This window comes from Orcinus orca, chromosome 17, assembly GCF_937001465.1.
Source record: "Orcinus orca chromosome 17, mOrcOrc1.1, whole genome shotgun sequence".
Taxonomy (NCBI): Eukaryota; Metazoa; Chordata; class Mammalia; order Artiodactyla; family Delphinidae; genus Orcinus; species Orcinus orca.
In genome coordinates, this window is record NC_064575.1 from 53,336,819 (window position 1) to 53,625,176 (window position 288,358).

A 288,358-nucleotide genomic window follows, 5' to 3' on the forward strand; every position below is an offset into this window, starting at 1 on the left:
AGGCGGACTCTCAACCACTGCGCCACCAGGGAAGCCCTGCAATTGGCTCTTAAGTGGAGGGCAGGTCTTGTGGGACTGAGCCCTTTACCTGTGGAATCTGATGCTATCTCCAGGTAGATAGTGTCAGAATTGAGTTGAACTGTGCATTGCTTGGTGGTATGGGGGAACCTCCCTCCATACACACACACCTATGTACTGGAATTGGGTGCTCAGGACCTTTAATAACCAACTCAATTATAATCGTATCTTCCACAAAATAGTGTAGCCCAATGTTCAGGAATGCAAGCTCCAGGATGCCTGGAGACATCTCACTTCAGCACTTACCAGCTGTGTAACCTTGAGCAAAAGTTTTAATGTGTCGAGTTTCCTATCTGTGAGGATGGTAATAGTGCCTATCTCAGGATAAAATGAAATACAGTAAAGCACTTAACAAACTGCCTAATACATAGTAAATACTCAATAAAATTAAGAGAAACTTCATGTTTGCAGTGGTAACAATCCAGTAATTTTTTTTGAATCTCAGGAGGTAACATAAGATTCTTTGCTTATATTTAATCCAAGGTATTTTGAAATGAGTAAACATGTCACATTTAAAATACATTTCTACATTAATCAAACGGTGTTTAGAGAAGAATTAATCTCTATGTTCATACCTACCTACTTAGGTTAATGTAAACATTGAAAATATTTTCAATCACTACCCAGGCACAGGAGGAAGAACCTAATCCAGGAGTAGATGATTAACAGAATTACCTTTCCATAGGTTTTAAGAAGGAAAGGTTTGGCTCTGGGGCGTTTACCAAGAGGGGGCTTTATATTCATGAAAAAAAGGAATGCTGTTTGGGAAGTGTTTCAGAAATCACCTGGGATGCTGTTAAGAATAAAGATTTCTGTTCTCTACTTATGAGTTACTGAATCAGAATGTGATTGAGAGGATGAGCAAAGCTTAGGAATCTCTATTAACAAGCACAAGAGAATCACATTCAGAAGCATAAGAACTACTGCCTCAAGGGAAGATCTCAGCTTGAGTTTAGACCTAGATAATGCTGACTACCTCTAAACACACAAAAATAATATATTTAGGAGAGAAATCGTATCTTCAGGGGCAAGTACTAAATAGTGAAATTATGCTATTTAAAAATCCTCTCAAGTATGCCCCAGGAAGCCATTTATACTGGGTAGTCTTGATATTCAGATAATTCAGGGGAAAGAAATAAAAGTAGCAAAACTTTGAAAACCTTCAGTAAAGTTCATTCTTGGTCTTCTATTCCTAAATTTGTTTTCAAGTCCATTAGATTTAATCACTAAACAAGACCAAAAGAGAACTTTATTTTACATGACTTTATTTTACATTTAGAACCATTTTATGCTTTACTTTAAAAAAAAAAAAAAAAAACCTCTGCTTTTAATATTTCTAAAAGCATTTTAACCAAAATTTTGATTTAGGAAGACTTTAAGACATTGTGCATTATTTTAAATACTTTCATTCTTTCAATAACTATTAAAAATAAGTTCACAATTAGGGTTTCAAATGTCCTAATCATATCTATAGTTTGTTTTCATTTAATATTTTATCAATTCCGTCATGTGCATACAGTTTTTCTCTTTCAGACACATCGATGAAAATCAGCTCTTACTCTAATTACTATTTCATTTATTCAGAAATAGCATTTAGACATAAAAATCAATGTCTCATTTTGTAAAGTAACCGTTGGTTAATTTACACATCTCGTACATCTTATGTTGTGTATGTTTTAAGTAATATAATGAATTTTACTACTGTCACTTTAGTTTTTAATATTTATTGTGTCAGCAGGGCTGAAAATATCACATGGTTCAGTCTTCTGAAGGAAGTTTTATATATATATATATATAACATATATAACATATATGTGTGTGTATATGTATATGTATGTGTGTATATATATATATATATATATATATATATATATATATATATAAAATAAAGCATAGTGCCTTTGAATGTGAAAAACATCCCAAAGGCCAGGAGTCCTATAAAGGAAATGAAAGGTAGGAAAGACTCCAGAGAATTTCTCTCCTCATTTTCAATATGTAAAGTGACTGGTTTAAGTCACTTTACTGAAGACATGGTGAAGAAAACAGTGTTCCTTATTATGCCATTGAATAAAGCTACTAAAACCACAAGAATTCATAGATAATGGTCCTAAGCTACATAATTAATAGGTCATCAAAAAGAACCTCTCACTTAGTTATCAAATATAAGTGAAGTAACTTCCTATGCCAAGTAAGGCTCACTTTACTTCTTCCCCCATTTGTAAAAAGAAAAAGTGGCCTGGCCAGTGCCATTCAGGATTCTCTGCTAACTGTAAAATGTGGACTGATTTTCTTCTGTTTCTTATAGTCCATGTGTACATTCAGTTCTTTAAATCAAAATTTTTATGCACATAACCGTGTCGGTATATCGCCCTTAGTTTAAAAATGTACAACTACATAAATAAAAACTGTTTCTTCAGTATTACTTGACATTTCTTCTGTAATTTCTTTATTTAAAAAAGTAAATGTAACAAGATACTTAAAAAAGGCTAGATACAAAAGTAGTTAAGCTGCTCACGAACATTTAAAATTTTCCAAAATTTATCTTCAATAATCATGATCTTATAAAACATTTTACAGTTATCAGAAAGTGCCCAGGCTGAGTTTACATAACTGAAATGCCTTAGTACAAATGTCTAGTTAGAACTGAAGTGCAGTACACCTGACTTGACTGCTCATTGAAATAGGGATACAAAGGAAAAAGTTGATTGTGATAAAGTATTGTGCATTGGCCCCCATCATATGTACAAAAAAGTGCCCTCACTCAAATGAACAAATTACATGCAAAATATTAGTGATATCATTTAATATCCTAGAGCTCAATGCAGTCAAACCGCAATAAAAGTGGTTTTTATAGGTAAAAGTGATTCATCTCTAAGATCTGAATGTTCAGAACTTTTTTTTTTACAAGTTCCATATACAGGATACACAGCTGCAGCCAACCACAAACTAAACACCATAAAAAAAGTTAAAATGAAAACACAGAACATACTTAATTTTTTATTTTGAAATTCCCTATTCCCGCTATACAAGAACCTTTGCTGAAACACTTTCCACAAAGGCAGCAGTGAATTTTCAGAACATTTTACATTTTTTCCCCTCAGCAAAAAGATAAATCACAGTGTAAATTATGTTGTTCTGCTGTCATCTTTGGCTGGGGTTAGACCCAGAAGTCGCTGACTAGCAAACCATTACAGTGAAATATTGCTAGTGCTCCTCAGGCCTTTAAGCTACAAACTCAGCAAGGAATGTTTGCATTTAATCTCTTTAAGGTACCACCACAGGGTGTGACAGCATTAACTTTCATAAACTTTTATAGACAAATGGAAAAAAATCTACAAAATAAGCTAGTAATATTACACAGCAGTACACACTTTTTATACTCTACACAAAACCAAAATTCTTGGTCTTAATGGCGAGTAGCAATTTCTGTTTGAGAATCTGTTTAGAGGAATAGAGTGGGACATAAAGTCGAGAAATGCAAGTATTTGCAGTAGGAAGATGTTGGTCATCTGGTGGTCTTATTGTGATGGAGGGCATAGGCTGAAATCCTTCTTCACTGGCTGGTAATGATGGACTTGATGTCCAAAAGTAAACCTAAACAGGAGTATAATAATTACAAGTTTGGCTTTTAAAAGATTAACATTCAACCCTTAACTCTGGCAATATATACATAGAGCCCCATTCTTGTGTTAAAACCTACGAAGGGGTATTATTTTGAACTGGGTTTTAAATTTATTTCTTGTATAAAAAAGGAAAGGTTCAGGGCTTCCCTAGTGGCGCAGTGGTTGAGAGTCTGCCTGCCGATGCAGGGGACACGGGTTTGTGCCCTGGTCCGGGAAGATCCCACATGCCGCGGAGCGGCTCGGCCCGTGAGCCATGGCCGCTGAGCCTGCGCGTCCGGAGCTTGTGCTCCGTAACGGGAGAGGCCACAACAGTGAGAGGCCTGCGTACCGCAAAAAAAAAAAAAAAAAAAAAAGGTTCAGGGTCAGAAGAGAAAAAAATGTCAGGTATGTAGAAAAGTGACTATGTTTCATTGCCTCAGTTTCTCATCTGTAACGTGAGGCTATTGGACTAAATGCTCTCTAAGGGCCTTTCCAGTTGCTAAGTTCCACAGAGTATCCCTTAGTGTTAATAAGGTACAATGTCTCCAAAAAAGGTTCAAGATTCACAGAGGTTATCTAAGTTATTTTGTATTTTATCTACTAGCAAAACAACCCAGGGGCTTCCCTGGTGGCACAGTGGTTGAGAGTCCGTCTGCCGATGCAGGGGACATGGGTTCGTGCCCCGGTCCGGGAAGATCCCACATGCCGCGGAGCAGCTGGGCCCGTGAGCCATGGCCGCTGAGCCTGCGCATCCGGAGCCTGTGCTCCACCACGGGAGAGGCCACAGCAGTAAGAGGCCCACATACTGCAAAAAAAACCCCAGTATTTTCAGTGGTCCATTGTGATACATAATAATTTTATAATAGTAATTAAGTGTTCGACAGCATCTACTGTACATCAAAATCCATGCAATAAGCCATGTTAACATATCTGGGGTTGTTTTTAGATTTTTTTTTTTGGTGGGGGATGGGGGCCATTTTTAAAGTCTTTATTGAATTTGTTACAATATTGCTTCTGCTTTATGTTTTGGTTTTTTGGCCCCGAGGTATGTGGGATCTTAGCTCCCCGACCAGGGATCGAATCCGCACCCCGCACACTGGAAGGCAAAATCTTAACCACTGGACTGCCAGGGAAGTCCCAACATTGAGTTTTAAAATGCATCTAATTTGTGTAATATACCATAAATTACTTTTTCTTTAAATATGATAACCAAAGATATACTTTCCTGAAATATTTTCATTAATACATACCATTCCTCTCTTAAGGTAAAGCTTTTAAAATCTTGCATTTATAGTGTACAACTAAACAGACAAAATATATTCATTATCCCAGAATGACCAGGAAACCTAAACTATTTCCTGAAGCATAGTTTTGTGAGAAATCTCATCTAGAATTCTACAGAAGGAGGCAGGAAAAAAAACCTCTGTGTCAGGGTCTCCAAATTCTTCAAAGAACTATAAAAGAGCTGGAAGGTACTGTAGAGGTAAAGCTGGCCCAATCTACTCATTTTACAGGTAAAAAACAAACTTAAAGTGTTTCTCCAAGGATAAATATGATTAACCAGACAGATGACTACATCGCTGGACCTCCAAGAAGTTAGAGGAAGAGAAATAAATACCAGAGGACTTCTCAGAACTTTTACTAGTGACCTGTGACTCTCCAAGAGGGAAATAAACTATGTAGTCTTACCCCACAATCCTGGGACTAATAATTCAAGGGAAAACAGTTTAGGAAACGCTGTTATATTCTGTCCTTGAGACACATAAGGAAAAACCCAACAATACGTGAAGGATAACCTCCCAAAAGGGGAAGGGGAAGAGGAGGAGGTAAAAGACACCTTGGTATAACAGGAGTTTAAAGAGTAAAGCTCACAAATTAAAGCTACTGCTAAGACATTTTGAGGCCCCTACAGAGGGAAATTCTCTCTCATAAAAGACTGAATAGTTAACAGCTTTCTCTTCCAGTAGAAGGCAGAAATGCAGTGAGACTTAACTTGACCGACTGCACTGAGGATGTATTGGTTTTGCTCTGAATCCGAAGATTGACTCAAGAACCCTAATTACATTATCAGGTACTCCTAAAGCCAACAGGGACAGATATGGTATTAGCATTAGTAGGGACTTTGGGGTTGGTCCACAAGATCGGGAAAGTCAAAGTACATGGAATTATATGGAATCAACCTAGGGAGCAACCTAGGAAACTACCATATGGCTAAGCCAAGAACAAAACCCAGCTGACAGCTAGGACTGCTGGACAACCTGTCTTGCTATAGTGGAGAAATACTGGAAGGCTCTTGGGGCCATGTCAAGATGAAGGAATGCTAAATGCACGACCCCTTCCCCACAAAAAAAAATCAATAAGTTACTGCCTGAATTACAGGTAAATTGGAAACAGCAAGTTTTGTGCTTTCATGCACAAGTAACTTATTTCTCCCTCTCAAATGAAACTGGGGGATATATCTAGAAATTGGATCATTTTTATACATTCCATAAGAGGTCTGGTTTAGAATATTGAGAACTAAGGCTGCATCAACAGGGGAAATGTCACAGGGAACTATGAGGAATATGAATAGAAAGGATCTCGTGAGATTTTCTGGGTAAGGAATGTCCCTCAAATTTCTACAGGAAAGTCTAGACTGCCTTTCAAGGTTAATGGACAGGTTGACTTGGATATACTCAAGGTTGGACATAGGTTCCACAGACTTGACAGACTTTTCAATATAATCAAAGTTTATATCATCTAATTTATGATTCTAAGTTAATAATAAGATTAAAATCAGATATGTAGTACTCATAATTAAGCTATTCTATTCATAGTATACAGAGCAATTAAGATACTATTCAAAAATTTTGCAAAGATTTGCTGCTAGGCAAAAAGATTAAGGATGTACAAAAGAGGCTGCTAGCATATATAAGCACTATAGGGGAAAAAACATGTCTCAACAATAAGCTAGTATTATCTTCTGGGACTAAGGATGGCATTTTAATAGCTAAGATGTATTTCACTCTGCCTACAGTTTTACTCATACTTCTGTTCTAGAGTAGAGAAACAAAACTGCCTTTTATTTGACCTTCAATAATTTTCTTAGCCAAAATTAAAATGACCAACCATTACAAATTGAAAACAAAACGCCGTCATACATAGTATTTAAGGTTTTTACATTTTCTTCTACAAATCTTGTGAAACTTAACTTACAAGATCTTGTCGTTCTGTCATGCTCATCTTCTCTACAATTGACCAGAACCAGCGCTTGAACTGCAAGAGCTTCTCAGCATTTTCTCCTACAAATGAATATAAATTCAATAAATATACTATATCAGTTGTAAAGCAATTATACTCCAATAAAGATGTTAAAAATATATACTATATCAGTTGTATTTTTAGAATATTACTTCTTATAAAAGTAGGTATAAAATTAAAATGGGGGGGGCACTAACCCTAACAGAGGAAGTTAGGACCACTTACATAATGTGAAACCTCTAGAGTTCATTAATCAATCCTAAAGACCAAGATGACCAAGGCAAGAAAAATGAACCACCAGCCTCAAAAATCACATGACTTTAATTCCACCTGTAAATCATGAGTTTTCTTATGATCTTAAACCAGTGCTTCTCAAAGTTTAATGAGTTCACAAATCCCTTGGATCGAGATCTTTTTAAAATGCAGACTCTCATTCACTAGGTATGGGAGAAGAAAGGGGAAAGGAACCAGAGATTCTGCATTTCTAAAAAGCTTCCAGATGATGCTGATGCTGCTGATCTCAGGATCATACTTGGAGTGTCTTTAGGTATTTTTTTCCCGCTTCTAGGTTTCTGGTTTGTAAATAAGCCAAGTTCTTATCTCCCAAGTATTGAAAATTATATTAATAAGTGGCACAAAAACTACTACACAATGATCTATACGTTGCCAAGCATGAGGGAAAAACAAGAAAATTTATCCAAATTTAACTTACTATAATTTGGCTGAAGCTGTTTGCAAAGTATGAAAAATAAAGGGGAAAAAACTGGTATCTTCATGTATGCAATAATCTTGGACTAGAGTTATAATAGTCCTCTCAGGAATTTCTTGGAGCCTCCAGTGTTTTATTGTGTAGTCACAGCTAAAAAGTCTACTCCTAGAATATGGGACTTGAAAAGGAAGGGTTGCAACAAATCAAGCACTAAAGATGAATGTTACTCTAGGATTATCACTACCTCTTGTTATTCTTTCTAGATTCTCCATGTGTTTGTGTGCTCTTATGTCTTTCTAAGTGTGCTTTGGATCCGGTTCTACAAAGCAAACATCATGTAGTCAAATTCTTTAATTAGAGTTTAAGGAACATGAATAGGGAAAGGCCAATAGAACTGTCACATGGATTATTTTTTCTTAATTATTAATAGTATATAAAAGTCCTTTTCACACAGTTGCTCACCAGGAATTTTTACTTGTATCATACTAAACCATGCATTTGTTAAAACCTAGAAAAATTAAACAATAAAAGAATTAAGAATGACCTAATGCTATCATAGTTCAAACATATCTTAAAATATATATAAAAACACCTGAGTGATACAGCATTTCCTAAGCCCCTGTAAATATGTAAGAACCAGAAACTCAGAAAACTGACCAAATTATCTATGTAGTTTATTCCTTAAATAAACATTAAAAAAATTTCATACCTGATTCATCATTGAAAGAGGTGAAACTGATCAGCATTTGCACATTAACTTCACCACAGCCATTTACCAAAAGCCTAAAATCTTCTGCTGTTAAGTCTTCTAATGAATTTTTTGGAAGCACATCCAGTAGACCTTTCCTCATTGCCTAGAGGATTTCAAAAATAACCTGTTTATTACTATCAGTACTTTATTTTCTACATAGCATTTATTATTGTTAAAGTCCAACATCTAATTTTAGCAGCCTAAGAGTACTAAATAATTCTAAATAATACTAAAAAATTAAGTTCTATATTTTGAGTTTCTTATTAACAGATTCAAAAGAGTGGCAGAGGGAAAAAAGGGCTACAGGTTCAAAAGTGAAGGAGTACTGTTACATATCAGGAGTTAACAAAAATAATTTTTTAAATTATGTTAATAGCAAACAGGCTAGTCATTAAGAATAGCTTCAATCTGTCAAATGTGCTATCCTGTCAACATCCTAGGAAGAGTATGATAATGACAAAAACAAACATCCCTGACACAAACCCAAAATCTAGAAGCTTACTGAGAAATTACCATGTGCCAAGAACTGTTCTAAGCACCTTACATATGTTAATTCATTTAATCCTATCCTCATTTTGCAGAGGAGGGAACCAAGGCACAAAATAGTTAAGTAGTTTGCTAATGTCATACAGCTAGAGGGGGCTGCAGCCATGATTTGAACCCTGACAGTATGATTCCAGAGCCCACACAATTATTCCCAGCACAGGGATCAGAAACACTTCATAAACATTCTTCAATAGGAGAAAGAGCAGGCCTGATGTTGCTCTTTAATAGAGCCTGATTGGAGGAATGGTCCTTGGTTTTTAGAATTTTCCTTACATTACTAACTGATGTGGCTATTTCGAATGCCTGGGACAATAAACCCTGCTGTACCAGCTTGCCTAGATTATTTGTGCAAAGAAGGTGATTTATGATGAACATGTGTTTTTCCTCTGGGGGTCTGAACTGCTTACAGGACTGGCCTCCAATAAAAACCATGGGCACTGTGACTCTTAAGCAGGCTTCCCTAAACACAAACACTGCACATGCATTGCTGTAATTCACTGCTGGAGGAAGACGTATGTTCTTTGTGACAACTCATGCCCCCAGAGAGAGAACTTTGGAGCCTGTATCTGGATTCCTCCAGACTCTGTCTGATGTACTTTTTTCCCCTTGTGAGAGTCCTTTTGCTATAATAAACCATACCGATGAGTACAACTGCCTTCAAGTCCTAGGAGTCCTTCTAGTGAGTCACCAGAGGTATGGATGGTTGCAGGACCCCCAAAACAGTAGTCATTTCAGTCCCACAAAGCATCCTTATCAAATCTACTTTCGGATGATTACATGGTTTTTCCAAGTAGTTTTATCCAAAAGAAAGGTCTGGATTCATGTGTAATTTACATTTTATGTAAATTCATTTTGGTTTAAAATTTTTGACCTTTTATAAGCAAGCTGAATACACTGTGAGCTAGTTTAAAACACAGAAGACACACATAGCCTCATCAGATCAAGTAACGTTTTCCAGAAAACACTTACATGTAATGGCTGTTCCGCAACTACCAACATTCTGTGTTCAGCATACTTCCGCACATACTCATACACGTTCTGAGGAGTGACTGGTATATTTACACCATTAGGAATAAGTTCCACCTGTGAAAAATTTAGTGCCGTTTAAAAGCAATTTTGTCAAAGCAGTAATAAGTTAACAGTTCATAAAACAATTTCCTAAAAATTTAAAATCTAAAGACAATTCTGTATCTGACAAGTATCTAAGGGATGCAAACATCTAGGCCTAAGTAACTATAAACTCTTCGACCTCTCAGTCTGTCTCACTAACTCTCCATCCATTCATCTCTTTCTCTCCATCTCCTACTGTGTCTTTTCTCTGTGTGTGTGTGTGTGTCTCTTTCTTGGTCCCTATTTATCTAAATTGTTTTTCTATATGTCAAGCACAACAGACTAACCAAATTCTCCTGCCAGAATCAGAAAACCACACGTTTGCTTTACCTGTCCTCCACCCTCTTCTTTACACAGGTCAATTGCAAATGCCAAATCCATCGCTGAGAAAACAGCATCAGCATCTGAACTCTGAGAAGCAAGTATTAGTTGCCGCAAACTCTCATACATCACAGGGTCAAAAAAAGCAAAATCATGCCAATTGACCTAAGAAAGTAATCATATGAAAATCAATTATGAAAGAAACATCTTAACTGAATTCATTAGTAAGCTGAAATCTATGATAAAGAATTTTATCTAATTTGAAGATTATTCTTTATCAGCTTATCTTCCACTAAATATAACTGATCTAAAGAGGTAAAATTTTAATAAGTCTTTGGCTCTGATAAACACATTTAATTTTCAAAGCATGAAAAATATGCATTTTTAAAAAATTTAAAACCAGGAGTATACTAGTTTTTAAGTTGTAAAGTAATTTATTTGTAGAAACCAGCACTAATTATTGCAAAGTGATTATGCCGAGCAACTGGTCCTAAGCTAAATACACATCCTGTTTAGCCTTGACAATAATCATAAAATACAGATTATTAATTCCAGATGATAAATCTGATGTCAGAAGAATCCAGTAACTTGCTGAAGGTCACATCATTGGGTTAAACTTGAGTCTATTTGATTCCTTAATCTTTTCCATAAACCTTGTTAAAGGCTCAACATTTCTATGTTGCTGAGCTTTAAGTCCAGTTCTTTCTCTGCACAAGAACATTTTAGCTGAACACTTTAAGAAGTCAATAGAGTCAGAGTTTAAAAAGAAAAAAAAAGAAGAGGAAAAAATATGTATCATAGTATGATATGCTGTAATAATAGAAAATAATATTCACCAATGGGTTTGAGTAAAGAAAATTATTAACAGACCACAGCTTTAACAATGCTAATCATATCCGATGTGTGTTGTGCATCACTAGAAGAGACTGTAAAATATTTTGTTGTTTTGTGATTATAATTAGTATTATGCATTAATTTAAAGGATGTCGTTTCTCTCCCCCAACCCCCTGTCGTAAAGGAATGTACCAGCTGTCAAACTATCAAAACACATAAAGAAAATAACCTAATTCTGTCACCCAGAGATAATTATCAAGCATACTATGCTATATTTTCTTACATCCTTTTGTCCCTCTAGCCACCTACATCTTGTGTATATTTTTGAAACTGGGAATGCTCGTTTCAATACAATACTAATTCTATTGCCACTACTTGTTAGAACTTACTGAGCACTATGTGCCAGGCACTATACTGTTTTCTTTACCATTTTATTTATTTATTTATTTATTTATTTATTTTTTTGCAGTACGCAGGCCTCTCACTGCTGCGGCCTCTCCCGTTGCGGAGCACAGGCTCCGGACGCGCAGGCTCAGCGGCCATGGCTCACGGGCCCAGCCGCTCCACGGCATGTGGGATCTTCCCGGATCGGGGCACGAACCCGTATCCCCTGCATCGGCAGGCGGAGTCTCAACCACTGCGCCACCAGGGAAGCCCTCTTTACCATTTTATAAATGGGGAAATATGCCATAAATGTCAAGAGATTTGTCTGCAACAGGATCCAGGTCTGTCAAACCCTCCAAACCCACCTGTGTGTCACCCATTCTTCTATGTGCTCTCCTCCATGTATTCAGATATTCCCCATGCCATTAAATGTTTGAAAATGATTTATAATGGCTATAATGCTTTAAAATTTAACACTAATTTAATGCTATATGTGTAATTATTTTATGAAACAAATTTTTTGCAATGTAAAAGCAGTTAGGTTCATTAAAATCACTTACTTTCCTACCAAGCAACACTTTAATCACATGTCTATTCAATGTGATAGGACATAGTTCATTCTGTAACAGACACAGTCCAAGAATCCTAAAAATAAAAAACAAGCAAATAGTATTTAAATTCAAAAATAACTCTAGAACACATAACGCCCCACACATACATAATATACATAAAATATGTTGAGAAATTTTTAAAGTAGAACATATACACATTTTACAAACTAATATATTTTAGAAAGTCTCATAAACTGAAATTAAAAAAAAATTCAAATACAAGATTATTTTACCTGCCAATGTTTCTGAAACAATTCAACCTTGCTTCTGTGTTTTTGCCAGGCCTTGGAGTGTAAAATCCTCTTTTTCCAGGTTGGTAAAATAAAGGGGCATTGTCATCACCATCATCTGTGTCATCTAAATCCATATCTACTACACTTCGACTAGAACCATGACGCTTTCGGTTTTCCTAATGATAGAGTATCAGAGATTAAGCCCCAAGATTGATTTTATTTATTTGTTTGTTTATATTTTAGTATATGTGTCTACAAGAAAAGGATTATTTTTTATTAAAAAATGCCATTACAACTCTCTTTAAAATTAACAATAATAATCCAGATACCCCCTCCAAAAAAAATAACAGTAATATTTTTGACATTACCCAAGATTGATTTTTAACAGCAAAACATAGGAACTGGTTCTCTAAATTACTTAAATGTAAAGTTTGATAGGTAAAGCCACATTCATATTTAAATGTAAATAAACTTTAACTCATTCTTTCAGAATTGTGATATACAAAGCTTGTGCCTGTTAACTTCTCTATCCATTTAAGTAAAACTATTTAATGAAAATCTGGTAGCTTCTTTCACCTTGATTCCTTAAATATATTTTCCTTGGATATAGAATTCTGGATCGACAATTCTAAAAGCACTTTAAGGATGATGCTCTCTGTTGTCTTCTGGCCTTCACAGTTTCTGATAAGAAATCCACTGCCTTTCAAATCCCTGTTTATCTATATGTAAGGCACTATTCTTTGCTTCCTTATTAGTTTTACAGCAGCTTGATTATGTATCTAGACACAGTTTTCTTTCAGTTTATCCTTTTTAGGGTTCACTGACCTCCGTGAATCTATAAATCTATGTCTTGCATCAAATTTGGGAAGTTTTCAGCTATTATTTCTTCAAATATTTTCCTGTAACAATCTCGTTCTCCTCTTCTGGGTACTCCAGTGACATGCAGGTTTGATATGGTCCAACAGGTCTCTGAAAACTGTTGTTTGTTTGACATCTTTTCTCCTTCTATTCTTCAGAAGGGATAATTTCTATCTATCTTCAAACTGACTGATGAATTTTCCTCTGTCATCTTTGTTCTGCTATTGACCTATTCAGTGAATTTTTTCTTTCATACATTGTACTTTCTAAAATTTTCCCTTGGTTCTCTAGTTTCTATTTCTGAACCTCTACCTTTCCATTCATTTGTGTTTATTTACCTTTATCTCACAGAACATGAGATAATGTCTTTGATAATTCAAACAAGTGGGTCATCTCAAGGCTAGCATCTATTGGTTCTTTTCCCAGGAGAATTAGTGAGTCTCTGTTGGTTCTTTGTATGTTGAATAATTCTGGAGTGTATCCTGGACATATTGAATACTAAGTTGTAAAACTCTGGGTCTTGTTAAAATGACATGGAGAACGTTGATGTTTTTTGGCTTTGGTAGGCAATAACCTGGTTATGTTCAGCTTGGAAGTGTCATCTTCTGTGTGCAGTGGTTCCATTACCAATTAAGTTTTCAAAGCCTTTTAATTATACTATTGGGTCTGCCCCGCATATGCACCATATGGGATAGTCTGGGACTTGGACAGTGATTTATACTATAGTTTATTTCTTAAAGCATGTACTACCTTCCAGTTAAGACGGAGTAATGGGGACGAGTTTTACTCTCCTGCCTGAAACAACGCTTCAAAATAGCAGTTTTTCAAATTTTGACTTCCCTCCTATCGGTGTGCTGTTGTTTACTTTTCAGAATCCTCAAGCAGTTCCTTTTTGTATTTTGTCCAGAGTCTTTAGTTGTAGTTCGTGAAAGAGATAAGATTATATCTTGGCTGGCACTGAAATTCTCAGGTAGCTTACAAATTGAAATGCATCATGCACTTTAAAAAAGCCTTCTTACTGCTATACCATATGTCACATTTTCTCTGGATCTCTGCTGCTTACTGGAGGAAGGAGACCTAGGAATCCACAGGACTGCTCTCCTTCTCTGATATTAATTAATGACATCTCTAATTTAAGCTTAATTCAGCCTGTGCTCAAGTGGAGGCAGCCAGTGAGTGGGGTTACACTGAACCCTAACTCAACCAGTCTTGATTCTGTATATGACACCTTTATACTAATCTTTGCTTTTTCCTCTACTGTAATCAAGCATTTTACTTACAAAGACATAGTTTCTTTGTAAATATGCTTTCCTCTCCCTTCTGTAATTTAAATTCCAAGTGCTTATTATTAGCACATGTACAAAACATCCCTTACCTGTACCTTTTCTGAGGAGTCTAATAACCCAAGATCCAGGATACTATCAGCTCCATTTTCCCTAAAAACAAACAAACAACTTTCACATTTCAGATAAATGGAATTCTAGAATTTAGTATAGAGAAAACCATACGCATTTAAATTTATAAGAATATATAAATACATTTAAGTTTTGAAGTAAAAAAATATCTAGGACACTTACTAGTCTTAATGCAGTTCTAGGAACAAAAATGTCAATAATATACACAAAAACACAGGATGCTACATGTATGATGCAAGACAATGAACTAAAGGCTACCTGATTTAAGACAAAATAAATGCAGTCTTCATAGGGGAACTGAAACTTGAGCTCAGGGGAAGCATTGTAAAAGAACAGAAAAATGTTCAGAAAGCAACCACAATAGGAATCAAATGCTCTAGGGTATTTAATTATTCTAGAATACTAATAAATCCACTGTTCAATCCATAAAGCCAGGTGAAAGCAGTCAATATTATATTCTTTTTTTTTTGCGTATGTGGGCCTCTCACTGCTGTGGGCCCTCCCACCGTGGAGCACAGGCCCTGGACGTGCAGGCCCAGCGGCCACAGCTCATGAGCCCAGCCGCTCCACAGCATGTGGGATCCTCCCAGACCGGGGCACGAACCCGTGTCCCCTGCATTGGCAGGCGGACTCTCAACCACTGCGCCACCAGGGAAGCCCAATATTATATTCTTGCATTCAATAGAAAATACTTCTAAATTAGCAACCCTTACATATATTTACAAATATCTTTTTTATCAAAAACACACATTATTTGCAACTTTTTCTATAATGGGCTAAGCTATATCAGTGTGTTGATACTTCCAGAAACAGGGAAGAGGAATAAAGACATAGTACATGAAAGTCAAGAGAAGAAAAATAGTAGTAACAGCAAAGAAAATAAACTTCTAGCAATAGTCTTTGGCTTGGACCATTCAAAGGCTCTGAGACAGGTAAACAGCTGGAATAGGTAAGTGGCTATTTAGTTTCAGGGCTTAGCCTACCCACTTATCCATCTCTAGGACTATATCTGATCTAAGTTCCTCATTCAATATCATGACTAGGAGAAAAATAAACAGACATTTTCATCTAAAATAACACTTCAAAGCCTTAAACTGGATATTAGAGTAGCCCCAGTAGGGCACAGATTGGCATATCTTCCTGTCACTTTTACCTGTCACCTGGGGAAAGGAAGGATAAGTAATTTAACTGTTAGATAATTTTAAGTTTCATATTAAAACAAATATACTACACAATAGAAAGCAAAAATTTGCATGATTTTTAAGATAAATCAGGAGGTCTAAAAGAAATTTCATGTTTATTGCAAGGACTCAGGGATTACACCCAATTCCTTGAGGTATTTGGCCTCTGCCATTAGGGGTATTCACATGGAGAATGAGATGTACTTCTTTATAAGTTAGTTTCTAAATAAGGTTCGTAAAAAATCTTCAGAACCTAAAGTGACTGCTAAAATTCTGCCCTTCTAATACATGTGAAAGTCAGCTGTCTCACTCATGGATTTTAAGCCATCTCTTAAAAAGCCATTTAAAGTCTTGTACTATTTAGTATAAATTTTAAGATATGGTGACAGCCACATCCTAAAAATAAAGTAGCTGATGTTTAAACTAAAATGTCTTCCCAATTGTATACATTACCGTCCATGTGCAATAATGAGTTCCATGGCTTCATCCACTCTTGCTCTCAGAGAATCTTCACTTGCTAGAAGAAGCAGCAGCTGAGCTGGGGATAATTCCAACAGCATGCCAGTGATTTTACTTGCAAATGCCTGTACATGACAAACAAATGTTATTTGCCTCTACTCTCTGAAACCTCTTGTCTATATCAGCAATCTTTTACCAGAAAAAAGAAAAAGAAGAAGAAAATGTAAGAAACTTGGGTAACAAATAGGAAAAAAAAAATTCTGAACCAGTAACAGATTTTATTAAATTGGAAGCTTAATTATAGAAAACTTTGGTAGGGAATTAAATAGTCTATGCACTAGCAGTCTTATTAAAGCTAGTTTAATATTGGGTGACAAGCCTTTTTTAAAGGTTTTTGATACCCATGAGTAAACATAAAAATACTCAATTTTCATTTTTTTCCCTTCCTCATCAGAGACCTGGAAACATTTTTTTCATTTAGTGTAGCAAAAAAGAGGGAGGTAAGAAGTGAAGGAGGGAGAAGGAGAAAGAAAAAGATGCCTATATTTAAGGCTAAGGATTCACTGAAATATAATTGGTTGACTCTGTTTTACTATTCTTTTGCTATAACATGTACATATAGTTATGTATAAAGACAAAAAAACACAACTAGGTTATGTTTCATATTCCATGAAAGAAACCTCTGACAGAATATTCAAAATAAAATCTTCCTGTCATACATATCCAGAGTAACGTACATATAGCGGATTCACTTCATTGTACAGCAGAAACTAACACAACACCGTAAAGCAATTTTACTCCAAAAAAAAAAAAAAAAAAGTAAAGTACACTATTTGCAACGTGTTCTAGCTGCAAAGTAACAATAATTTGTACAAATAAGGGTACAAATAAATACAATGAACAGATAATTCCTTAGCACACAAGGAAATTACTAGGTAGAATGCCAACCTGGCATAGGTAGTAAAAACATCAAGCTATATACAATTACTCTCCAGTAAGTCCTGCTTCTTTCCCTCCCTAAGCTTCCTTTTTATTGCAGTCCTCAACCACATGGCTTTCCAGTAGCTGGCAACTTTTCTTAACTGAAAACCAAAAAGGGCACAGCCAGTTAAGAGGTAGCTAAGTACACCATACATACTGGTTGCATTGCTTGTACACGGGGATAAAGTCTCTCTCCGAGCGCCTGACGATGTGCAGGCAGAGGATCAGGATCATCACTAGGATTTCCTTCAGAGGCTGGTCTGAAGGGCCTAGTGTCGATGGAAAGCTGTCTTCTAAAATCCCTGAAAGATGAACAAAGCTATTATGACTTCATTCCCTTGTCTGCAAAATGAAAATATCAGTGCAACTAGTAACAAAGTTGGAAAACCAGAGCATACAGTTAGCTCCAGTTATGGTACTAGGGTGGAAGAATGCCTAAAGAATGATGGTGGGGAAATAAAGATTATCTAGATTTTGGCACTCGAAAATCCATAAATCTGCAATGCATAGGTTAATTTGATTCTAAGGGAACAGGACCTTAAAATACCAGAAATCAAAAGTCCACCCATATTTACTGGAAATTTTAGTCAAAAGTAAAATGCTACCCATCCTAACACATGAAAAATTAGAGGTTTAAATAACACAATTGCCACAATTAAAATTTTAAAACGAATTTAGGAAAGCATGATATGAAGTTAATAAAAATTTCAAAAAATTAGGAACTTGAGTGGGATAAATAAAAAGCCAATATAATTTCAACTGCCTCTGGGTTTTTAAAGCAGAATATTTTAATAACAGTTGGTTAGACTTTTTTAGTTACAATACATATATCCAATTATTAAAACTTTCATTTTTCTAAAAGTCCATAATTGAGACTTATTTACAGGCCTACCTCCAATTCATCCAAAAAGATGGTACTCAATAAAAGACACAAAATCATCTCACCTATCCCGATCTCTCCGAGAACCTGCTCGCAAGCCACTACTCCTCCTCATCTCCCTTTCTCTCTCTCTTTCCCGATCCCTCTCTCCTCTGTTCCTTAATCTCTGCATTAAACCTGGAAAAAAATATGAAATACACTTTGTTTAGATGAATGTAAATGCAGCTACTTTAAATGTTAAAGTCAATGTGAGGACACGAGACAAACATAATAAGAACATGACAACTGTACATCATCTTCCTTATCATCTGTGTAAGTGCCTTTCTCTCACTCTCCGTATGGTTTTGAGGGTTGGGGGTGATTCTGTAGAATGAACCTGGTAGGTAATAAATGTTCACTCGGTATTTGTTTAATGAATTTATCCCCTTGTCATGTCAAAGCTGTAAAATAATATGTAGCAACTGGGGCTATGTTAGTTCCACCATAAATAATGCTGAGATTTCTTACATATTTGAGTATCTTCTCTGTTCTTAGTTTTTGGCATTAAAGGCATTATAGCCACCCAGCTATTATTATTCTTAAAACCTTAAGCATAAACCAGGGTATGGTTTCCTAAAGAGTAAGCAGAAAAGTTATTTCTGAAACATCATGACTTCCCAGGTTTCCTCATTCACACTTGACAATTTCTTTTTATTATAGGACTATAGAAATTCAAATGGTGAAACTAATGATGAAAGGCTGAGGTACTCTCCCCATCTTTTCATCCTCAATTCTTTCCAGAGCTCATTCTGCTTTTTTCCAGACCTCAGTCAGCTTTTATGGTGCCAGTTTACAGAACCCCAGTAAGATACAGCTACAGCCTAGGTAAAACACAGGATTTTGTTAGTAACTCCTTCTCCCTCAATTACTACATCCATCCACCTACAAGACTGATGATCTTCTGCCCCTACCTTACATGAATCCCCAGTTTCAACCTTTTGTAGTTTTCACACATTTTTAATATGCTAATTGTAATCCTGAAAATTAGTTAAGAATCCTAACCCCAAAGTGCTGATCCCTCAAGGAGGCAAAGCTTACACCAGGATGTTAATACAGAAAATCTTCTTACCAAAAAATAAAGTCTTGCTAAATTAAACAGTGAAGTTGGTGACACAGCCAACTTACATTTGGTTGCAAGCTCCATCTCATTGGAGACTGGAGTGACTCTGCAAATTATACTTTGAAAAGCACTGTTCTAGACAATAGCATTTTCTTCTAAGTATCTCTACTTATTAAATACAGGGATTGGGGGAATCCTGCAGTTTGCTCTTTGAATTTTTATATTACCATAGATCTTAAACCTCCCACTCCCCAGACATTATAATTTGAGATGAAAAAAAATAGTACAATCACAACCATTTATGGAAATAAGTGTGGCAGTAAAAGAGCAAACTGGTAAATTGTCAATTATAGTAGTTTAAACAAGATTAAATCATTAATCTAGAATAAAATGGTATAAAAGTGTAAATATACATTAACATTTTCCCACTGTAAACATATATAACCGTGATTATCATTGTTTCCATTAAACAAGGAAAGAATTTGTATGTGCTTGTTACCTGTAGAGTACTTACTTGTATGAGTGCCTTTGTTGGCATTTTGGATACAATCTAGATTTGGCAGTTTTTCATTGGACAAAAATGCTTGTGCAATGGCTGTATAAAAACTTCGTGCTACACCACTGCCCTCTCCTGGTTCATCCTTAAATGTAACTTTCACCCTATGTACAGCCATAGGTGTAGTAGCACATCTTCGACCAAAGTGATTGTTAAGTTGCCTCATGGTCTGCTGAATAAGAAGATCTCGATCCCGATCAACCTATTAAAACACAACAAAAAGTAGTAAATTCAGTGTTGGAAACCACCTTGAAATTTTTCTATGTAAAATCGGAAGATCTAATTTTAGCTTTTCCTTGACAGCTGAAATAGCTACGAAGTATTTGGGTTCTCAAAAGCTTATATTCCAAATAACACTCTAAATCATACAAGAATATCTATCTTACATTAAATCAGGAAAATGGAATTTAACTCAATTATAACATTTTCTTAAAAGGTCTACGAATTTGGTAATATAGCAGGATAAACTGCAAGTAGATCAAAGTGTAATTTTTTTTTTTTTAATAGTGAATCCTAGCAAAAAAAATCATAGGATATTCCTTTGGTGGCAGAATACCATAGCAAAGGAAAAGAAAAATGACAAACGGGGAAAAACATTTGCACCTTCTATTACCGACAAAGATTCATGCGTAGTGTATATATACACCTAGCGTTTCTAAAAAAATTGAGGAAAAAACACTTTAATAGAAAAAATGGGCAAGAAATATCAACAAACAGTTCCCAGAAAAAGAAGCAGCCATAATATATGAAATATATGAAACAAAGTTTAACTTTGCTCATAATAAGAGAAATACAAATTTAAACTATATTGCCTATCAGATTGGCAAAAATCTAAAAATCTGACAACAAACTGCTGGCAAGACTTTGGAAAATCAGGCCTTCTTGTGTTCATGTTGAAAGTGCAAATATATACAGACATTATGTAGAGGTATTTGCCAATATCTGACGAAATTACATATACACATGCCCTTTGACCCATGTCTATCTATCTATCTCAAAGACACGCTAGCCAAATAGAGAAACACACATAAGGCTATTATTCATCCCATCTCTATTTGTAACAGCAAAAGACTGGAAACAAACCCAAATGTCTATCAATAGGAAACCGGATGAAAAAAATTGATACAGCCATAAAATGTGGTGCTAACACTAGGTAGCTGGAAAAAAAGAAGGCAGAACATCTCTCTATATATATAGCCATGGCTTTCTCTCTAGGATATACTGTTAACTGGGAAAAGCAAGATAGAGTAAAATGTATAATAGCATGTTCAGGGTGGGAGTGGGGGAGAGAGATGCGTAATGAATACACACAGGATTATATATTTTTTGAAAGGTGGGAGGGAAGTAAGCTAAAAACAAGAACAAAAAAACCCACAAAAACCCGAAAGGGGGCAGGGGGAATACAAAGTAAAAGAGACAGAAATGGAAATTAGATTTCTCTGAATACAACCTTCTTCTATAGAGTTGACCTTGCAACTGTAGATATTTTACATTAACTATGAAACATAACAAAGTCAAAAAAAGGAGAGAGCAATCCCTAAAAAGTGAAAGCAAAATGAACTGAAAGGCCCTAATTGTGTGGAGATGAGATGGTAGGTAGCAAAACCACACAAAAGGAATTATTTCAAGTGACTTTAAACAATGTAGTTTGACTGTACATCTCCAATTGGATATGCTCTAAGAACAAAAACTACAAATAAATCTTGGGCTATTTTCAGTAATCATTTTGTTGGTAGTGGTGTTGATGCTATGATTCTAAGACTATTGTATGCATGCTGTGGGATAAAAGCAAATGAGTAATTTTATCAGTGTTGCTGGGAAGCTGGATATTATTCAGTTCAGAAGAAAGGAAGTAAAGACTAAAAGGTGAAAATAAAACAAACTTGTGGTCCTAAATCTTGAATTTGAATTAGGAGTATCAGTATGAACTCATGAAATAATTTTCTTCTTCCTTTTTTAAAGGAGCATTTCCTACTAAAAGGCCTAGAAACAATGACAAACCCAACAGGCAGTGAGCAACCTAGAGCCCAGATTATAATCTCAAAATACAATTTCCTGCTAAAAGGAAGCAGGGCTTCTTGAAGAAATGGCTGATTTAAGGTCTGTGACAGAAAATAACAGAAAATGAGACATATCAAAACGTAAGGAAGTTGTCAAAGATTGGACTCTCGCTAGCCACAGAAAGATAATTTGAGCATCAATGAAATGAAGCACATCCAAACAGTTTTAATCCATGTATTCATAATGATACTTAAACGAACAAACCCATTGCTCATCATCACAGGATGTTAGGAAACCAACTGCCAGAGATAGCCATTACTCTAAATTTGATGATTACCATTTATTTTCTTTAAATTTTTAATTACATAGTACATATCCCCTAAACAAAATTGTTATTTGTTTTTAAATTTTATATAAATAGCAAACTATATGTATAGGATAAGAAAATCTAAATACCTTTACCTCTAGTGATAAATCTCTTGACTGCTGATTTCTCAGTTTTTCCATTTCTCTACGGAATTTTGATTCTTTTACCTCGAAACCACCCAATTCAGTTAGGATCTTAAAAACAACAACAACAAAACAAATGCATGACAGAATTATCCTCTGAAATATGTTCTTATCAGGCAGAATAGAATGTAAAGTGCTCAAAATACATACTGATCCAGGTTCTGCTCCAACATCTTCCATGAATACCCTGCCGAACAGTTCTAAAGAAAGGCGCCAACGTCCTAGCAGCATATCATGGGAAATGACCATTCCCATGAAGCTACATTGTGGCCTGTAAGAAGTTTAAGGGGAGAGGGGGAAGCAGTTTAGGCAACTCTAAAAACTTCCTGGTTTTTGGTCAATAACAGTAATTACTTGGTCTTTTAATATTCTGAGCTCTTAAGTAATTCAAAACCACATCCTCTCTAATGGAGAACTTTTCTATAGCTACTCGTTCCTTGGAGAACTTCTTAATTTTACTCCATTATTCCTTCTGTCCTTTACGTAAGGATACATCCCCAGGCTGGCTTCCATCTTCATCTTTAGTTTTACCTCCTCTCCTTGAAGTCCAGTGTCTGTCTCCACTAGATGATTCCCAGACCCCTCTTTAGTTCACAATGGACCAGAATTTCATTGTGTGAAATATATCCACTTCAGTCATACTCAACATGGTGAAACTGAATATGGCCTCTTCACCACAGTGACAATGCCTCCTGATTCTTTCAATAGTACCACCTATTTTCCTACTGCACGGACTTGAACAGATTTTAATTTATTCTTCCCTTGGTCCCTCCAGAGTGATCAAGTCCTTCATAAGTTTTCTTTTCCTAACCATGGTTTCCTTTTCATCCCCAAAGGCAATATTCTACTTCAGCCCCCTTTTTAACAACTAGCCAGAAGGAATAATAGCTTGTCTCTCTACCTCTAATTCTTCTCTCCTTCAATCTATCTGCTTCTACACATTCCAACCATCTCAGCTCAAATCATATTGTCTCTAGGAAGCTTGGGCCATCCCAGTCCCTAATTCTTCCTTGCGTTTTATGGTTGTTAGACTGTGTACACAAGATGTATATAGTTTCCTAAACTAGATTAACTCCTCCTAAGCAAACCAAAAAGAAAAAAAAAAAAATCTGACATTACATAACCAAAAATCATACAGCATAAAGCAGACACTCAACAAATCATTAGGTGATCAGCCATACTGAGTCACAGTATATATTAGGCAAATTTTTACTGGGAAAGCAAAGAACCTACCACTTGCAAGAGATTTACTAAATGTGAACCTGGCAAAGGAGTGAGCCCAAACAAATGTGAAAGTCACAAATCTATAAAGCTCTTTTTTTCACATGTTCCCCTCCCATAGCTGAGCTCCTGCTAACAAGTGTATAATTGGCAATTTGACATGGATATATACTTTAACTCAGTACTGAACGTTAAAAACAGAGTCAGAATTTCTTCAGTAAAAGGAGGAGAAAATCAGAATGCCAATCAATCACAAAACAGTCACAAAAAAACAAAATCCAGAAAACTCTAATATTTAAATTTCTGATTATAAACTAGGAAAACACAAATAATATTTCATCCTATTATTTATATACAAAGAAAATTATAAATTTTCTAAATAAAAACTCTTACAAAAATTATAATAGCCATAAAGTAATAGCATAGAAAAACTATCATCACTTAGCAAGTACCTGAAAGATGTAAGAGGTGGCCCTTCACTTTCAGTCAATCCTATTTCTGCGAGTAAACTGCTTTTCAATTGTGCAGCAAGATCGTGAGCAGATGGCCCTGGTTTTGAACTCTCAGCTTCTTCTGGCACCACATTCTGTTCTTCCCCTTCCTTTTTTTGCCTATTTTGCATGTTTGTTACATTTTTCAAATTGGCAGCATAAGACATTTTAGTTGGAAGAACCTATGAATTTTTACATTTAAATGTTAGATATTAAAAAACAAACTGACTAGATTTCCTTTTCAACTTACTAATACTCCACAGAGATCACATGGCAGTTAAATAATTCCCTTCTGGCACTTCAACTACAAAGCTGCAATCTATTTCTTGTCTATCTGATTCCCATGGATGAGCACCAATTCCAGTGCATTTACCAGAGCAGCCTCAGAGAACTTTTCAAGGTATCTTTATAATATCTATGGTTACTTAAGTGTCTTATGTGCATAAAATTCTCCTTTAACACTTAGATAGTAAAGAAAATTCTATTCAAGTACATGTCTTCTATATGCCTACTCTTAAATGGTGTTATTACTTTTTCACTGGAGAAACAGTATAGTATAATTTTAGGCTCTCAAATCAGACTTTCATCTAAAAACTAGATCTGTCATTTCACTAGTTGTATTATAACAACAGACATTCCCACGTGAAATTTATGTAATCTCTCCAAGCCTTACCCATAAAATCAGGATAATAATGTTTTCTACCCAACATGGTTGTGAAGATTAATTGAGACAGTGCCCAGGAGATAGAATTATCCAACAAATGTTAGGTATCATCATTAATATTACTTTATTCCCATTCTAGACTCAAAAAGAAAAGTTACAAGCCAATATTATATATGCTCATATGTATAAAAATTTAAAATATTCAGCAGAATTACAACAATCAACTCTGGAACAGGCAAACACAGCAAGTTAGTCTCAAAGCAGACTAATGACAGTACTGGAATTCCTTTAATTATGTCATAAGGCAAGAATTTCTGATACTTCTGTTATTTGGGTAAATACAATATTCTGAATGCATTTCCAAAAAACTAGACGCTGGGATAAGTGTTCAACTCACAAATATTATATTGCGAAGATTTTTACTATCTTACCTCAAGGCAGTTTCTATCCACTGTAACTTCCATTAAGCATTTTCCACTACTGGCAGATGAAGAATAAAGACCCTGACTTGGACGGCCAAAAAGATCCTCCTTTCTAGCATTTGGCTGGAATTTTAATAAAAATATTACAGTTACATTGAACACTTTAAAAAAGTAAATTCAACTAAAAAGAAACCTTAAGCCTAGTTTATGTGAATCACCTGCAACAGATGTGGCTGATCAGCCAAGGGGATGGCTTCAGCTAGAGGCACTTCAAATGGATTTGGGGGTATACACCCAAGGAACGTCATGGAGTCAGAGCGTCGGAAAAATGGATGGTTTTGGCCAGTTTCTGCAGGAAGAGAGTCATCATCCTTATCATTCAAAGTAGCACCTAAACATAAAGAGATAAAATGTTTTTTTAAAAAATTAATTATTGGGGAAGGGTAAAAGGATCTACATCTGCTCAATCCAAAATTCCTGTTATCTCTTTATAAAATTTTAATGCCACTCAAAACAAGCTGATAGTCCTAAATTTTGATAATATTTTAAAGTGGTGATTCAAAATATTGGTTTAAAATGGTTACAATGATAAATTTCATTTATGTGTATTTTAACACAATAAAAACTTGCAAAAAATATTAGCAGTAACAAATACTGTTCCATTTTGTATTGGACAGACACTACCCACATCCACCTCTTCTCTCTCTAGAGATTTAGACCTGAATATAGCTAGTTTCCTGAGCATGTTCAGGACCTGGCTCACTGATGACTCCACAAAAGGGGCTAAAATTTGAGCATCTGCTTACTTTTAAGTTCTGATTCCTCTATATAAGAAGATAAACAGAGAAATGTCTGGGCAACTCATGCATCCCAACAGGAAATCAGCACACCAGCACCAACTCCCATTAATGGAATAAAACTTTTGTCAGTGCTTACAGTATGCTGTGAAAATAGCAGTGAGCTATGGCTGGGTTCTCAAAAAATAGCAGTTAAAGTTAAGTTGTCTTTCCCAGGCCTGAATAAAGTACTACATGATAATAAGAAACAGGCAAGCAGACTATCTGACCCCACTAGAAAAGTATTTTAATCCTACTTGAAATTATACCTGAAAGCTACAAATAAGAGTGTAGAAAATCCCCAAATTTCTTGAATTTGGAATATTTTCTGTCTTTTTTATTGCATTAACTGTTGAGTTTTGATGAAATAGGGAGTTATAACTGGTATTTTCCATTTTCTTGACTCAGTCTATTTTGCATCAGTATTAGCAAAAGTTCTGCTAAGACTTTATTCAAATGTACGTAGTACCAACACACTTAAGAATAAAGGTAAACATAAAACTAAGAGAAATGCAAAGGAGAGATACAAAGTCAAAATAGAAAAAATATTAACTGTTGAAAAAGTTTATAATATTTCTTTAACTCATCCTTATGAAGTAATTAATGCAAGAATATATAAGGAAAAATGGACAGAAAATGCAAGAAATGGGACATAGAGAAGAAAAGAGAAATTCCCACCCAGACAGAAAATAATGAAGTTAAAAAGCTTGAAGGGGAAATACTGAGGCAGCCATTTCTTGAAGTAGATTAGCAGATTTTCTGTACACTAACTTTGATTGGTGTCATCATCATTTTCATGTTCTGAATCTTCATTATCAATACCCAGTTCCAAGAGTTCTCGTGTCCTTTAAAAAGACAAGTGAGTCATTTTACATGAAGTATTTTGTGCTGTATGAACAGGAGCAAAGGTGATGCAAAAAAGACTGAAAAGGTTAGTTTAGTATCTAACCAATTTCAAACACTGGGATAAAGTTTCAGACTCTGGGAATGGCAGACTAATCAGCCAAATGTACTACAACTACAAAATAGGTTCAACAGAAGCAAAAGGCTAATCACACCAAGAAATAGTGAGTGCTTACACAAACTCTAATAGAAAACATGATAAAACAATCAGGACAAACTACCTCAAGCATAAAGTTTAACTGGATTCTTAGGTTTCATGTTTTAAGTGAGGAGTAGCTATGGAGAGTGGCTGGATGGACTCAAGCCCACCTGCCCACATGAAATGTTCCTGTTTGCAATGTTCTCCTTACTCCAAAAATCAGACAATGTACTAATGGAGACCACAGCAAGTATTTCTTAAAACAATCTCATGGCAAGTATGGCTACCTTTTGCGTTCTAGCTGAGGTGTATCCAATGTTGTCTGCTGATTCATTGCTTTAATCCAATATATAAGGGCTTGAAAAACATATGCCACATGCTTCAATGAGCAAACATCCAAAACTGGAAGAACATCAGAATGCTCATCATTATGAGACCGCATTAAAGACAGAGCATAATTTAGGAAGTCGCCTCGAGCAGACATCATTCCTTGACGGGCACTAAGCAATGTGGCACGTCTATAGGAGTAAAAAGAAATGAAGATGTTTACAAAAAGAACACAAATGTGAAATGTACCACTGTTATAAATATGCAAAATTAGGAACTGAGACTATCCATAAATAAAAACTCATTACGCCTGGGCTCTGCCTTAGAAATGTAACCATTGTATATTATTTACAGTACTGTATACATTTATAAAGGAAAGAAATTCCAGTGTCCTCTGGATTGGCAGAAGGTACTCCTTCCCCAGAGACAATGGTTCTCAAACTTCAGTGTCCACCAAAATCACCTGGAGGGCTTGTGAAAACAGGTTGTTGGACCCACCTCTATGGGTTCAGTAAGAATGGGTTAGGGTAGGACCCAAAATTTATATTTCTAACAAGCTCTTAGGTGATCTTGATGCTGCTATTCTGGGAACCACACTTTGAGAACCTAAAAGTGTGCCTAAAATGACACCAAAGGCACAAGCAACAGAAGAAAATAAAGAGCACTGGACTTTACCCAAATTTAAAAACCTATGTCCTTCAAAGAACACCTTCAAGAAAATGAAAAGACAATCCACAGAATGGGGCACAATTTCTGCAAATCCTGTATCTGAAAGGAAGTTGTATCCAGACTATATAAAGAACTCATAAAATTCAATAATAAAAAAAGAAGCCAATTAAAATGTATAAAACATCTAAACAGACATTTCTCCAAAGATACACAAATGGCCAATAAGCACATGAAAAGATGCTCATCAGCCATTACAGAAATGTAAATCAAAACCACAATGAGAAACCACTTCATACCCACTAGGATGGCTATAATCCAAAAGACATATAATAACAGGTGTTGGCAAGGATGTGGAGAAATTAGAAACTTTATACTCTGCTATTGAGAATGTCAAATGGTGCAGTCACACTGGAAAACAGTCTGGCAGTTCCTCAAAAGGTTAAAGAGAGTTACCATATGATCCAGCAATTCTACAACTAGATATATACCCAAGATAATTGAAAACACATTATCTACACAAAAAACTGTACACAATCTGTTCATAGCAGCATTATTCATAATAGTCAAAAGGTGTAAACAACCCAAATGTCCATCAACTTATGAGTGGAAAAACAAAATGTGACATGGAATACTAGGAAATAATGTATTGATACATGCTAAACATGGATGAACCTTAAAACCATTATGCTAGGTAAAAGAAACCACATATTGTATGATTCCATTACATGAAATGTCCAGAATAGGCAAATCTATAGCGACAGAGAGTAAATCAGTGGTTGCTTAGGACTAGAAAGTAGGGGAAAACGGGAGGTGACTGCTAATAGGTATGGGGCTTCTTGTGGAAACGAATAAAACATTCTAATACTAATTGTGATGATCGTTGCACAGCATACTCAAAACTATGGAACGATATACTTTAAATAGGTGAACTGTATGGTATATGAACTACATCTCAATAAACCTATTATATTAGAGTGAGAGTGGGAGCAAGACAGAAAAGGGAACCCTATCACCAATGAAAATCTAGTATCAGAAATCTGTGTTCTTTGGCGTAGTGACTAGCCTAATGAAGACAAGGCCTGTGTCTACTGGTGGAGCAGGCTTCCTAGGACAGGAAAGCTGCCTCTCAAGTCTTTATCTCTAATCCAGGTCTCTTTGCCAAGCATTCGATTTTGCATACTAAACATTTCCACTAAATCCTCTCCCAGTTCTCAACATGTTCAAAAGCAGGTATGTCCACTCTACTCCTTTAGATTTTTCTTTTAATTTTCGTATTAGTTATTCAGAATCTAAATTCAGAAGATGTAAATTCTGCCTCCTCCCCGCTCCATACCCCAACACGGCCCTAAGTTCTGTTTGTAATGATTTCAGCGCTCTCTCCTCACTGGCCCTTCACTGCCCTACTTCGGTGACTATTACTTCTCTTGTAGACTCCAACCATAGTCTTGTTAAATTTCCTAAGCAGTCTCCTAGACCCTTGTCTTTCCTCCATTTATGGTCCACCCAAAGTAGCAAGGTTGTTTAGCCTGAGCCAAAGCTAGAACCAAATTCTAGGACTTCGACTTCAGGGATGGGACATTTTCACTATATAGCACTGCCACTAATCTAGTTTCAATGTGTGGGCTAATTTCTAGTCCTGAAAAAGGTCATTTTGTAACTGAATAGAAAGAACACAATAAATACATAAACAAATATACTTTAATTATGATTCTACAGGAGGTAGAAAAAGAAATCTGATTTTAGAAACCAAAGAGCAGCTAGGTAATTACACAGACTTTCTCCTTCCCAAGTACAAAGTATATTCATATTTAATCATGGTCAAAATAAGTCTTTCTATGAATATATGCCTTTCAAGGGGGGAGGCCTGGGGAATGAGACAAGGCTGTAGACCAACTACTTCAAAAATGAGAAGAATTTAGTATCAGATTACTACAACATGAATGAATTTAAAAAAAAATTTTTAAAAATAGCTTGGATTATAACTTATTTTGCTTCAACTACACAACAGTTTAAAAGAAGTAATGCAAGGCACGTATTTCCTCCTTTACAACAGAGTGAGGTCTTATGTAATAGCAATCAAAAAGCTCTAAACTTCTAGGCTATAACGGTTCTGTCTAAACATACAAGCATAAACAAAGAATTTCATACCGTCTGCCTTCAAGCGTTCGTAAACTAGCCTCTTCTCGTGCAGTCATCCTTTCTCTGCGAGCTGAGTTCTGAGAAGCATGAAGAGGATGATTGGGATGTCCCGGATCACCAGCAGATGCTAATGCAGAACCATAACGTAATTGAGCTTCAGTAGAATCCATAATACTGACCATCCAGTTCCAAGTGGGAATAAGCTTTTCTTCTACATAGTTCTACAAAGACCAAACTAAAACAGTTAAAACTATCCAGATAAAGTTAAGTTCGATAGAGTAGTATGATATAGACATTTAAGTACTTGTAACATTAATTCCCATTATACTGGAATTCTCATAACAGACAGCCAAAAAATATATTTGAATGAGTAACTTTGCAGTGGTTTCATACCTGTAAATTTACTGCATCTTGGTAAGTCAATTTCACAGCTGCTGGAATCTGAGAGTATACTAGGTGATTATACTTAGGAATAAGCCCCATCAAATCCGAGATTTGTCTGATGACAATGCTATAAGCCCTAGCTAAACTGCTTGCAGATGTTAAGTAGCTGCTGGCATTGCTAGCTTCCAAAGCAGCTGCTGCAGCTGCAGCACTCGTGCTGATGGTACCACTCCGGCGTAAGTTGGAAGGATCAATATAAATCAAACCTGCTGAACTTGCTATAAGGGAAAAAAAAAAAGACAACCATAATAAGCTAATGTTAGTTGCTAACTGTGTTTCACTAACAGTGTATATATTTAAATAAACTAAAAGATCAATTACATTAGTAAACGTGGTAAATGAGCATTTTCTTAAACCACACTAATTTTAGGGAAGGGAATTTTGTATTTGAACTCAGCAAAACAATGAAGAACTATTCTGAAATTATTTAATTTGTTCTCTAGAGGAACATGCATAATTTTTAAACCTTAGGAACACCAAGTTTACAGACTTGCCTGCTGGTGTGGATGTGCTAGAAGGGGCTGTGCTGGCCGCCCGCTGATGTTGGGTGTTGCGGACAGCCCACTGCATGGAACGGGGAGCTTGGGCAGCACCGTTGGCATGGGAGCTATTCGTGGTTCTCTCTAATGGCTCATCAAGCATAAAAGTCTCCTGTTCGATGTCGTCACTCTGACTACTGCTGCTATCAGAATCACTCGAGTCATTTGATTGCGAATCATCTTCAGAAAAGAAGGCAGGAACACTGCTCGCACCTAAGTTTTTAATTTTTAAAACCAAAATCATTGTGAGTTTGTTGATATCTAAAATTACAGTGTACCCCCTCATTCAGGAAAATATACATATTAAACAGAATGCCAGACTGTATCCAATAGTCCAAAAACCCATCATTGAAATAGTTTAACTAGAACTCTTAAATGAACCTTAGAAATAATCCATTATTTAAAAACCAGAAAAGCAAAAAGTCATTGAAATAATAATCTTCTTCACTAATATCTATGGAGAAATGAAGTTAATAAAAGGGTTAGCTACCCCTGTGCATATTATACTGAGCACAGTTTAACCAATTCTACACACACAGCCTTAGTTATAAGCAAGAAAGTTGCTAAGAGAAGGTAACATACCTGCTTCTGAGCCAGCAGTTGCTGCAGTGACAACACTTCTACGCCCACTAGCATTATCTTGGTTGCTATGGTTACTTTCACTGTCACTTTCTGTTTCAGCTGCTGCTAACAAGTCCAGCTCCATGTCACTCCCTAGCAAATATATTTAAATAATAAGAAAAGGTAGAAACTCACTGGATCAAGTCAGGCTGATAAGCTAGAATATCGTAAGGGTGGGAACTGGGAGGGGTCGGGGGCCCCCGAAGAGAGAAGTGATAACTACTAGAGTATGCACGACTGCCTGCTTAGCAGAAGAATGACTAGGTAAATTATGGTACTCAGTAGACACAGATTCAAAATCTGGCCTGCATAGCCTTAGGTAAAAAATGTTAGGCAGGAGGACTCCAGCCAGTGGGCAGAGCTCTGGTAGCTCCACTGCTCCATTTTCATCTGTTTTACATACTGGGATTCCAAGAGGGGAAGGTTAAACATGTGTATCCTTTGTACTTCACATACACGTCAAAACATATTAAGTTATAAATTTTCAACATGTGCAGTTTATTTTATGTCAATTATACCTCAATAAAGCTGATCCCCAAAAGGCCATCCTATGGCTACTAATAAGAATGGTTATGATGACTATGTAGCAAAAAGGCCGAAGTCAAAAAAACAAAGTAAAAAAAACTTACACATACAATATCTAAAAGACATGCATGGGAATGGGGCAGTACAGGGGAGGACTGAAAGTAAAAATACAAACTGTTAGCATCTGGGTGGGATTATGGGTTATTTGTTTTCCTTTTCTCTAATTTTCAAATGTTATGTGGTTATGATTATTTTAATTTCTAAAAGCCTTTTAAGAAGAAAGTGTGAACCAAAAGGTAAAAGGGAAGAGGATAAATTATTTTCTACATGTAAATATATAAAAGTATATATTTATGTTTACATATGTACATAGCTACCTCCTCAAATTCTGACAGATACTACAGAATCCCCTAGCAGAAATATGATGAACATTTCACTACACATCAAATACACTTTTCTCTCTATTAATATCTCTTAAAAGTACCCGACTTTCTCATACTGAATAATTTCTCAAATAACCTGCATACCGTCTTCATCATGCTCATCGTGTTGTCCCTCTGCCTCAGCATTCTCTTCCCCATGTTCTTCCTGTTCATCATGATGATCCTCTTCTCCAGCCACACCCTCCACCACCTCAACCTAAATCCAGATCTTATTTGTAGACAATCAAAGTACATAATAAACCCACTTCTCTACCAGTACTCCTCCACAGCATTTAGTAAACTAAAATACAAAGATCCCTAACTATAGGGAATTGTAACACTAAGCAGTTTTCAAAATCTTCAGTTGCTAGTGATAATTTGGTATCAAAAATTATGCCCACATATCCCAAAGTTTATGATTACTGTCCATACACAGAACCTTAAAATTATAAAAATTGTATTGGGAGTATATTTTTTTTAAACTTCTGCAATTATAAAATTTATATAATATGCAGTACCCTGTCTACCTTCGAATACATTGCACAAAACTACTAAAAACTCTTTTAACATTGAGAATATCTTTTCCATGAACCCTTAAGTAGAACAAGTTTATGTTTCTAATTTTTTATTATCCAGTAAATCAAGGATTATTAACATATTTTAAGATGTATAACCACAAATGAGAACATATAACAAAAGTCTAAAAGGTGGAAGCATATACATGTAAGCTATTATTACTAATAGTAGTTTATTAGCTATTAATAAACTTGTGACTACTTTCCCCTTCCCTCCCAAATAAAAGCCTCTCATCTACCACAATTAAAACAATTAAAACCACCTCTTCCACATCTGCCGAAACAATATCGTCCTGTTCTTCATCTCTGCCCCGAACAGGCTGTGACTGGCTGATGCGCCTCTGCTGTGGATTCCGGATGATGTAGGACGACTGAGATTGACTGGAGCTGTAAGGAATCAGGTTATGAGCATACTGCTGCCACACCTCTGATATACAGCTCAGACATTTATGCTTCTCAGTGTTACTCAATGTGATGCACTTGCTAGGATGCCGTTTTAAATCTGACCTAAAATTTCTTAGAAACCGACAATAATTAATCTATAGTATATCAGATAATATGAACCCCAAAGAAATCATTTTACCAGAGATTTAACTTATAAATCTCAGAATTGTTTTTACTTTTTAGTAAGTCATTTCAAATCTGTGTTAACGCACATACGTTTATGAGTCCTTCCCACTGAAGTATTTCTACAGGGAAAATTTTTCCTTTTCCACTGCTAAACCTTTCAACTTCCAAAGGCTCTGATAGCAGCATTCATCCACTAACGAAAGTGTGCTTATTACAAGTAACCTACTCTTTTTAAAAGACTTGACTGACATGACCTACTTTGCATCAGCTTATTAACCACTGACTTGCTGATGAGTATTGGGAAAAAAATAAGTTCAAAAGTATGATTTTAAAATAGAATCATAACAAAAGATGACTGGTGGCAAAAGTTTCACTTTCTTAAAAATGTGACTTGGAAACAGCCAAGTATGGACAGATGCCTCCGTTATAAAAGAGGAGAACCAGAGAATGCAGTTTAAAATGCAGGTCAGAGATCAGAAGATTGTTGTTTAATAACCCTGTGACCTAACTATTATACTTTATTTACAGATTAAGAAACACAGTCTAAAAGAGATGAAAGGACCTTAAGTGTTTACACTGATAGTGTTCTTTCCTCACCTCAGCGGCTCTGAGAAATGAGAATCAAACCAGTTACACGTGAAAAGTCAACTTAGACACTCTGCTTTCAAATAAACAGAAATCTGCTGTTTAATACTAGAAATTTAAGTAACTGGTAATTCAGAGACAGTGGATTGAAGAGGCTAAAAGAAAATCTTTAGAGATAACACATGGTAACTGGTCTTAATTCGGTGATCACTTTATAAAGTATAAATATATCAAATCACTGTGTTGTATACCCAAAACTAATATAATATATTAATATTTTTGAAAAAGGGAAAATATAAATAGATAAGGATATTTCCAAGCACTAGGATTTCAACATTCTCAATATTAAAAAATAAAAGTCAACATTATGTCAAGCCACGGTCAATGAGTATTTCTTCTTTAAAAAAACATCCTGGAACAAACATCCACAAGACCAATAGTGTTCTCAAAGTAGTTACTTTAAGAATTTATGAACTTAGTAGGTAGGTTACTGCCAATACACAGAACATACTATAACTCCCCATTTAGAAATGAGCTTCAGTTTTCTTCACACCATGATTTAATTTCTTCCCCACTTCCTGCCACAATGAAACACCACAGTCCTGAAATCCAGTCTAACAGAAGTTGTTAAAATACTTTCAAGTTTTGGGGACTCCTATTTCCAGCAGTTTGCCAGATTGTGCAGAGAAATCCCTCTTGCTACGGAACACCTAAAAATACTAAATAAAATATTTAAACAAAAACAAAGCACAACTATCCTAGTGATAACGGTGCCACCATTTGCACCAGAGGTATCTGGCTGGTGTCTCTTAGGCTAGAGTTTCAGGAGCCATAGATTTCACAGGTAAAGGTCTGGGGTCTAAGCAAAATAGAAGTTATGTCATAGAAATCCCCTCTTTTGTCCTCCCCCTCACATACATAAAGCCAAATATAAATCAAGAAAGAGCAACAGGTTTCAAGAGATTTACCTACATCAGCCATGGCTAGATGGGGACAGGAAAAAGTCTCTTCAGAGAACTTCTGATTACAAGACGGCACCTGTGAGAGTTTAGGACTGCAATTTGTGCTATGAAGTAGGGTGGGCTTCGGTGTTGGTTAATCCAATGCATCAACACTATCAGTAAGCACAAAGCAGCAATTTCTCTCTCTACTCTGCCATCTAATATACAGGGATATAGGAAAAAGGAAAATATCTATCTAGAATTACCTCCAAATATCTATAAACTTTAATAGCTGTGTGACGTTGAACAAATTATCTAACTGCTCTGAGCCTCAGTTTCCTCACTTCTGAAATTAGGATGATAGTGGGTATCTATTAGTTATTGGGAAAATTAAAAACAGATTTTAGATTAAATACTTAGATTAAATACATATATGATGCTTAAGAAAGTTCCTCAAGTTCATACTAAAATTTCAGTAACCGCTGTTATTATGAGACGTGGTTCTCTTTTTCTTTTTTTTTTTAAAGTTTTCATCTATTTATTAAAACAAGATGTGTCTAGGAGTTTAAAATACACTGGACACCATTATCCTTTGTGAGTAATGCAGAGAGCCATTTAAAACGAAATCAACTTCACCATATTTTGTAACACTGGTCTATTAAGAGTGAATCCCTACCCATATTCCTAGACTGTAAACAATGGTAGAACACATTAGGGATCATACATAATAGACAAAACCCTTAAATTGTCTTATTTGCTTTATACAATCAATGCATATTTAAGCAAAACTGAATTCCTTATTAAGCAAACATTTTTGCATAAGCTGCCTTCTCTTTCTCTTTATCTTTCTGTGCCTTGATCTTTTGCTTGACTTTCAGCAATTCTGCCTGGATAGCTTTATCCTCTGGTGCTATCTCCTGAGCATTCTTAAGATCAGCCAATGCTTGATCATATTTCTTTTAGTTCTTTCCATCCTTGGGCTCTACGGTACAGTGTTTCGGTATTTGCTGGATCTATTTCAAGGGCCTCCAAACAACTGTCAACTGCTCCCTGCCAATCGGACATCTTCAGTTTGCAAGCGCCGATATTCAGCACACAGCTCAAGCGACAGGCTGCAGCTTTGCTCTACCTGTGTTCTCAGTAGCAGCCTTCGAGCCTTCCACATACCTTAAAACTTTTGTGTATTTTTTAATGGCCATCTCCCAGTTCTGGGATTTGAAAAAAGTATTTCCAATGTTTTTTAAGTCTTCCATTATTAGTAAAATTTTATCTAAATCTTTTAAATCTATGTCTGCATCCTCGGGGAAGTCTGGATGACTGTCACCAGATCCATCCTTTGGAAATATTCCCCAATCACTCCCTCCCTTCAGTTCTCCGCATTCTGCAATAACACACCATTTGGCAGGTAGAGTAGAAACAGATTAATTAATAAGGACAGAAGAGTTTTAAAGAGGTGGAGGGAAGCAACATAAAAAGCAAAGCTATTCAACTCAAGACTTTACACTCAATGGAGTGATATACACCAGCAGTCCCCAACCCCCAGGCCGAGCACCACTCCTGGTCCACGCAGCCTTTTAGGAACCGGGCCCGAACAGCAGGAGGGGGGCAGGGAGTAAGCAAAGCTTCATCTGGGGCTCCCCACTGCACGAATTACCGCCTGAACCATCCCCCCCAACCCCCACTACCGGTCCATAGAAAAACTGTCTTCCGCGAAACCGGTGCCTGGTGCCAGAAAGGTTGGGGACTGCTGATATACACCATCTACCATCCAAGATATGGGAAATCCCAAAGACTGGTCAAGTGTGTACTTTTTAAATACATTCTTGGAACACTGGTCAAAATATACCCTTATGAGGAGTGATTGTACTTTATTACAATGAAGGACTTATATCAACAGTTATAGAAAACATTAGCACTATTATCTCTTGATTATCATGAGACCTTCTGGGAAGACATCAGAGATCGGCCAAAGAACCAACCAAGAATGAAGAGGAAAGTTTAAGAGTGCACAGTATTTTAATAAAACGACTAAGAAGCAGGGCAAGCTGACAAAAAATCTTGAAAACAGTAGGAACAGGCTATGGGCATTGTTTATAGATGAGATGATCCCAAAATCTGTTCAACAGATAGAAATTTTTATGTTCTAGAACAAAACCAAGGGAAGGGTACAAAGAATTCACAAGGTGATACCACATAAGTAATTGGGGGGCTCCTCACAGGGCATCAGGATCAGAAGCATCACACGGAACACAGAGAGGTTCTGCTAGCATAATGAGATATGGTTTGGCAAGTCTGAAAACATATAGCTCGATTTATTACAGTTTTCAGCAAATCCTGGAAGTATATCAGTGACAAGGCTACCACTGGAGAACTTTTATAGACAAACCTGGACTTTAGATTCCAGGGTGTCCTAGGAGACCAGACAATAAAGGCAAAGTTGGGATACATACTGGCATATGGAGTAATAATGAGAATAATGAGAGAGAGCACTCAACAACAACACAGATGAAAACCAAAGAACAAGTCTTGGGAAATGGCCCAAATACTAAAGAAGGGCTTTATTAACACACAGTTGTTTTCCAGAAAAGAGGAATAAGGGTCTTCAGCTCCAAAAGATCCTTATTAAAGCACTAGTAACACATGCACACAGTAACAAAATCAGACTTGAGAAAACCAAATAAAATAAACAAATATTTGCAAAAGATCTCTAAAACCCTGCAACTCAGAAGTGTGGCCCCTAAAGCAGAAGTATTGGCACTGTCCTACCTGAAAGTTCCTAAGAAATACAGAACCTCAGGCCCCACACAGACCTCCAGAATCAGCCTCTGCATTTGAATGAGATACCCAAGTGATTTGCATGCATATTAAAATTTGAGAAGCACTGTGATAAAAGACACCAGAACATTTTAGTTTCTAAACATTCTGACTCAGCAAACTTAGAGCCTAGTTAGGGAAACTATCAAACAAACGGAAAAATGAGATTTAAGAATAAGTAATCTTATAACTAGAAACATTTTTATTGAATTGTTTTAGCCTTATCCTATATAATATGGTTGTAGAGAATATTTTTAAATGCCACCATTCTGGTTGTTTATTTACATTATATAATAACAAGCTGCCCCCTAACCCAAGGCTTTGGACACAGAGAAAGTTAACAAGGCTTTTCATTCTTCAACTTGGCCTTATAGCAGGCTATATTTAAAGATAAGAAAAGCCAGAAAGTAATGAAGTACAGAAGTCTAAAGTAAACTTTCTTACCAGATTACTTTACTGGCATAATAAAAATAGTGCTTTTCCAAACAAACAAAAACCCCACAACTACAGATCTATTACTTTAGATGTGTAGACACATGTAGTTTTTAAAGTGCTTTTCACATGTTCCAAACTAAGTAAAATCTTTACCACTGGTTACACAAATGATCCTGTACAGGACCTGAGTGCTTATGCAAAAGTTTTAGTAACATTTGTGACATTTCCAGAGAAAGAATTAATCAGAATCTGTTACCAGACAGAAATTTACCTGCTAGACTGATCAGATGATGGTCTTGGTGGCAGTGGTTCCACTGAAAATAATTCCTCGCTGCCTTGCATGGCATCTATGCTGGTACTTGCCAGCGTAAAAGGTGCAGTTGGACGAGCAATACCCATTCTGACAGGAACAATCAGTGACTCTGCTACATTGCACAATTCTTCTACTGCGTAAGGTAACAGTGCTTGGAATACACGCTTACATTTTCCAATTGGTTGTGGAATAAAGTTGCTAGAGCAAAAAGGGAAATACAGGAATCTTCTGAATCCTTTCATATACAAAATTTTATCACTATCACAAAAAAATGTGAGCAAAATTATATAGAAGCCAAAATAAAAAAGAATGCCTTACTTTTTCTTTTTAGATGAAGCCATTTCCACACTAAGGATGACAAAAACTCTTGCAACTGATCGCAAAAACCTCATTGTTACAGCAATAGCTTCTTCTCTACGTCCCGGTGTGTATTTGTTTTGGAGTTCTTTCACTAGTGTACCTAGTAGAGTATCTAAAAGCTTTAAAAATAGTAATCCACTCTATTAATGTTGAGACATCTCCTAAGATGTTTAGACATTCATAAAGGAAAAAGTTCTAACACTTTTTCGCTATTAACATTTCATAATAAAAACATCAAAATATATTTAACCAAAACAATTACAATGTCAGTGATTAATTTATGCCACATACCCACCACCACTACGCTTGACCTACAGTGGTTCTCAAATGTCTGATTTCTTGTTTTTTAGTCTCAAACTCCTATGAATATCAATTACTATTTAGCAGAACAAAACCTAATATATCAAATCAGAGAAAGAATATATTTCACTCAGTACAGGGTACTTACCAAAACATCAGAGTAGACTCAAATATTTATATTAATATATTCATAATCCCATCCCTCTCACTTAACCATTATTACTTTCTAGTCGCATTTCTACACATGGTGTATCATAAAGTTATTAATTACAGAGAACACCCAATTCCACATTGTTTTCCCTGTTGTTTTTTAAATGTTACTTAAAATAACCTTTATTTTTAAATCACTGCATTACATTTCAGTAAGTGGTTGACTTGAGTCAATAGTCCTCTATTATCGGATCCATAAAAGTATTTGTTTTTCAATTTTGTATTATGCTGTGACACAATCTTTTTCTTTCCCATATTGTAGATTATTTCTTTATGAAAACTTCTGAGGGCAATGTTAGTTTTATGGTTCTTGACACTGACAAGTTGTTTTCCAAAGGAGTACCAAATGCAATGCCACCTCATCAGTGTCCAAGTCTCATCAGCACTGGGTTTTATAGTTTATATTCTTTTCTAATTTCACAGCAAAAAGATATTTAAAAAAAATTCACACTGAGTTACTATTAATCTTGAACACTGCTTCATACATTTTTATACTGTTTTTTTTTTTTTTTTTTGCGGTACTAGGGCCTCTCACTGTTGTGGCCTCTCCCGTTGCGGAGCACAGGCTCCAGGCGCGCAGGCTCAGCGGCCATGGCTCACGGGCCCAGCCGCTCCGCGGCATGTGGGATCTTCCCGGACCAGGGCACGAACCCGTGTCCCCTGCATCGGCAGGCGGACTCTCAACCACTGCGCCACCAGGGAAGCCCTATACTGTTGTATTTTTAATACACTCTAGGATTTTTATTTAGAATGAAAGAAGGAGCTTTCATTGATTGATCTAAAATGAGAAATTTAAATCACCCCCAAAATTCCATTCCCCTTAATGCACTATTTAATTAGAGCTTACTGGTACTTGGGAGCTTGATTAGTAAAATTATGGGAAACTACGTAAAAAAACATCCTTTTCATGTGCTTGTAAATAATTATTCAAAGGACTTACCAAAATATCTGCTGTACACTTGACTATAAGGCAGTGAGTGAAACAGTCCAACCGAATTGTGCCACTTTGCTGATTGAGGTATACTTGCTCTTCTGGCAAAAGATGGCCTATCCTGCTGCTGGCACTGAGACTTGAGGGGAAAGAAAGAATGCACTGTAATCGCCTACACTAACATGGGAAATAAATAACTCTAAAAAAATGTTAATGAATACATACGGGTCTTTATTCTCCTGTGACCCAAACATAATCATAGATTTCAAAGCATTCCAGTCCTGTAGAACACGCTCCAAGGCAAGCTGGGCAAATCTGGGGGGTTCTAAATCATGATCAGGCATATCTGAATCTAAAAAGAAAAAGAAAAGAAATAGTGGGTAAGGCAGAAATAAACATACCGCTTTTCCTATATGTCATAACTGTCAAATTAACTCACCTTCAGGATTGGCTGTTTTTCGGTTACGATCCTCCCTGATTCGAGGAGGTCTGTACTGGCAGTGCTCTACTGTCTGCCTCGCAACTGTCTGCACTAAAAAGAGTAAGAGGTGCTCTCCCCTGCAAAACAGCACATTGTTATGCGGAGGAGGAGAGGCTACTTACCTATGCTGTGCTTTTACAACTCAATTTATGTCCTAAAAATCCCACTACTTGCCTGCTATTTGGCAGAGTGACCAAATTAGTAGCAGTGAGCAGGCGATAAAGTAGATCAAGCCGAGCAGATTTCTGTCCAGCAATCAGAGTTTTACATTTACACTTCTCCCAGCAATCACAATAGGCTGTTGGTGATGTCCGTTTGAGTCTAGAAAGAATTCATACACAAGTACAAAAACAGAAATTTTTTTTTAAATACAAAGGTCTATATTGAAATTACAGAGGCGTAACTCATTAAAACTCAACAGAACCCTTGTTAACTTTTAAATACAAAGTGTAACTGTTCACGCAACAAATAGGATTACTTTAGTGGTGTAAAGTCTGTAAAGCAACATATGAGAAGAGGTATCTTAACTGTCTTGTCAAACACCACTGTAGCATCTAGCACAGTGAGTACACCTAGTAAGCATTCAGTAAGTAAGGTGATTCTCACTTTCAGATATTTAAAACAAGGAAGACAAACTTATTAGCCAAAATTCAAGATGGCGGAGGAGTATGACGTGGAGATCACCTTCCTCCCCACAAATACGTCAGAAATACATCTACATGTGGAACAAAGCCTACAGAACACCTACTGAACGCTGGCAGAAGACCTCAGACCTCCCAAAAGGCAAGAAACCCCCCACGTACCTGGGTAGGGCAAAAGAGAAAAGGAAAAACAGAGACAAAAGGATAGGGACGGGACCGGCACCAGTGGGAGGGAGCTGTGAAGGAGGAAAGGTTTCCACACACTAGGAATTAACGGGCAGAGACGGGGGTGGGGGGTGGCGGAGGGGGAAAGCTTCAGAGCCATGGAGGAGAGCGCATCAACAGGGGTGTGGAGGGCAAAGGGGATTCCCTCACAGAGGATTGGTGCCGACCAGCACTCACCAGCCTGAGAGGCTTGTGTGCTAAGCCGCCGGGGCGGGCGGGGGCTGGGAGCTGAGGTTCAGGCTTCAGAGGTCAGATCCCAGGGAGAGGACTGGGGTTGGCAGCGTGACCACAGCCTGAAGGGGGCTAGTGCGACACAGCTAGCCGGGAGGGAGTCCGGGAAAAAGGCTGGAACTGCCTAAGAGGCAAGAGACCATTGTTTCGTGGTGCGAGAGGAGAGGGGATTCAGAGCACCGCCTAAACAAGCTTCAGAGAAGGGCACGAACCGCGGCTATCACCGCAGACCCCAGAGAAGGGCATGGGACGCTAAGGCTGCTGCTGCCGCCACCAAGGAGCCTGTGTGCGAGCACAGGTCACTATCCACACCTCCCCTCCCGGGAACCTGTGCAACTCGCCACTGCCAGGGTCCCGTGATCCAGGGACAACTTCCCTGGGAGAACACACGGCACACCTCAGGCTGTTACAACGTCACCCTGGCCTCTGCCGCCACAGGCTCGCCCAGCATTCTGTACCCTTCCCTCCCCCCAGACTGAGTGAGCCAGAGCCCCCTAATCAGCTGCTCCTTTTACCCCGTCCTATCTGGGTGGGGAACAGATGCCCTCAGGCGACCTACAGGCAGAGGCAGAGCCAAATCCAAAGCTGAACCCCAGGAGCTGCACGAAAAAAAGTAGAGAAAGGGAAATCTCTCCCAGCAGCCTCAGGAGCAGCAGATTAAATCTCCACAGTCAACTTGATGTACCCTGCATTTCTGGAATACCTGAATAGAAAACGAATCATCCCAAATTGAGGCGGTGGACTTTGGAAGCAACGATATATATATTTTTTTCCCTTTTTCTCTTTTTGTGAGTGTATATGTGTATGCACCTTTGTTTGATTTTGTCTGTATAGCTTTGCTTTTACCATTTGTCCTAGGGTTCTCTCCGTTTTTGGGTTTTTTTGGTATAGTTTTTAGCACTTGTTATCGTTGGTGGATTTGGTTTTTGGTTTGGTTGCTCTCTTCTTTCTTTCAATTACTTTTAAATTTTTTTCTTTTTAATAATTTTTTAAATTAATAACTTTCTTTTTTTCTTTTTTTTTTCTCCCTTTTCTTCTGAGCCATGGGGCTGATAGGGTCTTTGTGCTCCAGCCGGGTATCAGGCCTGTGCCTCTGAGGTGGGAGAGCCAAGTTCCACCAGAGACCTCCCAGTTCCACGTAATATCAAACAGCAAAAGCTCTCCCACAGAACGCCATCTCAACACTGAGACCCAGCTCCACCCAACGACCAGCAAGCCACAGTGCTTGACACCCTATGCCAAACAACTAGCAAGACAGGAACACAACCCCACCCATTAGCAGAGACGCTGCCTAAAATCATAATAAGGTCACAGACACCCTAAAACACACCACCAGACGTGGTCCTGCCCACCAGAAAGATAACATGCAGCCTCATCTTCCAGAACACAGGCACCAGTGTCCTTGACCAGGAAGCCTACACAACCCACGGAACCAACCTTAGCCACTGGGGGCCAACAACAAAAACAATGGGAACTACAAAACTGCAGCCTGTGAAAAGGAGACCCCAAACACATTAAGTTAAGCAAAATGAGAAGACAGAGAAACACACAGCAGATGAAGGAGCAAGGTAAAAACCCACCAGACCAAACAAATGAAGAGGAAACAGGCAGTCTACCTGAAAAAGAATTCAAAATAATGATAGTAAAGATGATCTGAAATCTTGGAAATAGAATGGAGAAAATACAAGAAACATTTAACAAGAACCTAGAAGACCTTAAGAGCAAACAAACAATGATGAACAACACAAAATATGAAATTAAAAATTCTCTAGAAGTAATCAATAGCAGAATAACTGAGGTAGAAGAACAGATAAGTGACCTGGAAGATAAAATAGTGGAAATAACTACTGCAGAGCAGAATAAAGAAAAAAGAATGAAAAGATTTGAGGACAGTCTCAGAGACCCCTGGGACATTAAACACACCAACATTCGAATTATAGGGGTCCCAGAAGAAGAAAAGAAAAGAAAGGGACTGAGAAAGTATTTGAAAAGATTACAGTTAAAAACCTCCCTAATATGGGAAAGGAAATAGTCAATCAAGTCCAGGAAGCGCAGAGTCCCATACATGAAAAATCCAAGGAGAAACATGCCAAGACAAATATTAATCAAGCCATCAAAAATTAAATACAAGGAAAAAATGTTAAAAGCAGCAAGGGAAAAGCAACAAATAACATACAAGGTAAATCCCGTAAGGTTAACAGCTGATCTTTCAGCAGAAACTCTGCAAGCCAGAAGGGAGTGGCAGGACATAGTTTAAGTGATGAAAGGGAAAAACCTACAACCAAGATTACTCTACCCAGCAAGGATCTCATTCAGATTTGATGGAGAAATTTAAAACCTTTACAGACAAGCAAAAGCTAAGAGAAGTCAGCACCACCAAACCAGCTTTACAACAAATGCTAAAGGAACTTCTCTAGGAAGGAAACACAAGAGAAGGAAAAGACCTACAATAACAAACCCAAAACAATTAAGAAAATGGTAATAGAAACAGATATATTGATAACTACCTTAAATGTAAATGGATTAAATGCTCCAACGAAAAGACATAGACTGCATGAATGGATACAAAAACAAGACCCGTATATGTCTATGAGAGACCCACTTCAGACCTAGTGACACATACAGACTGAAAGTGAGGGGATGGAAAAAGATATTCCATGCAAATGGAAATCAAAAGAAAACTGGAGTAGCAATTCTCATATCAGACAAAACTGACTTTAAAATACAAACTATTGGGCTTCCCTGGTGGCGCAGTGGTTGAGAATCTGCCTGCCAATCCAGGCGACATGGGTTCGAGCCCTGGTCTGGGAAGATCCCACATGCCACGGAGCAACTAGCCCCCTGAGCCACAACTACTGAGCCTGCACGTCTGGAGCTTGTGCTCCGCAACAAGAGAGGCCTCGACAGTGAGAGGCCCGCGCACCGCGATGAAGAGTGGCCCCCGCTCGCCACAACTAGGGAAAGCCCTTGCACAGAAACGAAGACCCAACACAGCCAAAAATAAAGAAAGAAAGAGGCTTTTATTTAAAAAAATAAAATAAAATAAAATTGAAAAAATACAGACTATTATAAGAGACAAGGACACTACATAATGATCAAGGGCTCAATCCAAGAAGAAGATATAACAATTGTAAATATTTATGCACCCAACATAGGAGCACCTCAATACATAAGGCAAATGCTAACAGCCATAAAAGGGGAAATCGACAGTAACACAATCCTAGTAGGGGACTTTAACACCCCACTTTCACCAATGGACAGATCATCCAAAATGAAAATAAATAAGGAAACACAAGCTTTAAATGGCACATTAAACAAGATGGACTTAATTGATATTTATAGGACATTCCATCCAAAAACAACAGAATACACTTTCTTCTCAAGTGCTCATGGAACATTCTCCAGGACAGATCATATCTTGGGTCACAAATCATGCCTTGGTAAATTTATGAAAATTGAAATCATATCAAGTATCTTTTCCAACCACAACGCTATGAGACTAGGTATCAATTACAGGAAAAAAATCTGTAAAAAATAAAAACACATGGAGGCTAAACAATACACTACTAACCAAGAGATCACTGAAGAAATCAAAGAGGAAATCAAAAAATACCTAGAAAAAACTGACAATGAAAACACAATGACCCAAAACCTATGGGATGCAGCAAAAGCAGTTCTGAGAGGGACGTTTATAGCAATACAATCCTACCTCAAGAAACATCTCAAATAAACAACCTAACCTTACACCTAAAGCAATTAGAGAAAGAACAACAACAAAAAAAACCCCCCAAATTTAGCAGAAGGAAAGAAATCATAAAGATCAGATCAGAAATAAATGAAAAAGAAATCAAGGAAACAATAGCAAAGATCAATAAAACTAAAAGCTGGTCCTTAGAGAAGATAAAATTGATAAACCGTTAGCCAGACTCATCACAAAAAAACGGGAGAAGACTCAAATCAATAGAATTAGAAAAGAAAAATGAGAAGTAAAAACTGACACTGCAGCAATACAAAGGATCATGAGCGATGACTACAAGCAACTATATGCCAATAAAATGGACAACCTTGAAGAAAAGGACATATTCTTAGAAAAGCATAAACTTCCAAGACTGAACCAGGAAGAAATAGAAAATATAAACAGACCAATCACAAGCACTGAAATTGAGACTGTGATTTAAAATCTTCCAACAAACAAAAGTCCAGTACCAGATGGCTTCACAGGCGAATTCTACCAAACATTTAGAGAAGAGCTAACACCAATCCTTCTCAAAATCTTCCAAGATACAGCAGAGGGAGGAATACTCCCCAACTCATTCTACGAGGCCACCATCACCCTGATACCAAAACCAGACAAAGATGTCACAAAGAAAGAAAACTACAGGCCAGTATCACTGATGAACATAGATGCAAAAATCCTCAACAAAATACTAGCAAACAGAATCCACTAAAAGGATTATATACCATGATCAAGTGGGGTTTATCCCACAAATGCAAGGATTCTTCATTATATGCAAGCCAATCAATGTGACAAAACATATTAAAAATTGAAGAATAAAAACCATATGATAATCTCAACAGATGCAGAAAAAGCTTTTGACAAAATTCAACACTCATTTATGATAAAACCCACCCACTAAGTAGGCATAGAGGGAACTTACCTCAACATAATAAAGGCCATATATGACAAACCCACAGCCAACATTGCTCTCAATGGTGAAAAACTGAAACAGTATCCTCTAAGATCATGAACAAGACAAGGTTGTCCACTCTCACCACTATTATTCAACATAGTTCTGGAAGTTTTAGCCACAGCAATCAAAGAAAAAGAAATAAAGGAATCCAAATCGGAAAAGAAAAAGTAAAACTCTCACTGCAGATGACATGATACTATACATAGAGAATCCTAAAGGTGCTACCAGAAAACTACTAGAGCTAATCAATGTATCTGGTAAAGTAGCAGGATACAAAATTAATTCACAGAAATCTCTTGCATTCCTATACACTAATGATGAAAAATCTGAAAGAGAAATTAAGGAAACACTCCCATTTACCACTGCAACAGAAAGAATAAAATACCTAGGAATAAAGCTACCTAAGGAGACAAAAGACCTGTATGCAGAAAACTACTAAGACACTGATGAAAGAAATTAAAGGTAATACAAACAGATGGAGAGATATACCATGTTCTTGGATTGGAAGAATCAACACTGTGAAAATGGCTATACTACCCAAAGCAATCTGCAGATTCAATGCAATCCCTATTAAACTACCAATGGCATTTTTCACAGAACTAGAACGAAAATTTCACAATCTGTATGGAAACAAAAAAGACCCCATATACAGCCAATGCGATCTTGAGAAAGAAAAATGGAGCTGGAGGAATCAGGCTCCCAGACTTCAGACTATACTACAAAGCTACAGTAATCAAGAGAGTATGGTACCGGCACAAAAACAGAAATATAGATCAATGGAACAGGATAGAAAGCCCAGAGATAAACCCATGCACATATGGTCACCTTATTTTTGATAAAGGAGACAAGAATATACAATGGAGAAAAGACAGCCTCTTCAATAGGTGGTGCTGGGAAAACTGGATAGCTAAATGTACAAGAATGAAATTATAACACTCCCTAACACCATACACAAAAATAAACTCAAAATGGATTAAAGACCTAAATGTAAGGCCAGAAACTATCAAACTCTTAGAGGAAAACATAGGCAGAACACTCTATAACATAAATCACAGCAAGATCCTTTCTGACCCACCTCCTGGAGAAATGGAAATAAAAATAAACAAATGGGACCTAATGAAACTTCAAAGCTTTTGCACAACAAAGGAAACCATAAACAAGACTAAAAGACAACCGTCAGAATGCGAGAAAATATTTACAAATGAAGCAACTGATAAAGGATTAATCTCCAAAATTTACAAGCAGCTCATGCAGCTCAATATCAAAAAAACAAACAACCCAATCCAAAAACGGGCAGAAGACCTAAACAGACATTTCTCCAAAGAAGATATACAGATTGCCAACAAACACATGAAAGGTTGCTCAACATCACTAATCATCAGAGAAATGCAAATCAAAACTACAATGAGGTATCACCTCACACCAGTCAGAATGGCCGTCATCATAAAATCTTCAAACAATAAATGCTGGAGAGGGTGTGGAGAAAAGGGAACCCTCTTGCACTGCTGGTGGAAATGTAAACTGATTCAGCCACTATGGAGAACAGTATGGAGTTTCCTTAAAAAACTAAAAATAGAACTACCATATGACCCAGCAATCCCACTACTGGGCATATTCCCTGAGAAAACCATAATTCAAAACGAGTCATGTACCACAATGTTCACTGCTGCTCTATTTACAATAGCCAAGACATGGAAGCAACCTAAGTGTCCATCAACAGATGAATGGATAAAGAAGATGTGGCACATATATACAATGGAATACTACTCAGCCAGAAAAAGAAACGAAGTTGAGTTATTTGTAGTGAGGTGGATGGACCTAGAGTCTGTCATACAGAGTGAAGTAATGCAGAAAGAGAAAAACAAATACCGTATGCCAACACATATATATGGAATCTAAAGAAAAAATAAAGGTTCTGAAGAACCTAGGGGCAGGACAGGAATAAAGACCCAGACATACAGAACGGACTTGAGGACACAGGGAGGGGGAAGAGTAAGCTGGGACGAAGTGAGAGAGTGGCACGGACACATATACACTACCAAATGTAAAGTAGATACCTAGTGGGAAGCAGCTGCATAGCACAGTGAGATCAGCTCAGTGCTCTGTGACCACCTAGAGGGGTGGGATAGGGAGGGTGGGAGGGAGACTCAAGAGGGAGGAGATATGGGTATATATGTATATGTATAGGTGATTCACTTCGTTATAAAGCAGAAACTAACACACCATTGTAAAGCAATTATACTCCAATAAAGATGTTAAAAAGAAAATAAATAAAGCACAATAGATGATTTTTACAAAGCAATTCTCTATTTAAACTATTTTTACATCCACACCTGTGGCACAGCTATAGCTGATGTCCCTACTGGGACTCTGAGGCACTGCAAATGTTAGTGCTGGGATAATTTTATTGCTTCTTAGGTCTGTGAAAACTAAGAAACTAACCATAGCAACTCTATTGCTGGATGAAGGTTATTACATTTAGTTTAAGAAGTAAACAAGGCACGGGCTTCCCTGGTGGCACAGTGGTTGAGAGTCCGCCTGCCAATGCAGGGGACACGGGTTCGTGCCCCGGTCCGGGAAGATCCTACATGCCGCGGAGCGGCTAAGCCCGTGAGCCATGGCTGCTGAGCCTGCGCGTCCGGAGCCTGTGCTCCGCAACGGGAGAGGCCCGCGTACCGCAAAAAAAAAAACCAAAAAAAAAAACAAGGCACATGCCAAACCATGATTCCCTTAATGCCTTCAGAGGTTTCCTGCTAATACACCCTACTACAGGGGGGCCTGAGACTTTGGCTGGAGAACACAGACAGAAACATTCTGTATATATGTTTCTTAAAAGACTGATTCTAGTCACAATGTACGATCACATGTTTCTTGCACATTAGGCTAGTTTTATGTAAAGAGTAGAACTAGCAAACAAACATTGCAAAGTACTCTTTAAATCAAAAACTACGTTTTAATACACACAGTGGCTTAACGTGGGCAACCTGACAGAACCTCATGCTTTCTGAATAATGAAACAAAGCATGACTCAGTACAGATTATTTTAATATGGGAATATGAATCTAAGTAGTTTACAATATTAAAGAAAACTAAAGTCACACTCACTTGCAATCATGACCTTTATGACAAACCCTTGCACATTCTGTACAACAACAGAGGGACTCCAGCAAGCCACAGGTACGACACTCAAAAATATCCTAAAATGAAAAGGATATACTTTTTAGAAAAATGATATGTATGTCTCATCACAATAATTATTTCTGGTATTTTCTAAAACAATTCAATCACAACAACAGCAGAGCAAAATTAATGTGCTCTGGGAAACAGTCACAGATGGGTACACAAATGGGAATCAAATATTACCAGAAGGGCAAAAATAATCTGTATCATCCAAAAAAAGGCATAACAGTTATAAAATCTAAATCAAGAGCTGTGAATCAGATTATACTACCCAGCGAAGATTTCTAATTTTTATGACAGCCTGTAACTGGTGTTAACAGTCAACTCCTTTGCCTCATTTATTTAGGAATTAAATACAAATTAATTTTCTTTGGAGAATTTTATAACTCAGGAGTAAAAGGAAATACCAGACTTGCAATTCCAAAGCTAAGAACTATAACTCCAGTGATGGTCAAAGGGAAGAAAAGAAAACCTAGATAGCATAAATATAGGGAAATATAAAATAACTTACCTGGTTAATGTGCTCTGCTCCAGTCCATGTAAAACTGCAGGTATCATTACAACATAAGACATATAAAGGAGAGTCATCAGGGTTGGTACCTGATGGGCAAACCATGCCCATAAATACATCTTCCTCTTTTTCACTTGAGGACACTTCAGCTAAAAAGATTAAAAACATAATAGTTCATACATCAAGAAAAGACTTACAGCCATCTACTCCTTTCCTCAAATGGAAAAGCTCTAACATTTACATAGTATAAATAAGAAACTACTATATATTAATAAAATAAATTGACATACAAAGTCAACAATGCAAGGAAATCTAGTCAATTCTGGTGCAAAGTAAAGCAAAGCATAATTATATCATAACCACATATGAGGACAATACAAATACATCAAACATCAGCCTTCTGAGTCATTAGCTCTACCTCATGCAGTTAAGATTCAAGTTCTAGCTCTACTTAACAAATTATAGACAATCATATAATTTATTCATAGCCAGTATTTTTTAAAAGATAACTACTAAATCTTTTAAAGGCTGGCTGGCAGGAACTGATATTCCTTAATGCTTTCTGTTAGGCAGTAAATCCAAGTCAGAAAGAACAGTAAGACTTCTGGCCTGTTCTTTCTATAAAATTTTATCACTAACACGAATTAACACGTGGACAGGTTCTAAGAGTAATCCATCTTTTCTTTCAAAAGATTAATCATTACACAACCCATTATGGAATTTTTTTTTAATTGAAGGAAATTTATACCAGCTGCTTTTTGATGGAAAGTTAGAAGGTACAATATGCTTGAAAAAAGTATAAGCAGATGAATTTCATACACATAAGCAAAAGAATTATCTTGACAGTTTCTAATCAGTATCATTTCCATATACAGAAATTAGGTTTGAATAATTATAGAAGAGAATCTATTCAAATTAAAAAATAAGCAACCCTTTTAGAACTTGAAATAAATTACCTTTTGCAATTTTCTGGGCTGTTTCTAAAATGGTAATTGCAGCAGGATAAGCTCGGCCACTTACAGCTGACATAAATGGGGTCATACCTCTTGCATCCCTAAAATGAGAAAAATTGTATATAAAAATATTATCAATTACTGTCCTTCCTGATTATGAAAGTTAACATATGTTCATGATCAAACAAAAAAACAGTTTTGTCTTAGTAAATAATGTCTCACCATTCAAAGAAAACCATCAGTGGTATTTTCTGGCCTCATATTACCTCACTTAAAGCCACTTTGTGGAACCTCTGTCTCTCTAAACCATGGTCTACTTTCTTGGCTTTAGTGACACTAAAGAATAAACCAGCAAGGGCTCTGGAGTAAACTAACACTTTCTAGACGTGAGCATAGTAACAGGCTCTATCTCAAGCTATTGTGAGGAGGATTATATGAATTATTACTTAAAAGGTTTCAGCACAGTGCCTAGCAAAAAACAAGTATTCAGTTAAGTGTTAGCTATTATTATTACGAGTTTCCTCTTTAAAATGTATTTAAACATTCTTCACTGAATTTCTATTTCCTCCTAGACCCCTCACATTTCCCAGAAGTCAGTCCTCAGCCGTTTGTGCCTCTCTCTCTCTTCTGCCATAGCAACCACCACTTCTCTCACAATAATACGGTTCCAACACCTACACTTGTTTACTTGATAAGCCTACTTGGGATTTCCCAGTGGTATCTTACATTCAATGTGTCTAAAACTCAAATCATCTTTCTCCGCAAACCTGCTCTCTACCTGACTTATCTATGTCACCCAACAGTATCACTGTCCCAAGTAACTTCAGACAAAAATTTTGGTTCTTCACAAAGTATTCCTTCTAAAGCAATTTTTAAACTTCTGCATCTCATCCTTCTTTTCCATTTTCAACAACTCAATAGTTCAGTTTATTACAACACACATATTAAAGGCTATGACAGACATATAAACATAGCCTTGACTCTGGTTTCTACTCTTGCCTATTTTCATCTCTTTTATACCACCATCTCATTACTAGTCTTATAATCCCACTTTGATACTATTACAATCTAACAAAGGCCATTATTGAGAGGATTCAAGCCCAAAGAACAGAGACCAAAGTAGTGATTTTAACCTATTTTTTTCAGATCCACTGGCTGTTGTTCTCTTCTTTCTAATCCTCCACTCTGAATTGGATGAATTACTGTTCCTCATAATATTCATACTTCTCCATGTTGTTGTTCCCTCTTCTCCCTATTTCTCATGGTTCTACTCAAACTTCATTTTCATGAAGCTGCTTACTGTAGAATAAACATACTTCTCACTTCTGTTTACTCCAAAACACATTTATGTATCCCTTTAGCCAGATTCAACCAAGAAAAAAGCTCAAATAAATAAAATCAGAATTGAAAGAGAAGTTACAACCAAGATCAAACAAATACAAAGGATCATAAGAGATTTACTATGAACGATTACACACCAATAAAATGGACAACTTAGAAGAAATGGATAAACTCCTAGAAACATACAATCTCCCAAGACTGAATCAGAAAGAAATAGAAAATATGAGCAGAATGATTACCAGTAATAAAATTGAATCGGTAATTTAAAAACTCCCAACAAACAAAGGTCCATGACCAGACAGCTTCAGAGATGAATTCTACCAAACATTTAAGCAGTTAACACCTATCCTTCTCAAACCATTCCCCAAAAAATTAAGAGGAAGAAATGCTTCCACACTCATCCTACAAGGCCAGCATCGCCTTGATACCAAAACCCAAGACATCACAAAACATTTTAATTAATTAATCAATCACAGGCCAATATCACTGATGAACAGAGATGCAAAAATCCTCAACAAAATATCAGCAAACCAAATTCAGCAATAATGGAAAGGATGATATACCATGATGAAGCAGGGGATTTATCTCAGGATGCACGTACGGTTCAATATCCACAAATCAATCAACATGATACACATTAACAAACTGAAAAATAAAATTGTATCATCACCGCAGTAGAAGCAGAGAAGGATTCTGACAGAATTCAACATCCACTTATGATAGAAACTCTCCAGAAAGTGGGTACAGAGGGAACATACCTCAACATAATAAGTGCCACATATTTAGGCCCACAGTTAACATAATAAAAGGTGAAAAGTTGAAAGCATTTCCTCTAAGATCAGGAACAAGAAAAGGATGCCCACTCTCACCACTTTCATTCAACAAAGTATTTTAAGGCCTAGCCACAGCAATTAGATAAGAAAAAGAACAAAAAGGCATCCAAATTGGAAAGATGGAAGTAAAATTATCACTGTTTGTAGATGACATATACTACATATAGAAAACCCTAAAGATTCCACCCAAAAGCAATTAGAACAAATAAATGAATTGAGTAAAGTTGCAGGAAACAAAATTAATATGCAGAAATCTACTGCATTTGTATACACTAAAAACAAACTATCAGAAAGAGAAATTAAGAAAACAATCCCATTTACAATTGCATCAAAAATAACAAACTACCTAGGAATACATCTAATCAAGGAGGTAGAAGACCTGTACTTGGAATATGTGGAATACTATAAGACATTGATGAAAGAAATTGAAGATGACCAGAAATGGAAAAATAAACCTTGCTCATGGATTGGAAGAATCAGTATTACTGAAATGACCATACTACTTAAAGCAATCTACAGATTTAATGCAATCCCTATCAAAATACACATGACATTTTTCTAAGAACTAGAACAAATAATCATCAAATTTATATGGAACCATGAAAGACCCCAAAACAGCCACAGCAATCTTGAGGGAAAAAAACCCAAAGCTGGAGGCATCATGTTCCCTGATTTCAAACAGTACTACAAACCTGTATTAATCAAATAGTATGGTACTAGCATAAAAAAAGACACAGAGATCAATGGAACAGAAGAGAGGGCCTTGCAAAAATAAAAAACTCAAAACACCTTGTACTAAATAGGGAAGGTGACATAAGGGTCAAGGCTGGGAGTCCCCGTTCTGTAATAAAGACACATACCAGGGCTGGAATTCCAGCTATGCCACTTACTAGTTTTGTGAGCCTGGGCAAGTTAATTAACCCATGACAAAGGAGGCAAGAATATATAATGGGGAAAAAGACAGTCTCTTCAATAAATAGTGTTGACAAAATTGGACAGCTAACTGCAAAAGCATCAAACTGGACTACTTTCTCACACCATATAAAAAAATAAATTCGAAGTGGATTAGAGACTTAAATGTACGACCTGAACCCATAAAACTCCTACAAGAAAACACAGGCAGTATGCTCTTCGACACTGGTCTTAGTTTTATTTTTTTGGATCTGCCTCTTCAGGCAAGGAAAACAAAAGCAAAATCAAACAAACAGGACTACATCAAACTAAAAAGTTTCTGAGGAAACCACCAACAAAATGAAAAGCCCACCTACTGAACAGGAGAAGATATTTGCCCATGATATATCCAATAAGGGACTGATATCCAAAATATACAAAGAACTCATACAATTCAACATCAAACAAACCCAATCTGATTAAAAACTGGGCCGGAGACCTGAACAGACATTTTTCCAAATAAGACATACGACAGATGGCCAACACACACGTGAATAAGTTCAACATCACTAGTCATCAGGGAAATGCAAATCAAAACCACAGTAAGATACTACCTCACATCTGTCAGAATGGCTATTATCAAAAAAGACAACAAATAACAAGTGTTGGCGAGGATGTGGAGAAAAGGGAAGCCTCTTGCAGAAACAGACTCATAGATGCAGAGAACAAACTAGTGGTTGCCAGAGGGCAGGGGGTTAGGAGAATGAGTGAAATAGGTGAGGTACAAACTTCCAGTTATAAAATAAGTCATGAGGACAGCATAGGGAATATAATCAATAACACTGTAGTAACTTTGTATGGTGACAGATGGTAACTACACTTATCGTGGTGGTCATTTTGTAATGTAAAAAAATATCAAATCAGTATGTTGTACACCTGAAACTAACATAATAAGTCAATTATACTTCAATAAAAAAAGAAGAAAAAACCCTTTTCTTACTGAGTCATCTCCATGGTAAATAATTCCCAGATACATCACTTAGGAAACTGTGTTAGCAACTCTAGGAAATTCTCCTGTATCTGTAGTATAAAAAAGCAAAAAGGGCCAGTTTGATCATCTCTATACTTATCACCTAAAAGTCAGGCAAAAGAACACTGCCTCTGGGCTTCCCTGGTGGCGCAGTGGTTGAGAGTCCGCCTGCCGATGCAGGGGACACGGGTTTGTGCCCCGGTCCGGGAAGATCCCACATGCCGTGGAGTGGCTGGGCCCGTGAGCCATGGCCGCTGAGCCTGCGCTCCCAACCGCAACGGGAGAGGCCGTAACAGTGAGAGGCCCACATAGAGCAAAAAAAAAAAAAAAAAAAAAAAGAAGAACACTGCCTCTCCTAGTAACATCAGCTTATGAATACAGTGGCATATTGGGTGTTTTCCAGATATTTTATATGTTTTTTAGATAAAGGAGGAAAAAGTCAACCACTGTGAGGGTACTAAAATAAAGCACTAGTGAAACAGAAATGAACTGTAGAAATATAAAATGAATTAACAACAAAGAGAAAGGGAATAAGAACATAAAATAACTTTTTAGACACCACCACAAGGAAATTATACAAAGATAATATGATTAAAAACACCATAAATGCAAAAAAATGACAATTGAGAAAATAAAAACAGAAAGATATATTGTATGTATCCATATATAAACCATTTTTATCTATGCCTCAAACCACTAATAAATTATTAAGATGCTTCTGTCATAATAACTCTGTTTATAATCCAATGACTTATTTTACTAGTGTGGGGCAGCCTTCATTAAATCATAATTTCATAAATTTGGTCATTTTCATCCAAAGGGCAGTAAGACTTAAACATGAAAACTCCCTCGCCCTCAAAGATAAAAAAACTCATAACACCTTCTTGTACTAAATAGGGAAGGTGACATAAGGGTCAAGGCTGGGAGTCCCAGTTCTGTAATAAAGACACATACCAGGGCTGGAATTCCAGCTATGCCACTCAATAGTTTTGTGAGCCTGGGCAAGTTAATTAACCTCTAAGCCCACTGCTGCAAATGTAAAGTGTGGATAACATTATCTACTCCAGACAGTTATATCTAGAATAAGAGTTAATGCAAGTAGAGCTTGGCACAGATTAATAACTATTATAAAAACACTCATCATTATGAGTTTGTAAAGGAAGATAAACAATCAAGTTGCAGGGAGAGATGTAACCTATTAACGGTTAATGAGCACTTACAACAGAATACTTATCAAAAGCTCTGTATGATCTCATGATGATTCCGTAAGCCAAGATTTCCAAAGAAACCATAAGAATCATCCTTGGATTTTCACAATACAGATTCCAGGCCCCATTTCAGACCTGCTGAGTTATACTTCTAGTGTAGAGCTTGGGGAAGAATGTGTATAATTTTTAAAGTTCTCCAGGTGACAGTGATATAACTAATTTATGGATTCAACATTTGAGAGCAACTATACTGTGATCTTTTTAACATATAAATAGACACCCTCATCAAGCTAACATAAAATCAAACTATTCATTTAGTGTATATCGAGAAGGCCTCTTTCACTAAAGAGAGCTTACTTAGTAACATGGAAAATACAATGCTAGATTCCGATAAATTTTAAATTCAATTAAAATAATTGTTGTTCCATATGTTGCAAGATCAACTTAACAGTAAAAGGAGTAAAGCTAAATCTTCATATCAAAAGTATATTAAACTTCTTACTTGGCAGAGAGAAGTTCTCGTAGATAGGGCTGTAGGACAACACTGTCACATAACAATTTTAATATAAAATGAGCGTTGGCCTTTCGATCCTTGGATTCTACTACAGATGGCTCTGTGGAAGGACCTGTAATTAAGCAGATCCACTTGGTAACAAAAGTGTTCAAAACAGAGTGAAAGACTGTTCTAGAATAATATACTGAGTATCTATCAAATAAACCACAAGAAAAATATTTGAGTATTGGTAACAAATTAATAACTTCATTACAGAGAATTTAAACACATTAACACATTTTATAAATCTCAACTGATGAAATATATGCACATGCACACCACAACTTCACTGATATACAGAAGATAAGTCACAGAATTAGATATTTTTCAAGCCAAGAAGTCTCCTTGAGATAAAGTGTAGAACTGTAGAAACCTATATACAAAGTGTTTAGTTTTATCTTCCAAATGCCTAGGTAGATAAAATAGTAGAGATTCTCACCTGGAATGGTGGAGGTGCTTGGTCCTTGACCGGTGCCAGTCGCTGCTGTGGTAAGAGATCCCACAGCAGGGGCCAGGATAAAATCAATGTCACCATCTTTCAGTAAACAGAACAGCAGGATGTACATCATTATAGGCAACATATCCCTAACATGTTCTTTTAACTGGCCTTAAGGCTTTTCTCTGCAAGCCAAAGGTGAAATCGGACAGAGGCTTAAGTGGATGCTTCTTTTCCAAACTATAATAGAAGGAATCCACTAGGCAAACTATTGACTTATCTTGATATATTATTAGCTAGCTTCTTACCAGTATAGAAATATGTATTTCAGCAGAAGAGGGATATCTAACAAGACTTTCTAGAATTTTTAAGTTACAAACATCTTAAACCAAATCTATGTAAGCTAGTTATAATACTCATTATGCTAATTTTAACAATTTCAGATTTCTAAATATCCCACTGAAATGTTTATTTCTTTTCTTTCACGACCCTGTCTTTTTGTTAAACACTGAATAAAATAACAGATCTTACCAGGATCCATTGCAGGAGGGTCAGGAACCCAACTAGGGGGAGCTATGGGGGGTGAAACTGGATCTTGGTGGTCACTGGATGAAGCTCCAGCTTCATGTCTACCCAAACCAGCCGCTCTCAATGAACGTCTCATCATTTCCCGTAATCTCAAACTAGAAGAACATGGACAAAATCAGAGCTCACTACCACGTCTAAGTGTAAGGATAAGGTGCACAGAACTTCTCATCTGAGATGAAAGTTTGTTCTACAGGCAAATACTCCAGGCAGGAAAGTGAAGTACAAATGCCAATTCTGGAATCACAGAATAAGTCAGCAAGGGATAGAAATGGAACTGGGGGATCCTAGTACCCAGTTCAGCACTAAAACCACTATATTAAGCTCCCACAGAAACTTAAGCACCGGGAACAAAAGTTGCAGTGAAGTTAAGATTAGGAAATAATCTTTCATACAGTTAAGATAAATGAACAGCTGAACATTAAAACAAAAAAAAATTCTGTCCCCTGTTTATCATCAGTAAGAATTAAGTTCAATAGTAGACATTAGCAAAACATACTGATTAGCACAAAACCAATACTGTTAGCCCACTAAACCCCTTTTCTGTGCTCTCAAAAGCAATGGAACTAATATCCACACAGTAAGTAGTTTTCAAACAAAGACCAATTTAGGTTTATTTTTTATACAAAAAAGTTTTTTTAACAGTACAACTTCATCCCAAGGAAATTAATGAATGAAACTGGAGCTTGTAAAATGTGTTGTTAGATTAATATCTGGGCGTGATTTTTTTTTCTCCTGCTATACAGGTGTGCACATCGCTAAAAAGATAAAGAAATAATCACAAACACAGACCTCATTAGGGGAACTAGTAAACTACCTGTACAAAAATCTATACCTCTGAATAAAAGCTTACAAAGGCTACAAAATTAACACATTAAAAACTAGCAGCAATTAAGAGAGAGCACATAAGGCAAATCCTTTCACTTGGCCACAATTTTAGAGCTTCTAAATGAATAAAGAGTAAGAATTCAATTTTAAGGGCCAGGCAACACGTAAGGGACTGCTTTCTCCCAGGCAGATTTAATCCCAAAGACATGACATTTCTGATGTGAAAAACCTAACACCTTACCAGGTGAGCATTATATGTCTGCAAATAAGTAATTCAGAAATATTTGTATTAATGTTTGACTCTCTAATTATTATTTAATCCGAGGGTAAGTGTGTTTTTCCATAGCAATACATTTTCAGTTTTATGAGTAAAATTTTTTAAAAATGCATTTAGAAGCTACTTTCAGGAACCCATCTATTTTATAAGGCTTGTGTATGATGATGTACTTTGGGGAAGAGAAACATTTTTTGGAAGATTCTACAAAGTAAATTTTAATGTCTCAAAAAATATACTAGCTATTATAGTACGCACTATTAAAAAATACCTATAGTTAATTCTTTTATGGTACTGGTGTCTTCTCTCTCCCAATTTAGAAATCTTTGAGTTCAAGAGTTTTTATAATATGGAAGGGAGCAGGGAACAGTGATTATGATTCTTTCAGTCAAGGTCACTTCCCTGTCCAAGATATCACCCAAAGAGCATGGCAGGCTCCTTACCAGTAACAGCACACACCCGGGTGACTTCACACTGTGATGCTCCTACACAATTTTAAATAAGCTCAACATAGACACTTGGTATCCTAATGTGTCTTACTCAAAACACACAGAGAGAAAAAAATCAGCGGTAATTGGGAGGCACTGCAAATAACCTGAAAATAAATGCATGTTTTGGGCTTATCAAGAAGAATGCTTACACCAGGGTCACAAACACAATGCCTACTGGGCCTGGAAAGTAAAATAAACTGAGGAAAGGGCAGTCAGGTGTAAGAAGTAGGGGGTCATGGCAAACTAGAGGCATACATGCTCATCTAAAGGCATTCAAATTTTAAAGAAAAAAAAATTTTAACATTGCACAGGCCAAACAAAACATATATGGGCTATTCTCCAACCTCTAGCCTAGAGCACATTAAGAATAAATGAAGATAAATTGAGACCATAGTCTCATCTTGAACTTGCAAACTCCCAACTTTGTTGTTGTGATGTAGTCAATTCAATATTATATGAGGGGGTCATTCCTTGTCATTTAAAAAAATTGTCCTCTACCTCTTTTCTTCATTAGGTCTTGGGAACATTTTTAAGTACAATGCCCAGCTCCTCATACAGATTCTTTCACAACAAAAAACAAAAAAAAACAAAAAAAAGAAAATTATTCTTCAAGATGTTGTACACAATTCATGAAGATTCACCTGTATCCTCAGTGGCTGAGGACAATACTGAGGAGATACCACCTTGGCTGCTAAGATTCAGAGTTTTGACATTTCTTCGTATAGGCTTGCCTGGAGTCATCGTATTTTCTGACAATATGGAAGAATTCAAGGTTGATGTAATTTCCTCTTTGTAAGCACGTTATATCCATGCTACAGAAGCCTTAGAATCCAGTCATGTTCAAACATACCACTGTGACAAAAAAGCGAAGGTCATGTGTCTTCCAGATTAATAATCTCTAGAGTACATACACCTGCAATCAGATGCATCAATCAAGCTTTCCACTAAATCTGCCCTTTGTACTCAGGCACTATTGAGTCACATAACAAAACTTCTGAGTCAAATCATCATCTGAAGGCATTTAACAGTACTCCATTCAATATTGAAATTGCATCAGTTTTGAGCTTACAGCTCATGAATCCCAGCCTGCATACTCATCAAGGGGTATCGCCTAGAAAATCCATTGTAGGCTAGAGGAGGGTTTCACTTCAATGAAGCAGAGTCTGTGGACTTCCTACTGCCCGGCGTGGATAATAAGACTCCTGTGCTTTCATCTGTTCAACCGGCAGCCCTGAGTTTGAACTGGTTAAGAGCACTGCAGTGAAATCTTCGGCAAATGCCTCAAAGGAGCTTACTCTGCAAATTATTTCTGTGAGCAACACATCACCCACTCTTGAAGCTCCTTTTAGTCTTTGCCTTCAAAATAATCCTTACATGAAAAAAAGATGGCAGCACTGGCATTGGACCAACCATATCAGAGTCCAACTTGATTTGCACCTGTATTTTCCCTGAGGAAATGAAATACCTGAAATAATTCAGACACTAATTTCTTCATGAGGAATTTAAGTTGTTTTCCAGTTTAGACCAAACATTTTGCCTAGTGTAGTTCTAAACAAATGATAATTTCCATTTTGCATAGTCTACATAATGTTTCTGTACTATTTTAAATTATAATTTGGTTACCCATAACTAGTTTTTGATAAACCTCACTTCAGGATGTTTTTGAACCTGGGAAGCTATCAAGTTGGAACCAATTTTAGAAGAATCATTTTTAAAGGGAAAGTTGAATATAGAACAGAAAATAAGCAAAAGAGTGTCTTCGTTTTAAGTAGACTTTACAACCTATCACATTAGCACAGTGAGCAGTGCTTCCATTAATGATTTGTGAAGTATCCAAGAATTCTGGCTCTCATGTCTAATATAAATGTGTTCTCCTTCAGGGGAAAAAACTACAGACAGCTGTATCCTGAATTCTTTATAGTCTTCATCTATTCAAACATCTAGTAATTTTTAATGTGTTATAAAGTGTCCATCTCACAACTCAGAAAGCCTGAAAATTTAAAATACCAAACATTCATAGTATACATCAGCCTTTCATTTCTTCCCAGATCTTTAGGACGTCTGAGAAACTGAGCTAAGTAAACAATCTGAAAATAAAAGATTGAGGTTCTCTCAATTATTATATTACTTGTTCTCCAACTAAAGAAAATAACTTCCTAGGAAACACGAATGATGAGTTTAAAACACATTCAAAGAATCAAGTTTGAACTACTTGTCTAAATTACCTCAAATTTTTGAAGGACCCTAGGTCCTACTGTTTTACACCTAAACTCTAACTAGATATTGTCAGGTATTTTTCCCAGGTTGATATTGGGAGGAACAAAAACAAAACAAAAGGACCCACCAATTCATGCATATGATAGGAAAGAGATACATTTCTTTCTGTACTTGGATTATGTTTCCACCAATTAAACTTTCCTGGTAAAAATCACATTACCTTCGGCTACTTGATGATCCAGCCCGATTACCTGGGCCATTACTTGAAACAACTGATATTGCATTTGCGATGGCCTCAACAGCAGAAAGCCTTTCTGCAAATGTATTTCTTTCAGAGCGCTCTGCTTCTGAAACATAAGAGAAAAAAATTAGGATCAATTTAAACTTCAAAAATAACTAAGAGATGAAGTATGTACAGGCCATTAAATGCTAACTGCTAAGTGTTTTAGTATTCTAATTCACATACTAGTGATAACAGCTTAATTTTCCCTCCTTAGAGCAACACTTAAGCTAGAATGAACTATGACCTTTAATGTGAATTATTTCCTTATTCTGCCTTACTTTTCAACCCCCAAAGATAAAAAATAAGGTTATTCACAAGTAGGCTGAAATTTAGCTTTCACTACCAAGGAAGAAAAGGCCTACATATCGGTACCTCAATCTTAATTTATACACTACTTATAATCCTTTAGTCAGTCAACGATAACGAGATAAAGGTCAGAAACTTGCAAACCACTGTTCAAAAACGTAGCTACCAGAATATCAACTGCAGAATTCAAAATAAGGAAAACCATATGAATTACACAGTTACACTTTAGGTTTTCAGTTTCCCCCTTCACTTAGCCAATTAAAAACTTTATGGCAAAAAGCTTATTTACTTTTCCAAAAACATCTAACAACTCACTAGATTATTTTTCCCTCTACATTCTGAAAATTGGGATAAGAGTTGCCTCAATATAATTTGACTTCTCAATATAATTTGACTTAACTTGCTAAATAATTCCCATGGTAATATAAGTCACCAGCAATTATAAAATCAGTAAAGCTCTTAAGTATCATATATACAGTTTGTACTTAACAGAGAAATTAGAATTTAAGGCAACAGAAACACATTGATAAAAATTTTATTTATTCATGTTACATGTTCATCCTAACAGGCATTTTTACCTTCTGAGACTCCTAGATTTTACAAAGCAAAGTAAAAGTACATACAAATTCTTTACAGTGATTTTCTTTAATAATTTTTATATTTTCAAAATTGCCCAAAATTCCTCTTAAAGATCATGTTACAGTTCTTAATCTCACCCTCTTCTTCTTTAGTTTCCTTATTGCTGGTTGGAAAGCAAACTGATACACAAGCATGCAAAATATTTCGATTTCCATCACATCTGTGGCTGATGAATGTCTGTAGCATCTGTAGATTCTGCTCTAAAACAACCGCTTGCTCAAGATTCATAAGATATTGTCGACAGGCCTCATAGTCACAGCGTAGGATGTGCTGCATTAAGGTTTGTTTCTGTGCTCAGACAAATTAGGAAAAAAACTTCAATGAATTTGTACAGCACATTACACATGTCAAAAAGTTCACATGGCCAACACAATAATATAATCAGCTCTGCAGATACACAGAGACAATTTAAGGTGGCCTGGCAAAAGAAGCTGAACTTGAAGGTACCCTTAAGCACAGAATACAACTGACAGGAATGTAAAGGACCAATAAATATCTTCAGCTTCTGCAACTAACTCAACTCTAACTGTGGCAGGAAAGCAGCCAGATATACAATGCATAAATGAGAGTGGCTGGATTGGACCTATAGATCATAGTTTATACAGCACCCTTATTTACATCATATATAACTATCAAATTAGAACTCTATTAATATTGTTAACCAATTAAGCATAGGGTATACATTTTATTCCAAGCTTATTCTCACCTTCTTGTGCTCTTTAAGGTTACATTTACGTCACACTATGGTACATGAAAGCCAAAACCTTCAACTCCCCCCAGAAATAACGACAGACACAATCCCCAAAGGTGACAACTAATGTACTTCATTGTCAAAGACATGGTAGTAATGATCAAGTATTTATATATCATCTTGTACCTGAGAAATAGCATGCTGTGGATGGAATATTCCCCCCCCCATTCATGTTGAAGCCCAATCCCCAATGTGGATGGTATTTGGAGGTAGGGCCTCTGGACAGTCATTAGGTCGTGAGGGTGGAGCCTTCATGAATGTGATCACTGCCCTTAAAGGGGGCTGAAGAGACCAGAGTTCTCCCTTTCCACTGTGTGAGGACACATGGTCATCTGTGAACCAGTGAAAGGGCCCTCATCAGACACCGAATCTGCCCACACCTTGATCTTGAACTTCCCACCTTCCTTAACCATGAGAAGTAAATTTCGGTTGTTTATAAGCCACTCTGTCTGTAGCAGCCTAAACAAACTTAAGACACAGCATAAATAGACCAAAGAGTTCAAATGTACTTTTTTCAGAATGTAAACTATAGTTATGGGATATTTAATCGACTGAATGTAAAGCATTAGTTATGGAAAACAAGCATATCTGTTCATTTTAAATAAAATTGAGAACTGGAAGAAAGCAGGTGGGAAAAGAATGCGTGGGAATACAAAGGAAAGAAGAGAGATGCTTTTGAACTTGGCAGCTCTCCACAAATTGCCTAGATAACCCATCCCTTCCCCCAACCTTATGAGGATGAGAGGAAGTAACAATGGGGGAAGAAGGGCACAAGAAAATACAGTTAAAAAACTGTTTTCAGTACTTGACACACGTGAGATAAGCCATTCTGACTGTGGAACTATGATCCTGAAGTGACCCCATAAATTGCAAGCTCCAGTTCAAGAATATGAGGTGGGCGACATAAGACTAAATTTGCCAAAGTCTAGTGGCAAATATGCACTAATCAATACGTTGAGAGAATATGTCAAAGTCTCTCCAAAGAATGAAAAGTGCAGTACGTTTAAAAATAACTAAAATTAAGATATTTTGCTGCACACTGCTGTGATATATAGAATGTTTTCAAGCAATCAGCCAGTCATCTGGCTGAAGCAGCTACTCTACAGGGAGCTCTCATCTCCAACCTGCTGGGCAGTATATGGGCTCTCACACTGACAGTATCAATACCACGCTTACTATGTTTATCCTGCATCACTGTATGTTGTCACTTATTCTTATAACACAAAGCAGAGAGTTCAGCAAAAATTTCTTGCACGTCTACCGTGCACCAAGCCCTAGTAAATGAAGGCTATTTAGAAAGATAAATGATGGCACACTTTATCGCTACCCTTGGGATGCTGACAAAGTGCAGGGGTCATAGAATCAAATGCCTACAGAAGCATATGCAAAAGTATAAGTGAGTGGAGGAGGCTGGCTGTAAGAAAGGTAACACAAACCATATAATAAATAAATGGTGACTAACATTTGGACTTAGAGCAACAAATTTTTTTTTTTTTTTTTTTTTTGCCGTACGCGGGCCTCTCACTGTTGTGGCCTCTACCGTTGTGGAGCACAGGCTCCAGACACGCAGGCTTAGTGGCCACGGCCCACGGGCCCAGCCGCTCCGCGGCATGTGGGATCTTCCCGGACCGGGGCACGAACCCATGTCCCCTGCCTCGGCAGGCGGACTTTCAACCACTGCGCCACCAGGGAAGCCCTAGAGCAACAAATTTTAAATAGTGGGAACTGCAATGAACTGGAGACACCATGTATAGCCTCTAAGAGGACTTAATGTTTTTATAATGGCCCAATATCACCATTATCTTCTAATTCTTTAAGAGCACCTGAAAATCTGAGTTTTAAATACAAATTCTGTGATTTTTGAATGCTGGCAACCAATCAAGAATTTTTAAATGATGTGAAGGCTATTTCTAGGGGCCACATTCAGACCACGGCCACCTCCTTCAACCCCATACCCCTACCAGTTTGGAACCACTAGTCTAGTAGGTTAACAATTAAAGCTAAACTAAGAATATGAGCACTGTGTCTCTAAACAAAAGCTCATGGGTATCTCTCAGGAGCACCTAGATTCAGATTATTTTAGATGCAGTTCTAGTAAGTTTGCTTATCACCTCCAACCTAATGGAGGGTAAATAAGCTCCCATTCTAAGCTCCATTTCTATCTTTTATAGAAAGATTCCTCAAAAGAGTTGTCTAAGTTCCTCAACTCCCATTTTCTCCTTAGCTCACTCTAAATCAGGCCTGCATCCCCACTGTCAACAATGACCTAGATGGAGCCAAACGCAAAAGTCAGTATTCAGTACACGCCCTACTGTCCTACGGCATCATTTCATACACTTGAACAACACATCCTGCTTGACACATGCTCTTTGCTTAGCTTCCAAGACAAAACTCATTCGTTTCCCTCCAATTCCTTCTCAGTCTCTCATGCAGGTTTCCTTTTATCTCCTGGTATTTAAATGCTGAGACTATTTTCATGGCTCAGGCCTTAGATCTTTTTTCTCCTCCAAGACTTTAGTAATCTCATTCAGTATAAGTCCTTTAAATATCACAGATATACTGACAACTCCTAAGTACACTTCTCCAGCTTGGTCCCCTCTCTCCTGGTCTTCCAACTTACACATCTAACTCTCTATTCACCATCTCCTCTTGGCTATCTGATAAGAATCTTAAACTCCTGATCTCACCCCCCAGAACCTGCTTCAATCCTACAGTCTTCATCTCAATAAACAGCAACTTCACTCTTCAAAACCTTTTGCCCTCTGCTTCCTCTATTTGACACCCTATATTTAGCCATAAGCAAATCCTGTTGGCTCTACTTTAAAACGTATCTAGTATATCTACAGTCTAATCACTTATTATTCCACCTCCTGGGTCAAGCCAACATCACCTTCCACCTGAATTCTTTTAATAGCCTCCTAACTGGCCTCCCTACTTCCAACCCATCCCCCTTGTATTCTCAGCGTGTCAGCAATGACCTTTTGAAAATGTAAAGCAAATCAGGTCATTCTCTGCTCAAATTGCTCCAATAACTTCCAGTGGTGTTGCCTCCACATCTAACAAATACAAACACCTCAACCACAGTATGTTCAAAACTAAACTCATCCTTTCCCCTTATCCCATTTGTTTTTCCTATTTTTCTGGGGTTTTTTGGCTGCACCGCACGGCATGCGGGATTCTAGTTCCCTGACCAGGGATTGAACGAACCCGTGCCCCCTGCAGTGGAAGCGGGGAGCCACAACCACTGGACCACCAGAGAATTTCCAGTTTCTCCAATTTTTCATTTCCCTATCATCCACACCTAAATCAGAAGCTTTACAACCCCTTCCTTTCATTTACTGCTGACATCCTGTCACCAAGCTTTAGAGAGCTTCTACTTCCTTAAGATCTCTTAAATCCATCCCCTCTTCCTTATTTCCAAGAGTTCAAGCTTAGGGCTTCCCTGGTGGTGCAGTGGTTGAGAGTCTGCCTGCCGATGCAGGGGACACAGGTTCATGCCCCGGTCCAGGAAGATCCCACATGCCGCGGAGCGGCTGGGCCCATGAGCCATGGCCGCTGAGCCTGCGCGTCCGGAGCCTGTGCTCCGCAGCGGGAGAAGCCACAGCAGTGAGAGGCCCGCGTACCGCAAAAAAAAAAAAAAAGAGTTCAAGCTTACTTTGTTTCTAACATGGATAATTACATTAGCTTTTTTATCTGGTCTCTAAACTTCTGTTCTCCATCCACTGCTCATCTTCTTTAAAAACACACAAAAAAACCAGCTTAAAATCCTTCTCCTCCTAGCTTTCAGGGGAATGCTCAGGCCCCTTAGGTTAACGCACAAGGCACCCCAGTGCCTTTCTCCCACCTTATCACTTGCCACTCATTGATCTGTATAAGCCCTACCTTCTAGTTATATCAGAAGAATGTACATGTTCTCCCAACATGTACATTCTGAGATTCACAAAGGCTGCTCTTTGTGCCTGGGTAACACTTCCTACCTTCATCCTGTGTCTAGGAGACCCCTATCTGATTCTTTAAAACTATATCCAGGTATCACCTCCTCAGAGAAGCCTCTACAGTCACAGTTTGATTTACAGCCCTCCCTTTTGTACTTCTACAACATTATGCATGCCTTACTCAAACGCTTAAATCACACTGTAATCAATGGTATACGCATCTCTCTTGTCCTAATAGACTATTAGTTCCCATAGGGAACCGGCAATGAATGATCTATTCAAGATTGTTTCCCTAGACTCCAGCAGTGCCTTCTGAATTGAAATGCCAAGTAGTTTCAAAAGTCAGATTACCTCTACAGCCATGATGATAATAGCAGCTTTCTTTTTGATTGTTGAATTGGCAGGAAGATTTATTAAAGAATGTACACCCATTCCAAGACTACTAATAGGTGGAAGATCAAGCCAATCAGGATCCCTTATTCCTCCCATGCAATCTTTGGCCATGGGGTAGATAGTGCCATTTCCATCTCGAAGAATAATAGGAGACTCCTATAATAGAGGTGAAAATTAAAAAGTTTGGCTCCCAATCAAAAATGTTATGTCTGATTTTTACAATAGTTATATTTATTTTCAAATTAGATTTTATATGTTTGTAATAGTGACCAAATAAGAAACTTAATATTAAAATATGTTGAATATTCTAAATTCTTCAATGTTTAATAACAAGCAAACTAGAGCCAAACCCTAAGCATCACAAAAATGCCAATGTTGTCATATAAATTTTCAAAAGCAAAAATAAGCCTCTATACCTGTCCAGCAGTAAAGATGGCTACATTCCTCTCATTCTGACCAAGGAAAGCAATGCTGCTTGTAGGGAAATTATTTTCCTGTTCTGCTTTTCCTGTAGCAAGATCAAAGATACAGTACCGTACCCAATTTCCAGTCTTCAAAACAGCATGCACACCTTCAGAAACACATAAATGTTAAAAAAAAAATGTTACACATCCTTAGTGAACTCTAGTAAGTACCTACCAAATTTTACATCTCTAGCCACATTTCAAATGTAGATACATTTCATTCCATAACGTTACACACAGGAGACAAAAACTGCCAAATGCCCCAAACCACTTTATCTAATTCCCATTCACTGCACAAGTATTAATAGAACATGGAGTATGCCAGTTAGAAAAGTTACAAAATCTTTTACCTTTGGAATCCACATTCACTGCTAATATTTCTGTTTTTTCAGGTATACAAAGCTTTTTAGGAGTCCTTTGGAAACAGTCAGGAACTTTTGGTGTTCCTCCAGTTTTGACAACCTGCATGACAAAAGGAATTTTGCTCTCAAATCTGTAACATACTCAGGGTCCCGACATTCACCTGCTGAGTGAGTCCCCTACACTTACCTGCAGTTCATCAATTCTAAGTAACCTACAATCCTGAAGGAGAGAAGAAGGGTCAGCATCTGAACCAGAGTTGTTTTGACAGTTTGTATTACTGGACGTTCCTGGAAATTTTACAGCAACATAGGCTCCATCCACTTTCAGCACCTAGAATACAGGTAAATACGATAAATGTTAACACTAACTCATATGAAATCAATATGCAAGTTAGAGTCATTGAACCAATTTAACACTGAAGGCACTTAATTCCTTATGAGTATGTTTCTTCAATGATCGTCAAGTTGTAAAATTAACCTGAACACACTCACCAAATATACTGTTGACATCTACTTCCATGACATATTATCCACAGACAACATAGGTAGAGTGAGCAATGCACAGAAAGCCAAGCACAGGACTTGAAACCAGAATACTTGAGTCCTACCTCTGCTACTTACTGCTTTTGATTTTAAGCCAATGTGATCGTCTTAGAAAAACATAGCTGCCCGTAAACTACAGTTCTATTTGAAATCAAAAGGCCTTTGTAAATTGCAGGACATGATGTATCTACTCTGCCCTTTAAGTCCAAATGAAAGACCATTCCATTTCACAAACTAAAGAGCAACCAGGAAAAGTTACTTTGCAGGTATTCTACAGCTATAGTTCCATTTTGTTTTTAAGAATGTGAAAGGACAAAGGTGAAATTAATGGCATTCCAGCTGATGAACTCTACTCACTTGGTTTCTTAGGAGGCAAGACCCTCTCCAGGAAGAAGGGAAGAGAAAGTGGAAGCTTAAAGACAGTAGCAAGATTTTTAAATGTTATGGAAGATCATCTCCATTAAAACTGTATAAGTCCCAAAGAATGGACTGTATCAAAAAGTAATGTTATTATCTCTTAGCAACTTTTCTGTAAATCTAAAATTATTCCAAAATAACACTTTTTAAAAAAAGCAGAATATCACCATAAATGCTCAAGGAGAGGTATAATAATCTTCAGTTCATCTGTCAGGGACAAAGGAGATACGTGCATCAGATTAAAGGATGGGACTAAAGAGATCATTAGAGGTGATAAATAAAGCAGCCTTGAGGAAAGGGCTGATGAGCACTCACCAACCGTAAGTTCTTCGATAACCAATACCATTATAGTTCAGTTAGTAACTAATTCTTAGACATTCTGAACAAACCTTGCCAACAGGAACATTCTTAACATCTTCCACAAAAACGACTTCCCGAAGAGACCACTGCTCTTCGTTCACCTTTTCCTCCTCTTTTGGGGCAGGGGTGGACCGTCGTCGTTCTTAGACAACAACAAAATGGTAAGTACCAAAAAGAAAATGTGAAAGAGACTTTATAGATTTCATCTAAATATATGAAAAAAGATCATTTGTAAAGGGATACATAACTGAGACATCTAAATAAATTTCATGAACTACTGCTTTATGAATTGAGCTTTCATAACTAACTTCCACTTTAAATGAATTCATAGTGAAAAATATCCATGTTCGTTAATGCCTAACAATATTAACACTACTATAAACAACTGCAAAGAAGTATTTAAAAATTTTAAACTTATTCTGGACCCTCAAAATTAGGGCTATCGGACCCATGTTTAAGAAGGAGGATCTGTTGGGCTGTTCTTAAAACTAGCACATGACTATTAAAAACTTTCAATTTCCTCAAGTACAAAGCAATTAAAACTAGAAAATAAATGTACTTTGGAAAGCTTTTTTAAAAAAAATTCTTTAAATCCAAGGTGCAGTAGTAAATCTAGGTTTTTAAATTCTACAAATTCTGAGCGAAAGTTGTGACCAAGCCATAACCAATCTACAATAATAGTCCCAACAAAGGTAGGCAGATATTCTAGAGGGGCAATTATTTCCTTCTATTACTGCAATGCACTTTACATATTGCAGCAAATTATAACTCGCAAAAACAACAAGAATACTCAACACTGTAAATACTGTTTTTCTATTTAAATAAAGTTGCACATTGAAAAAAATCAAACTAGTAGGAACACAATTTATATTAAAAGATATTAAAAATGGTCTGAGTTGCCTCAAATCAGAAACAAACTGAACACAGCTCTCTGCCTGGGATCTTACTTTGACCAATGTGTACTACACATAAAACTTACTATACGGCATTGATGCACTGCTGGCAATGGAGGATGCATCACTACACGTGGATGCTGGAGATGGTGGAGGACCCATTTCTGTTTTCACAGGTTCCTGCTTACTTTCAGGCCTGCAATTAGAAATAAGATTCTCCTTATAATTAGGAAAATGACATATTAGGAACCTGTCGAATGGCTTATTTTTAAGACTCAAGTTTATTCTCATTAGGGAATGAAATAGTAAAAACTTATACAAAATGGTTATTCTTTAGGATGCAAACTGAAAAAGATACACATTGCATACTTCAAATTTTTCTTAATGTTTTAAAATAGGAAAGAAATATACTATGTGAAGCTATCAACAACGTGGAACAATGGTTCAGATAAGCCTTATCTAGGAATAACAACAAAAGCTACACTCAATTTATCAATATAGCTTTATCATAAGCCTCTTGAGAAACAAGTTTCACACTTCAGTAAATCCTGACTTGGACACTGCAATTTAACTGAAAAGATGATAAAGGCAAATAAATAAAAAGTCTACTATATCATTAATTTCCTAGAGTTCAAAGAAGGAACTCTCCTTGCAATGGCTTACAAAACTTTACCACCAGATGGTCCAAGAATAATCACCTGCTATAACTGAAATGAGAAATTATAGTATTAATAAACTATCCCTCTTCCTTGAGTTATTTCATTAATGCTGTACTCGAGAAGATAACTATAGCAACTACATAATATTCTACAGATGGTAAAAATATATTTTTATTCATTAAAAGGCAGAAGTCAATTTTTAGAGAGAAAAGTCATGTATTACTCAGAAATTTGTTATATATAGATTATGCTGGTATATATTATAATCAGGGCTATCAGCTTAACCCCCTCATCTGCTATTAACCCCACCAGGAATTTCACCTGAGTTTAGAAATAGTCCATAGAAAAACAGCGTTATTTTTACCAGCATCTTAGCAAAGTTCTCAGTACAAGCACACATGAACACTCATGGCTGCTCTGCAAATCCTGTGACAGTGGAAGCAAGCCAGTACTGACTCATCACGAGCACGCTTAAAGTCAGCACGTTTCCATGACTATAAGAGTCTACTGACATGAAAATGATTATCTTCTTAACATTTAATTTCACTTAGCTCTTTTACCAAGTTTATTAATAAAGAAGGCAAATTTCAAGGAAGGTTCTGAAAAACTTAATAAATCACAGGATATAAATACCACATCCTATTTTAATCTCGTTTTCTATTTGTGCACATCAAAAAGATTTCAAATGCTCTTTACAAAGTTTCATAAACAATGAAAATGTATTTTGCTACTTTTATTTCTAGGATAAAAACAATCAATGCAAATAGAGGGAAAGTCTATCCACCTATTTTTAAAAACAAGACAATATATGGAATCTAAAAAAAGAAAAAAAAATGATCATGAAGAATCTAGGGGCAAGATGGGAATAAAGACACAGACCTACTAGAGAATGGACTTGAGGATATGGGGAGGGGAAGGGTAAGCTGGGACGAAGTGAGAGAGAGGCATGGACATCTATACACTACCAAACGTAAGGTAGATAGCTAGTGGGAAGCAGCCGCATAGCACAGGGAGATCAGCTCGGTGCCTTGTGACCACCTAGAGGGGTGGGATAAGGAGGGTGGGAGGGAGACGCAAGAGGGAGGGGATATGGGGATATATGTATATGTATAGCTGATTCACTTTGTTATACAGCAGAAACTAACACGCCACTGTAAGGCAATTATACTCCAATAAAGACGTTAAAAAAAAAAAGATGGCATGTCACATCCTACTCAACACTTTGGTTTCTCCCTTTGAAGAAGCAAAGGAAGAGAGCTGCCAAGCAAGGATCAACTTATGACCTAAGAGAAGTCATGTATCACTAGCCATCAACAAGCATCTCCACCATCGTGCTAAACACCCAGACCAAGAGTATGACCTACCCTGGGATAAAACGTGGGAGTTTAGGGGAGATGGCAATGTGGTATTTTCACTTATGCCTTTGCCTGCAATGAAGTAAGCCTTTAAAAAGCAAGTGTCTAGAGTCTGGTATTAAGAATGCTCAATTCGATCAGCTAATATGGGCTAGATAAGGAAGAGGATTCTAAAAAACCTTTTTCTCTTACACGGGTTCCTTATAAATCTAGTGCCAGCTGAAATTCATGTGCTTGGAAAATATCCACACCGTGTCTTGCACTTTAATATAAAGTATTATAAATCCATTTAATTGAATAAACATATTCTAAAACAAAAAAATAAATAAATTTAAAAAATAAAAACAAGACAGAGAGCACAAAGCACAAAATAAGCAAAAAACTTAATTAGGCATAAATTACAGTAGCTTTGGTTTATAAAAGAATATCTTTAAACTTATTTTAACAGTAATCCTTGTACAATCATTACATTAATTTGAGCAAAAAATTTCGAAACTTTAAAAATCTATATGTATAGTACAGTCCCAATCATTTCTTTTCAATGCTTGTATAATTTAGAATAAAAGAAAATAGTATACCAAAATATTTAAAATGCTATTTCTGGAATGTGATATTATATTACTCTTCCACGTTTCTATAATGCTCATGTATTTTTACAACATTAAAAAAAAAAGTAATTTTGAAACTTTACTAAAGTGTTTAAGATCATGTACCAAACAACCAAATCATAAAGATGAGTAGATGCTTCTAAAAGTACAGGTGTTAAGATCTGTGTACCTGGCTCCCAAACAGTAAGCCAGCCCCAGAATGTGGGTTATACACAATTCAGTGGTATTTCTGTTCACATATCCCCCCCAACCCAAAAGTTTACAAATCCTTTATAGAATTTCCCTCCCCAAGCACATTAACCTGTAAAACCCTTTCAATGATCAAGATGCAGGCAAGATGTTTGGTAGAAATTAAGATGATTATACATGGAGAGAGGAGGAAAAAGTCTGCCTAAGACAGTATGGCTGAACATATTATCACTGCTATACAACACCTTCCAAGGATGAACTCTAATGACAAACAAAGACATCAAAAGAGAACCCTACACTGCCATTCTGGCCACCAAACATTAAGAATAACTATAATATACAAATATTAACCAATTTGCAAACAGTAAATTTTACCAATTCCTTTGAAAATTCATGGGGATCTTAATAAGACCCCCTCACGTTAACACTTGTCTAAGTCACTGTACACCTCTAAGTCTCCTTGGTACCCCCCTTCACATACAGAGCAAACTAGAAACTGATGTTAAATCAAGATTAGTTAGGGCATAGTACTTACTTAGCTTCAGTAGTTTTGCTAGCTTTGTCCATGCTTTTCAAGCTCTCAGGAGATCTAAGCTGAAACCTACAGCTATCATTCATATTCCAAACTGACTCCATTAAGACACCAACTTTAGGAATCCCAGCACTAATTGAAAATGCAACTGCTCCAGCATGATAGAGAGGATTATTTCTTAGGCATACCTAGCAAACAAAAGAAAAATCACCATCAAGATGACAATTTTAAAACAAACTAGAGGAGTTACGTGTTCCCAAATTATGGAGCAGGAATAATTGGCACATTTGCTAAAAATGAACTTTAAAATTTCATGCAGCAAATAACCTGACCATTCTGCCACAAGGACACAGAAGAGAAATAGCAGAGAAGAAACTAAAAAGGTTATTATTTAAAAAGTGAAATGTGAACAAAACAATTACATTTTTTTATCTGTTTCTTATAATTTGAAATTATTTTCTTCCTTAATTCATGATGCTATATATAGGCTCCATAACTTCAACTCTACCGCTACTTGTTTCCCTCAGAAGACTGTTGTTTCCTACAAGCCAGAATTTTCACTGAATAATATAAGTTTTCTCTTAAATTAGAAAAAGAATATGTAGACATTAGTGTTAGAAGTTAACTGAGTTCAGCAGTGAATAACCTATAAATCTTCACTGCCATGGAGCACCCCTAGGTCATACTCTAAAACCAATAACCTCTAAGGTGACACTGCCAAATGCACCAACAGTAACTCAAAATAAGGTATGAACATTATTTCTGGAAATCTCTTTTGATTCTAAAGCAGCCCAATCTTACTTTCTGTTCAGTCATCCAGTGACTAACGATTATGTTATATTTGACAGTGGACTATATGATGATCATGTTTTTTGTCAATTTATAATTAAATATAAGTCACACAGTCTTAAGAAGGTGGTACATTTGAGAAGTACAGGAACTGGAAATACTGACACAGAGCAGGAGTTCTGTCAAAGAATAGTTGTGTGTCACTAAATATAGCTCTGTGGCATAGAATGAATAGTTCAGAAGAGCCGACTTCTTGAAAAGGGTATGTCCTGCTTAGGTTGACTTAAAGAGAGGTTTCATCCATAAATTTTTGGAAAATACTGGTGAAAGCTTAAATACTGAAAGAGGATCAACAAGAAAGAAGGCTATAATTGTCAAAGAAATGTGGCAAGATATATTAGAAGTTATCCATTAACACCTTCTTATAAAAATAAATGCACCTTAGAGACAAGGAGGTGTATATCCAGCATATAAGAAGACATGAAATGAGTATTTGCTAAACATACTACTCTCCACAATTATGATCTGTGAGTGCAGGTGCGGCTGCAAACTCTTAACTGATCGACCATTCTTTCTGATGTTAACATATGAACGATTTCCCCATTATGTGGCCATGACTATCTTAAACCTCCAGTTTTCTACACTTTAAAACAAAATCTTATTCTATACCAAAGTATTGGAATATGCTGCTATTTTTCACCAATTTAGTGCCAAGCTATTGCTTAAAACTTTTCTTCAGTGCATCTTTAAAGGATTTTTCTACCCTCCCTGTCTATAGTAATGTCATCCTACATGCTAATAAGGCATCTGCCAGGATATTCTGCTAATATGTGAGTCTAATAAATAAGGAACTTTGAAAACATGAGAAATCAGTATGTGAACTGAATAAGAAAAAGGGAGCTCCTAGAAAAGAGAGATCTGTCCAAACCAACTGATGTAAATAATGAAGACTAAACAACAATATTCAAAATAATGGGTAATTGCTGAAAACTTCCTACTTGGAAGGCCAACAAAGGAGTCAGAACAAGACAACCACGAATAGGACCAAAACAAATGGGAGTCCCAAACAAAAATAAGAAGTACATAAGCTGAGTTTTGAAGAAAAGTAACAGCTAAAGCAGTGATTACTTTTTAAGACATAGGTAATGTAAACATGATACCACCTTACAGTGATGAGAAAAAGCTGAATTGAAAAAAAAGTGCTAGATGAGGAAATTAGTGCCATGTTACATCACAAAACCCAACACTTGTCTAAGCATTAGGGATTATAAAGTCCTTAAACACTCATTGCAGCACTTGCTATAATGAATATAAATATCGACTTTTAACCCGAAGATAAATTTCTAACAGAATCTAATGAATTAGAAGTATAACGGTAGTGTTCAGACTCTTTTGGTCTCAGGACCATCTCCCCTTTTTAAATATTACCAAGAATCCCCAAATCTTTTGTTTATGTGGGTCATATATAGTTGGTATTTAATGTATTAGTAATTAAAACTGAAAATTTTAAATATTTAATATTAATAAACCCCATGTTAATATAATTTATAAAAATAACTACATTTTTTAAAAAATCAGCAAGAAAAGTGGCATTGTTTACATTTTTGCAAATCTCTTAATGTCTAATTTAATGGAAGACAGCTGGAGTCCCATGTATGCTCCTGCATTCAATTTGCTGTAATATGTTACTTTAGCTAAAGTATATGACGACAACTCAGCCTTACACAGATAGGTAACTGGAAAAAGAAGGACTCTCAGATCCCCCGAAAGGGCTGAGAAGCCAGCAGGAGTCCTTGGACCACACTTTGAGAACCACTGGGGTACTAGAAAATCACATTCCATAAGATATATATATAAGAGGCTAAAACCATCTCAGAAACTAGTAGAAACACGAGGATTTGATGAAGACTCCTGCCTCATGCTGACAATATTGCCAGAGAGCAGTATCTTTCAAACTGCTTGGTCATAAGAATCATCTGGGATGTTTGTGACACATAAGGAAGCCTGTGTCCTACCACCAACCAACTGAAAGAATAATTCAGGCAAGGGGCTCCAGACTCTACATTTTTAAACTCTACATTTAAGTACTAAATGATTCTTAAAACCAGGCTAATCTGAGATTCCTGTCCCACAGGAAAACCAGCTGACATCAGGGCAGAATCTATGTTACTCAGCTATTGAGTGAAAAGTGATGTGGCACATACATACTACTGGAACCAGGTCCTTCAAATGACATTCATTTATAAAACTGCCTACAGGGGAATTAATTACAGGGGAAGAAATGATTTTGATGAGCAACAATGTCCCTTAGGACAGACTTAATTCTTTTTTTTTTTTAATATGTATTTATTTATTTTGCCTGCAGTATGCAGACTTCTTAGTTGAGGTACGCGGACTTCTTAGTTGCAGCGTATGAACTCTTAGTGGCGGGCATGCATGTGGGATCTAGTTCCCCGACCAGGGATCAAATCTGGGGCCCCCTGCATTAGGAGCGTGGAGACTTACCCAAGGAAGACCACCAGAGAAGTCTCAGGACAGACTTAATTCTAACCACTTACCTGGGTACCAACAGTGATGTTCGGCATTGAAGAAATACCAGCACTAGATTTGGGCTTTTTGTTTTTTGCTCTAGCTTTCTCTAACATTTTTTTCCTTTGACTAAAAGGGACTACACCCCTGAAAAGGAAAAGCAAAAATTGGACAAATAAGCGGCGAAGAAGCCCATTAAATAAATCTGAAATTATACACATTATATTTAAGTATTACTTGTATATTCCTTCTCTAATATTTTTGCCTCAGTATAATATTAGCATGTGTAACTTATTAATAATCATAACTTGATCACAGGTTTACAATACATAACTGGGTCCACTTTTATTAAACATTTAGGATTAAAAGTCACAGGAAATTCATCATTTGATATTTACTTCCAAATAATTCTGTTTCATTAGTAAATTCCCCTATACATTACTTCTGCCAATGCAAAGTTGCTGATAATTCCCTAAAACACAACAGAAAATACATTTGAAGCCCCTTTCAAACATTAAAGGAATAATTAAATGAGGCACAGAATATTCATACAATGACATACTTTAATAACCTTTAAAATTATATTTTATGTAGCTGTTAAATGAAAAAAGTATGAAAAACACTCTAAGTTTCTAATTAAATAAAAGCAAAGTACACGTTTATATATAGGAAAAAAAAAAAGATTAATAAAATACTCCCAAAATGTTAATAGTAGTTACATTTGGGTTGTAGGATTATAGGTGATTTTTGTTTCTACTTTATACCTTTTAAAAATTTCATAATTATAGTCACTAAGTATGTATTATTTTTATAAGCTTTTCTTTATCTTAAGGGTTTTTTCCAATGTTACTTTGCTCCAAAGTGAAAATTTCCCTCTCTATAAAGCATTAGCTTTTTTTTTTTTAATTGAAGTATAGTTGATTTACAATGATGTGTTAGTTTCTGGTATACACCAAAGTGATTCAGTTATTATATTACATTTTTTATATATATATATATATATATATATATATATATATATAAAATGTGAAATATATACGAATATTAGATGTATATTCTATATATAGAATATGAAAAAGAATATATATACACATATAAAATATAAATAAAAACAAGTAATCTTTTCAAAAGGATTGTGGTCAAAATATATATATATTCTTTTTCATATTCTATACATAATATTCTTTTTCATATTCTTTACCATTATGGTTTATTACAGGATATTGTATATAGTTCTCTGTGCTATACAGTAGGACCTTGTTGTGTGTCTATTTTCTATAGAGCAGTTTCTATCTGCCAATCCCAGACTCCTAGTTTCTCTCTCCCCTACCCCCTTTCCCCTTTGGTAACCATATGTTTGTTTTCTGTGAGTCTAAAGCATTATCTTTCAACTGACCTTCTCTATTGGTATTCCACTACTCAAAGCACCTATCTGTGTACATAAAAGCATCCACTGATATGAAATACCCCCCTCTGTGATACTCACCACCAATATAAATTGTTCTCTAGCTGTGCGCAGGTATAAAGGGCACAGCAATGTAAAGAAACAATCCGTTCTCCTTGAAGTTCTGAGTAAGTCTGTGCGGTGTGCTCTAATTTAGAAGCCACAGAACTTAAAGTTTCATCTACCCATGTAGCAACCTAAAGATAAAACACCAGAGGATTAAATAAAAACAAGTAATCTTTTCAAAAGGATTGTGGTCAAAACGAGGGTAAGGAATACCTACACTCTGGACTGGAATTCTAAAGGCTAGAAAAAAAAGTAATTCAGAAAAGGTCCTTAATAAGACTAGAAACTAAAATACTTTCTTCACGCAAGTCAATCAAAATACTAGTTATTGAAATAAATGTCTAAAGCCATCTCTAAGGCATTAATTGAAAGTCCGTATCTGCTCCAACAATTTTTAAACGAATTTAGTGACTCTAAAGTCACACTGATAATCTGAGATATAATATCCATACTTCCTCAATCTATCTACTGTAGTTCTTCAATATCTCCTCTTTTGCCAGGACTTAGCGTGAATATTTTTCCTTCCCTTAAAGTAGAAAGCTATCTCTGAAAAGGAATTATAATACAGAGATAAACCAGCAATAAAAAGATTATACATTGGATTACTGTACTAAGGCTTGAGACACTTTGTTATTTGCAGATCTAGTTAGATAGAAATAAAAAGATGGAAAAGGGGCAGGGAGAGGAAGAAAATCAAGAATTTAAGAAATGTTTTTCACAGTGTGTCATACCTTGTTATTTTCTGTAGCTACAGTTGCTCTTATGCTATTTGCAGACAGGAGAACTATCTTTTCATTGGTTAGCCCCAAAAATGTTGCTCGTGGATGATGTAAGGAAGGATTCTTTGAAAGCATAAGAAAAGTGATTACCATTTTGTATGCTGATTTGAAGAGCTATTTAAAGGAAGATTTAATATAATGAAATACCTGTGCATTTCTGTAAGGCTCAGATTCACTCCACTTCCACTGATAAAGTTCTCCTTTACTGCTGACAGCCAAAAGCTCAGAATACAGAGCCCCAATACAGATGAATTTTGTTCCATCCTGTAAAATGGAAATAACACAGTGGTATAAATATAACAACTGCCAAACCTAAAGATTCGGATACATCACATTAATTACTACATCAAATTTCGATTAATTATGTGAACACACAAACCGCTTTAGCAAAGTCTCCAGCACAGCCCGCAATGCCCTCCTTTAAGTGGCCTGGGTGCCCCACCCCCGCCCCCGTGCCTCCGAACTCACTCTCCTCCAGTCATATTGGCCTTTTTCCTGCTCCTGCCAGTATCCCACCATGTCCTTGTCATTCTCTTGCCTTGTTTCTCAGGTGACTCACTCCCTCTCCTCAATCAAGTCTGCTCAAATGAGACCTTCCCTGACTGCACTATCTACAAAATCAGCACTCTAATATTCCATCTCCTGACTCTGCTTTCTTTAGTTCACAGCACTTCACAACTTGACATATTTACTTGACGTATTTACTCATTTATAGTCTACTTCACTCAAATATAAGCTTTGTCTTGTTCACCACTGTATCCCCTGTTCTTAGAACAGTGAACAGAGTAGATGCTCAATAAACGTGTTGAATAAATGAAGAAAAAACAGACTAAGGAGTTGAAGTGGGGAAAGTCGAGTATCAACACAAGATTCCTTCCCTGTAGGCTATTCCAAGCTGCTGAAACAAGTGTCTGTGTTGTTTTTTAGGGTAAAAGTTCATTTAGTTTTAAAGCAATGCACATGCAATGAGTCGGAACGCAATTAAATTATAAAAAGTGCAGACAATAAATTAATAATATAAATGATAAAGTGATAATTTTTTTAACATAAGACCAAAATGACCAGAAATCTCACAGCAAAGCTTGCCAATAACAGATTTTACGTTGTATTTTTGCCACTGCAAAACTTCTCTGCTCTCTTTGATGTTCTGGCTCCAGAGTATGCTAAACTAATGGCGTCTTTTTAGGTTTCTGTCAAATTCCAATCTTATTTGGTCAGATGGGTTATGGTGCTCAGCTATAGTCTGTGAAGCCTGTCAAGACTTATAATAACAACAGGTTATGCCTCAGAGCTGTATAGAAAGAACACTAATTTTTTTTTTTTTTGCAGTTTCATGCTGTTGATTTTTCTTTTTTAAAATGTAAGCCACTAATTGTTTAAGAAAAAATTTTAAACCAAAAGTTGCATATTAATATTACACACAAACCAAAACACAAGTGACTTTTTTTTTTTTTTTTTGCGGTACGCAGGCCTCTCACTGTCGTGGCCTCTCCCGTTGCGGAGCACAGGCTCCGGACGCGCAGGCTCAGCGGTCATGGCTCACAGGCCCAGCCCCTCCGCGGCATGTGGGATCTTCCCGGCCCGGGGCATGAACCTGTGTCCCCTGCATCAGCAGGCGGACTCTCAACCACTGTGCCACCAGGGAAGCCCAACACAAGTGACTTTTAGCACAGTACATACATGCTTACATAAACTCAAATATTTACACATTTAAAACAATTTCCATTTAACATACGAAATTTCTGAAATACATAAAAGCATTAATACTTTCTATAAAACTACAATTAAAACATCAAGTGCTTTCTTGGAGTTTCAAGTTACCTCTTTAAAATAAGATCTTGCTTGCATATATAGTCTTTCTCCAATAATCAGTATGAACTTTTTTTCCCCCCAAGAGGTTTATTTTCCAGGTACATTATAAGCTCAAGAAAACGGACCCAACAATTATGCAATGTAATTATGTCACAACAACTTAATTGCACATAATGCTTTAAAGTAGGTTTGGATGAAGTTCTCAAACACTTTGGTATATGTTCTTCAGGGACTTCTGTTAGAAACAACAGGAATTTTAAGCCCCTTCAATCCCCATTTTGCTTTAAAATGGACAAGTCTTTGGTTAAAGTTCTATATTTTGGGCATTTATTATTAATTAAAATGGTCCCCAAACCAATAAATGGCGCTGATGTATTATTAGTTTACAAGACTTCATTTAACTTGTTTCTGATGCAGTGGGAAGCTATAGATATTCATTTATTATAACATGTCATTGATAGTTTCAATCTTTCACTTAGAAGCAGACAAATCAATAGGTTTAGTCAGTATCTCTGTTCATTTTCTGTTATAATCTAAACTATACAGTAACTTCCAGTAACTATAGATACTGAAGAACACTAATTTTAATCTTCTATTTTACCAGTGCCAATCAGCTCTATTTTCAAGTCACATCTATGGAGGGATGGGAAAGAGACCAAACTTGAAATTTTCCAACTTAGCAATTCTACTCTTCCCTTCACCATGGGTATCTGAAAAACACACCGTGTACTTTCTCCAGGGCTGCTGCATCAAATCTTAACATTTCTACCTCACACTTCCTTCTCGACCCTTTGGTTAAAGAGATGATAGAATCAGACCAAGTTGAGTCCAAAACCTGGATCCAACACTTATTAAGTAGGTAACTTCAGATAAGTTATGTAACTTCTCTGAACCCATTTCTTCACTTCTAAAATGGGTATAATAATAACACGATGGGGAGGGGGGCGGTAAAAACCAAATAAAGTAACATATATTAAAGCACCTGGCACAAATATGTGGTCAAATTCAACTCTGGTTACTCTGCTGCCCTGACTTCATCTCCTACTCACCCAAAAGGCACAAGCTTCCTGAGTATTTCCATCTCCATCCAGACTTACTTAATGAAAAAACACCATTCTCCCCTCCCCCTCCCCTTCTCAGAGAAAGAAGTGTTCCTCTCTACTATCTAAGGACAGCTCACCACACACAGTGGACACAACCCTCTCTCATTACCTCCACAACCGTCCAAACCCGCCTGCCCTTCAGTCTTAGGCCCGGAGAAGTGAACTGTCACCCGGCGTCCGTCTCACCTCACCGGCTCGCACTGACAGCCACGCCTGCTCTTGCAACAGCCTTATCGATGCCCCGTGCATTGAACCAATCCATCTTCTCTCTTCAAACTCTTTGAACCATTGGACCCTGTTCATCACCAGTTCTAGAACCTCTCCTCTCCCTTGTTCACAGGTCACTACTCTCTACTGGTCTTCCTCCTATCTTCATGACTACAGTAATTTTTCCACCTTCCTTGTACCACCACGTACTCCCTGACCCAGATTCTGTCCTTGTCCGTTTATTCAAATGATGTTCCACCCTCAGCCTAAGTGACTGTATCCACTGGGGCGCCACGCTTTTAAACATGTAAATCTTCTATCTGCAGACTAACCTGCAGATTAACTGCCTGGATGTCTGAAAAGCACCCTACCATCACCAAAATGAATTCATCGTCTCCTCCAAAGCTACATGTCCCCTGTAGTCCCTGTCTCCATGAATGACATCTACCACCCACCCAGTAACAGGAGGGCAACAAGGGAACCTGGGCCCTCTCTTCAACTCTTCCTCTTCTCTTAACCAGATGGTGACTAGCAAACCAATGCTATACTTTGTCTCAACTTCCTCGAACATTCTTCCCTTCATCCATCCTCCCTGTCATTGCTTTGGTTGAGAGCCTCACAATTCCCTTCTACAACAATTCTAGCAGTCTCTTAACTGACTCTAGATTTTTACTATTCCTATCTTTCTCCCACTGTGCCAATAGTACTCGTCTCCCTAAAAATATACAAAACCAAACCCCACCAATCTCATCATGTCATTTCTCTAAGAACTTTGCTGGCAGAACAACATCCTAACTCTTTGGCAAGTCGTCTAGGGCTCTCTGGTCTTCTCCACCCTGCTCTTCTCCTTCTCCCACCACAGAGCAGCAATTCTGAATTTCTCACTGCTCCGCAAACACACCCTGACCTTTCCTGACTCTAGGCCCATACTTGACGTGTTTGGAATGCCTCTGCATCTTGGTTAATGCCTACTTGACCTTAAAAATGCTGCTTAAATGTCATCTCCTCTGTGAAGTCTTTGCCACATCTCTCAGGTGGTGTTAGTCATTCCCCACTCTGAGCCCCTATAAATACCGTATTCACACCTTCAGTCTAGCACTGGTCATACTGTGAACACATTTCATTGTATGTGAATGTCTGTCTTCCCCAATGAGTTGCCTATGGGAAGGTCCATAACGAATTCACCTCTACATTCCCACAGGCCAGCCTAGTGCTTGGCACATAGTAGGAGCACACTGACAACTGAAGGAACAAATTCATCTCAACTCAAACTTTTTGAGTAAAAACTCTGCCAGAGCAGTACAATCCTAAACAATTCATCCCTATAGCCACAGCATGGTGTGTGAGGCACTCTCAGAACTGACTTGCCTATATCCTTCAAGGATGGACCAATGTTCCCCAGCTCATTAGTCCTGAATGAGCTAAGTGAACCCTGAAGGCCCTGAAAATCCATTATGGACAAATGTGGAGAGATGGCAAAACCACCAACCAAAGGAAGATGATGGAAAAATCACCTATTGTCTCTTGCCTGATTTAGATCAGTAGGTGGAGAAATACAAAGCCATCAAATACACACAAAGAAACAGTATTTTAGCTCACACACTTCATAATATCATAGAAGACAAGGCTTTTATCGTTTTGATGAAATACTAATGGCTGCTTCTGAGCAAGTTGGGCCCTGCTTCAATCCAACTGGAAAAGGTGGATATGCACATTTCCGTTAAGATCAGTAGTTTGTAGCTCTATTTTTTTTTTTTAAACAAAACGAATCCTTTAGAAGCTGAATCTAATCAATAAATTTGCAACTGTCTGAACATTAAAGATCAACCAAATGAGGAATCCCTCCCTAAAGACAGATGGAAAATGTCAAAAATATGATAAAAATTACCTTAAAAAGTCAAAGCTTTAAAAGAAAAAGAAAAAGGTCATTCAGCATAGCAACATGAACTCCTATTAATTTCATCTAGTGACTTACATTTTTTAAAAAATTGGTCTTATTATTCCTAAATTTCTCCCTACAAACCTTGGTTTTCTTTTTTTAAATTTTCCTACTATCAGCAAATACTAGTTTTCCCATTAAGTACCAATTCTAACTGCAATGTGCTGTGTATTATGGCTGAAATGGATGCTATACAACTACAGGTTACATGGCACAATTTGTTAACTGTCCTTATTCACACTTCACTTCTCCTTACCTATCTAGGTTTCCATTTTCTCCTTATGCCTGGCTTCTCTTCCTCTTTATGACCTCTTCTCCTTTTGCTCTTACTTCATTATTAAAGTACATTTGTGACACACCTAGCCAACTTTTAACAGATACTTCCTGGAAGCTTCCATATGTCGATTTAAAAAAAAAAAAGACCTTCCTCACCCAACTTCCACTTCTAGAACCTCGAAGGCGAAGCAGAATGACCAACAAATTTGATCAACTGGTCCCAACAGTGATGGCTGCTTCAAATAATTTAAGGAGCCAAACGTCATGGGACTATTTCCTCTCAACATCATTCAAAGAAACTTGAGAATAACACACAACTCTACAATTCAAAAGGCTGGTGGAGAATAAATTTTCTTATTTTCCCTAAACTATATGAAAATAGATCCAGAACAGTAAGTGATACAACTGTAAATTAACAATACTGACTTGCTGAATCAGTTTCGTTTCTTCATCACCCACCAAACAACTTTTGTCAAATTCTTCTCTGGGAGCTTACTGGAAATAAAGGATGTGTGCATTTTCTAATCTGAAAGGGTTTGTTTTGTTACAGGGCACAAAGCAGAAGTTTTTATGTTCAACTTCAGATTTACTTAGTATGGATTTCCGTGTAAGTTTTCTCGGCCCTTTCCCTTCAGCATTTACTACTTAGCTCTTACCTTTGCATTCTTACTTTTAACAGTCTTTGATACTATTGTGGCTGCATTTTTTATTCTCTTATCAGTCACTTTAGATTCTTGTTGGAAGTAGGTTGGTATATATATGTATGTATGTGTGTATATATATATATACACATACACACATATATATATAGTTACAACATAAATGTAGACATTCAGCAACACAGAACTAAATTTCTAATCTGAGAAAAGTAAATTCCAAAAATGACTGAGAAGTGAAAATGGAGCCATGTTAGATAACTGCCTAATTGAAAGATTGCACCTTCCCATCAAAGTAACTCTTAGTAATCACTCTGGCCTCCTGTGATTCCCCAAAGCCTCTTATACCTAATTCCATTATGGTACTTAACACCAAAGTATTAACATCATTGTTCTGCCTTTCTACAAAACTCTCACCCTAACACCTGAACAAAAGGCCTAACACACAATATGCATTTAACCAAGGCTACTCAATCACGTGTGCATGTGTGTCCCCATCCACTGATGGATGCTTAGGTTGCTTCCATATCTTGGCTATTGTAAACAATGCTGCAATAGACATGGGGGTAAATGTATTTGGAGTTAGTGTTTTCATTTTCTTCAGATAAATACCCAGAAGTGGAATTGCTAAATCATACAGTAGCTCTGTTTTTAATTTTTTAAAGACCCTCCCTACTGTTTTCCATAGTGGCTGAACCAATGTACATTCCCACCAACAGTGCACAAGGGTTACCAATTATGCTTTTATACTAGTTTTGACATTTAAATCAAAATAGTTTATGGAAATAAAGTTTAAGGTTACCTCAAATATTTTCAATTTAAGATTATACTGTAAAGGCTTAAAGAGAACATTCATTCCACCATTAAGGGAGCTTTATTAGCCTGGAAAATGGTGAAATTTTGAAGAAGTAGCTGTTCCTCTAAATAGGTGGTGGGAAAGTCAAAATTATTCCAGATAATTTAACAGTGGAATTTCTCAGGCACTCTAACAAAAGGAAGAATGAAAAATACCATGGATACTAACCAATCTTACAATTTAGGTCATTTCTGAAATTAAGCTGGGACACCCTCTTCCCACCGCCCCACCCCCCAAAAAAAACAAAAAACAAAAAAAAAAAGGGAGAGAGCGAGAAAGCAAAAGAGACAGAGAGACTACCTCCAAACAGTGCGTGCTGACGCCCTATACCTCCCTGCTCTCTCCACCTACCTCTCCATCTCCTATCAAGTTTGCCCCAAAACCCTTTTCTCCTCCTCAGGGATCACCACCCCCAATTCTGGAGGACTAAGAAGGCCCCACATAGTGCCTGTTTCTTCATGTGGAATGTATCCTATGCCCCTGTATGATCATTTTGCACACTGTTCTAAAAGCAAGGTCTTTTTTCCCTTTAACAACTCTCTGCATTCTCTTTCTGACTGTAGCATTCAGCCTTGCAAAACAATCATCTAGTGGTTTGTTGATAACTGGGATAATGCTTAACAGCTTAATTAGGTTTATGCTGTTTTCTTTCCCTGAACTGAAATTTCAATCACAAGCTAATAAAAAGTAGTTCTTCAGTGACATTTTAGATTAGGTTTTTCGTTAATAGGAAAAAAAAGGTATAGGTAGGATATACTTTGTTGCACACACTGCTATTTCTCCTTCATTCAATGTCTAAACAAACGAAGGAAATAACACACTAAGTAAGTAAGACCTGTACAGTGTCAAGATTTTACGATGCATTTAGTAACTGTCTCTGAAAACAAGCTATACCCAAAACCATGCCTATCAGTAAAGGCCAACAAAGACCGGCTAACTCTAACAGAGGGTACACTGGCCAGGGAAAAAGCTTGCTAAACTCATACTGTTCAAAACACTTTCAGATGTGTGACAAAGAAGCCTACACTAATATGTATGCAATGGCACTATTAAAACAAGATTAATGAGTCCTCTATTACTTCCTGCCAATATGACATAGACACAGCTCTAGCATGATCAAGGCAAGAGAAACAGGAAACAAAGAACAATGTAGGGAAAAAAAAAGAAATGAAAAAGAAAAAGCCCAATGGTTTAAATCACCTTCTACCATATGAAGTAAAAGTAGAAACTGGAACATTTCTAGTTTTATGGAAATAAGTAAGAGAATGCAATTCAGGGAAAGTCTGTCAGCTGCCAAAGAAAACAGAATAACCTTTTGCTTACAAAGAGGCTGATTGAAATTCATGTTCCTTCTTGCATTCAAGCTTTCCACATGAGCTGAATACAGAGGAAAATAAATGAACTACATCAAGAGTCACAATAACTATGAAATATAAACAAATTCAGAACACTAAATAATATTTTTCCTTTAATATCCCAAATTCAACTTCAAAGAAAGAAAAGAAATCTACATCAGAATCTCCTTATCTGCTAGAGATAACCTTCAAGTTCTTATCTTCTTTTACTTCTACTTTAGAAAAGTTCCTATCCAACTGGCTCTGGAAATAAGAAACAGGCACTCCAAAAAACAGGTGAAAAACCCATGGCTTCCTACAGGAGCCTTTGAAGATAAATTACCAATCACTTAAGACAGTGAAACCTACACACCATCAATAGACTATGTCTATATGGGAAAAGAATCTAAAAAAGAGTGGATATATGTATTTGTATAACAGATTCACTTTGCTGTACACCTGAAACTAACACAATACTGTAAATCAATTACACCCCAATAAAAATAAAAGTAAAATAAAAGAATGTGTCAACTCTGTTTCACTTGTAGCAGTGATGGATTTTTACAGATACAAATCAACTTAAATCCTGCATGCTTTCTAGAAGCTAGTCATTGTACTACCACTCAGGATGCAGAGCATAATTCCCCCAGTCCATTCCTGTTCAGCCTGCTTTGTCTCCCACAGCTTTTAGAGCAAAGGGCCTGTCAGAATTCACTGCCATCAAACGGGAAAGCTAAAATCAAAGAAACACAGATCCCTAATCTTGCCCTGACATGCATGCTTGTAACAATGACCAGAAACCTGCCCTGCAGAAAATGGGGTACTCTTGACAGTACAAAACAAATTCCTATCAAGAAATATACCATTCGTTACTGGTATAATTACCACCAGAAAAGAAATCTTGAAACAGAATGCTGATATATTATCTGGAACTACCATCCTTATTTCTCTGATTTACTTCATCAAGTAGAAAAAGAAATAGCACCACTGAACACATCTCCTTAAAACGACTCCTGTACTGTCAAATAAAGATGATCTACTTATATTTAAAACAAAACAAAAATATCACTTTATGTCTGCATTTTATTTTTATTTTTTATTTTCTGACCGCGCCATGCAGCATGCAGGATCTTAGTTCCCTGACCACGGATCGAACCCATGACCCCTGCAGTGGAAGCATAGAGTCCTAACCACTGGACGGCCAGGGAATTCCTATCTCTGCATTTTAAATGACAGTACGAAAATCTGAAATAAAACAGAAACCTTTTTGGGGGGGCGGAGGGGAGTGCCAGGAATTCAGTTAAAATGGAAAGGATGGGTGGGGTTTCTTTTCAAATACCTTATCAGGCCACCACTGCAAATCTTCTCCTAGAGACACTGGACTTTGAACAGGTGTATTCTTCTTATCCAAGTTTGGCTCTCCTTCCTTGCTGGTAGAGCCCCTTTCATTATCAAATGAGGCTCCATCAAGCCACCTTCGTTCACGTAAACGTAAAACGGATTCACGTTCACGCAACAGCTCAGAGTCTCTCTCTAAGGGAAGAAGGAGAACTGGTATGCAATTGGGTCACACCAGTGGGATAAAAGTAAGCCACTCTCTAGTAAAGACCCTTCAGGATGCAACTAACAGCAGTTTATCCACTCACAAGAACTTAATGTAAATGTATATCTAATAAGCTTGACATGCAACATTCAAAACATTAACTCTTTCAAGTGAATGTATGAAAATTATAAACTAGTATTTTTAAGCACTATGTAGAGGCAGACTTTTCTGAATTCCAACTATATGCTTTTAGAGCAGAACTGCTTTATTTTAAACTGGATTTTGGATTTTTTAAATGGAGTTTTAAATTTTTGGCTTTCATTAAAAATGTTTACCGTAACTTAAATTTATTAGAAAATATTCATAAATTAAAATTTTAACACGTTAGATACATAAACCAAAAAAGAGTATTTGTTAGAGAGTCTACACATACAGATTAAAAAAAAAAAAAACAACCAAATCTTGAAAAGGGTAAAATAAAAATCCATTAACTATAAAACTTCTGATAATCCAAGCCCTTGTTTAGAGTAATTTTACAGGCTGGATTTTTATGGAAAAGTCTTAAAATTTCTGAGAAACTAGACAGAATTTTTCTTTTGAGAATCTTTATAGAAAGATTACTTTACAAAAATGCTTCCCATGAAACTGGCCTACAAACTTTTTAAAACCAGTTTTTTTCAGCTTGCTCACATATTATTTTTTAAATAGGCAACCAAAATAAACTTTCCAAGACTTGGATAGTAAGGATTAAAAACAATATTAAGTTGAACCATATAAAACTGCCATCCATGCAGATCTAACATGGTCAAGTACCACCAATTTCATATGGTTCAAAGTAAAACAGATGCCCACATAGAATGACCTAAGGAAAAGCAAAAGGGAGAAATTTAGAAGGAGTTTTGTGTTAGATATTGAATATCTTAAATGCAATACTTGATGCATTTTAGGCAGTAAAATATGCACTTATTTTTAAAAAATTTTTAAGCCATTACATAATAGGTTCAGTACACTAAAAGATCATCGTAAGTCTGTTATTTTAAAACTGCTTTCAAGTACTAGGTATTTGCAGTAAGGTCTTAATATAAAACAGCATCCTTTCCAGTTTACTAATGATAAGTAAATAATATATCTGATTCTTGCCTGTTACTTCAATCAAGCAGTTTTACATTCTGGAAAGTAAAAATACTGACTTTACAAAAGTTAAAATGCAAGCTAAATCCACATCAACATACACAGAGAAAGGTTTATATTTGTATGATTTCAAAATCTTCTTTCTAAACTCTACTGTGTACTATACCTTTTCAAGATTTCAAACTTCTGAAAATATCATTTTAGTATAATAAGCATTTCTATATATTTACTATTGATCAATCTCATTCTAATAAGTTTTTTCATATTTCACTCTTCCATCTAACCAGGGTTTAAAATGAACAAAATAATCACTTTATTTTAATCAAATAAACTAAAGAGACTTGTTATCTGAATGCTGCATGTCACCGTAAAGCAGAATTCTGCTTTTACTTCAGAATCCATATTCCTAATTAAAAATACAGTTAGGTAAGTTGTAACCCTTTACATATATGCTACTATGTTGATAAGATCATCTCTAAAGTTCTAGTGTGGCTCTTCAAACTCAAAAGTAACTATTTTAATGCCAAAGCATCCAAAAACACTATCAAGTAATGATTTCGTCTACTGTAATATTAAAAGTTCAAATACAATGAATTCTACCACTATCTCTCCATAGAGTCAGCCAACAATCACAAAGAAATAAATGCAAAATTACCTCGAGATGAGCCTAGCCTGGAAAGTGACGAACGACGAAAAGAAGGGTAACCAAAATAGCTAATGTCTTCAGAAAACATGGCATCTGCATCAATAATGACACTTGGGTGGGCAGAATGAATGTCAGCATCAAGAAGAGACATAAGATCCTCTATAAACAGAAACAAACATAAATGAAGCAGATATAGAGAAAAAAATCTGCAGACCATTGAAAAATCCCTGAAAATTAAAACATTAAAATCAGGGACTGACTACTGACATAACCTGAGAAGAAAAACAGTAACTACCTAGGAAATAAAGTTAACGTTATTAACACAGATTTTAAGGAACATCAATTGCATGATTGTTGCTTGGGCTAACTACTAAATTACCACAAGAAAAAAAGATCACTATTGAAGATTCTTGTGACATCACAGAAAGTCAAAATCTAAATGCAGTTCAGTTATTCCATATTCAGTAATAAGGGCATCAAAATACAACATTCCAGTCATCTATCAGCCAGTGATAAAGACATGCACATACATCCATGTCTTTATAGGACCAAACACAAGTCCACTGAGCAAAAACATTTTCCCTTAAAGAGAATTTTACCATCAAATCAAACACTACAGTGAGAAATATCTACCACCTTGGAAAGAACAGTCAGCAAATCTATTGCACTTTAAAATTCCATTCCCCAGTCAAAAAAAAATCTCTCCCTTCAGAGATGAGAAAACCATGATGGTGATCAACCAACCTCCAGGCAAATAAGATTCACTGGCTGTATCATCCCCATCATCTCCATCTTCATCATCCCGGCTAAGTAAATTATTTACAGCAAGGTTTACATCAAGATTTGTTCGCTGAAGTTCTCGAATAATGACACTTCTGGATTTGCCTTGTAAAACGACTTGGGCCTGAAATAAAAAATAGAGTACTATGCTAATTATCTTTTTCATAACTTCTTTATTAAAATCAGCTTCCTAGGATCAATACAGAAAACCAGTATTTCACAGTTCATGATATAAATCATGACTACAGCCTGCTATATTTAGTTAAACCTCACCCTGTCCTGCTATCTTACGTTAATTGTTCTACAAGATCCATACCTGTGAAATCAGCTCCTCTGGAATCACAGATGCTGGAATAACTGGCTGGGGTTGACTGCCCAAAAGCCCAGATCCTCGATCCCGTCCCGTCCGAATTACTCGAGTCTGTCGGCGAGAATCTCGAGCTCCAGCTGACGACCTACCAGAGGATCCTCCTCCACTTCCACCCACTCCAGAACTCCAACGACTTCTAAATGTTGGAGAATTTAAAGAAACAGCATTTTAAACAATCATTCAGAAAGATCGCTTTGGGTCTCATGTTCATTATCTTAGAATATGATAAAGTTATTTTTCTAACTGACATAATATGCTATAGTAGTATTTTGACAGAATAGAACTGAACTTTAAAATAACACTGTTCCGGGCTTCCCTGGTGGCGCAGTGGTTGGGGGTCCACCTGCCGATGCAGGGGACACGGGTTCGTGCCCCGGTCCGGGAGGATCCCACATGCCATGGAGCGGCTGGGCCCGTGAGCCATGGCCGCTGAGCCTGCGCGTCCAGAGCCTGTGCTCTGCATCGGGAGAGGCCACAGCAGTGAGAGGCCCGCGTACCGCAAAAAAAAAAAACAACAACAAAAAAACACTGTTCCAATTTTTTTTAATGCTGAAGTATAAACTCACTTTTTAGAAAGATATATACCACCCTTTTGCATCTTTTAAAACAATTTTTTAAAGAACCACATACCAAGCATTTCTAGTCACAGCTCTAAAGTGAGTTATAGAATGCATCTCACCTTTGCGTGAAAGACCTATGAGACATAACTACTAACAGTCTGCAGCACAAAAAGTAAAATTCAGAGTTTACAGTTTAAAGACACAACTAAATGGAAAGACACCCGTGCCCAGGGGATGGAAAATTTAATATTGTTAAGATGTCCATACTGCTCAAAGCAATCTACAGATTCATCAAAATCCCTATGAATATCCCAATAGATTTTGTCCCTCAAAGGACATAATCAACAGAGTAAGGAAGCAACCTATAGAATGGAAGAAAATATTTATAAATCGTTTATCTAATGAGAGGTTAGTATCCAGAATATATAAAGAGCTCCAACACTCAACAACAAAAAAAATCAAATAACCTGATTAAAATATGGGAAAGAATGCGAACAGACATTTCTCCAAAGATAATACACAAATGGCCAAGTAAGCATATGAACAGATGGTCAACATCACTAATCATGAGAAATACAAATCAAAACCACAATCACCTATCACCTCACACCCATCAGAATGGCTACCATGAAAAAAAAAAAAGAAAATTACAAGTGTTGGCAAGGATGTATAGAAACTGTAACCCTAGTGCACTGTAGGTAGGACTGTAAAATAGTGCAGTGCTATGAAAAACAGTATGAAGTTTCCTAAAAAATTAAAAATAGAACCACTATATATGACTCAGCAGTTATAATTCTATGTATATATCCAAAAAAATTGAAAACAGAGTCTCGAAGAGATATTTGCATACCCATGTTCATAGCAGCACTATGTGTAAGAGCTGCGTGGTATAACGTTGATTGTTCTCAATTAATGTCTCGATTTGATTGCTATCAACTTCAACTGGTCTACTCAACCGTGGAGCATCATCATCCAGAGAGAAATCTCCAGCAAGGAACTTCGCAGACCACTTCTGACACATTTGATCAGTCACAGTACCTTCCCCATACACTGCACAATTTTTTTTGGCGTTTCAGTTGTGTTTTTACCTTTCTTGAAATAATAAAGCATAATATGCCGCAAGTGTTGTTTTTCTTCCATCTTCAATATTAAAATGGCTACACAAAAATTCACCAATTTTGGTAAGTTTTTTTACATGCACGCTGATATGACAGCTGTCACAATACAATCTAACAAAATTGTTTCAAATGAAGTTAAAGACAACTAAGCGCCACTAGAGCCATCTTATGGGAAAACCGAACAAACCTTTTGGCCAACCCAATACAACACAGATGAACCTTGAAGATATTATGCTAAGTGAAATACGCCAATCACAAGAAGACAAATACTATATGATTACAAATATAAAAGGTACCTAACGTAGTCAAATTCATAGAAACAGAAAGTAGAATGGTGGCTGTCAGATGGTGGGGAGAGGGGTAAAGGGAGTTGTTTATTGGATATAAAGTTTCAGTTTTACAAGATGAAAAAGTTATAATAGAGATTTCTTTCACAACAATATAAATATACTTAATACTACTGAGATGTGCAGTTATAACCGAAAAGATAGTAAATTTTATGTTATGTGTTTTTAAACATGATTTTAAAAATATAGTCATGTGTTATCAAAGAAAGCAGTACTCTCAAAAACAGACAAGTTTTCTTTTCAACTTATATGCTTTGTGACAATTACGCAACAGAAAATAATATAGGATCAATGAAACATACAAACAGATATTCAAAACAAACATTAAATCAGCACTTCTACTTCATGGTTTCCTGTAAGTTGTCAAAATTAAGTCAGGTGGAACCACTCTTTTGGAAGCTTTTAACAGTCAAAAGCTACATATATTATTTCAACTTGAAAACAGGAGGAACCATACTAAAGAGTCTTAAAAAGATATAATTAGGGTAACTATATGTCCCAGTTTGCCTGAGATAATGCCAGAGTAAGCCTACTGTCTGAGCCTATTATTAATTTCACTCCAAAAAGCCCCTGTTCAGACATTATATGGCCAAAATAAATATAAGTAATGACTCAATATTTCTACCGAAAAATGCATATGATTTTCCCCCTAAGCAAATAATACTGGAAACCTGATCAGGTATACTATCCAAGTACACAGCTATTCCTGGCAGACCTTACAGGTATCACAAACTCAAATCTCCACGAGAGGTAGATAGGTTACTAATTTCTAAGTAAAGTCAAGACGACAGGGAAGAGTGGAGAATACCTGCGTATCCAGAACATTCAAATTCTTGCCTTTAAGCCAATTTGCAATCTCTGCTACACAAACCCTCACCTGAGGTTAGTTGAAAGACAAAGGTCAAAATATCTCTGGCTTGCCCATTCATTAACCTGACCGTTACCATGGAGAATACCACGTTTTCCCACTTGCACCCGCAGTGCAGGATTTCTTCTATCAGAATCCAAACAATCTACCAGCCGACCAGCCTCAACTGCTCCTGAACATTCCTCTAACCAGCTTGCTATCCAGAGAAAGAGCAATGTGTTAGACTAAGTATACATTAATAGAGGTTTATTAGTGGTCACAAAAGACAGTACTGGAATCCCCTTTTTATCTATAATTACAGTGAGTTATATAATTTTCAATACTAAACTCAAAAATAATGGAAAAGGGCTTCCCTGGTGGCGCAGTGGTTGAGAGTCCGCCTGCCGATGCAGGGGACACGGGTTCGTGCCCCGGTCCGGGAAGATCCCACATGCCGCAGAGCGGCTGGGCCCGTGAGCCATGGCCGCTGAGCCTGCGCGTCCAGAGCCTGTGCTCCGCAACAGGAGAGGCCACAACAGTGAGAGGCCCACGTACCGCAAAAAAAAATAATAATAATGGAAAAACCAGTTTCTTCTATCCATACTTTGCTCATCAAATTAATCCTACAATTTGACCCCATCATATAATACTCAAGGTACACAAAGTGACTCCAGTCAACTGAGAAAATCACACTGAGTATGGAATTAATCCACAGCTTGCAACCTTAAAGCCCATGGGTCAAGTCTGGTCCATATACTTGATTGGCTGGTTAAAAAAAATGTACAGCATCAAAAACAAGAAAAGTCCGAGGGCTTCCTTGGTGGCGCAGTGGTTGAGAGTCCGCCTGCCGATGCAGGGGACACGGGTTCGTGCCCCGGTCCAGGAAGATCCCACATGCCGCAGAGCGGCTGGGCCCGTGAGCCATGGCCGCTGAGCCTGCGCGTCCGGAGCCTGTGCTCCGCAACGGGAGAGGCCACAACAGTGAGAGGCCCGCGTACCTAAATAAATAAATAAATAAATAAATAAAATAAAAATGGGGTGTCCACTTACATTGTCGAAGCCCTACAACCTACTATCTTACCACCTTTTTAGACTGGGGCCAGCTTCAGCTGTCTACAATTACAATGGCCTGCTTGGCTTTTTCCTTTCAAATCCTGTACTATCAGCTCAAATTAAACTCCGAAGGAAATACGGTAGCTCAAACCAATGAAAAGCAGCTTATACCTATCATCCATTATAGCCAGTGATAACAAACAACGGAATAAAGAGACTTTTGATACTAATATTTCCATTTTAAACATCCTATTAAACATAAACTCTTTTTTAAAAAGTATTTATTTATCTATTTTTGGCTATGTTGGGTCTTCGTTGCTGCACGCGGGCTTTTTCTAGTTGCGGCGAGCGGGGGAGGTGGGGCTACTCTTCATTGTGGTGCGCAGGCTTCTCATTGCGGTGGCTTCTCTTGTTGCGGAGCATGGGCTCCAGGTGCGTGGGCTTCAGCAGTTGTGGCACTGAATCATTAAATCACTCACTTCAGTAGTCCGGCTTAGTTGCTACACGGCATGTGGGATCGTCCCAGACCAGGGATCGAACCCGTGTCCCCTGCACTGGTAGGCGGATTCTTAACCACTGCGCCATCAGGGTCCAACACAAACTGTCTTTTTTTCTCCAAATAAAGTTGGTGTTCTTGCCCTTAACCTGGTCTGAAATAAGTTTAACAAAAATATCCAGGACATTTTTAAAATATCTCCCAGGATAAATTTCAGTAATTATGAATGGGGAAAAGACAGCAGCTAGAAATACTTAGCACATAAACCTGCCAATTTAGTGAAAACACCAAAGGGAAAAATATTCAAAGTCCCAGGAATTTTGACTGCTATGTATTCCTAAGAATGATTAGTTATAATAAATGATCAATTCTCAATTATCCATGCTGATGGAAAAGAAAAACAGTACCAGTCATCCCAAAATCTTTCAAATGCATCTCTCAGAGACCACTTGCTCCCTAATTCACAACACTTCTCTGAACCCAAAGGGAGCAAGCCAGGACTCCAAAGGTAAGGGGTTGGGGACCAAGGTCTGTGGGGACAGTCTCTTTCACATATGACTGCATTTGGTAAATTTGCAGATAAAAATCCCCTCTGGGGACTCAAGATCTGTCTGTTCTAGATTCTCTATTACATATAGTAAATTGCAAGCTTCTTTAAAAGTTTATTGTAATCAATACAAATGGGGGAAAAAAACTATACAACTCAAGAAAAAAAATTTTTTATGAAGGATAGTATTTTTGACTCTAAAGTTTCTTAATTTACAGAATAACGGATCACAATTTCACTATCAACAAACTGAGAAAAATTTCAGAGAGGCCAAGAGAAACAATCAGCCTTTAATAAGTGCTTACATTTTGTGGACATCTGCAAGACCAAATAAAGGTAAACATATGGCTTAGCCAGTGGGACACTGTGACATTTTTCAAAAGTGCAATTCAGAAACCCAATGCTAAAGAAAGCTTACACAGAGTCCACTGTAGGGGGGAGGGGGAGGGGGAGGGAGACAGAAATACATGAGTCAAACAGGAGTGCAAGCCAGGGTGAGTAAGGGGGACTCAAATTTTAATGATTCTCTCCACATTTTAAAGTCTTAAAATTAGCCCCAACCTTCTTTGGAGTAGGTCTACTGAGGCTTTATTCAAGCTCAAATGTACTACTTTATTATTATATTTGTTACATATGTTATTAGCAAAGTCATAAAATTCCACTACTCTCAGTCATTCTGTCATGCAGTGTATTATAATTGGCTGTATCTAAGTTTTATTTATAAAGAGAAGAGGATTTAAATCTAGGACAATTTGAGCGACATAAACAGCAATGGATTATAAACCATAAAATAAAACAAATATACGAGACCATAATGATATAAATAACTCAATAGAAACAGACATAAGTGGGCAAGGAGGGAAAGTTCTTCTTTACAGTCAAATTTCAGTTAATGAGTACAAAAGAAATAATGAAAAAAGTTTTTAAAAATCACTACTTGGGGAGTTCCCTGGTGGTCCAGCAGTTAGGATTCGGTGCTTTCACTGCCATGGCCTGGGTTCAATCCCTGGTCAGGGAACTGAGATCCCACAAGCCACGCAGCATGGCCAAAAACAAAACAAAAAAATCACTACTTGGCCAACACCACAGTAACAACTAAAGCAAAAAATCACCAATGGATGGTAAAATTAATGAGCAAAAGTATGATGGAAAATAGGATATTTACATAGTCATGAAGTATCTCTCCACAAAATACATACGAATTACAAAGGGGAAAACAGTAACTTTACAGTTGAGAAGTCTGGCAAACACCACCTTAACTAAGTGATCAGAGGTATAACCATCACCAGTGATGAGACATATCAGTACCATGTGCCTCCTGATACGATGCACTGAGAAGGGCACATCATCACTTCTGTGGTATTCCTGCCAGAAATGCATCACCTGCAATACCAATCAAAATCCCAGCAAGTTTTTTTGTGGGTATCAACAAACTGATTCTAAAATTTATAGGGAGAGGCAGAAGACCTAAAATAGCCAACACAATACTGAAGAAGAACAAAGTTCTTTTGACTAACTGACACTACCCAACTTCAAGACTTACTGTAAAGCGACAGTAATCAAGACAGCGTGCTATTGGAGAAAAAAAAATGGACAAATAGATCAGCGGAATAGTAAAAAGAGTCCAGAAATAGACCCCCATAGAGTCAACTGATCTTTGACAAAGAAGCAAAGGCAATACAAAGAAGCAAAGACGGCTGATTCAACAAATGGTGCTGGAACAACTGGACATCCACATGGAAAAAAGACACAGACCTTCACAAAAATTAACTGAAAACTGATCACCGACCTAAATGTAAAATGCAAAACTATGAAACTCCTAGAAGATAACAGAAGAAAATCTGGACGACCTTGGGTTTGGCAATGACTTTTTAGATATGATACCAAAGGCACAATGAAAGAAATAACTGATAAGCTGGACTTCATTAAAATGAAAAACTTTGGCTCTGTAAAAGACACTGTCAAGATAATGAAAAGAAAAGCCACAGACTGGGAGAAAATATCTGCGGGAGACACATCTGATAAAGAAGGCTTATCCAAAATATACAAACAACCTGATGGGAAAATGGGCCAAAGACCTTAAAAGACACCTCACCAGAAAAGATCAACAGCTGGTAAATAAGCATATAAAAAGATACTTCACATCATATGTCATCAGGCAAATGCAAATTTAAAAAACAAGATACCACTACACACCTATTAGAATGACCAAAATCCAGAACAATGACACCACCAAAGGGTGGTAAGGATATGGGGCAACAACAACTCTCACTCATTTCTGGTGGGAATGCAAAACAGTACAGCCACTTTAGAAAACAGTTCAGCAGTTTCTTACAAAACTAAACATATTGTTACCATATGATCCAGCAATCATGTTCCTTGGTATTTAACCCAAAGGAGCTGATAACTTACGTCCACACAAAAACCAGGACACAGCTTTATTCATAATGCCAAAACTTGGAAGCAACCAAGATGTCTTTCAGCAGGTGAATGTGTAAATAAACTGTGGTACATCTACACAATGAAATATTATTCAGCACTAAAAAGAAATGAGTTATTAAGCCATGAAAAGACACGGAGGAACCTTAAATGCATACTATTGTACTAAGTGAAGGAAGTCAAGCTGGAAAGGCTACATACTGTATGAATCCAACTATATGACATTCTGGAAAAGACAAAACTAAGAAGATGGTAAAAAGATCAATGGATTTTTAGGACAGTGAAACTACTTGATATGATACTGTAATGGAAGATGCATGTCATTATAAACTTATCCAAACCCACAGAACATACAACACCTAGAGTGAACTCTAATGTAAACTATGGACTGTGGGTGATGATGTGTCAATGTAGGTTCATCAATTGTAACAAATGGACCACTCGGGGTGGGGGGGCGGGGGTACTGATAACAAGGGAGGCTGTACATGTGTGGGGACAGGGAGCATATGTAAAACCCCTGAACCACCTTCTCATTTTTGCTGTGAACCTGAAAACTGCTCTTAAAAAATAAAGACTTTAAAAAAATGCATCACCTGGGTTTAATTGTGAGGAAATAATAGACAAATTCAAACATTACACAAAATAACCAGTCAGTTTTCAAACTCATCAGGGTCTAGAAAGATAAAGATTGAGAAACTGTCCCAGACTGGAGGAAACTACAGAAGCATGACAATAAATGCAATATGGGATCCTGGATTGAATCCTGGAGCAGAGAAATGGTACGCATGGGACAGGCAGTGAAATCTTTATAAACTCTGTAGATTAAGCACTGATAAGTGTTAATTTCCTGGTTTTGATAACTGGACTATGGTTATGTAAAATGTTAAGATTTGGGGAAGTTGGGTGACATTTTGCAACTTTTTAAAGTCAGATTATTTCAAAATGAAATGTTAAATTTAAAAATAAATAAAGAATACAGGATTAGGAACAAATGCCACTACATAAATGTATAAACTAAATAAGGGATCAGCAAACTTTTCCTGTAAAGAGCAGAATGGTAAATCATTTATTTATTAGGCTTTGTAGGCTCATCAGTCTTAGTCATGACAACTCATTTCTACCATCTTAGCACAAAAGCAACCACAGACAGTAAATAAAACATCAAGCATGGCCGTATCTCAGTAAAAATAGGAGGCGCCGGATTTAGCCTGTAGGCTGTAATTTGACAACCCCTCAACTAAAAAAAGAACTAAATTTTAATCTCTAAACAGGTAAAGTTTCACATAGTATCATACATAATTTATTCTTTCTTAAATATAAACTTTTTGCAGATTTATCAAATAAAATGAAAATTCCATTTGTTTATATATATTATTTTCAGAATTCTTTATCATACACTGTTATGTTATGTGTGTGCATAGAACCATTAAAAGGAGATATCTAACATTTTAATAAAAACCAGAGCTATGTTTCCTATGAACAGTTCTAGCACAGAATGAGCTAAAGGATGCACTCAACTAAATGACCTCCCTCTGACCTCAAATTAAATTTAGTTCGGCATAAAAACAAAAAAGAGAAAATAAGTACCTTGGGACCTCAATTTTTAAATGTAACTTTACCTAGAAATTCAGAGTCAAAATAAAATGTTTAAAAAACATCTTCTCCTTAATTATATTTTCAAACAATTTAATTTGCTTCTAGTTATATTTCTCTGATCAGCCTCTGAACACATATGCTGACTTGACTGATTTGGCATTTATCTAACCATTAAATGAGTAATTTCAGAAAATTTGGCTATTCAAAAATCAAGGTATAAAATGAATAAAATCATCTGGCTTGGAATCTGTATATGATTCCTTTAGTTGACAGCATATCAACTTTAGATAAAATGGAAGAAGAGTTGAGTATCTAGTTTAAAAAGTAAGAACTCTACAAATAATTTTAAAAGTAAAAACAAGGTGCAAAGTTCCAGTTATAAAATAAAGTCATGGAGATATAATGTACAGCATGGTGACTATAGTTAGCAACACTGTACTGCATATTTGAAAGTTGATAAGAGAGCAGATCTTAAAAGTCCTCATCACAAGAAAAACAATTTGTAACTATATATGGTGGTGGATGTTAACTAAATTTCTTGTGGGGATCATTTCACAATACATTTGACCCTTGAACAACACAGACTGAACTGTGTGGATCCACTTATATGTGAATTTGTTTCAATAAATATATTGGAAAAATTTTTGGAGATTTGCAGTGATTTGAAAAAGCTCACAGATGAATCATGTAGCCTGGAAATATCAAAAAAAATTAAGACAAAGGTAGGTCATGAATGCATAAAATATTTATAGACACTAGTTTATGCTTACATAGGCATAAGGTGATATTTAATATAAAATTAATAATGTGTTAGTTTTCTTACTGTTTTACCCCTTTGCTTTCATAGAATTACATTACCATACATAATGCTTCTCTCTCTCTTGGTTGGAGAAACTGCATATCAGCCTATCATAACAGGTAAGCGTGGGGTTTTTTTGTTTTTTTGTTTTTTTTGCAGTACGCGGGCCTCTCACTGTTGTGGCCTCTCCCGTTGCGGAGCACAGGCTCCGGACGTGCAGGCTCAGCGGCCATGGCTCACAGGCCCAGCGGCTCCGTGGCATGTGGGATCTTCCCGGACCAGGGCACGAACCCGTGTCCCCTGCATCGGCAGGCGGACTCTCAACCACTGCGCCACCAGGGAAGCCCAGCGTGGTTTTTTTTAGTGTAACAATGTTTCTAATACTATATGATGAATATGACTATATATATCATGTGATACTATATGCCATAAAGTTTTTATACCAATTCATTCATTAGTGTATAGGTTAGGCTACCATGAGGTAATCATGCTGCTGCTGCTTTGCTATCAATTCATGAATCACTATACCTGTAAATAAATACGAATTTTTCACATTATCTCTTCCTTTTTGATGTCTAGTGTTAGTAATACATATAACATCTAGAGTTTTGTATCATATAGGACATATAGGTAATGACAGACAATTCATCTTATAAACAGATGATGTAAACTTACGGTATCAATAAGTACAGTACTGTTAATATATTTTCTCTTCAGGATTTTCTTAATAACATTTTGTTTTCTCTAGCTTACTTTATTATAAGAATACAGTACATAATACATATAACATACAAAATATGTATTAATCACCTGTTTACGTTAATGGTAAGGCTTCCAGTCAACCCGAGGCTATTAGTAGTTAAGTTTTGAGGGAGTCAAAAGTTACAAGTGGGTTTTTGACTGTGCAGAGGGTCAATGCCCCTAACCCCTAGATTGCTCAAGAGTCACACATATATACAAATACTGAATCGTTATGTTGTACACTTGAAACAAATATAATGTTATGTGTCAAGTATACCACTATAATGTTTTTAAAGTAAAAACTTCGTTAAAGGCTTTAAAGTTCAGTTACATAATCGTTTCAAGCCTCACTAAATTAATTCAGAAAGAACTACTGTATTCGAACACTAGAAAGAAATGTTAGATTTTTTTTTTTACCCAAGAATTAGTCACAAATGAGACCAAAGATAGTATCACTGAAAATTTTTAAATAACATAAATGACACGATAAATGCATGCAGTCATTATACATTTTTAGAAGGACAAAAACCTAGGTTAGCTGTGATTAGCCTATGTGGGTTTTTTTATCATGGTGGCTCACCATGAGCGACAGGAGCCCCTGCTCAGAGTTCAGGAGTTCCCTCACTCCATCGCTGGATAACTCTGAAATGAGCACTCACTGAGCAATAACCCAGACCCGCGGATGCCATCTTCTGACCACAACTTACCCCAGGGTGTTGCCTGCCAGCCTGCCCAGAGTCTCGGAACCTGAGAGAAACCACGGGGAGTCGCTTGTCCTACCAGGCCTCGATGTCCTCCCTGCCCCCGAATTGCTATTCAACTTTGACCTGGGAAAAAAACAAAAGGTAGAAAAATCACAGAACAGTCCCAAAATCCCTAGGAACAAGCCAGGCCTCACTACTCTGGGACTTACTGTGATACAATATCAGCCTAACAATTCTCTGATTATTGTTACTGAATGGATACTTCAGATCAAAGAGCAAACCTAACAATTTCTAGCCTCATAACAATCCAGTTCCTGTTTGAAACTGTTTTCACGGTTTAACTGCAAATGAATTGTTCCTTAGATTTTTTAAAGTAATCATATTTTCCTTAGAAGCAGTCAACTGAAAGTCATCATACATTATCTAGCAACCTTTTTTATATGACGTCACTTATAAAGGCCAAAATTTTAAAGACTCCGTCATTTTCAAATTGAGCTACTTGACTTGGGAATATTAAAAGGGAAAAAACATGATCCAAAAAGTCAGTTCACTCAAAGAGCCAGATCTGTCTTGGGCCCTACCACATACACATCATTCTTCTGGTAATCTATTTCTGTTAAGTGATCACTGACTCCTCTGCTACTTTTAATGCAAATATTTTAGCTATAAATCACTGCTTGCATAAAAATTAAAATCAAACTACAAAGTAACCATTTCACTCTATTTTAAGCATCTCCTTTTCCACAATGCTTTTTTTTTTTAATTTGAGGGTTCCCAAAAATCAAAACACAGGTGTAATATAATACCTTTAAGAGCTAAATATTTATTAAATGGAAAGGACATAATGTCTTACCCATCATTATTGTCAGGTTTACCCAATTCCAATCGGTCTGGCTGTACTGAAAAACCGATCCTGCAAACTCTACCATCCTAGAAGCAAAGAAAATAGAAGAAACTTCCAAAGTAAAAATGTGTATTAAAACTTGAATTTATTCAACAAACAAATTATGTACCTATCACTGTCAATTCAGAAGGCAACAAATAAGCTCCCTTCTAGAAGGCACTCACACCTGAGCTGGGGAAGTATGGTTTGTATACATTATCATAAAACCAGTAAAAATAATTTAAAATATCTCCATCTAACAGAATTCAGAGTAAGGAAATGACTAGATATCAGGAACTTCTCCATTCTCTTACTAACTAGTTTCAACCTCTAGTAAATCATTTAAGCCTTCTCTGGGCCAGAGGATTTATACAATAAGGAAATGGAACTGGGTGGTCTCTGGAAGAACTACTGCAAGAAACTGCTGTTTTCCACGGTTGAAAAGAAGACACATGATGATGCACAGCTGTATTTTAACATCCATGTTCATTTCTCTACCGTAGAGTAAACGGTTTACCTCAAGAAGAAAGGCAGCATGATTTGGGCCCACCACACACTGTTTAATGGTAGCCTGTTCCAACACATTCAAAGGGGGATGGCTGGGAAATAAAGAAAAGTATGCAAACAAAATTATTTTTCAAATGGCAAATGCATCCTAGGGTTTTTTAGAAAATCCAATTAACAAAAGAAAAAAATTGCTAGTAAAGCCTGTTTTAAAAAACTAATATTTACATATTTTAAAGGAATAATTGAAAAAATTATTATATCTACACAGTCATTATAGCTCTTTGGTATGGCAGAGTTTTTAAAAATCAGTATGAATACCAACTATAATTCAAATGAATGCAACCCATAAAAATTTGATAGTTAGATTAAAATTTTCTTAATAGCTGCTGCCTAAAATATGAGTACTTTTTCCTAATTAAAACAAAATCATTCTTTTTAGGAAATGTAAAATATCTTAAATCTCTTACCTGTTTAAATTATATTTGTTCAGTTTCTCTGAAACTTCCCGTAACCTTTAAAAACAAAACAAAACATGAATAAACCACATGTACAAAGCCTTTGTAAGCAAAACAGTTCTGATTTGGTGATCTCTAACAGTAGCATACAAAAATTTTACTAAGCAAGAATGTTTTTTATATTATCTTTGATTTCTGTCCCAGAAAAGATCACAAGTCAACCCTGCAGTTGCCTTCCCTCACCACCTCATTTGCAACTTCAGTCATCATCATCTTAGTATTTTACAGACGAGGAAACTGAAGCTTCTAGAGTTTATTTAGAAAACCAGCAGTAGAACTGGTACTTGAACCAACGCCCAATGGAAAGCCAGTTTTTAAACACCATACTACATATGCCAAGAGACTCTTGAATGTACACGTACATGATGAAATGAAAATATTTGGGAAGCACATATATATTAAGAATTTAATATAAAGAGACAGAAACAATGCAAAAGCCAAATTGGCTTAAGGTGAGAATAGTCTCAAAAGTTCTTGAATCACCTTGTGACACATAATTGTACAAATTAAAACCCATATCTATAAAATAAGGATAACAACTCACATTTTTAAGAGTATTGAATATGCTTAGAAAAATCTCAAAGGGCTGTGTAACAGAAAGATATTAACTCATGTTATCTATTTTGATTTTGCTGTTTCTCTCAAAGAAACAGTCTTGAATTAATATAAAATATTGTAATACTCATTTAAATTGGGCACTTTTGTCAACCTAAGGAAGCCATTTTATAATACAAAGATGTATTCAAATGTAGAGATTTTAAGAGTTCAATTCTATTAAATTACCAAAACAAATGCCTTTGAAAACTTTTCCAGAAATTATTCTCTTAAAAATAAACTGAGCATTTTAGGAACAACAGGGAAAAAAATTAGAACAGTAAATCAACAGGAAATTCCGTAAGTTTTGCTTTCTAGAGAGTGACAAAAATACATGAAATCAAATTTCAATCATTCGTCCTAACAGACGAAAGTGGTATACATACTCAAAATTAATCATGCCTTAAAGCCAGTTTAGGATTTAAAAGCTACCACCAATCATATAACATATGGCCAAATAATCTAATTATTTTGATAAAGAGATTCTAATAGGAGCCAGTTGTCCTTCAATTTTACTTTATCCAGTAAAGTTCTAACCACTGTTCAACGATGAGTAGTATCTTTCAAACACTAAAATATGCATAAGCAAATGTCCAACACTAAATCGTATTTCTAAGCAAAAATAACTTTCAAATGATGCCATATTTAATTTGTCTACCAAGAAGTAAATACTCACTAGTGATTTTATTCTCACTTCCAAAGAATAACATCAGATCATGTGTGACTTGGCCCTCAATAAAATACATTTTCATTTTTCTAGCCTTTCATTAACAAAAATGTGTCTTCTTCAGTCCTGTAAAGTCAAGCTTTTTGACCAAATCCCAGTTTGCTCATTTATAAGGCACATATCTGTGTTTCAAGGCAAGATAAAACACCATAAGAATAATGCACTGTGGAACTCATGAGCTCTGAGAGAAGGCTGACTAGAAAATGGGGAGAAGAAAATAGACTAGGAGGCTCCAAACTGAGAGGCTCCATTCTGGGCAATAACAACAGCCCTGAGAAGACCCGGAGCAGAGGCAGGAGTTCTCATTCTCCTCAGCCCACACTGACTATGAGTAATTTATAAAACTCCTCACCAGACTACAGACTAGAGCCAGACTGTGAGAAAAGACTAAGAAAGGTTTTATTTCCCAAAAGCCATAGTAGTGACACTTTCGAAAGATAACTTGTTCACCAGCATACAACTAAACCCATTCATTTCCATTCCTTTTTTCTTAGCCCAACACTGTCTCTAGCGTTTTCACAAAGAATACGGGGGGGGGGGGGGGGGGGCGGGGGGGCACAAAACTTGTCAAAGCTTTTTTCAAAGCTGGACAATAACTGAGATTAAGAATTAAATGATGCTTTCATGGCTCCAAATATCATTCCAGGCAAATAATATCTATAAAACTAAAGTAAGGTTTGAGGATATCAAGATGCTAGAAAATAACAAGTCAAGAACTCAAAAGCAAATTTCAGGTTAGGAAGGGGACAGAAGAAATGTTTACTGACATCAAATTTTCTAATATTAAAAATCATGGTGGGGGCTTCCCTGGTGGCACAGTGGTTGAGAGTCCGCCTGCCAATGCAGGGAACACGGGTTCGTGCCCCGGTCCGGGAGGATCCCACATGCCGCGGAGCGGCTAGGCCCGTGAGCCATGGCCGCTGAGCCTGCGCGTCCGGAGCCTGTGCTCCGCAACAGGAGAGGCCACAGCGGGGAGAGGCCTGCGTACCGCAAAAAAAAAAAAAAGAAAAAAATCATGGTGGACTCCATCTGAAATGTACACCCATTTGTACTGGAAATAATACCCACTGGATAGCAAGAAATCTGGGGTTTACTCCCAGCTCATCTACTACCAACTGGGTTCATTTAAGCCCACTAAGTTTCCGGTCTCATGTACGTGAAGAAAGACTAATAGTCCTCTCTGGTTCTTTTCAGTCCTGAAATTGTTATGAATGTATGAAAAGCAAATATATCAATGGAAGATATTTATGTAATGTTTATATGGAAATAGCACTTACTAACTGTCATATTCAATTTCATCTTACCCATCTGAAACTTTCACACACAAATTAATTTTACATGGACACTTAGAATATTTCCCCAAATATCAAATTTGTTTAATTTCTTAAATTCAATCCGCAAAATTTACAGAAAATGTATCATTTTTCCAAATCTCAAGATAGTTATCATGACTAAATTGGCCCCATACACATTAGTTTACACAGATCCCAGATAACAGTAACAAAGAAACCTTCAAGCAAAGGGGGAAAAAAAATGGTACTAACTATAAAATAAGGAGTACTTTGTTCCCCTTTACATTATAGAGTCTTCAGCAGACATGTAAATCCCAGAACCGCAGGCCACTGATCATATTCATTTAAATTTACTGAGTTACTAAATGTCTCTACAAAAGTATTAGGCACTCATCTAATTTAAAGGATCTTCTTCCAAAAGCTTACAATGCTTCAAGTTATTAACTATATTTCCTCTCACAGCGATATTAACAAAAGTTTTCCCTGTTTTTAAAGTAAAATCTAAACCACCCTACAGCTCACCAAATTCCATTTCAGAATAAATCTTTACATGTGATTGTGAAGGAAAACAATTTTAAGAACACAGCATAACATTACAAAATAACCTAACTCAGCATTTAATCTCATTTCAGAGACAGGCAGGAAAGCCTTTGTGAGGTGGCTATAACACACAATGGATAGGTAAGCAGTGAGCTTCTGACAATCCTTAGTACTCCTACACTAAAGATTTATTCTATATTCTGATTCAATAACCTATTTCATTCCTTCACATTTATAGACATTTTACAGATTGAGAGGCTGGAATTTTTTTTGACCACCAAGGTAAGGTAACAGCAAATTGATGTTAATAGAGAAATCAGTATAACAGTACTTGCTAGAGGGTAACGTATCTCATAGCTGCCCTTGAAATTCCCTACAATTTCAGTCTCATTTCCCCCAAATTTAACCTTATAATTTCAAAGATTAGTCATCTTTTGATGACCCTCAATTGACAGTAGCACTTAACACAGGTTCTTTGGTTTTACAATTCCCTGCCCTAATCCTAAATCCCCTGCCATCTGTTCAGACACACACACCCCTAAAATGAAACCTGTTAAATTCCCAGCTAAATTTCTAAAGGTAAAAAGTTTAGGTACATCTGAATTCCTAAAAGGCTCCAATTCTCCAGGACATAAGGATATTCCTGACAGCCCACCTTCTACAAGATGATCCTTTTGCTATCCCTGGAACTGTAAGATCAGGCATACCCACCCACGTTTCACGTGTATCAGTACTCACTTTAATGGCAGAAAGTGGCATAATCTGCCCCCAGTATATTTCCTCCAGGAACATTATTATTATTTCAGGCCCAGCTCAAATGCTACCTCCTCCATGTGCTTTTCTGGTAGTTCTGATTTTCTTCCTACATAAATCTACAGCTTCTCCCTCACAAAGGACCTTTACTGTCTACTTGACATTCTACGGTCATTTGTGTTTCAATCTGAGCTACCTTCAGACTTTAAGCAAAGAAGAGATAAAACTTACCAAGTATTTCCCCACTCTTCCACTTCTTTAGATAACAGTTCCAACAGTGAAAAATGTACAATAATACTTGTTACAATACATTTCAGAGGCAGAAAAGATTCCTGATCTTCAACTCAACAAAACTACTCCTTAGGTCTTCCACCTCAAATTGAAGTTTAGAACAAGCAAGAAAAGTGTGAATATACAGATTTCTTTTAGGATAGTCGCCCATATAAATCTTGTAAGCAGACTAGTTAACACAGCGAAAACGTTTAATAACTCACCGCTCACCAATAATCATATTAGCAAACTACCTTTAAAGTGACCTCACTCTACTCTCTAGATAACCATCCACGGAATAAAACTTTTACAGATCCATTTTGGAGTATAGGGCTCAATAATCCATACAAAGAAACAACAGCCAGTCAGTGAAAGGTTACCTACAACACTAAATCATAGACTCCTGCAGAAAACGTCTTAAAGATCACCTCTTGTCATCCATGTCAGAGAAGGCAGGTATTGCCAAAATGCAAATGTACCCAGACCACCTTCTTGCAGAAGAAGAAATACTGCAGGAATATTTCTGGCATTTCTCCAAGAGCAAACTATCTAAAGTTTAAAACTTAAAACTGAAGAAGCAATCAAAGGGCACTTTTTTCCCCCCTCTTGGAGCAAAGACTATGTTACTAGATAGATGGCAGAGAGAGGCACCAAACCCACCTCCAACCACAGAACATGGTCTTTCCACTATATCTTCATGCACTTTCCTGAGTATAGGGAGTCCGTCCACAACACTGTTCTTTTATACAAACTACTGCACCACACTATATATACTGCCCCTCTGAAATCATTCCTAGCATGCCAACTATCCACATCATCAACAATAACAATAAATTCAAGCTATCACATGATGGTCCTGCCTGGCAGCCACTGTAATGTGAGAAGAGGATGTACTTTGGGCACAGCTGTAGAGGGCATTTTGAGATGGTCATTTACTTGTGCCAGGCACATTCCCACCCCCACCAGCAAACTGAAAGCCTGGAGCTAGCTTATTCAATCCACTACAGTGGGCATCCCAACCCCAAATCCCTTTTCACACAATCCTGGAGCAAGCCACCTAAGATATGCTCAAAGGAGAGGCCCTTGAGGGCGTCTTGGGTGTAAAATGGAAGAAAGTCAACTGAGTCTCCTCCTCATGCTGCACTGTGGATTTGTTTATGTGTGGACGAGATAAAGGCTTTCAGCCCACCTACCCACTCTGCGTTGTGACGTAAAATATTAGCAGCTACCTTGACCCATGGGTCTGAGGATGGCTGGGAAGAGCCTGGAGGGATTAGGGTTGCCTTGGCCGAAACAAGAAGCACCAGCAGATTAGGGGTGATTCCCTTCATCTGTGTGATTATGAAAGACTCTCATTGTAGGTCTGAAATTTAACTTCAAGACATTCAATTTTCAGATACATTTTTAAAAATCCATTTTGTACTGCTTCTAAGTGAATTTAACCCTGATCATGGGTTCCCAACTTCAGGATTTCTCAGGAATCGGGGATGGGGGGAGGGTGGCTAATGAGAGAAACAATATAGTTGTTTAGACAACACACACAGAGAAGAAAAAAATCACTACACCAAAACTCAACAAGTGATGGTTTCTAAAAGGTTGGTTAGAATGGAGAATCTGAAACCCTATTAATGAACTCTTAATACTGTTAATACTAAAACCCCCTGGTCTGTCTTGCACTCTGAATAAATTTACCCCCATGCATGATTCTCTTTAGATGTAAAATGGTACAGCAATGTAGCATAACATAGCATAAAGCATATGAAAAATTTAATCCTGCCCTCCTGATAGTATTAGTACCCATGAGGAACTAAATGTTTATCATCTCAATAGGGGAGGGGGAGGCAGTAGAGGCAAGGATCAGAAAGAACCTCTTTAAGATTTATATGCAAAAGCTATAGTCTATTACTAAAAGGGGTGAGGGGGGAGCCTTAAGGAGAAGTCACAAACTGCCGCCCTACAGATGTACACGTGATACTGAATCACATGGCATTTTAAATTGTTTAAAGACTGTTAAAGATTCTTGGCCAACATGTAAAACTGGAAAATTTCAGACAGATTTTCAGATTTCTAGCTTCTCTTGAAAAATGAGATCCAGCAACCAAGCTTATATTGCCTAGTGGTGACTAGAGGTGCCCTTACCTGCCCAGCACCTGTAGGCATTTGAGTTTGAGACCACTGATAGAGAAGATTATTCCTCCCACACTCTAAAAAAGGACATTTCCTTGGTGAAGAGTAATCTGTTCAGTTTTATAATGCAAATCCCAGCTTGTAAGTTGATCCCTAATATATCTTTGCTTAGACATAAGTCTTAACCACATTTTATTTCTTTAAATTTGACTTGACAATTTCTCACTTTTTTGCCCACCCAAGAAAAAATGGTGCCCGGTAGCAAACATCTGACTTTACTTTTAAAAGACCCCAAGTCACACAATGATGGCTTTTGTAGAGGAAAAAACCCATCTGTCAGCTTCCTGAATAACCAGTTATAGGTAGGACTTATACATACTTTGTGCTATGGAGAGAACAAATACCAGTTTATAAAATGTGTTCCTTTTACCCTAAATAAATAATACAGGACATTCAGCTTCAAGATACATTCAAGACCAAAAAACAGAAGTTTCTAAATAAATACTGTAAACTGAGAAAATGATACAAATTTTAAATGGGAAATTCTTTTAATTCTTCCTCCTAGAATGGTTTTCAGTTGAAACTGCTCAAAGATTTCTATAAAACTAAGATGAGAAAATTCATGTTATAGAAACACTCTGCAACTATCATAGAAAAAAGACATTATACTTACAAATAATTTCTTCCCTTAACACAGAAAATATTCTGGTTAGAAATTCCTATATAGTGCCATAAATAACATCTTTCATAATAAAATGAAAAAGAGACCAAAATCCCAAACTACTGTGCCATTTGAAAGATAAACACATCTCTGAGATGAACACAAGAAAATGAGTCATTTTCCTTTAAAGCAAAACCAACTGTGTTATTTTCAGTTCCATTCAAAACAGGAAAAGGAAAATACACATGCCAAATGGACAAGAAGTTCGGTAGGAAAAGATAAAAGATATGGCCTTTATACATTAATTCTTCTTGATAATTTCCTAAGTATTTCTGTCTCATCTAATTTCAACTGCTTAACAGTAAGACCATACATATGTACAAGACTCAAACTTGGTTAACTTGTGTGCTAACAGGGTGAGAAGACTTCCTTTAGTGCTCCTGTCCAAAAAGTGTAGCATCCAGCCAAAATTTCAAGAGAAGAGTCTTGGTTTTTCTTCACCCTTAGGCCATAGCCACATTCTGAATATCTGCAACATCAAACCCAATTTTAACTCTACATACAAATCAAAGGTCTCATGAGATAACTGACACACTTTGTAATATAAATACCACCATTTGGCAAAGTATTCAGTCCTTGAGATAGAACTCTAAACTGAAAATACCTGTGATGAAATCTGATTTTTCCATAAAACAAGACAATTAGGAGGTTAGGTTCCTGACCAAGGATCTTGATGCCATTAAATTCAGGAAAGCTTCTTTAAATGACAGATACTGGGATGGCTTCTTGTTGCCCTTTTAACATCGAAGATGAAACGGCAGTTTTACTGCCTCTGAAACGGTCATTTTACATTCCTGAGCTGCCATTCCATCTGCCCTGGGAACAAGAGGCAGCATGGTGGAGTGGGAAAAGAATGGGCTGTGGTGTCGGACTAACAAACCTGGGTTCAACTCCATCCCTTCCATTAATTGGCTCTGTAACCTTGGGCAAGCTTACTTTAACCTCCCAGAGCTTGGAAGGTATCTTGGTCTGTTAAATGGAGATAAAACCACTTGTCTGGTAGGACTGCTATAAGGATTAAAGGTAATTTTGTAATGTACCTTGGAAAGAGCCAAGCACTTAAACATTCAATAAATGGCAGCCATTAGCATTATTACTGAACTATATTTTTCATCTTTGGATAGCTTGCTCTATATATTGCTGCTTCAAATCTGCCAAGTTCTAGCTTGAACCGGTTGCCAAACTAAATAGGGCCCAATTTGAATCTGGAGATCTTGTAGGAACCCGAGGAACCAGAGAATGACAGCTAAGTCTGGGAATTCTTGGAACCAGAAATCCGTAGACGCACTCTAACTCTGTGTATTTTGCGCATGGGTTGTTATTTCACAAGAGTGAGAGATTCCTTCTCTTCCTGCCCCTACTACCTCCAATCTCATCTCCTCACTCTTCCTGGGCACTCTATACCCCAAATATCACTATACTCTCCCAAGTCCTTCACTAGATTATACTCACAAAGTACTCTTTTCTTGGAGGGGAGAGGGGGAGGGCACGCCTCGCAGCTTGCTGGATCTTAGTTCCCCAAACAAGGGACTGAACTCAGTCCATACAGACCACCAGGGAGCGCCTTATTTTATTTTTTTTGTACACATCTATTCCTTCAGCCTAGAATAAACTATACCCCACTGCCTTCTACACGTCTATAGCTACTAGTCCCTGGAGGGTAGGCTGAAAGAACCTGTTGGAAACGTTAACTTACCTTTCACTCCAGGCTAAACTAGGCATTTCTCTGAGTCCCCTGAGGCATACTTCCTTCCACAGTACTTATGCTGTAACTACTTGTTTGATGAAATATTTGTCTCTTTCACGGTTTGACAAACTCTATGAAGGCAAGAACCGGGTTTTACTAATTTCTAAATCCCCAGCACCTGACAGCTGATGGATGGGTGGCTGAACAAATGAATGGGCATTCATGTCCCTGCTCTAAGTCCTACACTGCTTCAAAATAGTGGACTTGCAGCTTTTTTATTCTTTTCATAGTCATTCTAAAGATTTTTAGCTGTTCTGCTATGAGGCCAATATTATGAGACTAGGTTTTTTAAAACACACTAAAGGAATATTGTCCTACAAAATAACCCCACGGAGGTTCTACCCCAAATCAAACGGTCCTACAATATTAAGAAGAGTTTTTTACTTTAACTTTTTTTAACTTTCTTTGAGAATCATCCCCAGAAAGAGTTTACCAGACAGACTAGGAAATCACTCGGTACTTCACAGCTGGGGATACTCTCCCAGTCCCGCCACTTAGAGGACAGTCTTGTTCCTCCCCCCATCCCTCCCTCCTCCCCCTCCTCCGTGGCTTAATCTGGGTTGCGTTAAGGAAATGTACTGAAGGGGCCAAAAGGAAGCTGGAAGCAAAGGGAAGAGAGAAAGCAAGCTCATCAGGAAGCAAAAGTCTGTGTGCAACTCGCCTGTATAAGTGCCTGAAACTGATAACATGAGTCTAACTGGCTAAGCACCTTAAAGTGCAAACTAGAGAAAGTCTAATTACTGGACATCTACTGGCAAGTAATGCAATAAAATATTCCAACATTTAATGCTGTGCCAAAATAGGAAGAATTGGATATAAATACCCATAATTAATTTTTTATTTGTTTGGGGTTTCTTTTTTTTTTTTTTTCCGGTTGTTTAGCCAATCATCAGCATTGTAGCCATGAAAAGGCAAAGTTAGTGCCAACCAAGTTCTACCTAGATACCCAAAAGAACCCTGGGTTTTGAGTCTCAGCTCCACCATTAAAACGGAGCATGACCTTGAATAGGTCATTTAACATCTCCTGCTCTCATGTTTCCACCTCTGCCAAAAATGATGCTTACCATATCTGCTTCACAGAGTTGTTTTAAGAATTGGATAATATGTCACATGCAAAAGTAATGTGTACCATCTGAAATAACAGTGTCTAAACCTGGCTAATCATCCACTGCCTAAGGAATATTTTAAAAGACGTATTACCAGACCCCACCCAAACCTACTAAATCAGAAATCTCCAAATACAAGACTCAGTAATTTATATTCTGGCTAAATAAATTATGGCACATTCATAAAACGTCTCTGGTAGGAATAACATTTAGTCACCTATGACGAAAGGAAGTAGGCAGCTAGGAAACAGAGCAGGGAGGGAAGCTTTTCACTGAGTGCCAATGTACACTTTTTGAATTTCAATCACATATTATCAACTCAAAATTAAAAAAAAAAAATTTCTAAGCAACCCAAAGTGATGATCAACTAAGTTTGGAAATCACTACTCTAAAATACCACGAATACATGCAAGGACTGCTTAAAACAGTCACAAGATTAATAGTCCATTTAGGGAGATATTAAAAACCCTACTATTTCAAGTTCTGGAAATGTTGCTTACGATAGCCCCCTCTTAGAAATTCACAATCCAAATACCTCTATTAGATTCTGATAAGTCCTAAAATAAAGAAACATGTTTACGCTTAATCCTGTGTTTTTCAAACTGAAGTGAACACTGTTTGGGAAACACTAAACATGGAACACAAACAGGCCATTCTTTCTAGTAAGGTCTTAGGGAACCAGAGGACACTGATCTGAAATCTAAGCTCTCAGAAGTAATAGCCCCAAACCGTGGAGGGGACCTAGCACAGAGAAGCCCTCCCCCTCCAAAAGGTAGAGCTCAGTAGTGACAAACTACCTTTCCTCTCTTTTTTCTTTAACTAAACAAAACTGATTTCCCTATTTTCTTACTGGGATTAAAAAGATAAACCGTATAAACAAACAATCTTACTGTGCCTAAAATTATATTGTTAACATATATCTATAGCAATTTTTTAAATCCAAATAACATGGCAACAGCATTTTTATTCCTTTAAGTAGAAAAATTAAAGATCTTTAACTATGATTCAAAATCATCTACATTTAGGAGACAGCAATAGATTTCAATATTTCCCTTCTACAGTATAAGCAAACCTTCCTGGGCATCTTTATTCCCACAAAGCCAGACTAACCAAGTGGGCTTTACAATCAAATTGTCCAACAACCTTGCTTATTACCTGGCGCATGATCATCAGTGTACCCAGAGCGGGTCTGAAAGCTGTATCAAATAAATGGCTTCTCTGAAATCTGCACCTACTGGGGTTCTTAACACTGGGTCTCTAATTCAGAGATCCAAATCGAAGTCATCAAAAAAAGGTCAAACCTACAAACCACCACAGTCAAATTTAAGGGCTTACCAGATCCCTTTTGTTTTTATCATTATGGCACACAAAAAAACACAAATGTCTCCCCTCTGGCAACACAGCAACCATAGCAAAGGGTTGGCCTCCCCCACTACCAATAAATGGGATCCACCAGTAAATGTTTCCAATTCTTCACCTTACAGTAAGTACTCAACCCAATAGAAGTAGATTCAACAGGCAGTCTCTGATTTACAGATTGACATTACTGATAAAGAGGGCTCTCATCCCATCTCAATCCCCACTCTGTATCGGCCAACCACTTAAACAAAAACCAAACACACACACAAAAAACGTGGTGCTTTTAGGTAGCGTGTGGATAATGATGTTAGAGAGCTAAGCCTGGGAATGAATATAAAGGACATTAGCCCATCTATCTGCCAATCCCTAATTATCATCCCCAGGCTGCTGGTATTTTCCCCTGGTTCGGGGTGGTTTTGGGGTTTTTTTTTTTAACCTGAAAATCACTTCCTAGTCATAGATACAATATTCTCAATATTTCAGCATCAGGCTCTAACAAGTTTATTGGTTTAATCCTCTCTTCATAACTAACTTCAACCTCCTGAAAAAGGAAGATAGTAGAGCGGCACTCCTGTAATCACCACCATCTCAGATTGTCCTAGCAAACATTAGGTCAGAACAGCAATGTTTGCAAAACTCAGCTACCATCATCATAGCTACAACATAGCTACGTACAGTGTAGCTCTCCTGGTTCCCTCAAAAAAAAAATTGGCATCTGTAGTGTTTACAGAGCAAAACAGTTAACAAACCTAACAAAATGGAACCAGTCTACAATGAGATTACTATCAATAAATATTATCAATTCACAGGACTCTAAAGTTGCTTTGTCCCCGACTAACTTCTCTACACCTCCTTTCTTCTCTTAGCACTGAGCACTCTATCAAGTTCGATGTGGGTAGTTAGTGAAAAGGTCTTCCATAGGTTTGGGTGGGACTGTTCCCTCCACTTTCCTTTCCATCTAAAGCTGAAAAAAGTAAAGTGAGTAAAACTAAAACAAACAGAAGGAACAAGATGCATCGACATAAGATATGTATCAATTAACAAATACTGACTGTGTATTACGTGCAGGTATGCAAATCAGCAGGATGGAAGAATGGCTGGAGTAGAGTTGGTATACTGTGCTCACTCTGGAAAACCTCTTCCACTCTATATATACAGCCATGAAAGATGACCGTAAAAGAGAAATCCAAAAGACAAAGCTGAGATCAAATAAAAGATAAACATCTCCACAGAAGGGAAATGATGCTCAAAGTGCTCCCTAGTGGAAGACTGGGTTCATCCTGTAAGTTGGAGTTGGGCTCATGGTTTTGTTAGAACACTGTGGCTGAAAAGCTTAATAGTAACCACTAAAAGAACAGAAATACAATCTATGGCTTCCAATCAAAAGAGGAGGAAAAAAGGAAGGAAATGCAGAAAACTAGGAATCTTAACAGAAGGGAAAAAAAGCAGCAAAATAAAAGATTCAGAAAATATGAAATTCAGACAGTAGAAATAAATCTACTTATTCAAATGGTTCATCGCACATATTAAAAGTCAAATATTAACAGAGTGAAGGAAAAGGAAGTATTAATAGGGATAAGAGAGACACCACATAACATTAAAAGGAATAATCCACCAAGAACATTTAACATGCAAGAACTTGAATGTTCCTAATACCATAACCTCAAAAATATATCTAGTAAAAACTGACCCTTTGAGAAAATGTCAACTCCAATGAGAAATTTAATACACTTCTATCAGAAACTGATAGTTCAAGCAGACAAAGTATCAGTAAAGATAGAAACTTTGAAAAGGAACATTAACAAGCTTAGTCTAACAAATAAATATATAGAAACCTGTCCCCCAACTGGGGTGTCACAGGTTTTAAGGCATAAAGCACATTCTGACTCCTAGACTTAACAGATAAATAAAATTTCCTTCAAATTATAAGAATAAACATAAGGTTGCCAACTTTTCATCTTGCCTCGATTTAGAAAAAGCAACAAACTACAACTACCAATATTTCATTAAAAGATAAATTTCAAATTTATAAAGTAGAAAAGACAAATCTAAATAAAAAAATTTTCTCCCTAACCCACAGACTGTGAAAACTTTCTTAGAAACTGGCACCAACACAGTACTTAGTTTGATATTTCTTAACTTTTATTTGATCTCAGAAAAACAATCATACAGTTTTTTCATTTAATATCAAGTCCTTGATATAACAGTCTCTTTGTTTTCCATGAGAAAACAAAAAACTACAAGAGGTTGATTTACCTGTAATTATTCAATTAAGAGGTGACAGAGAGAGAGAGGGAGACAAAATCTCTCCAGGCCTCTATTCTTATCATATCACACTTGCCATGGGTCCAATTCAATCAACAAATACTTCCTGAATGCCCAGAGTTAAGTATTACAGGAAATAAGCTGCACTATAAAATACACTGGGGAGGGAGGGGAGACGAATGGTGGCACCACCTGAGGGGGTTTCTACATACTTGGGAATGCTGCCCCTAATCATGAGCCACAGCTACAGAAAACTGTGCCATCTACCCCTTAGGAAGCCTGAGGAAGAAAGAAGAGCTGATACAATGCACACATCTCAAGTAGTGTACAATCTACTTGTAAAAACAAAGGATAGGGCTTCCCTGGTGGAGCAGTGGTTGAGAGTCCGCCTGCCGATGCAGGGGACACGGGTTCGTGCCCCGGTCCGGGAGGATCCCACATGCCGCGGAGTGGCTGGGCCCGTGAGCCATGGCCGCTGAGCCTGCGCGTCCAGAGCCTGTGCTTCGCAACGGGAGAGGCCGCAATGGTGAGAGGCCCGCGTACCGCCAAAAAAAAAAAAAAAAAAAAAAAGGATATACACAGGAAAACAAATAAAAAATAAAACACTAAACTAGCTGCCAAGATGAGTGCTATAACCAAAAATTACTAAGAGAAGGCAGAATTCATTTTGCACTGGAAGAGTCAGTGAGGGCCAGGGCTTCAGGGGAGTCAGGATTTTGAAATGGGCCTTGAAGGGTGTTGAGACTCATCATCTCAAAAAAGGTGGCATCGGGCTTCCCTGGTGGTGCAGCGGTTGAGAGTCTGCCTGCCGATGCAGGGGACGCAGGTTCGTGCCCCCGTCCGGGAGGATCCCACATGCCGCGGAGCGACTGGGCCCGTGAGCCATGGCCGCTGGGCCTGCGCGTCCGGAGCCTGTGCTCCGCAACGGGAGAGGCCACAGCAGTGAGAGGCCCGCATACTGGGGAAAAAAAAAAAAAAAAAAAAGGTGGCATCATCCCGGTGAAAACATTTATAAATATTTATCTAGTAAACAAAAGAAAATGGCTCTTACACAACTAAAAAAGCTACAGTTCTCCAGAACACCTCGAGAAGCCAAGAAGATTCTAAGATTTTAAATTATTTTTCTTACATATCATCTACACAGTCGATAGTGCTAGAGCAGTCTGCTAGGCAAAATACAACTGCAAAAATAAACTATATACCGCCTTCCTGTGATCAACTATATTCAATATCCTGTAATAAACCATAATGGAATAGGATTTGAAAAAGAACATAACGTATGTAACTGAATCACTTTGCTGTACACCAAAAACTAACACAACATTGTAAATCATACTTCAGTAAAAAATTAAATTAAGTTAAATTAAATTTTAAAAATAAAAAAGGAGAAGAGACAGGACAAGAGAATACAACAGCAAGGCTGTCATCTACAAGCCAAGAAGCAGGCTTTCACCAGAAACCGACCATTATGGCACCCTAATCTCAGACTTCCAGCCTCCAGAATTGTGAAAAGTAAAATACCAGTTTATGGTATTTTGTTACAGCAACCCAAGCAGACTAAGACAACAGGTATGGAGAACCAGTGTATCCAGAATAAACAGAAATAATTTTCTTGTGTAGGACTTCTAGTTAAACATGAATCATCTTCACCACCTCCTACAACCCCCCTAAAACGACAAGTGAATTTTAAAGTTACAAGGACAAAGAAAAAGAGAGAAGGCTAGAGCACTCAAGCAAGAGATGCCAACAAAATTTTTGGAAGCTGGAAACATATAGAGCAAGTGGCAAATGACTTAGCAGACAAGAGAAAACTGAAACCTAAAGTCTACAGGGCGGGCAAAGAGGAACAGACCAACTGTTCCAACAAAATTTCCTGGAATGACAGGAGCTTCCAGAATAAAGGTACCTACCAAGTGTTTGGGGCCCAAAATACAATGAATGAGAAAATGACCTACTACATAAAGGCACATCAAGATGAAATTTCTCAGCACCATGGACTGAGGAAAGACTCTCAAAGCGCTTTTTCTTTGGGGGGGTGGGGGGGAGGTGGAGGGGGGAAGGTAGGTCAAGTTAAAAGGATCAGGAGTCAAAATGGCACTGAACTCCTTAAAAGAAATACTGGAAGCTATGTGACGATGTAATGCCTTCAAAATTTTGAAGAAAAATTATTCCCAACCAGAAATTTTATACCTAGCAAATAACAATAAAGACAAAAACTAAATTTGCTTTCAACTAAATAAAAAAAAGACACACTAAAGACAGAAAAGGGATAAGCTTTTAAAAGAACTTTTAAAACTATCAAAACTAGATCCGAAATTCCTTAAAACGTCACCAAAACTGTTAACTAAGTTAGAAACAAAAACAAAAAAACTTCCACTCTCCTGCCTTTTGGGATACAGAAAGTATGTAGACTCACTTGTCCAACAGACCTCACAGCGGTGACTGTCATTTCATCTACAAAACTGATAGAAAAGTAAACATACCACTTGTGTTTAAAACGTATACATGCAACTTTAAACATCTTTAAATATTCTAAAGATTACTGAATGTCCACAAAGACAGAGCTTGGGATGAGGGAGAAGAGCAAGTACCAGAGCAAAGACCAAAAGCAAACAAAGAAAAGGAAACAAAAAACCCCTAGGGAGAAAAATTTCTTTTAAAAAACTAAGGTAAGCTCTATTGGGCTTGTGAAGGAATTACTTGCACACTCTCCCTGAAACCAGCAAGTCTAAAGGGCCTTGACCCTCCTTCTTCAAGCTCTCTTAGTAGTGTCTCAAGTTACTGGCTTGGCCATAGTCTATAACGTAGACAAGCCAGAAAAACTCTAACCACAGCAATCAGAACTTAAAAGCCTGACCTTTAAACTAAATCAAGATTTTTGATCTGAAATACCAAGAAAGGATTGAGTCCCTCAACACATCCAATAAATAATTTAGACCATAAATTCACTTCTGTGACGGCAAAGTTTACTTACACATTGAACCAACAGGGTACTGTAGCATACAATATGCTTAGTACAAAGCCTGGCACAAAACATTAGTGGCTCCTGCTATTACTGGCGTTACCATTTCTGACTGAATGAAAGAAAAGGAGGTGCTGAGTGCTAAGTAGGAACTGGTGAAAAAGGAATTTGGGGAACCAGAGCTATTATGGGTGGGCAGTACCACTTTGGATGAAGACAGCAAAGAGTGACTCCAAATATCTACCGTTATACCCCATTAAAAACCACTGAGAGACATCTGAAACAGACCTCATAACTAACACATAAGACCAACTAGACGTAACTGAAGTTCATGGATAAAACTGTACTTCTTAGCTCATGGGTACTGCAAAAATAATGTGAATTCATAGCATCTATTAAAATCCTGGTTATCTAAACCTTTCCAAATTACATTTAGAATTACCTCTATCCTTCCCAGTTATATATCAAATATCTACAGAAAGTGTAATAAAGATACTATGGCCCAGTGGACACTTTCTCTTTTGACTTCCTCCAGAACTTCTCATCAATTCTACTCAATTTAGCAATTAATCATTTACTGCTTCACCTCTATACTGCTATCCTACTTTTCAACATTTCTATTTTACTTTCCTAACTACACAGTAAGCTCCTTAAGGATGTAACCATGACTTTTTGCACATCCGGGTATTAGTACATTACAGGTACTGCACAGATTGACTAAAGATACTAGAATATCATACAAAGAAGAGACTAACTGTTCACAACCCTTCTCAGCCAAACGACACACAAAGGATGGAAACAATTTAGTGTCACTATGGTAATGATTCTAATGGGTCCCCAGTCCACGATCTCACACCCTAGCATGTCCAGATGGAGACTGCAACAAAGGCTTATCAATAGGAACCAGCATACTGGCTTCAGAAATGAACAGTCCTAGTTTCAACACTCAACTGAGCATGGAGACTGTCACTTTACGGTCCTCATTCCTCCACCAAACCCCAGGCAAGAGGAAGAAAAGACACATGATGATGGGCCTGTCCTCTGCAAACAGATCAAATTTTAAAGCAATAAAAAAAAAATTTATTCATGTAGGCACAACAGTTAATGTACTGCTTTTAAAGGCTGGAGCACAGTCCTTTACTGCGACATTTTGTTTTTATCTACAAATGTTTAAAACTTCAGTTCACATAACAGTAACCCATGAGCCTCAGCAGCAGACCCTGTTAACGGGCCTTAATAACTAAGGACCCCGTGCTTAGAGACCTACCACTCCACAGCTGTGCAGCCTGGGAGCCACGCTCAATTGCCTTCACCTCAAATTGCCTCTGCAACAGTGCTGCCAGGCTGCTAAATGAGATGATGTTTGGAAAACGTCGTGCTTCATATATAGTAAGGAGTAACAATGCTAAAAATGTTTAAAATGAGCAAACCGCGTAATTTTCCAGATCAGCCTCTAAACATTATATAATCCTAATCCAGAAAGTTACAATCCTCAATTCCCATAGAGGGGTCTCCACAAAACAAGGACTTCAGCTTTTATCAGTGCTCTGTACGGTCACATAAAGAAAACTTCGGTGTTGACTATAAAACTCACCGTCCGTTGGGCTTTCTTAGTAGCCCTAAATATAAAAAAGATTCACTAAAAATGTATCTCAGAGCATGATTAAGAAAAAGTTTCTCTCTGATATAACATGATAAGCAGTTAATTTTTCAGCCATTGCTTTTTGTCTTGGCTTGCAGAAAGTCTAAAATATGATTCAACTTAAACTGACACTTCACTGACACTTCCTACCATCTTTACCGTCTAGAAATTCTTCTTACCATCTAGAAATCCCTCTTACCATCTAGAAATCCACTCTCTTCCTTGCTTTGAGTATTAGTCCTAGGAAGGCCCTCAGAAACTGTCCAATCCCAATCTTCATTTTATAATGACAACAAAGCATCTTTTGACTAGAAACAGACAAAACAACAAAAGGTATTGCATGTACAAAATAAATACAGGGTCTTTTTCACATTCACACAAAAGATGCTGCAATTTCATCACATATTCCATTTAATAAAAACTGCAAAACACTAAGAAAAACGACACATGACTAGTATCACTTTAAAACTGACCACAAACAATACACCACCTTAGGCAAAGCTATGAAATAATAAGGCCTATTTCTAACAAACTTTACATGCAAATACATATCATCTTCATATTAACAATACTGGTAAGCTACACATTTATGTCAACAATAATGACCTGCCCAAAAGATTTTTAGAACTCTCCTTTGGAACTGCCTGTAAGGTTTCTTTTATATATTTTTTTTTGGTGGTACGCAGGCCTCTCACTGTTGTGGCCTCTCCCATTGCAGAGCACAGGCTCCGGACGCACAGGCTCAGCGGCCATGCCTCACGGGCCCAGCCGCTCGGCAGCATGTGGGATCCTCCCGGACCGGGGCACGAACCCGTGTCCCCTGCATCGGCAGGCGGACTCTCAACCACTGCGCCACCAGGGAAGCCCTGTAAGGTTTCTTTTAAACGCCAGTATCTAGCCAGTAGCTAGTACAATGCCTCGCACATAGTAGGTATGCAAATGATTATTAAAATAAATAGATTCTGCAGCAAAACCTAGTCATTTCAAGACAGATGTGTCTCTGGAAATAGAAAACATTCAGTCCTAAAGCTGACTAATCAAATGGATGATGAAGCCAAGTACCTCCTGTCCAAAGAAAATTCTGTTTCGCAGGGAATACACCCTGTGTCTGAGCGGAGACATAGTGAAGAACTAATCACTGGCTCACATTTCAATCTTTTAAGTCTCAGAACATAGCAAATGTTTCACATTTCCTAAATAATGCACCCAAACAACCACCTGACTGTATGAGTAATACTAGTGATGTCAAAGAAACACATTTACATTGGCTCCCCTTATGATTCTGACCTAGATGCGTCTGGAGGGGGCTCTGTGATATTAAGCTGTTGAACTGCCCAGTACAATACTTCTGTCTGGAAATATTATGTCCATTAATAGTTACTACTGCCACAAAATGCATTATGTCCAGTGCCATAAATATCAAGTCTTCACTGTTTCTATTTTCAAATACACAGTATCAATCTTTTCTAAAACTTTCATGGTACCCAAATCTCCTTCTGAACTATTATACCTTACTGTTAGTTTATCACCTTTTTTAATGGTCATGACAGTTAAAAAAAGAAATCCATAAATTCTTTTTTTTTAATAGTTATTTATTTTTTTTAATATTTTTAATATTATTTTTTAATATTTATTTATTTGGCTGTGCACGAGGGATCTTTCTTTTTTTTTTTTTTTCAGTTGAGGCATGCGGGATCTAGTTTCCTGATGACGAGGGATGGAAACTGGGCCCCCTGCATTCGGAGCACAGAGTCTTAACCACTGGACCACCAGGGAAGTTCCTCCATAAATTCTTTGGCACTCCTCCCATCAAGAGGTAGAGTATAATTATCCTCCCTTGAATATGGGCCTTATGATTTGCTTCTTGAGAAAAGATCGAGGCTGAAGAAACACTGCATGACTTCTAAGACTATGTCAGGAAAAGGCATTCCAGCCTGGCTCTCTGCCTCTTGGGACACATACCTTTAAACTTTGAGCTACCTGGTAAGTAGTCTAGCTACCTCGAAGACTCCATTCTGCAGAGACCACACAGAGGTAGAGATGCCTGAGAAACCTCAGCTGTTCCAGATCCCAACTGTTTGAATCTCCTAGATGACTCCAGCTACCATCTCACGGCAACTGCATAAATCTAGATAAGAACCACCTAGCTGAGTACTGTCAATCGACAGAAGTAATAATAAATGATTACTGTTTTACACCATTAAGTTTGGAATGATTGATTACACAGCAATTAAAAACCAGAATGATGATCAAAGGAAATCTCAGCATTTTCTTTGGTCCTAGTTCCACTGATATATGAATAAAGCCTCATTTATGGTTCATCTCTGATATCTTCCTTACCCATTTCCTTTAACTGGGCCAAGTTTAAAAACCAAAACTCTATATTACCTACACCTTAATATGTTTATTTCCTTAAATGTTTATTTCACATATCTTATTTACAAATCTACTTAACCTTAGACTCATCTGAATAGTAAATCTTTGCTCAAATAAAAGCCAATCTTTATGTAGCATCAATAGAAAACCTATCTTCCATATAGTCTAGTAACTAATACAACACTGACAGGCCAACTCTCCTGTCAATCACCCAGGTAACATATACTGATAGAATGTTCTCATTTCCTCATCCCTGCAGTTGAGAGACCACATAAGGAAACAAAAGCTGACAAGGCCAAAACCTTCATCAGCCACTGATCTTTTATTAAAAGTCTCCAAAAATCCTTGCAAGTTTAACAAGTGCACAACCCGAGCTATCACTTTCACATCCTTTGAAGTCAAGCTGGTGCTAATCACAGGATGTTATCTGACAACAAAATGTAATCCAATGCAAAACATGTGCAAAGTGAAACTTCAAATCTCACAAAAATCCAAGATTCCCTGAGGTCTAGGAAAAGCAACACTGAGAAATTCATTAAAACACACAATGCTGACAAACGAAAATTAAAAGTTCATAAAAATTGAAAACAATGACACAACTGTGCTTTGAAATAGAATGACTTTAGTATTTCAATAATTAAGTGTGGCCCCTGGAAAAACTACAAATATTTTTGTAAAAATGACTCCATGACTAAATTCAAAAGAAGCCAAATACAATGTGTAGGCCTTGACTGAATTCTGGTTTGAAAAAACCCAGCTATTGAGTAGACATTTTAAAGACAAGTGGAGAAAAGTAATGGTATTAAGGAACTCTTGTTAATTTTCTGAAGTGATAATGGTGGTTGTACAGAAGAAGGTCCATATTCTTAGGCAATGCAAGCCCATGTATTTAAAGATTAAAAAAGCATCATGGAGCTTCCCTGGTGGCGCAGTGATTGAGAGTCCGCCTGCCGATGCAGGGGACGCGGGTTCGTGCCCCGGTCCGGGAGGATCCCACGTGCCGCAGAGCGGCTGGGCCCGTGGGCCATGGCCACTGGGCCTGCGCGTCCGGAGCCTGTGCTCCGCGACGGGAGAGGCCACAGCACTGAGAGGCCCGCATACCGCAAAAAAAAAAAAAAAAAGCATCATGATGACTGCAACTTCTAAACAGCTCAACAAAGTCATTTATATATACATGCATATTTTGCAAATTTGGCAAAAACAATTACCAAAATAACAATTACTGAATGGAGAAGGTGGATAACCAAATAACTCACTGTTCATTCTTTCAATTTTTCTGCAATGTCTGAAGATGTTTACAATAGAATGTTGGATGGGAAAAGAATATCAACCTCACCAAAATTACATACACACATACAGAGTCAAGGATCACCATTTAAGGAAGGTCTCCTACATGAAATATGGCGGGTGGGGGGGAGGTCAGGTGAAATATTGTGGTATCTTTCAATGTTACTGGAATAGTACATTCCAAAAAAAAAAAAAATCCATACACTTAATTCATTCCTTATTCCAGAGATTGGAATATAGTTCTAAGAACTATTTTTTATTAAAATATAGTACTTTATTTTGCTTACTTTTGAAGTTCAGATTAATTTAATAAACATATGTACTAACATATGTCAAGTACTAGGAATGCAAAGACCACAATGAGCCTGTCTTCAAAGAGGTCACCTCTCAGCTCCCCCCGAATGGCACTCACAGGCTCAAACTGAAGGAAGGACCTGCAGGAGTGGCCCTGCAGGATAATGAGAATATTTAAGAAACCATTTAGGGATAATACAAAGAACAGTTAATTCAGTGGGCTTTCCCATAATTTCTAACTGATTACATTTTTAATAGGAATACATTTCGACAGATGTAACATTTGGAAATTAAACACCACACATTTCAAAAGAAGTGTTTCATAACTATGAACGCACAAAAAGCATGTCACTAGAATGTAAGCTCCTCAAAGGCAGGAATTTTTGCCTCTTTAGTTCACTGATACAGCCCAAGTATCTTGCCCAAAACAAGCCCTCAATAAATATCTGTTGACTGATAATGAATGAATGAATGAATGAAACGAAGTGGAATTTCTTTTAATGTCCATTTATATTCAAGTTATGGTGAAAATTCTGGTCAATTTACTAGGAGGAAAAAAAGTATTTAAATTTTATCACAATGTTGTTGACAAGCTATCGTCTCCCTGCGTGAACTCTGAATATAAAACGGAAATGATAAATTTTTGTCCAAAACCCAAAAGGCTTTCATCACACAACATTCCTTTGAGGCATGGCTGTGAACAAATATTCTGTAAGTTCAAGTAGGAAATTATGCCCATATATCTACTTGATCCTAATGGCTTTGTTCAATATCAAAGTTCAAAATAACTTTTTAAAATAATTATTTGTAGAATCGTCCCTCAATTAGTTTTACACAAAGAATTACACTCCCTGTAAGAAGTCTCTAGAGGGAAAAAAGGGGGGAAAAAAAAAACTTTAGTGAAATTAAATCAGTATTCTTTATTCAATGCTTTTCACGTTCCTGCTTTAGGTGAATAGCTAACTAAATTCAAACACTTTCCTAGGGATTTACTCTTTTTCTATTATTAAAATAATATAGGGACTTCCCTGGTGGTGCAGTCGTTGGTCCGCCTGCCGGTGCGGAGGACACAGGTTCGAGCCCTGGTGCGGGAGGATCCCACGTGCCTCGGAGCAACTAGGCCCGTGTGCCACAACTGCTGAGCCTGCGCTCTGGAGCCTGCGACCCACAACTACTGAAGCCCGCGCGTCTAGAGCCCATGCTCCGCAACGGGAGAGGCCACCGCAGTGGGAGGTCTGCGCACCGTGGTGGGGAGTGGCCCCTGCTCGCTGCAGCTGGAGGGCGCCCCGCGCACAGCGATGAGGACCAAACGCAGCCAAAAATAAATAAATAAAAATAAAATAAAATGTGAACTAACCTGAACTTGAAAAAAAAATAATGATAATATATACTCACATAAAAGTATATAAAATACTAAAACATATTAAGAGACATCAAAAGCAATCACTCAACCCAGAAACAAGCACACTGTCATCACTTCTTATGAAACTTTTATCTTTAACCTGGTTAAGACCATGAACTGTTTTTTACACAGATAAATGGAGTCTTTTTATCTCAGTGATATTATTGGTCTGTTTACAGGATTTGCACTGTTTTCCCAACAGCAATAAGGCATTTGAACTGAACCATCCATCCAAGCTTGTTTGTCTTCATTAACACTAACAAACACCAACAACTTGGCTGAATAGAGGTTTAAAGATGCTATTTGTAGCCATGAGATCAAGCAACTGGCCTAAACTAGGATGGAATGCATACCCTTTATTGCACTGGTTCAGTTACTCTAAGTCTAATCCATTAAATTAACTAGTCACAGCCAATATATGACATAACACAACAGATTTATTTTATCATGATAATACCAAGCTCATTACTGAAGATAGTTAAGAGGGTATTCTTTTTTACAAGAGAACTATTCAACTGATTTGAGACCCTATGTAGTTACTCTGAGCATTCTCTCACCTTAGGGTCTTCTCACATGCTGTTCCTTCTGCCTAGAAAGCTCTTCTAGTCCTCCAGGCCCTGCCCTACATCACACATCTTCCCCACCAGCTCCTCAGCCTGGTCCTCCTTTTAAACATTTCAGAATCCTGGTCCTCCTTTTAAACATTACTTCTTCCAATAAGCTGTTCCTTCTTTGCAAGACTGGGGTATGTGCCTCTGGTGAAGAATCCTTTACTTCCTCTTTCCCTATGCTCATTATCACACTGCTCTGTAATGGTCTGTCTTTCCCACAGACTAAGCTCTACCATCATACACCGAAGACTAGAACCAACATGCAGCAGAAGCCCCACAAAATGTGCTTAACTAAAGGATGAGATACTATTTAATGGCATACACACTGTGTGTACATATTACTATTTTTTTTTCAAATGTGCGTTTCTTTAATTTTAAAAAATATACACAGGAGAAGCAATGTGTTTTACATAGGAATATACACATTAACAAGGCACTTCTTATAGTTTTCCAAAACTCTATTATATCAGTCTGAGATTTATAAATTAAATATATCAGAACCTTTTAAGTTAAAATGATATCCTTGAAACTACTGGACATACTAGACTTTTCTCAAGATCAAATGAACAGAGAATGGGAATATGGTTTGTGTCAAATAAGGTTTATTGTTAGCTTTATTGCCTATAGTCTATAAGATTATAGACTTTACTGTGCCTTTGCAAACAGGATAAAAAAACTTTACTGTGCCTTTGCAAACAGGATACATTTCTTAAAAAAAATTGATCAAAATTTTCCATACAAATAGCTCTATATGATAGATTGTTTTTTTATTTGGCCACGACTTGCGGCATTCAAGATCTGTTCCCCAACCAGGGATAGAACCCGTGCCCCCTGCAGTGGAAGTGCAGAGTCTTAACCACTGGATAGCCAGGGAAGCCCCCATATTCATATTTAATTGCATGTGTGTGTATATACACACACACACACACACACTAACAGGTGTGTGTGTGTGTAGATAGATATATATATATATATATATATATATATATACACTAACAGGTGTGTGTGTGTAGATATATATATACTAACAGGTGTGTGTGTATCAGAAAAACAAGTTACTTCCCATGCCCATTCCAAGAAGAAAAGGAAAAACAATAAAGCTGAAATAATGCAGAGTCTAGTCTTTGCCACTTCACTAATCATCTGGGCACTCCAGCCCTCAATTTCCTAAGCTGTAAAACATGAAAATCCTAAAATCCTCCTTGATGTAAAATTTTGAACATCTCAAAAATGACTTTCTACTCAGGAAAGTCAAGTAGACTTCCGGTCTAGTCAAGTCGAAAGGTAACATCAATTATTACAGTCTACCATATAGCACGATAATGGGTATCCTGAGCACTCGACAGTAGGAGGACTGCCGAAACAGCCTCCCAAAAGAGAAGAGTCCCAACCCACTACCAACCAAAGATGAGCAAACACTCCCAAGCCCAGGAGGTGAGGTGATAAGCTGTCAATGTGCTTTTGCTTTATCACACATTATTTCAAATAAGCTTTTGCTACCCGGAACCTTCCCCCATTAAATTTATATGGAAAGCATAATGAAAAGATAACATAATTATACTAAATTCATTTGTGCCAAATCAAATACATGAGCCCTACCAGTTAAAAAATTAACAAAAACAAAACACGGAAGAGTTGGGCTGGTTTTGAAGAGCTCCCCTCCAGTTAAACAAACAAGGTATTCAGAGTTTAGAATGTCCACTGCTTCTAGATACCCATTAGAATGAGTACAAAAGAATAGAAGAGCAGGTCTGAGGCAGGAATAAAAATCAAACCTTAGAATGGCAAAGCTGACTAACATATATTAAATACAACTCATAAAACAGTATCTATAGGCCTACAGTCACACAGATTCAGAGCTGAGATGAACTTTCAGACGTCACATATACCCCCTCATCTTACAAATGAGTAAACTAAAACTAAGACTCACTGCAAGGAAATGACTTGCCCAAGGTTACATGACTGATTAGTAGAAGGACCAAGTCTCCTGACTCCAAATCTAGTATTTTTCCAGTTCTCAGAACTCCTTCTCCATCAGGGCCTGCCTATGGTACACAAATTCTTTCAGGTACGCAGTAACACTCTTAAACTCTGTAAGAACTGTAATACTGGATAATGAATGTCAATATCACAAAACAAACCTGAAGACAGATTAAAATGTATTATAAAATTTAAAGGATTAAGCAGATACATCTAAATTCAGAAAACACATTTTTGAGTATTTCATCTCACCTTGGGGTCTTAAATCCAATATGAAATTCTATATCCATTAAAACAGACCTATCACATGAATGTCTAGAACCATAAATAATCTTAAAATATTTATCGGCAGTGCACTACATGAAATTTTCATTTTAAACAACGACAGTAACAATGAAAGAGTCAGAGAACACTTGGTCTCATTTTTAAGTGTCTCTGTGCTCCAACACTACTCTCCTGGTAGCATTCAAGGCAGCCATAGGGTCAATCCCAGCCTGTGCGGGCATGAATAGAAAGGAGCACAGACTACCCACATAAGCTCTTCAAGTATCCCCTCCTCCTTGCCAATTCCCAATATCGTCTCTTCCAAAACTAAGTCAAAGCATTAGGACGAAGCAACTTGTTTTCACACCCCAACAGGCCATTATCCTCTTGTGTTTTTACCCCCAGACAGATCTTTTGCAAACAAAAAGCAAAGGAACAGAAAAAACCCCGCCACTGTCTATATGTAAACTGTTCTTAAACAATGCAAGAGTTCTGGACTATTATTAAAACTCTGATTATCAATATCAGATACAGACATCTATGATGAACCTCTAGCTGCTACCAGCATCTTCAATGCCTATAAATGAAAATTCATTAGACTCAAGAGAATGGAAGTAAGAGGATGCACCAGTCCCCACACCCTGAAACCTTGTCTTCAAAGCTCTTTGCAAGCACCAGGTTGAATCATCAGGTCCTTCTTCCCTGTGACTTACAGTCTCTATTAGCACTTAATTCTTTATTTTCATGTGTCTCCCCATTAAACTGAAAGCTCCGTGAGGGCAGAAACCATCATCTTTGCATCCCAATGTATATAACTTAGTTAGCAAACTACTCATTGAGTAAAAGAGTAAAATTTATTTCCCACTTTACCTCTTTATTTCTTCCATTGATTCTTTTACTTAAACAAAATTTAAGTAAAAGAAACCATGGGCAACCGTAGACTCACAGTCCTTTCTCCCTCTGAGCCATTCTACGATACAAAAACCCTCTTCCCTACCACAATTCTAAGAGCACAGAAATTGGAGCAGAAAAATCCTAAACGATCTGGTCCAATTCTTTCACTTTACAAGTGAGAGTCATATCATTTATTTATATCATTTATTCATGGTCACATGGCCAATTAGTATCAGACACACACAGAAAAAAAAATCCCCAACCAAATTTCCTCCAATTTATATCCCATTACCATCATATCAAAGACAGACTGCCTACTATATATCCCATCAATTCAAAATCATCTAAGAATACCAAGTTTTCTTTAAATTTGTGTCTTCTAATCTATGTTATCTTACCAGAAAAAAAAACAATTTTCAAAAGCGCATATAGAGAAAATCTACCTTCCCATCTCTAGTATTTTGACAAGGATGTGAAAAATACTTGGCACAATCAAGGTATTACCACTGGGGAAAGCTGGGTTATGAGTACACGGGACCTCTCTGCATCATTTTTGCAACTACTTGTGAGTCTGCAATTATTTCAAAGTAAAAAGTTTGAAAAATAAATAAACATGGCCCACCTACCGGATACCACTCCCTGGGCCCACTAAGTCTGTCACCTCACTCTTCCCCAAACTTTCCCAATGAGCTAGAAAAAGTTCCAACTACTTCTCAACCCAAGTTCCAGGAAGGGTTGGTGCAGCCACCCCAGGCCTAGCACAATGTCTGAGAAGCACACAAACGTTTACTGAACAAAGGAAACTAACCTAACACTGTGCTCAAACTCTGTGCAGGCAACACATGGCAAATATTTACACAGGTCAAACTCGACTACCTCTTTCACCAGTCTTTCATAGTTTGCTACTGGTCTGTGGATCGGCATCACTCCCCCAGCTAAGACTGTAAGCCTATGAGCACTGACATCTGTTTTTAAAAAGCTATCCTCTCAGTGTCTTATAGTTCTGGGACAGACCTAATATTTATGTAAATTAATTCGAATTTTTAAAATTTCATTTGTAAAAACAGAAAAGCAAACAAAAATAAATTACTCTAGCCTCAAAGGGCAGGAAAATACCCCATTCTCAAACAGACAGCCTCAGAACCTATAGCCTGAGGGGAAAAAGATGGCTGGGGGCAGTGAGGAACTGGCAAGCTTGGCCCTATTTGCTGTCATCACTTAATTTTAAAACAAAGAAATGTGGGTGAGAGCCTTTTATACAGGGGTCCTCACGCTTTTTTGTTCCTGATGACGGTGGTCTGTTTAGACACTGTGAGAAGCACTATTTTAAATCCAAGAACCTCTTAATCCGAAAAGGCTACCACAATAAATGTTTTTACTACAATTTGGTTAGGTTATGTTACTCTTTTAAAACTTCAACACTATTGCCAGAAAGACTTTCCATTTCAAAAAAAAAGGTTTTAAACATATCATGCTCAAAAACAAAAACCCCTCAAGAATGTCCTAGAATTCACCAAAGACTGAATCTTCATGCCAACTGAAGAAGCTTTTTACATTTCCAAAGAGACTTCTGAGCAGTCAAGCGCCCTGGAGAAGGAAAGCAAAAGACCAACTGGCCTAAAGTCCCCGCCATTCAACAGAGTTTTTTGAAACCAGAAACATTCTGGATGGTATGGGGTGCCTGCTAACCACATACTGCCGCCTGTCTCTGGATGCAAGTGTTGTACTTATTTTTTGGTATCTTTCGGCTCTCAGAAGTGGCAGAAAGATGAGCAACTGCCAACAAAATCAGCCCCCACGTCATCTCTGACCTGCAGACCATGGGTTGCCAACCTCCCCAAGAGAAGACACCCGTTCCTGGTTCTGCATCCCCCCAGCAGTGACAGAAACCTAACAGAGAATCAGTCGGAACATGTGGCACCAATTTGTATCCATCCCTGCTGGCAACTGCAGGAAGCAAAGAAAAAGCAGTTCCTATACTTCCCCAAACAACAACCAGAGGAAGCAAAGGTACACTGTCCACAGCATCCAAGGACTCCCTCCTTCTCATTATTCTTTATCTATAATGATCAGAACACCTGATAAGCAGAAAAATGCAATCACTTACGGAAAACACCGACTTGTCAGAGATGAAGTTTAAATATCACTAGAAACAGAAGCATACTAAGAGAATTTTAAACTAGATTTGCACACAAGAAAAATCACCTGTCTGGTGCTTCCTTTAAAGTTTCCATATGCAGATGATGACACACAGCACCAACTGGACTAGTTCAAATTCCCTTTGGACAGGAAACAAAGTCACTCCCACAACCTAAGAAAAGAGATGATGAACTGCACAAGCCCACATACCCCTCTCCTCAAAGCTTTTCATATAAAACCCTGCTTTCATCATTTAGACATCAAAATAACCCTATATTGTCTCTGCTTCTTTGACTTTCTTCATCAAGTTAACTTCCACATCTCAAATTTGGCTTTTTCTTAAAGCGTACAAAACCCATCCTCCTTGACTTTTCAGGTCACAGAGCAGGCTGTCCCAGGAAAAAACACTCAGATGAACCTCCACCAGGCCTCTAACAGGGTCTTGGAGCCGCTCATGCAAAGCCCATCTCTGGAGTTTCAAATAGTCTGTGAGGAAAACCTGGTATCTGAGTTCACAAAAAGAGCTAGAACACCTTACGGTCTGAATTTTGGAACAGCAGATTCATGCTGGAGCAGAGCCAATTTCTTGAAATGGTAGGTTCTCAACCCTGTTTTTTCTGTACTACAAAAAATGGGGCCTGAACTGATGAGAATGGAAATAAAATTCTATTGATTCATTCAAGAGAATTCACAGTGCTTCCTAGACTGGACACTGTCGTAATCTTTATAACTAGCAATCTAGACTACCACTATTACTACTGAAATTTCAAAACATAATCTCTTTATATATATACCAGTACTTTAATTAACATGAAAATTTGCTATCGAGAAAAATGTACTTTTTAAAATTTTGAGTAGCTTTTTCCTATGAAAAATAACGTAACATTTTAGAGTCAAGAAAAATTTCAAAATACATAAAATTATATCCAGCATGATCACAACTATATTAAAAAAAAAAATCCATGTATAGGAAAAAAGCGACCAGAAAGTCACCAAAACATTACCAGTGATGGCAACCTTGCTAGACTTTATAACTTGATCTTTGTTTTCCAGATCTTCTATAAGAATGTTTTTTATAGCAAGGAATTTTTAAAAAATAAAAACTAAGAAATAGCCAGAAACTTGAAAACAACCCAAATTCCCATCAGCTAGAAAACAGATTACAAAACTGTATTATATCCAAACAATGAAATACTACTACCACAAACACAAAAGAAGAAAAACTGCTACACATGCTAAGGAAGACACCAAACACATGATTCCATTTGCATGAAATTCTAAAAAAGGCAAAATTACAGTGAGAGAAAGAAGAATAACTGTTTTCAGGGGCATGATGGGGGGAAGGGACTTTTGGGCACAAAGGAGCACAAGGGAATTTTTGAGTGTCATGAAAATGTTCTATATCTTGATTGTGGTAATAGTTACACAACTGTATACATCTGTCAAAACTCATCAAACTGTACACTTAAAAATGGGTGAATTTTACTGTATGTAAATTATACTTCAATAAAGCTAAGTTACAAAATACATAAGGAGAGAGAAAGTTGAAAACATTTTATTAAAGTGAATGATACAACTGGAAACTGAACAAATAACATTACTTTTGCTGTTTGGGTAAAACAAACTGTATTTTTATTTACATGTGAAATAACATTAATTTTTAACTCTTCATTCAATATCCTGACAAAAATGAGCATGTCACAAACCACAGTTATCTAAGAATTTACCATATTTCTCACTTTGAAGGGGTTTATTAGCGCTACTGTGATCTATCAAGAAAATAATGTAAAATATGACCCCACTAGAGAATAATTTCTAATAGCCAAGTTCAATTTACCAGTAGTCTTACCTCTATATTAACTTAGAAGAATGCTGCAAATTTTTCACGACTTATTCTTATTCCTCAATGTGCCCCACAGAAAATCACTTAATTTCAAGAATCTTGTCTTTCCATCATTACATAACCATTATTACAAGCGACTTGTTGATAAAATGCTATCACACTGGAGATTAAGAAATGACAGCATCAGTCAACCTGTAAGGAACATTAAGATTTCCAGTGTGATGCTGCCTGTCCTTCTAAGGCTATTATCCAAACAAATTTTCTCTTACTCTTAAGAATGTTAAATTTTGTTAACACGTTAAAACTCAGTTTTATTATGTAAAATTTCAAAACTGTCAGTCATCAAAAATAAGCATTTATGTGACAACAGGAAAATCTAAACAGATTGAACTTTGAGATTAAGGTAATTTTTTTTAAGTTTTCATCTTTGAGATACATAACGAAGGTACATCAATTAAATGATCTGAGGAAAAGGAATAAATAGGGAAGAAGCTTGAAACCAGACTGGTCACGAGTAGATAACTGTTGAAACTGGGTAATAACTCTTGTACATAGAGTTAATACACTATACCATCCTCTCTACTTTTGTAAATGCTTTAAATTTTCCATAATGAAAAGCTTTAAAATAATTTTCACAGTAAAACTTAAAAATCAATTATAAAAACAAATCAACATTTCATAATTATAGTGACCCAGGAGGGCAGACTGTTGTCATTTGCTCAGAATGCCAAGGTGTCAAAATGAGAGAAACACAGACTATAATTGGAGTTTGTTTTCTTAACTAGAAGTACAGTCGTCCCTCTGTCCCCGAGGGGCATGGGTTCCAGGAGCCCCCGCGGATACCAAAATCCTCGGTTGCTTAAGTCCCTTTATAAAATAACCAGTACAATGAATAGTCTGCACTCAGTATCTGCGGATGTGAAACCCGTGGATACCAAGGGCCGAGTATATGTATGATAAAAAACGGGGCAAAAAGACATGAGTACATCCTCCTGCAACATAAAATCACTCCCCTCAATACACCCTGCAAGATCTACTTAAGCGTAATTTGACACAGTCTTCAGTGATTAAACTTTCCTTTAGAGACTATTTCCTAAATAACCTAATTGTTAAGGGAAAAATCCTGACCTTTCTAAAGTTCATCCCATTATTCCTAGTTATATTCCTATGTACTATGTAATTTCCTTCCCAAGTGTCTGTTTACTCCTAAACCTACAATTTAGTCACTGATTTCTTGATTTATAAAACTGATCTTCCCTTGTTTGTTTTTTCAATTTTTGGTTTGGCTATTTCATACCCTGTCTTTAATCTTACTTTCCTTAAACAACTTAATCATCTTAGTGAAGCTTGCCTGTACCTTCCCAATAAAGTCACTCTAGCATTGTTGTCTCTAGGTAACAATCTCAACAATCAAATAGTCAGATTTCCCACTGGTTTGGTGACGTGATGCTCTATTCCACCCTAATACTTGTGTTTTTTGGTGCAGCACAATTAAACTTTAGGCAGCTTTCAACTATTATAACCTCTACCCACCACAACTTTTGTTCATTCGGCTCCACGTAATCCCTGGCCTATTTTCTGGCTCCTACTGAGTGGAGGAGGATACGCTTGAGTCTTTAAAACCCAACAGTTCCTAATAAAAATAAGGAGCGATCAGACTTCACTGGTGGCGCAGTGGTTAAGAATCCGCCTGCCAATGCAGGGGACCTGGGTTCGAGCTCTGGTCCAGGAAGATCCCACATGCCATGGAGCAACTAAGCCCATGTGCCACAACTACTGAGCCTGCACTCTAGAGTCCGCGAGCCTCAAATACTGAGCCCACGTGCCACAACTACTGAAGCTCAAGCGCTTAGAGCCCACAACGAGAAGCCACCGCAATGAGAAGCCCTCGCACGGCAACGAAGAGTAGCCCGCACTCGCCGCAATTAGAGAAAGCCCAAGCGCAGCAACAAAGACCCAACGCAGCCATAAATAAATTACTTAAGAAAAAAAAAAGGAGCACTCACTAAATGCCATGCCTTGTGCAAAAAAGCACTTTCTGTGTCAGCGCTGCCCAACAGAATTTGCAGTGATCATGGCACTGTTCTGTATCTGCGCTGTCCAATCGGTGCCACTACCTACATGTGGGTACAGAGCACTTGAAATGTGGCCACTGCTACCATGGAACTGACTTGTTAATTTTATTTCATTTTAATTAATTTCCATTTAAGTAAGTCACGTTTTGAGACTAACTTACATTGCTTGAATTTTTCCTCATGAATTTCCATTTAGTTTTACATCTATGTACATTCAAGATAATCTACGACAGACTTTCGCAACCTCAGCACAACTGACATTTTGGACAGGTCCATACTTTATTGTGGGGCCGTCCTGTGCATTGCAGGGTGTTTAGCAACATCTCTGGTCTCATCTCTCTACCCTCTAGAGACCAGTAACAATGCCCCAACGGGGACAATCAAAAAATGTCTCCAGGGGCTTCCCTGGTGGCACAGTGGTTGAGAGCCCACCTGCCAATGCAGGGGACGCGGGTTCGTGCCCCGGTCCGGGAAGATCCCACATGCCGTGGAGCTGCTGGGCCCGTGAGCCATGGCCGCTGAGCCTGCGCATCCGGAGCCTGTGCTCCGCAACGGGAGAGGCTGCAACAGTGAGAGGCCCACGTCCCAGAAAAAAAAAAAAAATGTCTCCCAACACAGCCAAATATCCCCTGGTGGGCAAAAACTGCCCCTAGTTGAGAATCGCTGATCTAAGAATAACGGTCTGGATTCTGCATTCAATGCTAAGGATATTCCAGGGCAATTTCTTTGAGTTCCTGCTTTTCTATTTGGAAACCAGACAACACATAAAAGCAGTAAAAATTAACCATCTCTTTATAATATTTCCCACAGAACCTACATTATAACATTGTGTTTTCCCACCCACTATCTCAACTATTCTTCACCAACTTTGAGGTGTGTACTATACCTGATTTAGAAAGTGAGGTGTGAGGGACTTCCCTGGTGGTCCAATGGGTAAGACTCCACACTCCCAATGCAGGGGGCCTGGGGTCGATCCCTGGTCAGGGAACTAGATCCCACACGCGTGCCGTGACTAAGAGTTCGCATGCCACAACTAAAGATCCCGTGTGCCGCAACTAAGACACGGTGCAGTCAAAATAAATATTAAAAAAAAAAGAAAAGAAACTGAGGTATGAGGGGGTGGGGAGGAGGAGAGATAGGGAGTGAGGTTGTAAGTGGTTAAATGACTCGATTACCACAACACAGTTAATAAGCAGCAGGGCTGAGACAAACCCAGATTTAGGAATTCCAAATTTCAAACCCCTGTCTACACTATCTTACTATGCAGCCTTACAGCATCTAAAGGGGGAGCTCCTTGGAGAAAAACCCTTTTGATATGACAATCTCAACCAAGACTGTTTATGATCACACAGCACATTATAATGCCTAAAAGCAAAGCTCACAAGTAAATTCCACATACAGACCAAAAACGAGAACTGGTTTGCAAGGTAGCCACCTGCATCCCAAGGAGTAATTCAAGACAGGGACTAGTCACAGGGACACCATCACCTTAAAAGGCCTCTCTTAACCTAGTACTAGGAAAGGGTTAAGAGGGTCCACCCGGAGACAAAAGGCGTAAATCAATTTGGAGCCCAGGAGGGACGAGTTGAGGGGAAAGGGAAATCAAAACTCTAAGACAGGTAGGTGGCTGCTCAAAGGCTGGGATGCCTCAGAAAGCAGAGATTTTCCAGAGTACAGGCCATGTGGAACACTGAAAAGAGCCCTGGACTTTAAACATCAGAAGACCCATCATGTGGACCTCATCTGTCAATACCCTGGATAAACTCAGGGCCTGATTTTCCAGCTCATCAGTGAAAAAACTGGTCTACATGACTTCTTTGGCACTTTCCAGGGTTTGGTGAGCTGGCACTTCCAGCTCTCCCCTTAATCTCAATGCCTAGAACCTTGTTCTTGTTATGGTGTTTGCTATTTCTCAAGACAATGTTTTAAGCAAGAACATAGCACTAACTATAGAAATTCACTAGAAAGAAAATCAAAATGTCACACAAGTATCTGAGCACTGAATGGTTTCAACTGCACACAATGAGTATTTGCTGAGGGCCAGCGCTCTGCACCAGGGACCTTGTAATCACTCTGGAAAGCTACAACCAACATCCTAGGCTCTCTGAATTCCTCTCCTCTGCCCTAGACATCCCCACCTATATTCATCTACTGCATTATTTGGTCTCCCAGAGCCAATAATTAAAGATTTTAACCCAATATACAAAGACTATCACAGAAATAGCAAGTATGAAAACACAAAGAAAAAAAATCAGATACAAACGGGTTTTTTTTTTAAATGCTGAGTACACTTTAAATGTTTGAGCCATCACACTATTACACTAAATAAAATATGTAACTTTTAACAGGATGTGGTTATTTTAAAAAGACAACTTATTTGTAGAAGAAAATATTGGTGTTTTGAGACCCCTAAGTTTTCTTTGACTGAGCAATTTATTTGTAGTACCATGCTGCCTGTCCAGTCTTACTGCTTTCCGGGTAAAGACTAAAGTCTACCTATTTATAGATCTTTCATCCCGAACTACCATTTATCATTTCACTTGTGACTATCATACATAGAAAATCAACCCATTGTAACACACTCTTTTCTATTACCAAAACTTACTTTAAACCTTGGTAGATTTTTACCTGAAGACAAAAATATTCTGGGCTTATTCTAGTAAGTTGTAAGGTTCCAGAAAACCAACCTCGTTTGGAAACATTTCCCTCAAGCAATGCAGCAATAGGTTGATCCTATTACTTTGCAACTAGGTATGCAAACATGAACTTTCTTCTGAAGGGGAGACACAGAACAGCTCCACCACAAGTCAACTACTTTTCAAAACTAAAAAAGCATGACTACCTCAAATGATACCTTCGTAAGTCTCAACAGACATTTTTACTGCTACTAGATAAAACTAGAGGTTCCTAAGATTTTACCTACAGCCCTCTCCTACTGTTCAAATATCTGCCACCTTGATGTACATTTTATGATCTCATCAGATCCACCTCTTTCATTTCTCATGAAATGAAAACTGAAGATGATCCAACTATTCTTAATATTGTATACCGACATTACAGAAATCAAAAACAAAGCTGATTACTCGTTTACACCAGGAATGGAGAAAGAAAAGGTAGCTTTAAAAAAGATACGTGTCAATTTCCAGACTAGCTGAAACAAAAGGAATGCTCAAAAATTATTCAAAGTGCCCAATAAAACTGCAAAATAGGTTTTGGCATGCACAGTAAATTGAGTAAGCTAGTCAGGATTCTTGGTATATGAAGTTAGGACTAATATAAAAAACATACCCTACTTCTCTCCCGGTGCAATTTTCTAAGTTACAAGACAAGTTGCACTACAAGCACTACCAACTCGGTTCTATGAATGACAGACAGTACGGCTATCCACACTACTAGCGTGGTTCTAAAATTTACAAAAAACCTTATGTGAAAGTCTTAACAAAAGATCTGTAATGAAACAAAATCGGAATAAGGATCGCATTACGAAATGTTAAAATAAATGACTTAAAACTTATTTCAGTATTTAAAGGAACTACGTGACAATTCCAAATGATTAGTATTTTCAGAAAGTATTCCAAAAGTTTTACAAACATGTTAAATGCTATATGGTTACAGCAAAGATTAGACAAATCCAAACCTAACGCCAGAAACCAAGCCTCCAGCTTCCCGGATTGAAAGGCTGTCCGCCCCACCTGAGGCGGTTAGATACTCCGAGACAGAGGCCAGTATCTTAGCAGCAAGTTAGGCCTCTTCCTCCCGACGGGAAGCGCATGACAAAAAGGGCATCATGCAATTTATGTCACCTGGTCACTTAGCAAAAATTATATCTAACTTCTAAACTCGGGCCCAGATGGCCTTCCCTATTTATAATGAATAGAGAGCAGCGAAAGTGTTGGGATAGAAAGAGACTTAAAATGTCCCCCTTTCTGACCCTGTAAACATTTAGGCCATCATTAGAGCTGAGTTCTAGATTCTAAGACTTGCTTTAATGGAGGCTTCCCTCAACCTCCTCGGAGTCTCTTTTGCAACAGTGAAGGAACTTTTCCTGCTTTATCTCAGTTCCCTGAGAACATGCGGCCCTGCAATTCAATATCCCAACCTGGCAGGGGACGGTGGAGGAGGGAAGAAGAGGAATCCAGGGCCAAAACAGCCTTCTTATGAAAGGCAAAAAAAAAAAAAAAAAAAAATCATAATTCCTCCTCCGCCCATAGCAAAACCCATCCCAGAAATTTTACAGCGTGTTAAGAAAAGCAGCACTGCGAACTGCAAACGTAAGAGTTTTCCTTTGACTTCACGCTCGGCTTTCAGCTGTCAAATTACAACTCAGGAAAACACTATCATTAGAATAAAAAAGGAAACAAAAAAGCTCGCACCACAGGGGCCGGGGCAGGAGCTGCGTGCACCATTCCGGGAGTAGCAGAGCCAAGGAAAGCTAATCCACTTCCCCACCCGCGCCCAAATTCATCCCCTCCCCGGAATGGCAAACCTCACTGCAGGGTCTCAAATTTAATAATAATAACAATAATCATGGCGCTTCCTCCCTCCCCCGCAGCCGCGATCCGCCGGGAATCAGCTTCTCCCCACCCTCCCCGCTCCCCCGGGATCTCCAGGCCCCGCAGGTCCGACCACCACACCGGACACAGCTCCCAGGGCCCCGGGCGAGCCCAGCCTAACCCGGGGCCCCTCGCCCGGCTTCTCCTCTTCCCTCTCTTTTTACCTCCACCATCCCCCATCCGCATTGTCTGTCTCAATTCAACTTTGACTAATATGGATTCCTCGAGCCTGGGCCGGGCGGTAATTACAGCTCCCCCCCACCGGGAGCCGGATTCCCCCCCCATCTCCACCGAGTTCAACGCGGCTCCTTCGTGGAGGCGGAGGGGGGGGACGAGGGAGTGGAGGGTGCAGTGCGCTTTCCCGTCCACATCTCACTCGCCCCCGCGGCCCCGGGCCCCCGGGACCAGAAGTTTGCCCCGGAAGGGGCCTAGCCGGGTGCAGCGAGGACCCTCCCCCCACACCGCCGGACGGCGCGTAAACACCGGCGCCCGCCCCGGCGCGGCCCCGTGGGGGAGGGGAGGGCGGGGAGGCGCCCCTCCCCCAGCCCGCCGGCCCGCCCGCCCGCCGGCCCTATTACCTGTCATTGAGCTGGTCCTCGGTGCCCGGCAGCGGGTGAACCACGAAATGGATGGACGTCATGGTGCTTCCTTCTCGTCCTCCTCCTGAGCACGGCCCCCCCGCGCTCTGCTCCCCCCCCAACCCCTTCCCCTCCCCAAAACCCACAGCCGCCGCCGCCGCCCTCCAGTCCCCAAATGGAGAGAAGCAAATGCGCAGGGGCCGCCGCCGCCGCCTCCCCGCCGGGCGTGTGTCCGCGGCGTGGCGGTCCGGCGGGGCGGGCAGGAGGGCGGATCAACACGCCGCCCGCTCCCCCGGCGACAGCGCGCAGGAGTGCGAGGCCGGCGGCCGGGAGCCGGGGCGCGCCGCCGCCAGCGGCAGCCGGGCGTCTGGAGAGGGACCGAGTGGGGAGGGACGAGCGGGACGGGCTGCGGGCTGCGGGGCCGGTGTAGTCCCGGTGGCGGACGGGGTCCGGACTAGGGAGGTGGGGAGGGAGATGAGCCCGCACCGCGCGTCACTGGCGAGAAGCCGCCGCCACCGCCAGCACCGCCGCCGCCATCTTCACTTCTGCCCCAGTTTCTCCGTCTCGCAAGCTCCGCTCCCGAGCGGCGGGGGAGGGGCGAACGGGAGGAGGAGGAGGGAGAAGACGGGCGGGCGGGGGCACGGCTGCGAGGGGGCGGGGCTCCGGGAAACGGGCGGTAAGGCCCTTTCGATTGGGCAGCTCAACGTTCTCGGGCCACGACGCTGTAAGGCGCGTGCGGATTGGTCCGTTCGGCTCCCGAGCCCAGCCCCCGCCCCGGGGGGGTGGGATATCTCCCGAGTGAGTGTTCCGGAGAGCACGTGTTAGGGAAAGAGGAGACAGGGGGGCGGGGGAGGGCGAGCCGGCAGGGGCGGGGAGTCCGGGAGGGAGGCTAAGTGTGTGTCCCCGGGGAGGTGGGAAGGAAGAGGGGTCCTTCATTCTCTCGCTCTGATTTCCCCTGGGGCAGCCCTAATTTTTTTTGCGGACCCTTAGGGGTTTTTTGTTTTTGTTTCTCGTCCTTCATCCTCAGTTACATTTAAAGTGGAAGTGTAAAATCAGTTAAGGGGAAGAAATACACAGCCTTTTATTGGAGAAGTAAGGTAGTTATGTAAGGGCCTTTCCAGAAGGTCCAATCGTAGGATCATAGAGCTGACTTTGCAGCACCTTCTTTTATCACCCTGATCTCCCCAATTTCCCCAACACCACCACTATTACATACCCATACAAAGACAAAAAGTGGAAATTTCCACCAATTTCCTGATTTAAATGATTCATGATTTTTTACTCCTTTTAAATAAAAGATGATACATCTGTTCTACAAAGGTGTTTCGTTCCTCAGCTTATGATCAGTGGGATCATAAAGGCTAATTCTTGAATAGATCTATTTGCTTTTTTCTAGGGAACCAGTTCATAGCTTTCTTCTCAAAGGCTTCCATGGCACCTTCAAAAAATCAAGTACCTCTTTCAAGAGAAAAAAGTGAAAACATGAAGCCTCTTCTCCAGTACGTTCAGTTAAATCAGGGGTCCTGTGAAACATTCTTAATTTTCAGTATCACTTTTCTTCTGTTAATGCATTACACACACACTTTTGCTCAGGAAGTTCTTTTGAACAAAATATATGAAAATTTATTTATAAATCAGGATAGAGTAGGTACCCCTTGAGACAGATAATGGAACACATTTGTAGGTCACTAGCTCCAAAATGGCCCAGATTACTTTAGACTAAAAAATGATTTCAAGGCCACTATTTATTAGAAATCCGTGGGAGCCACTGGGAAGCAGGGTAGACCAATGGATACTGCTAGTTTTAGAGCCAGACAGACCTGAATTTGTGCCCTGTTTCTGCTACTTAACTATGTGGCCTTGATTAAATCATTTAACCTATCATAGCATCTTTTTTTCTCATTTGTGAACTATTCCATAGTAATAGCTCTACATAGGGTTTTGATGAGGCCTAAATAAGATAATGTATGTCAAGCATGGAGAGCACTTCATAACACTTAGTAGTCTCAGCAAAGGGAGGCTTTTATTTGTCAAGTTGCTCACTATGTGCCACTTGACAAATGTACCATTTGACTACATACCACTTTATACGCTTATGTCTTTTAATACTCAAATCACACTATGGAGTAAATAATATTATCCCCATTATATAGACAAGGACACTGAGGCTCAAACACCTTAGGTAAGTGCTGAAGCTGAGACTTAAAACCAGGTCATCTAACTCTGATTCCATTGCTCTTTCCACTATACCACAGCTGCCATCTACTTAATAATTTAGAAGGAACAGACTATTCAAAGCCAATGGGAAAATGTGATATGATAAATACAGTAAGAGTGCTATGAAAGTTAAAGGAGGAAGTGGTTCCAAACAAGAGAATTAAGAAGTCATTTAAGCTGAACTTTCAAGAATGTTCTGGGAAAATAGAACATCTAACTTAAACACAGTCATTTTAGATGTGCCCCTGGACAAACTCCAACCTCCATGCCCATACTTTGCTTCATTTCTCTTTCTTCCACATCTGTCTTTCTTCATCTTTTCATTGTGCTTCCACCCTGCTTCCAGCTTGATTTACCCACTGAGACTTTCTGTTCTGGTCAAAGGCTGGTCTCATCACTCTAGGCAGCCCATTCAAACTGCCCACTTGGTCTTTGACTGACAACCATCTTGGCATCGTCCAGGCTGGCATGTTAAGGAGAACTCTCATCTCCCTGCACTTTGGTGGGTCACACTTTGAACAGGGAAAAACAAGAGTAAAGGCACAGAGTTGTGCAAGCCCATCACATGGATGGGGGAGGAGGGAGTACAGATAGGGAATAGAAATAAGCAAGGTTCAAGTAGAACCTTTTTGAAGAGTTAAAGTGCAATACAAATCTAGAAAAGGAGGCTGGAGTGGGCTTCTTTTCTAACAATTTGGGTTAATTCTCCCTTTGAGAACAACTGAAAAGTTAACCAAAAATATTTCTTTAAATCCGCTTAAAGGCACAAGAGAGTTAACAAAATAATGATGAATTACCAAACTAGGAGCCAAGGGATGAATAAGACCCAAGGAAGTGAGTCCTGTGTTTGGAGCCACTTATCCCCCTGGGATGAATGCCAATTACAGAAAGACCCAGTGAGAAGCCAAGAAGCTGAGCAGTTCTTCTGACAAACACTCAGAGCTAAGACAACAGGGATTAATGTCCAAGGTTCCCCAATGCAGTGGTGAGTGCTAATGAGCTCCTCTTACTTTGTGTGGAGCCCTAAAGGACTGCACCTCTGAAATAAGCCATGTCTTAGATATGGTTTCCCCCAAAACATACCTTGAGACAAGGATTTGGCTATAAATAGTTTATTTAGGAAGTGATTACAGGAAGCATTTTATGGAAATGGAGAAATGAGACAGCAAATGGAGAAACTCCTATAAAAGATGGGCTGATGAATGTTTTACCAGTGTGGACAACTGGAATTCAATCCCACTGGGGATCATCTGAGAGACTGTGTAGGACATATCTTAGAAGTAGCCCACTGAGTGGGGAGGAAACTGGAGGTATTTATCCATTAATTCCATCTCTCAATAGTTGAGGATTGCTCCTGGGTTGTTAACTCCCTAACACTTCAAGCTTTTCCCACTTGTGGGCAAAGCACACTCCTAAGGCCAAAAAATAGTGTCAAGAATGAAAGAAATAGGACTTCGCTAGCTGCGCAGTGGTTAAGAATCCGCCTGCCAATGCAGGGGACACGGGTTCAAGCCCTGGGCCGGGAAGATCCCACATGCCGCGGAGCAACTAAGCCTGTGCGCCACAACTACTGAGCCTGCGCTCTAGAGCCTGCAAGCCACTACTACTGAAGCCCATGCGCCCTACAGCCCACGTGCCGCAACAAGAGAAGCCACCGCAATGAGAAGCCTGCGCACCGGAACGAAGAGTAACCCCCACTTGCCACAACTAGAGAAAGCCCGCATGCAGCAATGAAGACCCAACACAGCCAAAAAATTAAAATAAAAAAAAAAGAATGAAAGAAACAAAGATACTCGGCAGGGGAGGGGGGCAGGGAAGGGGAGAAAAAGAAAGAAAAAGAAATGTGAGAAATTTTAAGCAGTCAACCCATATTAAAGGGTGTTATTCAAGTAAAAGGAAAATGATTCCCCAGTGTAAGCTCAGAGGGGCATAAATGGATGAAGAATAAAAAGGAAAAATATGTAGGTATATGAATGTTGACTGAATAAACAAACAGGACTCAAAAATCCAAAACTCTGACAATACCAAATGCTGGCAAGGACGTAGAACAACAAGAACTCTCATCCGTTGCTGGTGGGAATGCAAAATGGTACAGCTATCTTAGAAGACAGTTTATGGCTTCTTACAAAACTAAACATACTCTTAACAAGTGATTCAGCAATCGAGCTCCTAGGTATTTACCCAAAGGAGTTGAAAATTTATGTCCACACAAAAACCTGCACATAGATGCTCACAGCATCTTTATCCAAAACTTGGAAGCAACCAAGATGTCCTTCAGTAGGTGAATGTGTAAATAAACTGTGGTACATCCACAAAATGAAATATTATTCCAATGGAATATTATTCAGCACTAAAAGGAAATGAGCTATAAAGCATGAAAAAACATGGAGGAACCTTAAATGCACATTACTAAGTGAAAGAAGCCAATCTAAAAAGGCTAGATACTGTACGATGCCAACTATACGACATTCTGGAAAAGGCAAAACAATGGGGATGGTAAAAAGATCAGTGGTTGCCAGAGGTTAGTGGAGACAGGAAGATGAACAGGCAGAGCAGAGGATTCTCAGGGCGGTAAAACTACTCTATGATCTATAATGGCGAAAACGTGTCATGATAAATTTGTCCAAACCAATAGAATGTACAGCACCTACAGTGAACCCTAATGTAAGCTATGAGTTCTGGGTGATAATGATGTGTCAATGGAGGTTCACCAGTTTTAACAATTGGGTCACTCTGGTGGAAGATGTTGATAAGGGGCAAAGCTATGCATGTGTGGGGACAGGGAGTCTATGGGAAATCTCTGTACCTCCCTCTCAATTTTGCTATGAACCTAAAACTGCTCCAAAAAATAAAGTCTGTTGGGCGCTTCCCTGGTGGCGCAGTGGTTGAGAGTCCACCTGCCGATGCAGGGAACACGGGTTCGTGCCCCGGTCCAGGAGGATCCCACATGCCGCAGAGAGGCTAGGCCCGTGAGCCATGGCTGCTGAGCCTGCGCGTCCGGAGCCTGTGCTCCGCAACGGGAGAGGCCACAACAGTGAGAGGCCCGCGTACCGCAAAAAAAAAAATAAATAAATAAAGTCTGTTAAAAAAAAATCTTAAATATTAGCAAAACGAATTCAACAGGATATAGCAAGGAGTAGATCACAAACAAGTTGGATGATTTGATATATAAAAATCAACAAATGTAATTCACCATATTAATAGAATAAAAGAGAAAAATCATTCAATCATTTTGAGTAAGAGAAAGAATGGAACAAAATTCTGTAAGCATTCATGAAGACAATTTCTTAACAAACTATACAGAGAAGGGGACTTCTTTAATTTGATAAAGAATATTCCTAAAAATCCTACAGGAAACATCTTTTGTAATGGTGAAATGTTGAAAGCTTTTACCCTAAGATTGGAAACAAGGATGTCTATCCTCACCACTCCTTTTCAACATTGCACAAGGGTTCCAGCCAGTGCAACGAGACAAGAAAAATAATTTTAAAATATAGGGATTAATTTTCTGAGGCAGCTGCCAAAGTTGTCAGAGGGACAGGTCATGCTAATCAATGGTTGAAACCATCTCCAGGGCTACCTGGAGGCCAGAGTGGCCAGGCGAGTACTGCTCGGCCAGAAAGTGGTGGTCATGTATTATGAGGACATCAACATTTCTTGCAAACTCCTACAAAATTAAATGGAGGTAGCAGGCCTTGACCTACAAGCACATAGACACCAACCCGTGCAATGGTCCTTTCCACTTCTGGGTGACTGTGCAAGGCCTGCTGCCCCACAAGATCGAGTATGACCAGGCTACTCTAGAGCACCTCAAGGTGTCTGACCAAAAAAAGCATATGATCATTTCTGTTCAAATGCATGTCTTAAGCCCACACATAGGTTTGCATCCCTGGGGCACCTGACTTATGAATTTGGAAAAGAAGAGGTAGGATGAGGCCAAGATTCACTACATGAAGAAGAAGTAGCTCAAATGGGCCAAGAAGAACTTGGGGAACAAAACCAACAAAGAGAGATCCTCAAGACTCATAGACTCCTGACCTGAGTCCAGTAAAAACTGTTTATCCCTCAAATATATATATATATATATATATATATATATATATGTATGTATGTTTTGGAAAGGAAGATATAAAACCATCATTATTTTCACAGGACATGTTTTAATACAGACAAATTACAATTAATAAGCAACTTTGGCAAAATAGCTGGAAATAAGGTTAATGTCCAACAAAAAATCAATTGTTTTTAATATATCAAAAAAACAAAAAGAATTAGAAACGAAATTTAAAATACCATTTAAAATAATATAAAAACTATAAAATGTCTAATATCTAAGAACAAATTCAATGAAAGATGTATAAACTCTCTACACAGAGAACTTTAAAACATTTTTGAGAGAAATCAAAGGTGATCTTAATAAATGGAGGAATATACCATGTTTATGGGCTGGTACAACTAATACTGTGAAGTTGTAAAGTCTCCCTAAACTGATCTATAGATTTAGTGCCATCTCAATCAAAATCCTTCCATCCCAGTAGAACTTCACAAGTTGTTTGTCAAACTTATATGGAAATGTAAGAAGAAACAAAGAGATCGTTGAAATAGAATAAAAAGCTCAGACATACACCAAAGGTTAACGAACACATGACTTTGATAACATAGGCACCTAAGGGCAATTTGGAAAGGAAGGTGTTTGCAATAAGTTGTGCTGGGATGACTGGATATCATTATTTTTGAAAATTAAACTTAACCCCTACCCATACCATACACAAAGATCCAGGTGGACTGTAGATGTAAATGTAAAAGGCAAATAATAAAATCTCTAAGAAGATAATATATAAAAGGATACCTATATGACCTTAGGACAGGGATAAACTTCTTATACTGGGCATAAAAGCTCTAATCATAAAGAAAAAGGATAATATGTTAGACTATATTATAAATAAAATTTTCTGTTCATCAAAACGACAACATTAAAACATTGAAAAAAACTATGGTTATCAAAGGGGATAGCAGGGCGAAGGGTAGGGGGGAGGTAAATTAGAAGTTTGGGATTAACATATACACACTATTATATATAAAATAGATAGGGACTTCCCTGGTGGTGCAGTGGTCAAGAATCCACCTGAGGACATAGGTTTGATCCCCGGTCCAGGAAGATCCCACATGCCGCAGAGCAACTAAGCCTGTGCGCCACAACTACTGAGCCTGTGCTCTAGAGCCTGCAAGCCACAACTACTGAAGCCCACGTGCCCATGCTCTGCAACAAGAGAAGCCACCTCAGTGAGAAGTCTGCACACCTCAACGAAGAGTGGCCCCCACTCGCCGCAACTAGAGAAAGCCCAAGTGCAGCAATGAAGACCCGACACAGCCAAAAATAAAATATTAATTATTAATTAATTTAAAATAAAATAAAATAAAATAGATAAATAACAAGGTCCTACTTGAAGGACCTATCAATATCTTGTAATAACCTATAATGGAAAGAATCTGAAAAAGAATATATATATATATATTTGAAACTGAATTGTTTTGCTATGTACTTGAAACTAACACATTTTAAATTAATTATACTTGAATTTTTAAAAATGGTTAAAACAACAACAAAAAAAGAGATTGAAACAATAAGCCACAGAATGCAAGAAGATATTTGTGATATGTATTACTGAAAAAGGACTCACATTCAGAATATATTTTTAAATTCCTAGAAATTAGATATTAAAGAAAAAGAAAATTAATTTTTTTGCATTGTTTAATTGAAGTATAGTTGATGTACAATACTATATAAGTTACAGGTGTACAATATAGTGATTCACAATTTTTAAAGGTTATACCCCGTTTGTAGTTATTATAAAATGTTGGCTATATTTCTCATGTTATACAATATATTCTTGTAGCTTATTTTATACCTGATAGTTTGTACCTTTTAATCCCTCCTCCCCTCTCCCCACTGACAACCACTAGTTTGTTCTATCTGTGAGTCTGCTTCTTTTTTATTATATTCACTAGTTTGCTGTATTTTTTAGATTCCACATATAAGTGATATAGACAGTATTTGTCTTTCTCTGTTTGACTTATTTCACTTAACATAACACCATCCAAGTTCATCCATGTTGCTGCAAATTACATTTCTAGGAATTTAGAAATTACAAAGAAAAAGAAAACCCAAAATTACATTTCTAGGAATTTAAAAATTACAAAGAAAAAGAAAACCCAAAATTTTGTAATGGGCAAAAGACTAGAATAGGCACTCCATAAAAGAAATACACAAATGACCGATAAACTTATCAACTTCATTCATCATCGGGGAAAAGCAAATTAAAACCACAACGAGATACCACTACATACCCTCCAGGATGGCTACAATCAAACAGACTGATGATAAAAAGTGTTGGTGAGAGTGTGGAACAAGAACTTATTTACAGCTGGTGAGAGCGTAAACCAATATAATCACTTTGGAAAACAGTTTGTCATTTTCTCCTAAAGTGAAATATACAATCCCAACAATTTTACTCCAAAGTATACACCAAATAGATGTGCATGCACAGTGTACGAAGAGACAAGGAAAAGAATGTCCATAGAAGCACTATTTATAAAAGCCCCAAACTGTAAACAGTTCAAATGACCATCAAAAACACAATATCATGGTCAGTTCATGCAAAGTAATGCTGTACAACAATAAATATTAATGAGCTACAGCTACCTGCAAAACCTAAATGAATGTCAAAAAAGTAATGTTGAATAAAAGAAGTCAGAGATGGTACAATTCCATTGATATGAGCTTCAAAAACCAGTGAAGTGGACTTCCCTGGTGGCGCAGTGGTTAAGAATCTGCCTGCCAATGCAGGGGACATGGGTTTGAGCCCTGGTCTGGGAAGATCCCACATGCCGCGGAGCAACTAAGCCTGTGTGCCACAACTACTGAGCCTGCTAGAGCCCATGAGCCACAACTACTGAGCTCGTGAGCCACAACTACCAAAGCCTGTGTGCCTAGAGACAGTGCTCCGCAACAAGAGAAGCCACCACAATGAGAAGCCTGCGCACTGCACCAAAGAGTAGCCCCCGCTCTCCACAACTAGAGAAAGCCCGTGGGCAGCAACAAAGACCCAACACAGCCAAAACTAAATTAATTAATTAATTAAAAAAAAAAACAGTGAAGTGAAGATATATTGTTAAGGATGCATGTTTAGGTAGTAAAACTAAGGAAAGCAAACCAAGGGGTTACCTTAAACGGTAGCAGATACTTCATGGGGAGGGAGAGATGTTGATTGGGAAGTGGAACCAGGGGACCTGCTGAATGCTAATAGTTTTATTTTCTGACATAGGTGTTGTTACAGGGTGTTTTCCTTATGATAATCTGTTTAGCTTAGCTATACATTTTTTAAAAATATTTATTTATTTATTTATTTGGCTGCATCAGGTCTTAGTTGTGGCATACAGGATCTTCATTGCGGCATGCAGGCTTCTCTCTAGTTGTGGCACGTGAGCTCAGTAGTTGCGGAGCAGAGGCTCAGTTGCCCCGCGGCATGTGGGATCTTAGTTCCCCAACCAGGGATCGAACCCATACTCCCCTGCATTAGAAGGTGGATTCTTAACCACTGGACCACCAGGGAAGCCCCTAGCTATACATTTTTATTTTGTGTGCTTTTCTATATGTATTTCACTATAGAAATATATTTTTTTAAGTGGCTCGACCTCACACCGTATAAAAATATTAAGTCAAAATGACTTATAGACCTAAATGTGAAAGCTAAAGCTTTAAAATTCTTAGCAGAAAACATAAGAGTAAATTTTTGTAACTTCAGATAAGGCCATTGTTTCTTAGAGACAAAAGCATAAACAACTGAAAAAAATAGATAAATTGGACTTCATCAAAATTTAATACTTCTGTGCTTCAAAGGACACCATCAAGAAAGTAGAAAGGCATCCCATGGAATTGTTACCGAATTGGTCAGCTGGACCCTCTCCAGGGTCCTAGCCTGTGCCAAGACCCCTTGGGGAGGGAGGTTCTTTTTCCACTAGGACTCACACAACCAATAACAAAACTAATTCAATGGCCAAAGAAGGAACTTAACTTGCAAATCAACTTCTCAACCCAATTCAGCAGAGACACCATATATATAGGAGGACCTATACCATATGTATAGGTAAAAGGGAGGGAACTGGAAAGAGTGGGAAGAATATTCATGACTTATCCCAGAACAGGAGTGTGGTTTGGACCCAGAACTGATGCAACTCTCCTTTTCAGTCCTTGTATGGGCTTTTCTGGTTGTTGTCACAACAACCGTCAACTGTCATGGCGCAAGTGGGTGTATCATTTAGCATGCTAAGGTATTAAAATGAATGTATAATGTGGCTCTAGGTCTAATGGAAGTTAGATCTTCTGCCACCTTGGGTCTAGTTGGTTCTAACCAGCTCTTGTTTTTCTCTTTGCAGCTTCCACCTGAAAATTAGTTAAGAGCAATTGGTTTCCTTTTGAGGGAGGGGCAGGGGTATGATTCTGGGGCAATAGTGTTGGTAACAGAATGGGAAATAATATTTGCAAATCATATATCTGATATAGGACTAGCATCCAGAATATGTAACGAACTCTTACAACTCAATAAAAAGACAAAAGTTCAATTCGAAAATGAGCAAAGAAGATAGAGGAGGCTGAGAATGAGCTAAAGTTTATGAAAGAAGAATAAGAAAGAGTAAAGCATTTGGTTTGCAAAGCTGTAACATGCTAATGAGTAGCAAAGAGAAGGCAAAATGTTTTACTCCTAACTGCTGCATCAAAGAGTACAGTATGGAAGATATAGGAAAATAAATATTGTGAAGGTGAAAAATTAAAGCTCCTGTTATAAGAAAAGACTATCAGAGAGCACTGAGTTGTCTTCAGTGAAGTCAAGCCTCCATACCCAGATAGTGCCATATAAAGTTTAAAAAATCCTAGGGAAAAAAAAATTGACAAAGGATTTGAATGACATTCCGACAAAGAATATATACAAATGGCCAATAAGCACATGAAGAGATACTCAACATCATTGGGGAAATACAAATGAAACCCACAATGAGATAATACTTCTCATCTACTGGCATAACTAAAATGAAAAAAACAGATAATAACAAATGTTGGAGAGGATGTAGAGAAATTGAAACCTTCATACCTTGTTGATGGGACTGGAAAATGGAACAGCCACTTCAGAAAACAGTTTGACAGTTTTGACAGTTCCCAAAATGTCAAACTACCATAAGACCACGCCTAGGTATAAACCCGAGAGAATGGAAAACTTATATCCACACAAAAACTGGTCCACAGGGACTTCTTCCCTGGCAGTCCTGTGGTTAAGGCTCCGTGCTTCCACTGCAGGTGGCCCGGGTTCGATCCCTGGTCAGCGAACTAAGGTCCTGCGTGTCACACGGTGCAGCCAAAACAAAAACTAAACTAAACTAAACTAAACAAACCTGGTAGGGCTTCCCTGGTGGCACGGTGGTTGGGAGTCCGCCTGCTGATGCAGGGGATGCGGGTTCGTGCCCCGGTCCCGGAGGATCCCACATGCCGCGGAGCGGCTGGGCCCGTGAGCCATGGCCGCTGAGCCTGCGCGTCCAGAGCCTGTGCTCCGCAGCGGGAGAGGCCACAGCAGTGAAAGGCCCGCGTACCACAAAAACAAAACAAAACAAAAAAAAACCTGGTACACAAACGTTCAAAGTAACATTATTCACAATAGAGGAAAAAGTGGAGACAACCCAAAGGTCTATAAACTGATAAATAAAATGGAATATTATTTGCCATAAAAAAGAATGAAACACCAATCCATGCCACAGCATAAATGAAACTTAAAAACAGTATGATAGGGGGCTTCCCTGTTGGCGCAGTGGTTGGGGGTCCGCCTGCCGATGCAGGGGACACGGGTTTGTGCCCTGGTCCGGGAAGATCCCACATGCCGCAGAGCGGCTGGGCCCGTGAGCCATGGCCGCTGAGCCTGTGCGTCCGGAGCCTGTGCTCCGCAACGGGAGGGGCCACGGCAGTGAGAGGCCCGCGTACCGCAAAAAAATAAAAAACAGTATGATAGGTGAAAGAAGCCAGACACAAAAGGCCAAATATTGTATGTTTCCATTTATATGATGTGTCCAGAATAGGCAAATCCATAGAGACAGAAAACGGATTAGCAGTTGCCAGAGGATGGAAGGACGAGGGAATGAGAAGTGATTGCTAATGGGCATGGGGTGTTTTGGGGGGATGAGGAAATGATCTGGAATTAAGACAGTGGTGATGACTGTGCAATTCTGTGAATATACTAAAAACCACTCAATCATGTACTTTAAAAGGATTAATTTTATGGTATGTGAATTATATCTTAATAAATTTGTTACTCAAAAAAAAGGAAAGAAAAGTGGTTGTATGACTTCATACTCCCACTAGCAGTGTATTCAGTTCAGATTGATTTATGCAATTTTTGATTAACTAAGATAGCTTCTACCTCCTCAGTGCTTTTTACATTTTTATTTATTTATTTTGGCCATGCTGCGCAGCTTGCGGGATCTTAGTTCTCCAACAAGGGATTGAACCTGGGCCCTCGGCAGTGAAAGCACGGAGTCCTAACCACGGAATTCCCACATTGCATTTTTTAAAAAATATTTACTTATTTATTTATGTGGTTGCACAGGGTCTTAGTTGCAGCAGGCGCAACTAAGGAGGCGGGCTCCTTAGTTGTGGCACATGGGCTCCTTAGTTGTGGCTCATGGACTCCTTAGTAGTGGCATAAGAACTCTTAGTTATGTCATGCAATGTGGGATCTATTTCCCTGACCAGGTATCAAACCCAGGCCCCCTGCATTGGGAGCACAGAGTCTTAACCGCTGCGCCACCAGGGAAGTCCCTCACATTGCATATTTTAGAATGTCTCTACCATTCATCCAAAGAATGATTTATTGAGTGACTACTGTCTGCCAAGCACTAAGTATTACAGATAGATGCAATGGGACAGGCAAGGTCTCTGTTCTCACGGAGCTTACAATCCAGTGGCAAGGGGTGAGAGAATAGGGCTGCAGATACTTTTACAAAAGGTAAGCCACTTGCCCAAAGTCATACAGTTAGTAATTAGTGGAGTCATCATGGAAAGAAAGATCAAGTCTGATAGGACCTTAGTGGTCATTAATCCAACGCCCTCATTTTACAGAAAAATCTGAGGCTCAGAGAGGTTAAATTACCCAGTGACACATCCAAATAGTGACACGAGTTTGGGAGCCCAGGGGGACCCTAGAAAACTCTTCAGCTAACCCAATGGGCCTCAGGAGTTTAAGATGCCCCTCAAAAATGGGAAAGCCTCCCACATGCATTCAACAACTGTTCATTGCTGATTGCCACATGCTAGGCATTGTGCCATGAACCAGGAGCCTAGCAGTGGACAAGACAGATGACTTCCTTTCCCTGTGGCTTCATGGAGTCTGGAGGTTCCCAAGTGCAAGTTGACAGCTGTTTCAGCAGCTGCCTGAAAGTCCTCATGGGAGGCAAAGATACCTAGAGATTTTGGAGCCCTTGCCAGATTATGATTCCATTGGTGATTCCATTGGTCTGGAGTGGGCCTTGAAATCTGTATTTTTAACTCTCTCCAAAGGCAACTCTGGTGAGCAGCCAGGTTTTGGGACCACTGACCTAGTGTACCTTACAACTTGGCTTTTGGAGCTGAGATAAGCGAGACCTGGAGAGACTTATCCAATTCCACAACTAGAGAAAATCGGTCTAATGCCCATCCCTGGGGCAAAGCACTTATTCATTCTTAAGCAAATATTGAGCACCTACCATGTACCATGCAATAGTCTAGGAGCTAGGGATAGAGCAGAGATAAGACAGTACTGTTCCTGCTCTAATGGGCTCACATTTGTCGGGGTGGGGGTGGGAGGCAGGAATAAAGCCAAGAAAGAAAGAAACCAGCTCACTTAAACTCTAATAATGACAAGGGAGATCAAGGGAGTGCCAAGTCAGCACCGAGTCAGCGGAAGAGAATACATTAGGTTGAACCGCGTAAAATTGTCAATATTTGACCATTTTTGATCTACAGAAACAACAATTTCATATGGTTCAGCTTTATAAACAGGAGTTAGAGAGAGGTTGAGCCGTCTCTCCCCAGGAAAAGAAAAAAAAAGGGAAGAAGGTCTCAAGATGGATATGATTTGAACCTGAGAATGACAGATAAAAGCCTAGAGGAAGGGTTTTGTTTAGAACAAAGTCTCTGAGGAGAAATTGTGGAAGAGAGGCTGGAGAGAAGGGACGTTCATTCCATAGCTGTGGAGGGCACTGTGTAGAAATGGCACAGTCACCAAAGAAGTGCAAGGCATGATCCCTATTCTTTTTTTTTTTATCACTATTCTTAAGTTACTTACACGTTGATTACAGATACAATCAATAAAAACCATGAATAATAAAAAAATCAAATACTTCCACACAAAGATTCATGCTATAGTCACTGCTGCAAACATCCTGCCCAGAGCTGCCCGCCCTCGGTCCCTTACTAAATGCCACTTCCTCTGTGATACTATCCATTACCTCCACAGTCAGGGGAGATTGCTCCCTCCCTCAAACCTTCACCATTCACTCTTCATACCTCTCTCTCCATCTACTGTCATCTCCATCTACATGGTAATTTCCAGGCTTAACTTCCTTCCACTTAGTGGGCTTGTTTAGGGAAAGCACTATGTCACATTCACCTGGGTTCTTCTGCCAGTGCGTGACTGTCATTAGGACCAGCTCAATGGAGAAGAAATGAATGAATGGACGGATGAATGAGTGAATGAGAACTATCTCCAAATTTTGTTTGTCTTTAAGGTTATGTAAGACTGCAGTAAATTGTCCCAGGTAACTAATTTAGGGATTAAAGTGCAGTTCAGGCCTGGGGTGAGCTACTTACCAAAGCAAGGTCCCTGTCCCATGGGGACCTTTAAGTTCCATCTCACAAAGATAAACCTTTCCATATTAGGGGGCATGTTTGCACAATACGATTAAACCCCAAGACAGCGTCTGGCCCCCATATGGGAGGGGCCGTCTTGCTGAATACATAACCAGGTCACAGCCACTCTGGCTCTGGCTCTGGCCTGCCCCATCGCCCCAGGTACAGAAATCTCCCGTCCTACTGACCCCGACAGAGCCTCATCCTGGCCACCTGCAAGTCCTGTTTTCTGGGGAAATAGCACACAGCTGCTGGCCACATTTCCCACAGCCGTCCTGTGTGTACTTGGAAATCATTAGCTTCCCTCCCGTGTATATTTTCTGTAGAGGAAATAACTCCTTCAGCTTCCTCATAGGCCCCTTTTCCAGCCACTGAAGTGGCCACCAGGGCTCAATATTGGACCTGGCCTGGCCAAGTCTATGTGATTCAGAGGCTGGTTATTCCAGTTTGTGAATTACCCAGGACTTTTGCTTGTTTTCCTTTCTGCTTCTGCTATTTACATGTGAGGAGATTTTACTGCTCCGTATCATCTCCCTCAGTGTCTGGGAAGAATACTAATGCTCACATCTGTTTAGTGCTTTCTGGTCTACAAAATGACATTACATACATAAACTTATTTTAGCCTCCTAACAGTCCTGCAGAATAGGTTTCATTATTCTCTGTTTGCAGCTAAGCAATGATAAATGACTTGTCCGCCATCACACAGCCGGAATGTACGAGAATTGGGTTTTGAACCCAGCTTCTGATTCTCTGTCTGGTGTTGTTACTTTTCAACCCTTCAGGGAATGCAAGTTTTCCACTTTGCTATCCATTAGAAGTCATGGCAAGAGCTGAATGGGAGAGTGGTTTCCTGATACTACCATTAGAAGTCTTCCGCAAATGTAATTCCGTTGGCTCCGCTGGCTGGAATTTCCACGGTGGCAGCAAGGCCATGGCATCCACCCTTGAGTGGTCTGCAGCTCCAAGAACCACACTGCCTTGGCCCCAAATGGATACACTTTCTGAGAAGGGTATATTCTCAAATTTCGTATCGCTCCTGTGGGTAATGGTATGTATCCTGTTGACATTCTGTCCACTGGGTCACAGTGTTCTAATCACTCAAACAAATAAAACCCAACATTTAAGTTGTGCTTTACAATTTTCAAAGCATTTTGCAACTAACCATCTGAGCTGTATATGGAAGGAAAATAACACTATTAATATCTCCCCTTTAAAGATGAGAAGGATAATGCTCAGAGAGCAACTCTGAGCAAATTTTCAAGGTCCCACAGTTGGGCATCCTCAAGGGGGAGGTATCTTCTGACTCCAAATCTTATGCTCTTTCCAGAAAAACTAGTTAGCCACAATATCAATATATGATGATAATAATTAACACGTGTGTAGGGCTTTAAGGTTTTTACCAGGCATTTTCACAAATATTAGTTCATTTCATCTTCAAAAACCCCTGTAAGTTGATACTGTTATTAATTACCCCCATAATGCTTTTAAATTCTCAGTCGTATTATCATTATACCCTTTCACCTCGGTGCAGTAAATGCAATCCTGAAAAACATTCATTTATGCTTCAACAGATGTTTTTGATCCCCTGTGTGTAAGAAAGACCCTGCCCTGGTTCCTGTGGTCAGAGCCTGTGATTTCTGCACTCCTGATTCTCCTGGTACACAGTTACCAGAATTGGAACATCATAGCTGTGATTAGCTGTGACATGACAGGGGCAGATAGATCAACCAGAAATGGGGTGAAGGGAAGTGATCTACCACAGGGCAAAAAAGGCAGCCTCTCAAATTGCCCCACGTGCTTCAATTAGTGGCTGTTTCCACAGACTAAAAATTAGATTTTATATGAGCAGCCTAAGAAGGAACATCAGGCTAGCCTTAGTCTATAAGCCACAGCCCCACACAAAGATAACAATCATTATGCGCAATGTCATAGTCAAATGCTGAGAATACTATTACAGGACATGGTTATTGAATCAACAAATGATGAAAGGTTGGCTCTGGAGCCCTCCGTTGACCAGTCCCAGCACTCATGGTCCCGTTCATAGGGCAATCGGTAGCGCATTATTTCAATGATTAAGAGAGAAAGAGGACAAGGGCATACGCTCTCTTTTCTTCACTTCTTCCTCCTCCCCTTTTCACTCTCTTTTCTCTATAGCTACTGGATGAGGAAAGGTCAACGATTAATGGAGACACAAGAGACTAAATTGGAGAGGGTGTAGTAGACACGGGTGGCCTGAGGAGACTGGATTCTGTGGTCAGAGCCTATGGTTTCTGCACTCCTGATTCTCCTGGACACTGGGGAAATGGCCGGGTTGGTGGAGTTCCAGATTTGCCTTGATGTTTTAACCCACGTGAGGGCAATTCACTACTGTTCCTATTGTTCAGTGCCACTCTGATGTCACCAAGGTGCTGAACAACCTGCCAAGGGACAGGCTTGATTTCTGTCATCTTTCCATGAGAAGTGGAGCTGGGAGGGGCACGCGAGGAATAGGGAAAGAATTTACACCTCCGGAAGACAGGCTCCAAAACTGGGGCCTTTTCAACAGTCATTAAGGTAGTCTTTTGACACGAAAAGGCATTAGCAGAAGCAGTGTGAAAGCAAGGCTGTGAAAAATGAAAAGAAGGAAGTCAAAGAGTGCCTGATGCGCTATGTGCTTGCCCTGCCCCCATGCTAACCCACACGTCCTCCAACCAGCCAAGCGGGACAGTCTCCCTTCCTCTCCGCATCCACTCTCTACCCTTCTCCGCAATGCTCTTGCCCTTGGAGGCACCCCTCTCCCCTGACTGCATCTATGGGACTCCCTTGCCCTCGGTCTCTAGTGATGTTAGGCCAATGGCTGGCACTAGCAGGAGATCAAAGGGTTGCAGGAGAGAGAGCCCAGGCGTTTATGCCCCCAGCTCCCTCCCAGGGCTTGCGTTCCCGGCAGAAGCCCGTCTCCTATAGCTCCAGCTCTCCCCAGATTCCAGTCACTGTCCCCTCTCCTCCCCTCTCCTCTCCAGGCTGCAGGTGATACAGCTTCTAGCTCTTGTTCACCCCCAGTGCTTCACCAAGTCTTGTTGGTTTTTCTAAATAGTTCCGCCATTAAATGTTACTCAATTGCTCTTCTGGGAGCACCATGTGATTGCAGGCAGGCCGCTAACCATCCCAAAGCCTGCTGCTCCTAAGGTTTCAGCCTGCCCATCCACCTGCCAGCCCCTTCACTGAAATCCTAACTCATTTCCCTCCGTCTTTCCTCTGTTCCTCACTCTACAGATTCAAAGCTCCCAATCTTTTTCCCTGTCTTTAGTGTTCATCTGGGTCATTCCAATTAGTGTAAGTGAAAGTAACACACCCTAAGGCAATGTTTCTTGACCTTAACAATTACAATTACAACAACAACAACAACAACAACAAAATTCCCTCAAACAAACAGGATTGTCAGACTCTCTTTTAAAGTGAATTTCACCCTAGGTAAATGTAAGCAAATCAAAGCAGTGTGTCAAAGGGTAGCTTTGTGAACTAGGCCCTTCCACTTATTTTAATATGCCTTCCCACCTCCTGGGAATCTCTAAAATATGGATGAGATTTAACCTTAATAAGGGTCATATGAATTTTTTAAAAAGATTTTTAAAAATAAATTCTAAATGAACCTGTAAAAATTAGAATAAAAAAAGTCTTGGGATATTTTCTCTGGAATCTACTCCCTGGGGTGGCTTTTGGTGCTCTACAATTAACTGTAGCTAGCATAAAATATTGAATCCAGGAGATCTGCAGTGGATTTATTGAGTAGGAAAGATGCCAAACCATGTTCGGAACTCCTGTCCATATTCTAGACATGGGAGTCTTTGTCTGGTCTGAAAGATCCAATGGAGAAAGAGAAAAAGAAGGAAGAATAGAGAAACTCCGTTTCCAGAACTATTGAGGAGGTTAGAAAACATAGAAACCTTCCTGCTACAAACTCCTTTAAGTGCTAGATAAAATGCAACAAACATCCTTTTAAATGTGTAGCGGAGCTTCTGAGAAAGCAAGAGAAATCTCCAAAGGCCCAGAGGAAAGATGGAACTGAAAATGAGAGAGAAAGGGCCAAGGCTGCCACTGCAGTAGCTTGGATGGGGGTGTCTGCCCCCATGCAGGTAATCGGGGCACTTGGGATCTTATGGCCACAAGGGGACAGTAGAGTAGGCAGAGAGTTGGAACTGACAGCCCTGCCTGTAGCTACAACCTTGAAGGGTTATGTCCTTGGGGAAGGAAAGAACTAGAAAGTACCCACCCACCAGCACAGGGAGATGACAGGAAGCATGTAGGTTTCAGTCCAGGCTCTGGGTGGGGATAAAAAGAGTCAGAACTGATCATTTCTCACCAAGGCTTATCTCACCAGGGAGTTTGGAGCTCCAGTGTGTGTATCCTACTTCTGTGATTTGCAAATCTTTAAGCTAAGACATTAACATAGAATGTGCTTCTAGGTCAGTGATACACCTACGACTCCCACAGAAGGTCATACAAACACACACACACACACACACACACACACACACACACACACACACACACTTCCCAAAAACACATCTCTGAAAAATATACTTTCAACTCAGGTTGCACAGGGGCTCTCTTGGTAAAAGCCTACTGAAGATGAAATTACAATAGAAAATTCAAGATTCACACTAAGTCCCAAGCGAAATAAATATAAATTAAATCCACACCTTGACATGTAGGAAATTTCAAAACACCAAAGAGTCTGAGAGAGAGAGAACAGTTTACCTACAAAAGAACAACATTTAGGCTGGTAGCAAAAGCAACAATAGAAACTAGAAACTAATGGAATCATATTTTCAAAGTGCAGAGAGAAAAATAACTGCCAACCTGGTTTACCTATCATGGTAGAGAAACAGTGAAATACAGACATTTCCAGGCGTAAGAGAGAGCCCCCCACCAAGGAGCTTTACTGAAGGGACTAGTAAAAAGTATGATTAGAAGGACACTGAACTCAGAAAGAGAGAGTAGCCCTCAAAAAGCAATGGTGGGGCTTCCCTGGTGGTGCAATGGTTAAGAATCCGCCTGCCAATGTAGGGGACACGGGTTCGAGCCCTGGTCCGGGAAGATCCCACATGCTGTGGAGCAACTAAGCCAGTGTGCCACAACTACTGAGCCTGAGCTCTAAAGCCTGCAAGCCACAACCACTGCACCCACGTGCCACAACTACTGAAGCCCGCATGCCTAGAGCCTGTGCTCTGCAACAAGAGAAGCCACGACAATGAAAAGCCCGCGCACTGCAATGAAGAGTAGCCCCCGCTTGCTGCAACTAGAGAAAGGCCACGGGCAGCAACGAAGACCCAACGCAGCCAAAAATAAATAAATTAAAAAAAAAAAAAAAAGCAGTGGTGAACAGAGAAATCAGTAAACATAGGGGAAAATCCAAATAAGTATATAAAATAAGAACAATAATAGCAACTATTTGGGGAGTATAAAAAAGTGAGACTAAAACATTGGGCAATATGTAAGCTGAGGGCAGAATGATCAGGGTGAAGTCGCTCTACCGTCCTTATCTGCTTTAGGAGAGGGAGAAAGATGTGGCAGTGTTTATGGACTTAGACTTTGCCAAATTCCATACGATTAATTGAAAATTTAAGAGTAACCAGGAAAATAATAGAAATTGAACAAATGATTCTTAAACCAGAAGAGAAGAAAATGGGTGGTGGTCTCAGAGAGGAGACAGGCAATTCCACCAAAGCGGATATGGAAGGAATTTCCCACCCACATTGGCCAGTACTCGTGGAGAAATCCAGGCCCAAGACAAGAGAAAACCTGTTCTTCGATGAGAATGTATCCAGAGTGGGTCTACAAAGAGACCAAGGTCAGTGGAATTCAGGAAATCTGAGAAGCTCAGGGGTTAAGGGTGGGATAAATAAATATTTAGTGAGCAGGTTGTCCAGGAAAGCTGTTTCTCTAAGCTGTTTACACACTTAACGCTTGAATTGTATGTGCTCTATACTGTTTTCTATCGATTAAACTTTAAAAAATAGCATTTATTTCTGATTTTAACACAATATATGTTTAAAATGCAGAAAGTGCAAAGAATTCAACTTCTTAATGCAATTATATGGTTAGTGCATCCCTACTACATTTCAGGTGCTATAAATACCAACTCAGCTAGAGGTCCTTGAAAACCTCCCCCTTTTGGAATTTTGTATTCAGCAGTGCTGTGAGAGGAGATTCCTACCGTAAGTCACAGTATCTCTGAAGATCCATTCCCCTCTCTTCCACTGTGGTGGAAATGCAGAAGAAAACAGGGTATTAGCTCAGAAAAAGAGGCTGGAGCCATCTCCTAAAACCCAAGTATTTGGAACAAGAAATCAAATCCACAAATGCAGAGAGCCCTTTCCATGTTCAAATTGCCCAAGCAAGGCTAAGTAAAAACATGACGTTATTCACACAGTCTTTTATAAGTGTGTGTTTTGTTAAGTATACCAGTTTCATGCTTGATTTTCCCCCCTTATTACCGTTGAACAACAGTTACATGCTAGGTCATTTGTGGTCCATTTATCCCTTGATTTGTTCATTTTTCCTATTGGACATTTTGCTACCCATGGGAGTGATTATCAATGACATTATTTGCTGAATTAAACATCAAGAGATGTTACATAAAACCCAGATACCCAAAATCGCTTAAAAATGTTTGAAGATCCCATACCCCACATCCCCAGATGTCAACAGCTGCCGCCTGCAGATGGAACACACACTCCCAGGTGGTCCCTCTCCACATTTCCCCTTGTTCTTATACCAGGCCACCCTCATTTACTGTGTCCTCTGCCTGGCCCCTGTAGGCCTCTGACATTGACACAACTCTAATCTTTTATTTCCTGTCCTGACTTAAACTGCCTAAAATAACTCCTCAACAACCCAACACTTATGGTAAAAGTCTTATTTAAATCCATGAAAGTCATAAAATGTCAAAAATCTAAAATCCTCTACTATGGGTAACATTTCATTTTCACCTAGTTACCAAGGTTACACTATCAAATATTTTTATCCTCAATATTAACAATCAATCCAGGAGTTATACAAGTTGTCAGTTTGCAATTATCCTAACATCTCTTTCTAGATATTCCTGCCTCTGTTTCCTATTACTGAAAAAAATCCCTCCTAACCACGTCCTGCCTCAAACCACATAATGTCACAAGACAGCATCTGAAATTGTAATTGTTTCAATATCCTTAATCTTCAGCAACTTCAATAACTCTCCAAAATATAATGTAATAAGGGAATTAACTTTTATATCTTTTGGTCAGTTTGCTTTGAGCCACGAAGCAGAGCTCTATCTGGGCTTTTGGTTCTGATGCATTTCAGAAAGTTAGTTAGTTAGTTACATAGTTAGTTTTTAAATTCTTCACACTACAACCCTGTAATTTTCTTATACAGTTATCTACTTATAACAGGTTTCATGCAAAAAGACATGTAACCAGTATCTAGTTTTATACTGCTGGCCTATTTGTTTTAGTCAGAATTTGGCAGACTTTGTAGAACAAAATGAAACCTCACCCTAAAACTTTTAACACCTAAATAGTCAAAATACACTAGATTTTTGCTCTGCCAAATATCTCCGTGCTAATATTCTAATGCAATTGAGCTGTGGGAAAGAATATATGCAACTTTTTCTCAAAGGGATTCAGAAGTGATTTAAAATTGATTTCTCATCAATGATTAGAAAAGAATCTCTCAAGAAGAATTCCTCAAAAGCACATGGAAATTTTTCATGACCCTCTGCAGGGTATAAAACAGTATTTAAAAAGTCATTGAATATAATTGGAATTTACTTTTGAGCAGGCTGTTACCTACAATCTAGAAAACTGTATTTCCAAGTTAGTGATGACAAATTTCAAAGGCCTTTTCCTATTGCCTCAAAATTCTTACTTCGCTCTTCTCTCTCAGTTTTTATTTCTACCTTCTTCAACTTCCCCTTAACTTTTCTTTTCCCAACTTTCTCTCTAAAAAATGTGTAGGTCCTCTCAGACCCTCCGGTTCCTTCTCATTGTACAAGAGTACAATACAATGACAAAACAGCATATCAGTTATTCACCAAAATGTTGCGGAAAATGTTCTGCTATATTACAAAATACAACTTTACTTTGGGAAATTACTTATAATTAATACATCTTTTTGTCATTCGTAAAATTGTATATATTTCTGTCAGTTTGTAAAGTGGCAGGTAAAATGAAAATTAGAAAGGAGATCTAAAAGGCAGCTGGTAGTGGGCACGAAATTAGCATCAGCAATCACTAACAGGCACTTTATTTCTTTTGGCACTAACTCTGGTTTATCACTGGACTTAACCACTCCCTGTTACTTACACCAGCCCATGTCACTCCCTTTCTCAGGATTTCCTTATTTAGGTTACCTGCCTCACCCTGAAAGCATTTCAGTTTGCAGCCTCAGAAACAGTAAAAACCGGAAATGCTGAAGGTAGGCATGTAATTCAAGGACTGTGCAGTGTGGAAGTTACTTCAGGTCCTAGCCAACTTGGAAACTGAAAATTCTGGTGAAAATTCATAGCATCCAATGAAACTATCTCACGTGTACAACGTAGGGAGCTGAAGATGGAGAAGCACAGGAAAGGAAAGCCCCCCCAGACCCCCCGCCCCGGGATAACAGGCATTATTCTGCAGAGAGCTATAGTGAAAGACGGCACTGCACACACCTAGTATAACCAGTAACAACAGGAACCTAGAACTTTAGGGAAGCAGTTGATGATTCACTGGTTTACAGGAGAAACTCTCTTAACAGAGGCAATCAGGATTGATAATTTGTCTGTTAATAAAAAATTTGCTTAGAGCATGGAATCTTTAAAAAATGACATAGATACCTTTTTGTTTTAACTTAAAACATATAAACACCAGTCTTCAAATGCAGGGGCAAATTTATATGGCTAACTTAAAACTACATATACTTAACATCAGTCTTTAAATGTAGAGCTAAGTTCTTTTCTTTTAGTACAGATCAATGGATTTCTGAGTTGTCTTTCCTACGTAAGCCATGCCCATCATGTATTGCCCTAAATTTCTAGTTTGGATGCTGTTAAAGCGGAGTGAAGCCTCTAGGGCATTTGTGAAGCAGATGGAATGTATTTTTCTGCAGATTTTTACAATCTTCTTTCCAATCTTTTACAATTGTCGTGGTCACATCACATTCAAAAACAGCTTTTTTCAGCAACTCATCTTACCAATATTTTTCAAAGTAATAAATTTATTTTTCAATAGTGTATTCGTTTCCTAGTGCTGCTGTAACAAATTACCACCACCTGAGTTGCTTAACACAAGACCCATTTACTATCTCAGAGGTCTTTGGTCAGAGTTCAGTAAGCTCTGCTTAGAGTCCCACAAGGCTGAAATCGAGGTGTTGGCCAGAGCTTCGTTCCTGACTGGAGGCTCTTACGGGAGAATCACTTCCAGAATCATTTGGGTTATTGGCGGGGGAGTTCTCACACTCTGACCTTTCTGCTCTCCCCTTATACCTCATCTCTTCTGCTTTTAAGGGTTCATGTGATTACTTTGGACCTATCTGGAAAATCCAGGATAATCTCCCTATTTTAAGGTCAGCTGATTAATCATTTTAATTCCATCTGTGAAGTCTCTATAAAACAGTACCTAGGTTAGTGTTTGAATAACCAGGGGATGAGAATCTTGGGGGAAATCTTTAGAATTCTGCCTATTCTAAACAGAATCAACAGCTCTTCTGCTTCACACTCATATTTTGCCAAATTAAGAAATATTTGATTAAATATTTAAAATAACAAGCACAAGTGGCAAAAAGCAATTTGGGGACAAAAAACAACGATATAACTCAATTTGTGGGAATGGAAGTATGTGATTATACCAGAGAGTAGCCTACTAGCCATAAGCGTGCAGTGTATCATAAACATTTGTCAATAAGTTTTCCTGAGAGATGGTGAGGCAATTGGTCAGTTAAATGTAAGTTGGTTAGAAGAGTTCTACTGTAATAAATGAAAGGAGAAAAGCCATATGATCATTTTGATAGACACTGATTGGAAGCTCTGAATGGTTGGGGATTGTTCTGATGGCATTTTCTGAAGAGTAATTGGATGGGGTCCCAGCCTCTTTTTGGCAACTCTCTCAGATTAAAGTTTGAAATTTCTTCTTTGTGGCTGATCACTTTCTCTGGAGGGTAATCTTCCAGAACTGTCTGAGGTGGAGCGGGTAATAGAAAAAAGCCCAACATCCAGTGCTATGAGAGCCAAGCTTGGGAATGGGGCCAGTGGTTCAGAATGTAGACTTTTACTTTTTTTCTGCCACTGTTTGCAGCCTGTACTTCATCCTGTGTCCTCATGCCAGTTTCTTGAGTTCTGCTGGTTCATATTGTGTGTCCTGCATGAAAGTACCTCTCTCCTCTCTGCTAGGTCTTACACTCCACCATATGCTTTACAGCTTTGAAATTTTTCTGTTCTCTTCTCTCTGTTTCTGCAACATCTGGAACACATGTCCCCTTACTTGGTACTTGGTGCACTTTTCAAAATGTCTACACGTGATTTGGACATTTTACCAATTTTATCGGGAATGTAACTTAACACTTCCTTCACATCATATTATTAAAACTATTGTACTGGGGACTTCCCTGGTGGTGCAGTGGTTAAGAATCCACCTGCCAATGCAGAGGACAGGGGTTCAAGCCCTGGTCCGGGAAGATCCCACATGCTGTGGAGTGACTAAGCCTGTGCGCCACAACTACTGAGCCTGCGCTCTACAGCCTGCGAGCCACAACTACTGAGCCTGGGTGCCACAACTATGGAAGCCTGCACACCCTAGAGCCCGTGCTCTGAAACAAGAGAAGCCACTGCAATGAGAAGCCCGCGCACCACAACGAAGAATAGCCCTCGCTCGCCACAACTAGAGAAAGCCCGCTCATAGCAATGAAGACCCAACACAGCCAAAAATAAATAAATAATATTAAAAAAAAATTGTACTTAGTTGGGGGAATGTAAATACCAATTTTTTTCCTACATAAACATCAGCCCCCAAAAGTCTTTCATCGTTATGTACTTACGGATTATGACACTTGGATATTAAAAATCAAGAAGCATTTTATTGATAAAACATTGACTAGAGAGGCATTCTGTAGGACATACTTGCTTCATGAGAAGAAAATTTCTTCCACTCAAAGGAAAGCAGGAAACAAGAGAAAAGAAAAAAATGAAAGTAGAAATGCCATGTAAGAAACAAATCCTAATATAATATTAAGTAAAATATATGTAAATGGTGAAGTTACTGTATTAGAGTTCGCCAGAGAAACAGAACAAAAAGGATAGATAGATAGATAGATAGATAAACTATCTCTGTATAGAGACTATAGAGAGATGCTAGATAGATTGATTGTAAGGACTTGGTTCACGTGATTATGGAGGCTGACAAGTCCCTAGATCTGCAGTCAGCAATCTAGAGGCCCAGGAGAGTCACAACTAGAAAAAGCCCACGAGCAGCAACGAAGACCCAACGCAGCCAAAAATAGTATAAATAAATAAAACAGAAAGGCATAGAAAAGTTAGAAATAGAAGGATAGAAAAAGATATACCAGGCAAAAATAGAAAATTAAAAGAAAGCTCAGGTAGCAATCTTAATACCTGAAAAACTAAAATTCAAGTAAAAAGTAGAATTAAAGTTAGTAAGGGATAATATATACTAATAATACAAAATGATATACAAATACAAAATGATATACAAATACAAAAATACAAAATGATATAACCATGTACACATAAGCACTTAATAAAACAAATATATATTAAATCACAACTGACAGAAATAGATACATTAATTATAGTTGGAGATTTTAACTGACAGATCAAGCAGAAAACAAATAAGAGAGATGTGGGAATTTCTGAAAATATAATTAATAAGCTTGAGCTGACCGAAAAAAGTAGGAGAATGAGATATTTAGCACAATATCATTTGTATAAATTAAAAAATAAGTTCACAGAGAATAATGATACATTATTTTACTGGGATACATACAAATAGAAGGATATATACATCATCCCATACAGTAAAATGGTTGCCCAGTGGAAGGAGAGGGAGAGGAGTGAGGAATGGGGATAAATACATTTAAGGAAACAAGACAGAGGGCTTACATGAACCAATAATTACAGAAATATTAGCTCAGGTCTTTAAAACATTATGACAACACCCCCACACCCATAACTCTTCTTACCCCACCCAAAGGAAACAGCCCTATATATGAAGTCTCAAACAGTTAAAAATGAGTTGAGCTTTCTGTTTCAAAATAGTGAACAATGATGAGAATTTCTAAAACTTTTTTGAGACAAAAACCAGGAAATGGGGTGGTAACTGATGAAGCAGGGTGTAGGAAACTGTTTCTTGACATTCCTAAGAAGTGGCCTGCAATGAGCAGGGAGCTGATTTGCCTATAGAAACTCAGAGAGGTTCAGGACTCAAAGTCTCAACAAAAGCAGGTAGTACAGAGGGCAGAAATGAAGTGTGGCAGAAAACAGGAGTCTGTATATGGAAGAGTCACCTTACCTGCCCTTGGTCACAGGCTGCCTACTGTTTACTCCCAAGGTTAATGTAAATAGGGAGGGACTTCGCTAAGGAAATTGACCAACCTGCCAGGAGACAACAAGATAACAATGCAGGAGCCCTGCATTTTAATGTCCCCAAGCAAACTGGCTGATCTCCAACTGCTCACCTGAAGACAAAGGCTGTCATTCAACAAGCCCAAACATACAGTCAAGCTCCAAGGAACAGGCTTTACTATTGCCTCATTTTTAAATATAAATGAGCAACCAAGAATCACTAGACATTGGAGAAAAGACTGTAACAAGAAAAAAGAAGGACCAAATTAAACAGAGCAATCAATCCTACAAGAGACAAGTAATTCAGAGAATCATGGACAACTTAAAAAAATACCCTTTTGGGCTTCCGTGGTGGCGGCAGCAGTTGGGAGTCCACTTGGCAATGCAGGGGACGTGGGTTCAAGCCCTGGTCTGGGAGGATCCCACGTGCCGCCGAGCAGCTAGGCCCGTGTGCCACAGCTGCTGAGCCTGCGGTCTGGAGCCCGCGGGCCTGGGGCCCATGCTCCACCGCAGGAGGGGCCATTGCAATGAGAAGCCCTCGCACCACAACGAAGAGTAGCCCCCGCTCGCTGCAACTAGAGAAAGCCCGTGTGCAGCAACAGGGACCCAACACAGCCAAAAATAAATAAATAAATAATTTAAAAAATACCCTTTTGTATATTCAGAAATATCTGAAAAATTAAAATTCCACCTCTAAAACAAGAAAAGGATGTTGTAAATATAGCAGAATTAGAGAATAAGAAAGAAGTCTTGGAAATTTAAAATGATTGTTAAATTTTAAAAATTCAACAGAAGGAACATAAAGTTGAAGAAATCTCCCAGAAAGTGTAACAAATAAACAGAGAGGTGGAAAATACGAGAGTAATGAGGCCTTGCATTAAATTAATGTAATTAATTAGAATTACAGAAAAAGAAAACAGAAACAAAGGAACAGAAATGAAGAAATTATGAGAAAAAAATTGATTTTTCCTTATTTCTTATACCAGTGGACAATCTAAGTTTGCAACTAATGACTGATGACATGAATGTTGGTTAATATTTTTCTTTATATTAATAAGTAAGACAAAAGTGAAATAATGAAGAGGTATGTCTGAACTTATTTGTCAATGATGTGAGCAACTTCGCTGAACTGGAAATAGTTTTCAAATATTGAAAGACTATTTCCTCATTTTTCTGTTCTATTTACAATGTAATGGCTACAGACGTGATATATTTTTAAGTTCAATCTGAATTATTAATGTTTTCTCCATTACTTTCTTAAGTCTAGAAAAATCAATAAAACTTAAGCCCTGACTTCTAATGTTTGTCCATTTCTGTGGTGCAAATGAAATCAGCCACCACGGCCCATTTCAAACTACCAACATGATGTCACTGAATGCAGAGTTGGGGAGAGACATGTAGTAATATATACATATATATCTGTATATGTTATATATTTCCGTCACACAGATACAATGTGCATAAATAACCTCAAGAGCATGGATAACAGTTAAATATAGTAAAATAATTAGGAAGTTTTATATCATTTATTTAATCTTAAGTTTCCATAATGTAATTTTTATTGATGGCTGTGTTTAACAACTAGCTCACAAATTCCTGGAAATAAGAACTCGGCTTTCAGAGATGATTTGCACAGACTCCGGCACACGGCTGGAACACACCCACACAACCAGTCCCAGGGGAAAAAGACCTTACAAAAGGCCTCTCCTGCCCTTTCTGGGCACTGCCACCCTTAAGGATAACCACTATTCTGACTTCACAGGGTGTACTTTTGAGGCAAAGAATTTTATTTAGGTAAGTTCTAAAAACAATTTGAATATTTTTCAGTGTTTCTAAGTGCTATAGCGACAAACAAAAAACAACCATAACAATCAATGAACATTTAAAATCCATTTAAAATTGTATTTTATTGCCTTTAATTATGTTTCACAGAATACCTTGCTTCTTTTTCTATTTCGCATCTTTTAAAAAGTTTGTTTTAGGGCTTCCCTGGTGGCGCAGTGGTTGAGAGTCCGCCTGCCGATGCAGGGGACACGGGTTCATGCCCCGGTCCAGGAAGATCCCACGTGCCGCGGAGCAGCTAGGCCCGTGAGCCATGGCCGCTGAGCCTGCGCATCCGGAGCCTGTGCTCCACAACAGGAGAGGCCACAACAGTGAGAGGCCTGCGTACCGCAAAAGAAATAAAAAATAAATAAAAGTCTGTTTTATACAGAACCCAATCAAAAAAGGGCAGAAGACCTAAATAGACGTTTCTCCAAAGAAGACATACAGATGGCCAATAGGTATGTAAAAAAATGCTCAATATTGCTAATTATTAGAGAAATGCAAATCAAAACAAAAATGAGCTACCACTTCACACTGGTCAGAATGGCCATCATTAAAAAGTCTACAAATAGCAAATGCTGGAAGAGGGTGTAGAGAAAAGGGAACCCTACTACATTGTTGGTGGGAATGTAAGTTGGTGTAGGCACTATGGAAAACAGTATGGAGGTTCCTCAGAAAACTAAAAATAGAGTTGCCATATGATCCAGCAATCCCACTCCTGGGCATATATCCAGACAAAACTATAATTCAGAAAGATACATGCACCCCTATGTTCATAGCAGCTCTATTCACAATAGCCAAGACATGGAAGCGACCTAAATATCCATTAACAGATAAATGGGCAAAGAAGATGTGGTACATATATACAATGGAATATTACTCGGCCATAAAAAAGAACGAACTAATGCCATTTGCAGCAACATGGATGGAACTAGAGATGATCATACTAAGTGAAGTAAGTCAGAAAGAGAAAGACAAATACCATATGGTATCACTTATATGTAGAATCTAAAGTATGGCACAAATGAACCTATCTATGAAACATAAACAGACTCACAGACATAGAGAACAGACTTGTGGTTGCCAAGGGGGCAGGGGGTGGGGAAGGGATGGACTGAGAGTTTGGGGTTAGTAGATGCAAACTATTACATATAGAATAACAACAAGGTCCTACTGTATAGCACAGGGAACTATATTCAATATCCTGGGATAAACCATAATGAAAAAGAATATAAAAAAGAATGTATATATGTGTATAACTGAGTCACTTTGTTGTGCAGCAGAAATTAACATAACATTGTAAATCAACTATACTTCAATAAAAAATAAATTAAAATAAAATAAAATTAGCATGAAGTATAAAAAAAATAAAGTTTGTGTTATTCATCTTTGTTTTCTAACATGAATTCTTAGTCTATATTTGAGATATCTGCTTTTCACTTTGGTTACCATGTACATCAGCTATTGGTTAGACTCAGAGTACAGCCGTTGTACAAGAAATGGGCATCCAGGCCCAAAAGGACATTGAGACTTTATGAAGCAAGGAATAACACCTGTCAGGGAGCTCTTCCTTGGAACCTGGCACCATAAGCCCTAATGGATATTGCTGTGTTCCCAGTCCTCACTAAGAGGTGTCACTAGCAGACAACAGTGGCCATTTAAGGTGGTTACATTGCCATTCCTCCTCAGTGTTTCTGTAAGGGTAATACACTATCAATTTCATTGGCTTTGAGATTTTGATTTGCACGTGAAATAGTTCATGTTGTCTCAAGCTCATCTCTGAAAGTTCTTAACTCTATAATTGCTTGTGAAACCATTCTCTGGACCCCTGTGATGTCCCTGCCATTTATTTGTGGATCTGTGGCAAATAAGGACACTTGATATTTTGCTACTAAGTTTTGCTTTCTTTCTTTCTAGCTCCTTTTGTAATCTTGTCATTTCTTCTCTGAAATCATTGCCAAATGCATTTGAAAATATACTTTAAAATCTACTGTCTCCTCAAAGGAGAAAACCACGAACTCCCCTTCTAACTATTGAATAATAAAATACATAAGCTTTTATAAAAAACTCATACACTAAAACCCAGATTTATGCCTAAGTGGGTATCATTCGGCTTCTGGAAGAACTGTGTAAATATAATGTAGGGCAAGGGTGGGGCAGTGGCAGAGATGGGGGTGCAGTGAGCATGGGCCTACCCAGCATTCCAGAGGGAACAATAATTATACCTCTCAAACCAGCTATGTAAATTATAAAATGTAAGTCATGGTCCTATTTGTCTTGTGAAAATGTAAAAACATCCAACTTTTCATGTAGACAGAAAAAAAAAATCAAAGAAAAACTAGGGACACCTTATGGACTGAATGTTTGTGTCCACCCAAAATTAACATATTGAGACTCTACCTCCCAATGTGATAGTATTAGGAGGTCGGGCCTTTGGGAGGTAATTCGGGTTAGATGGGATCATAAGGGTGAAGACCTCATGAATGGCATTAGTGCCCTTATACAAGTCACAAGAGAGCCTGCTTCCCCTCTCAGCTCTCTGTCAAGTGAGGATACCATGAGAAATTGGCCATCAATGCACCAAGAAGTGTGTTCTCACCAGACACTGAATCGAATGGTACCTTGATCTTGGACTTTCAGCCTTCAGAATTGTGATAAATAAATTTCTGTTGTTTATAGCCATCTATGATATTTTTGTTATAGCAGCCTGAATGGACTCAGATGGCACTATTGAGCATCTCACCTCAAATGATGGTGAGATCTGGCATCATTCTCAGTTGATGTTTTGCCTGTGTCCTCATGTGGACTTATTTGTTCCTGTCAGCACTGTACAGTCTGCAAGGCTTGGTACACACATTTTGTTGTTGTTATTCTTCTTTAGCAGTGTGATTGTTTCATCTGTGGTCAGTTGTGTGTATGCCTGTGTGAGTTTTGTTTGTTTTGGAACTGTGGTTATTTTAAAACATTGTCAGAACAAAAGTCTGTTATAATCATTTACAAGATGTGCTAATATTCCATTGTAAATTGAAGAACGACACCAAAGACAGCAACATGCAATAGAGGGCTTTATCGTCACCAGTAATTAATCAGAGTTCATCTACTGGCCAGAGAATGAGTCAGCTTCCACTTGGGACCCTGCATATAGTTTGAAGTTCATGAAATTACATGATTGGCAGTATCAACACAAATTTACCTTAAGATTACAAAACATCCCAGGTAAACTGCAAAGCTTTAAGAAAATTGTTCAATGGTTGGAATATGCTGTTACAAAGAATGCAGTATTCTGTTACTTATAGTTATTGGTCTCACTTAAAAAAATCAGTCACAAAGAATTTCAGATGGAAAATAGCTTTGAAAAATTTTAGGATGCACTGAAAAATTTCAGAAAGCATGAAAAAGTTGAAAAAATTTGAAGACATTGCAACTCAAGAGTGAATATTGGTTTTTGTGGTAAAACCATTGATAATAGATTACCTTCACTCATTCAAGACAAGTTGAAAAGAGTGTAATGTACCTGACACTCTCAAGTAAAAGTATTTTATTTTTCTTGGAAAATCGCACTTACTTTTAGGAGCTTATTTTGTCTGTATATAAAAGCAATATTTTAGCACTCATGAGTTGATTTCTATAAGTGTACAAATTCACAATCATTGGAATGATAAAGACAGGATAGTTGCAAGACATGATAAAAAGATCATTTTACTCAGCTTGTTCCAATTCTATTTTACAAGAAGACTGATGGTGGAAATAGAAAACAGCTATTGATTTATGCAAGGTGATCACAGGAAACATCGAAGTCTACATTTAAAGAGTTTCATTCACGATAAAGACATGGCCAAGACTAGCGCTCCATGGTTATCAAGTTATTTGCAGTAAATCAGAGTCAGTATGAATAGAATGCAAGATTATGCCTACGATACTGTATATGGAAGTTTAACCGAATGGAAAGTTAACAGAGAATTGCAGTGAAGTGTAAGTAAGAAAAGCCAAGGCCATTTCCCCATGTGCCTGTGCCATGCTCATCCTCTAGATTACTCATATGAGTCTGGAGGGAAATGAAAGAACATCACAATTTTCTGAATCCTGTTGATTCTTTGTTTTTTACTACTCATGTATCTGTGAAAATACTGGCAATATAAAAAGACACAAATGCAGCGGAAAGTGTAACACATGGGAAGCTATGTGATTCTTTTTAAATCTGTAGAACTGCACATCATCGTTCATTATCAGTAGTGAGGAACTTCCAGAGATTTCTGGAAGATGCAAAAAGCTTTTGCAATTGCCTCTTTGATTACACAAGTAATTAGCGAATGGAGCAGTTTGCTGGTATAAATTTCCAAATTTTTCCTTCCACTTGCTTATTAAACTGTCTTATCGCATGCTAAGTGAGTGTGTGGTTGGGTAACATACCATTGTCACTGTTGACATTCTAGGATTTCTAAAATTGTTTACCACTGATGAGAATTAAATAAAACATAACCTATCATTTTGAATAAAAATATCGGCCTTTGCTTTTGTTATGTCTAGCTTAAATTGGAAATGTTGAAAGAAATAAATCACAGTACGAACAAATATTTGTGCTTTTTGGGTTTACTTTATTGCTGAATGCAATCAGATATCAAGTCTTGGTGCTCTGGATGAGGCAGGATTCTGCCAATGTAAACCTGAGGCCAGCGAAGCTGACGGAGCACCTGACACTTCTACATCCTAAAATATATCTCAGATAGTGTGGATTCATGAGAAGAATCCTGTTTTGGAAATACCAGAATCTTATCAAATGGATTCATCTCAAATCAGGAGCCTTATTTTCAAATATCCTGCAGGATCGCTCATCCAAAGCTATTGCTCATGCCAAACCAAAGAATCCCCATGGGACTGGAGAGACCTTGGTAAAGCCACATGCCCTGAAATTGGTCCATCAGGGGGCTTGAAGCTGAGGTGGAATATGTCAGTTGACGATCACACTCCAAAATGTGTAATATTCCTTTCTTTTATTTTGAAGCAGATCTTTGAATAATTGAAAGTGATAACATTTCTCTTTGGCATGGAAAAGAATGAACTACAAACATTTCTCTGTGAACTTCTGGGTTTTGTTCATTATTACTGACCAGTGCCTTCAGAGGAAAAAAACATGTTTTCTGAGCCCATTTTTGAAAATATAGATACCACTAACTCCTTTAAAACTGTGAAAAGACTTTGCCAAGCAAACTTGGATGAAAAGAAGACTCCCATCTCAGGTTCTAGGAGGCACCTCGGGAAGCTCAGCTGCCCATTTGGTCACACTGCCTTTTAGAAGAAAGCAGCTCTGCATGTTGGCCAGTAGTTTGGCATCAATGCCAAAGACCCTGCAAACAGCCCTGCCTAAGCTCTGAATATCTTCGTCTTCCTCCAAACCAGGGCCTTGAATCACCATCTTTTCAAGAGATTTTGTCAAATAATAATAGAATATTATCGACCATATAGAATAAGACAGGTCATGAAGTGCTTATTGAACTCGAAGCAGAAGGTGTGTGTGCACTTAAGAGAAAGATAAAAGGAAAGCAAGTTCTCCAAGCAATTCTACTGGGAGGAGTTTGCTCACAATTTGGTTCATTAGGCAGATAGTTTTGGTAAATACAGTGAATGATGTAGATCCTTCCGTTCAAGGTCCTGGAGTCACCAACCTCATTCTTCTGAAAAACAAAACAAAAACTACAAGGTCTTTTGGCCAAGCCTATACACTTAGAAGAATAACTTGGAGGGATGAAGCTTCAGACTTTCCGTTATATATATAATATAAAACTGAAGCAAATGCTTCTACAGGCTGGCATTGAGAGTGACAAAGGAGAAGCTTTTTCAAAAGCTTCAGTCAGAAAACTGTAGTGACCTGAAAGCCCTCAGAATACTTTTGAACGTTACTTCTGCTCAAATTATCTTCAAGTGGAAAGTAAATCTGTAATCCTTTCCTTGTTGACAGATGGCAGTAGGGAAGTAGGCTTTGCCAAAGATGACTTCAATGACTTGGGAACAAAGGAAATGAAGTAACATGAATTCAACATGAAGAGTGGTAGAAAATCTGGTGTTCGAGATCCCAGCTCATCCTTAACTGGCCACGATTCTATTTGCTACCATAGACTTGAGTGAATCAGGGTTTCAACCTTCCTGTCCATCAAAGCAAAAGTTAATGTCAATTGTATGATACTGTTTGTCTCATCTTTTTAAAAACCACATAACTTCTTATTAAACCAAAGAAGCCTCCCTAGAGGCAGTGGTGGGAAAGTAGCTGTGGTAGGCAGAATTCTAAGATGACCCCCAAGTATTCCAGCCCCTGGTGTGTACACAGTTTGTATAATCTCCTCCCCTTGAGTGCAGGGGAGTGACTGTGATGGGATATCATTCCCATGACTAGGTTTCTTATCAGTTGTTTTTGAGTTAATCCAAAGGGAGATGATCCAGCTGGGTCAGACCTTATCAGGTGAGTCTTTAAAAGTGACTGAGCCCTTTAGAATGTCAGAGACACATGCTCCTGCTAATCTGGAAGCAAGCAAACAACCGTGCCAAGAACTGCCTATAAAGGCCATGTAGCAAGGAACTGCAGGCAGCACCCAGGAGCTGAGAATGGTCTCTGGCCAACAGTTATCCAGAAAACAGCGACCTCAATCCTATAATGGAATTCTGTCAACAATGTGAATGGGCCTTGAAGGGTACCCCAAGCCTTAGATGACAACTGCAGCATTCTCAGCTTTACTGTGCCCAGACTGCTGACCGACAGAAACCTTGAAATAATAAATGGGGGCTGGTTTTTTTTGAAAAACAAAGAACAAAATAAACAAAATAAACCAAAGGAGCAGCATCTTATTATAATTACTTTCAAACAGAATAAACTTATTTTTTATTCTATATGTGCACAACTTTTATTTATTGTAATTTTTTTCAAGAAGAGGGCATTTAGTTTACTTGAAAACCCAAATTAGAAAAACTTGGGACTTCCCTACTGGTCCAGTGGTAAAGAATCCGTCTTCCAGTGCAGGGGATGTGGGTTCGATCCCTGGTCGGGGAACTAAGATCCTACATGCTGCAGGGCAACTAAGCCCGCGTGCCACAAACTATAGAGTCCATGCACTCTGGAGTCCATGGGCCCTGGAGCATGCATGCCACAATTAAAGAGAAGCTCGCCTGCCGCAGCGAAGAACCTACATGCCGCAACTAAGACCGGGTGCAGCAAAATTAATAAATAAATTAATTAAATTAAATTAATATATTAAAAAAAAGACTTCAGAGACATATCAGACAATTGCAATGTAAAAACAAAAAAGAGACCAGAGGGCAGACAGCAGAAGCAAGAAGAACTACAATCCTACAGCCTGTGGAACAAAAACCACATTCACAGAAAGATAGACAAGATGAAAAGGCAGAGGGCTATGTACCAGATGAAGGAACAAGATAAAACCCCAGAAAAACAACTAAATGAAGTGGAGATAGGCAACTTTCCAGAAAAAGAATTCAGAATAATGATAGTGAAGATGATCCAGGACCTCAGAAAAAGAATGAAGGCAAAGATCATGAAGATGCGAGAAATGTTTAACAAAGACCTCGAAAAATTAAAGAACAAACAGAGATGAGCAATACAATAACTGAAATGAAAACTACACTAGAAGGAATCAATAGCAGAATACCTGAGGCTGAAGAACGAATAAGTGACCTGGAAGACAGAATGGTGGAATTCACTGCTGCGGAACAGAATAAAGAAAAAAGAATGAAAAGAAACGAAGACAGTCTAAGAGACCTCTGAGACAACATTAAACCCAACAACATTCACATTATAGGGGTCCCAGAAGGAGAAGAGAGAGACAAAGGACCCAAGAAAATACCTGAAGAGATTATAGTGGAAAACTGCCCTAACACAGGAAAGGAAATAGCCACCCAAGTCCAGGAAGCGCAGAGAGTCCCATACAGGATAAACCCAAGGAGAAACATGCCAAGACACATAGTAATCAAACTGGCAAAAATTAAAGACAAAGAAAAATTATTGAAAGCAGCAAGGGAAAAATGACAGCATACAAGGGAACTCCCATAAGGTTAACAGCTGATTTCTCAGCAGAAACTCTACAAGCCAGAAAGGAGTAGCATGATATACTTAAAAGTGATGAAAGGGAAGAACCTACAACCAAGATTACTCTACCCAGCAAGGATCTCATTCAGATTCGATGGAGAAATCAAAAGCTTTATAAGACAAGTAAAAGCTGAAAGAATTCAGCACCACCAAACCAGCTCTACAACAAATGCTAAACGAACTTCTCTAAGTGGGAAACACAAGAGAAGAAAAGGACCTACAAATCAAATGCAAAACAATTAAGAAAATGGTCATAGGAACATACATATTGATAATTACCTTAAACGGGAATGGATTAAATGTTCCAACCAGAGGACACAGGCTTGCTGAATGGATACAAAAACAAGACCCATCTATATGCTGTTTACAAGAGACCCACTTCAGACCTAGGGACAAATACAGACTGAAAGTGAGGGTATGGAAAAAGATATTCCATGCCAATGGAAATAAAAGAAACCTGGAGTAGCAATACTCATATCAGATAAAATAGACTTTAAAATAAAGAATGTTACAAGAGACAGGAAGGACACTACATAATGATCAAGGGATCAATCCAAGAAGATGTAACAATTATAAATATATATGCACCCAACATAGGAGCACCTCAATACATAAGGCAACTGCTAACAGCTATAAAAGAGGAAATCAACAGTAACACAATAATACTGGGGGACTTTAACACCTCACTTACACCAATGGACAGATCATCCAAAATGAAAATAAATAAGGAAACAGAAGCTTTAAATGACACAACAGACCAGATAGATTTAATTGATATTTATAGGACATTCCATCCAGAAATAGCAGATTACACTTTCTTCTCAAGTGCACACGGAACATTCTCCAGGATAGATCACATCTTGGGTCACAAATCAAGGTACAGTAAATTTAAGAAAATTGAAATCATATCAAGCATCTTTTCTGGCCACAACGCTATGAGATTAGAAATCAATTACAGGGAAAAAATGTAAAAAACACAAACATATGGAGGCTAAACAATAAGTTACTAAATAACCAAGAGATCACTGAAGAAATCAAAGAGGAAATAAAAAAATACCTAGAGACAAATGACAATGAAAACATGACAATCCAAAACCTATAGGATGCAGCAAAAGCAGTTCTAAGAGGGAAGTTTATAGCTATACAAGCCTACCTCAAGAAACAAGAAAAATCTCAAATAAACAATCTAACTTTACACCTAAAGGAACTAGAGAAAGAAGAACAAACAAAACCCAAAGTTAGCAGAAGGAAAGAAATCATAAAGATCAGAGCAGAAATAAATGAAATAGAAACAAAGAAAACAATAGCAAGGATCAATAAAACTAAAAGCTGGTTCTTTGAGAAGATAAACAAAATCGATAAACCATTAGCCAGACTCATCAAGAAAAAGAAGGAGAGGACTCAAATCAATAAAATTAGAAATGAAAAAGGAGAAGTTACAACAGATACCGCAGAAATACAAAGCATCCTAAGAGACTACTACAAGCAACTCTATGCCAATAAAATGGACAACCTGGAAGAAATAGACAAATTCCTAGAAAGGTATAACCTTCCAAGACTGAACCAGGAAGAAACAGAAAATATGAACAGACCAATCACAAGTAATGAAATTGAAACTGTGATTAAAAATCTTCCAACAAACAAAAGTCCAAGACCAGATGGCTTCACAGGTGAATTCTCTCAAACATTTAGAGAAGAGCTAACACCCATCCTTCTCAAACTCTTCCAAAAAATTGCGGAGGAAGGAACACTTCCAAACTCATTCTATGAGGCCACCATCACCCTGATACCAAAACCAGACAAAGATACTACAAAAAAAGAAAATTACAGACCAATATCATTGATGAATATAGATGCAAAAATCCTCAACAAAATACTAGCAAACAGAATCCAATAACACATTAAAAGGATCATACACCACGATCAAGTGGGATTTATCCCAGGGATGCAAGGATTCTTTAATATACGTAAATCAATCAATGTGATACACCATATTAACAAACTGAAGAATAAAAACCATATGATCGGGCTTCCCTGGTGGTGCAGTGGTTGAGAGTCCGCCTGCCGATGCAGGGGACACGGGTTCGTGCCCCAGTCCGGGAAGATCCCACATGCCACAGAGCAGCTGGGCCCGTGAGCCATGGCCGCTGGGCCTGCGCGTCCAGAGTCTGTGCTCCACAACGCAAGAGACCATAGCAGTGAGAGGCCCACGTGCCGCAAAAAAAAAAAAAAAAAAAAAACCATATGATCATCCCAATAGATGCAGAAAAAGCTTTTGACAAAATTCAACACCCATTTATGATTAAAAACTCTCCAGAAAGTGGGCATAGAGGGAACCTACCTTAACATAATAAAGGTCATATACGACAAACCCACAGCAAACATCATTTTCAATGGTGAAAAACTGAAAGCATTTCCTGTAAGATCAGGAACAAGACAAGGATGTCCACTCTCACCACTATAAATTCAACATAGTTTTGGAAGTCCTAGCCACGGCAATCAGAGAAGAAAAAGAAATAAAAGGAATAAAAATTGGAAAAGAAGAAGTAAAACTGTCACTGCAGATGACATCATACTATACATAGAGAATCCTAAAGATGCCACCAGAAAACTACTAGAGCTAATCAATGAATCTGGTAAAGTTGCAGGATACAAAATTAATGCACAGAAATCTCTTGCATTCCTATACACTAATGATGAAAAATCTGAAAGAGAAATTAAGGAAACACTCCCATTTACCATTGCAACAAAAATAATAAAATACCTAGGAATAAACCTACCTAGGGAGACAAAAGACCTGTATGCAGAAAACTATAAGACACTGATGAAAGAAATTAAAGATGATACAAACAGATGGAGAGATATACCATGTTCTTGGATTGGAAGAATCAATATTGTGAAAATGACTATACTACCCAAAGCAATCTACAGATTCAATGCAATCCCTATCAAATTACCAATGGCATTTTTTAACGGAACTAGAACAAAAAATCTTAAAATTTGTTTGGAGACACAAAAGACCCCGAATAGCCAAAGCAGTCTTGAGGGAAAAAAACGGAGCTGGAGGAATCAGACTCCCTGACTTCAGACTATACTACAAAGCTACAGTAATCAAGACAATATGGTACTGGCACAAAAAGAGAAACCTAGATCAATGGAACAAGATAGAAAGCCCAGAGATAAACCCACGCACCTATGGTCAACTAATCTATGACAAAGGAGGCAAGGATGTGCAATGGAGAAAAGAAAGTCTCTTCAATAAGTGGTGCTGGGAAAACTGGACAGCTACATGTAAAAGAATGAAATTAGAACACTCCCAAACACCATACACAAAAATAAACTCAAAATGGATTAGAGACCTAAATGTAAGACGGGACACTATAAAACTCTTAGAGAAAAACATAGGAAGAACACTCTTTGATATAAATCACAGCAAGATCTTTTTTGATCCACCTCCTAGAGTAATGGAAATACAAACAAAAATAAACAAATGAGACCTAATGAAACTGCAAAGCTTTTGCACAGCAAAGGAAACCAGAAACAAGATGAAAAGACAATCCTCAGAATGGGAGAAAATATTTGCAAACGAATCAACAGACAAAGGACTAATCTCCAAAATATATAAACAGCTCATGCAGCTCAATATTAAAAAAAACAAACAACCCAATCCAAAAATGGGCAGAAGACCTAAATAGACATTTCTCCAAAGAAGACATAGAGATGGCCAAGAAGCACATGAAAAGCTGCTCAATATCACTAATTATTAGAGAAATGCAAATCAAAACTACAATGAGGTATCACCTCACACCAGTTAGAATGGGCATCATCAGAAAATCTACAAAAAACAAATGCTGGAGAGGGTGTGGAGAAAAGGGAACCCTCTTGCACTGTTGGTGGGAATGTAAATTGATACAACCACTATGGAGAACAGCATGGAGGTTCCTTAAAAAACAAAAAATTGAATTACTATACGATACAGCAATCCCACTACTGGGCATATACCCAGAGAAAACCATAATTCAAAAAGACACATGCTCCCCAATGTTCACCGAAGCACTATTTACAATAGCTAGGTCATGGAAGCAACCTAAATGCCCATCGACAGCCGAATGGATAAAGAAGATGTGGTACATATATATAATGGAATATTACTCAGCCATAAAAAGGAATGAAATTGGGTCATTTGTAGAGACATGGATGGATCTAGATACTGTCATACAGAGTGAAGTAAGTTAGAAAGAGAAAAACAAATATCATATGTTAGCGCATATATGTGGAACCTAGAAAAATGGTACAGGTGAATCAGTTTGCAGGACAGAAATTGAGACACAGATGTAGAGAACAAACATATGGACACCAAGGGGGGAAAGTGGTGGAGGGGTGGGGGGGTGGGGGGGTGATGAATTGGGCGATTGGGATTGACATGTATACACTGATGTGTATAAAATTGATGACTAATAAGGACCTGCTGTATAAAAAAAATAAATTAAATAAAATGCAAAAATTAAAAATAAAGAAAAAAACTTAACTTTTTTTGGTAATTCTCTAAGGGAAAGAAAAGCATTTTCAAGGCAATAAGGTTAATTATACGCAAAGCCTTATGTATTTGTTTACATGCATTTTTCTGGGAGTGAAGTCCGTCACGCTCATTAGATTCTCAGAGTGGTCCATGATTCAAAAAATGTTTCAAACCATAGACATAACTAAAAATCACATCCCAGTTTTCAAAATCTAAGTAAGAATCAAGATTGATTTCCTTGGGGGGCTTCCCTGGTGGCGCAGTGGTTGAGAGTCCGCCTGCCGATGCAGGGGACACGGGTTCGTGCCCCGGTCCGGGAAGATCCCACATGCCGCGGAGCGGCTGGGCCTGTGAGCCATGGCCGCTGGGCCTGCGTGTCCGGAGCCTGTGCTCCGCAACGAGAGAGGCCACGACAGTGAGAGGCCCGCGTACCGCAAAAAAAAAAAAAAAAAGATTGATTTCCTTGGATCCTTTGAGTGGGAACACATTTGCACCCGTACACACCTACTTTTCCCAACTCCAAACCATACTCCGTTTCCCCTCCTAGCAACTGGATTTTAATGTTTGGTTTTAGTTTTCATCAGTGGTTGGGGAATGTAGGCCAATTTTGTTTAGATGATCTTAGGTTTCTTTCATCTTTTGTTATTTAAAGGAGTGAGTAGTATTAAGGATAATTTTTAAATGAAAACAAAAGACATGTAAGATATCCAGCTCTATTCATTTTCTGATATAATTTTAATGAGAGAGATGGAGATAAAGACTTCTAAAGAAGTATTTGTAAGGTACATTTCTTATACAATAACCAAGAACTTCCCACTTAGATATTATTGAAGCAAGTTCAATAAAAAATTACTTCTGTGATTTATCTACTGTTCACTGAAAAAATTTTATTCTGTAAAACAGTCTTTTATATATGAGGGCACCATTACCACAAACCATCAACAGTAGATGTGCTTTGAGGTATTATTTTAATAGTAAGAGAGACCATTTAATGTTGATCAATCAACAGCTATCAGTCCATGGTCTGTACAGGCAAGATTTATCTATGGCTTGGAACAGGAAAACCAACTGGCCCACAAGAAGATTCTTCCATGATCACAGCCTCAATTTCATAGCCCTGCTCAACTGAGACAACAAATTTGAAACTACTATTTGTGACAATAACAAGATTTAAATTTTCTTAATTTTCCTTTTTTAAAATTTTCTTTAAAAAATTGTTTTATTGGGGTATAGTTGCTGTACAATGTTGTGTTAGTTTCTGCTGTACAATGAAGTGAATCAGCTATATGTATACATATACCCCCTCCTCTTAGTTTCCTTAGCCAACTGTCCCAGACAACACTTTTAACAATGTAGCATTTCACAGATGTATCACTCTCAACAATGTAGATTTTTTTTAAAGACTTTATTTTTTAGAGCAGTTTATGGGTTCACACAAAGTTAAGAGGAAGGTAAAGAGATTTTTCAAATACCATCTTCCATACACATGCATGGCCTCCCCCATTATCAACATCACTCACCAGTGTGTACATTTGTTACCAAGGATGAAGTTACATGGACAAATCACCATCAAAGTCCACAGTTTACATTAGGGCTTTCTCTCGGTGTTGTACAGCCTATGGGTTTGGAGAAAGGCATAATGACGTATAGCCATTATTATAATGCCATGCAGGATATTTCATTGCCCTAAAAATCCTCTGTGCTCCATCTAATCATGCCTCCCTCCTCTCTAGCCCCTGTCTCCATAGTTTTGCCTTTCCTAGAATGTCATACAGTTAGAATCACTCAGTATGTAGCCTTTTCAGACTGGCTTCTTTCACTTAGTAATATATGTTTAAGGTTTCTCCACATCTTTTCCTGGCTTGATAGCTGACTTCTTTTTAGTAGTAAATAATATTCCATTGTTTGGATGTACTACAGTTTATCTGCTTACCTACTGAAGGATATCTTGGTTGCTTCCAAGTTTTGGCAATTATGAATAAAGCTGTTATAAACAACTGTGTGCAGGCTTTTGTGTATATATAAGTCTTCAACTCTTTTGGGTAAATACCAAGGAGTGTGATTGCTGGGTTGTATGGTAAGAGCAAGTTTAGTTTTGTAAGAAACCACCAAACCACAAAACTATCTTCCAAAGTGGCTGTACCATTTTGCATCCCCACCAGCAATGTACGATCGTTCTTGTTGCTTCACATCCTCACCAGCATTTAGCGTTGTCAGTCTTCCAGATTTTGCCCATTTTAATAGGTGTGTAGTGTCATCTTGTTGTTTCAATTTGCATTTCCCTGGTGACATGATGTGGAACATCTTTTCACAGGCTTATTTGCCAACTTTATATCTTGATTTGTCTGATCAGGTAATTTTTAAATTCAGTTGTTTGTTTTCTTATTTTTGAGTTTTAAGAATTCTTTTTATATTTTGGATAACAGTCCTTTTATCAGATATATCTTTTGCAAATATTTTCTTACAAGTCTGTGGCTGGTCTTTTTATTCTGTTGACAGTGTCTTTCACAGATCAGAAGTTTTAATTTTAATGAAGTATAGCTTATCAATTATTTCTTTCATGGATGGTGCCTTTGGTGTTATATCTAAAAAGCCATTGCCATATCCCAGGTCATCTAGATTTCTCCTATGTTACCTTCTAGAAATTTTATGGTTTTGCATTTTACAGTTAGGTCTAAGATCCATTTTCAGTTAATATTTGTGAAGGGTGTAAGGTCTCTGTCTAGATTAAGTTTTTGCATGTGGATGTCCAGTTGTTCCAGCACCACTTGTTGAAGAGACTATCTTTGCTCCTTTGTCAAAAATCAGTTGTCTATATTTATGGGGGTTTATTTCTGTGCCTCTACTCTTCTATTGATCTATCTGTCTATTCTTTCACCAACAGTATGCTTTTTTTCTTCCAGTTTTATTAAGATATAATTGACATTCATCCCAGTATAAGCTTAAGGTGTACAGTATAATGATTTGACTTACATACATCATGAAATGATTATCACAATAAATTTAGCGAAACATCCAACATCTCACATAGATACAAAATAAAAGAAATAGAAAAAATATTTTTTCCTTGTGATGAGAACTCAGGATTTACTCAACTTTCATATGTAACACACAGCAGTGTTAATTACATTTATCATGTACATTACATCCCTAGTATTTATTTTATAACTGGAAGTTTGTATCTTTCGACTGTCTTCATCCAAATCCCTCCTGCCCCCACCCCCTGCCAACAGTACACTGTCTTGATGACTGTAGCTTTATAGTGAGTCTTGAAGTCTGGTAGCGTTAAGTCCTTCAACTTTGTTCTTCTTCAATATTGTGTTGGTTATTCTGGGTCTTTTGCCTCTCCATATGAACTTTAGAATCAGTTTGTTGATATCCATAGAATAACTTGCTAGGATTGCATTGAATCTACAGATTAAGTTGGGAAGAACTGACATCTTGACAATATTGAATCTTCCTATGCATAAACATGGAATATCTCTCCATTTATTTAGTTCTCTTTGAATTCATTCATCAGAGCTTTGTAGTTTTCCTCATACAGATCCTGTACATATTTTGTTAGATTTATACTTAAGTATTTAATTTGCAGAGTGCTAATCCAAGTGGTATTGTGGGGTTTTTTTTTTGTTGTTTGTTTTTTGCGGTACGCGGGCCTCTCACTGTTGTGGCCTCTCCCGTTGGCGGAGCACAGGCTCCGGACGCGCAGGCTCAGTGGCCACGGCTCACGGGCCCAGCCACTCCGCGGCATTGGCAGGAGGACTCTCAACCACTGTGCCAACAGGGAAGCCCCCAGTATTGTGTTTTTAATTTCAACTTCTACTTGTTTATTGTTGGCATATAGGAAAGCAACGGACTTTTGTATATTTAACCTTGTGTCCTGAAACCTTGCTATAATATCTGGTTACTTACAGAAATTTTTGTTAATTCTTTCATTTTTCTACACAGATCATCATATAGTCTGTAGACAGTTTTCCAAACTGCAAACAGAAAGACAGTTTTATGTCCTCCTTCCCAATCTGTATACTTTTTCTTTTCATTTCTTACCTTTTGCATAGCAAACACTTTCAGTACAATGTTTAAAAGGAGTGAGAGGGACATCTATTGATATGATCATGTGATTTTTCTTTTTTAATTTGTTGATGTGATGGATTACATTAGTTGATTTTTAAATGTTGAACCAGACTAGTATGCCGGGGATAAATCCCACTTGGTTGTGGTATATAATGCTTTTTATATATTTTCGGATTTGATTTGCTAATTTTTTTTTTTTTTTTTTTTTTTGTGGTATGCGGGCCTCTCACTGTTGTGGCCTCTCCCGTTGCGGAGCACAGGCTCCGGACGCGCAGGCTCAGCGGCCATGGCTCACGGGCCTAGCCGCTCCGTGGCATGTGGGATTCTCCCGGACCAGGGCACGAAACCGTGTCCCCTGCATCGGCAGGGGACTCTCAACCACTGCGCTACCAGGGAAGCCCGATTTGCTAATATTTTGTTGAGAATTTTTTTTTATACTTAAAAATATATATATTTATTTATTTATTTTTGGCTGTGTTGGGTCTTCATTGCTGCGCGCAGGCTTTCTATAGTTACGGTGAGCGGGGGCTACTCTTCCTTGTGGTGCACAGGCTTCTCATTGCGGTGGCTTCTCTTGTTGCAGAGCACGGGCTCTAGGCGCGCGGGCTTCAGTAGTTGTGGCGCGCAGGCTTAGTTGCTCTGCGGCATGTGGGATCTTCCCATGGAGAACCCATGTCCCCTGCATTGGCAGGCAGATTCTTAACCACTGCGCCACCAGGGAAGTCCCAAGATCAGCAGATGATTTTTGATTTTGGTAAATTCAGATATTGTTACTTAGTTCACAGCAAGTGGGTACTCTAAAATTATAAAACCTATAACACTGGCTTTGCAGGTGGGTTTTCACACTATATGCTTACAACTGAGTCAGATTTCAGAATGAATCTTATCATATTCATGGATTTATCTCTCCATGTTTTGGGGGGAAATTAAGAGAAGGGTGGCTTGGGCACTTGAATCTCTGCTGGCTTCAGAGAGACTGGAACCTCCTACAGTTTTGGCCTGGCTCTCTGGCAAATTGAAGGTTTGTGGATAAGGTAGTGCTTATTCTGAGTGGCCAAGTGCCCATCTGTTCTGTTAATATTACTGAGAAAGAAAGGGAAAATGAATATTCAGGGCAAATAACAATTTCTGTCACTGGGGCTAACAGTGAAAAGAATCTATAATGCTAATTATGGGTCTGTGACAGATTATAGATTTTTCGATCTACAGATCATTATAGACTTTTTTCATTTTCCCTTTCTTAGTAATGTTAACAGAACAGATGGGCACTTGGCCACTCAGAATAAGCACTACCTTACCCAGCCTTTCTTGCAACTAACAGTAGCCCTGTGACTTAGATCAGACCAGCGAGAAAGGGTAGTCACGATTTCAAGAAAGTCCCATTATAGGGAAAGGATATGTCCTACTTCTCTCCGAACCATAACGTGAAAGCCATATGTTGAGAATGGAAAAGCAAGAAGATGAAAGGAACGCAGGTCCCTGCTCAATGCAGAGCCACCATGCCTGTGCTGGACTGCCCTTCCAGGCTTTCATGTAAGAGAGAAATAAATTACTATCTTGTTTAAGCTACTGTCACTGTGATTTTTCTGTCACTCGCAGCTGAGTCTAATCCTGATAAAGTCTCCATCTTTAGAATGAATATTCCGGATCAAGCGGAAAGGGATCTTTTCTCTCTCTTTCTAATGCAGAGTCTGGATGCATGTGAATTTGGAATGGGGAGGGTTAGACCCAAGGACTTTCAACACCATTGGTGACCTATGGCTGAGATCTACTTAAAATTCTGCCTTTGAAGGTGAAATTTCTTCTCTTACCAATTACCAACAAATTGCTGATAGCCAAAACCAGTTCTACTGGCAGAGTGTTCTGGTAAAGATGGCAGACACTCTCCAAATACTTACAATGACAAAGGCTGAGGATATAGACATGATTAAAATATCATCAGATTTGAAGCTTATTATAAATTTCTCAACACCTAAAAAAAGTAGGAATTATAAATCCCAGTGGGAGGTTGCGAATCTAGCTGTCAGAGACAGCAATGAGGGTAGATTCTGGGGACAGTTAGCAAAGACATAAACTTGGTGACTGAGGTCGTGAAGGCAAAGCTCCCACTTCAGACGTGGGTGACTCCTACCAATTTACAAAACAAGGTCAACTGCTCAGATCCTTCTCTGACTGCAACCTGGTACTTGTGGCTCATTTTAAATAGTTGGTCAAATTTTTCAAGCTGAATAAATGCTTAAAGGAGATTCCCAGCCTCCAGAGTTACTTGGAGGACCACCTAGAACAGCTGACTCAGATGATTATCAACCTAGTCACCTTTATGAATTCCATGGGAATGATGCTGTCTGGCTTGACCCAGAGTGTGGGTTTTATCCATTTTTCAAAATGGCGAACGAGGGACTTCAGCTGCTGGGAAAATGGAATAGATGTACTTTTTCCTATTCTTCCCACTAAGTACAAGGAAGAACTCTGAACATTATATGCAAAACAATCATAAGAAGACTGAGAGATGGAGAGTAGAAGGCAGACCAGTTAGGGACACTGAGACCCAAAGAGCAGCACAGTGGTGAGTTCCCTGAGTTTCTCTTAGCCTCGTATATCTCAGACTTGGAGCTAAAGAAGCCAGCAATATAGAAATGCCAACAAGCTGAGGAAAAAAAAAAAAGCCCAACAAAAGCCTGCTCTCTCCAGCCAAAGAACCAGAAAAGAGGCAGCCTGGCAAGAAGAGAAAACTTTTAGTTGAAAACTGCTCTACTGTGGCCAAACATCATAGAAAGAACTATGTCCCCACCCTTACCAATGGTAACAAAGGTTAAACAGGGAGACTAGATGTCCACCCTCATGAGGCTGTAATGTAAACTGTGAATGTAAAATTTAGAAGTCACGGCCAAGGTGATGTGAGAGAGGGCAGAATAGGGGGCAGATCCCTTCATGTGATCAGTGGAGACCATGTGGGGAGCCTGGACTTACACCCTTACCCACAGTAATGCAGCACCCCTTTCCTTCCCACTGGAATGATGTCAGGGGAGGCCTGGAGGAGAGTCAGGACTTTCATTACTGCCCAGCTGTAACACGGCCACTCGCCACCCTGTGGTGTCAGTGGGGGCCACATGCGGGGCAGTACTGAGGTACCCCTACCTCTCCAAGCAAGAGAGGTACCAGTGCAGGCCTGGTGGAAAGCTGGAACTCCTACCCCTACCCAGCAGAAATGAGGAACACCTCCCCGCATCGGGTGTCAAAAGAGCTGAGTGAGAAATCTGGATTTCTACCCCTACTTGGCAGTAATGAGGCAGCACCCTCACTGCCCCTGACAGAACAATGTCAGAGAAAGCCAGCTAAAACAGAAGGTTTTAATAAGATCCAAAGTCTCATAATACCCAAACATACCAGGTTTAAATTTAAAAAAATCACTCGTCATACCAAAACACAGGAAGATCAGAAATTGAATGGAAAAGGACAATCAACAGATACAAACATCCAGATGACAGAGATGTCAGAATGATCTGACAAGGATGTTACAACAGCCATATAAAAATGCTTCAGTAAGCAATGAAGAACAGTCTTGAAACAAAACAAAACAAAATAGACTCAGCAAAGAAAAGGTCTTATCAAAAAAATTGAAGATATACAGAAGAACCAAACAGAAACTTCAGAATTGAAAAACACAAAAACAGAAATTAAAAACTCAGTGGATGGGGGACAAAGGAACAAATCTGCGAACTTGAAGATAGAAAAACAGGAATGACCCAGTTTGAACTACAGGGAGAAAATAGGCTGGAGGAAAAAAAAGGAACTAAGCCTCAGGGACCTATGGGACTATAACAAAGGATCTAACATTTGTACTGTCGGATTCCTAGAAGGAAAGGAAAAAGAGGACAGCACTGAAAAAGTATTGGATTTTTTGATAAACAAAAGCAACCTCACCACACCCAGTATGAAACAGATCATCTGAATAACCTTATAACCATCAATGAAATTGAATTTTTAATTAAAAGATCCCCCAAAGAAATCTCCAGGCACAGATAGAGTTTCACTTGGAGAATTCTACCAAACACTGAAGGAAAAATTCGCATCAATTCTACATGATCTCTTCCAGAATACACAACACTTCCCAATTCAGTTTATGAAGCTAGTATTACCCTGATGTCTGTAGGGGATTTGAGGGATTTGGGGGATGATCAAGAAAAAAGATATAACCACAAAGGAAGTAACATGCAAGCTTTATTGGGCTGTGCTTGGACAGGGTTGCATGTGAGGGAAAGTTCCTCTCAGTACGTGACTAACCAGAGGCTTATGGCAAGAGGGCCACCATCCAGAAAAGGAGGGGAGCAAGGGAACCCCCAGAAGAAAGGGTGATCAGAGAGGGGCTTACATGGCTACGTGATGTCACTCAGCAGCATGGTGGGGAGCCTCTGGGTCAGAGAAGTCTGAACGGCAGCAGCTTGGGGTCTTATATCTTATCAAGAGTCAGCAAATACTAGATGAGGTTTCATGGGATGTGCAAAGCAGGGAGTCCTAAATGGCTAAATATTTGCTTGTTGGGACTATTTTTAAGATAACTGGATGTTGGATGTGTAAAAATTTGAGTTTGGTGCCAGTGGGCTTTTGAGCTAATGGGTCTCAGCCTGCTGTAAAGAAATAAACAACCTAGGAGGCCAATACACAGAGGCCATCTGACTCATTTATATAACAGTACAAAACTAGACAAGGACAGTACAAAAAAGGGAGAAAACTACAATTTAGTATTCGTCACGAATATAGACACAAAAGTCCTTAACAAAATATTAGCAAAGAGAATCCAGCTATGTATAAAAATATTTATATACCATGATCAAATGGGGTTATACAAGGAAAGCAGGGCTGTTTCAATATTCAAAAATCAGTCAATGTAATCCACCAAGTCAATGGGCTAAAGAGGAAAAATCACATGATCATATAAACTCATGCGAAAAAAGCATCTGACAAAATTCAATATCCTTCATGGTGAAAGCTCTCAGAAAAAACGAAAAGTAGGAATAGAGGGGAACTTTCTCAAACTTACAAAAGCATCAACAAAATACCTACAGCTAACATACTTAATGGTAAAAGACTGAATGCTTTCGCCTTAAGATACAGAACAAGGCAAAGATACCTAATTTCACCACGTTTATTTAACATAATGCTGGAAGTTCTAGCCAGTGTGATAATGCAAAGGAAATAAAAGGCATACAGATTGAAAGGAAGAAACAAAACTATCTGGAGATAACATAATCATCTATACAGAAAATCCTGAGGGTTTTATCCCTGTACCCCCAAAAAAACTCCTAGAAATAATGAGTGCATCAAGATTGCCAGACACAAAATAAACATGTAAAAATCAACTGTGGGGCTTCCCTGGTGGCGCAGTGGTTGGGAGTCCGCCTGCCGATGCAGGGGACGCTGGTTCGTGCCCCGGTCCGGGAAGATTCCATATGCTGTGGAGCGGCTGGGCCCGTGAGCCGTGGCCGCTGGGCCTGCGCATCTAGAGCCTGTGCTCCGCAGCGGGAGAGGACACAGCAGTGAGAGGCCCACGTACCGCAAAAAAAAAAAAAAAATCAACTGTGTGCTTCCCTGGTGGCACAGTGATTAGGAGTCCACCTGCCAATGCAGGGGACACGGGTTCAAGCCCTGGTCCAGGAAGATCCCACATGCCGTGGAGCAACTAAGCCCGTGTGCCACAACTACTGAGCCTGCACTCTAGAGCCCATGAGTCACAACTACTGAGCCCACAAGCCACAACTACTGAAGCCCGCGTGCCTAGAGCCCATGCTCCACAACAAGAGAAGCCCCCGCAATGAGAAGCCCGCACACTGCAACGAAGAGTTGCCCCTGCTCGCCGCAACTAGAAAAAGCCCGCCTGCAGCAACAAAGACCCAACACAGCCAAAAATAAAATAAATAAATATTTAAAAACAATTGTATTTCTATATACCAGCAATGAACTTGTGAACACCAAAATTTAAAAATATAATACCATTTAAAATCACTCAAAACATGAAATTCTTAGGTATAAATCAGATAAAACATGTACAGGACTTGAATGCTGAAAACTAAAAATACTAATGAAAGAAATCAAAGAAGATCTAATAAATGGAGACATTCTGTGTTCATGGATTGGAAGACTCAATTTATTAAAGATATCAATTCTCAGCAAATTGACACATAGGTTTAATGCAATTCCAATAAAAATCCCAGATAGATTTTATTACATTATTATAAAACTTATGTAGAAAGACAGAGGAACTACAATAGCTAAAGTAATTTTGATAAAGAAGCATCAAGTGGGAAAATCAGTCTACCCAACTTTAAGACTTACTGTATAACAACAGTAATCAAAACTGTGTGGCCTGTGGAGGAATGGATTTAGATCAATGGGACAGTCTAGAGAATGAACAAATAGTACCACCCAAATATGCCCAACTGATTTTGACAAAGATGGAAAAGGAATTCGATGGAAGAAAGATTTTAAGCAAATGGTACTAGACTGACTGGACATCATAGGCCAAAAAATAGGCCTCAACTTAAATGTCACACCTTATACAAGAAAATTACTCAAAATGGATCACAGACTTAAACATAAAATGTAAAACTATAAAACTTTTAGAATGAAAATATGAGATAATCTTCAGAATCTAAAACTAGATAAGAGTATTCAGTCTTGACACCAAAACCAAGATCCATACAAGGGAAAATTGGATTGGATTTTATAAAAATTGGATTTTATAAAAATTAAACACTTTGCTCTGTGAAATAATAAGAGGATGAAAAGATAAGCTACAGACTAGGGTAAAATATTTGCAAACCACATATCTGACAAAGGACCAGGATGTAGAACATATAAAGAATTCTCAAAACACAATAGTAAAGAAAACCGAACAAACCAACTAGAAAAAGGGCTAAAGATATGAAGAGACATTTCATTCAAGAGGATATACAAATGGCTAAAATTTATCTGAAAAGATGTTCAACATCATTATCCATCAGGGAAATGCAAATTAAAACCACAAAGACATATCACTAATACCTATCAAAATGTCTAATAAGAAATAGTGACTATACCAAATGTTGGCAAAGATGTGAAGAAACTAGGTCATTGCTGTTGGGAATGCAAAATGGTACAGCCACTCTACAAAACGGTTTGGCAGTTTATTACAAAACTAAACATGCAACTACCATATGACCCAGCAATTGCACTCCTGGGCATCTACCCAAGAGAAATGAAAACTTATGTTCATACAAAACCCTACAAACAAATATTTTTACCAGCTTTATTCATAACAGTCCAAAATTGGAAACAGCCCATTTGTCCTTTTTCCTTTTTCTTAATAAATTTATTTATTTTATTTTATTTATTTTTGGCTGTGTTGGGTCCTCGTTGCTGCATGTGGGCTTTCTCTAGTTGCAGCGAGCGGGGGCTACTCTTCGTTGCAGTGTGCGGGCTTCTCATTGTGTGGCTTCTCTTTGTTGTAGAGCACAGGCTTTAGGCGTGAGGACTTCAGTAATTGTGGCATGCGGGCTCAGTTGTGTGGCATGAGGGCTCTAGAGCACAGGCTCAGTAGTTATGGCACACGGGCTTAGTTGCTCCGTGGCATGTGGGATCTTCCTGGAGCAGGGATCAAACCCATGTCCCCTGCATTAGCAGGTGGATTCTTAACCACTGCGCCACCAGGGAAGTCCCAACCCATTTGCTCTTGAACGGGTAAATAGTTCAGCAAAGTGTGATACATCTATACATCCATACCATGGAATACTACTCAGCAATAAAAAGGAACCAACAATTGATAGATGCAACAACTTGGATGACTCTCCAGAGGATTATGTTGAGTGAGAAAAGCCAGTCCCCAAAGGTTACATACTGTATGACTCCATTTACATAACATTTCTGAAATAACAAAATTACAGAAATGAAGAATAGATTACTGATTGCCAGGAATTAAGGAGTGATGGCAGTGGGAGGGAAGTGGGTGTGGCTATGAAAAGGCTTCTTGACTTATCAATGTCAATATCCAGGTTGTGATCTTTCACTATACTTTTACAACACATTACTGTTGGAAGAAACTGGGGAAAGGGACACAGGATGTCTCTATATTATTTCTTAAAACTGCATATAAATCTACAGCTGGCTCAAAACAAGTAGTTTAATTTAAAAAAAAAAAGGAAAACTCAAGACTTCCCTGGTGGTCCAGTGGTTAAGAATCAGCCTTTCAATGCAGGGTACGCGGGTTCGATCCCTGGTCAGGGAACTAAGATCTCACATACCGTGGGGCAACTAAGCCGGCGCATGGAAACTACTGATCCCGCGCTCTCTGGCTCTCTCACAGCAAGAGCCCAAACAACCGCAACTAGAGAAGCCTGCGCACCGCAATGAAGAGCCTGCGTGCCGCAATGAAAGATCCCGCATGCTGCAACAAAGATCTCGTGTGTGGCAACTAAGACCCGATACAGCCAAAAAAATAAAATAAATAAATATATATATATAATTTTTTTAATGGAAAATTCTTTTCTTTGCTTGATTACAGATCTATTAATTTGTTAGATGTTCCAGGCAAAAGGTGACCAGTTTTTACTTTATAAAATGTAAGTCTGGGTTTTTCAGGCCAGTACATTACGTGAGGTGCCATGGGTTTAGGTGTAACTATTCCACTATAAGCTCCTATTAGATTCTTTGTTACCTTGAAGAGAAATCTGTCCATAACAATATAAATGGTGGTTCTTATAGGCTTTTCCTTGGGCTGTGACTTTATGGACCTCAGTTGTGTCCAGACTAAGTTGAAAGATCAGTTAATAATCTCTGATAGGATAAAACTGAGATTTGTTTTGGCCTCTCCTCCTTTAGACTTAGATAATAATATGTTTACTCCTTTTGGGTCAGCTGGATGCATAACTTCCTGTTATGCAGAAAGAAAAACACACAGTCTCTTATATGCAGACTACACATGTGGACTTATCATGATCCAAGAGTGGCCTTAACAGGCATTTGGTCCTAATGGCTAATTACTGCCAAAAAGAACAGTTTCAGATCAATTATTCAAAGCCAAATTCACTGTTTTGAGTAGATATCTCTCAACTCTTTACTAGTTTGTCTCAAGTAATCCCATAAGACCAGTAAGCTCATTTATATAAGGACAAAGATTTATACAGGAAAAAAATGACAGGCGTGATCTGCCCTCCTCCCTCCCCCCACCAGAAGCAAGTGGGTGTGCCCTTCCAGGGAAGACAATCAGACTCTTTCTCAGGAGGCCTCAAGTGACACCTGTTACCTTTGGCAATTTTCCATGGTCTGCTGGGTGGTCCTTGGTCTTACGGGCTTGGAAACCTAGGTTTGTCAGTTACACTCACCTTAACCAGGTATATGAGATTAGATATAAAACCAAAACACCAACGTGCTGATTAACTAAAAAGCATGTTCCAAACGTGCTTTCATCAATGTTTCGAGGCTACGAAGATGCTATTCTCTAAGAACCAGGAAATGAAGGTGCCCACTGTGACTTAAGCTACAAAATCAAAACATGGTGGAGACTGTAGACTGGAACACTTAAGTGGGCATGGGCAGCCCATTTTCTCCCTGTAGTCAACTTGTGTGGGAAGCCAAATCATAAACTGAATAGCAAGTAAATTCACTCACAATATCAAAAATAATTGTCATCATGGGAATACATGACATCTACATTCTCCATACAAAATTTCTTCGTAGAGACACTGACCTCGGAAGCCAGAGTAAGCAAGAGATTGATTATAAACATGCAACGAGAACAAGAGGAGGGGCTTCCCTGGTGGCGCAGTGGTTGAGAATCCTCCTGCCAGTGCAGGGGACCCGGGTTCGAGCCCTGGCCCGGGAAGATCCCACATGCCGCGGAGCAGCCGAGCCCATGAGCCACAGCTGCTGAGCCTTCGCTCTAGACCCTGCGAGCCACAGCTACTGAGGCCCGCGCGCCTGGAGCCCGTGCTCCACAACAAGAGAAGCCACCCCAATGAGAAGCCCGCGCACCGCAATGAAGAGCAGCCCCCGCTCGCCGCAACTAGAGAAAGCCTGCACGCAGCAACAAAGACCCAATGCAGCCAAAAATTAATTAATTAATTAATTAATTTTTAAAAAAGAATGTTTCATGCTATTAGGCACACGTAGCATAATACATCCTGCTTACATTAGGGAGGTTTTGATCTAGGAATCTGAACATTTATACTCACTTGGTGATAATCTTCTGCTTCTATCCCTACTGGGGAATGTCCTTTCCAGGCAAAAAAAAAAAAAAGTCATGATTCAAAACCTGTTGGCTAAGATTTCTGTACCCCTAGGCAGTGCCCTTTGGCTGGACACTGTTTGCATTTCCCTCTATGCTTTTTCTATGGTAGCAAAGCCCTGCCTGGGTAGCATTCTCTTTCTTTAAGGTGATTTTGAATATTTCTACTTCAACCCATTATGTTTTGATATTATAGTTTAGCTCTCAGAGGACCATCTTATTCCAAACTCTTGGGATTCAGCTCAGTAGCCTATAACTACTGACAAGCAAATATTTGCAAACTGTTCATCTTGGAATCCACTCCAAGAAGCTGTGTGGCTCAAATCAATAAAGGTTTTTCTTTTATTGACCCAGGTGATCATTGGTATAACTGCTCTAAAACCCTTCAAGGTCAAAATAATTTCTGTACTGCTATGGGGGTGGAGGCTTGGGGCTTTTTGCCATGGTCTCTATTAGACCAGGCTCCAAATTATTTTCTAAGTAATCACTTCTATCCTCAGTATGCTGTAAATAAATAAACTAACACACATGCAGGTCACTAAGCTAAGTGCTACTTCAAAATATTTGTATTTAGTTTCTGTTTTATAAGAACTAACATATGCATACAAAGATAATTTTGTATCCCCCCTTTTGAAGAGTCTGTATTTGTCTGTTTTCTACCAGTGGTTCTGATGTCTTACTTTTGTCATGGGGTGACATTGGGTGACAAAGCAATTCATCTACCAGAAAGATGTATGAACGCCCTTCTCGTGGCTGGGTTCATAAACATTATCTATTTATGCTCCTCACAAGAATTCCTCTTCTCGGGCTTCCCCGGTGGCGCAGTGGTTGAGCGTCCGCCTGCCGATGCAGGGGACGTGGGTTCGTGCCCCGGTCCGGGAAGATCCCACATACCGCGGAGCGGCTGGGCCCGTGAGCCATGGCCGCTGAGCCTGCGCGTCCGGAGCCTGTGCTCCGCAACGGGAGAGGCCACAACAGAGAGAGGCCCGCGTACCGCAAAAAAAAAAAAAAAAAAAGAATTCCTCTTCTCAGCCGTGACACGGCTAGTAAAAAGTGCTTACATTTACTGTGGAATTTTAAGCACAGGATTCCTCTAAGTGGAATGATAATGGATTTCTGTTGTGGTATATCCTTAATTGGCAGGCAGCTTTGTTTGGTTTATTATTGGCGATGATTAGGACACACACTGGTTTCTTCACCTGGGTTCCTGGTTCAGATGAGCTTGAATGATGACATACCTTTGCTGCCACATCCTCTATCAGTTGTCATCAGATGAAAGAGTCTGGATGAGGGATTCAAGTCTGGGTGTCCCCATCACCAGAAGGCTAAAGCCAGAGGCATCTGAGCCAGGAACTGACTTAGGGAGAGCTTCACAGCAAGTATTTCAGGGTTAGGCTCCAAGCATTCAACCACGCAGAGAACCTGGTGCCCTGACCTGTGCACATTTACAAACCATAACTTCCTGGGCCTTTCATAACATACACATGCCAGGCAGAGACACCCCCCCCACTGCAAATAAAAACCCAAGGGGTTACTATACACAGCATCACTTCACCATCCTTCCCAGATTCTTACTGAAGGTTCTGTGTTGATGAAACAGATTGAGTAGCTGCAGGTAGCCTATGTTGTAAAGGCATTTCATACAGAAGTTCCTGTCTCATTATGACCTTCATACATTTCTTTGAAGTTCATCAGCCTAAAAATCACTACATTTTTCTTGGAAAGTTGTCTTCTAGAAGGTTACCTGACTGAAGCCTTTTTACTCCCTGACAGTTTTACTAGCAAACTAATTGTCAGTTGTACAAACCATTCGGCTCTCAGTGGAAATATGTCAGTACAATGATGTCTTTCTTTTCAACTATCACTAATCTGCCTTGTAAAAATAATTTCGCTTTTTGTTCTGGGTAATTCCCATCCTGTTGATGTCATTGCATAATGTGGAGTAATAATAATAAAATGAACACCAACCACCCCTACCACCAAAATAATAACACTGAGCATTTCAATGTTTTGAGCAGTTTTCTAAGTACTTTCATATATTAACACACTCCATCCTCACAGTCTCATGAGGTAAGAACTATCATTATCTCCATTTTATAATGAAGGAAACTGCGGCACAGAGAAGCTAGCTAATTTGCCTAAGGTTATACTCATGTCGAAAGAGATGTGTGTAACTGGTCTTTAGAAAAATGATTTTTCTGGTTTTAGTCTATAAAAATGATGCATGCTTACGGTTTAAAAAAAAAGTTCTTATAAGACTGAGAATTACAATTTAAAAAGTAAAAAACGACACCAAATTCTGCTGCCTAGAGATAACCACTGATCATTTTTAAGTGAACTTCCTCTAAATGTCTCTTTATCTATTTAGGATCATATTGATTTATGATTATCATAACATAAATGGGATCAAGCACACAATACTTTTCTGTAATTCACTTTTTCCACTCCATTATGTGACCTAGACGTCAGCAGCCCTTTGTAGAGGTCTAAGTGCTACGTAAATCTCTCTGGTTATTAGAATGATCAAGGCTGAGGGGAGCCTCCCAGCCCAATCAGAAGAAAGCACTTGAGATCAGAGAGTTTCCAGTCCCTGAAGGACTCTTGCCTTACTTCATAGCAGGTTTTATTTTCGTCTGATGTTTAACGTAGTCATCCTTGAGAATGCCACAAAAGTCCTTTCTAGTACACAAGCCAAAAAGTACTGCTGGCCACTGACTCGGACCTGAAGGCCTGACCCCCAGCTCTCCAGAGAATTAGCTGGACTCTGGGCTGAGGATGGTTTAATGATGTCTGAGTCATGTGCCAGCTGGCACGAGGAAAGCCCAACGTGCAGACACAGAACCCCAGTGGGGAAGCTGAGCTGAGAGCTGTCACTGGGTTGTTATTATAGCAGTCTGCTGATAAGTGATGGGCTAGGGAGGGAAGAAGTCCAAACCTCTCCAGGAAACCAGATAAGTCTTATGATGAGGGCTGTTCCCACACACCTCACTAGGAGACACTACTCACATCAATCCATGTGAATGACAGCCTTGGGTTGTACAGTGTACAACACGAGTAGCCTTAAGTGACAGCTGCTGTTGGTCAGCTGGGCCTGCAGGAGGCTGGCCTGCAGGACAAAGTTACATCCTGCAGGCAACTGAAAGGGAACAATCCTAATAGAGTTCCAAGGATGACAGCTGATACCTTGCAGACCACCCCCATACCTCTCATTCTCCTTTAAAAAAATCTTGCTGGGGAATCAAGTTAGGAAAGTGGTAGTTTAAGGGTAGGAGTGCTTACATGTGAAAATGGATTCCCAGGCTGACTGTGAAGGAGAGAAACCTCTAGGGCACACACACTCATCTTGTCATTGGAATCTCTTCAGGGGAAGCAGTGTCAGTCCATGTGGGAATGGATCTAGCTTATTGGAAACACTTCTAGCACATTTTAAGAAATGTTTTAAATTCTATCTTAGAACATAAATGAAATAAGAAAAAGTGCAAAAAAGAAAATAAACATCACCCATAATTCTTTCACTCTCACACAAAATAATCATTGTTAATATTTAGGTCTATTTCCTTCTAGCTTTTTCTATTCAGCATTGCTCTTAAAGAGAGCCAAATATCTATCTACACAAGTTCACTTAATATTTTATAACTATATTTCCCATGATCATTAAATTCTACATGAAAATGTAAAGTGTTATGGCTACATAATATTCCACTATCTAAAGTTCTACCCAAAGTTATATAGCCACCAAAAAAGTCTTTCAAAGCAATTGTCTTTCTTAAAGAAGCTGTCTGGGAACCAACGCTTAGAACATTTTCCCCAAAAAAGATCCCTTACACATTTCCATAGCATATTATCCAAGGAGCCCCTGTAACCTGGGGGGATGGCATTAGTGAAAGGACATTCCTCTTGCTTTCTTTCTTTTTTTTTTTTTTTTTGGTACGCGGGCCTCTCACTGTCGTGGCCTCTCCCGTTGTGGAGCACAGGCTCCGGACGCACAGGCTCATGGGCCCAGCCGCTCCGCGGCATGTGGGATCTTCCCAGACAGGGGCCCGAACCCGTGTCCCCTGCATTGGCAGGCTGACTCTCAACCACTGCACCACCAGGGAAGCCCGTTTTCATTTTTAATTAAAATATTTTATCACTACGAACGTCCCTTTAAAGACCGCTTTTGCTGCATCCCATAGATTTTTGTTTGTGTTTTCATTGTCATTTTTCTCAAGGTATTTTTAAATTTCCTCTTTGATTTTGTCATTGACCTATTGGTTTTTTAGTAGCATGTTTTTTAGTCTCCATGTAATTTTTTTTTCTCATTTCTCTTTCTGTGGTTGATTTCTAGTTTCATGCCACTGTGGTCAGAAAAGATATTTGAAATAATTTCTATCCTCTTAAATTTGTTGGGGCTTGTTTTGTGTCCCAGTATGTGGTCAATCCTAGAGAATGCTCCATGTCTGCTTAAAAAGAATGTGTATTCTGTTTTTTTGGATGTGACATCCTAAAAATATCAATTAAGTCTAACTGCTCTATTGTATCATTTAAGATCTCTGTTGCCTTATTGATTTTATGTCTGGAAAATCTGTCCACTACTGTGAGTGGGGTGTTAAAGTCTCCTACTATTATTGTATTCCCGTCAATTTCTCCCTTTATGTCTGTTAGTATTTGTTTTATGTATTTGGGTGTTCCCATATTGGGTGCATTAATTGAAATATTTTAAATTAATTCCTACATATGGTAAACAAACAAATAAGTCCCAGCAAACTTCAAAGTTTTAAAAGAACACATATTAAAGAAAAGATTCACTTCCCTGTCCCCAAATTCTCCTCCCCAGAGGTGACACTATTGTCAGTTTCCTGGGCATTCTTCCAAAAGTGTACTGTGTATTTGTAAGCATGTATGTAATAGTCATCTCCAATTTTTTTTCACACAAGTGTGTCACACAAATGACAGCATACTCTATGCTTTACTCTCACCTTGCTTTGTACACGTAGTCTAAGAGAGAGAGTGTGGTCTAGTGGCTAAAGTCACAGGATTTGGAAGCCAGGTCTCCTGGGTTTAAATTCCAGTACCACCATTAATTAGCCATGTATTCTTGACCAAATTACCTAATCTCTCTGTGCTCTGGTTTCCTCATCTGCAAAGTGGTACTAATAATGGTCCCCACCTCACTGGGTCCTTACATGGTGTTATGGGTTGAATTGTGTTCCCCCCAAAAGATAGTTGAAGTCCTACCCCCCAGTATCCAGTGACCTTACTTGGAAATAGGGTATTTACAGAGGTAATCAAATTAAATTGAGGTCATTAGGATGGACCCTAATCTAATATGACTAGTGTTTTTATAAAAAGGGGAAATTTGGACACAGACACAGACATGCACATAGGGAGAATACCATGTGAAGAAGGAAGTTATACTGCCAGAAGCCAAGGAACATCTGGGACTACCAAAAGCTGGAAGAGGCAAGGAGGCATCCTTCTCTACAGGTTTCAGTGGGAACATGGACCTGCCAACACCTTGACTTCTGACTTCTGACTGACCTGCAGACAATAAATATCTGTTATTCTAAGCTACCTAGTTTGTGGTACTTTGTTACAGCAGCTCTAGCAAACAAATACACATACACCCAGAATTTAGACTATGTCCAATACTCCTCAAATACTATATAAGTGTTAGCTAGCATTATCATGTAGGTCTGCCTCATTCTTTTTAATGACTGTGTAATTTTTGTGGTTTATGCAAAATTATTGTTTCAATATTTCTTCTTATTATCAAAGTAATACATTTGTTTAAAAAAAGAGTACCGGGACTTCCCTCGTGGCGCAGTGGTTAAGAATCCACCTGCCAATGCAGGGGACATGGGTTTGAGCCCTGGTCCGGGAAGATCCCACATGGCACGGAACAACTAAGCCCGTGTGCCACAACTACCGAGCCTGCACTCTACAGCCCGCGAGCCACAACTACTGAGCCCATGTGCCACAACTACTGAAGCCCGTGTGCCTAGAGCCCGTGCTCCACAACGAGAGAAGCCACCACAATGAAAAGACCGTACACTGCAACGAAGAGTAGCCCCCGCTCTCTGCAACTAGAGAAAGCCCGCGCACAGCAACGAAGACCCAATGCAGACAAAAAATAAATATATAAATAAAATTTTCTTAAAAATTAAAAAAAAATAGTACTAAAAGGCATATAATGAAAAATAGCAGTATTTTGTCTCCACTTATTTTCAAACCCCCAGTCCCACTCCGCAAAGGCAAGCATTTTCAATTACTTGGATCTTCTCTCTGGTATTTATCTCCATATTTCTAAGCAGTGTGCTTATATTGTTACTTTTTGGTCTATCAGTTGTAGACACACTTGTCTGCCTTCCTGTTATGATCAATGAGGATTTTGGTTTATGACAACCCCTTGCCCTCTACACACACACACACACACACACACACACATACACACACAGACTTTCCCTCTCGTCTTCACAATTTAATTATATAGCCATTTTTAGTTGTATAATAGATTGTTAAAATAGATGTCTTAAGTCTCTGAAATCTAATTGAGTCTCCAAAGCTAAGAACAATAGGTACAAAACAACCCCACGTTGTAAATAGGGATTCTAGAAATCCATGCAGGTCTTGCGAATCAGGTGGCCCCAAAGTGATTCTTCCAGCCTTCGCTACTACCTCCAGTCTCCAGAATTAGCCAGGGAGCTGAAGGGGCCTGTGTTGGGCATTGCTTTGGAGAGAGTTAGCAGAGTGTTGTGTTTCCCACCCCATCCCTAGTGCTAGAGGGGAGGAAGACACCTTACACTCATCCTGAATTGAGTGAGGGGGACTTCAAGGGGATCCTCAGAGAGACTGATAGTTTGCAGGGACAGTCACATACTTGGTGACTGACTAACACCTGGAAAAAATGTCTGAAGCCAGAAGCTGGCTGGAGCAGCCTGCCTGGTAGCAGGACAAAGAGTCAAGGTTGGCCAGCATTTCCAGGGATTGGTGGGGCAAAGATCTGGTTTTCCGTGGGCCAGGCTGGATTCTGTGGAAGAGAGGTGCCAATAGGTTGCTTTCAAAAGTTCCCAACACAACAGTACCATCTGGAAGGATGAAAAATGATCCCAGCAACGACTGGACAGGCAGGAGCCAGGTGCTGAGTGGACAGCTGTCAGTGGCCAGCCAAATGAGGCATCTTCTAGGTCAAGGAAAGTACAGCAAAAACATCCCAGTGATGAAGGGTCTCTCATGAATCAACCTTGGACATATTACTGATACATACAAAGAGGGCACTCATGGCAGATGACAACTCTGCAGGCCAAGAGCTTTTCTTCCTCTTCATTCTACCTTTTCTGTGTCTTCATCTGACCCTAGGGGAGCCAGAGGCAGCATAGTGAGCAAGAAGAAATAAAGTGACATTGACTTTCTACTTAGGGTTGCCAGATTTAGCAAATAAAAGTACAGGAAGCCCAGTTAAGTTTGAATTTTAGATAAAAATGCTTTTCTTTAGTGTAAGTACCTCCTATGCACTATTTGGGACGAAATTCTACGAAAAGCATTTGTTGCTTTCTGGAACTGACATTTAGCTGGGTGTTCTGTATTTTACTTGGCAACCCTGCCCATACTTCTTGCCCACTGCAAACTTTAAGCCTGTGTCAGGCCCAAGCTGTGGGAAAGCTGTGGGATACGAGCTTGGTGTTCTGATATAAGAGCTTTGGATAACCTGAAAAAAAATGGAGACTATTCATTAATAACCTAAAAGTACTTAGAAACATGATAGAAATTGTCTGATAGTTCAGCCATGGGGTTGAAAAAGTGAGATAACAGAGTTTTGCAGCTGGAACCTTCCAAGTTCCTCTTGTTCAATAAGCTACTTACAGGTATATTAAGTTCAACATTTAGGTTATTATTTCTACGTAAATGTTATTTGTTGCTGAGCCAAGTTGTGAACTAAGACTGCATTTTTTTATATAACTTTCTATTTTTAATTTGACTTAATAATTGCCTAAAGCATTTTTCATGTTTAAAAGCCATTTATGTTTCTTTCTTTATGAACTGCCTATTCATGTCCTCTGTTGGGTGGTTGAGCTTTCTCCTACTGATTTATTCAAGTTTATTTATATATTAAGAAAATTAACCTAAAAGAACACTCTTCCGTGGGGGAAATTAGAAATGGCTAGCAACAGAGGATAAGTAGATCTTTTCTGACATTTGTGTTGGGAAGCTTAGATTTTCTCTGTGCCCTGTATCTAGCCTTGCCCTTCCAAAACAAATTTTCTTAAATCAATAGTTCCCTTAAATTTCCTTTAATGCTTACATGTTCAATTCTTGGTTAAACATTTCCCAAGAAAGATGTGTATGATTAAGACACAGCCTATCAGCATTTTTTTCCTTTAGACATGATCATTCATCCTTGAGATCTGTTTCCATGAAATTAACCCACACCAGGAAAATAGCTGCAAATATTACCTCTAAGGAATTAGGAGAAATTTCCCTTGAGATACTATTATAATGTGGCTGGAACTGGAACACAAAGATTAAAATCTCAAATTTGTTTCTTTCTCTGTTGGTGAGTTTACAATTCTAATCTGATAACAAATCTCATTATTGTTTTCAGTTTCTCATTAGAAAATCAGAGTCTTGCTCTTTAACTGTCCCATGAGATTTAGCCTCTGAGGTATCTCCAAAGTAATGGGAATTGTATGATAAAGTAAAGATTACAGTTTAGACCACCACCACTGCATATAAATTTCCACTGTAAATGGTTGCAAACCACTCGGCTAATTTTTGCATATAATTCTTTCCAAAGAATCCCTTTGTTCTTGAGGGAAATAAAACATTCTAAAATAAATACATTAAAATATGAATTCAAAAATTATTTTAAGGGCTTCCCTGGTGGCGCAGTGGTTGAGAGTCCGCCTGCCGATGTAGGGGACACGGGTTCGTGCCCCGGTCCGGGAAGATCCCACATGCCGCGGAGCGGCTGGGCCCGTGAGCCATGGCCGCTGAGCCTGCGTGTCCGGAGCCTGTGCTCCGCAATGGGAGAGGCCACAACAGTGAAAGGCCCGCGTACCATAAAAAAAAAAAAATTATTTTAAGAATAGACAGAAAAACTGCATTTCAGATTAGCTGTCAGGAGAGTCCCACATTTGTCAATAATTCCTCAGAAGAGCCCAGGATGTGCTCCATCTTCTAATTTTTATTTATAAATTCAATTTTAAGATTGCACTGAGGCACGCTGATTCTCCTGTTTCACTGCCTAATTTATTTATTTCTCTAGAATGAATGACAAGTAGGAAGGGCTGGATTCCAGAATCCCTCGGCCCTAGAATAAAAAATCTTTGCATGTCTTGCAAATGTGAGCTCTGTATAGTCTCAGAGATATCATCCTCAGCATATGTAATATCTCACATTCCTGTTCTGCTTTATCTCTCTATTCAGTGGAAAACTAGCTTTTAGGGAAGCCCTGTCTTAAAAATTGACAAACGTTTCCTTGCCCCTCTGCAGCACACAAGTTCATCTATCAGGTTTTGTGCTCATCTGACAGAGTGACAAGACAGAAATATGATCCGTGCACAAATCAATCAATCAATCAAATGTAATATGGGATATCCAAAGCATTGCAGAGGAAGACCATGAGTATTTGCTGAGGGACAGTCATGCTCCTGGCACAGTGTTTGGTGTTTCCATTTGTGCCGTCTTACTGAACTCTTGCAACAGCTGCCTCAAGGTAAATAAGAAATCTGAAGGTCAGAAAGTCAGACTTACTTGCTGAAGCTGGTAAATGTCAGGGTTTTCCCACTGCTCCCTGCCCCATACCCAACACTCCAGCCATACTGAACTATAGGAGGTTCTTCTTAACCTGGTAATCATTATCCAAATGTGTCTGGTTAGTTTGGGACACAAAAATCATCATAATATGAATAACCCTAACTAATGCAGGGTTTCATGAAACTGATGGAGATGATGTTGAAGAAATGTTAGAATCACAGGCAAACACTGATAAAGTCTTGCAAAATTAGACAAGTTAACAATTAAAGAGGGAAAAATGGACATTAATAGGATCTTCAAAAGAGGAATATTTGAAAATTATAGATTAAGGGGGGCAGCTGAGAAGAATGAAGGACTTTAACCTATTTGTCAAATGTGCTACCAGACACATTTTTTTAAAAGTAGATTCCCAAACCCTAAATCAACACTAACTTTGTTTTCTATTCCAAAAATTAGGGAACACTTACAATTATGACCTAACTTTTGTTACATATAAATAACAATATAGATTAATTTTATAATTTTTCTTTTCACTTTCCAAGATCAAATTCTAATCAATTTTTTCCATATCTTATATGAAATGTTTGTGTTGGGTTCCCTTTATGTCCTCCTTAGACATTAACTGCCTTTGACTGTGAGACCTCCTAGACTTTGCCCTGCTGTTTCACGCTTCTGAACTTTTGTCCATGGTGTTCCATCTGCCTGCAGGACCTGTCTCTGTTGTTCTGCAGGGAAACCCTTCTTCACTGCTCTCGACTTTCTCCAATATCACCTCCTGTGTGAGAGTTTCCTCTAGCCTTTCCTGCTCCCTTAGCCAGATGGATGGAAATATGAGGAAATACACAACCTAACAGAAAAGGTAAGTTATAATGAAGCAATGAATTATTCGGTGTCAAGAGGCACAGATTTCTTGGATTGAAGCACGAGCACAAATAAAGAACATTTCCACTATCATAAAAAGTTCTATTGGACAGCGTTGGCACTTACTCGCGAAAACACAAGCAATAGATTAAAAAAGAATAACAAAGCACTAAGAAAGGAATTCTAGGCTTATTTTCCTTTTAAGTAACGGTGGTAACTGCTGGAAAGACTATGTGCTCTGGGAGCACGTTGGAGGGGTCCTTACCAGTGCAGAAGGCTGGATGAGGAAATGATCTTTAAGCTAAGACTTGAGCAGGAATTAACTAGGAACGTGTTGGCAGGGGACGGGGAGGTTGGAGAGAGCTGTGGATTGGTTTGGAACAAGGAACAGTCTCAAGGAGAGGAAACTATGGGCAGGGAGAACCTGAAGAAAGAGTGCACAGGATGCCTTTGGAAGAAGGATAAGATATTCATCAAGCTCTAATTCTGCAAACAAATTCATGGTTGACATTGTGTCTGCATCAAAAATTAAAAGAATATGCCTTAAATGTGACTTAAGTGCCATAGGAAATAGACTCTTCTGGTTATAATAGGTCAGGATGACCAGAAGGGATGATGTGTCAGGAGGTTTCCTATTAATTCCTTATTTTCATTATTTGTTCATTTAACACTTATCACATGTCAAATGGCGGTAAGAATTCTATTAGGAAACTCATTGAGTGCCCCAAATAGACTGGAGATGTTACATAATGAATGGAAGTTCATGATCTTTCTATCTTCAGATTTTTGTTCCAACTGAACTCACAACTTTTTGATAGACATAGCAATTATGAATAGAATATCAGATTTTTGGTTTCCAGTACAGTGTGTCCAAAATGGGGCATTTGAGAAGCCCTTGCAGCACTTATTAAAATGCATATCCCTAGCCCAGAAATAAACCCATACATCTATGGTCAATTAATCTACAACAAAGGAGGCAAGAATATACAATGGAGAAAAGATGTCTCTTCAACAGGTGGTGTTGGGAAAGCTGGACAGCTACATGTAAATCAATAAAATTAGAACACCGCCTCATACCCCTCATACCATATATAAAAATAAACTCAAAATGGTTTAAAGACCTAAATATAAGACATAACACCATAAATCCTAGAAGAAAACAAGGCAAAACATTCTCGGACATAATCTAAGCAATATTTTCTTAGATCAGTCTCCCAAGGCAAAAGAAATAAAAGCAAAAATAAACAAATGGGACCTAATCAAACTTAAAAGTTTTTGCACAGCAAAGAAAACCATCCACAAAATGAAAAGGCAATCTACAGACTGGGAGAAGATATTTGCAAACAATGCAACCGACAAGGGGTTAATATCCAAAATATACAAACAGCTCATACAAGTCAATATCAAAAAAATCAAACAACCCAATCATAAAATGGGCAGAAAACCTAAATAGGCATTTCTACAAAGAAGACATACAGATGGCCAAGAAACACATGAAAAGATGCTCAACATCACTAATTATTAGAGAAATGCAAATCAAAACCACAATGAGGTATTACCTCATACTGGTCAGAATGGCTATCATCAAAAAATCTATGAATAATAAATGCTGGAGAGGGTGTGGAGAAAAGGGAACCCTCCTACACTGCTGGTGGGAATGTAAATTTGTGCAGCTACTATGGAGAACAGTATGGGGGTTCCTTTAAAAACTGAAAATAGAGCTACCATATGATCCAGCAATCCCACTCTGGGGTATTTATCTGGAAAAGATGAAAACTCTAATTTGAAAAGATTCATGCACCCCAATGTTCAGAGCAGCACTGTTTACAATAACTAAGCCATGGAAACAACCCAAGTGCCCATCAACAGATAACTGGTTTAACAAGATGTGGTATATATATATACAATGGAATATTACTCAGCAGTAAAAAAGAATGAAACATTGCCATTTGCAGCAACATGGATGGACCTAGAGAATATCATACTAAGTGAAATAAGTCAGACAGAGAAAGACAAATGTTATATGATATCACTTATATGTAGAATCTAAAAAATAATATAAATGAATCTATATACAAAACAGAAATAGACTCACTGACATAGAAAACAAACTTATGGTTACCAAAGCAGAAAGGGAGGGGAAAAGGAATAAATTAGGAGTATGAAATTAACAAACTACTATACATGAAATAGAAAAGCAACAAGGATTTACTGTATAACACAGGGAACTATATTCAATATCTTGTAATAACCTATAATGGAAAAGAAGCTGAAAAATATATATATACGTAAAACTGAATCACTTTGCTGTACACCTGAAACTAACACAATATTGTAAATCAATTATAGTTCAATAAAAAAAAATAATAATTAAAATGCATATCCCATTTCCCTGCCATCCCCTGGGCAGAGGCAGGGGCTCAGGGGCATTCAAGATTTGTCTCCATAACCCACCACCATCGTATTGCTGCTGGAGGTGTAATGGATGTTAGCACTGCTCTACAAGAGGCACTGAAGGCTGCCTTCTTCCACAATGACCTAGCACATGCAATTTGTGAAGGTGCCAATGTCTTAGTGCCAAGCCCATCTTTGAGTGCATCACATCCAACTGTGATGAGCCTATGTATGTCAAGTGGGTGGAGGCCCTTTGTGCTGACAAAACTCAACGTCATTGAGGTTCGTGACAATAAGAAACTAGCGGAACGAGTAGGCCTCTGGAATACTGACAGATGGGGGAAACCCTGTAGAAAGGTTGGTTGCAGATGGGTGGTTTTAGTAAAGGACTATGCAAAGAATCCCAAGGACGTCATCACAGAGTACTTCAAATGCAAAAATATGGATAAAAAACTTGGCTTTTGTTTTTAAAAAATGCATATCCCCAAGCCCACCATGGACCTACTGAATCAGAATTGGCGGGATCTACAGGGCTAACAAACTCCCTGGGTAATTCTACTGCACTCTAAAGTTTGAGAACTTCCATCTGATTGAAGTGACTCTCAGGTATATAATGGCAGCCTGGAGGCAAGCTGGCTACATAAGAACCACGTAGAATTCTGTTTTTGTTTTTAATTATTAACTCTATACTTATTTGGATTTCACTAGTTTTTCCAGTAATATCCTTTTCCTGTTCCAGGATCCTATCCAGGATACCACATTACGTCTAATCATCATGTCTCTTTAGTCTTCTCTGGTCTGTGTCTGTTTATTAGCATGTCTTTTTTATGACCTTGATATCTTTGAAGAACGCTGGCCGGGTTATCCTGTAGAATGTTCCTCAATTTGAGTTTGTCTGATGGTTTTCTCATGGTTAGACTAAGGTTACGGGTTTTAGGGGAGAATACTACAGAGGTGAAGTACCATTCTTATTGCACCTTATCAAAGGTACATACTCTCGGCAAGATTTATCACTATTGACGCTAATCTTGATTAGTTGGCCTGGAGGTAGTGTTTGCCAGTTTTCTTCACTGTAAATTACTCCCCTACCCCAACACTATACTCTTTGGAAGAGAGTCCCCCAAAGCATAACCCAAAGGAAGAGGTGGAAATTAAGCTTCCCTTCCTGGAGTGGAGACTACATAAATTATTTGGAATCCCTGGAATTCTTCTGTAAGGGAGATGGGCTTCTTTTTGCCCATTTATTTATTTAATCATTTATATATACCAATATGGGCTCATGGATATGTACACTCTGGGTTATAATCCAACGCTATGTTATTTATTTTATTGCTTGAGTTTTCCAGCTTTGGCCATTGGAAGCTTTTTCAGATTGGCTCCTGGGTCCCTTTGACATGCCCTACTTATTTTACTTTAGACACTACAAGATGCTCCAAGCCCATCTTGTGTATTCCCCATCCCAGACTAGAACCAGGCATTTCTCCCAGTAGAGTTCTCTTTCTAAAACATGAATTTCTGCCTCCCAACCTTGGAGACGTAAATCCAGTTGGCCTAGAGAGGGAGCCCAAGAATATGTTTTTTTTTTTTAATTAGATGAAACTGGGAGCTCCCTAGTGGTCTAGTGGCTAGGATCCAGCACTTTCACTGCTATGGCCCAGGTTTAATCCCTGGTAGGGGAACTGAGATCCTGCAAGCCTTGCAGCATGGTTAAAAAAAAAAAAAAAAAAAAAATTAATGAAATAGAACATACTCATAGTAAAAACAAATTCAAACAATGCAAAGGGGAGATATATATATATATATATATATATATAAAAAGTGAGGGTCTCTCAGTCTTCCTGCCCAAAGGCAACCTACTACTAGTTTCTTATAAACCCTTTCAAAACTAATCTATACATATTTCTGAATATGCATATATGTACATATGTATATATCACCCATATTTTTACAGAAATGATAGTACACTACAACACTCTTGCCCCTTGCTGTTTTCACTTAACAACACATCTTGGAGATTGTTACATGAACACAGATTGACATCATCCTTTTCGAAATGGCAGAGAGCTTCAGTGTATAGCCACGACATAACTTATTTACCCACTGTTTATTGATAAACGTTTAGGGTGTCTCTGAGTTTTGCCATTACAAGCAATGCTACTATGAACTTCCTGTACATACTTTTTCATACATGTCTTAAGACATCACTATGCTAAACTCATAGCAGTGAAATCAATGCGTCAAAGGTATATGCCTGGAGCATTTTGATAGATACTGACAAACTGCAATTCAAAAAAGGTTATTGCAACATACAGTCCCACCAACAACATGTGAGAATGTCTTTTCTCCATGTTATTGACAAAGTATACTATTAAATTTGCCAATCTGATAGTTGAAAATGATATCCAAAGTTTAAATGTTCATGACTTTAATTATGAGTGATATCAATTGTATTTTCATATGTTGATAAGTATTTAGAACTTTTGTATGTGTATAAATGGCCTATTCATACCTTTTGTCCTTTCTTTTCTATTGGGTTATCAATATTTTTCTTATTGGTTTGTAAGAGCTCTTTATATATTAAGAAAACAAGTACATTCTTGCTTTCTGTGTTGTACATATTTTTTTAGAATACTGTACATTTTTAAAAAAGTCTCCCAGGTGATTCTGATGACAGCCAGGTTGGGAAACCACTGCTAGGGAATTTATTAATCAGGGTTAATATGTCCCATGTGTGTGCCACCTCCAGGCATAGGTAAGGGTAATTGCTGCCTACCTGGTGCGGTCTGAGGGTAACAAAAATCCCTGTCTGAAATCATCTCAGCTACTAACAGCAGAGATTCCCAGCATTAAACCTACCCTTTGGGGCAGAAGGCAGCATTACCAGGAAGCTGAGCAGCACACTGACCCATTACTGTGCAACAGCAAGACTGCCCCTCCCCCCACCATGTCCTGTATCCTGGGACAGTGGAAGACTCTTTTAGCATAACATCACAGGACACAGCCACGGCATTGTTAATCAAGCAGTATGAAAGTTCTGATTACCTTATACACAACACATCCTGAGGGCAGACAAGACAGAAGGCTTCTCCCCTTTTCCATCTCCCACTCCCCAGGTCCTGAAGCCATTAAATAGCAAGGTGGAAATGAACAATGCACAGCCCAGCAGAAGAAAGGGACCAAAGGAAGGGCTGTGTGGGAAAGGGGCAGGGGGCAGGATGTCCAGGGGAAAAGGTTCTTCTTCCACAGGGAGGGAACTGCCACCTGGATGCCTGAGGGTCACTGTGAAGCCCCTCTTTAGTGAGAGAACCCCAAGAAGGGCAAGCTGGTGGGAAGGGGCAGCGCCAGAATCCCTGCCCCTTAGTGGCCTCTAGAATGGATTGGAATGTTCTGCTGAATGTAAAATGAAAAGGGCTGTTTTATACATAAATTTGGACCCTGGGTCTGGCTAACTATATCTGCACCACACCCTCCCATCCAAGATGTTTGTGTAGGGTTGTGTTGAGGGCTGACCCAAGCTGAGGAATGAGGGGCACCTTAGATTAAAGCATAGACCAGTGGAATCTGCCTGCCAATGCAGGGGACACGGGTTTGAGCCCTGGTCCGGGAAGATCCCACGTGTCGCGGAGCAACTAAGCCTGTGCACCACCACAACTACTGAGCCTGCACTCTACAGCTAGTGAGCCACAACTACTGAGCCCACATGCCACAACTACTGAAGCCCACACACCTAGAGCCCATGCTCTACAACAAGAGAAGCCACCACAATGAGAAGCCCGCGCACCACAACAAAGAGTAACCCCTGCTCGCCGCAACTAGAGAAAGCCCGCGCGCAGCAACAAAGACCCAATGCAGCCAAAAATAAATAAATTAAAAAAAAAAAAAAAAAGTACAGACCAGGGCTCTCAAAGTACCGTCCTAGGACCAGAAGCATCAGCATAACCTGGGAACTCATTAGAAATGCAAATTATGAGATCCCACCCCAGACCCACTAAATCAGAAACTCTGGGGATGGGGCCTAACAGTCCATACTGTAATAAGCCCTGCAGGTGATTCTAAAGCTAAAGTTTGAGAACCACTGCTCTCGGTCGGAGCCACTGCCATCTGCCATGGCATCCAAGGCAGCAGAGTGGAGCCTGTAAGCAAAAAGAATGCACCAAGGGCAGTAGGGGCACTCAGATACTCTCTCTGCAGTAGAGACACACAGTTACAACCACCATCCGGACCCTAAAACTTCCGGGTTGAGTGTTTGTTGGGAATGTTTTCCCCAGAGAGTTGGCACCAGAGTGCCGTGTACATTTCCCAGATGGGTTTCTGAACAAGAACCTCCTGCAGGAGGTTCCCAGCCCCGAGAACCAGAACTGTGGTTTGTCTACAGGCAAGGAATTCTTAAAGATCTGCCCCCATCTGCAGAGGTGGAGTTTTTAAGGAGAACTGCATTACTGTAGGGGTAGGGAGGCTATTCATCTTGTCTGCTTATAAGCAGGGTGAGGGCTCTGCGTGTCACTCCCATGTCACTTCACTTCTTTGAATTTCAGAGGTGAGCTAACAGGGCTTTATTTATGCAATCCCAAAACACTTCGTCTTGGCAAAATTAAAGAACAAGAATATATATACTTTTGATAGATTTTTTTCATGGCTCCAAAATAATTTGGATCCTGGATCATTATTTCAGCTGTCTCTGTCAGCAAGTAACCTTAATGAGTACCATCTTGTAATTTATCGCCAAGTCACATTTTTTGGCAAATATTTTCCTATAAAATATTTAAGGCTCCATCTGACTTTGGGTCTTTTGAAGAGATTATGTTTCCGCTAAATGTCTGATGCATCCTCTAGGGTTTTGGCCACAGTGTTGCTAATGTAAATGCTGCTGACGGAAAGCTCTGCGCTCCGGGGTGCTGGCAGCTTGTCACCCCACTTAACAAACCTCTGTGTCCACTGGAAAAGGTGCAGTGGAGTGAAAATTTTTCAGAATTATTTTTCAATTACATTCCCTCTATTTTTTTTTTTTTCCTTTGCTAGAAGTAAAATGAAAAAACTCTAAATACCAACATGATTGTTTTAAGAAATGTTTAGTTTAGGGGACTTCCCTGGCAGTCCAGTGATTAAGACTTCCCCTTCCAATGCAGGGGGGTGTGGGTCCGATCCCTGGTCAAGGAGCTAAGATCCCACATGCCTTGTGGTCAAAAAACCAAAGCACAAAAAATAGAAGCAATATTGTAACAAATTCAACAAAGACTTTAAAAATGGTCCACATCAAGAAAAAGAAATGTTTAGTTTAAAAAGCCATTTTAGTCCCAAGCCTGAGGTTGAGAGGCAAGAAGAGGCTGTGTGGACCCTGAATGGGAAGGTTCTGTCCCTTCAGGGATGTTGGGTGGAACCCTGAGGCCTTCCCGCAAGAGGCAACAAAGGCTGGATGCGCAGCAGGCCGGACACTGCATGGTCCCTGAGAGGGGGGAAAACTGACTTCACAGTCCTGTAACACTAAACCGGTTTCTCTAAATTCCCTGCTCCAGGCTGAGGGAAGCTGATTCTGAGGACTGGGATGCTGGCATTTCCACTGGCAGGAGCTGGGCTTCCGAAGTCTCAAGTTTCCCAGAATGATCTGACTTATTGACATTACATTTCAGGAGGCAAACTGAGAGCTCTTGAGAAGCTGTGCTTATTTTTTTAGGGTTTCAGCAGCTTTTACACACACTCACACATACCCACACATACACAAACCTTTCTGCAAAGAGAACATTGTATTTATATATTTTAACAAGTCTCCCTGGTCTCTCTGCCACGCATTTTAAATTTAGATGTTGTGGAGGTTAAAAAAAAAGTCAACCTCTGGATATCCTGCAGTTATGCAGACTCTTAACCCGAGGGCTGTAACACCCCTGAAATTACATGCCAATTGTGCACTTTCACCACCACAGTCGAGAGCACACAGCATTCATCAAAAGGTCAAAGAGTTTTAAGGTGTTTAAGAACCTCAGCAAGTTGTTAAAATTTAGATGCCGTGGCAATGATTAATTTCTGTTGCCTGCAAGTGAATATTCCTGAAGGACGATGGTCAAAGTTATTCACCAATGTCTCTCCATCCAGAACAATACAACATACACATATATCCAGAATCAGACTCATAAGCCATATTTTTCTTTTTTGAGAAAAAAGAATCTTTATAATATGGAATAGTATTCTTATACCCCAACCATAATCCTAAATTCAGTTATTAATATTTTTTCCTTAAGGCTTTAACGGTTTTTTTTTTTAATTAAGAGAAAAAACATTAGAGATAGAATTTGGTTCCCAGTCAAATTTCTCTTTCTAAAAGTAACTGCATTGATGAATTTAGCATGTATCCCTTCAGCCCACTCTTCAAAATTTGTTCATCAATATAGCCCTGAACAATACATAGCACTCCTTTTATATTTTAAATGGTATCATCCTGAATGCATCAGTCTGCAACTTATTTTCCTCCCTTAAGACTACACTTTGACATCTATCCATATTGACATATGAAAATCTAGTTCATGCCTTTGCATTTGCTATTTTGTACTTTAACATTTAAATGCACCACATTTTATTTATTCATCATTGATGGATACTCAGGTTGTTTTTAATTTCTTGGTCTCATAAACAATGCAGCAATGCATCTCCTTGAATGAGTCTCCTTGTGAGAATGTCTTTAGGGTGGAGACCTAGAAGCAGAACTGCTGAACCATAGGGTATGTGCATCTTTGATTTAATAAAATACTTCCCAATGGGTCTCCAAAGTGCAGTATAGCAATTTCACTCCTCCAGCAGCCTCTGAGATTGCAGGATGATTTTCCACTGGGCTCAGATGCGAATGTACCTGGTCTGAGACCTCCTGCCCCATTCCACCTTTCTGTGTTCAGGTTTCTCCAAGCATGGAGATGAGAGCCCTCCAAATAAAGGCTTTTGGGAGAAATCCTTCTTAAACAGTTTCTATCCATAAGGTTCTGCTAACTTGCCGTGGCCTATACCATGGGGTTGTGCCCCTCCTTCGTTTGTTTCGACGCTTAGCTTTTATTTCTCCTGACTTGATAAGACAACTGGAAACTCTTCATCTGCTCATACCTGTGCCCTAAACTGACATGACCCAGGGGCCTGACCCTGACCAGAGAGGGACCCAGTATCACACTAGTTTGACCTCAGGTTACCTAAGGTCAATATTGCTGCTTGGTTTGGATTGTCCATTCATTGCACCAGTATTTAGCAAGCACCTGGGTGAGGGGCACAAAGATAAACAAGACAACGCTCTACAGCAGTAACTGTCATCCGTAGGGCATGTACTAGCAGCTTAGGTTCTTATCTCAACCAGTCCTTCCAGCAGGCCTATGAAGAAGGTATTACTATTATCTCCTTTTTACAGTGCAAGAAACTGAGGCTCTGAGTTCAAGGTGCCCTCTCGTGCCCAGACACAGCTAGGATTCCAGTCCACAACTCTTTGTCTCCAGGAGCTCTCTGTGGAGCTGGAGTGAGAGGTCACTTTGGTTAAGGGGAAGAGAGGAGAAGGTAGAAAGGAAGTGTCATTGGAACAGGGCTAGAAGGATGTTTCAAACTTTAATGGGAAAGGATGGTGGGAAGGATAGAGGATGCACAAACGCATGAGGTGGGAAAGAGAAGAAAGTGTTTGGGGAATGGGGAACAGCTGGAGTAGAGGAAACTGGAGGCATGGAGTAGGACATAAACCAGGAAAACAAGTTGGGACTTGATCACACTAGAGAGGATGAGTCACTGGAGGCTTGAGCTACAGAGTGATATGATCAGAGCCGGAAGCAATCAAGAGAATGGAATTGTGGGGAAGTGCAGGGACACTGGGAGAGGAGCTGAGAGGGGAGGGAGATGCTGAGGACTCGCATGCTCACATCCATTCTAACCAGCACCACTAAGGCTGGGAAGCTGGAAAATACAACTCACACACTTCTTTGTAGCTAGACTTCTAGATAAGGATCCATTTTGCTGACATGGATGACACAGAGTCAACATGGTGCCACGGTCACTTGCTTCTTGATTGGAGGACTTCTGTAGTGAAAGAACTCACTTTCTAATTTTTTTTTTTTTTCGGTACGCGGGCCTCTCACTGCTGCGGCCTCTCCCATTGCGGAGCACAGGCTCCGCACGCGCAGACTCAGCGGCCATGGCTCATGGGCCCAGCCGCTCCGAGGCATGTGGGATCTTCCCAGACCGGGGCATGAACCCGTGTCCCCTGCATCGGCAGGCGGACTCTCAACCACTGCGCCACCAGGGAAGCCCCCACTTTCTAATTCTTGACAGATAGGAGGATTCCAAGAGTTGGGTGTTGTTCCTGGAAGCTCTGTTTCTAATGTCTTCTTTAGGTTTTTCAACAAGTTGTTAGCCAACTAAACCTGAGTTCTGCTCCAACTAGCTTAAATGGCTTCTATGTCTGCAAATAAATCCTAAATAAGAAGGCAATAGCTTGGGTGGAAACAACAGGGCTGGAAAGAAGAGGGAGTGGGTGCACACATTTCAGAAGCAGAAATGGGCAGGATGGGGTAGATCTTGGGGTTTGGGATGGAGGAAATTGTCAAAGTTGATGCTCAGGTCTTACATAATGATGATGTGGGCAGTGATAGGGTTATTAATGGCCACAAACATCGGATTTTGAGAAGCTGACTTTAACCTAGAACTTTGGGGAAGACCTAAATTTGAGGAAGTGGGAAGAGTCAGTTATGATGCAATTACCTGTTTAGAAGCCTCTTTCCACTGGAAGCTGGAGTTCTATGAGGTCAGAATCTTTGCTAGCTTGTTCACTATCATAAACTCTAGGCCTGGCTCAGTGCTAGAAATATTGTGGATACTCAAGAAATACTTGTTGAGTAGTGAAGTTAGGAGTCCAAGGTGAAAGAATAACTATGAAAGGAAAACATTTTTAGAATAAGAGGGTAGGAAATAATGTAGGAGGGATAAAAGATGTTGAGAAGTAAGAAAAAGACCACCAGATATGACAATTGGGCATGGATAAAACAGGACATTTTAAAAGCTTTTCTAAAAATAAGCTTTTTTAAAAAAAATTGAAGGAAAACATACATGCAGAAAGCACAGGTCATACATGTGTAGCTTAATGAATTACCACAGATTGTAACCACCTTCCAGATCAAAAACCAGAATATTCCCAGCATATCCAAAGCCTCCTTCATAACCCCTCTCTGTCATTAACCTTCACTATAAGGGAAACTACTATCCTGGCTTCTAACATCATAGGTTAGTTTTGCCCATTTTGAGCTTTATATAGAGGCATACACTATATATTCAGTTGTGTCTGGCTTCTTTTGCTCAAAATTATATTTGTGAAATTCATCTGTGTTGTTGCATGTGGCAGTAGTTTGTTCATTTTCGTTGCTGCATAGTATTCCACAGAGTAACTGCACCAAATGGTTTATCTGTTTTACTGTTGGTGGACATTTAGCTTGCTTCCTGCTTTTGACTATTAATAAAGCAACTGTAAACATTCTTATATAAATCTTTTGGAATACCTACCTATACATTTATATTAGGTACATATCTAGCAGTGAAATTGCTGGAATATAGGGTCTGAATATATTCAGTTTTAGTAAACACCATCAAAATGTTTTCCAAAGTGGATGAATTAATTTATACAGTCAGCCCTCTGTATACAAATACAGATTTTGGTATCCACAGGGCTCCTGGAACCAATCCCCTGCAGATACTGAGGGACAACTGTCCTCCATCCAACAACTGTACTTTAAAATTGTTATTTTCTCCAAAAGGGATTAGTGCTTTTCATGTTCTGTTTAAGAAATCTCACCTAGCTTAAAATCATGGAGATAGTCTTCTATTTTATATTTTAGAAGATTTATTGTTTTGTCTTTCACATTTAGATCTATAACATGCTTAGAGTTGATATTTACATATGTTTTGAGATAGGGGGTCAAGATTAATATTTATTCCATTTGGACATCCAATTGGCCCAACATCATTTACCTGAGAAGATTTCCTTTCCGCATTGTTCTGCAGAACCATCTCTATCATATATTATACGTATATGTGTGAATCTGATTATGGGCTATCTGTTCTAAAATTGTGACCCTGCCATTAACCCAGGTGTTATAACTTTTCCCTCTTGATAGTTTTCATTCTCTGTTCCAAGAAGTAGATATTAGTAATCAGTCATTTTTCCAATTTGCAATGAATACTGAGATTTATAATAAATGTGCTGGATTGTTCTACTGGGAGTTGTGTTTCCTAGAATTCTTTTCTCTGTATGATTCTGGGTTGAGTTAGCCAAAAGTGAAGTTGTGAGAGATTTAGGAAGCAGGAATGAAGCAGGCACCATTATGGTCTAAAAGTCATCAATGCTGAGAGGGAGTGAGAGCCAGCCTAGACGTGCCAGCAGGCTCCTGTGTGCCCTCACTCTTCCCCACTCTGCATCCAGCTCTCCTTCCTGTCTGCAGGCTCTGCCAATAGCAGCACCGCCAGGCCTGCCGGCAGATGCTGTGCTGTGAACACACAGAGCTGTCGTCATGAAGATCCAACAATCCTCCCTAGACTTCCTCTCTAGTTCACGCCCCCCACCCCATCCTACTCCAGCAGCTGGACATGCCTGGGCTCCAGATTTCCCTGTAAGCCAGGGCTGGTTAGTGACTTCCTCTGATTCTTCAACTCCCCTTTCCAGACCTTTACTTCCCCAGCTCTTCCCAAAATTGTGTAAGGTCCATTTCCTATAATAAATTCCTTATCCCATAGTTCATAGTGATTTTGCTTCCCTGATAGAACCCTGATTGAGCCACACATGTTGAAATAATCAACACAACATACCAGAGGCAAGCCCTAAATTTGCATTTGGTAAAAATCTGCAACTGATGAAAAACTGACTGAAGAACTGCATGATGGGATTCTGGGCTGACAACACTGGCAACGTGACTACATTGCTGATTTTGAATTTAAGATCTTGAAGTTGGCTAACTGACCTCTTTGCTCGTCCTTTCTCCACCTCATCCCTAGCTGCCTTGGATCATTCCCTTTCTATACTCCCACGTCTACCTTTCCCTCCAGATTGTAAACTCATTCAGGGGCTCGTCATATTCCTCTTTGCCTGAAGGAAAGTGTAAGCCCAACACCACAAGGATGCCAGGAGGGAGTGATTGGAAGGGAGAGCTCAGAGTCAAGGTGCTGGCACTTGACTTGGGCCTAAGTGTATGAACAGGACCTCGATGGGCAGGAAGAGAGGGAACAAGTAAAAACAGGTAACATTTATCTGTGGATTGTGTGCCAAGCACTGTGCTAATAAGGGCTTTATGCATTAACTTACTCATTCTCATGTCGCCTGGATGAAGCCAGTGCTATCACATCCTCATTTATAGGTGGGGAAACTGGGAATCAGGGTAACTAGAAAATGAACCCATCACCACATTTCCCTACTAATATCCAGATAGAAACTAGGGATGGGGTTGATTTGTCTTAGAATTTAAGAAGAGCCCTTCCTTAGGAGTGGTAATTGCAAAACCTTGGTGTGGTCCTTGAATACATAAGGGAGGCCTGGAAAATGGGAGTGGGGAGAGAGAGAGAGAGAGAGAGAGAGGGAGAGGGAGAGGGAGAGAGGCAGGGGCGGGGGGCAGAGAGGTGGTGCTTTTTGTGTTGTTGTTTTATTGTTCCTCCTGAGAGAGACGGAAAAGAAGAAAGAAAGAAGATGGAGAGGAGGTTACATAACTGGGCACAAAGCAAAAGAAATGGCTGATGAGTGTTTTTAAGAATATGACCAAGGAGGCCATAAAGGATGGCTAATGTTTACTTTTAACTTGTCTGATTTTCTGTGATACAAATCCCTCCATCTTCCTGAATTTTTAGTAAAAATAAAGTCACCATACACACAAAGAATGTGTCAGTGTGAATCTGTAGGAAATAGGGAAATGGCTGAGTCTCGAGTTTGGGTTATACGACACTGTGAGATGCGCCCTAAACTGAACTAATTCACGGAAGCAGAAGGTCAGAATAAGAGGTAACTCAGAACTTAGGTCCCCCAGGAACTTGCAGAAATCTTAGAGAAGGCTCTGGGCTTTCCAAAGTGTGTGGAATGAGGCATTTGGGACAATCTTCTCTGGATCTTAAGGGGCAAAAGGCTGTGTTTGATGCTTCCATCCTTTAAGGAACTGGGTGAGTGTACTGAGCCCGAAGGCAGGAGCTATGAGCAGAATTTGGGGAAGGGCTGGTAGTAAGATGAGGCTGGAGGGTGGAGCTAGGGTGGACTGCTGTAGGGGGTCAAGATGGTAAAGATACAGCCCCCATTCTCATCAACTGATCAAATAACATCAACATCTATCTGGGGGCTCAAAATGTACAGATAAAAGTAGGTGAAAGTAACACGAGCTAGTGTCTCATTCAGTGGGTGGTGGATCGCTTTCAAAGTCTACTCACCATTTAGTTGTGTTGAATGACACTTGGTAGTGAAGCTTTTGAAAACAGGCAAGAGGATGTGTAAGGACACTAGCTTTGATGTGTGTATACAGCATGGACAAATGCACCAGCCATCTGCCGTCTTCCCCCACATTTCCCCAAAATCCCACCCTGGGAACTGCCCCCTCTGCCTTCCTGAAGCTTGATCAAATTAGTAAGGAACAAGGAAATTCAGGACCTTTTGATCAGGGACTTCATTATTTGAAAATATTTTTACCTTTTGGAATTTTCTAGAACTAGATCCTAACTAATCTCTTAGTGTTAATGGTCTCCAATCAATGACCAAGTCAACAAATGTTTATTGAGCACAGACCATGGCAGGCACTGGGGTTCCAGGGAGAGCCAAGACCCAGACTCACCCTTGATGGTCACAGTGACTTTCAAGAACCCAGGCATGACTTCTAAATATTCAATGAGCTGGCGAAATAGAGCCTTGGAGAAACACTCAACGTTCAAGCTTCATAATGCCTTCTCCTCCGCTTAACCCGCTTCCTTTTGGTGCCTCTACTTGTCAAAATGGTTTTTGTTAAATATTAAAATATCAAGGATGTTCTTTCTTTTAGGAGATTTCTCAACAGGGCTTTATGTTTCTCAAAAGAACAGAGATGTCCAAATCCAGCACCTACATAGAACAGAACGATGGGCATACTCATGTTGACAGCATGTCTGAGGTTGAGTGACATTAAATTTATTTTTCAGGCTTAATTAAGCCTGAAGCCCACAAACCTAAGCCACCATTTATTATAGAAGAGGAAAGCAAGCGACTTGAAATAATGAAGAAAAACCGCAAAACAGCATCTTAGGATTTTGTCAGAAGACACTGAATCCTCCTGTAAAAATCAAGACAACAGGCCCCAAATGGAGTCACTTATGCTAAGCCCCACGTCACCAAATGGAGACTTAACGTAATGGCAGTTTCGGCTCTCCCAGAAAGGGAATCTTAAACCAGTCAATCAGGAATCATCATCACAAGTCAGGCAATATCCTGATAGAGCCCTGCTTTCCCCTAAAGGAAAACGACCTTGCAATAGCCAACCCGATGTTTTGTCTAGTGTGACTTCCTTGTTCCTGCTCTCTTCCTCCTATAAAAGTCTTTCATTCTGTACAGCGCCTCAGAGCTCCTTTCCATCTGCTAGAGGAGACGCTGCCCATTTCATGAACAAGGCCAATAAGATCTTTCAAGTTTACTCTGTTGAATTTTGTTTTTTAACACTCCAAAGACAGCCAATAGCAAAATTAACCCCAAAGACCTAATACCTATCCTTCTACTGCAGTAGAGTGGCTAAGACCATCTCCCCTGGCCTGAGGCTGCTTTTGGAAATCCAGCGGGCTCTGCCCCTCCCACGTGAAGCGCTCTCCTGCCTTGCGCTCAGTACCAGCTCCACAGTGGGGACCACCAGCTGGGCTCTATTTCTTCAGATTGTCTCCCTTTCCAGCCTCACAGAAATGTCATTGCCTTTTCTGAGATTTCTGAGAATTCCCAGGGGCCTCATGGTCTCCAGCATGAGCTTCTGGAACAGGGTAAATTCACAGATCCGCTTGCTGCCCTCAGGCCTGGTCCCTGCTTAGACTATCAACCAGACCTGAAACTCTGCCCGTCTCCATAACTGCCACTGAAAGCATCTCACACAAGGGAGTGTGTGTGAGTGTGTGTGAGTGTGAGTGTGTGTGTGTGTGTGTGTGTGTGTGTGTGTGTGTGTGTGTGTGAGAGTCTGTGGGTAGCTTGGTAAAATGGAGGGGTCTAACTCTAACACTCCCCCTGCATTACATCACTCATAACGTCGGCGAGACCTGTCCCCACAAGTCTTCTAGGTGCCCTGCGTGCCCGGCACACGCTCCCTGTCTTCTCTCACTTCCCTTCTTGCCTTCCGCCCTTCCTCTGACCTACAGTTCAAATTCTTCCCATTTGTTTATGTGGAACAATGTCGCTCTCCTCAGCCCATGCCCCTGGACTGAGCACCAGGCCTCCCTCTGCACAGCTGAGGACTCGGCTTACACAGCCAGTTAAGCACGTAGTCAGAGGCCAGCTTCCTCCCGTGGACCAAGTGGTGTGGTAGTTTCCAGTTGTGTCCACAGATTCTCTGACACCTCTCCTTCCGGAGGCGAGCATCTAATTCCCCTCCCCGGCAGTGGGAGCTGAACTTAGTGACTCACTTGCCACAGATGAAATGTGGCAGAAGGGACACGTGATTTCCCAGGTGAGCACGTAAAAGGTGCTATGGCTTCCCCTCCCTCTCAGATCACACGCACTGGGGCAAGCCAGCTGCCATGTCACAAGGACACTCAAGAGAAGCTCCTCTCTTCTCTTCCTCCATTGCTAGTTCTTCCCACCAGACACAGTTTAGGGTCAGAGTGCAAAGTGTGGTAGAGTTTGGGGCGGGGGGGGGAGGTGCTGGGTCACAGCAGAGGAGTAGGAAGAACAATCAATACCAAGGTGACCAAGTGCAGGGGAGCAGGGCACAGGCTCTGGAGTCACAAAAACCTGGGTTTGAGTCCCAGCTCTACCTTTTATTACAAGCCCCTTTAAGCTTCTGAAGCATCAGGTTGCTCATCTGTAAAATGGGGCATTAGCTACTTCAGAAAGACGCCCTGAGGAGTAAGTAGACTGAGGCACAGTTAGGCTGGGTGTGAGGCCTGGCCCAATGTAAGCACTCCTTGGTAGTAGTAATTATGATGGTGCTGAGTATTGGTTGAGCACCTACTATGCATGCATCAGGCTCTGTGGGAGCTGCATTACACACATTATCATATCATTATTGATATGATATCTTAATCTTCATACACCAACTCAATAAGGTTGACAAATTGTAGTGGTTGAATAGTATCTCCCCAAAAAGATATGTCCAAATCAGAATCCCAGATACCTGTGAATGGTGTGAACTTATTTGGAAATAGGGTCTTTGCAGATGTAATTAAGTTAGGGATCTTGGGATGAGATCAGTTTCAATTTAGACTAGGCCCTAAATTTCATGATAGGGGTCCTTATAAGAGAAAGAAGAAGGACATTTGAGGCCCAGAGGAGGGAAGAAGGCCACGTGAAGATGGAGGCAGAGGTGGGAGTTATGGTGCCACAAGCCAAGGAAAGCCAGAGCTGGAAGTTTTCTCCCCTGGAGCCTCTGGAGGGAAGCACGGACTTGCTGACACCTCAAGTCTGGACTTCTGGCTTCTATGATTACGAAGAGAATGAATTCCTATTGTTTTAGGCCACCAAGTTTGTGGTCATTTGTTACAGCAGCCCTGGGAAACTAATACATATGTTTTTATCCCCACTTTACAGATGAGGAAATGAAAGTGAACTAACTTGCTTAGGGTCTGTTTTTATGCAAAGCACTGATTTACGCTAGATAAACATGAAGCTACTGAGTGCCTGTAAGAGAAAGGATCAGGAACCAACAGAGGAAAATTAGGACAAACGTGTAGCTCCATGCCTCCACTGGAGGAAAGGAAAAGGAGTCCACATCATTTCACTTAATGTGTGACTTCTCACAAATACCAAGCTCATTTAATTAGGTCAGAAAAAACCCTCCTGGAAGGAGAAAGCTAGCAAAACAGAACTCAGGGTGACATGTAAAACAGCTCAGCACAAATCTGTGGAAGAGACCAGACCAGCCAGAACCAGCGCTGAAGACTGATGATTAGACCCTTGGGAGACTTTGAGCAGATTAAATTAATAGAGCAATTAGGGGCAAGGAAGCAGGCTAAGCCTCTTAAAATCTAGGAATTGATGGAGAAAATTTCAGGACAACTTGGTTTGTAGGAAAGACTCAGGTCGCAAACTTTAATTTCTCTTTGGTTCCTTTTTAAGATGCTGAAATGGCAGGTCTAAAGAGCAAGAAATAATCACAGATTTCTTCTAAAGTGAAAACAGCAGGGAATCATTAACTTTTAAGGTCTACTCATTTCCCAAGGAGCCAAGGAGCCCTGCCTGATCTTGAGGGTTTAATCCACTTACACACAGGGGAAAGATTTCTGCGAACCTACACCATTATCATCCCAAGAGGCTTCTCTTGCCTTTCTTCTGAAAAAAAATTTGCACTTTCCATAGCTGCAAAAATAAATGCTCAAAGTACAAAACTTGGAAAACTTGAAAAGGCACAAAGAAAATAAAAGGAAAAAATAAGCACCATAATCCCACCTCCAACATATTAAAATATTTTCTTCTGGTATTTTATAGATAGTTACAGATATAAATATATAATTCAAAACCAAGCGGACTGTAGCTGCTCCTGCATGTTCATGGGAGGGGTGGGGTGCGTGCATAATGCATATTTATGGAGAAAACAACAGCTAACATTTAATAGTATTTACTTTGTGCCAAACATAATTCTAAGCACTTTGTACATATTAACTCTAAGAAACTTTTGCCTACTACCAAGTCCAAAGATACTCTTCTGTATTTAACTCATTTGATTCTCAACAACCCTCTTCAATGGTAGTGTCACCCCCATTCTGTATATAAGGAAACTGAGGCTCGTGAAGACCAGTGCCCCAAACCACACAGCTGGTGAGCGGCGGACCGGGGTTCGTCCCAGCCTACTCGGGAAGCAACCATTCACTGCTGCCTTCCTCTTAGACCGGGAGGTGGGAGGGACTCACGGTTCAGAGATTCCCCTCGTTGATCTCTTTTGTCCCAGACTGACGTCTGCCAGTCATCAAGGAGAAGAGGTTCGTAATCTTGGGGTGGGGAGCACGTGTTAAGGAAGGGGTGAGGGAAACTGAAGCGAGGAGAGCCTAGAGTAGGGGCGGGCCCTGCCCTGGCGCCGCCCTACAGGTGGGCAGCCCCCCGCCCACCGCCACGCCCACCGCCACGCCCACCCCCGCCCACGGCCTGGGTCGGTCCCTCAGAGCCTGGGGCGGGTAGCCTGAGATGCTTGCAGTAGGAGAGTTAGTCACGCAGCACTCTGAACGTTAAGAAAAGTCTGCCACACACATGTTTGCCCAGGGCAGCAGCTGGTTTTGGAGAAATTCAGGGAAATGACTGAATCCCACGTCTGAGCTGGGGCAGTGGAGGGGGGAAGGGGGAAGAGAAGCCTCAGCGCGTTGAGAGGCCGCAGGCAGCAGTGAGCCCCTGGGAATCTGGATAAATCTTGAACAAGACATTGTACATTGTACTCTCTATAAACACGGACCAGAGGATACGACCAATTCTGTCTCAAGCCGAAAGGGCTGAATGATCTCAGCCGACATCTGGAAGAGAGAGAGAAATTCACACATGCGTATACATACATGCTCTCTATAACATGTCTATTATGTGTTGTATGTTATATATTATGTATACGACACAAAACGTGTACGAGTAGATATGTAAATAATTCTTTACAAAAAGTGACATTATCATACATAATGTAATAAATCTATAATATACAGTATATATTATATGTGACATGATTACATTATATAACATACATATTATATGACAAGTACACAACAAAATATACACATTTTATATATGATCTACAAGCACACACTGATATAATTTTTATTAAAATGTAATATTACATGTGGTTTTTGGTTTTTTTTGATGTGCACCATTTTTAAAGTCTTTATTGAATTCGTTACAATATTGCTGCTGTTTTATGTTTTTGGTTTTCTGGCCACAAAGCATGTGGGATCTTAGCTCCCTGACCAGGGATCGAATCCACACCCCCTGCACTGGAAGGCAAAGTCCTAACCACTGGACCTCCAGGGAAGTCCCAAAATGTAATATTACATGTGGTTTTAACCTTCTTTCCCATTAAATTTTTTTTATAAAAATGGGACATTATTATATATACAATTTTGTGGGATTTTTACTTAGAAATATACTGTGAATATTTTATCATCTTAGTAATATTCTTTTACAATATGATTGTTAACATATTTTTATATTCTATGTGGAGCATCAAAATTTGCTTAACCAGTCTCCAATTTATTTGGTTATTTGGGCTTTTTTGAGTTTTTGTTATTATAAATAAGGCTGTTAATGAAGTTCTTATAAATAGATCTCTGATTTGACATGTAGTGCCGGCACCAGTCAAGGCCTGACAAGAAACAGGTGGCATGCTAAAACTGAGTAATTGAGGGACGTCTAATAAAAGGACAACATACAAATGTGTGAAACCAGCCACGGATGGTGCATGCAGTGCTGGGGGCTACTACCACCCCTAGACTGGAGGGGGCAGGGAAGGAGCAGTTATCAGAACCTGCAGAGGTTGGTGTTTGGGGAGGGTCACCTGGTAGGAGGTGTGGCCTTTGGTGCAGAGATGCAGCAAGTCCAGGCAGCACAGGAAGCCAAAGAAACAGTAACCTCACCCTCTTCCCATCCTCCCAGCTCCTTCCCATGACTCTCATTAGCAGGACCCAGCCACAAGCCAGAGGCCAGTCCACACAGCTCAGGCCCCAGGGGCACAGAGGGATGGAGAAGAGTAGACAGTGGATCTGGAGAAGCAAACTGAGGCTAATGCACCATAAAGAAATACGTTAATTTCATACCCAATAGCAGTGTAAAAAGGCACCTATTTCTCCATAATACCCATGTAGGTACTGGGCATTACCACTTGTAGGGGGCTGAATAATGGCTCTCAAGAATATCAGATCCAAATCCCTGGAACTTCTAAGTGTTACCTTACATAGAAGAAAGGTCTTTGCAGATGTGATTATGTTAAAGATCTTGAAATGGGGAGGTTATCCTGGATTATCCAAGTGGGCATCATGAGTGTCCTTATAAGAGAAGGGCAGAGGGAGATTTGACACAGAGCAGAGATTGGAGTCATGTGGCCACAAGCCAAGGAATGCCAACGGCCATCAGAAACCGGAAAAGGCAAGGAGTGGATTCTCCCTTAGAGCCTCCAGAGCGAGTGTGGCCCTGCTGGCACTTTGACTTCAACCCACTGAATAAACTGAGTTTGTGATAAATTTTTACAGCAGTCATGGAAAACTAATACACCACTTTTTTCAATCTGTGCTAGTCATGGGGTTAGGGAGTAGGAGAATGTTTCATTATTGCTTCACTTTCTATTTCTCTTGTTGCTTGTGAGGTCAAATACTTTTTTATGTTTAGTTTTCTTTTGTAGAATCGCCTTTGTCCACGGCAGGGGTGAGGGTGGCAGTAGGATTCACCTTTTTCTGCTTGGTTTGTGGAGTGTTTTATATCATAAGCTACCAACTGCTGGTTTGTTTCCCAAACATTTTAGTAGGTTTGTTACTTTTTATAGGTGGCTTTGGTGTTTTGATACAATGGAACTTAAAATTTTTATGTGGTCAAACCTTTTAATCTTTGCCTATTTTTTTTTAAAGAATGCCTACTCTTACCACTTTTTTTTTTATCATTTTATTTATTTATTTAGTTAGTTAGTTAGTTACACCATGTCTTAGTTGCGGCAGGAGGGCTCCTTAGTTGCAGCATGTGGGCTCCTTAGTTGTGGCATGCAAACTCTTAGTTGTGCCATGCAGGTGGAATCTAGTTCCCTGACCAGGGGTCGAACCCGGGCCCCCTGCATTGGGAGCGCAGAGTCTTATCCACTGTGCCACCAGGGAAGTCCCTGCCTATATGTTTTAGAATGATGCCGATTTCAACATGATTACATAAATAGGACTTAGTCTATTTTACAGTTTCTTTTTAACCTCTAATTTTTATCTTCCAACTAACTAGTACTGGTCACCTAACAACTGATAGTGGTAAAAAAAATATGTGTAGAGCAGAAAAAGAAGTATTAGTCAGAAAAGCTTACAAAGCTTGCAAAAATGGAGGGGATTAAAAACATATGGTTCTTCATTGTATTATGTATCAGCAGGTAGCTGGCAGAAAATACTTGAATCTATCATGTATTATTGAACCAGTACCGTTATTTGTTGCTGTGGACTTAACCATTGTCAGATCTGCGAATTTTTGTCCCAAACAGAAGCTAAATATCCTGGCTTTCACTACTATACCACACTTCTGTGGCTTAGCAGTGGTAAAGCTTTATTGCAACTTTTTTTTTTGGCCACACTGCGAGGCATGTAGAATCTTAGTTGCCCTACCAGGAATTGAACCCATGCCCCCTGCAGTGGAAGCTCGGAGTCTTACTCGACCGCCAGGGAAGTCCCTTTATTGCAACTTTTGAACTTGGGCCTGAGATTGAAATTTTTCTGGATGAGAACTTCCCTTTATTATTTTTATTTATTTATTTATTTATGTATTTATTAAGCAATCATTATTATTGAACATTGAATAGCTTTGAAAATTAATTTCTGCAGACTTGATAATGCTTCTTAATGAATTCAATCTAAAATTAAAAGACAAAACAGTGTTTACTGCAAAACTTATGCACTGCAATGAGGTCATCTTGATGGTAACTAACAGTACTTGGATCACAAGTAATGTCAGACGGCTTTATACAGTTTCTATGTTTTCAAAAATTAAAGTGAGACATGACATCTCCATTGCCACACAAATTTTCAGTGGGTATATTTATACATTCAGCTCATACTATAGTTCCAGAAGCATTTTTTGAACGTCCATGCAAGGATAAAGGGACTTTCCATATTTCAAAATCCATTTATCTGCAATTGAGGAGCTTCCACATAATCTTCAATTGGAAGTGATTAATCTGCATTATAACAACATGCTCAAAGGCAAATAAGAATGGAACAAATAGAATTCTAAAAATGCCTTCCAAACAATGAATATGCTCAATTAAAATTGTATGCTTCAAAATTGGTATCAGTATTTGGTAGCACCTAGCTGTGTGAAAAGACATTTTCAAAGATAAAATACATAAAATCCCATTACAGATCAGTAATAACAGATAAACATTTGCAATAGATTTCTATATCCACTATTGGGAACACTAACTTTGAACCCCCATTAAGCAAAATGTTATCCTCTCCCAAAACAGGATTCCATTCTTACCATTAGTAGACCTATGTCACAAAAAATTGTATTCATTTATTATCATTGTTTTGTTGTATTATTACATTTTGAATTTTGTCAGTAAGAATTTTATGGCAATTTGTATTCTCTCTTGTTGTATAAGTGCCTAGATAATATTTTCAATTTTACCTCTTGGCCTACAAAGCCCATAATATTTACTATCTAGTTCTTAACAGAAAAAGTTTGCTGACCTTGGATTTAGAGGATGTACACCAAAATGTCAACAGTGGTTTTTCCCCAGTATTTAGATTATGAATATTTTAATTTACTTCTTATTCTTGCTATTTGCATTTTCTCATTTATCAGCAATGAACACGTATTAACCATGTAATAAAGAAAATAAGCTACTTATAAAATCAGTTCTAGAAACTGCTCCTCCAATCAAGTTGATACATGCATCACTAAAAAAAGTTCTCCATTCCGTAAAGTAGGCTCACTTCTATGGAATTCATTGTCTTTCGCATCAGGTGTGGAAAATTGCAATAAAACTGAGGACTTCCTATGAAGAGAAGCCCTTGTGTTTTGCTCAGAACCACATCAGGGCAGAGAATTTCCAGGAGGACATTTCATCTGCCACAAGGCTGAATCAGATTTTTCAGAAGCCCCACTCAGCCTTATGGAGAGCAAGCAGAATGGATGGGCTGTGGAGTCCCCTCCCAACACAGCATCTGACATCCCACCACTTGAGATGCTCTATAGCAGATTGCACATTTGATTGGAAGTAACTATCCCGAGACTGATCCACGATCACAGGTTAGAGAGGATCAGGGCTGCTGAAGGGATGGAAAATGAGCTCTGTCCATTTTGCCCAGTAACAATCTGTGCCAGTGGTGGTCTGGTGTGGTAGTTTGCAAACCTTTTATGTTTTCAGAAGAAACTATACACTGAATTCCAACATTAAAAAAATCCATTTTTATCTGTATAAATTTATTTTATAATTTCAAGTGGCAATATTTACCATTTATAGTAATCAAACAGCAAGTGAAATGAGGCTATTCAGATAAAAGTTAAAATTAGATTTAGACTGGCCTCAGCATCAAGTCTGTCCTCCTGCATTATGTTTCTGTTGCATGGAATCAATAAAATCCCAATTCCCATAGCATGTGATTGCAAGCAGTAACAGCTTTTAACTGCTTGCTTTGCAACCTTGAGATACCCTTCAACTGAACTCATCTAAAATCTTAAAAGTAGTAGAAAATGTTTGTCTTAAGAATGTAATCACTAACATTCTCTTCCAACTGCCAATATTGCTTATCATGAGTATAAAAATCAATCAAGTAGCATCCAAAACTATAATAAATATTAAAATGAATATATTTTAATATACTCAATATTAATATTTAAATAAATATTAAAATGAATCTAAATATAGTATGTTTACCATCTGGAAGTGCCAATTATTACACAACTCACTATTGTGCTGGGTTCGAGTTTAAGTGAATATGCACAGATCTGAATATTTTTAAGAAAGGAGAATAGGGCTTCCCTGGTGGCGCAGTGGTTGAGAGTCTGCCTGCCGATGCAGGGGACACAGGTTTGTGCCCCGGTTGGGAAGATCCCACGTGCCGCAGAGCGGCTAGGCCCGTGAGCCATGGCCACTGAGCCTGCGCATCCGGAGCCTGTGCTCCGCAACGGGAGAGGCCTCAACAGTGAGAAGCCCCAACAGTGAGAGGCCCGCGTACTGCAAAAAAAAAAAAAAAAGAAAGGAGAATAGAGTTATGAACTAATCAATATTGTTAAGGAAGGTCATAGAAGCATATAGTATGTACTCAATAAACATTTGTCAACTGAATGAATGAATGAGATTTTCTCTACAAAAGGCAGCACAAGTTTGTGCTGTGATGGTCTCTGCCATGTTGAATCTAATTATGGAACATCTGAATGTACCTGTTTGTGTTTGTGTGTGTTTGTTACAGTTTTTAGAAACCATATAGTAAAGTACGTAGTTACAAACGAAGTCTCTGGAGTCAGAGTCCCTGCATTCAAATCCCAGTGTTACTATTTACTAGATATATGGACTCGGAATAACTGCTTAACTTCTTCTCTGTGCCTTAGTTTTCTCATCTGTAAAATGAGGATAAAATAGCACCCACTTCACAGGTAGTTGTGAGGATTAAATGAGCTATTCATGTAAGTAACTTGAGAAAGTTTTGCTATTTAAAGCCAGTAAAATAATTATATATATACTAAAGAAATGTAAATCAAAAGCAAATGTTTACAGAATTCTCCAAGGAATCCTAAGATCTCAGGGAACATAGTTTGAGAGAGTGAGTGTTTGTGAATCTCAAAGCAAGATGACCTCCTCTTGTTTGGTTGCTTAATTTATCCCAAAGGAACCTCCGGTGGGTTTCCTCACCCCTGCTTGGAACTGATTCCCAAATTTTCATTTCTGTCCTATGCATAACCAAGTTTCCTCTGTAAAAAGGATGGTGTAATAGTTTCCTAGGGCTGCTCTAACAAATTAGCACGAACTAGATGCCTTAAAACAACAGAAATTTATTCTTTCACAGTTCTGGAAGCCAGAAGTCTGAAATCGAGGTTTGGCAGGGCCATGTTCCCTCTGATACCCGTAGGGAATCCTTCCTTGTCTCATTCTAGCCTCGGATGGTTTGCCAGCAATCTCTATCATTCCTTGGTTTATAGGTGCATCACTCCAATCCTCTGTCTTCACATGTGTTCCTTGTGTCTCTTCACATCCTCTGTGTCCAAATTTCCCTTTTTATAATGACACCAGTCCGACTGGATTAGGGCCCACCTTAATGAGCTCATTTTAACTTGATTACCTCTGTAAAGACCCTATCACCAATTAAGATTACATTCTGAAGTACTGGGGGGCAGGACTTCAATATATCTTTTTGGGGAGACATAACCCATAACTGATGGCAACAAAGAATGTCCAAGGTGCTAGGGTTTGGATGACTGCTAAACAACCTAGGTGGCCCAGAGGGACTGGACAGGCCTAAGGGCTATGCAAGGGTTTGCGTCCCTGCACCTAGTTGGAGGAGGGAGCTAGCATGCATTGTGTGCTCTTAGCGCACAGTGCTGTATCAAGCACATCGCAAACACCAGCTGTTTGCAAACACCACCTGTTAAATGCGCATTATCCTCTTGTGTTGCAGGTGTTATTTTGACCATTTTACAGATGAGAAAACTGAGGCCTGGTGAGGTCAACAGAGTAGTACTCAATCAGTTTGGGATTCTGGCTATGGTCTACTGGAGAAACTGGGGTTTGCTATTTATGCTGGTGACTATGTCACTTCCATTCCCACTTTATTCCTGGACTGTTGGTGGGTTTAGAATCTAGTCAGTGATTACGGTGACAGTCAGTCCCCTCTCCTAGTTTTAGATATGACTCACTGGGTCACATCTTTTATCCAGATTTAACCATGAGCATTATGTGAAAGCAGAAGTGAAATAGTTTGCCCTTTTTCCCAAAGGTATCACAACTGTCAGAGATTTATGACTAGGCACTGAATTGAAATGCTGATTTCAGAGTGCCTAACATGTGCTGAAAGGTGTTTTTATTTTTATTTTATTTACTTTTTTAATAAATTTATTTATTTTGGCTGCGTTGGGTCTTCAATGCTGCATGCGGGCTTTCTCTAGTTGCTGCGAGCGGGGGCTACTCTTTGTTGCAGTGCACAGGCTTCTCACTGTGGTGGCTTCTCTTGCTGTGGAGCACGGGCTCAGTAGTTGCGGCACATGGGCTCAGTAGTTGTGGCTTGCGGGCTCTAGAGCACAGGCTCAGTAGTTGTGGCGCACGGGCCTAGTTGCTCCGCGACATGTGGGATCTTCCTGCACCAGGGCTCAAACCCGTGTCCCCTGCATTGGCAGGAGAATTCTTAACCAATGCGCCACCAGGGAAGCCCTGAAAGGTGTTTTTAAATAAGAATAACCTGGAGACTCCATGCCACCGAGACATGTGTCAGATATGGTACCAAGAATCATCCAGGGCTTACCCCGTGCCAGGCCGAGTCTAAGCGTGTACATATATTTTCTCATTTAATTATCAGAAAATGCCTGATGAGACTGGTATTTTAGTTCCATTTCCAGATTAAAAAATGGAGACTCATGGTCCGATTGAATCTTTTGTAAGTGGGAAAGGCAGGATTTGTCTGATTTGAAAGCCTATGCTCTGAATCTTGACTATTCCCCCAGTTACACACAACAACAACCAAAAAAACTCAGCACTCAGCAGAGTTCAGGTTCAAGGGAATGCAAAGACCTCCGCTGGAGAGTGTTCACACCCTCTCTCCAGCCCAGAGAAGGGGCCTTCCCGCCTCCCACGTGGTACTACAGGAATGGCTCACGGGCCAGGGGCCCTCTCCCCAGCTGGACCAGGTGGTTATTTTGCAGCTGAGCGTCAAAATACACAGACTGAGGTTTCTCTGCTGCATTTCCTTTGTCCTCCCCCACCCACGCCCGCCCTCTCTCACCTTGTGCTTATTAACACAGCAGGCTTACCCAGCACCTTTTATTTTTAGGATCTTAGAATGTTTGAACAAGACATTTGTATTATGTTCATGTGCTCATGACTGGGAAAATCAGAATCACAAAGGCTCTTATGATCATGATGACTTAGATGGTTATGCAACAAACAATTCAAGATAAAAGCCTTGGGGAGGTGGATAGGGTGCTGCCGCAGACCTGTCCCCAGGCCTCAGGGCTTGCTGATCTGGGTGAAAACAGCTCCTACCTTCCAGGGCCCTGCCTGCCTCTGCTGCAAGGGCGTTATTGACAGGCAGGGAGGCCGACAGCTGGGCTGCCTCAAAGTCATGCTCACCCGCGTTAGCCATTTTAAGTCGTTTAAAATTCATTTCAAATACTAGGAATAGCAGTTTGTCACTTCCTCTGTTGTTGTTGTTTTTTCCCACGGACATATTAATATGGATGTGGCTAGCAGGTTCCAAGCTCTGAATTGAGCTCATTAAGTCACAGCTGGCTGGGAATACATGTCAATCTATGCCTTTATTTGTCAAGCTGGTTTTATAATGAAATGAAAGTGGACTCCTCCAGACACCCCCTTCCCTGAAAGCAAAGCCGCTCTACCCTCTGGGGAGTGGGTACCACTGAGCTCTGATGATGCTCTCTTCTCAGAAGAAATGCATATATGATTTCAGTAATTAAAACATTTAATTTGGTGATTATCCTCACGAAAAGAAACCACTTGAATTAACCCTGGTGGGGGAACATTCCATCCAGCTGTTAGAACCAGGGCTTTCTGCCCCCTCATCCCACCTCCTTTCCTTTGAGGGAACAGCCCACCTGCTTGGGGACGTTCCCTTGTCACTCACCATATACCAGTTTTCTGAGTGGAAGTGTGGCTGGCCAGATGGCCCGCAGCATTACTCACTTTCCTCTGCTGAAACACATGGTTCCATTTCTGAAACACAGTATTTATTTTTAAAAAGAGCTCAAGAAAAAGCTGATTCACTGTTACTCCAGAGGAACTCCTTAAGGGAAGATAATACCCTTAAGAGCAGACATTTCGTGAAAACCTTTTTGGTTTAAATAAAACGACCTGCTGTGTCAAATCCATTCACCTGGGGAGCTTGTTAAACAAGGGGATTCCCAGGTCCACCCCTCCTGAAACGGGAACCTAGGCAGGGGCCCAGAATCCGGCTTTTAAACAAGCTCCCTGGGTGATTCACTTGCATCCTGAAGTTTGGGAGCCACTGGGGTAGGGGGGAGACACCCACTCATCATCAGTGCTGGGTTGGGTTGTAACAGTGAGTCAGGCGGGGAAAGATGGGCCCGAGCTCACCTGGCAGCCTCTGCCAAACTAGAAAATGATGTGCAATTAAGCTTTTCACGAGGCAGTTAATCAGTTCACCCCCTCTTGTACCTCAGAGCCAGCCTTTGTGTCCCTGGGTAATCAGGGAAGTCACCAAGACTCCCCAAGTAATGTGGCCTGGAGGATGACAGAGCAGAAGCCCTCAGATGTTGTCTGTCAACCCAGAAAACAGAACAGGCTGAGTCCTCCAGCCTCACCCCAACTGGGTTCTAACTCTCAGAAGCTGCTGAGGAAGAGCCTGGCATACCCGCAGATGTTTTTGTAGTGGTTCCCAAATGTCAGTCCAACCCAGGGTCTGGACCTGGACCGTCCAGAGAACTTATTAAAAATACAGATTTCTGTGCCCCAGCCCTGAGGCACTGATGGAGAGTGTCTTGGAGTCTGGGCCCTGAAATCTGTATCCATGGCAATCTTTCCTGGGGATCAGGAACCACTGTGAACAGAGAGTACCGCTTGTTGGATCATGAGGATATTAGAAATAAACTAAGAGAGAAGTCAATGTAAAGAAAAGAAACTAGACATCAGATGGCAGGGGAACCATGATCCTGCAGCCCTAGATTGTACCAGACGTCCTAATAAGGGGAAGGCAATCGAAGAGAACTGAAAAGAAAGACATCCCTTTAAAAGGGGTAATTCACATTTGTTTTGCTCCCTTTTAGCACTGGCAGCTTCCAGAATGATGGAGAGGGTGGGATGAAGAAGATTCTAACTGCACAGGCTGCTGGCTCCTATGAGGGGATTTCTTTTTTTTGAAGGGGTATTTCCAGTGGTGTGTTATAAGTGGGTGCTTGGGGAAAAAAAGAAAGAAAACGCCCTGATTTGTAATGTTGGCTGATTTCCCTGGAGTGAATCCTTCCTCCGTGGCCTATTTCAAGCTAGCAATGGGATGTCACTGAGCGTGAAGTTGGGAAGAGATAGGTACAGTTGGCTCTCTCTGCTGGCAGAAGCTCGCTCCAGCACACCTCGGGATAGGCCCCAAATTCAAAGGAGACCTTCCTGAAAAAATCCAGCAGTATCTGCAGCAACATCACCATGCTGGAATCCCTGTGGGAGGGAGACAGGCAGAGTAGCTGGGAAGGCAGAATAACACCACCTGTGTGGTTCAGAGGTTCTCCTCACCAGCTGTGCGGACATTGCCGGGTACTGCGCCAGGAGCCACGCTCAATGCCCAAGCACAAACTCCCCAACCAAAAGCCAGCCCCTCGCCTAAGGCAGAGCCCAGTTTCCCAAGAAAGTGGGGACATGCAGCGGAAACGGGAACCAATAACTTCAGGTGGGAGAAGGGGGTTCTTTCTTTTTGAATTCTGCTCATAAACACTCATTAAAGACCGAGAGTTCACAAAAAAGGAAATGGAGCTGTTGCCCCGAAGCCCTGGTATCCAGACAAGCAGATTCTGCAACATTAGGGGGAGGGGCTTGGGATGACACATTCTGCACAACCTGAACTGGAGTGGAATGGAAACTATCCAGTTAATCGTTCAAATCTGTGTCTAAGGAACCATGATGCTCAGTTATGCATTTCAAGTACTTTCAAAAACTGCTCTGGAGATGTGAAACCCATGATGGAGAGAAAATTAGCACTGATTTTCCTAAGTAGGTGAAAATGCGTTGGGTAAATAATGGGAAAGAAAGCAGAGGTTTCTGGGAATTACCTCGCCTGCATGAGTGAAGAAAGAATGAGGTGGGGTGGGAGGAAATGACAATGCAAATCCCAGATTTGATGGAAAATATCTTTCGTGCCCCTGGTCCTCAAGAAGAGCTGGTTGGTCCTGAAACAAAAGCAACCAACGCTGTACAACTCTGCTCTGTTCCTACGTTCCCTTAATGTGTTGGACAGATCCGGAGTGAAAGACAAGGGGTAGAGGGAACGCAGAATGCAGGGATCACTTTATTTTCAAGCCACTTCCTGTTGTGAGACCACAAGCCTGGAGCGTGTGGGTGCCCTTGTGTGTTTATGTTTGGGGTGGGAGTTAGGGAAAGCTAGTAAAATCCCAGTTTACCAAAAATCAAGCAAGTGAGATCCTGCCGTACAATGATCTGCTATACATGTTTGCTGGTGGGATCGGCTGACAGACAGTGATGCGCTGGGACCAGCTGGGGCACTGGCTGGTGGGAGCCACACATGCACATCTCTTCCCAACTGACATCAGCGACATGACACTGACAGCTTGAAATCGGCCACAGCAGGATTTACACTGTAGTAATTGGCAGATCCTGGGTCATTGGTCCATGGAGAGCTGGATATTACAGACCTACCACCACACCACTGTGGGCAAGTTACTCTAATGAGAGGTTGGATCATAACTGTGTCACTTAGTGTGCTCAGGCCACCGTCACAAAATACCACAGACTGAGTGGCTGAAACAACAGACATTTATTTTCTCACAGTTCTAGAGGCTAGAAGTCCAAAGTCAAAGTGTCAGCAGGGTTGGTTTCTCCTGAGGCCTCTGTACTTGGCTTGCAGATGGCCACCTTCTCGCAGCATCTTCACAGGCTTTGCTCTGTGCATGCCCGTCCCTGGCATCTCTTCCACTTCTTATAAGGACACCAGTCAGATTGAATTAGGGCCTACTCATAAGACCTCCTTTGACCTTAATTACTTCTTTAAAGGCCCAATGTCCAAATACAATCACATTGGGTGCTCTGGCTTGAGGTGCCTCTGGTCAGAGTGCCCAGGAGCATGAATCTTCCTTTCTGACCCTAACAGATAGCCCAGCTCACCTCAGCCCTGCCACACCACCCTCTGCTTCTCCACCATCAGCTGCAGACTCTTGCCTATTCTCCGTCAGTCCCTTCATCCCCCAATCCTCGCTGTGTCCGCTGTGCTGCAGGCACTGTGCTAGCACTATGGGCGTGGCAGTACAAGTGGCAGCCTAGTCCCTGGACACCTACACAAGCCATTACAACTGTGATGCTCCCTTGAGACAGAGCATGTCGTGGGAAGACAGAGTGCACTGACCCCAGGGAAGTGCTGTTTGAGCTGAGATCTGAACCAGTGAGTAGGGTTAGCTGAGTAGGGAGGGGGTTAAGCGTGGGGGACACAGAGCAAGCAGACGTGCAAAGACACTGAGGTAGAAAGAGCGAGGTGTGTTCTGCCGTCTTCAGGCCGTGCTCCCTTCTCTTGCCCCCGCCCGCACTCCCCACTCCGATGGGTCCTCCTTGGTGGGGAGGTGGCGAGGGGCAAGAAAAAACTCATGGACCGGGAGAAGGTGGAGTGGGGGCTACAGGGCTTGTTAAGAGACTGGAGTCCTCTGTAAGTTTTCAAAAATCTTCAGTGTTTATTAAGAGAATGAGAAAGTTGGAGGGTAAGAGACTATGACCAGAGAGTAGAACTTCCAGAATCAAGATTTAAGAGTGAAGCAGTTCCAGGAGATGATGGAGGCTGGAGGGACCTACGGCGAGGGTGCTGAGGTGAATGTCATTGAAGGCAAGCAATTCAAGAAACCAAGAGCCTGGAGAGATGCCAGCCTGGGAATTGGCAGGAGTGAGAGGGGGAGAGACCGAGAACAACCTGGGTGAGGAGAGAGCAGAGGAGCTGCAGGAGAGACCCTGTCCAAGACCACAGGCCCATCTGCTCTTGCCATCGCCAGCTGAGTACGTGGGAAAGTTCGAGGGAGGCTGTTGCAGCCTCTGAACCGGGCTCCTCCCCGGTTCCCTGCCTCCGATGGTGAACCGCGCTGCTGTGCGGAGAACGTAACTAGGACTGCGGTAAAGGCCAGGGCCTGGGGACTGAACTTTGAGAAACATCAGGAAAACAGCACTCCAGATTTATTTATGGGAGAGATAAACACTTGTTTGCAAAACTAGGAGTAAATGAAATTTAGAAAGAGAAACACACACTCAGGCATTAGTAGTATTGACTGTACCCTGGCTTCCCGGTCACCCAGGGGCACCCCCGGAGGCGTAACTTCAACAGTAATAAACCACAGGTCTTTGGCCAGCGCCCACCCACCGTTAAGCACCCCAGCCTTCTGCTGGGTCTTTCTCAGTTATTTCTGGGAGCTCTGCATGAATGTTTCTAGACGCTCACAACAGCCCTCTCTGGTCCCACTGGGTGTCCACCACTCTGCTCACTCTGGTCGTCTAGCCTGGAAGTCACCTTCCCTGGGGCCGTTCTCTCTTGAGGACTCTGATGTCCTTGCCAACGGTGCCATCTCCTGGGGCTTCCAGCACTGCTGCTGCCTCTAACAGCTTCCCGGAAGGGCATTGCTTCCCCATGCCTCTGTTAGTACTGCTGGGACCTCCTCCCCGTTGGCTCTGGGCACATCAGCTAATGTACTGAAGGGTGAAGGTGACAGAGCTTTGCCAAAGCCATCCCCTGCTTCAGGTCAAAGTGGGGAGACTGTTTTCCCCCCTTTTTTGTGTGTGATCTGAAAATCAGCTAGGATCCCTCTGGCCCTGGCGACTTAACAGGCTGCACCCCTCTGTGCGTGCCCAAGGTGCTCTCCGAGGTCCCTAGAGGAGGCTGGCGCCCTCACAGTCACCTCAGGGCCGAAGCTCCTGGTGTCCCAGTCAGCTCAGTGTGTGGGTCCCTCACCATCTCACACATGCCATTTTCTGTTTCACACCAGCTTGGCCCTGCCACGAACCTCAGCTCATTCTTTGATTGTTATTAAAAACAAAACAAACAAAACCCCCGCCATTCATATAAGTGATCTGTGAGATGTGCTAGGCATGACTGGACGCTTAGGAGGGGAGGGAGGTTTATATCACAGCAGCACAACTCACAGAGAGATTGGACTTCCCTTAGTCTTAAACATAACCCACTAGCAATTGTTTATGAGTACACACACTTTGCAAAACTGTTCAGCAATGTCTAGCCGAGTTGAACGCATGCATACCCTATACCCAGACCCAGCAATTCCATCCCACAAACACGCTATGAATATTCACCAAGACGTGTACAAAAATGACCCTATGTCCATAGTCCCAACAACAGTCTCAAATGAAAAATGCCCAAATGTCCATCTAGAAGTGTCCATCCATAAGTGTCCATCCACATAGAAAGCGTAACTAGGTTGTGGTGTATTTATATAAGGGAATGCCATACAACAGAAAGGAGTGAAATACAAATATAGGCAACGAGACTCTCAACTCTTATGTTGACTGGGAGAAGTGAGACACCAAAGAGTAGATAGATTTTTGTATATTTCCATTTATATAAAGCTCAAACCCAGACAGAATGAGTATTGGGTGCTAGAGAGCAGGAGTGGGTGCTAATGCCAGAAGGAGGCATGAACAGGGGCTTCTGGGGTATGTTCTGTTTCTTGATGGACGTGCTGGTTACATGTAGGTTCACCTGATGAAAATTCACCAGGCTGAACGATTATGATGGGTCACTTTTCTATATGTGTGTTCTTCTTCAATAAAGTTTACATTAAATAGAGAGCACTCCTGCCACTAAGGGATTTCCCACAGCCATGTGGCCTTCCTCCTTCCCCTCCCACTTTCCACTCACCTCCTCCAGTCCTGTCTGTTGGTCTCTAAGGAACAGGACATGAGCTGTCTCGCTGCCCTGGCTCCTGTCCCCTCAGGGTTCACTCTTCTTGGTCCCCCCCACCCTTCACTTACTCTTTTTGGGGTTTTTTAAAAGATATTTATTTTGATGTGGACCATTTTTAAGGTCTTTATTTAATTTTGTTACAGTATTGCTTCTGTTTTATGTTTTGGGTTTTTGTGGGGTTTTTCAGGGTTTTTTTTGGCCATGAGGCATGTGGGATCCTAGCTCTCTGGGGACCAGGGATTGAACTTGCACCCCCTGCACTGAAAGGAAAAGTCTTAAGCACTGGACCCCCAGGGAAGTCCCACTTACTCTTTTTTGAATAAAGAGAATTTCCTCCCTAAGACAAGTTCTTGTGCCAGCTTTTAAGAATTTAATTTCTGGGCTTCCCTGGTGGTGCAGTGGTTAAGAATCCACCTGCCAATGCAGGGGACACGGGTTTGAGCCCTGGTCCAGGAAGATCCCACATGCCGTGGAGCAACAAAGCCCGTGCGCCACAACTACTGAGCCTGTGCTCTAGAGCCCACGAGCCACAACTACTGAAACCCGCGTGCCACAACTACTGAAGCCTGCGCACCTAGAGCCTGTGCTCCACAACAAGAGAAGCCACCACAATGAGAAGCCTGCGCACCACAACGAAGAGTAGCCCCCGCTCGCCACAACTAGAGAAAGCCCGCGCACAGCAACGAAGACCCAACACAGCCAAAAATAAATTAATTAATTAATTAATTTTTAAAAAAAGAATATAATTTCCCCCACCTGGAAGGGTTAGACGGGCTCAGGGAGGGGCCAGCAGCCCAGCAGTGCCGCACGGTGGTTACGCCTGGAGCTGCAGGGTCGTCGCCAGTGCACCTTCGGCTTCTGAGACTTGCCAGCTGGGTAGCCATAGAAAAGTGACTTGGCTGATCTGTGCTGCAGATTCCTCTCCTGTGAAAAAGCGACGTTAGCACCGACCTCAAAGGGCTGACCGAGAGGGTCAAACAGACAAACATGTGACCAGCACATAGTAATAGAGGTTGAAAACAGAATCAGGCCATAGAATCAGGCCACGCTGCACTCAGAGTCCAGGCCTCTCTCCAGTCTGAGCTTTACACGCCCCTCCTCTAAGTGATTTCTTTCTCCAGAAGCAAATAGGTCCTAGCTGGACCCATGATTCCTGTCCACAAGCTGTGCCAGACCCAATTAAATTCTTAAAAGGGGTTCCAACTTGGCTGAAGCCAGGACCCTGCTACATAGGTTCTAAAAATATCACTTATAATTAATCAGTTTCTCTCCTCCTTCTTTCTTTTACACACCCACATGTGTGCACACACACGCATTATTCACAACTGGATTTTGAACTTTTAACTCTTCCTACTCTTTTGAGACCCACAGTTGCTACTGACTGTTGGATGCTTACTAGAACAACAACTGAATGAGATGATCAGCTCACAACGTGATAAAACAGAAGCCTCCTCATCTGAGAGACTCGAAGCAGGACGTGGAAGCCATGAAGGACCAAGGGCTCCACAGCTAAGTAGGTGGCCCCACTACGACCACCTGGATTTCTGGGTTCAAAGTCCCTTAGTCCGCATCCCCCAATGCCAAAGTCCCAGAAAAGTGACCAGCCACTGTTGGGTGCCTCTCTCGGTGCAGAAACCTATACCCAGGGTGGCAGACAGGTCTTGTCTTAGGAGGATTTCTGCCAGAGTCTCCCCGATCTTCCCTCCGTCAGGTGGGATTGGGGTTCAGTCCTGGGAGAAGGGGATCAGTGGATATGCAGATTCCCCAAAAGCTCTGTAACGGAACTCTGCAAGTGAGGCTGAATACAGTGTTTTAGGAAAAGTTTAGCTACTGTGGCTTTGAAGTGCCACGGCACTGGGTAACTTCCAGAAGATGAATCAAAGCAGTGATTCTCAATGCGTGAGCCTTACAACCCTTTCAGGGGTCCAAGAGGTCCTTCCTTTCCCAATTATACATCAGTGTAAAGCTGGATTCTCTCTTTTTTTAAAAAAATTAATTTATTTTGGGCTGCGTTGGGTCTTCGTTGCTGCGCATGGGCTTTCTCTAGTTGTGGCAAGCGGGGGCTACTCTTTGTTGCAGTGCCGGGCTTCTCAGTGCGGTGGCTTCTCTTGTGGAGCACGGGCTCTAGGCATGCAGGCTTCAGTAGTTGTGGCACGTGGACTCAGTAGTTGCGGCTCGCGGGCTCTAGAGCGCAGGCTCAGTAGTTGTGGTGCATGGGCTTAGTTGCTCCGCGGCATGTGGGATCTTCCCAGACCAGGGCTCAAACCCGTGTCCCCTGCATTGGCAGGCGGATTCTCAACCATTGCGCCACAAGGGAAATCCCTGGATTCTCTTTTATGCGCAAAGCAAACATATCGCGACAGAAAATAGGTCGCAACAGCTTGGAGGCAGAAGGAGATAATTCAGCCGTCCTCTATGAAGCTGGACATCAGAAAGATTTGTAAAAGTGTAAAAGTGTCACCGTTCTCAATTTTTTTTTTTTGGAAAGCAAATTTCCCATAAAAAGTGCTATTTGTGTTAGCATGTTTACTATTGTTATTTTTAAATGCTTACGTATTCTGTAAATGTCTCAGTTTTGATTTCTTATATGGGAAGTCTTAATAGATAAAACCCACATAACCAAGAGCTCTTTGGGATCCCCAATCATTCAGTGAGAGTGCCGAGTCCTAACCACTGGGCTGCTAGGGAATTCCCCAGATTTTCTTCTCAGGAGTCATTAGACTTGAAGACAGAGAGAGGAGGCTGGCCGCCTGGTTGGAATCCTACCTCTGCCACTTGCTGTGTGAACTCCCTGTGCCTCAGTCTCCTTATCTGTAAAATGGGGATAAACAGCCCTACTTCAGAGGGTCACTAATCAGCCTGGCACAGAGTTGAGCACTCACTAAGTGTGAAATATTATTATTCAAGTAAGCATCTATTTAAGAGTTAGGCAGTTACGGCAGTGGTGGTGGAAGGAATATAAACATTCTCATCCCCCTTGAATTAATCGGGTCACCATCTGCAGCAGAAGCAAGTCCTTCTGTTTCTAGGAGGACATGGACACATGCTTTTTGTTTGAGTGATTCCAGTGTGAGGTTCAAAAAAGTTTTTTGGTCTCTGTCCTCATCAACAAGCCAGATTGCAGCTAACAATTTTTCTTGGTGAAAATCCATGAGGCTGGAGGGGAGCAGGGGGAGAAGGGGCAAGTGGAGACACAAGAGGGTGGGAGAAAGGAGTCGGAGACGATAGTCGTCACAAAGAATCCAGAGCTCACAATAAGACTCTTACTACGTTCAAAGCCACAGGTCTGTACCCCACTGAGGCCAGCTCCATCACTTAAACTGGGCAAACTGGATGCCCACTACAGCCACTTGGTATTCCCACCTGCATTTCCAGCCTGCATCTCCTTCCCCGGTTTTGGCATCTTCTACATCCCAGGCAAACCAGGATGGTGATCACGAAAACCCCTGTCCACTCCTCAAATCTTAATGAGGAAATTTACTTGTGTATATACTTGGTATATAAAGCTCTCACGATTCCTTCCAATAATGCCTGAATGATCATATTTGCTGAAGGAAAAAGGAAAGCACCTCCTGAGATCCTGGCCAAGAGCAACCTTCCTGCTGCAGCCACTTGGACCCAAGTTCAGTCCCGCTGGGTGCAGTTACAAGAGTAACTTACCACCATTCTCCTTCTCCTTATCCCTCCCCTTATTTGGCAGGAAGATATTTGTTAAAGCTCCTTGTGGAGGTGGGAGGAAGAGGGAGATAAATGATATGAACCACTATGGTTGGCCATAGGAGCCCTGGTCATCCTAACCCAGTGAGGGAGTACTCTGTCACATGTACAAGCCCCCAGCTCTTCCATTCTTATCTGCCTGGGGTGCTTGAGCAGAGATTCCCTGCCGAGTAGGAAATGGTATGGACGACTTGGATTTTCCAAAGCTAAAGTTCTGAGATATAACCCCAGGGAAGTCTCTCTTGCCCGAGGGAGAGTGTCCATGGATGGGCCTTCTTGGGTGTTTCCAGACACTTGCCCTAGTTTGAGTCATCACCATTGCCCTGTACCTACAGGGCTTCAGGACGGAGCTGATGCAGCTCGTTCTGGGTTACGAGGGAGGAGCTGGACTATCACTGGACAACGTCCACCGGAGCAAAGGCTGACCTACGTGTTCATCCGGGGGTGGTCCTCCCGGACAGGTCCAGGGGGACAGGCTGTCATCTTGGCTGTGCTCTTTAGTTACAAGAAACTGAACCTGCCGGGGTAACTGAAGAGAAGGAGGAATTCATTGGAAGGATATGGAGGAGTTCGGAGACTCAAAGGAAAGCCAAAGAGCCAATCTGAAAACAACAGAACAAGGCAGTAACTAAGGTGTAGTCTCTTCAGGGTCCACTGTCCGCATGCATCAGCTCCAACCATCTCCAGCCTCTCTGTGAAAGGTCACATTTCCAGAAGAGAGTCAGGTTGGCCAGCTTTGGTTACGTGTCTGCCCCTTTACTGGGCAACTTTATTGATAGAACCTAATGGCAGAGGGCGGGGTTGGAGGGAAGATAGTTATTTTATTGAAAGAGGGTGCCATAGATGATAGGTAAGAAAAGCACTAGATGTCCATTACAGGAAGACTTCCTCAGTGGAGAACCTGTAGAGAGATGGCCCTGGAGCCCACCCGGATTACAGAGGCAGAGGCCAGAGGTGGGCTTAGCAATTCAGCGCAAAGCTGATAGTGTGACAGACAGCACACTATCAAAAATTGTTTCAAAAAAAAAAAAAATTGTTTCATTATGGGCTTCCCTGGTGGCACAGTGGTTAAGAATCCGCCTGTCAATGCAAGGGACACGGTTTCGAGCCCTGGTCCAGGAAGATCCCACATGCCGCGGTGCAACTAAGCCCGCAAGCCACAACTACTGAGCCTGTGCTCCGCAACAGCAGAAGCCACCGTGGTGAGAAGCCTGCGCACCACAATGAAGGGTAGCTCCCGTTCACCGCAACTAGAGAAAGCCCACGCACAGCAATGAAGACCCAATGCAGCCAAAAATAAAATAAAGAAAATAAATAATTGTTTCATTAGAAAATTAGTGATATCCTCATTGAAGAAACTAAGAAATCACAGAAAAGTCTAGAAAAGAGAATTTTTAAACTGATCTATAATTCCACTACTGAGAAACCATCACAGTTAATTTTTGAGGCTGTTTTTCTCCTCCTATGGATTCTTGTTAACATAGTTGAAGACATATTCTGTGTATGACTTTGAACTTGATGTTTAAGCACCGATTCAATAACTGCTAGAGGAGTATTTTTGTAACATTGGCCTAGTAAATGACTTGACCCATAGCTGTCCACGTGGTGGAAGAGAGAGAGGAGACCTTTTTGGGCCCATAGTTCCACCAGTACTGGGGACCAAGCATCCACTTTGCCCAGCCTGGGAAGTTGCCAAGGCCTGCCCTCCATCCCATAGGCGGTTCTATCCAGCCAAGGTGGATGGGAACTTCCGCAGACATTGTCCTATGTAAGGAAAGGCCCTCATCTCCACTTTAGAGCCCATGGAAGCTCCTTGTGTTTATGCTTCAGGGGACTGTGACTCTAGATCATTCCTGTGGGTTTCTGCTTATTCTGATGAATTCTACATTGTCCTTCTAACATGAATGGATCATATTTCCATCTGATCTTTACAGGCGCCACTACCTTTAAGTCATTTGAAATGATGTCAAGAATATGCTTCATGATAAAGAGTGAAATTACTAGGAGGATGGCTGTAACTACCTTCATAATGGGCCACGTATAATATAGATGTGTGTGTACTTAAATTCCTGAACCTGTATATTTAAGAATCTAAAACTGAGAGCTTGCTTGTTTTAACCTTTGCTGACATTTGCTAAGGGACGGAATTCATGGTGATATAAGAGTTCAGAAGTCCATCACTTGGAACTAGAGAAATCTGTACAACTCCCACAATGAACCCTCAGGCCATATTCCTATGAACACAGTCTACCTTCAGAATTGGATGGAATCACTCTTGAAAGACTTCAGCATTTGTCCACACAGGAGTATTATTCCCCTTTGTTTTTTAACTCATCCCTTGTGACTCAGGCTCCAGCCTTCCATTTTAGTATCTTCAGAGAAATCTGTTTTCTTTACTAAAATACTTCATCTGCCCAGAAAAGGGATCCCTAGGTCAAGGCTGGGGCGTGCTGGGCTTGATCTAGTGATACACAGGGGACTTCAGCATAAGGGGCTCTTACCTCTCTGATTATTCCTTCTATGAGACTATCACGAGCTCCTTTAATTCTCTCATTTCTTATCATTGTTCCTCAGGAGTCTGCTTCAGCCCTCTTCTTTTTTCAATCTATTCCTCCTCCTGAGGGATCTTGCCCACTTTTTATTTTTTTAAATTTATTTTTGGCTGCATTGGGTCTTCGCTGCTGCGTGCAGGCTTTCTCTAGTTGCAGCGAGCAGAGGCTACTCATTGTTGCGGTGCACGGGCTTCTCATTGTGGTGGCTTCTCCTGTTGCGGAGCACGGGCTCTAGATGCAAGGGCTTCAGTAGTTGTGGCACACAGGCTCCGTAGTTGTGGCTCGCGGGCTCTAGAGCGCAGGCTCAGTAGTTGTGGCACATGGGCTTAGTTGCTCCGTGGCATGTGGGATCTTCCCAGACCAGGGCTCGAACCTGTGTCCCCTGCATTGGCAGGCAGATTCTTAACCACTGCGTCACTAGGGAAGGCCCCTTGCCAAACTCTTTATGGAATTGTGGCTCCTGAATTGATATCTCTGGCCCGGCTTTCTCTCAAGTCCCAGACCCTCTTAGCCACAAGCTACTCCACATTTCTACCTTAAAGTTGTCACTAGCACCTCAAGCTCAGCATGTCCTCCAAAATTACTATTCTTCCTGTGTTTCTTATCTCTGTCAATGGCACCATGATTCTGCCTAGTTAGAAACCTACGAGTCATTACTGACACCTCTCTCACTCCATCCTCATTCTGGTCACTAAATTCTGTTTAATTTACTCATTTGGTCATTCAGTGAATCAATTTTAAACTCCTACTCTGTGCCAGACATTGTGTTGGGTATCTAATGGTGAACAAAAATAGGTCCCTGCCCTCATGGAGCTTACTGTCTAGTTGGGGAAACAGACAAGTGGTGTTGCGAAAGAAATATGCAGAGTGCTGAGCAAACGTTTAGTCTGGGGGACAGGGAAGCCTCGAAGGAAGGACGTTTAAAAGAAGAGCTAAAGAACACCTTAGGAGTCAACTAGATCAAGGGGTGGGGTGGGGAGTTCAATCTCTAAGCAGACAGACCAGTGTGCGCACAAGTCCAGAAAGAGGTGGAATGAGAGAAACTTCAAGGAAGCCTTCGTGGCTCAAGTATAATGAATTACAGGAACAGTGATGAGAGAGGAGAGGAGAGGCAGGCAGAGGCCTATGTTCAGCACCTTGTAAGCGTGCTGGACCTTCTTCTAAGAGGACAGAAAAGACTCTGAAGACTTTGCGGGGGGAGTAGGGTTGAGGGGTAGCAGATTTATATATCAAGCTCACTCCAGCTAAAACATGGGGAGTGGATTGGGTGGGGCCTGAGTGGATGTGGCGGGGAGGAGAGCCCATTGGCTTCCTTCTTGCCACTCCTATGACCATGGTCCCCAGTCCAGAATTTGGCTGTCTCTTGCCTTCCAGCAGAAGACACTGCTACTGTTTTCCCCTTGAACTGCACCTTCCATGTGGCTGCTGGACTACCTTTCAACTTCTCTCATCAGAAACGAAAACCAGTGATCCTTCCTTGTGCTCAAAATAAAGTTAAAACTCTTTAGCAGGCCACAAGTCCCTTTAAACCTGGCCCTTGTCTCCCTCTCCAGTGTCACACCCAACCACTTGTCCTCAAGTACCCTATGCCTTAGTCCACTAGAAGGGGATTCGAGAGGCAGAGAGCAGTTTGAGGGGAAAGGCCCAGAGGAGCAAAGTACCCGAGCCAAGGCTGAGGCTGAGCCCCAGGTCCAGCGTGTTGATCCAGTTGAGAGCACAGAAAACTGGCCCAAGCGGGGCTTTCAGACATTTGGCTTCAAGCAACTTCAGGCAGTTGGCTATGAGTATCAAGGACCAACACTTGGGAAGCACTTGGGAATAAGTCATCTGGCGGCTTGGACATAAGACCAGAGGTGTAATTGTTGGGAGGTGGTGATTGAGGACAGGACCCTGAGCACTGAGAGATGACAGCTTAAGAGCAGGACCCCAATCACTGGAGAACTGAGGCTCCAGGACAGCCAGGATGCCAGCTTATAAAGAATAGGCAGGACTCAGAGACTTGGGGCTCAGAAGGTCAAGGACAAAGGCTGACTTGAGGATGGCTTGGTAAGGAGAACCATGGGAGAGCTCTTTACATTCCACCTATAAAGGGAAAAGGGGACAGAATGAATCCTGTGGTATAGGGGCAAGGCTAGATGTCAAGGCTAGAGCGAGAAGGGCATAAAGCAAGGGGCCAGGCAGCTCCTTCCATCCGCCCAGCCCCACCACCAAGATCTTCATAGTTGTGGCTAGTCCACAGGACACACACAAGTCAAGAACATTTCAATTTAGCCCAATAAACCCCAAAGAGCTGTGATTACTTGGGGGCCCCATCCCAACTCAAGGTGAATGAAATCTTATATGGTTCTGAGAGCAGCTTTGTAACTCCAAGGAGGGTCTCTGGAGACCATGACTGTGCACAGTTCTCATGGTAACCAAAAGACTATGACATTCTTAGAGGGTGGTGAGGTCATAGAACCCAAGCTTTAAAGTAAGTGAATCATGTGTGCCTCATTTCTTTTTAAAAGAAACTTCTGAGAAGAGCTTAGAAGAATTTTTCTCCCCCGAGTGCCATTTCTCAAAGGTACTCACAGAACAATAAGGTGTGACTGTAATGGCTGCACTGAGTTGTCTTCTGGACAGTGTTAGAAGGGACATAAAGAAGGTGGACAGAGAACTAAGGCAGTTGAAATGCATTGACGAACTCAGCACACGATGCCTGTGTGACTTATACATGCACCCATATTGCTGCTGTGACTTGCACCCGTACCCGTACTGCCTGTGCTATTCAAAGCGATCACAGTCCTGCGGCCTGTGTGATTTCTACCCATGTTGCCTGTGTGATGCCAAGCTTTACTGTCTTCGCCCGTCTCTCAGAAGTTTGGAGAGGAAAGCCATTAGAGCCATAGAAGATGAAAAGAGAGAGCTTGCCAAGTAAGAGAACTTCCTAAGATTTTTATAGTTGGTATATTAGCTTCCTAAGTTGGAAAAAGGGGGGGAAAGTGTGACAATCGATACTTGAGCAAAGATGAAATGGGTTCAAGATAATGACTCTGGTGACTTAACAAAGATTTAAAAAAAGAAGAGTAAATGGGCCCATGATGGGAATTGTAAGATTCTCAAAAGACAGTGTAATGATGTCGATTGTCAAGGTTGTTTTCGGCTTGTAGCAGGAGTGCCAACGTGATAAATAATATGGCTTTAATGAGAGAAAGAAACAGGGGGTGTCATTAAAAAGCTATTGGAAGCAGCAAAATAAACATTTTTTCTGGTTATGAGTAAAGTGATTTGAGTATATTTCGGCTTACAGAAATGACTTTGGGAGAAGTAATAATAATTGATCAAATCCTTAATGTTTGCCAGAGGCTTTACGAGCAAGGGAGCAAAGTGAACAATAGAGGCATTTATATGGTTTTGTAGGAAATCCTTTCTCCTACTCCCCAACTCTTGATGACTTAAAATTCATCTGGAATTGGGTTTATTGTCTGCCTCCCCCTTCAACTGTAGCAAAGATTGTGCAAATAAACTACAGAACTGAGAGCTGCAGTTTTCAGAGTAGAGTTGAAAAGGTTTTAATAGAATTGGATAATTTTAAATGCACTTTAAAATTTTGGAGGTTTGATCACATTTTATCTTTTGCCTGAGAAAGCTTTCTTTTTCTGTCTACATATGCCATTTAGTCTGTTACTATGATGAAAAAAATTGGTTGAAAACACTGTCCCCTGGTTAAATAAATTATGGTACATCCATACATTGGGATGATATGTAAATGTAAAAAGGACTGATGAAGCATTTTAAGTATTGTCATATTAAGTGAAAAAAGCAAGGTGCAGAAAAACTAAATATGCTACTATTTTTTAAAAGGACACAAATAGATGATCTTTTGTATTGAAATCTATGTGACACATAACATTGTGTAAATTTAAGGTGTGCAATGTTAATTTGATACATTTATATATTGTAATACGATTACCATTGTAGCGATAATTAGAAACTCTATTGTGTTACATAATTATCATTTCTTTTTAGTGGTTGGAATAATTAAGTTCTAGTCTCTTAACCACTTTAATGATTGTAATACAATATTTGTTGTCTATATTCACTATATCATGCATTAGAGCTCCACGACTTACTACTCACTGCCAGTTTGTGTCCTTAAACAACATCCTTCCTACCCCAATGATAGATTAATAGATTAGATGACAGATAAATAGATTAGATAGGTAGGTAGATAGATAGATAGATGATAGATAGATAGAAAGTAGATGATGGATGGATGGATGGAGAGAGAGAGAGAGAATGAGGCCCTTGACAACTGTGACAGTGTTGTTTCCCTGGAAACGGCAGTAGGGCAATTATTGTCCAGGTCATCAATCACCAAAGGTCAGGAATGGGCCTCCCTCAATAGTCTAAGAGGGAACTATTGGCAATAAACTCATCTACACTCAATTTGAACCAGTTTTAATGTGTACTCCTTAGAGTATCAAGTTATATAAATTTCATGCAGTGTGAGTCAGGGGTTCTTTTTTAAGTACTTGGTCTAAATGAAGGGTTACTTGTGAGCAGGTGTGTCCACTTCCCTGTGCCTCTGAATACTCGAATACCCTTGATCCAAGTCTGCTCAGCCTTTGTCTCCTGGCTGTCCCTATTCTCCAGACTCTCCAGGTGAGTTCTTCACCACCTGGGCGCCCTCTGCCTACTCTGGGAGTCTCAATGATCTGCAGTGGACACAATTTCAGGCTTAATTCTTGGCAGTGTGGTTTTTACAAGAGGTAATGTTTTCTCTGGTTTGTCATACTTTTCCTGACAATGCTTGGATTTTTTGCTAATTTTTTTCTGTTGCTTGTGGCAGTATATGAATCTGCTGTTGTCTTCCTGGATCTCTGAACTGATAATCCAGAGTCCATTTCAGAAATGACCTCAGGCTTGCCCTTTTGCATCTCTCCCCAGCCACTTTTCTTCTTATTCATACCACCTTGGGAAACACTCCTACGCTCTATTTCTGACAGCTTGACATTTCACTAACCTGAAAAGCTTAGTACTACCTGCAAACCTAAATATTCAATTTTCTGAATATGGATGAAAATGTTAAACCCTGATCCAGCTCCAATCCCAGAGGACTCCTACATTAATATTTTTTTCAGTGAAATGCCTCTTTCTTCTTCTCTCTCAGCTCCCAGTCCATGACTAAATAGATCCAGAAATATCATGTTGATTCAATTTTTTAAAAAACAATCTTTGGTGTGAAACTTTGTCCAAGGCTTTTAGAATGGAGAAATCGTATTCACATGACCTTTTACCCCTTAAAGAGAAGGATAGCAGTTTGGTTAGGTTATGACATGTGCTTTCAGATGCCAGGCTGTGTTATCCAGAAGATTCTTTGCCCAGTGGGGAAGTAAGATTCCCTGGTCTATAGCTGCCATGACCCCACTGGAATTGTCTTTCTGTGTGAGAGTCTATGTGCTCTGTCTCTGGGTGCTCCTTTAATAACGGGCAAGAAGTTTTGAATAACCATATAATTCCCCCCAAGAGTCATCTGAGCCTTCCTGAGTGTGTGTTATTTGATTGATGCACGCGCGCGTGTGCTGCGTTTTTGGACTGGGTACAGAAGGTCCAATTCCTTTTCATTGTTTACTGAGCAGTTGCTTCAAAAGATACCTTGGCCGTATCTTCATTAGTAGAAACCCAAGTAAGTCCTTTCATTTCTTTAGCTTCTTTGATATTCTTTTTTCCTCCCCAAATTTCCTTTTGCACCCCAAGCACTCACCTTTTCCGACTCTTCCTTCCTTTTGATTGAGAGAGACTGGAGTGACTGAATTTGGTTTCCTTTGTAAGAAGGTAGATAGCTAGTGGGAAGCAGCCGCATAGCACAGGGAGATCAGCTCGATGCCCTGGAGGGGTGGGATAGGGAGGGTGGGAGGGAGGGAGACGCAAGAGGGAAGAGATATGGGAACATATGTATATGTATAACTGATTCACTTTGTTATAAAGAAGAAACTAACACACCATTGTAAAGCAATTATACTCCAATAAAGATGTTAAAAAAAAAAAAGAAGCCATGCAACCAGCCTGCTGTAAGTTTGCACCTGACTCACCTCCACACTTCGTGGGCTTCCTGTCTTCTGTACTCAAGTGCCAGAAGCAAAGTCAGCCCCTCCTCAATCCTGCCGTTATGAGTTTATTATCTAATTACCCCGCGGCAGAGTGGCTCTGACACCTGGCTTTAGTCCTTGCGGGCACATGAACCTTGATTTGCAGCTGCGCCTAGGAATGCACTGGGCTCAGCCCTGTGCCCTTTGCTGGTGCTTGGAAACTCATCCTGAGACTGTGCTTCCATCTGCTCATCCAAGTATCCGTGGGCAGCCTGTGGCTCAAGAAGTTCCCTTGAAAAGCCCCCCACAAAGGGTACCATCTTCTGAAAACTTCAAAAACCTGCCCTCTGGTTTCTTGTTTACCCCTCACGCTCTGAGTATGAAGATTTCACTGAATCACTCTCACTGGGGGAGGCTGGTGACTGTTAGCCCTCAGGGTTGCATTCTTTGTGGTTTAGCCTTCCTGGGTCTTAAGCCCTCAGGGAATCTTTCCATCCCCCATCCTTTGACCCAAAGATCAGGGCATAGTCACACCTTGGGAGCCGGCAGAGAGGAACTCCGGGGCTTTTTGGCTTTACTTACTTTACGGCTGGTGGCTGGTTGGCTTTCCCGCTGAGAGGAGAGTTCCGCTGTTTCCCTCTGTGTCCCTGCAGAGCTGGAAGTGAGTTGGGCCCCTTGGTCCCCTCTCATCACAAACTCTTTGTATGCAGAGGTCTCGGGGTGCCAAGAGTAGGAGTTGCTGCCCATCCAGGCCAAATGCATGTCCATTATTTGACCTTAGTGTTTAATGACACAGGACTCAGGGCCTGGTCGCTTAAAGCCTTGAATTTCAGGGAAGTCTGTGTAAAGCGGAGCCTGGTACAGCCTGTTAAAGAAATTTACCCTTTATTGAGTGAAAACCAAGTGCCTAACACTTCACCTTCATTTAATCCTTGTAACACCATGGCCATCTTATAGATTGATCAACCAGAGTCAGGGCAACGTTCATGATCATCAGGAAATGGGACAGCTGGGACCTGAAGTCAGGTTTGCCTGACTCTGGAATCCCTGTGCTTAATCACCTGGTTAGTGGTCCTGAGTGATCTTCCGACCAGGACCAGCAGCCAGCATCACCCGGAACTTGTTAGAAATGCAAATTCTTGGCTCCTCCCCAGACTGGCTGAATCAGAAAGTCTGGGGGTGGGGCCCAGACGCCTGTAATTGAACAAGCCCCGCAGGTGTTCAGATGCACCTGTATCGTGCCACTCTGCTCCCTTCTGCTCCACTCTGATACCCTTATTCAGTATCAACCAAAAGTCAGGAGGAGAGAGACAAGGCAGGAAATGGGAAGAAGGAGAAGAAAGGAGAGGGAAAGATGCGTTGGAAAGGAACAATTGAGCTTAATGGGTCTTTGGAGGGGTCTAAATTAGGAGAAAAAGTAAAGTACTCCAAGGAAACTAGAGGAAGGCCAGCCTCCCTTTGGTTCAGAGTAGAGATAGGCATTCTCATCATCCTCATTACTTTATTCGTCAGCCGGCTGAACCTGATTCATACCTTTGTGAAGATGGCTGGCGATATCCCTCACCTTTGCTGTGGGCAGTATCGCGTTCAGGAGCTTGGTCATACATTCAGGTGAAATTCAGCTTCAGCTGAGAGAACAGGTGACAGCCCAGAGTGGCAGACAGATGGCACTGCCCACCTGCTTTTCCCTAGCATTCCGAAGAGCCTTCTGCCACCAACCAAAGAGGCTGACTTGCCTCTGTTTACTATGACTAAGTTCCTCCCCGGTGATAACTAGTAGAGCAGGCCATCTCTCTTTGCCCAGAACCCCACAGAACCAAGGAAAATCGCATGTGGGGTGACAGGTACTTTGCCAGGCAGGAGTCAGGTTGCAACTTCAGAGTTAAATCTGATGAGTAAAATGAGGCTCCTGCAATTTCTCCTAAACCCACACATCCCCACTGATAACCCCTGGCCTAGAAGCAAAAGGAAGAAGAAACCTTGTCTAGCCAAGACTTTGGGGCAATTTCCTGAAGACCCACATTTGTGAGACCCCTGTTCAGCTGCTGCAGTGGGGATGGGGCTGGAGTGATACGAATAGAGGAAGAGGGGGAATCTAAGCAAAAACAAAAACAAAACAGAAACAACAAACTTATACTTCAAGACTCATATTGTAAGAGGAGGAGATAGATCTGGGAGCCAGCTTTGGCTTGTAGATCTGGCTCCCAGATCCATCTCCTGTAGAAGACAACAGGGCTTATGGGTATGTTAAAAAAATACTCCCTCTTTTTGCTTATCTGTATTTTCTGAGTTTTTTACAATGAACTTGTATAACTTAAGTAACAAAAAGAAGTAAATATATTAAAAAATTCAGCAAAAAAAGTAAGAATTAAAAATGTATCTCTAACCAATCACCCAGTCACAGTCCAGACTCCTCAAACCAGAAGAGCTTCTAGAAAGCATACATGCCAATACCTCCTTTTGGAGGCCAAAAGATTTGCCAGGAGTGAGTCTTAGAACACAGATTTTTTTTTTTTTTTTTTTTTTTGCGGTACGCGGGCCTCTCACTGTTGTGGCCTCTCCCGTTGCAGAGCACAGGCTCCGGACGCGCGGGCCCAGCCACTCTGCGGCATGTGGGATCTTCCTGGACCGGGGCACGAACCCGTGTCCCCTGCATCAGCAGGCGGACTCTCAACCACTGTGCCACCAGGGAAGCCCTTAGAACACAGATTTTTTTAAAAAATGTTAAGGGATAAAAAGAAGAGCATTTCAGAGCATTAGGTTGTCTTTGGAAGGATCAGGCAATTAGAAAGAAAGTGGTCCCTGAGCAGGGCCAGAGCATTCAGGGCTGATGCCAGGCTGATGAGGTCCTCATGCCAAGAGCTCAGTCTGCCTGATGGCTAAAATCATGACCTAGGCATTAAACAAGCCTGGATTTGAATCTAGGCTCTGCCATTCACCATCTTCACCAACTCCCCATCTACAAAATGGTGACAATTACACCTGCATGACAGGGTTCTTGTGAGGGTCAAATGAAACAGTGCCTCTAATGGCTTAACACTTTCCACGGCACACTGTGGGGAAAAAAAAAAAAGAAAGAAAGAAAGAAAAAGAAAAAACACACAACAGACAAAAGCCTAGCATCCTAACTACGTGGCAAGCACTAGTATAGACTCTTTTCATTCATTAACTAATTTAAGTCTCATGAAACCCCTAGAAATGGGTTACTATTATTGTCCCAATTTTACAGATGAGGAAACTGAGGCACAGAGAGGTTTAAGGAGCCTGCCCAAAGTTCCATAACTAATAAGAGGAGGAGCTGAGATTTAAATGCAGGAGAATGTGGTGATCATTTTGTAATGCATAGAAATGTCAAATCACTATGTTGTGCACCAGGAACTAACATAGTATTATAGGTCAATTGTACTTCAGAAAAACCCAACCCACCAACCAAACAAACTCATAGAAAAAGAGATGAGATTTGTGGTTATCAGAGCAGTGGGATGGGGTGGGGGGGATTGGATAAAGGTGGTCAAAAGGTACAAACTTCCAGTTACAGGATAAATAAGTACCAGGGATATAATATACAACATGATTAAGTAACAGTGCTGTAGGTTATATATGAAAGTAAAGAGTAAATCCTGAGTTCTCATCACAAAGAAAAAAATAATTTTTTCTATTTAATTTTGTATCTATATGAGATGATGGATGTTCACTAAACTTATCGTGATAGTCATTTCATGATGTATGTTGTCAAATCATTATTCTGTACACCTCAAATTCACACGGTGCTGTATGTCAATTATATCTCAATAAAACTTGAAGGAAAAAGAAAATGAAAAATAAATACAAGAGAAAGATCTGGAAGGCCAAGCACCCATCTGTTGTTAACAGGGGTTTACCTGTGAGGGAGTGTGATTTACATGGGAGGACTCTCATTTTTTTACTTCTACACGCTTCTGTAAAGTTTGACTTTTCACAATGACTAGTGTTTATTACTTTTGCTGTTTTTCTTTTTTAAAAAAAGAGGTAAAAATATTGCTTGTTAAGCTGTGTCTGAGTTCCATGGTCTGAGCTTCTTCCTCCCACCCTTTCTTTTTCCTAAATTCCAGATTGAGAAGAACAACAAATAGAATTCTAGCCTCCTCTTGCTGTAGCAGTAACATTTTAGGATCAGTGAACGTGTGCGGCTTTGAACCCGATCAAGTCAAGGTGCGAGTGAAGGACGGAAAGGTGTGCGTGTCAGCTGAGCGCGAGAACAGATACGACGGCCTGGGATCGAAAAAGTACAGCTACATGAACATCTGCAAAGAGTTCAGCTTGCCCCCGTGTGTAGATGAGAAGGACGTGACGTACTCCTACGGGCTCGGCAGTTGTGTCAAGATCGAGTCTCCCTGCTACCCTTGCACGTCTCCCTGCAACCCCTGTGATCCCTGCAGCCCCTGTGACCCCTGCAACCCATGCTATCCCTGTGGGAGCCGGTTTGCCTGTAGGAAGATGATTTTGTAAAGTGTAGGAACCCAGGACTTAGTAGAGTCAGGTATCCAGCCCGGCAGCTCTTCCAGAGTTTCTCTCCCCCTTCCCATGGCCCGTGTTATTCAGGAACATAGAAAACTGAATACATAACTGCAATGCACTGGTGTGTGAGAGTATTTTGGTTCAACCCACCACAGAGCCCCGCCAGGTTAGTGGGCAACGGAAGGATGAACAGATGGGAACGGAGATGAATGGTGAGATCTGCCCTCCTGTGTGCTACTTTATACCCCACTACCGCCAAATCCCAGGAAAAGATACTTTTGGGGTGGGCATCCCCAGACACTGTTTTTCCAAATGATTTTGTGACATGACCTTGCCCAGAAATGAAACAGTCAAAGCAGAAACCAAGACTAGTTAGGGCTGAAGGCAAGCGCTTTTTTTTTTTTTTTTTTTTTTTTTTGCGGTACTCGGGCCTCTCACTGTTGTGGCCTCTCCCATTGTGGAGCACAGGTTCCGGACGCACAGGCTCAGCGGCCATGGCTCACGGGCCCAGCCGCTCCGCGGCACGTGGAACCCTCCCGGACCGGGGCACAAACCCGCGCCCCCTGCACAAGGCAAGCGCTTTTTCAAAGCTACTCCGGTAGGGAGTACTGGAGAGAAATGTGGTTGGAGTTTTGACTGGGGCAACGATGAGAGTACAAAAGTATGGGGGGAGCATGTTCACTGACAGAGGGTGGGGTGGCCATACAGCTGTTGTGTCTCAACATTCCTGTGATTTGGGGGAAGGGCCAGCTCTGGCTCAGGGTGGTTTGCAACCTCCTAAGGATTTATTTCAACTATCTGCTTTTCTCAAACCCTAAAACTCCTTCAAGGCACAGAAGTTCAGTCCAAAGTTCATGAGTGGAAAAGTACAGCTGTCATGAAATGAGAGCATAGTTCACCTGAACTTGGATCCTCATGGACACAGCCCGTCAGTAATTCGTGACCGCCAAGACAGAAATAAGTGTAAAGGAAGAGGGATGATGGGGAGGGCTCAGAATGAGGACACTGGCTGGTTACAGATCTGACTGTTACGGGGAATGCAAAACCCTCACGTTTGCACAGTAAGTCTTTTTCATTAGTCTCAGCTGCATGTGCGTTAAAGCCTTGGCTGCATATGGGAATCACCTAGGGAAGCTTTAAAAACACGGATGCCCGACTTCCCTGGTGGCGCAGTGGTTGAGAGTCTGCCTGCCGAAGCAGGGGACACGGGTTCATACCCCGGTCTGGGAAGATCCCACATGCCGCGGAGCGGCTGGGCCCGTGAGCCATGGCCGCTGAGCCTGCGCGTCCGGAGCCTATGCTCTGCAACGGGAGAGGCCACAACAGTGAGAGGCCCGCGTACCGCAAAAAAAAAAAAAAGGATGCCAAATCATAAAGGTAAAAAACACAAACTAAACCACACACACAAAAAGAAAAAAAAATTTTTTTAAACATTTTAAAGAAAAAAGTACTGATGCCTGGGTCCCATCTCCAGAGATTCTAATGTAATAGATTTGAGGTGTGCAGCCTGGACGTCGAGAATTTTAAAAGTCTCCCCAGGTAACTGAATCACACAGGTAAGGTTGAGAAACTCTGGATAGGATCTTAAAGCTCTCAAAGCCCTTTTTCCTTAAAAGCTTCCTTCAAGTTCAATGTTACAGAATATTGATGGTGATAGCAAACACATTTTGCTTTCAGTTGAGGGAAGTACTGGCCCGCTAATACAGGTGGTGAATGAAAAACATTGAACATTTCAAAAATTTATTACCTAGCAGCTAGGTATAAATGAATGTTTGTATGTACCAAACGGTAGAGTTACCTTTATAAGTGTCTTGCCATACCTTGATGACATGTTCATAAATATTCTAGTTTCTAAGTAACACATTTTAAAAATGGATTTTGGAAAAATTTCATGCTGTGGAGTCAATGGAATCCCACTGGTGTCTTGAAAAAGTAGGAATCTCTGTCCTCTGGAGGGTCCCATTCCAGGGCATGCCTGGTGACAGTTCATTATTTTATTCACCTACCCACCTGCTCACCCTCCTGTTAGTCCAGATTCAATTCATTCATTCACCAACCTGCCAGCCAGATTTATCAGTTTAAATGCCAGATATTGTGCTCTATAGCAGAGATGGAGAGAAATACCCTCTTCACAAAAGCCTCAGATTAAATTCAAGGAGGTGTTTGGGGGGGTTGGGAGAGGAGGGAGTTCCAAAGAAACTGAATATACAAGGGCTAGGAGAGGCCAGAGGGGCATTCCAGATGGGCCTTGGGCATTTCCAAGGAATGTACTGGTGACCCCACTGCCTCGCAGAACACCTTGGGGAAGCCTGGCCTGCGGTGGACTGGTTGCCTGAGTCTGCTCATCATCCTCACAGGCAAGTGTTTGTCTACTGAGTACCTGCTATGACGAAGCGCAGTGCCAGGAGCTGTTGTCAATGAGAAGTACCTTTCCAGGAACTTCTCACAGCGAAGGCAAGACTGACACCATGCTATAATTGTCAAAGGCTTTAAGTGTGCTTTAGACAATGTGTCAGTAACAGGAAGAGTCCTGGAGTCAGGATGCCAGACAGGGTGTCTGAAATCCAGCACTCACTGCTCCAGAAGCAACTGGTCCACCACTTAGAACCCCTTCCAGCAGATCATCTTTCTCTTTGCACTGTAGAGAGCTCCCCCAAGGGCATGGTCATGACCCTTTGCGGCTGGAATAACTTCTGCTCTTAGTGGAATGGGGATCACCAAGCATCAGAAGGTCTGAAATTTCCAGTCTGGAAGGTTCTGGAGGGAAAATACCCCTTTTCTTCTACTAAAACTTCAGTGACAACTGCATTTTCATACACTAAGGATAATGGCCTGAGAAGAATTTTACTCCAGTTTGTGATTTATTTATTTATTTTTGCAGAAAACAACCTTTTTTTTTTTTTTTAAACTCATGAATTTGTAGGTCAGAAATTCAGGAAGGGCTTGGTGAGATGCTTTGTCTTTGCTCCATTTGGGAACACCCAAATGGCTGGAATCTTCTAGAGTCTTCTTCATTCACTATTTGGCACCTAGGCTGGGGTGACTCCAAGGGCTGGGCTGTGATTTTAGATGAAAAAAATCTTATGGTGGTGTACAAAATGTCACACTTTATTATACACATAAAGAACTGCTTTTACTGAAAACAATACAACAACATGAATCATAACATTCAGCATTAAAAATGTTTCCACTAATGGAACGTTTGAAATTAACACTGCATTAGAGGGGAGGGATAAATCAGGAGCTTGGGATGAATATACACACACTACTATATAAAGACAGATAACCAACAAGGACATATTGTACAGCACAGAGAACTCAATATTCTGTGATAACCTATAAGAGAAAAGAACCTAAAAAAGAATGGATATATGTATATGCATAACTGAATCACTTTGCTGTACAACTGAAATTAACACAACATTGTAAATCAACTATACGCCAATAAAATTAAAAAAAAACCCACTGCATTAGAAAATTACAGGAATATGGTCACCATGCCTATGAAAACTACAGTCAATTAGTCAACAAAACAGTTAAGCTTTGTTCACTGTTTTTCTCCCCCATATGTTTGTGGTTATAAAGACCATTTACATTAAAAATGGATCAAGGTTTAGTGTTGGTTCTATAGATATGAGTATTTATCCCAGGTTTCCTGGGACACCCCAGGTTTCAAATGACTGTATCCTGGTTTGGGGATGGGAGGATGTGGTCCACACTGTTGGCTTTGTGTGGTGAGGGTTTCCTGATCCAGGTGTGAAGGGGTTAGAACGGACCATTTGGATAATATCTGAGACAGCAACAGAACAAAAGGGTACAAGAACGAGAAAGCTGTTTGAGTGAAATTGGCAGCCCTTGAAGAAGCAGGCAAAGGTGGCAGGCAAGCATAAGGCCAGGATGTGTCTGGGCGAAACAACTTGAGAATAGATTAGGCAACCGTCTTGGAAGAGGAAGTTGGTTTTCTTGAATCAGCAGCTTAGTCACCTTCCGGCATCATCAGTGTCAAGTACTTTTTAGCCTTCAGGGCCTGGCTACGGGATTCTGACGTGGTTTCACCACCTCAGAAGGGGGTGGGTTTTAGAAAGGTGGGCCTACAGGTTCATTTGTGGGAGAAACCTTCATTCCTTCTTCACGTGAATCCACTCAAGGGCTTCCTCTGTGCCCCGCAGCCTGTGAGAAATGGCAGGATCCGGAAATGGCCAAAACCCAAATCTTTGCCTTTGAGGAGTTTTCAGTCCAGGGTGGGAGACAGGCTATAAAGTAGTAAATTATAATCCCACCTTATCAAGGATTCCTATCTAGATAGAACCAAGCACTGAGGGGCACAGAGAGGAGACAGCCACTAACCACGGGACAGCTGGGGTGACTCAGGCCGGCCATCGTGTAGCCTCACACAGTCCTTTCTCTAAGTCCTTTTCCGCTTCAGTGGGTGAGTACAGGGAATAACAAGACTTGTTCCTCCCGGGGTTGTGTAAGTGCTTCTGAGAAGCCCCCTTATCCTTCCAGGCTCCTGTTGCTTCTTTCCCTACTTTCTTCCCTTTAAGGACCTGTCAGAGTCCAGGCAGGAAACAGAGTACACTCAGCTGCGGTTTTTAAAAGGCTTTTTAGTGAAGTGACTATTTACAGAGGTGTGCGTAGCTTCCCAGAAGTAGTAAGAGACATTGATGCCCACAGCAGCTGCCCACAAGGGGAAGCCACTCGCCCACCTGACCTGCAGAGGCAGGGGAAGAGGTGGTGGCGTCCAGGTGAAAGCTGGCCTCCTGGGAGAGGGGCTGCTGGACAGGAGCTGTGAATGTAGAAGAATGTACCACTGCCAGGACTGCCCAGCAGGTGCATAGTGAGAGCAATAAATACTCCCACCTCCCTTTCCTCCCAACCTCCAATTCCCTGACAGTGTATCCCGTTAGCCAGCCCCAGTGGGCGACCAGAAGGCGAGGGAGCCCGTGAGGGGGTTCAATGAGGTTAGCCGCCAGGGCCCACAGCGGAACAGAGAACTTAATGCGGAACTTTAGAGTTAATGGAAAATAACCCACACTCTTTCTTTCCTCCCTCCCTCCCTCCCTTCCCTCTTACCTGCTTGCCCACAAGGCATCAGGCCAGGCATTGAGGAATCAAGGATCAACAAGCCAGACCTGGCCCTCACCTTTAAGTCTAGGAAGCAGACAGACAAAGGGATACAGGGTGGGATGGACGAGCTCAGGAAACAACCCTGGGGTCTGGTTTTACTTCACCAAATTCAAGCCATAAAGCTCCTTGCTCCTAGAACTAGTGTCTGGAGGGACCCCATGAAAACCTTTACTCACAGCTCATCCTAGAAAGCCCAGGTGATGGACCACTTGGAATTCAGAGACAAAATGCTTCTCAGCCCCAAGTCACTATCCCCCATGCCCTCTGTTATTCTTCAGCATTTCTATCTCTTATTTAAAGCCAGGCACTCTTCCTTAATATGTAATGGCAGAGAAATTCAGAAGAACAGCTTTTAACCTTGGGATGAAGAAAAACAATTTGAGCAAGACAGGGTACCCAGAAGCCATAACAAAAAATACAGATATATTCGATTACATTTTTTAATATTGTGAGGCAAAAATCATAAAGTCAATGGAGATATAATAGACTAGGAAAAAAATAGTTGAAACCTGTCAAAGTCTATATCCTTAGTAAACAATTTGAAAAGCAAAGGATAAACAATTTTAAAAGAGACAAGAAGAATATGTATAGCAGCCTTATTCATAATCTCTAAAAACTGAGAGCAGTCAAGATGTCCTTCAATAGAACATAAAATGGATTAAAAAAACTGTGGTACGTCCACACAGTGGGATATTATTTTGTGATTTTAAAAACTAATAGGCTATCAAGTCACGAAAAGACAAGTATGAATCTCAAATACATATTGATAAATGAAAGACGTTAATCTGAAAAGGCTACGTACTGCATGATTCCAACTACATGAGATTCTGGAAAAGGAAAAACTATAGAGACAGTAAAATGATCAGTGATTGGCAGAGATTTGGTAGGAGTGGGGTAGAGGGTTGAATAGAAGAAGCATGCAATTTCTTTTAGGGTGGTGAAACTATTCTGTATGTACCATCCTTGTAGATACAGGACACCATGTATTGATCAAAATCCATAGAACTTTACAGCATAAATAGTGAACAAATGCATACACGTTAAAAAAAAAAAAAAACATTTAGGAGGGACTCCAGGATTGAATGCAGACTGTGACGAAATAATCTGCATTACAAATGTAACAAAACACCTCCCTGAAGGGGGTGAGGGGGAAAGGCGCTGACCTAGGTAATTCTGGAAATGAGTAGAGCCATAAGACTAAAGGCAAAAAGAGCTGCGCATAAAACTGTACTCTGTTTGATGAAATTTTTTTCCCATCAGGGTATAGGTTAATAATTCTGATACTGGTATACATGTGTACTGGAAATAAACAATTAAGTAAATATTGGTGGATGGAGGGAGCCAGGCTTCTCTTGGAGTGGGCATTTACAAATAAGCATGGGAAAGAGGCTAGACTATTCCTCTTGGTGGTAATGGATTAGAGTTGCAGATACAGGAATTAATTCATGTTCATACAGAAATATTTATAGGTATGTATAGATATACTGGTAAGTTCACATACATTTCCTTGCTCTGTCAGCTGAGAGGACATGGAAGCAATAACACCCCAGTAGCAATGAGCAATCTTGTACCCAGACCTGGTTTCTAATACCATCCTCTCATAAGAGAAACTAGGACTCCTTGGAGAAAAGGCTGATTCTAGGATAGGGCAAGCTGATTCTAGGATACAAGAAGAACCTGGAGCACCTTGAAGTGCCAGAAAGTAAGGATGTGCTCAAAAAAACAAAAACCGTATTGATGAGGATATGTCAAAGGGTCATGGGAGCCATCTGAAATGGTCAAAGCTGGAACAATTTGAACAAGAAAATAAGTAAGATAGTATTGCATTATAACCCAAAATATAAAGTAAATATCCATGCATCCAAATGGATATATATATAAATGAATGATTGAGTAAACAATTAAATGAGGGAAACAGACAAATCTCTCATACATAAGAATTCCAAATAATTTATGTAGATACTTTATCCTAAAGGAGGAGCATAACAGTCGACTCCTTAGGTGTGGGTTGCACATAGTAACTTCCTTCCAAAGAGTCCAGTATGGAAAAAGGGGGGAAAGAATAACTTTGCAGGGGAGAATCTGACAAACACTATCTCAGCCAGGTGCTCAAGGCCAACATCAAGGTGATTAGTCATGTTGATAGTTTGGATCCTAACGCCAGTCTAGTCATGAGAAAAAGATCATTCAAGTCCCAGACAGGGACATACTACACAATGCCTGACCAGCATTATTCAAAACTGTCAAGGTCGTCAAAAATAAGGAGTGTCTGAGAAGCTATCAAAGCCAAGAGGAGCCCAAGGAGATGAAACAACTAAATGTAACGTGGTGCCTGGATGGGATCCTGGCACAGAAAAGGGACATTAGGTAAAAAAATTAAGGACATCTGAAGAAACTCTTCAATTAATAATAATGTATCAATATTGGTCCATTGGCTGTAACAAATGTACCAAAGTAATGTAAGCTGTTATTAGTAGGAGAAACTGAGCACAGCTCTGTGGGAACTCTCTGCACTGTCTTCACAATTTTTCTATAAATCTAAAACTGTTCTTAAAAATAAAGTTTATTTTAGGGCTTCCCTGGTGGCGCAGTGGTTGAGAGTCCGCCTGCCGAAGCAGGGGACATGGGTTCATGCCCCGGTCTGGGAAGATCCCACATGCCGCGGAGCGGCCGGGCCCGTGAGCCATGGCTGCTGAGCCTGCGTGTCCGGAGCCTGTGCTCCGCAACAGGAGAGGCCACAACAGTGAGAGGCCCATGTACCACAAAAAAAAAAAAAAAGTTTATTTTAAAATAATAAAATAAATGATAGGCAAGAGGGTAATTTGCAGAAGAGGAAATGTAAGTAGTCAGTTGACATGAAAAAATCACCCTGAACCCTGTGTTCATTGCAGAGATGTGCATTAAAACATTAACGGCATATTTTTTTTCACACATCAAATTAACTTAAACCATAAACAGCAACGCTATTTTACTCTGGCTGGAGGCGGTTTTGCGGTTAAGAGGGCATGCTCATTTCTTGCTGGTAAAAGTGTAAGTTACTAAACCTTTTGGACAACAATCTGACATTATCTACTAAAAGGCACATATCAGGGACTTCCCTAGTGGCACATTGGTTAAGAGTCCACCTGTCAATGCAGGGGATGCTGGTTCATTCCCTGGTCCAGGAAGATCCCACACGCCATGGAGCAACTAGGCCCGTGCACCACAACTACTGAAGCCCACGCACCTAGAGCCCGTGCTCCGCAACAAGAGAAGCCACCGCAACGAGAAGCCCGCACGCAGCAACGAAGACCCAACGCAGACAGAAAAAAAAAAAAAAGGCACATATCTTTGGAGGCCATATTCCACTTCAGGCAACCTTCAGAAATAAGAGCACTGGTGTCCACAAACCAAAGGACACATTTTGAAGCTTGGTTTGAAGAGGTGGAAGTCAGAAAACCATCTGAATATCTCTCAATGAGGTAAGAGCTGAATGGATTACAATTTGCTCATCCTGCGGAATATTTAATAAACATGATGAGTGAGGTCCCCATGGATTAATCTGGAGGGACTCCATGGTACATTAAGAGGAAGAAGTTATGGATTAACATGTATGACCCTGGTTCTGTAAAACAACCAGCACACAACACAACAACACAAATGTATGTGTGAAGATGAACATGGATGAAAGGTCTGAGTTGAATTTTTAATAGTTTATGGACAGGAGTTATCAGGGAAGAGTGGGCTGAGCCATCACCTTGTTCCTTATATATCTCTGCATTGTTCGTAACACAAACAAAGCATAGATTACTTTTTATTTTTAAGAAACTAAATAAAGTTTAAATTTAAAAAATTCAATGGTCATATGGTAGGCAGAATAATTTCCTCACCCACCCAAGACATCCAAGTCCTAATCCCTGGAACCCATGGGTATGTTACTTTACATGACAAAATGTATAAACTCACAGTTGCAAGTGTGACTAAGTTAAGGATCTTAAACTGCAAAGATTATCCTGGATTATTCAGGTGGGCCTGATGTAATCACAAGGATCCTTGGAAGAGGAAGGCAGGAGGGTCCCATCCACAGTAGGACATGTGATGCCAGAGGCAAAGGTTGGAGTGACACAAGCCAAAGGACCTCCAGCCACGGAATGCAGGCAGCCTCTTAGGAGCTGGAAAAGGCAGGAGATGGATTCTCCCCTAGAGTACGCAAAAGGAACACAGTTCAGCTGACACCTAAATTTTAGAACTTCTGACCTCCAGAATTTAAGAAAAGAGATTTGTGTTGTTTTAAATCAGAGATTGTGGTACTTTGTTACAGCGATAACAGGAAACAAATACAGGGTCACATTTAAGATGTGATTCACCACTGCTACTTTAGCATTTCTGAGATCCTGAAGGGAGAGTTTTTATGGGGTAAAAGACATAGCCTGAATATCTCAGATTTCAGCTGGGGAGGAGTCAGTCCCATGCGAGAGGAGTGTAAGGAAAACCTTATAAGATCAGAAAGCTTGTTGAAGGATGGCAGTGGTCCTCAGCCCTGGCTGTGCATCAGAATCAGCTGAGGATGCTAGAACACTCCTGCCAGAGGAACTCTCACACAGGCTCACAAGGGCACATACACGAGGATGCTCACTGCAGAGCTGCCAGGGCTGGAGGACAGCTCAGGGCTATGTGGGTGTTCATCCCTACAAGAATGGAAAGTAAGGTATGAGGGACACTGTGCAGGAGTGAGAAGCCAGGAGCTAGTATTCATATGTCAATAAAGACAGAACCTTAAAACATACTATTGGGGGGAACAGATAAGAAACAACCTACAAATGTACATTAAAAACACATATACCCAAACAACCCTATATATTTATAAGAATACAAGCACATTTAATAACATATCTAAAATCCCTGGGGTACCCTTAGCAGGAGGGAAAAAGAGTGGGGATCAGGGAGGAAGAGGTCAAATAATAAAGAGAGTAATAAAAATATTGAAAAGAGCAGTACTCTGAGTGCACTAGTGATGGTAAGTGGTATAAACATCGAGGAATCCAATCAATTTTATTCTGTGCCTAGACTCCAAAAAGGAGGAAGGAAAGATTCAGCTTAATGAGATCCAGCTAAAGGCTGGGTCTGGGTCATTTTTTTTTTTTTTTTTTTTTTTTGGCTGCGTTGGGTCTTTGTTGCTGCGCACTGGCTTCTCATTGCAGTGGCTTCTCTTGTTGTGGAGCATGGGCTCTAGGCACGCAGTACTTGTCAGTCAGTCAGTACTCGTGACACACGAGCTTAGTTGCTCCGCGGCATGTGGGATCCTCCTGGACCAGGGATCGAACCTATGTCCCCTGCATTGGGAGGCAGATTCTTAACCACTGCACCACCAGGGAAGCCCTGGGCCTGGGTCATTTTTAAAAGCTCCAGAGATGATTCTGATGTGCCTCCAGGGCTGAGAACCTGGGGCTCATGCTGAACACAGGCAGTTCTGTGGATGACCCTCTAGAGAAGAGGTGGCCCTGGAGAGAGCAGGAGGTGGTAGGGACACGGGGCCCCTAAAAATGGCAGCTATTGTGATAGAATGATGGCATCATGGGTAGTTCTCTTCCTGTATCTTCTAAATACTGTGAACATCTTTGTATTGTATATATATGCAATATATATTTATATTTTATTATTTATTTACATTTTAATTATATATATTAGATATATATTTTTAATGCCATTGACTTTTTGTTTTTAATTAGTTTTGAGTTTCTAGGGAGAGTTAAGAGCCATGAGGGAACTCAACAGCCACTTGAGATTTTAAAGCTCAGACTAAATAGTAGCAGGTGACAAATTCATCAAAAAGAAATGTTAAAGGGCAGTTGAAACAAGAGTTAACACTTTAAGGTAAGAAGAAATCTTAACAGTTATATCTAAAACATTTGTCCTTATATACTGCATTTCATAATTTAAATATAACAAGTGCATTTAATTAATATTTGTTATCTAGGTAAATGATACACTTATGAAAAGAAAGTGTGTGTACTGAATGGGGAGAACGTGTTAGGCTGAGTCCTCTGAGAAGCAAGTACAAGACAAGATGAAATGAACAAGAAATTTATTAGAGGAAACATCTGTGAGAGAAAACAGGGAGGGAGCCAGAAGAGGCTGGGAGAGCCTGGCTTCAGAGCATAATACAGGTCTGCCGCTTAGTGAAGGAGAGAGGAAGGGAACGGAGGCTGGGTGAAACCTTCTAAGATTACCCTGCAGTCTGAGGAAGGACCAGCATGGCTGTCCGGGAGTTCCCAAGTCAAAGTCACCTTCAGAGAATGCCACACCCCCAGCAATACGCCCACCTTCATATCCTTGTCACACCCCCACCTTCATATCTTTGTCACACTCCCTCATTGGCTGGGATTAGAATCCCCGCAGTTGGGAGGTGAGTGATGCATTCTCATGGCTGCCACAGAGATCCTCAGCTGTGTCAGTGTTTATAAACTAAGCCCAACATCTATGCTTGGACTATGGCAGTGACATCATTTATTGAGTGGTGACACCTCTTATTTGGTGAGGATAGTAACTAACTGGAGAGAATTTTAAAGTTTTTCTAGGACTTGCCTGACACTTTCACTTAACTTGTTTTTGTGACGGTGAGATTAAGGAACATGGAAGGTGGTGGACAGACATGTAATAATGATGGAGAACTTGCTCCACGCCAGGCTCTATGCTGGCTGCTTTACATGCTTTCTCTCTTCTCATCCTCAAAATAGCCCTAAGAGATTGATGCTGAAACCAAAATATTCATTTGTGTATGGTTCTCCCTGAATTTCAGACCCCTCACCCTTTGCTGCCAGGGAGGTTTATGTTGCTGGATTAGAAAACAGAAGCCAGCCATACCTAACCCACCTTTCTGGCTGTTATTTTTCAGAAGTATGAGTTTTCCAGGGGACAGGTGTCAGGGGAGAAAGACTGGTTCCTGGGTTGCAGAAAGAGGTAGAGGGAGATTCCTGAGGTCAGTGACTTCCTAAGTAGTTAGTGGACCTGGTCCTATTTTTAAAAACGCCCAGAGAATATAGCAGGATTGCAGAGGATCCCTGTGCTCCCTTAAGGATATCTGTGCTGGTCATCCTGAATCAAAGATGATAGGCCTTCCCTTGCTTGGAAACACCATGTTGGCCTTCTGGATACAATGCAATACTAGGGAGAGGGCAGAGCACCAGTGATGCCTGGAACTGACTTTCCACCAGCTTGGTAGGATGGAGGCTTGCAGACTAAATTTGATTTTAAAGAAAGCAAAAATGTGTGATGTTTCTGGCACACCCATATTTATGGAATATGAGTCACAGCCGTTTTATACTCCTTTGGTGAACGTGTGGCGGGTAGTCCAATTTCAGTCATTTTTCAGGGCACCCTCCTCTTAGGGTTTGTTGACCTAAAACAAATAGGCTGCCAGGTATTTCTCCAGCAAAAATGGGTTTATCGGGGATCAGCAGAGGATTGTAGTTCAGGGTCTACGAACATGGTGAGCCATGTGGAAATTTCTGTACTGCAAGGGAAGACGAACGGTTTTTATAGAGAGGAAAAGGAAGGTGGGAGGGCTGTAGTAAACAGAGTCCATGGCATTTCGTTAGCTGAGTCCTTGCCAGCAAAGAAGAGTCTTTCTTCTTCCTGTTGGGCTCTATTTTGTTGCAGGGTGTAAGAGCTCCCCCTTCTGGTCTCCCAACTCAATTGAGGTTTCTGCTTATTAAATAGTTCTTACAGGTTGTACAGGGTCCTGGGGCATATAGGAGTAGTCTTTTGACCTGCAGCCACTGCCGTGCAGCTCTGCCCCTCCTTGGCCCATATCTGTCTACAGAGCTACATCTGAGTTGTTCATCCTTGTCCAGTATCCTGCCCAGGCCAGCGAGGCTCTTAAGGTGGTGGGATGCACCACTGGTAGCACCTGCTCCCTCACTGCCCACTCACTGAGACACATATTTCATACTGCTTCGTAAACCTACTACACCTGGGTTAGTTAGAGTAATGCTACCTGTTGGAACAAGCAAACCCCAAATTTTCAGCGGCTTGAAAAATAAAAGTTTATTTCTTGTGCACAAAAATCCAGGGCAGGTGGCTTTCAGGAATCCAGGTGCCTTTCATCTTGGGCCTCCACCCTCCTAGAGCTTTGGAGTTCTCTGCACCCACACAACAGCTTGTGTGCGAGAGAAAATGGGGAAAGATGTACCTACTTCTCAACCTCTTTAGCCAGGAAATGCCAATTAGGACTAATTGCTTCTACTCATAGTCAATTAGCAAGAACTAGTCACATGGTCCCACCTGGAAGCAGGGGAGTCTGGGAACTGTAGTTCCTGCCTGGGTAGCTGTATAATATGAAAGGGGAACATGAGGGAGCATGAGTTTTTGCTGTTCATGCCACACCCTCCACAGGCCCAGTTATAACTAATGACCACATTTCATATTTCACTGGAAAATGGAATTCAGACATTTCCTTATCTTCCTACCACCAAATCCACTAGAAGATTTGACACCCACACTCTCTGCCTTTTCCCTTGTCACTGGTGTAACAGTGGGGAACGCTCAAAGGAAGAGGCTCTGCTTAAGGGTGATTCCACCAGGCAGCAGAGCTGAGAGGGAGGGCAATAGGAAAGCATGTAAAAAAAAAAGAGATAAAAGGAATTCAAATTGGAAAGGAAGGAGTTAAACTGGCACTGTTTGCAGACAATATAGAAAATCTTAAAGACACTACCAAAGAACTACTAGAATTCATCAATGAATTTGGTAAAATTGCACAATACAAAATTAACATACAGAAATCTGTTGCATTTTGATACACTAAAAATGAACTATCAGAAAGAGAAATTAAGAAAACAATTCCATTTACAGTTGCATCAAAAAAAATAAGATATCTAGGAATAAATTCACCTAAGGAGGGAAAAGACCTGTATTTGGAAAACTGTAAGACACTGATAAAAGAAATTGAAGATGACACAAACAGATGGAAAGATATGCCATGTTCATGGATTGGAAGAATTAATACTGTTAAATTGACCATACTACCCAAGGCAATCTACAGATTCAGTGCAATCCCTATCAAAATACCAATGGCATTTTTCACAGAATGAGAACAAATACTTTAAAAATTTGTATGGAAACACAAAAGATCCCAAATAGCCACAACAATCTTGAGAAAGAAAAAAAGAACTGGAGGAGTCACACTCCCTGACTTCAGACTATACTACAAAGCTACAGTAATCAAAACAGTATGGTACTGGCACAAAAACAGACACATAGATCAATGGAACAGAACAGAGAGCCCAGAAATAAACCTATGCACTTATGGTCAATTAATCTATGACAAAGGAGGCAAGAATATACAATCTATGACAAAGAAGGCAAGAATATACAATGGAGAAAAGACAGTCTCTTCAATAAGTGGTGCTGGGAAAACTAAACAGCTACATGCAAAAGAATGAAATTAGAACATTCTCTAACACCATATACAAAAATAAACTCAAAATGGATTAAAGACCTAAATGTAAGACTGGAAACCATAAAACTCCTAGAGGAAAACATAGGCAGAACGCTCTTTGACATAAGTCATAGCAATATTTTTTTGGATCTGTCTCCTAAAGCAAAGGAAATAAAAGCAAAAATAAACGAATGGGACCTAATTAAACATAAAAAAGTTTCTGCACAGCAAAGGAAACCACCTACAAAACAAAAAGACAACCTACTGAATGGGAGAAAATATTTGTAAATGATACGACCAATAAGGGGTTAATATCCAACATATATAAACAGCTCATGCATCTCATCATCAAAAAAAAAAAAAAACCACCTGATTAAAAAATGGGCAGGAGAACTGAATAGACATTTTTCCAAAGAGGAAATGCAGATGGCCAACAAGCACATGAAAAGATGCTCAACATTGCTAATCATCAGGGAAATGCAAATCAAAACCACAGTGAGGGTTCCCTGGCAGTCCAGTGGTTGGGACTTTGCCTTCCAGTGCAGGGGGTGTGGGTTCGATCCCTGGTCAGAGAGCTGGGATCCCACGTGCCTCGCAGCCAAGGGGCCAAGGCATAAACAGAAGCAATAGTGTAACAAATTCAATAAAAGACTTTTTAAAAATGGTTCACGTCAAAAAAATCTTAAAAAATAATCACAAGGAGATATGACCTCACACCTGTCAGAATGGCCACCATCAAAAAGGACAGAAATAAATTTTGGTGAGGATAAGAAGAAAAGGGAACCCTCATACAGTGTTGGTAGGGATGTAAACTGGTGCATCCACTGTGGAAAACAGTATGGCGGTTTCTCAAAAAACTAAAAATAGAACTATCATAGGACCCAGCAATTCCACTCTTGGGCAATATCTAGAAAAAACAAAAACACTAATTCAAAAAGATACATGCACCCCAATATTCATAGTAGCATTATTTACAACTGCCAAGATATAGAAGCAACCTGCATTCATCAACAGACGAACGGATAAAGAAGATATGGTATATAGATAGATAAATACACACACACACACACACACACACACACACACACACACAAACACACAATGGAATACTACTCAGCCATAAAAAGAATGAAATCCTGCCATGTGCAACAACACGGATGGACCTGGAGGGTATTATGCTAAGTGAAATAAGTCAGACACAGAAAGACAAATACAGTGTGGTATCACTTATATGTGGAATCTAAAAAAGTACAACAAACTAGGAATATAACAAAAAGAAGTAGACTCACAGATATAGAGAACAAACTATACAAGTTACAAGTGGGGAGAGGGATGCAGCGGGGGCACAAGATAGGGGTAGGGGATTAAGAGGTACAAACTATTATGTATAAAATAAACTACAAGGATATGTTGCACAGCACAGGGAATACAGCCAATATGCTATAACTATAAATGGAGTATAATCTTTAAAAATAAGGATTATTTTGAGCTCAAGGCAACTGAGAAGAAATAGTTACAACAAAAGCTCCCTGCCCTTCCCCTAGTTGCCTAAAAGCAGAAGTACATTTATAAAGATGTCCTCTCCCCTCTCTGTCAAGGACAGAAGTTAATCACTGGAGATAATGCTAGACCCTTAGCAGCACCTGAGGAATCTACACAACAAACTTTGCTAAAACCAGCCCTCATTTACCATTGGCTCCCTCATATATTTGCAGTTCCACAACTTACCACCCCCAGAAGCCTGTCTTGTCCCTTCTCTTAAAATGTATTGTTCTTTTAAGATGCTGTATAAGCCCAAGTTCTTATTCCTTCGAATTACTTACAGCTGAGTAATACATACATTAATAAACTTGATTTCTCTTGTTAATTTGTCAGTCGAATTTCCAGGGCCCCAGATACAGAACCTAATATGGGGGTAGGAAGGTTTTTTTTTTTTCCTCTCCTATACTTGTTTTCTAGGTGTAGATGGGTGGAAGGGGGCTGGACTTGGGGGGCCTAAAAACGTACAGGGTGAAGTCTCTCTGGAGGGGCAAGGTGGACCAGCAAAGAGGGATGCTGCTTGAGTCAGGGGCCGGGGGTGGCTGGAAGCAGAGCTCCTCGAACTTGACTAATCATCACATCACCCGGGCTCTTGTTAACATGTAGGTTCCGATTCAACAGGTGAGGGTGAGCCTAAGCTCTCCATTTCTGACAGGTGATGCGTGCTGGTCCATGGCCCACAGGTACTTGCAAGATGGTAAGCGGAAAGCTGGGGGAGGCACCCCCACGTGGGTAAAACACCCCCAGAGATGGCAGACTCTGAAGGCCTCACCTAAGTGCCTCTCCCGAGGAAGAATCTGTGGTTGTATATCTGCTCCGGTCAGAGTCGCAGTCACAGTCATGGTCACCTGAAGCCTGTAGCACTCACAGAACACCTTCCTGGTCAATTACCCATCTCCCTCCACCCTCACAGACCCCCAAAGCAGCAGCTAGTAGGTGATGGGGGACAGGCACAAAGGGACAGAGAAGAGTAACAAGCACATTTCCTTTTTCACCCAGCGTATAAAAAGCAGGCCCAAACTGAGGGGGGAAGAGCTTTTCAACTGGACCAGAAGTCAGAGTTTCCAGGTCAGCCCAGCCTGGGTTTCTTTTTTTTTCCACCCAAGATTGTAAGGCCAACTGGCCCGAGGCAGGGGAACACAATCAGATCCACAGGTTGCATCAGAAAGAAACTCTCCAGACCACCCAGTTCCAGAAACTGACCTGGGGACTTTGAACCCAGCCCAGCCTTCCCGCCTTTCGAGGGGCGGGACTAACGGTCCCCCAGGATACCCGAAAAGACCACCAAATAAGGAATACCCTGAGCCCTCCCAGATTCACCACACCCCTTTCCCTTCTTCCCCTATAAAATCTTGCCCAACCCTCGCCCGGGTGCGACTTCTCTGGCCCTTTTCTCTCGGACCAGTGAACCTCGCCCGGGAGCGCTCCCTAATAAAGCTCACTTGAAGCTTTCCTCTGTTTCGCGGTACAAAGATAAGCTGAAAAGCTGTGGGATCTGCTGAGAACTCACTCAGGGGCTGGAAGGAACTGCCCACAAAGTGGGTGAAAAAAGGCAGTTTAGAGAAAAAAAAAGTGGCTTTCTGCCTGCACCCTGCTGATCCCAGCTGGTTCCACAATCTGGGAGCAAACCTTTCCCAGGCACCTTGGTTCTGTCCCCTCTCCTGCTCCCAGGGCCACGGCCCCCAACCTGCCCTCCTGCTGGATCCTCAGTTCCTCTCTTGCTGTTAGCAGCACACTAACAGGAGGCTTTCTCTGATTTAACAAAACCAAAACAACGCCTCCCTCCACCCCTTGCCTATTTCAGCAACAGAACGTCCACATTTTCTCCACTTCCTTGCCTCGCATTTGCTTTTTTTTTTTACACGTTTAAGTAAAATATGTGTGTAAAAAAAAGAAGTTTTCCTGCTCCCTGGGCAAGTGACTAGCTTCTCTGAGGCTTCCTTTTCTTACTGTAACAAGGATATAGCCTTGCTGTGTTTTGAGAACACTAAAGAACTCTGCCAAGCACCAGAGACACCAAGTTGGTCCTCAGTAAACACTCGTTCTGGCAGAAGATGAGAAAGCCCTGCACCTCCAGGTACAGCAGGGTTGGCATCAGGTAGGATATACCCAGGCAAGTCCTGGCAAGTCCCTGGATTTCCTTCTCTTCCCTCCCTGCCCACACTGGGTCCCATCACCTCATATCCTTCATTCTCTGAGGTCTGGGCTGGAGCCGAGAATTGCAAAATAAAATCAGCCCTGGGAAGGGCAGTAATGAGGCCAGCAGACCATGCATCCTACCCACCATACCCCAGGGCACTCACCAAAGCAGACTGTCCTGCAGGCCCCAGGGCTCTGGTGATTTCTGACCTCTCTGCCTCATTCCTTATTGGCCACGCCCTCTTCTTGCTCCATGAGGCCCTGAGGGCCTAAGAGGTACCAGCTGCAGGGCCAGGTGCCATGGGTTTCAGAGATTCCAACCCGACATGCCTCCTTCCTCTAAGGAGTTCATCAGGGTGGAGAGCAAAGCAATCAAGTTTCAAACCCGAATGTCACTGGGGAATAGCTGGGTGGCCGTGGACAAGACACTTCCAGGCACCCATCTCTCCATCTACAAAAGAGGGATAATAATAAGTACCTTCAGGGCTCTTTTGAAAATTACACGGTGCAATCTAGCTCTTAGGATTGTTAAAAATAAAAATTCAACCCAGTAAATTTGAAGATCTGATTGGCCTTATTCAATGGTGGGGAGCATCCCATCTGGTAAACTGAAGGGCGCTCCGAGGCGTTACACAAAATGGGAGGTTTTTATAGGAAGAAGGAGGGTGGGGCAAGGAAGCAAGAGAAAAGAAAGGATTGTTTCAGGCCCGTCACCTTTTCTGGGAGAAGGGCAGGGTCTCCCATGCAGATTTCCTCTTCTTCCCTTGGGGCGGGGGTGGGGGGTGGCCCACATGACAGATGACCTCAGTGATGTGGGCCAGAAGGTTCCAAACTGGCCGATTAAGACTATATTCTTGGGGAAGGCTGAAGCTGCATTTGGGTCAGGTATTAACTCGAGTTTTGGTATCATGGGCTTAACACAAGTGACACCATTTGAGGCCTATGTTTTTCTCTTTAACAGGATTTACACAACAAGGATTTTTCTTTTGTTTTGCCTGTCAAGAAAAAATGGAATAACCTCTTAAAAGTAGATTCCATGCATGGAATCTACTTTTCTCTAAAGATCTGCAAACACATTGGAGATGAAAAATAATACACAGGAGTACATAGTATATAATCCGAAAGACAGAAAAGCAGTTGGGGGAATTTTTCAGTTCTACTGATAAAACAACAACAGCAAAACAACAACTAACTTTGCCAGGTGAAAGGTTAAAGGTCCCATCAACGTCCAGGCTTTGGTGTGGCCACTAGGGGGTATCGGTTTGCAGAAACGAAACTGGCAGGACTGCAAAGCGATTAGCTTTCCCTGCAGAAGCTCCAAGAGACAGAACAGAGCTAATTGTCTAGAACTAGGCTGAGGTGGGTACTGAATTTTCATTTTCATTTCATTTCTAAATTTAGTTCTTAAACCATATGACAAATATAATAAGAGAGACTGCTGAATGCCAAGGGAGAGAAAGAAACCTGCATGTTAGTCTTTCCCTTGTAAAATACCTCCTAAGAACACACTGTATTATATTGCAATGTTATTAAGCTGCCAGGCCTTTGGGGAACACATTATTAGAGGAATGTATTACTATAGATTCCACAATAATAAATGGTCACGGAACATCTTACTTTGGGAGCTTTCTTACTTGATTCCTGAGGGATTTCTTTGGATTCACATCTACCTGAAAATTCATGTAAAACATGAAAACAGGGTTTGCATTAATTTTTTTCTTAAATGTTTTCTGTTTTATTTTCACTTCTGCAGGGCTGGGGAGCAATGAGCACCCCAGGAGCTGTCCTTCTCACCCACCGAATTCAGAATTAAAAAGAGGGGTTTTGCTACCCTCTAGTGGCCTGTTTTGGTCCCCTTGCCCAGCAGGCATCCATGCGGAGGAGAGCAGGGGACAGGTCCCCAGCCCAGAAGGAGAGGGAGAGAGGAAAACGCCTCCCGCAGGGGTACCAGCCCCTTCTGCTCCCCTCCCCACTCCAGACAGGAAAACCAGGGGCGCCTCAGCCGTGGGGAAGTTGGGAGGAAGAGCTGCTACAGGCAAGGGGAGACAGTGTGGAAACACTCCCGCCTCGTGGTTCTGTGCTGCTGGTGTAAGGAAGGGGGCCGCTGTGGTCTCAGGGAACCCCTCACCTTGCTGCACCCCTATGGGCATGCCATGAGAATGGAAAGTCCTCTGTGTTTCATCCCACATTCACTGTGTCACCCAGTTGTGTTGCTAGCAGGCCCTCCATTCGTGAGTCTGTATCTGCTGCCCATCCTGATGGGAGGAGGAAAGACTGGGTAGACTCCTAGCAGAGAGAATGCTTTCCTGGTCTGTGAGCTTCCCCGGAACCCCGAATCCTGCCACCCTAGCCCCTTCTCCCTGCCATGGCTACAGTTACCTGTGACTGTGTGGTGTGCTGGAATGCAGAGGAGGGTGATGTTGCCTCCCAACTCCTTCACACTTTCCCAGCTCTTTGACGTTGTAATTAATTTAAATTTAAACAGCCAGGTGTGGATACTGGCTATGGTATTGGACAATGCAGTTCTAGAGTGACAATGTGAGAACTTTCTAACCCCAGGGCTGTGCATGAAAGGGGTGGTCTCAGGATTGGATGCATGATGAATTGAGCAAGTTCTGAAGTGAAGGTAGGCATTGGATGGGGTGCAATCAGAGGCACGCATCCACTCATCCAACAAACTTCTTCCACCACCTTATTAACAATGTTCAGATATGATTTATTGGGTCATACAGTTGGCTCCCCTCCTAGACAGACAGCTGAGACTCTGCCCTATTCATCCTACTCATCTTGGTATCCCCAGCACCAAACTCAGTACCTGACATGCAGTAGCGTCTCAAAACTTGTTTGCATGGAAGGAATGGAACAACGGGTGCAAGGCCTTCAGGGAAACACCCACATCAATCAGATGTGGTCCTGCCTCCAACAACATACGACCCAATGACAAATACTTAAAATACTAGATGAGAAGACTCGTGTGAAAGCAGTGGCATTGTGCTTAACACAAAGTAGGCCCACAATAAATATTTAGTTTCTTTCCTCCCCTCCTCTCTTGAATTCTCTCCAGAATCCACCTTCCGAAGATTTCCTTGAAAGGGATGAAGTGCTCAAGAGTTTGGAAGAGGCAAAGATTAATTTGTCTGGGAGAACCAAGGAGGGCTTCCTGGAGGTGGCAGCACCTGATCTGGCTCAAGCAGCATGAACCAAGATACAGAGGTGTTCGGGAGACGGGAATGTGTGGAGGAATGTGGGAAAGTTCAGTTTAGCTTGTGAAAAGGTATGTGAAGGGGAGAAGTAGAAAATAGTGTAGGACAGTCCCTTGTATATTAGCTTAGGGGAAGCTCTAAAGCATGCAGTTAAAGACCTGCATTTCGGGACTTCCCTGGCCGTCCAGTGGTTAGGATTCTGTGCTTCCACTGCAGGCGACATGGGTTCGATCCCTGGTCGGGAACTAAGATCCTGCAAGCTGTGCAACGTGGCCAAAAAACAAAACAAACAAACAAAAAACCCCCAAAGACCTGGATTTCACTGCCAGAGAGACCAGACAGCCCTGGCTCTGGCCCAGACTCTATTATCTAACTACTGACTCTGATGACTGAGGGCAAGCTACCTAACTCTTCCAAACCTCACTTTCTTCATTTGTAAAATGGGGATGATACTACCTACTCTTTAAAAACACAAATGAGAGCACACTGTAAATGCATACTGTTCCGTCTTTTTTTTCTACTTTGGAAAATTTTCCATGCTAGCATGTACAGCGTGACCCTGTAACCACTTACATGCCATTATCACAATTTAGCTAACTACTCTTCTATTTATGAATATTTAAGTTAAATTCATAAAGTGGTACTGCTAACTCAAATTTAAATTTTGACAGAATTACCAAATTACTATTCATAAAGGGTGACTTGGTTTCCACTCCCATCAGCAATATATATATACAGGTCTGTTTCCCTATGCCCTTACTAACGCTGTTATCACACTTTCTGGTCTTTGCCCATCTGAAAGTTTTTCAACTGGTATCTAATTATAGTTTCAATTTACATTTATTTTATTATGAGTGAGTTGGGCACCTTTTCAATGTTTAAAGGCATTTGTATTTTCTTCTCTGGGAACTATTTGTAGCCTTTGGCCATTTCAATTTGATTGTTAGGTTTTTTTCTTATTGATTTACAGGAGTTCTTTATTTATTAAGGAAATTAGCTCTTTGGGTATGGTTGCAAATGTTTTTCAGTTTGTCATTTCTCTTTCACTATGTCTATTTTTTTCCCCATGCAGATATTTTTTATCTTTATGTTGTCAGATTGACCATTCTGTGTTTTGAATCATGCTCAGAAAGGCCCTCCCTACTCTAAGGCAATAAGAAAAATCTTTGACCTATCTAAATTTATTTGGGGGTGAGGAAAGAGGCAGGGAATTCTGCTCTACTTTTTCTCCAGATGGCAGTTACCCTAACACCATTTCTTAGGATTCCTTTAAGCAGAAAGAGCCATTCAAGAACCAGTCAAGGAACCCTGATTAGAGGCAGAATATGTATTGATCTAGATGCCTGATGTGCTCTGAATGCCATTTTATTTAATCCTTGAACAACGATGTGAAGTGTTAGTATCCTTGTTGCTCAAACGGGGGAGCCAGGGTTCAGACAGATTGAGAAAACTGCCCACAATTGCACAGCCAGGAAGTGGCAGAACTGGGATTTGAACATAGATCTGTCTGACTGCAATGTCTAGGCTCACTCCTCTCACTAGAATTAGGATTCAGGATGGGAAGCGGGATTTACAGAAGCATTGAAGGATGGCTTTTCAGTCTCAGCCTTTTCACTCCTTCCCTCCGAAGTCCTCCTATACCATGCTGCCAAAGCTCCCTGTGGCCAGCAGACAGTTACCTGTCACAGAAAAGCTGCCCTCTAGTCAGGAATATAGGCAAGGAACTGTTACATGAGCAAGGAATAAAGTGGTTGGGTTCACTGAAACTTTGTGATCCATTTGTAACAGCAGCTGGCATTAACCTAAGTATTACAATTGTTCACTAGGGATGGATCTCATTTCTGAGATCCCTTCCTTCTGTCCACCAGTCCTTGAGGCAGTGGGTCCTTCTTACTCAACCCCTTCTCAAAAGCACCAGTCCCTCCATCCTCCCTCCTTCCCTTCCTCCTCTCTTTTCCCTAGTCTTAACCAAGTTGAGAAGCTCACTTGTCAAGCATGCATCTGAATATATTCTGTCTCACACGCAGGTCAGAGGTTGTTAAAAATCTTTGCTTCTATTTTGGAGTGGGCGAGAGAAGCAGTCAGAGATAGGTGTGCGTGTATGAAATTCACCGGAAACACCCAGGAGCACTCCAAGGTAAGCCCTTCCACCTGTGCAGTCCTTGCACAAACCTGTCTAATTCCCCACCAGTCCCTCCAAGCAGGACAGAAGCCCAGCGGAGAGTTTGTCTTGGCCTGGTCATGATATCCAGCTTTCATTACTGTTCTTTCTGTATCTTATCAGTGGGGAAAAGGGCACGGGCTTTGTGGGTATGTCAGAAGATATGAACCAGCCTCACAGCAGCTCCCTGTGGCCCGAAGCATGTAAGTTATGCTCTAAGAGGTGAAGTTTAGCAAGAGAGAGGTTAGGTTGTCAAGTAGATGGCGGTGGCAGGAGTGACGGGGGTAGCAGGGGCAACAGAGAAAGGTAATTTGGGTGGGTTATCAGCAAGGCAGAGACTCCAAAGGCCATTGGGAGGTAGTCTTGGTAGGAAATAAAAAATGTCTCCATGGGAAAAGTAAAGAACCACAGTTAAACTCAGACTGTTTCCTTTCTGTTAATAGTGTCCTCTGTCCCTCCAGACGTTGAGGGGCATCTTAGTGGGTAACAGGAACTGCTTAGCACTAACAATTCACTGGTCTTTTTTTTAAATTGAGATACAGTTGATTTACAATATTTTATAAGTTTCAGGTGTACAACATAGTGATTCACAATTTTAAAGGTTATACTCCATTTATAGTTATTACAAAATGTTGGCTATATTCCCTATGTTGTACAATATATCCTTGTAGCTTATTTTATACCCAAAAGTTTGTACCTCTTAATCCCCTACCCCTGTATTGCCTCTCCCCCTTTCCTCTCCCCACATGTAACCACTAGTCTGTTCTTTATATCTTTGAGTCTGTTTTCTTTTTGTTATATTCACTAAGTTTAGTTTTTAGATTCCACATATAAGCGATAACATACACCGTTTGTCTTTCTGTGTCTGACTTATTTCACTTAGCATAATATCCTCCAGGTCCATCCATGTTGTTGCAAATGGCAAAATGTCATTCTTTATGGCTGAGGAGTATTCCCCTATGTGTATATATAT

At 39.9% G+C, this 288,358-nt stretch overlaps 2 protein-coding genes and 1 pseudogene across 7 annotated transcripts; 1 reads left to right on the forward strand and 2 right to left on the reverse strand.

Annotated features, from left to right (window-relative positions):
• Window positions 1-3,043: 3,043 nt before the first annotated feature.
• On the reverse strand, window positions 3,044-145,463 carry UBR5 (ubiquitin protein ligase E3 component n-recognin 5). 6 transcript variants are annotated; one of them, XM_033438168.2, is made up of 59 exons: window positions 144,858-145,463; window positions 106,409-106,453; window positions 105,952-106,033; window positions 105,405-105,481; window positions 104,555-104,674; window positions 93,251-93,440; window positions 92,899-93,058; window positions 92,164-92,313; window positions 90,174-90,367; window positions 80,799-80,915; window positions 80,604-80,714; window positions 79,849-80,003; window positions 78,392-78,509; window positions 75,048-75,232; window positions 71,788-71,897; window positions 70,838-70,950; window positions 69,676-69,819; window positions 69,477-69,588; window positions 69,079-69,233; window positions 68,621-68,818; window positions 63,661-63,871; window positions 62,576-62,702; window positions 58,492-58,643; window positions 57,964-58,059; window positions 57,474-57,597; window positions 51,672-51,769; window positions 50,716-50,864; window positions 50,130-50,221; window positions 41,411-41,557; window positions 41,195-41,313; window positions 40,981-41,107; window positions 40,765-40,894; window positions 39,273-39,433; window positions 38,913-39,152; window positions 33,560-33,683; window positions 32,827-32,938; window positions 31,736-31,867; window positions 31,109-31,366; window positions 30,564-30,832; window positions 30,180-30,391; window positions 27,323-27,553; window positions 26,765-26,838; window positions 25,376-25,548; window positions 25,167-25,280; window positions 24,033-24,253; window positions 22,510-22,630; window positions 22,306-22,410; window positions 19,807-20,050; window positions 18,259-18,370; window positions 17,471-17,615; window positions 16,327-16,457; window positions 14,653-14,713; window positions 12,420-12,595; window positions 12,136-12,220; window positions 10,367-10,522; window positions 9,896-10,009; window positions 8,339-8,483; window positions 6,876-6,961; window positions 3,044-3,672 (listed from the first exon to the last, which is right to left on the reverse strand). In XM_033438168.2, exons 1-59 carry the CDS (start codon window positions 144,917-144,919, stop codon window positions 3,460-3,462), a joined length of 8,385 nt encoding a protein of 2,794 aa, XP_033294059.1. In that variant the 5' UTR covers window positions 144,920-145,463; the 3' UTR covers window positions 3,044-3,459. The 6 variants fall into 6 exon arrangements, with proteins under 6 accessions (XP_033294059.1, XP_004275376.1, XP_004275377.1 ...); XM_004275328.3 differs by having other exon boundaries at window positions 22,312-22,410; window positions 90,174-90,385; window positions 144,858-145,407; XM_004275329.4 differs by having other exon boundaries at window positions 22,312-22,410; window positions 144,858-144,969.
• On the reverse strand, window positions 33,703-36,813 carry LOC117203506 (peptidyl-prolyl cis-trans isomerase D-like; annotated as a pseudogene).
• A 110,223-nt stretch (window positions 145,464-255,686) lies between the features above and the next one.
• ODF1 (outer dense fiber of sperm tails 1) lies at window positions 255,687-263,916 on the forward strand. The gene is made up of 2 exons (XM_004275327.3): window positions 255,687-256,146; window positions 263,396-263,916. The coding sequence occupies exons 1-2, from the start codon at window positions 255,827-255,829 to the stop codon at window positions 263,790-263,792; spliced, it is 717 nt and encodes a 238-aa protein (XP_004275375.1). The 5' UTR covers window positions 255,687-255,826; the 3' UTR covers window positions 263,793-263,916.
• The last annotated feature ends 24,442 nt before the right edge of the window (window positions 263,917-288,358 follow it).

Bases quoted from the DNA above. Each gene is read 5' to 3' on its own strand.
- UBR5 (XM_033438165.2), bottom strand. From the start codon at position 144,919: ATGACGTCCATCCATTTCGTGGTTCACCCGCTGCCGGGCACCGAGGAC. The intron at 70,951-71,787 runs GTAAGTTTTATG...TTGTTGTCTAAG, and splicing joins CAGTGCATCAATGCCGTATA to AACGACGACGGTCCACCCCT. The intron at 22,411-22,509 runs GTATGTATTTTG...GTTGTTTTTAAG, and splicing joins TTGGAGCAGAACCTGGATCA to ATCCTAACTGAATTGGGTGG.
- ODF1 (XM_004275327.3), top strand. From the start codon at position 255,827: ATGGCTGCACTGAGTTGTCTTCTGGACAGTGTTAGAAGGGACATAAAG. The intron at 256,147-263,395 runs GTAAGAGAACTT...CCTAAATTCCAG, and splicing joins GAAAAGAGAGAGCTTGCCAA to ATTGAGAAGAACAACAAATA.